This window comes from Myiozetetes cayanensis, unplaced genomic scaffold (genome assembly GCF_022539395.1).
Source record: "Myiozetetes cayanensis isolate MyiCay16 unplaced genomic scaffold, myiCay2020 scf21, whole genome shotgun sequence".
Lineage (NCBI taxonomy): Eukaryota > Metazoa > Chordata > Aves > Passeriformes > Tyrannidae > Myiozetetes > Myiozetetes cayanensis.
In genome coordinates this window covers 11255409-11543766 of record NW_026087423.1, presented here as the reverse complement: position 1 = coordinate 11543766, position 288358 = coordinate 11255409, and the positions used below count along the sequence as shown (strand labels likewise).

General features: G+C 40.6%; 1 protein-coding gene across 2 annotated transcripts; it reads right to left on the bottom strand.

The window, feature by feature from the left end:
- Nucleotides 1-155674: 155674 nt before the first annotated feature.
- ADGRD1 (adhesion G protein-coupled receptor D1) lies at nucleotides 155675-287513 on the bottom strand. Of its 2 annotated transcripts, XM_050318689.1 has the most exons (26): nucleotides 286800-287513; nucleotides 286667-286703; nucleotides 282706-282789; nucleotides 279347-279442; nucleotides 277696-277818; nucleotides 273870-274049; nucleotides 272429-272683; nucleotides 270568-270632; nucleotides 269591-269746; nucleotides 266976-267035; nucleotides 265679-265796; nucleotides 264669-264779; nucleotides 262927-263002; nucleotides 259728-259869; nucleotides 214514-214587; nucleotides 213075-213198; nucleotides 198616-198719; nucleotides 195740-195851; nucleotides 190519-190672; nucleotides 186758-186824; nucleotides 185938-186004; nucleotides 180113-180204; nucleotides 162601-162727; nucleotides 161333-161374; nucleotides 159881-159973; nucleotides 155675-159186 (listed from the first exon to the last, which is right to left on the bottom strand). In XM_050318689.1, exons 1-26 carry the CDS (start codon nucleotides 286866-286868, stop codon nucleotides 159091-159093), a joined length of 2724 nt encoding a protein of 907 aa, XP_050174646.1. In that variant the 5' UTR covers nucleotides 286869-287513; the 3' UTR covers nucleotides 155675-159090. The 2 variants fall into 2 exon arrangements, with proteins under 2 accessions (XP_050174646.1, XP_050174645.1); XM_050318688.1 differs by lacking the exon at nucleotides 279347-279442 and having other exon boundaries at nucleotides 286800-287510.
- Nucleotides 287514-288358: the final 845 nt, after the last annotated feature.

Below are 288358 nucleotides of genomic sequence, written 5' to 3'. Positions count from 1 at the left end.
AATTGATAAAATGTGAAACACTGAGAAAATTTCCCATTTGATGTCAGTGAAAAGATTCATGCTTATTCCACAAAAAACCAATCCATAGGAAGCCAAGGTTAAGCCCTTCTATTGGCTCTGGGAGTACTTTTTTTCCCCAGAATGGTGTCTAAAACAGTATGCCATGTAAATATTAGATAAATTCAGAAGTGATTTGCATTTAGAGAGAGGCTGAACAGAGCTGCAGAACAATATTTTTTGGAAGTGAGATCCAAACTGATTAAAATCACTAAAATTCCCTTCTGAACAAATATGCAGAAAAAGGGACTGTTTTATTACTTTTCCTTTTTTTCCCTGGTTTATCTTGGTCAGAAAGATGAGAGCTTACAGGTGCAGAGTCAGGGCACAAACAGTGAGGGTGAATCATCCAGCAGATGAGTTAATGCAGAGTGCACTGCCTGATTAAAAATGTGTTTTGTGTGTGTGTTTGGGGGGGTGATGGCTGTTGTTTGACAGCTTAGAAAAAAACCCACAATGCTAGTTCTGAAGGAGGGGTAGTAGAAACTTTCAGAAAGTTTTGTTCCAGATGGGATGAACCTTGAGAAGGCAAATGACTTCTCCATTTTGCACCTGAATAAAACCAGGCCTTGATATTTCTTTGATTGAAGTTGTATGCTGAGCTAGTAATGAAACTAGACATCTAATATACTGAAATATGACTATAACCACATTTTCTCTATTGATACAAATTCCCATGAAAGAGCAGGAGTACCCCACAATCTTTCTAATACCTTTTCTTAGAAAATCAATGGAAGATGGACCGTGTGATCCATTAGTGGGCAATCAGAGAGCAGAGTGGCCCAGGAACCCCCAGACCTGCAGTGTGAGGAGGAAAGGAATCAGGTGTTTACATACCCCAGACCAGCACACTGGTCTCCAGAACACCTTTTTTCTGTCCTGGGTCCTATTCTGTCTCCTACAGAGATCAGTGTGAAAGCTCCAGTTGCTGTTACCAGATCTGTGTGGAGTGTTTCCTGAAGTCTGAATCCTCTTGAATGAGGATTGCCTTTTACTGTGGTGCCATGATGTCAGTTATAAAGTCCTAAATGTCTGTCTGTCCAAACTTTGGGCCCCATCCCAACCAAAAATATAACTTTTCAGTGTGTATAACATTATTCTTTCTGAAACTTTCAATCAAAGCCTAATTTGAGTAAAATTACTTTCACATTTACTTTTTTCTTTCATCAAAGCCAATTAAGAACTATGATTGAGTATCATGAAATGATAAATGCTTCCTGGGTGAGGATTAGTAAAAGTGGCCCAGCCTGCCTCCATCTCAGAGAGCATGAAAATCCAGTTTTTCTGTCATCGGTGACTTAGAAAATCAAGAGGAAATTGAAGCCAGGATTTTGGTCTGGCAGACAGAGTCTAGACAGGTCTCATGAATCAACAGAAAGATGAGATAAATATTAGAGAAATATTATTCAGCCTAAACCAAGATCCAGTTGCAGCTGTTGGAAGTAGTGATTTTATTCAGAGTCTTGTGGAAGAGTTGTGTAGTGAAGAGCATGGAGCAGAAAATATATGATTCATTTCCCAGTGAACCCCAAGTGCCAGGTATTTTATTACCTGGCTCAGGGAGCTACTTCCAGAGGCAGTAAATTTTTCATTTAAGCTTCCTTTGTTGGCTATAATCCCTCTGATTTCTTTCTTTAATTAAATCATACAGATTTTCTGGCTGTGTTTTGTTTTTTTATCCTTTGTTCTATTTAACCACTCGCAATCTTTTAATGTTGATGGGCAGAGAACAAATAAATGTCTGACAACTACACCTTGGCTCCAAAGCCAGCTGCAGTAAATCCTGTGGCAGAAATACCAAGTTGCACACTGAAGGATGTTTATTGCATTTAACCACTCCAGAAGGCAGCTCTGGAAACTCGAATCTCCCCAGAATCCCAGGATAGACACAGGAGAGACAGTGCCCAGGGATGGTTTTATTTTTGTATTTGGAATCTTTGGGCAGTCCCTTTCTGGCAGATAAAACACTTGGAATGTGCCAGCAGTATTTCTGGAATTACAGTCTCTGGCTGTAAGTTGTGTCTCATGTTCTGTCTGGTGTTGTTATCTGTTAATAAGAGAGCCTGTGTCCATTACTCTGATTGTTTCTTTCAGCAATGCAATATTTGTTCAGTGCTGCTTCTCTTCTTACTCAAACCGAGTTTCTCTTGCCTTTAGCAGGCACAAGGAAAAAAGATGGTTTATCTCACAGCAAAAACAAATAAGCAACAAAAAAAGACTGCTAATTAGTTAACTATAATTAAAAAATTTATTCTGTTTGGTATTGAATGTGTGTGATAACTGACTTAAACAACAAGGGCTTCTCTGCTTATACATCACCAGTAAGTGATGCATATTCTCTGTGAAATGAAGTGTCTATCAGCACTTCATTTGATTTGTATTCATAGACATTTTGATGGGCATTGCAATAAGCTGGGCAAGTGCATCATGCTTAGATCTTCAGTGAAAACCCAAGCATGATTTTGATATCTAGTTCAAAAAATTGTGGGTTTATATTGCCCTTTTTTTTTTTTCCACCCTCGATCACCTGGGAACCGAGAATGTGACTGAGCAGAAGGTTTGTCTGTAGCTGTCATCTTGTCTGTTCTCAGGACTGTGTTTTCTATTTCTTGTGATTTTTATCTGTCATAGTTGCTGTTGATTTGCTGCAAGGAATGTGTTTTGGCAGCGGAGTTTGCTCTTCAGAAGACCATAAGTAACTCAATGATTTGTAAGAACTATTTGATGGCTTTGATATAGTGCTTTGTAACGAGGAGTTAGTTCAATTTTCAGTTCAATTCAAGCAATACTCTGCTCTCCACAAATCTTGCAGAAAAGTATGAGCTAAAGACTCTGTTAAATGAGAGCTCCCTTTACTGACAGTAAGGTGAAGTTCAGGAGTTCAAGCTGAATCTGTATTGCTGTATTTGATAACTATTTAGTATTTGACATCTTGTTACAGTGTGACCTACCCCGTGAAAAATTGTGGTGGTGGGGAGTGAATGACCTCTCCTTATCAAATACTAATTTTCCCATAGGTGGCAGGATTAGGGAAAGAATGAGGATTAAATAAATGAAATCTAGCTCAGTCTCACAGTGAGAGAATATTTGGGTTGTCTTTAACCCCTTCCACCATATGAGGTGTATGATCTATATTTTGTCCCTTTAGTTGTTCCAGATGTTGGTGTGTGTGAGGTGCTCAGGTACAATGATAATATTTGCTTGAGCACATTTAAATAATATGATAAAACAAATTTCACTTTAGCTCTACATTTAAAAGAAGGCAACTTCGTGTTGTCCAAATCACTCCAAGTTGAAGAGTTGTGGTGAGATGCTGTTGCTCATCCATCTTCCTCCAAGGAAAAGTGGACCCTTCCATATATTTACTGGTAAGGCTGTTGCCAGTGAAACACCTCTGATGACATAAATACAGTTCTGCTGTAATTGTAATAGCTGTCTTCCTACTAAGTGGTCCCTGATATCCCAAGGTGACTGGATAATTGCTCTGGGAGAAAAACAGAGCTTTCCTGTTGTTATTACATTAAACTTCAAAGAATTATTTCCTGACTGACTCTGATTCTGTCACATCATTACTAAATTTGCAGAAGATCTAAACCATCATACCTGGCATCTTGCAATGGAGCTGTATTTGTTCACTTCACGTATGTAACATGTTATTCCTCTACTTCACATGTGCCAAGTCAAATACCTGTTAAGAAGAGTTCTCCAAAAATAGTGAAAGAATGGCGCTTTTTTTGTTGTTTTTTTAGTCAAGTTTTCAGTTTACCAGTCTCAAGCACTGACCTTGGGCAAACAGTTTAATCTTGTTTTCCAGCTGCAAAAGGAGAGTCTGTTTTCCTTCCTTCTACCTGGTAATGTCTAAGTTTTATTTCTTGTGTGGTCTTTGCCACCCGAGGAGGTCTCCAAGCCCCACTCTAGTGCAGGTGATGCCTCCTGCTTTCCAAAACCTGCCTCATTTGGCACCATTTGAAGGGTTGGTGGGCAACACTCGGTGCAAGTCAGAAATGGTCAGAGTGGGAGGCAAAGGTGGATCCAGGGGAAGGAGTTTTTAGGAGGTGTCATTAGTATGGTAACCTTTCTCCCCTATTCCCTCTCTTTACCAGGACTTGTTACAGCTTCAGGTACCACCCAGCCATGACTTTCTACAGCTGTGCTCACAAGAGTGAGCTTGAAATCAGGATAGTGGGTTGAAACAGTTAACTTCATAGTTGAGACAGATGAGCTAATTATTGTAGGAGATGGAAAAATGTCCAGATGAAATAAAAATATCTTTTTTTTTTTTTGACGTGGAGAAACAACTTTACTATCAGTTCTGTTTGAGAGAGTGAGTTGAAATAAACTTGATGTCTTGGGCCTGTACAAAATTCATAAATGAAGAGGGGGGAAAAACCCTATTTTATGTTATGCAAAGCAAATGTGACATCTTTGCTGTCACTGCTGGCTGGGAAGCTGGTGAGGAAAAGCAATGTTCCTTGACAACACTGTATTGTACAGTTAAAAGGATTATGGGAGCTCAGATAAGTTTACCTTAAGAATTCTACAAAGGAATTTATCTGGGAAAGCACAACCTGAAAGCATTACAGGTCTAAATTCCAGAAAATGCCTTCAATGCAAGGAAACCTCAGTGCTCCCTGGCTCAATTCTTGCTGCATGGATAGTGCTGAATTGCTTCTGTAGATACAGTACCACTGTGTGCCCTGACTCTGGAATAACATCAATAATAACTCCATACACAAATATCTAAATGAATGTAAGCAGTGAGAATCAATTCAGGTCTATGTATTTACCAAGATTTCTAGTAGGTCTTAAGATATTCATAGTATTTTTTAATTTCCATTTTCATTCTGTCATATTCTCCTTTTTGGGCCACTTTGACTGCAGCCCTACAATGCAAACGGTTTTGATTTCAGCTTTTCACTTGAAAAAAAGGCAATTTTTTTTCCCTGATAAAAATTTCAAAGGAGAACTTTTAAGAAGCTTTGGAGGTTTTAAGTCTATGCCTTAACTGCCTCATCTGTAACACAAAGGTGAAAATAATACTTGGTGAGATGCTTTGAGAACTTTAGGTGAAAAGGTATTTAAATTCTGATTGCTAGTAGTGTCGGGGAAATTATGCTCTCATTCAACACTTCCACAATGAATTTCTTTCATTATTGGTTTAAAGCTACTAATTAACAGCAATCTTAATTGGTCTTAAATTAATTCTCTCCCCTGGTTATGAGATGGAATAAAAGCCTAAGGATTATACATTTTAGATTTCTATCTTTGTTGGCATCTGAAACTGTAATGCAGTAAAGGATTCAGAGATGCTTATTTGTCATGTTTGATTAAAACCAAAAAAAGATAATTTGTTTCTCCTTCCAAGACAGTCTCCTGCTTTTGTTCTGTATATTAAGACAAATGCCCTCAAAACAATCAGTTTTTAGGATTAACCTCTGAGATGACACAATTCCCAGTGGTATCCCTTCACTAATGAGAATAAAAGGTGGTGCTCCAGAGACAATCCAGTGGAGAGCAGACAACCCCCATAGTAAATGCATTGCAACCAACATGCTTTGTACTGCAGTGAAAGAGGAACAAACCCACCCAGCTGCTGCTGCTCAGGTGAGAGCAGGACAGGTTTCAGGAGTGCTTTTGCCAGAAATGCAAACCCTTGTGCGTTGGTGCCCCCATTTCCTTCTGCGTCAGTCGAAAAAATTACGAGGAGGGATGAAATGGGTCGTGATTTCCACACGTTGGATTGTGTGAAGTCCTTTGAGTCACCTCTAGGGATGGAGAGGTGGAAGTGAGCAATCTAAAGGCCCTTCTGGCCTGGAGCAGAATGAATTCATCCTGGGTGGGGAGGAACAACCTGCAGAAGGATTCTCGGCCGCTCAGCAGATTGCACGCAGCTCTTTCCGAGTGGCTTTAAAAGCCCGAAAGAGCCAGGAGATGAACAGAATACAGGGGAACTTATTTGTTAAATTATGATACAACCTATAACATCATAACAATCAAAGCAAAGCTGTGCAGAAAAAAAAAGATGGAGGCAGTTTATTTATGATTCTGTTTAATGATGGAATTGCTGCCCTGTGCAGTTTCTAAAAGGAGAACATCATTATGCTGCTGAGCAAGCACTGGCTGATTTTTTTCAGGCAAGGTACTAGAAACAAAATTTATTCTAAATTAGTTAAGTAGTTTGCAGTCTCTTTAAATACAGTTTAAGGTAAAGAATATATTGAGTGTGTTTGTCACTGAAGCACTGTGGTACTTCAGATGCAGACTTGTTGAGTTTACTTCAGTAATCCCAAATTTACCTTTTTTAATGGATTATATGTTCCTCATCCAAACTCTGCTGATGTACTTCCCACTATGCTGTTCTGATTTCATGGTGAATCTGAAAGGAATTTGGAAGAATTCTAATTTGAAAAGTGTATGTTCAGAAAACACAAAGGACATTCCTGCCTCTCCAGTGTTCCAGTTATTTTTCAGTGAAGGTTTATGCAATCTGTAAAGATTTTTTACAAACTGAGGAAAAGAAGCAGTGAGTGAGATTTTGCATCTCTTGTCATGACTGGAAAATATAATTAGGCAATGTTCTGTAATTGCAGTGAAAGGTGGGAATGCAAATGAAGTTCTTTAATTAAGCAGTGTGGTATTTGATTTAAAACTTGATTTAGGAAAGCACTTACGTGTAGGCTTCGGTCCTGATGAATTTGAATGTTATCTTCTGCACTTAAATGTATGTTAAAGTATTTTTGTGTTCATATGCACTTTACTTAATTAAGGGCAAAAAGACTGAGACCATGGTCAGATTGGATTTTGAATGGTATTGCCTGTTTGTACAGTCCATTAAAAAAAGAGATATATTTTGAATGGTCAAATAGAAGGATTTAAAAACCCACTTATTTCTTCTGGCTGAAATAGACTCTGCCAGCAAAGGCAGGTATTTCAGCCTAATTATCAATTTTGGGATGGTCATGCTCTTCTGAGGGGTTTGAAACAGATTTACAACAAGATGTTACCTTAGGTGGCCAAACACCTACTGTTCTTGTCCAGTCCTTTCTGTGCCAGCACGTTTAGAGGGGAGGGAAAGTAAACAGAAAGAATGAGAGGCAAGATGGCAAAATGGTTGTTGGTGGGTAAATGTGCTCCAGGGTGGGCTCTGAGGAAATACCCACCTGTCCTGGCGTGGGATCCCCCAACCTCAGCGTGGGTGTCTGTTCCCCACGGTCCTTCCATCACAGCTTGGGCACTCTGCACCAGGGTGCTCACAGGGCCACTTCTCACACTTTCCCCCTCACTCTGGGCAGGTTTTGCCCTTTCCTGAGGTGCCCCCAGCCTGGCTGAGGGCTGGGCTGTGCCTGGTGGGCAGCCCTGGGCTCCCAGCACAGCCCCCGTGCCTGGGCTTCACAGAGGTGAGGAAACAAGATGTCACTTTGGAAACCCTTCTAGCTTGTTACCACAGTGAAATCCTGACAAGGCTGTGACAATAATGGTGTTCTCAAGATGAGAAGGGCATGACAAATCCCACGCTGGCCGCAGGGGCCGTGGGCCTGGGGCTGCCCCGCTGGCAGAGAGCACTTCCCTCCCATCAGTCACGGATCAGAGCACTGAGGCCATTTACCACGAACTGATGCTCTTTGCTAGTGAGCCCCAGGGCTGATCCAGCCAATTCTCCAACAGGGACCTACTTCCAAGGTGATTTTAGCGTTAGTAACGTGAATATGTTCTTGGATCAGGTCTGAGGCTATAAAGATAAAAATACTGCTTATGCGTGGCTTTGTTGGAGATAAATGTCTTCCAGAAAACAAAGCCTGGAGAAGGATTAATTAAGATAATAAGCAGTGTTTACATCAAAGAAAGCTGAAAATCAATTCTGTTTGCGTTCAGTTTTGCTAACAGAAATATCAATTATTTTATTAGTCAAAAGGCACAATTAATTAAAGAGGAGATTTTCTCTCTGGGGTGGCTTTATGACTATTACACTGCTCACAATTAACAGTAATGGAAAGATCAGACTGAAAACTCATGGTCTCTTGTAAATTTTTATAACCTGATTATTGCTTGCAAGTGCCCAGTGCAGTGACCCTTGTTTCAGACAACAAGGCTGCGAGTTTTGTTCGTAGGAGCGCTGTCCAAACCCGTTGTTTTCCTGTGGCACTGACCCACCCTGCTGAGATGTTCCAGCCTTCCTGCTTCCAGGTGCTTCTTGCTGCACCCCATTTGCTCCCAAGGGGAGTTGGGAAATACTGAAATACTGGCAGACAAGTTGCTCACCCTCAGTTTGACTGATCTTGAAATACAACCAGGCAGCTGTGGCGAGGAGGAGCGGGGAAGGAATGGAAGGCTAATGCCATATTGCTTTCATCCTGATGCTGTATAGCCCTTGATGTGTCCTTCCAGTTTATTGAGATTGTGGTCACTTTTGCAGTTAGGAAGGCTGGTGTTTCTGGAATATCATAATTCAGCTGTGACACTGATGTGCTGCTTGCAAAAGTCTTGCGAGATACTGTAAAGTGCTTATGATAATGTCCATCTCCTCTTCCCCAAATGAGGTGGGAGGACTTTTATGAATCTTTCAATATTTTGATCTCATTTCAATAGTGAATATATTATTTATTCCTTTAATGGGAAGTGTAATGAATTGGGATGGTTATTTTACTAGGACATCTGCCAGGGAGTGGCTCTGGCTTAATGTGAGTGAACAGTAATGGCTGTTGCTTATTGGGGACAGTGTTAGCAAATGTTCTGCTTAGTAGAGATTTCCTTAACTAGTGCCAAGAGATTTGGTGGAGATTAGTCAGACCTCAGGAGTTAAATTAGTCTGTCAGAGAAGTGAGATAGCAAACTCAGATGTCCTATTATCCTAAATAAACATTTAATGCAGCAGATCTTCTCATGCATTATTCACCATGATATTTTATTGTCTGAAATCTTGTATAGGTCTCTCTGACCATTTTTTTAATATTCTTTTTAACTCCTTGGTCACAAAAGCTTCAATTAAGTGAGTATTTAAATGGCTGGAAGGATCAGGGCCAGGGCACATTATCTACTGCCATTATTTCAAGAATTTTAATAGTGTGTTTCCAAGTATCTCCTGTGTGACTCTCAATTTTGGTGCAGCACATGGTGAGATTCAACCCAAGAAGTAAAATGGATTTTGAGGGACTAATCAAGAACATGACTTTAATTTTGTCAAAGCTCATAATTGTACTTTATGCACTGTTTTCAGTTATGGCAGTTATCATGCAGGTCAGGGCTGTCCAGTGGAGTGTACCCCAACTATTTTTCGGTCTCTGTCACCACATTTCCCTGCCACAGAAATGGGGGGGGGAATCTGGTGCTGGGCAGTGGGAGGAAGGCAGAATTACTTGTGGTTTTAGGAGACAGTTCACTTCTGGGAAATGTTTGTTGATCCAATATTAAAGTTCCTGAGAGGTTTTGGGTGTCTGATGTGCTACACAGACTGAATAAAGAATTTTTAATTAGTAGAGTTACAGCTTTATGAGCTTGTAGAGATATGAAGCTTAAGTCTCTGAAGATGTATCACATTGTCTGCAGAACTGTGGTGGCCTCTTTTGAATGGGAAAGTAACAGGACACTTGAAAAGTGTGGATCAAAAATGTACTGGAATATCCTGCTGGATGTATCTGGTCTTGACTGGTCCTGAAATTGTAAAAGATATGAAAGTTTATCAAAGGAAAGTACCATTTCATTCATCCCTAGGGATGCTGTTTCACATGACTGTGAGTGATTTCCTGTATTGTGACAATCAAAAAGTGGAAGAGTTTAATTTCTGTTTTGGCTCAGTCTTCAGTAATGTGGAGAGGCCTTGGGCTGCCAGGTCCCCTGAGCTTGCAGGATCTTGAATGCAAGACTTTCTATTTGTGGACATGGAAATTGTAAAGGACCAGTTCAATATTTACAAGTTCATGGGTCCTGATGGGACTCATCCCAGAGCACTGCAGGACCCAGTGGATGTTATGGCAGGACTCCTCTTAATCATCTACCAAAGGTCTTGGGAGTTTTTTGTGGAGGTCCTTGCTGGCTGGAAGGTGACCAGTGTTATTCCAATTTACAAGGAGAGTTGAGAGGAAAGACTCAGGAAAGTACAGACCTGTTAGTCTAACCTGAGTGCCTGGAAAAATAAGGGAGAATATTACACTGGTTACTATTGAAGGGCATTGAAAGAGCAATGCAGTCATCAGGCACCGGCATTTGCTCCTGTTGGGGTGTCAGTGCTGGGCCTGAATGTGAGAATAATCCCATCCTGGGACAGGCACAAGGGATGATAAGGGGCAGGACTAGGAGGGAAAGAGTTATTTAAAAAGGTTCTTCCCTGCAAGGTAGGATTGGATTTTAGTATCTGGTTTCTATTGTTGTTTGGGTTGAGCTTTGGGAACTGTTCCTTAGGGTTGGTTTCATCAGTGGCTTAGAAGCTTTAAAAGTCATAAGCAAATAAGACCAAATTGGAGTGCTCAGGGTGGGTCCCCTCTGTTGGGTGGTGACACCCATTTATCTTGAACCAGGTGTGATTTACAGCTGTCTGCAGCTCTGGTGTTGGCTGCAGTGAGGGTGTAAGACAAAGCCCTAAGGTTTTGTTACCTGGCAGGGTTTCCTCCATTCTGGCAGGGAACAGGTTTAGCAATTCTGGGCTGTCTTAGGATGTGAAATGAGAATTAGTTTTTTTTTTTTTTCATTTTGTCCATCTCTTACCTTCAGTGAGAGAGAAGAAGGAAAGAAGCCTCTCTTAAAATGATGGATGTAGCTCTGCATCTTATTCATGATCTGTTATTACTTTTCTTATGATCTTAAATAGGATGATACCACACAAAAAAGCCAAAGATTAGAAGAATCATTAGCTTTCATTTGTAATTACAGTGCACTAGCTAGGTCTCACACACTGTGAGAGCTATAATTTGTAATAATAGTGTACCTATTAAGGAAGGAATGAGTCATAACTGAGGGTATCTTTTCTAAGAATTACTTACCTACAAACACATAATAGAACAGTATTCCTACAGTGGCTTCCCAGCTGCTTGGCAGTGGGTATTTGCAAATCCCCTGCATAGCCTGAAGCAATAACAGCTGGTGGAACAATTCTCAGAAGTATCACCAAAAAAGTCAGAAAAATGGTGAGAAAGCTCTTAAGGAAAAGGATAATGTTGATCCAGTGGTACCATCCCCCCAGGATAACCCTGGCCAATAATGTGGGCTGTACTTTTCTGGAAATTCCACCGTTAAGATGAATTCAGGATTCAGCATCAGATCTTCAGTGTGTGAGGCCCAGATAACTTTTCTTATTCTAAGCATCACTTGCTCCCTGACATTCTGACTAAACTCCAACTTCAGCAAGTCATAACCTCAGTGCCCAACTTTTCCTCCTCAGTCTTGTCTTTTAATTATGTATTTTTAGCAGAAGAGTTATGCAATATTAATTTGCATTCGTAATTAACGTTTTATATCAATCATAAAATATTTTCTTTTAGGCTTTTTTTTAAAATCAGTTTTCCATATGTTTGCTCAGCAAGCAGCAGCCAAGTGAAATTGCTACTGCACTGTGTGCAGGAGGGTGCCCTGTGGTCTTTCAGTAAATTAAATCACTACACGATTAATGCTCCCAGTCAACAAAAATCCAGTTCATGAAGCTGTGAATGTGCAGTGTGGAGTTAAAGGTCACTTTGTCCTTGCAGCTCTCACTGCTTTTCTTTAGGTGGGGGGAAAAGAAATTCAGGGTTCTCTAAAGTTATCAATAGAGCTGTGGAGCTACACCTGGAAATAAAGAGGCTGTTCAAAAGAGACTTGAGAAGATTACAAACTCTGGAGATGTTTGCAGATCCAGAGCACTGGGTGGAACTCTAAACAAAGGCTAATGAACAACCTGTCATATTTATTTCCCCTCTCCCCCCGAAATTCAGCAGATTGTATGTCTGCTCTGGGAATCCCACATTAATCCTTCTCATTTGATCTGACAGTCTTCCCTCACACCCAAGTCATATTTAATATAGGTAGTTTCCTGAAGCTCTAAACTTAATTGACAAGCTCATTAATTTAGGAAGCAAGTTCTTCAAGAGTGTAGCTCTGAAGAGGAGAATATGCCTGGCTTTTGCCTGATGTATTTGACTGGTTAATCTGGAGTTGGACCAATTTTTTGAAACAGAATATTAATTAAACACTCCTGAAGGTGGAAATGTAAGGAACAAAAAGAGATAGGAGTGAAAAGGTTTTGCTCTGGTTTTAAATGGTGTGGTCCCTCCCTTTTGCAACTTCCCAGCTCATCAGCTCCTCTGAAAGGTTAGATCCTACACTGGAGTAGGAAATTTTTTCTTCAGAAAATGACAATAGAGTTTTTGTGCTCGTGCAGAGCACAGAAAATTATCATTCTTGCCTTCGTGTTGTTCAAAGCACTTCAAAGCTGACTTTTCAACTGAAGTGTGTTACTTCCTAAAGATTTCTCGTGGGGGTTTAGCTTTTTGAGATTTGTTAATCTTTAGGCTGTTCTAGGAGGGATAAATATCTCTGTGCTGCAACCACAGTGCAAGCAGTAATTTTTGACACCTCCAATGCACACCCTGAAGATGTTGTTCTGCTCCCTGCTTTTCTGAGGTTCTGGCAGTAGCTGACATAGTGAATCTTCACTTGACATCTTCAGGAAAACAAACCCCAAAACTGTTCTTAAAGCTTTGCAGTGCCACTACAGTCACAGTGTTTTTCTTCCTTGGAAACTCTTCTGGTAGATGGATGGAGACTCCCAGCATCTTCTAAAACAGAGCAAGCTTTCCCATTTGTCTGCTTTGCATTTTGGCATCTTGGCTTTAGCAGAGATGTATTCAGAAAACCTCAATTTTTTATTTATTTATTTTTTTAAGTAGGTGATTTGTACACCCAAATTGTAAATCAGCTCCTAAAGCCAACACATGCAGGGACAGCTTCATGTGGGATTAGTTTGGCCATGAAAATTAGGAGCACCTACACTGCTGATTTACTAAATGGAGCAAACTTAAGAGCAGTAAATGTCTGAGTAGCATTTTAGCCTGTTTTTCTGAGAGTCTTTGGAAACACAGCATTCTCCCAAGTATCAGGTTTAAACCATCAAGTGTGAACTTAACAGTGAACTAATGAAGTGTGAACTATAAAACACAGGGTTGGCTGGTTTAGTGACAAAATCTAAAGACTATAAAGGTTTGATTGCCACAGAGAATTGATGTAAGGAGACTGTAGGAAAAGAAAGGTTTATTTACTGCCTGATTCAGAATAGAGTATTTAAACCTGCTTGAATTACAGCAGTCAAATACAGAACTTTTCAGCACTGTTCCTCTAGAGAATTTGGATCTCCATTCCCTAATCAAGCTGATGAGCAAAACTAAAATGCAAATAAAGGTAATCTCCTAGAAGAGTTGATTATCTCATCACACGTGGAGCAGCTGATAGAGCAGCATCTCTGAAACAGTTCTAGGAAAGCTTCTTCGGGACAAGGGGAAGGAGTAACACATTTAATGACCCAAAAAGAAACAAACAAAATGAAAAGAGTTGTTGATTGGCCTAGTCATGAAGTTTGTTTGCAGAGCTTGGGTGGTAGAAACCTCTCTCAGAATGGTGCTAGCACCAGTTAGAACTTTAAAATGTGTTTTTAAATACAGCAAAAATTAGATGCACAACAAGAAGTCCTGGTTTAGACCATAAAACAGACACAGTACTTATGTGAAGTGCTTTTCTTTTTAGGAGGTATTTTGATCTCTTGCTGAAAAAAGCTGCAGTAACAAGAAAGACAACAGACTTTCTTGCTTTTTTTACTTCAGCTGACTTAATTAAATTTCTTTCCCTCTGCATGTGTAAATATAAGCAAAGCCTGGAGGATTTAGCTTTCATTAGTGCTTTTTGTAGGGGAAGAAATCAAAGGCAGTGCCACTTCTACTTGACTTTGGGTTTGTGAATGCAAACTCATGTAACGTGTTAGTCTGGTCCAATATCCTTTCTCGGAGTGACCAGTAGTAGGTATGAGAATAAAGCTTTTCTTTCACTTTTTCCCTTCTCAAATTGTAAAAATGGGTTTGATTGTTATGATTAAATGCACAAAAAGCTTGTTTGGTTTTTTTCCCCACAAGTGATACAAGCTGTTTTGAGAAAGGGGAAAAAGATTTATGAAAAAAGTACCTCAAATAGCACTGACTTTTTTTTTCCCTGGAAGTTCAAAGTCTTAAATTAAAAGAAACCCACTTCTTGATGCAAGTTATTATCCTGGAGTGTTTTGTTCAAACCACATAGATTCTGGCAGTTTATCAGTGAATTGTTCTGGTGTGACAAGAATTCCCAGTGATGACTGGAAAGGGTATCTTTGTATCCTGTTAAAACCAGTAACTTAGTGCTAGGAAAATGTGGTTTTTCTTGGTTTTTTTTTTTGTTGCTGTTGTTTTGGGTTTTTTTGCTTAACTGGCTATAAAAGGTGTTCTACAGATTCTGCTGTACTTGAATTTGCCCTGAGCTCAGTGTACAGGAGTAGCCACAGAAAGGACCAGGCTTGGCTTTTCCAGGCTGCAAAACATGTGTGCCAAAAGGATGCTGGGCTTGAGCAATGACTCCAATTAAATATCTGTTAAATCATTAAAACTTTTATATTAAAACCTAGCGTCATGCTGGTCGGCTCATTTATGTTATCTGTCTGAAAATAAATCTGCTTTATGATTTACTGCGTGAATCTCGGTAGCCAGCTGCTTTGAATCCACACATAGAGTGAAAAGGGCCTTGCACAAAAATTGCTGAATACTTCCCAATATCTGAGGAATTGGGGAAAGAAGTGCAGATCTGTAGAAAGTATAGAAATTCAGTGAATAAATTGTTATTAAAAAGAGAGTAAGTAATGACTGAAGGGCAAGATCAGTGAGGATTTATGGAATTTCCTGACAAATGTAAGCTACAAAGGAACTTTTCTCAAAGGGAGAACAAGCTGGAATGGAGTTGCATCATGAGGAATGAACTGAGTGAGGTCAGAGAGCAGAGGTTTATTTTGGATTGATATTCATCCTGACCTTCTTGAACCATAAATATCTGATGCTTTGCTAGATAGAGCATTTCACTTGTTATCTAAACTGCTATTTTTCATCAGCTGCTTCTACACAGTGTAGGGGAAAAATGGAGAAAGTGGTGGAGATGTTATCTGAATCATCAACTCCTTTAATTTGGAAAGGCTAAACCAACTTGGAAGGGGCTGATAGAGAATATCAGAGTATCTTTCTGCCTTTTTAATGCCACGTGTTCCCTTTGAAGTTCTTTCACTGGTTTCATTAAAAAGGTTTCATGGCAAGATGAGCTCCTCTGTGCCAGGTTACCTGCCTGCAATTAGGAGGCAGGCTGCTTAGTTTTGTTTTAAATTTTTGACATGTTCCAACAGTGGTCTCCATTTGCACTGTCAGACTTGACTGTCACTGGAACTGAGCCTCTTGCCAAAGAGCTTAAAGAGTCAGCTCCCTGTTTTGTTTTCCAGTCCTGATCTGAGCAGGGACTGCCTCTTAAAATGGCTTTTCGAGTGTTGCTTTCCACTGGGCAAAGTGTTTAAAGGAACGATTTTCAGTGTGTAGCCCTAAAAATGAGAAATTTATTTTTAAAAAAAAAAACTTCCAGTGTTGAATTGACGAGCAAAAATAAAGGGCTCACTTGGATTCAGGAAATCACTGAAATTTAAACTCTGTTTAAAATCTCATAGTGGGGAGGTAAATGTGTACATAATTGCTCTTCTGGATAAAGGATGATTGCCTCAATTCTTTTTTGCATGCATGAGGAAAATTTGCACAAATATGGTCATTCTTCAATACATTTTCTCTACATATGATTAGTTTATGTAATGTACATTGGAGATCTTATTCAGCCTGGAAATGGAGCCCATTCTTCCAAATGACTGAAGGCCAGAAATTAGGTACAATCTTAAAAAGCTCATGTTAATTCAGCAGTTGACTGAGAGAAAAGGGTGTGGGAGGGGAATAATTTTTTTTTTGGTTACATGCTGCACCTAACATATATTTAATTTGATGCATTTATGAAGTGAGGTTTTGGGAAAAGCAATATTAGACTCAAAAAAAAAGGAAAATACTAAGTCTATGTTATTCATATTGTAGCACAAACTAGATGAACTGGATGCATGAACTAAGAATAGAGTCGTGTCAGCTCATGCTTAGCAAAATGCATGAGAGCAGCAAACTATCCATGTGTCAAATAATTTAGAGACAGTAATCACAGCTCAGCTGAGTCAAACTCTGCTATCGTTAGACCAGCTCACTTGGAACTGCCAAGAATGTCATGCTATATGTTGCAGATATATCCAGGATTTTTGGTAAATATTTAGCTTTTCAGGAGGAAGGAAAAACACTTGTTAACCCTGCTTTAGAGAACAACAATAGATGCACAGAAACTGGGCTGCTCGCTGCAGATCAGTCAGAGGTGACAGGCAAACTTCTCTTGTTGGGTTTGCTCTGTGGCTACAGCCTCAAACAGCAGCTTAGACCCCACTGTAGATCTAAACTAATGCTCAAAATGCTCAAAGCTCTTGAATGCAGCTTTTGTAGGCAGCTCTCCTCGCAGCTAAACCTCAGCTCTAACTGCTTAGAGAGTTTTGGTGCTTGGCTGTCCGGGTGAAACAGTCACTGCTGTGGCGATGCGGGATGATTTGGGTGCAGGTGGAGATCAATCCTGGACAAATTAGCAACAGGATTACCAAGAGGAAAGAAAGAAAGGGCTTTGAGAAGCAGCCTCTGCTGTGTTACCATGCAGTCCTGGCATGGAAGGCACAGAACATGCAGGTCAGAATATAATTTAGACCTTGAGCAAGAGCATCGTTGTCATTTGGCTACACTCAACCAGGGTCAGAGAGTAAAGAAATCATCCACGTTTCTTTAAGCTGAAATTAATTTCTTCCAGTATGTGACTGGAAAGTTATTCCACTGTATTGCTTTGTTGGCATATAATTCATGTGCTGACATTGTTTCTGTTCTAAAAAAGTTAGTAAGCAAAAATCATTCTATAAATTATTTTTCCCTGTTAACTTTGGGATAGGTTATGGAAAAAAAAAAAGCAAACTTGGATTAATGGTCCAAGAAATTGGAATCTAAATGTTCATAAGTGTTGATAAATGAGAACTTTATTGCAAAATTTTTAGTGGGGTTCCTAGGAGTGTTCTTATTTGCTCCAAATGCTAATGATACATCAAATGTTTAGGATACATTTAGATGCAGAGATCCACTCTGGATTCAGGACAGGATCAGAAGCTGAGGTTGTCCTGCACGTGCTTAAAACTTGATGGGTGAGACAGGCAGCCTGCAAGCAGTTCATACTGAAGCAGGACTCGGGGTCTTTGGGGTGTAAAGGGGATTTTCCCCTGAGAGAACCTGGGATCAGCCAGCCCGTGGATAAGGTGTTTGAAAAGGCTGTGGTCAATAGAATAATTCAGTGACATAAACAGTTTGCAAAGTCGTTGTGCAACACTACAGGGTTATGCAGGAGGTCGTAGGAGCTCCAGCAGAAGCAAAGGCAACTCTTGTGTTAAGCTGTGTTCCTCATTTAACCAAAGATAATTATGCAAATAACTTGTATCACTGTTCTTTGGTGCTGAGGAAGAACTGCAGTGGAATAGAAAAGAGATTCTAATCGTTACATCTAATTACACTGGAATGAGAATTACTGGGAATCTTCAAGTGGTAATTATTCTTTTTATTATATTTAAGGCAATCAAAGCAAGAAATGCCGTGTTCATACAAAAAGTGGGATGTAAGGAATATCTAAGAACTTTGAACCTACAGGAGTTTTAGTGCTCTAATATTTTTGCCTTCTTCCTTTCAGCCTGAACCATGTCAGACAAGCGTTTCCACTTAATCACTGTTTGATGTTTAAAAGCCATGACTCCCTACAAGACTTCCATATCTTGCTAAAATTAGATCTGTATTTTCTCAGCTTGGTTTTACATGACTTTCTGCGAAGTTGGTTTTTGGCTGTACACGGTCCAGGTAATTGCTTACTGTGTTCCTGTAGTTGTAGGCCAGAAAATGTGCATGTGGCTCTTACAGGAGAGGTCCTGTCTGAAATTAGGACTCCACTGGGCTAAACATTCTGTGCACACAGTTATGTGCAATGATTGCCTGAAAAAATGTCTAATTATAATTAGTGCCTCTGCCAAACACTGCTCCAAAGTGCTTGAGCTACTATAAAATGCCACTGTAACCCAAGTTAAGTACCCCACACGCTGATTGAAAACTGTTGGGTTGGATTCTAAAGTAAAAACTCTGAAAGCATTAGTTATCAAACTTTTCAGAAGTACATTTTCCCTGTCATTTATTTTATAGAAAGCAAAATGTTTTTCTCCCCACGCTACCCAAGACCTTTAGATGGAAAACTTGCCAAAGCCCTTGCCCAGTTTTACCTCTTTTGTCCTCTCATGGAAACCCTGAACTCACCAAATTATATCTAAGATATCTATATCTACATATATATATATAGATATAAATTTGTCCCTGAAATTGAAGTTGAATCTAAGTCATATCTCTAATCAAAACCTATCTCTTAGACTACTGATTTTTCTTCTTTTACCTCTTGTTTCACGTCTTTAAAGCAAAACTTTCAGGAAGTTTCCTGATGAACCACCACATTCTACTCCCTCCCTGTTCCCTCTTTTCTTCACATACTTTGGGCCACCCTTTCACTGGGTTATTTCAGCACACTGTGTCAAAGAACCATAACCACACTCTTTTGTTGGATTATGCAGCAGTTCCTCTTAATTTAGTGCTAATTTGTATGCTTTGCAATGCTTTGCTTGTGAGATTTAACATTCTTAGTACTTTTCCTTTAATTTCCTGTATAATAGGATTTTAATACATAGGAAGCAAATGGTCTCTTTGGAATGTTTAAAGTCCTAATCTATCTGTGTAAATCTCCCTTTTTATCTAAGCATTTCCTACTGTTTATAGCTACTTTTAAAGCATTAACTTTTCTGTGGCTTTCACTGGAGGCTCGATTTGTACTTGGTGTCTGCATTAGGCACGTAGAGGTTTGGATCTCTGTCAGATCTCCTACAATATACCATTTAAATGTGTGCTTATTAGCAAGAATCCTGTTAGTCTGGAAGATAAGATTTGCAGTTTGTAAGATATGGAAGTCTGAAGCTCACCAGAGGTTTTGCCAGCTGAGGAATTCAGCCTTGTGAGTGTGTGTTGGCTTGGCCACCTCTTGTGGAGCTGTGAGAAGTGTTGGTTAAGAGGATTTCTTTTAGTATCAGTGGAGGGAAGGTGACTAAATGAAAAACCAAAATCAACTTCAGCCTGAATCTCAGTGTTACCAATGTAATTAGAGTTTGCTTGAAGTTAGTTTTTAGTGACTTAAGCAGAAATTTGTGCTGTTGCAGTGAACATTTTTTCCTGTCCTTTCTGCTGGGTTCCTTTTCTCTCTCACAGTTTCTTCTTGCACTCTGTATGTCATAAGAATGATGTACCATTATAATCACTGTTACTTCTGTCAGAATAGACACAATATTGTATAAACAACAAGGAATGGTAGGATAGGACTGTACATGCATTTGAACAGGGTGTATTTTAGAAGCAGAGATGCCATATTTATAAAATACTGTTGTGGCAGCCTACTAGTAATAGGAAGCTGTGAAATTCTCTGCTGCTCCATTCAGTAAGCACTGCAGGAATTTTTAGTTATTCAAAAATATATCAGTGTATAACATATCAGTGTCAGTGACACTGACCGTGGTTTCTGGCATTTCTATTATGAGTCCACTGAGAAAAATGAAAACAGATTAAACATCTCTGAGGATTATTGTAAACCATTGCTAGTGATGGAAAATTACAGTGATGGTGAAAGTGCTGCTCCATAACCATGGAAAGAGGGGAGAAAAAGAAAGGGGCATGGTAGGGATGGACTTCACACAGAACAAGTGGTGATGATTACAAGGCTTAGTGGTGGCTGGGGAGACAACAATTGCAAACCAAGACAGAGCATGATTTAGAAGATGCTTTGCCTAATAAGATTTAGCAGGACCTTCTTTGTCACTCTGAAGGAGCAGTCAGCAGGTCCTGACAGTGTCCTCAGTGCTGTCTGAGTTTGCATTCCCAGTGTCTCTTTTCTATGCTGCCACATAATTCACCGATTTGCTCATGCACAGGAGACAGCCAGCTGTGTGTTCTCACTGTCTTGTCTTACATTTCCTCATGCACCTGATATCTCCATGTTATCATTCCCTGTAGATGAGTTCTGGTAGCAAGAAAATAGGATTTTTCTTTGTGCATGCTCGTGGCTGTCACATTACTTGTCTGGTTAGGAAAAAAAGGCAAGCGTAGCATTAGTAGCTGATGTGTAACATGTCCAGAAGGCAGCATTGTTACCTGTTATTTACATTATATTGCTGGACTATGACACTGCCTGGTCTATTGGAGATGATAACAGCAAAGATGATGCAGCAGTTGCACTCCTGTGGTAGCTGATGCAGCACTGGGTGGAGAAAAGATGCCAACAGTTTAAAATTTAGAGTTAAAACACTGAAATTTTGAGGGAAGCCTTTGTCACATTGAGACATTGGAGTACAAATACGGTGACAGGTTGAGAGGAGGTGTCTGCAAAGCATTGTTTCTTCATTATTTAGCAGCCCAGGAGACACCTCAAGTGCTCTTTTAATTGTCCTTTGCATACTGAGTAACAAACACTTCATCAAACAAATTTAAAGAAACTGCAAACAAACATTCCTACACGAGGCTTAATGTCAGGAATCCACTGATGAATAAAGGCCTGAACCTCTTTTCTTAAGCACTAAAAACTACTTCTGTCAAATCTAACATTAAAGAAGACTTTGTCTGATAATATATGACCATTATACCTTTGATGTACAGGCATGACAATGATCCAAGTGAAGGATTATGGCACTGCATTAAGCAGAAGAGAAAGCTACTTTAATACCAAAGTATTAACCCACCACAGTGAACTCCAGAGCAGCACAACTTATCTAACACATTACGGACAAGTTCAGGTTATTAAGCCTAATTAAATCTATTTTAACAGGATTTAGCAGCATCTATCTAGAGGTTAGCAGTCTTGATTTAAATTTGTCTAGAGCCTGCACCAGTGCTACCTAAGTCTCTGAGAAGATTACTGTGCTCTTTGGTGGTCTTTGGATCAGACTGATCAGCAGACAGATGCTCTTGGAGACAACACTGCAAATGGAAAAAATACATATTTCTGCAGCCCTCCTGTTGTCTGACAGCTGTCCCATTAATGTTTTCCTGAACTTACAAGGCTGCCCCCCCCCAGTTAATGGCTCATAATGCAAATAGATAATTGTTTACTGTTTCCTGCTAAGCAAAGCACTCTCTGTGTTCTATTCACAGTTATTTAACTCTTTACTTTGCATTTCTGGAACGCACTTCAGAACCCAGAAAGGAAGGTTCAGCATCTTCCCTTTATTCAGTGTTAAAGCTGCTGCCTGCTGAAATGCATATTTGTAATCCCTCTGAGCTGTTTTAGAGATAATTGTTTTGGGTCTGCCCTAAATGTTAGGGATGGTTTTTACTGTGCCTTCATTTGTGATGAAAATGTTTCATTTTGATGTTTTGTTCATATTTCATTTCAAAACCATGAAAAGTTACCTCTCAGAAAGAAAATTTCTGGAGGTGCCCTGTGTTTTCAAAGGGAGTCACAATCACTTTTTCCATATTTGGATTTGAACCAGCATTTCTTTGCTGGTGTGTTTGGAAAATATTCTGGCAAAAATGGCTTGATAAAGCTGATAGTTCTCTGACTTGAGCATTTATAGAATAGAAAATGTTAATAAAGGTTGAAATATTTCCATACAGTTGGTCGGGGGTTTTTGGTTGGTTGTTTGGGGTTTTGTTTTTGCTCTCATTTTTGAACAGTGGATTTGAAGTAACTGTCTAGGATACTTTAAATGGTAAAAATATAGATCATTTTCCCTTGCTGAAGAGGAATGGCAGCATCCAGTCTGGATGTAGACATGTTAGAACTCTAATATTAAACCAGCTGATGCCCAGAGGAAGATCTGAACATGCAGTGTATCACAGGTGTAACAAGAAATAGCATTATAAATTGAAGAACTGTAGTTATTTTAAGCAATAAATTAAACCTGCCCATTAAAAGCCTTGTGAAATATAATGTTACCTTAAATCAGAACAGGTTTCTCATGCCATAATTTCAGTCAGGTTGCAGAATTTCAGCCTAACCTTAATATTCCTCATTGAGTAATTAAAGATAGATATATCATTGCACTTAACAGTTTTTCAATAAAAAGGGTAGTTAATGCAGTGCACAGGAACTGAATGACTTCTCACTTTGAATTAAGGTCATTGATAAAACCCTGGTTTGCTGTTAAATGCAAATCCACTTCCTACTTCACAAAGGGCTGGAATGGAAGATACCTGGAAGATTCCCTGTCCAGGAATCTCTGCAAAATAATGCGCTTCATTTAATTTTATCAGTTCCAATATTTCATTTACATGTTTGGAAATTTTAATCTGTGTGCTATTGGTGTTTTTGTCACAGAAAAAACAAAGATGCAGTGCTGAGCACACGATGTTGTGCTACTTCTGGTTCCAACATGTAATTGGATGAATGATTTAAATAGCATCTCCCAGGGTGAGGAAAAATAAATAGGCCAACACACACACATTTTTTTTTTTACTGTATATAAGTGGATCTGTCATTAAATCAATGAGATTTACTGTAGTGAAAAGAGAAGAATATACTATATTTTAGAACAGTGGTTGCATGGATTGTGGGCAGATATTTGAATAGGTTTGCTGGTCAGGTGTGTGACTGCACTGTGAGGAGCAAGATAATGTTTAAAATGCACTTATCTCGGGGTTAATGTTCCATTAATCAGAGCCTTCCAGCGTGACAAATTGTCATGTTTTGCTCAAGAACTTTCCTGCCTGCCTGTGGGTTCTGATTCCCAGCTCTGGAGGCACACCCTGAACCTGTACCACACCTGGAATACCTGAGGAGGTGCAGTTTGGTTTGGATTTCATCTTTGTTTAACCACCACCCAGCTGCATTCAGAAGTGTTCTCAGAAGTGTTTGCTGCAGGGGTTCCCATGGGATTGCTCAGGTTTATACCACAATATTTGCATGGTCCCTCCTCTCCCAGCTCCACCAGTAACAGGTTCATCAGGCTGTGAGCCCTCCACACACACCAGCTGGGATTTTGTTGCTGATTAAATGAACACTGGGATGGGAATTAGGAGGGATGTTCGTACCAGAACTGGGTGTGGGGCAGAGGAACCAGTGGGGTTGTTCTCTGTGGGAATTCCTCCACTGCTCCACCCAAAGAGAGCTCTTATGAATCCTGTGTACCCTCATAGTGATCCACAGCATTGTTTCCAGCCCAAGTATCCAACACCACTCCCAAATCATGACAATTCCAACGTGTGTAGCTTCGTTCTGATCATTACCCTGGGATGAATCTTAATGTGACTGCTGCAATATTCAATTGTGCCCCAACTGCAGCCTCAGAGGAAGAAAGAAGCTGTGGCATAAATATTTAAATTGTAGTACAGGTGCTATGCTGGTTTTTTTTCAGCTAAATTTCTCTTTGTAGATGTCTGAATTCTGTAACTGAAGGAGGTTTAGTAGAAGCAGCAGTGCTTTAAATTCCTCATCAGCTGCACTTGTCTGGAAGGCACCAGGGCCTGAGACACAGAACTGTCTCATAATGGAATTGGAAAAAAATCTTCCACACTGCTCCTTTGTGCATCTCTGCTGAACAACCCACCTCACTCACACAGTTTCTTTCCATGTGGCTGTGGTAAATCCAACAGCCCCTTGAAAGGCAGCAGTTTATCTTGTTTGGCTTTCGAGGCTACAAAATTTAAAATGTAATCAGAGTCACGCAGGAGCCAGACCGGATATGTCTTTTTTATTTTTCAGTATTCTTTGTTGTTGTGAAGTCTGTGACTTGGGAAACATGAGAAAGGGAAGAAAAGTAATTAATTTTTTTTTTCCTCCTTCAGTGCTGAGGAGGTGGAGGAAAAAAAGCTGCTTGGGAGCAAAAATTTCAGTTTGAAGGACACGTATAAGGCAGCACGTGTTACGAACAATCAGACCCAGATTTTATGAGTTAAAATGATCCATGCCTTTGTGTTTTAACTGGTACCAGTTTTTCCCCTCTGGCTGACATGTGATTTCCAGTGTTTCTCTCTCTGAGCCAAGGCTGGGAGTCTCTTCTGTGTGCCCTGACTGCATCAGTGTCCCAGAAAAGCATTGAAGGGCCACTGAGCAGCTGGGGGAGAATTGCTGAGAAAGATGCATGATGAGATCATTACAAAACACCCATGGCTCTTCAGGAGAATGGGAGACATCTGGAGCTCCAGTTCCCTTTGTTACACTGCTTTTAGCCAGTGGATATTTTTCACAGCCTGTCAGTGGCATTCTGAGAGTGCAGCGCAGGAGAAAATTATTGCTGGCTCTTGCTTTATCTTGATGCTTTCAAGGATACAAAAATGTCCATTCTACTTTTCTTTCAGGCCCTTTTGCTTTCTAACAGTAAATGGACTGCAATATCTTTATTTTCAAGGGATGTCTGTGCTGTTATTTTCTTGCTTGAATCCTTCCTTGAGGCTCCAGTAGACCTGACAGAGCTCTCTCCTGGACCACAGCTCTTCCAACCACTAAATACATTTAATATCCAGGCTTCCAATGCACTGAAATCCACCCAGATTGTACCTGTGCATGGCCAGCAAAATTCCCCCACTCTCAGAGCAAGTAAGAGAGACACTTAACGTTAAAAATAAAATGCAAATGCCTGAGTTATTTGAATATAATCACTTTATTAATTTAGCTGTCTAACAGATACTGATGACAGTCTAATAATAAGGTCCAAAATGTTCTTTCTCATTAACAGAGTTAATGAACTCACCCATCTTAAGAATTTCACTTTAATTAATTAGGAATAATTTATACGAGAGAGAGAAGTGCCAAAAAATATTCCTACTGAGGAGTGGAAAACTGGTAAATCTGTTAATGAGGGATGCTGAGTGCCATGACTGAGAATCAGAAAAGATCCCTACAGTTCTGATTCATATCTAAAAAGTTTCTGGGTGGCTGAAGAGTTTCTGAATTTCAGCACCATTGGCATTCTCACTCCATTGCTGTTGTTTGTATCTATGGCAGGCACAAGAAATATTCCTCCCAAGACAAAAAAAAAAACCTCTGCCAACATATAGGTGTGGTATTAGAAAGTGCTAAGGAGTTCTTTAGTAATGCAGTTTTTTAATTTCTCCTTAATTTAAAGAATCAGAAAAATCAAATACATTTCCCTTGACTTGTGAAGTGTGGGTCCTCTTTTGAACTCCAGCTCCTTCAAAAATTAAATTTCAAATTTGCAGTTCAGAAGCACTCATTTATATCTGGTCATGTTCTCTCCTTCTACAAAACAGATGTTCTTGGCCATTACACACTTTACTGTGTCCTGCTGGGTTTTTGTCATCTTTCAGGACAATGAGAAGCAGCACACATTTTGCTCTAAGGAAGCAATTTCAGTTCTGAAAGTTTCCTGATGTTTTACACCTGTAATGAACTTTTGTGACTGACTTAAAACGGGTAAACTGCGTAATTTTGGTTTATGCTTCGTTGGGTTAATTTCCTTTGGCTGTCGTGCCCACATTTCAGTGTGTATAGACTTCAGAACCTTGTTGAAAATAACTAACTCCAAATTGCTGAAAGCATGATCAATGTTTATAAAACATAAACTGTAAACCTGCAGGAAATGCTGAAAGAGGAAAGCCAGGAGTGAGTGGAGGCAGGAGGTGGTTTCTAGAATTGGAATCAGTACGAGAAGTTGATTTGGGCACCTTAACACAGTTGGGAAAGTCCCTAAGGAGCCTTTCCTGTAATTACAATGTGTTTTATATTGCATGCTGTAGGTACACTTCAGGAAATATAATTTCAGCTGAAATTGGAATGGGTGGGAGAGAGAGAAAGGACCCAAGACTTTGCTGATATCAACCAGCAACCTGATGATGTGGGTAGGAAGAGCATTCAGGTCGTGTGTTTTGCAGGCCTGCACTCTGATGGGTGCACTACACAACTTTCAGCCGTGTTTAATTTTGAGCAGTAGCTGTTCCAGAGCTGCTCTTTACTTCTGCCTGATCTTTCTGGACCTGGGAATTATGTGGTAGCCAATATTTTGGGCAGATCTGCTGTATGTACAACTCAGTGTGTGTGTTTTGTGTGTCTGGTGAGAATGTGTTGCCTTTCTCCATCAGGACTGAATGGTGACTCAACAGAAAATTTTTCTTTGTCAACACACATGGGAAGAAATCAAAAGGAAAATGTAGTGATAAATGTCCACAAGTTTGACATAAATTGTCTGTTAGAGGCAAACTCCATTTGTAATTATTTTTGCTATCTCTAAAGCATGCATACATGCTTTTATTTTCAGAGACTAAAGCTTTCTTTGATTAAATATTTACAGATCAGTATTGCTCCCAAAGGCTTTTAACCTCATGCTAAGATAACACACAAGCATGCAAGCAAAGAAAACTTAATTGCAGACACGATAGGATACAGTTACATGAGGAATTCTGTTTTCCTAAACTTGTAGGTGGTCAACAAGGGAGAGTGATGTGCTGGAAATTTGGAGACTTGCTTTTGCTTCTAATCTGCTTCCTTCACTGTTGAGCTGACAGCTTAATGGATTAAAAGCTCTTTTGAGCAAAACCTCCTTCATTTTCTGTGTTTGTGAGTTAGAGACAAGTTATATGTTCATCATCTTTTTGCTTAGGGCCTGTTGAGCTGAGCATTACAAAACAATAGGAAAGACTGTGTAAGCTTTTAGGCAGAAACTGCATGATAAAAGTGAAAGCAGGTGACTGAAAGTATACATTTACAGTCCTAACATTCAGTTCTCTGTTCTAGAAACATTCCTAGTGCATCCTTAGAAGAAAAGTCAATGAGTTTTTGTGTAGGGCTGGGTCTTTGTGCTTTGTTGTGATGCTGGAAACGCAGCTCTGCAATTTTGTTCTTTTCTGTTCTAAATGGAACTAGGGGAAAGTTGAGTTTTTTAAGCAGGCAAAAATAATTTTGAAGTCATGAAGTTGAGTTCAGTAGCACCAGCCATTCTGATGGATAGAAAAAGCTTGGAGATGAATGGCAAAGCATAATGATGAAGGCTGAGGAATCTTCCCTGCTGATGTACAAGCAGTGATTGGCAGGAGAACATAAATTGGTGGCCCCTGGGCAGATTTTAGGAAATTGAGAGTGAGCAGTGGCACGAACGACAGAACACAGCACCACCTTGTGCCCGCAGCAACCCCGACCTGGATCCCCCGAGTCGGCTCTGAGGTGGGAAGGATTTCCAAAAAAGAAATAGTGGGAAAGTCATATTAATGTGTTTCATGTAAAATCAGTGGGCTGTGCCTTCCACTAGGAGGCAGGTCTAGCCTGACTGCCCAGGGGAGTCCTGAGTGAGTAATGAACATTCCCAGTGTGAGTGAATCTCTCCCAAGTCCCTTTTCACTGCTGAAATACAGGATGTCACCAGTGCAAAGTGCATGGTGGGATTATGTCAAATCTCAGCCAACAGTTCATTCTCCAGAGGGTGTTAAATACCATGTGCACAGGAAAGCAAACCCCTCTGCAGGGTTACCCTCCTGCTGCAAGCTCAGGTCTGCAAAATTTCCTGAAATCCAAACTGCCAAGTTGAGATTTTATCAATGTTTTTTATCAGTCTTCTTTCATGAACTCGACAGAGCTTGTGTTTTCTTTCAATGAAATTTTGATGTGAAGAGAGCATCACTGTGATGTAAAATTACACTGCAGTGTTGTTTGCAGTGTGACATTTGCACTTGGAAACACAGACTGAGTCTGCTCTTTGATGCATTGGGTTGCCCTGTGGAATTTGACTGCAGAGGATGCTGGAAGTGACTGCTTTAATTTCTCAGATGGGTGGAATGAATCCAAACCAGAGTCTGGGATATTTGAATGCATGTTCTTACACTGCTATTATATTAGGATGCTTTGAATTTTCCAATTTCACATGTCAAATAGAGGAAGAAGCACCTCACATATCAAATACAGAGGAAACAAAACAAGCACAGCCCTGTGTGTAATTGTTGGGTGATAATATTCGTGTGATAATGTAATAGGACTGGCAGAATGACAACTTCTGTGCTTTTCAGTTCTAAAGGAAACAAGACAAACTTGCAGCATGTGATAAAGGACTGTCAATGTGGGTTTTTTTGGTGAAAAACAGAGGAGATCATCATCTTGGCAGAGGTTAAGGATTAGCAGCTACTGCTCTTCTATTACTGGATCTTAGCTCTCCAGAAAGGGACTAATCAAAAGTAAAGCAGTGGAGGACCTCTCAGTGCAGTGTGGTGGAGTGGATAAACTTAGAGATGAGTATAAAATGAAATCCTGGCCAGAGGCATCTCAATTTGGACAGCTGGTACTGGAACGTGTGGTCTGCTGCCCTTGGGTTGTCTGCATTTCCATTTCAGTGCTTTCAAACCTGGAAAAAACCAATATAAATGCACAATGCTGACCCCTGAGGAATGTCACTCACCACTGGTCTCCACTGGGACATCGACATCAGTTGCTTTTCCCTTATCCACCAGCACTGCAAAACGTTGTAGAAGACACCACATTTTTCAGGCACAATTTGCCCCTTGCTTGATTAATTGAAATTCATTTTTTGTTCTTGTGACCCATTTGCATTCATCAGACTTCTCCGGTCAAAGTACAAAGGGAAAAGTGCAGCACTAATCAATAGTGATCAGATAAAATAGATATGTATCAAATCGACCAAATGGAAGTCTTGTCCATCATGCCTTGAGTGCCAGAGACTTGACAGGTTCCAAGAGTCTTCTTCCTTTCCTCTGCAGCCCCTTCTGTGCTGACAGGCCTCACTCATGGGACACAACTCAGGGTCTTCAATAAACCATGAACTGTAGACAGCTCAAAAATCAACTTGACTTCTTTTCATCCCATAGCTGGTTTAAATTTCTGAGGATTTTGGCACATCCTGCAGAGTTGTATCAACCTTATATTACAAAATTCTGCTGGAAATGTCGTATTAATAGATGGATGGTATTGATGAAATCATCTTGACTTCTTGTAATTGGAAGTTGCACATCTGGAATGTGTGTCATTGGAGGTTGGCAAACAAAGGGTTTTGTTTATATCCTTTGTGCCTCCAGCCTTTGCAGACAAATAGTTACAACTACGCTGCTTGAGTCAACCATCATAGATTCTTTTTTTCTTGTGATCCTTTTTCAAGTGGAATCAAGAATTCCAAACCCATGGACAGCCTCAGTTAAACCACCTGAGCTGATCTCGGACTCCAAACTCCAACTGTTACATTTTGTAACAGTCAAAGGCTAATTAGGGTGGCCTTGTTATATTTTATGGTTCCAACCTGTTTTCTACACTGTTGGCTGACTCTGAGCCCTTGTGCTTGCATTTGATATGGATTGAGGCTTTTGCATCTATTCCTTAGGAAATACCTGGAGCATGAAAGCTGCTGTATTAAATTAGTCCAGCATTACATGCATAACTGCATAAACATTCATTTGCTTTGCTCTTTGATCCCCTCTGATCTTGGCTGTTAATGCTACTGACTTCTACAAGCCTTCCCCACTCCCCTTGAATGTTTTCTTTAATTCTAATTTGTTGTTGTCAAGAGCAGGTTCTATTTATTTCCCACGATGATGACTTGCCTATTTTTTTAATAGTTTTTTTCTGAAATCGGTTCCATTGGGCATTTTGACATCAGCGTTGGAAAAGCATTGATGTGCCAGCAGTGTTTTGCTGCTGCTATCTGTGTTTCACCTCACAAAGCACCTTGGTCTGTCACTGAAGGGCACTGCATAAATACCATATAGTATTATTTATTTACCATCACAGCGCCACGCTGACAGGCTGCCTGCCAAATACATCAGTAAGCACATTTGTCGTTCCAATTTTCTTTGCACTCTTGCTTTGTGTTTTCTGTGCTTACGGCTCCTTGGAACATTGCTGTGGTCTTTTTCTATAATTAGACCCTGGGAGTTGGTATCAGATTTACCTGTTTCAGCCTTTTTGCTGTCATTCATTTATTAATTATTTCTTTTTAATGCTTAGTGTTGTGGTGTCCTACTGGACAGGATTTTCTAAATGGTACCAACTCCTCAAGGAGATCTCTTATTTCATGTTCTATTTTCCTGCTCAGTGATAGGAGAAGCTGCCATTGCAGTGGATGAGTTACTGCCCTCTGTGCTGAGCTGCGTTGCTGCTTTACAAAATCACCTCAGGCAGCACAAGTGATGTGTCATTTTTAGGTCATTTGCATCAGGCTTTTGTAACTGCAGTGCCACGGTGCCCAAAGAATGGGCACAAATTTCCACTGGATATCGTTTGGCAAAGCTGAGGCTACTTGGTGGGAAAAGAAACCTTGAAGAGTCAGGAAATAAGTTTAATGAGATGAATGGCTTTAATACTTTTGTGAACCATTCTAAATTTACTCAGACTAGAAATGCATGCAATTATCCATAAAATAAATTGCCTTTATCTCATAATTGTCTTTGCTAATTACTTTTTTTGCAAATTAAAAGGTGAGAGGGCTGAATGCTCACATCCATGTTTTTCAGTAGTGCATGCTGATACTGTGCCTTTGTCTACCTTGATATCAACCCTTAGTTTAAAAATGTTAGATGTCCACTTTTGCCTGGAGCAAAGCCAGACTGTGCTACCTGTGAAAAAGAATTCATTATAATTGTGTCATCCACAGGCCTGTCCCTTCCTGCAGTACTTTTTCCAGATGGTAGAAAACTTTATTTCCAAATAAAAGCTGTCTGCAATTAAAAATTGTATCACAGCATTGCAATGCTTGCAGCGTCCTGGAGGCTCATTTTCTTGTTTTCTACCACAGCTGAAAAATGGACTGAAAAGCAAATATGGATTATGGAACTAGAAAAAAATGCTGATTTTATCACTAAGTGAAATATATGAAAATAGCTGTAGAGTTAACTTTGTTGTCCTGCCTTAATTTTTTTAATCTTTTAGGCTTCAGAATTTGCATAAGTTCTGATCTATGAATGGGCAGAAATTTAACAGCTAGGGATCTGAGCTGCTGAGAGTTAGTTCATCTTGTTAGTTCAGGATTTATCACAATAACATCCCTGCTGTAAGGCAGGACCATTACAATACTTCCACTATTCTTCTTGTTCTCCCTTTCTCTGACTAAACCTCTAGACAGGTCCAAAAGGAGCTAGAAAATGAAAAGAATTTAGAAATGTGACTCTATCTGCTGCCTATGAAATGCTACAATGTGCAAGCGGTATTCTAAAACATAAAAATATGGTTTACTATGTCTGTATTTTAATGATTTAATCGAGCTACACCAGGGAATCTGAGTGTCAGCAACTATTTTGTCATCATTTTGGTAGCAAAAATGTCTATTGGCAGACCTTGCCCAAGTCCTGCTCCACTGATTGGTGACACCTCAGAAGTTAATTCAATCAAAAAAAAAAAAAAAAAACAAACCTGAAATTTTTGCTGCACAAAGAAGGTGAGTTGGGGAGCTTTTCTTATGCAGTTTAAAACTGGAACAGCAGAACTATGACTACAGAAAAGAGTTCTCAGCACTAGCCCAGAGCACTGTCCTCCTGCTCTGGCAACCCACGTGGGAAACAGCACTCCCCACTTCTCACTGTTCAGAAAATCTTCCTTGCAAAATAAATCAGCATCCGGGTTAACCGAGCTCTGCCGTGATTATCCCCACTCCAAAGCCAGACCAGAGTTATTGTGGGATCATTTACTCTGTGCTCTTATCACAGGATATATCCTCTCTGACTTCTGGAAGCAAATGCAATAAGGCAGAAAGTATCAGCTTTGATCCTTTCCCCCTGGATTACAGGATAATTTGTTTGGCCTCTGCACATGTGCTGAATTCCAGGGGAGGCACACGATAAGCACTTGCACTGAGAAAACCCCTCTAAGCTACGCCCTGGAATGAAAGGAGCACTCAGGTTTTCGTTTCTATCCCCAGCCCACAGAAAATGCCCTCTGTGCTCAGTTAAGAGGTTTTTGTGCCTGGATGGCAGAGGAGTCAGAGGTGTTACCTGTGTGAGAGCCCAGGCCAGCGCTGGAGGGGAGACTGTCAGTGCAGTATGGATTGCAAAAAATGCCTTCAATAATGAGCACTGCTCTTCTGCAGAGGACAGCTGTGAAGGCCTTTCTTTTTTTGTGTGGTTTCAAGCAGATTTCTGCACAGAGAGTTTCTGTCAGATTGGCACTTATGCTTTGAGCTTCCTCCTTCCCCAACCGTGTCTGCTGAGAAGAAACAAAATTCTGTTAATCCAAGGTTGGAGATAAGGCATCTGTATACCCATATGAAACATAATCCACTACAGAATCCTGAGACTAAAACCAAACACATAACAATATTGAGAGTACTCAGTGCCCTGGAACTCCCCTTCAGCGAGGATTGTTCAAGCTGGCTGAGCTTGGAGCAAAAAATCTGCCTTCTCTTTGAGTCCCTATTCCTGTTCTTTATTCAAAGAGCTTTGAGCCAGTGAGCCCAGAGGGGACAAATTAATTAAAATTGGTGGAGGATTTAAAACATGAAGGTGATGAAAATAATAATGTTGGAACCCTAATTCTGGAGTGGTCTGAACTAATATATGTCAGTGACTTCAATTAAGCAATGCTGGTTTCCTTAATGGCAAAGGACTTGGCTCTAGACTTTATTATTTGGCCAGAGACCTGCTCAGGGACATATTGATCCAAAGAACTGCTGAGGAGTGGGTGAGAACTTTAGATTTGGTATGTCCAGGTCAGTGGTTTCACCAGGCTTGCATTATTGTTGTTGGATTTTGGTGGTTTTCTTGTCCAGGCCAAATCATTTACTTTTTCTTTTTTCTTTAATTCTCTGATGGGTTTTTTTAGTTCTCTTTTCAGTCATCCTGCCCTGCTAATTGTTGCCTGACAGGGGTTGTGGGATGCCTGCTGTGGAGAGATCTCTCCTGTGCTGGAGTTCCCCGCTCTGAACTTACTTTGGCTGCTATTTACCACCCCTGGAATATAAAGAGTGTCATCTTCTGGGGCTTCAGCTTTGTGATATCCATTTCTGATGAGTTCCTTTCTTTGCTGAACGTTTCAGAAGAACTGTTGGATGTAGAAGACTGAAGGGGGTATCCAAAGACACTTTGGTTGGACTTCTTTGCTTTCATTTATTGGCATCCTTCTTACCAGAGTGCTGCAAGAAGGCAGAGATAAACTATAATTGTGGAAGGAAGTGATCCCAGGTAACATTTTTGGTCTGCAAAAACATGTATTTCATCCAGCTCAGTGTCATTTTTGTGAGAATATCTGCAATCAGGAAATGAGAGCCCATCTCCATTGTCAGTTAGCTGTCTGCTTCAAGATGCAAGTCCAGATGTCTACCAGGAAACAGATGTACGAGCTGATAAAATCAGATAGGACAGCAACATTATTCAGTGTATAAGTAAATCCTGCTGCAAACCATCCACTCAGGGCAGAAAAAAATTGCTGCTTTTTTCACTCAAGAAAACGCTTCTGCTCGAAATAATGACATGCCATTTTGTGTTGGTTTTGAAATCTCCCTAATTTCCTTGCCTAATAAATTTCCCAATACTTGTTTGAGGAGAGTCAATGATATACTCCTGTGTAGAACCACCTCTTTTGTTTAGTCACAGAAATATTCTACACTGTCACTCCTTGTTAGCCTCACTTGCTATTTCAGTTTCTTCTATTTACAGCAACAAAAGGGATACCACTTTTAACATGGCTAATTCTGGTCTTGCTAATGTTAATAATAGAGGAAGATTTTCAACCTTTAAGTGTGATTAACATGAGGAACCGTGGTGGTAAGGACATTTATTGGCTTTATTTGTACAACAGGTCCCCTCTTTCATGCTGAGAATAAGGTGGGGATTGCAGTTAGGCTTGACTGTTGGGAACCCAAGCATCAAGTTTTCCCATGAAAACTGGAAGATCCAGTTTTCAAAAAGACTTGTGATTTATGAAGAAGAAGTCTGGTATTAATGAGGGCTGATGTCAGCTGGGGTTTTGGTGTGGTTTTTTTGGTTGTTTGTTATTCTGCTTGCTTGGGTTTTTGTTAATTTTGCTTCAGTTGTGGGGTTTGTTTGATTTTTTTTTTGTGGTTTTTTTTTTAATTATTTTTTGAGGATGGATCTGTTTATAACAGGGCTATAGTTGGGACTAGTGCTCAATTTTTGATTGGGCAGAGCAGGGTCTTGCATGCATGGGTTTGACAAAGATATTACTTGCTGCTTTGGATGTGACATGTATTTATTATCCTGTTTCTCAGCAGTTTGGCTGCATCCCAGAGCATTTTCATCTGTCGTTGTGCCTTTATCACTGTTATCTAAATGGCCCTGCTTCCTGCCTGCATTGCTTTTAGGTTATTAACATTACCAGAATTCTGCAGTAACATTATTTCTCTGAGTTCCTTAACTCCCTCCTTATCTTCTTAGCAAACAAGACTGATAACTTTATCACAGTGCATTATCAGAGCCTTACATGCCCTGATATTACAGTTCTTTTCCCTCAGTGTCAGTACTTGGTTGATTAGCAATGGATCCATCCTGGAGCATGAGTGTAGACTGTGAAAGTACCTCTTACACTGATAATGAGACCTTGTCTCTCTGTGCTTAAAAGAATTAAGCTCTGCTGTGTCAGGGCTTCTCTTTGCACTCCTGCCTGAAGAACTTGAGAAAAGCGTATTTCCTGCCTTTGACTATTAGTATTAATTTTTTCTGTGTCTGAGAAAGAAGTAATTCATGAAAAAGTTGAGTGAAAGTGGCAGGCAGCAAAAGCAGAGGACGTATTTCCTGCCCCTTCCCCTCCCCACCACCTTCCCCCAACTAATGTAATCTTCCAAAATTGAGTGTGACAAAGATTCAGTTCCCCGTCCCTGGTGTATTATCAGCTGATGTAGATGCACTCAGTGACACGGGCAAAGCTTGATATGCTGTGTCACCGCCTGATGGCATTGTAGCTGTGTCCTGCTCCTGCAGCGTTTGTTTTTGTTGTGCTTGCTGTCAGCACACCCCGGCTCCGAGGGCTTGAGCTCCCTGAATATCCCAGCAGGTGACCAGGTGCGTGATGAAAATACCAAGTTCGTTGGAAAAGTCCACCAGGAAGAAAAAAGTTTCTCTCTTGGATCGCATATGATGATGTCATGTGGCCCGTTGCTCGTTTTTCCAACAGGTTTTAAAAATTTTCAGTGAATCGTCCTTGCGGAAATTTTGTGAGTCCTGGGAATGAGAGAGAAAAGAAAAATTGCTCTATTTCAGTAATGAGGAACTGAGGCATAGCTGGACTGTGAAATCCTTTTAAGCTAATTTTAAACTTCTAAAGACTACAGGGAATATTTAAGGGGGGAATGCTCATTAATTTGTGCTTTGACTGTAACATCTCCTAGTTTATTAACCAAGTTGACTGTGAGTGGTAAATGGGAAGCGAAGCTCAAAAAAAACCTTTATTGAGGGGAAGGTGGAAGAGCCAAATTATGGCAGAGGGATAGTAATGTATCTTCCCCTGTCACACCTACAAATATGAATTAGATGTGGTTTATTGAGAGTGAGAGCCAAAGCTGCAAGTTCAGCTTGACTTTGGAAAAGCAGATTTTAAGAAATTGGACACTTGTCAACATTTTGAATTTAAGGAACAGTTACCTGTTCTAAAGCCTTTGAAGAGTGTCCAAAGGAGGCCATGAGGATGGTGAAGGGCCTTGATTTGAAGCAGTGTGAGGACACTGAGGGCACTTGGTGTGTGCAGGTGGAGGAGACTGAGGGGAGACCTCACTGCAGCTCCACGTGAACTCCTGGATAAACAGGGTGATGGAACTGGAGCTTCAAATGAGCAGCGAGAAATAGATTTTTATACAGCTTTATAATATTTTGACATCCCATGAAGGGTTTCCACATCGATCTTTCAACAGAAAAGAGAGATTTTTAAAGGAGGAATTGCTGAAACAGTCGAGATTCATGGTCTGCATTAGAAAATTTTTGTGGTTTCCTCTGCTTTTTGCAGTGCTGAAAACTTTCAGTAATGTCAATCGTTGGGTATTGACTGATGCCTTGGATTGTCAGGCCGTGCCAGTGTTTTCTGGTGATTGTTTTCGTGAAATGCTGTTCTGCCTCAGCTTTCTCTGAAGTGGGATTTGACATTTTTGCATTTTTCAAAAGGAAAGTCGGTGATGAGATCCATAGTCATGAGATGTTATGTCAGAGAGCTCTCTGCTCCTGGAGCCATCAGCATGTGTGGCTCTGTTACAGAAGGAAAACAAGCAGCTGCTGACGGCAAGGAGCAGTAGGAGAGCAACAGGGGGCTTAATTATACCCAAACTGCTCAATATTTAGGTGCACCTGGCACCCTTAGGTAGGTTGCATAGGTTTTTATTACAAAATTGTGCGTAAAAAAAGCTCGTCAGGCTTCGGCAACGCTCCAAAAAGGCATTTTCTCCCCATAAATTCTAATTTACCGTGTCTGATGAGAGATGATTTCTGAAGTGTACCCTTGGGGTATCAGGTGACACTTCAGAAACAAAGTTTGTGTGTCGGGTTTGTTAAGCAAAAAAAAGCAAAGGGTGTTGTGGAGAAGCCAAATTACCTGCAGGAGTTGCCTGCTCATGTGCCACCTGCCAGGCAGAACGTGTGAGGCTGAGCAGACAGCACCAGGCAGCGGGTTTTTTGAAGTACATACACACAGAGTCATGTATGCATTCATAGTTTATTTTCTGGCCCATTGAGGAATAAAAAAAGTTTCCCTTAAAAAAAACCAAAGCACCCAAGCTTTAAATGTAATGCTCATCGTATTTCTGCCTCAATAAAATCTGAGGAATTTTCAGGAAAATGAAAATTAATTTAGGATTTCATTAACCCCATTCAAAATTTATCTAAAAATTCCCCTGTTTGGTTAGAAAATAGGTTGGCTGGTTGTACGGGATGCAACATGGAAGTGAAACTGGAAAACATGGCTGGGATGAGTGGCAAATGTTGCAGAGTTGATTTAATTTCCTTTGTTCCAGTGCAGTCTGACCATATCTAAAAGGATTTCTGCAAGTGTCAAGTGTTCATTGAGAAGACCATCGGTGCTCACGAATTATTTTTAGCATTTTTGTGATATTCCTCCCAAGGTGAATTTCATTTTGGGCTTTCTGATATTAACATCAAGAATTTCCCCTAAGCCTGAGAGGTTTTTCTGCTTGCTTAACATATTTAGATGGCTGACAACGAGATTGTGCTGTGTTCAAGCTCTGATTTATATTTCCTGTGGCATAAGGTGTAAAATTTTAAAGAAGGTATTAAAGTTTAAGTAAACTTCTCAGTGCATCCTTATCTTCCAAACCCTTGAGGTAAAAATAATGTGGGAAAAGATTCCCCAGCTTTCTTACTTTGAGGAAGTAAAAACGTTCTAAGAAGTTTTCGTATTAGCAGAGAAACCAAAAAAAAAAAAAAAAGAAGAGAAAAATAAAATAAATGTAACTAACCACTAAGTTCTGAGGAAATATATAGATAGATAAAAACATATTTTCATGGAAATAAGAAGAAAGAAATCTTGCATTAACTAAAGCTTCTTAGTTTCTTCTGTATATTTAAAGTAAAACCATCTGGGTTTCAGCTGCTAACTGTTGATCCAGTATTCTCCAGTACCCTTAATATTTCTCTGGAGACTTTCAGCCCTCAGAGAAAAGTTGACTGTGGCAGAATTCTCACAAAATAAAATATACAAAGATCATAGTTTTGCATCCTTAAAATAATCCAGGAATTTTGAGGTGAACAATGAAGAACTTCAGGGTGTTATTAATATATTCCCTCATGTATCATTATTTGACATATGAAATTCTTATCACCTGAACAGCTTAATTTACTGTAGTAGTGGGGAAAAAATCTTGTCCTATAACACATTTTAAATTCTTAATTTATTGTTGGAACAATGTCTGAGGCTTTAGGGACTTACACAAGCTAAACTTCAGATGGTTTTGGCTTTTTTTTATAGCTTAGAAAAGCTGTTCTATTTTCCATTGCATAAAGCCAAAGTATCTTATTGGTGTTGGTTAAACAACATTTTCTAGAATAAATTCTTCTCCTTTCATTTCAAACTGAAAAGTATAAATATTAGTCTGGTGGTGCTTGCAGTCATGTCCTACCTTGCATGATTTTGACACAATACCCAATTGTACTGCATTTTCAATGGAGCTTGAAACATGTCCAATTTAGGAAATATTTACATATAATCAAGGAAACGTGACAGGGAACTCTATTTAGCAGCAATGCAGTCAGAGCTGTAATTGATATTGGAAACCTTTCCAGGAGGACACAGTTAGTTTAGCAAAACTGTTATGGCCCTGTATATTGCACACAGAGGAAACCAGCAAATTGCACTGCTTATTTATTTACCACCTTCATCAGTATAAGGAATATTATTGGGTAGATGGGGGGTTTTATCTATTTAGTAAATTTGCTTTGCCAGGACTCAGCAGACCAAAGTGCATCTTGTACCTTTCCTTTCAGGATTCACGTTTTGTGGGGTGGAGAAACTCAGAGAAAAAGTAAATCAATCAAACAAACAAAAGATCCCTCCCAAAAACCAAAAAAACCCACAAAAAGCACCTCAATAAAACCTAAACCCCACTTTTCTCAGACATCCATCAGCAGCAGCACAGACCACCCTCCCTGGGGCTGGTCCTGGTGGTGTCAGAGTTTGGAGTCCCTCGGGGTTCATGAGAGCAAAACTAAAAGCTAAGTAAGGCTCAGTTGGGATGGAATTTACTTTCAGTCTATCAACAGGACTGCAGGCCCATGGCTTTGCCCAACCTTAATTCCTGTGTTAAACTTGCACTTGGTATAATTTTCTTTTCACTGTTGGTCATTTCATTGATATCCCAATGTAGAGGAAAGCTGAGTTACGGCTGGGCGATGCTTTAGGAACCGCATTTGTGTCCTCCCTGGATCCAGCAGTGCCCTGATTCTTGGACAGCAGCCCCATTTCTGGAACACAGTAGCCTGGTGCTGGCTGTGACCACGTGTTGAGGCAGTGCTGAGGAGATAAAGGTTGCCATTTATTGGAACTAGCTGGGAAAATAATAGATACAGCTCTAGGCTCGAGATGTGCACGCAGCTTATTTCCATTTGTTTTTAGAAATCTTCTTAAGCACGCAAGTATCTGTTGTCTACCAATGGAAATAGGTTATAAATCAAAATCTTCTGGCTCTTGTGTTCAGCAAGAGCTCATAACTCCTCTTTTTATGTGTTGTTTTTTTTTTTTCCCCCCCCTTTTTTATTTTAAATATTGTCACATTTCTTGAGACGACTGCCAGGAGTTCCCTTCTTGTAACATAGTGACAGCCTAAGTAACTGTACAAGCACAGAATAATAAAATATTTCCTTTAATTTTCACTGCTATGGTTATGTGAGTTTAATATAAAGTTACTAATTTGTTGGAGGTGAAGGCAATCAGTGTTAGATTAAAAAAAGCTATGAATCTTAATATTGGCCTGAACAGAAAATGTAATATTTAATATTTACTGCACTCAGTGAGACACTGAGCAAAAACACAAATGATGATACAGGAATAAGAAGGTTTTTAACTGTGCTAGGAAATTTTGGGGTTCTGCTTGTCTAAAAATATCTCAGCAGCTGATGAATTGAGATAGAAAAGACACTTCTTCACCAGCAGTTAATGAGGTCTAACTGTGACAAGGGTTAGGGAGTTTAAATCCCTGATAATCTGAGGGATGTACCTTGGACTGATTTTGGAAGGTGCCATGTATTTTGATAGAAGTTGCACAAAATATTTGGGGGTCATATAACTTCTATTTTGCTGGATACAAACAAGTGACCTGTAGCAGTTTCAAAATGCTGGTTGCACTGCCCTTGATCTGTAATACAAATTTCCTTATTTGTTTTGGTCGACAGGAGCTGGAATTTTAATTCTTTCTTCTGATCTGCACTGGGGTTACTATTGAAACCTAAATATTTTTGTGGGAATAAAAAAACCAAAACAAAACATAGCAAGGTTTCCAGCATCTTAGAAACTCATGTGATTTATGTGCCCAACACTTCTGTGCTCAGTCAGACTGTAGATATTGGGCTTATCTCAGTAGCTCACTTGGAACATTGATGCTCTCATCCAGGATGGCAAAGCTAAAAAGGAAGTAATTTTCCTTTTTTTTTTATTGTGCAGATCTAATTTAGATGCATTACAGAGGGGTCACAGCTTTTCATTACAGATAATCACCTTTATTAAATCACAGGCAGCATTGTTTCTTCCTTCATACATATTGAGAGCCAGACTGGTAATCCAAGCAGCTTAATTTTTGCCTGAAGTAGCAAAAGAAGGGAGAAATTGCATCTTTTAAACTGTATTTCAAGGTACTGTTTAAGGTTCCTAAGAAAAATAAATGAGACAAAGCACAGTTAATAAATCATGCTAAGAATCTAAGAGATGCAACTACATCTTTAATGGCATTTCCTAATACCTAATATTAATATTTAAGAAATAATTAGCTGTTTAGGAACCTCTTGGATATATTATCTCATCCTGCACTGGAACAGGCAGTTGATATGTCCCTCTAGAAGACAATATTGCATCAGTTCTACCAGCTGCTCCTTTGTTACATCACTCAGGGAAAAGTACATTGAATTCTCCCAAGAAACCCTTTGGAGCTGTCTAGGGCAGGATTCCTTGCACCTATTCTCCTTCCTTTCCATTACACTTGCCTCACCTCCAGAATTTGTCCATTTTTTTCATGCTTTCACTGGAAATACGTTTATTTTTTTCTTGAACTAACTGGAGACATGTATTTCCATTGACTTCACGTGCTGTGAAATCATAGATCTTTTTTGAATTACCAATTTTATTTAATATGTGTATACAGGGCAAAAATCAAAGATTGAAAACTTTCTCAAAATGCTTCAGAAAAAAAACCCAAAAAACCCCCACCAAAACGTGCAGAGGAGAGAGTAGCACTGCCCAAGTCCCATGAGTTCTATTTCTCTCATAAAAAGCTCTTCCTTTAGCTTGTAATGGATTGTGAAACACGAACAACCAAACACAAAGATTACAAGTAGCAGAGAGTCAATACAAGTGGTTTATGAATCCAGGTGGATAAGAAACAAGAATTGATCTAATTCTATGAAGTCCCTTTCTGACCACATCACATGCTATAACTCAAACTGCTGTTTATTCTGTTTGAACTGAGTGTGTGTGTGTGGGAAAAAAAATCCATAAAATGAAATGCAACAGTAAATACAGAATGTTAGTGCTTGGAAGAAGCATCAAAACTGTCAGTACCCATAGAGGAGTTGCTTTGGGAAAACATGGGTTATCTTTATGTCTCTTTTATCTTTGTGTTTCCTCCTGTCAATTCTGAGCTTATGAAAGGGAGGGGAAACTTCCTAGTTTATGCCTGCAATGTGATGCAGGTTATTTTCTGTTCCTCTCCTGTCTGTGTTTCAGTAAAAGCTGCACAAAAGGAGATTTCAGTAGTAACTTACTGCAAAATTATACAGCAGTGGGGGCAACAGGTGTAGCTGCAGCAGAAAGCATTCTCTGAAATAATTTTGGTACTGGATGTCATTAAAAATTATGTTAGCAGTGGGCATAAAGGAACTGTGTATTTGTTGGAAGTGAACAAACAAATTATTGTTTATTCACTGAGCTTCTGTGGTTCCAGTGCACTTCAGAAATACAGCCTTATGTTTTGAAAGCATCAAGGACATGCAGGAATGAAGGCCTGGGCTGTCCAGGAGGGGAATGTGGCTTTGCTTCCCACATTTCAGCTGAATTGTGCCAGATTTATTGGCTTAAAATAAAAGCTAGAGCTGAAATAGATGGCTCAGCAACTGAGAGACGTAAATTAAATACCCAAGCGACTTCATATGCCCTAAATTACATGTAGGAAATCACAGAGTTTTGGGATTATTTAACCTAAACATACCTATAAATAGGTACAGTGACTGTGAGCTTGCCAGAGACCTGCAAAAATTTGAAATGTATGGGACATAATTGCTCATAGCAATCCCATTGGTGGCAAGTATACTTTTATTACTGCCATGAATGAACCACTCCTAAAGACAGTAACTCTTTGATTTGACTGCACCCTCTGATAGGTAGGGGCTGTAATTCAAATTCAGATTTAAAAAGGAAATTTAGGAGAGGTCAGATGTGGGTGAAAACTGAGGAGTATTCAGGTCCAGGAGAAACCAAATGAAGCTTACAGCTTGCTGTCAAAAGTCAGGAATACATGAAAGAATATATTTGGGTCAACTCTACATTGCTTGTGCTCATGTAGAAGGTCAGTACTTCTAGTTTTGGATCAGGTGTTGTTAAATGGTTTGATCAGAAATTCAAGTGTTCTCTGACCTGAGACATTTTGCTGTTTAATCCACGAACTCTAAGTTCTTGTAATATGGGCTATTTCTGCATGGTTTTCTACCCAGCCAAAGTCCTGTATGAATGCTTTTAGCAATTCAGCTGTCTTAATGTTAACACAACCGTGTAGGGTCACTGCAATGCTGAGCCCTGAGCACCTGAAACGTGTCTGAATGTCTCATTGTCACCTTGCCTTGTCCCGTCACACCCTCCTGAGTGAAGCAGACCTTGCAAACCCCTGGAACACGTGGAGACCTCGTGCACTTTAGGGAGGTTATTGCTTCCCTGCAGCAGCAAAATCATTTCCTTCTGTTCATCTGCAACCGAGGGTGTCTGAATTACGGTCTGGAATCAACCAGCTTCCACTTCTTCACCCTCCTGTTAGCCACCACCATTATTCTCTGTCGTTTAATTCCCAAACATATACGAGGCACTACAAATGTGAGTTTATTTTCGAGGTATTGAGAGAACCAGATGTGTGGTGGGGGCTGCATGAGGAACACGCACAGCAATGTGAAGACTTCCCACACACTTCTCCTGCTGTTCTTAACAGACAGCTGTGGGCAAGAACCACTTACTGCTGTGCTTTCTGCTAATTACGTGCATTCCTCTTCCTTTGTCTCCTAATGGATAAAAAGCAATTTACGTATTCTTCTCTATGAAATCTTTTTCTCAGTGGAGGTGTTTGCTGGTGTAATTGAGGTGTTGTTTATCCAAGGTGGTGTCACTGGCTGTTATGGGCTTGTATTGCTTTTAGCAGGATGTTTGTGTCCAGCCATAGGACACTGTTAATTTTTAGGGATATAGAATAAATGAGAATTTATCGAGGTGATGCAATTGCTGAGGAGCACAGGGAGGAGTGGAGTGAACCCTTCCCAGAGATAGGGGACTGATTGGCAGCAGATTCACCGAGGAACAGGGTCCCTTCCTGTACCAGGGATGGTTTCCTTGCTTGTATAAATTCCTCCTGCTGTATCTGCAAGGATGATGGTTAAATAAGCACTGGAAATAATGTTTCCTATCCACAATACAAATTTTCAGGGAAAGATTCTATTTTTTTTTTTTTTGATCTCTCAATGAAGCAATGGGCAAGTTTGTTGATGGCTGTGCTTTGTGCTTATTTCATCCAACCTGTCCTCAAAAACCAAAATAAAAGGAAGTACAAGGTTCAGTAGTAAAATTAACAGGGTTTTAAATGAGAGGAAAGATTTCTGAGCTTTACCTTCACCCTAAACCCAAATGCTTCTTTTTGGTTTGCATTTTGCTTTGCTTGCTAAGCCAGCAGACCCTGTTTTCCTGTTACAAAATCTGTGCAAAATAGGTGGAGATTTAGCACCCCTGGAGGCCCCTTTTTCCAGGGACTGGAACCACTAATCTGAGTCACATTTCTCCATCCAGCCTTTGCTTTTCTCCTCTAGGAAGCATCCTATGGTTGAGATGTCTGTTTCTCTGTCAGATCCGATTGAATTCAACTGAGAATTAATAAAAGTGTTTTTAATGAGTAACAGAGAGAGAACACTGTAATCTAAGTCTCATTTCCTTAGGAAGAGTGGCTCAATAATGGCTTCATCTTTTGTTACTTTAATTATTCTGATAAACTACAACAGAACATAAGTACAAGGAGATGAAAAAAAAAGGACTGGTTTCCCTGCATGCACTGGGTGACAGACAGTGATGGCAAAGTCCTTTTTTCTGGGCCTGTGTATTTTTATCCAAAGAATTTATTATTTTTCCCTACAATTTTCTCAGTTTGAGTGGCTTTTCTTCTGTTTTACTGCACAGTATGAATTAGTTCTGAGTGCATTTAAATGTACGAGAGGCCAGAGACAAGCAAGAACAACATAAAATACTACAAACACCAAACACTTAGAACAGTCAGTTAGGGTGTCCTTTCTGCACATTTTGTACCCTCTAAAATCTGATTTGAAACAAATCATCTCTCCAGCTGCACGTGGTTCTGTATATTATGCACACAAACTAATTTGTAGCTGATCAGCAGGTAACTCTGTCCCACCCTCGGGCATCCACAGTGGTTTTGTGGCCTTTGTTCTTGACCAGATGGGTTTCCAGGTGTAAATTCTGGTTTAGGTGGTGGATTTCTCCCATGCTGGCTGTTAATTTTCCACTGCTGCCTTTTCATAAATCCGAGTGCAAAGTCAGTTGCACAGTTATTGTCTTGTGGGGTTCCTGTTAAAATGGCTTTTGTAGTCTTGTCTGATACAAATAGTCATTTTTAAAACAGTAACAGTTAACAGGTACAAAACTTGGCAAAAAATAAATGCCTGTTCTTCCCAGCCTGAGGCATGTGGGGTTCTTTCTTTTTTTTTTTTTCCCCCCTGTAGCAGCTTCCACTGCAGCTTCTGTAACAGCATCTCTGAATAGCTTAGATCCTGCTGTCAGAACAGTCAGGAATATTAGTTACACCAAATGTTCCCCAAAAAAACCACATGAAACTGAACTTAATCTAGATTTTTTTCATTTTCATGCATTGAGTTCTCCAGTCGGTCAAAGTACAGTGAATGTTCTCTTATATTTATCATTGTGCTTCAAAACTCAGCAGCTTGAATTCCTTATTGAAGACCATGGTAGGAGATTTCTAATTTCTATTTCCTTAGTTTTTCCTTTTTGTGGGTGTCTCTATAGTTTTCCTGATTTTCTCCATTGATTTTCATGGAAAAGATGCTCTGGAATTCTGATAATAAACGATTGTAGCACTTGCTGGATTGCCTGGAAGCCTCAATAAGTGGTGTTTAGGCTACTGAAAACTGCCTCAGAGATATTCCAAATATAACTGCTGTCGGTGTAGCTGTACAACAGTTGACACAGGCCAGAAAATCCAGCCCAGCCTGGCTTCAATTTTCTTCCACTTTTATTTGAAATTTAACACTATTAACCAGAGGGCTTTCACTGTAATCCTCTGTGGTTGCTTAAACCCTATTTTGTTAGGCTAATTTATCACACACATGAAAGAAATCTGTACTTATGTTTACAATTCTCAGCAAAATCACGTAGAAATAGTAGCACTGTGAGAAAAGTGTGAGGGAAATTTGTCATTTACCAAAACCTGGAAAGAGCTGCAACTCCATGCAAAATCATAGTGACTAAAAATGCAGCCAGCAGGAAGCCATTAATTAATTAACACCCTTCTGCAACCCACAGGTGGTTGTAGCACGTTTTTTAATGTAGATGGCGACTGAGAGCATTACGGATTTTATCACTCTTTCTGTAAAGGAGAAAATGAACCCATTCCAAATTGCTTTATTTAAATGTCAGGTTGACCACACAGCAACTTGCTTTCTGCCCATAGTGCAGAATGAGTGTAATTTAGTTCCCTGCTGAGCTCCTGCATTTGTGCAGGGGGGTGATTGGTTTAAGGCTGGGCTGTATTTTGATGTATCTTCACGTGTTAATGAGGAAAAGGGCTACTAGGTAATCTTAACTGTACCTTACAAATCTCAAACTCTTCCTAATGTTAAATACCTATGGACCATGACAAGTGTCTTTGCAGTTTAATCTGATTGCTTGTTAATGAGAATACTGCAAATTAGGCGAGCCAGGTTAATTAGCCCAGGCTCCCCAAACCTGGGGTTGGCAAGAGACGTTCATCAAGAGGGGGGCTGGACCAGAGACCTCCAGAGGTCCTTTCCAGTGCTGATGTTTCTGTGATTATTCCCTCTGTAGGAGTGATGCTTGCCTGAACTTTTTCCTTCTGTGAGGTATTTCCCTGCACTGATGCAAATCTGCTAAAAGAAAATTTTCAGTTGAGTGCTGTATTGGCTCAGTGGATTAGGAGAATGCTCTTTTAATTAAAGAATCCATCACCACCGAGGAAAGCTTGCAGTCCTTTACCCCTACTGAAGTGTATTCAGAATCCAGTAAAATTCAGGCATAAAAGCTGGGCTGGAGTTTTATTCAAATTCTCTTCAGATTGGAAAATTTATATTTTCTCATGAAGAGTTGCAAAATAGGATGCGAGGGATTTGTTAATTATTTTTTAATTAGTATTTGTGTGTGTGTGTGCAACTCCAGCTAATTAATCCAGAAAAAGAATAACTGTCAGTCTGAAAAATTAAATTTTCCATAGATGATATACCTGACAAGTGTGAGAACTCTGGCACAACAGGCTAATAATGGTAAGGTATTAGCACCCAGCCAAAGGCAGAGTGACCTCTGCTCTGTTTTGGCTACAAACTGCATTTAAATATGAATTGCCTTCAGCATGTTTTATTTTTATCAGTTTATAATTGAACATACCGCTTACAACCCAGTGGTGTCATATCTTTAACACAGACACTACTGATGCGGAAAATATAATCAATTAAAAATATTCAGTGTATTTTAAAAATATTATTCCTTGTGTTCTTTAAGAATGAGAAAGATGGTGGACAGAGCAGTGTAACATTGTCTGCCACCTTCCTACAGCCTGTCTGTGTGATCCACAGTATATATTTTTTAGAACCTTTGGTATCTAGAGCAGATTTTTCTTTTCTTCTACACTGCTTTCTTTTTTTTTTTTTTTTATTTTTACTAGATCTCATGACTATGTGCTCAAAGTCATGCTATTTCTGTATCTAACAATGTGTTAATTTCTGAAATTCAGGACCTGCTTTTCTGACCTGTGTGTGCTTTATGAGGCAGAAGGTGATAAGTTGGCGGTAGGGTGGAAGAACAAAGATGTACCTGCGGGTTTTGAGGGATTCTTGCAAATATGCACAAATTAAAGAGGAACATGAGCTCTGCTTAGCAATTTAACAAAGGATGGCTAAATTATTCACACAGACCAGTTTCTGGCTCAGGTAGAAACTTCTGCTCATAGCAAGTTGCCTCCAGCTTTTTGAAAGAACTGTTACTAAGTCCATAGAGCTAAGCCTCTTACAACATGCTGTTCAAAGTCTGTAAATATGGACAGGAGATTAAGACTTATTTTGTAGTCTTTCTGGAAGAAATGAAAACACATTTCATCAAAAATGCAAATGTGGGAAGATGCTGGAAAGGACTTTGCATAAACTAATTCAGCCCTCGTCGGGTTTTGTCTTTGTTTCTTCTTTTGCCTGTGTTGATTTCCACACTGGATTTCTTTAGAGTTGCTGTAGGATACAAGGAAATTTGTTGAAGAAAAGGGAGTGAAACGTGGAACTGTTGTTTCCTTGACATAAAGAAAAAGCAAGACAGAGAGAAATTTTGAGATGGGCCTGTTGGTTTTCGTACAACAAAAGGAGTGAGTGTAGGATGTCTCAACCCCAAGCCTGCTTGTCATCTCACACCTAACACACACCAAACTGCCGATCATATAAATGAGAATAATTGAAAATCAAACTGCATTTCCCACACCTGACAACACATATTATTATTTCACAATAATCTGTGAATAAAAAAACCCCACTCGGTTCTTTTATAAACAGTCATTACTGTTGGCAGTCACCGTTCACTTGTCAGTGTTCACTTCACAAGTGCTCTCGTGTACCCTGAAATTTATGGAAAGATGGAACTGAAATAATTTTTATTATTGCAAAGGCAAAAGTTCATAATGCTATTCGGAATAGTTTTAGATTTACAAAACTTGTTTTAAATTGAGGTGAAATGCAATCTTGCAGGTTTCTTCCTTTTTGCTTTTGGACTGATGTGTCTCACCCAGCCACCCACACTCCTTGCCTGAATAAGAAGTGCACTAGATCTAAAATATATATTTTTTTTTCAAGCCAGGAACAAGTACAAAAGCACACAAAGCAATTTCCTGTCAAATTGCCTGGAGAAAGAAAAGGACAGCAAACAACTGGATCCAAAAAAAAAGAGATTACTGCAAAAAGATGGGCTAATAGAGGTGAATCACCGAGAAAATTGTATTGATTTTTGTGTCAGAACTAGCTGCCTCCGATGCCCAGTAAAAAACAACATAACATTAAAAAAATGAAGTATTTATAAGTTGTGTGATTGCTAAGGAGCATACCTATACATTTAAGCCAGGTCTATGTTTGTGTATGACAGTTTTCAGATTTGTCTTTTTAATGCCCAGTTTCAGTTGTGAGAGTCCTGATTTCTTTGGTGCTGTGCTCGTGGCACGGGAAAACGCATCAAAAAGAAAATTTTTGAGCAATTATTTTGCACTCCAAGTGTTTCCCAGCTGATATTACCCACAGGTCGAAACGCTGAATGGAAAGGTTGATAGCATTCCTCTTTTTCTCTCAAGAAAAATATTTACTGGATGTCACTAACAGTTTAGGGGAGAATTGATACAGAACACTCATTCAGTGCATTAATGGTGAAAATGGGGGGTTGCCTTTCAAGCAGGGTTTTTTGTAAGTTTTATTAATAAAACAGGAAGCTCAGTAAAGCTGCTCCAAGCACTGCAGAGCTTTAGGAGACCAGGGTGACACATCTACACTCATTCTGAAGGGGTGCCTCTTAATCTCTCCAGCATTATCCCTCGAGAACAGTGTCCTGATAAAGTAATCTGTATTTTTTTTTCCCTTAAAAATCTAAGAACCAGTACATTCTGATCCCTCGGTTGTCTCCACTGAAATGGTAACCTTTCTCAGAAAGCTCGTTTTCCTGAGGACAGATCAGATTTCTCTGTGGGCCAGGTTATTTTCAGGCTTGTGCTGAGTGTTATGATGCTGCTTCTGGGCCTTCAGTAGCTCTTACAGAGTTACCATTAATTTTTTATGCACAGGGTGAGGCTGTGCCATACGGGGGCACCTCATGGAATTTCTGACCTGAAGAAATAACTGCTCTTAGCAGTTAATATTCCACTGCTTTGTGCTTGGGCATTTCAAGTATTTTCCTCCATCAAGCTTTCAGGGAATAATTGTAGGAGTGAAAATTGACATTTGTTTCATTTCCATTTAGCCCTTTATACACTAAGATGTGATGATGTTACTGCGCTGGAACAAAACACACAACTTAATAGATTTACTGATGGTGAGGAATAACATGCATTTGCAGAGACCAAATTAATGAAAGTGTAATTTGAAAGACAGTAAAACTGAAGCTCCCAAATCTCAAATTGTTGGGAAATTCAGTGCCTTTCAAAAGGTTAATTCTGAATTTTTTTTTCTAAATGCACGCATCTGAGTGGGAATTAGGACTTACACAGCAGGGCCTAAAATGGCCTTTGTTTCCAGGATAAATTAGTCTCTGCTTTAGAAAGTTACATTCCTGCACCAGAACTCCATTAGGAAAATAATCATTATACAAGGAGTAATTTAATATATATTTTTCTCTGAAATTAGTAAATATTTCCCATGAATCCTGTGAACTTCTGAGAGTTGCTAGGCATGACTCTCCCTCCCTCCCAGCTCTATTCTGCCTGTAATGCCCAGTAGTTTGTTCAGGGGACAAGCAGCAGCCACCTCTGGCCCCAGCAGAGCCACTTCAAACCTTTAATGTTCAAATCTGCTTTTGGTTTTAGCAGTCGAGGCTCACATGTAGTTTGCAATTCAAATTCTGACATTTGCTTCTGGTATTGCTTTTGGTTGCTAGTGCTGTGCAGTTTATGACTTTCTCTCCTGCACCAAAGGAAAGAAGCAGAATCATCAGCAGCATCACAGAGGCAGAGGGGGGTGGTGCTCCCTGCACAGCAGTAACGATCACACAAGTGCTCCATGATTTTGGGGCTTGAGTTTTAGCTTGAACTCCAAAAAAGCAGCAGCTTAGAATTTCATGTGTTTGTGGCCCACAGTTTACAGAGGTTCCATGTCCCTGAGACTCTTTGGAAAGGGACAAGTGTCAGTGTTGACCGATAATGTCCATAGGGTCGTGCCGTGTTCTGGGCTGAACTGCTTGGGGAGTGAACAATTTCTGCTGGTTTTCAATTCTTCTGGTGGTTCAGACATTTCAGGCAACTTGAATTTGAAAGTTTTCACTCACGTAAAACTAGAGAAAAATGAGAAAGAAATTGAAAGATATCCTCTGGATTTCAATGTCTAAGTTTAGCCAGATCCATCGGTACAATAAACCCGCCAGGACCAACTTTAAAACGCTTGACAGTGTGAAAACTCCATGGGAACCCACAGCAAAATGAAAGATAAAATCAGGACTAAAAGCACCCTACAATAATTGAACTCTGTAAGATATGTTTCTTGTTAGATGTTGAACATGTGTAGTTAATAGTCTGAAACCTCATGAATATTAATCCTCAGACATCAAAGTAAGACTACAGTGTATAACAGCAAGCTAATCTCCAAACTCAATAAACACAGTATACTTTTAATTTAGATAATGAAAGGCTTAGGGTTTTAACCAGAATAAATTTTGCATAGTGGTAAAAGAATTTATAGTTTGATTTACTCTGGTGGCAGTGCTGCAGCAACCTGTTCTTTCCCTTTAACCCTAAAGCTTTTAATCATTCCACAGCATCTGTTCCTCTGTGGGTCACTGATGCTTTTAAGCTGATGTTTCAGGGTGCCACTGTCAGATTTATCACTTCTGGAAGTTTTGCTTAATTCAGTGCACACTTCACTCAAGGAGGAGTGGTCCTAAACCACATTAGAAAACAGATAAAAAACCAGCAATCCTTTTCCAACAACTTGAACAAAAAAGGGTTGGGCTTACTGCCTGTTGGAAGAAGCTGACATAATTTCAGCAGTTTCTGAATGGCAATAGTAGAGTTGTTATTAGTTAACTGTAAGCAAAAAAACCCCACTGTTATGTGGTTTATAAAGTGGTAAGAGTCATTTTAACTTGTAGTTCTGCATTATGCTGCCAGGTATCACTCAAAAACACTTAAAAATATGTGGGATAGACAATTTACACAAAATTAAACAAATAAAGCAGTTTGTAGTACTCTATATGCAAGGCTACCACAGATATGCCAAGAAAGCCTGGCTTCATTATTGCATGATTTCCCAGTCCTTTTGAAATGGCATCATGCAAAGTGTAAATGATCTCTGGCAAACACCAGTCAGACAGGATGAGAGACTCTTACACGTTTTTTCCCTAATGACTGAAATTGCAGTTGAATTGGTGAAGTCACATTTTTTGATGGTGTAGATGCTCTAATGTCCCCCAGACCTTGAAAGCAAATGTGTATTTCCTGGATAGAGGGTTATAATGTGCTACTGGAACCTTGCCTTTGGTTTCTCACAAAATTCACTCTCAAAGTTTAAAGGGTGGAAAGGGCCAGCTGGTAAAGGATTATGAGATATGTCATTGAAGGATGTGAAAACTGCAGGGTGGTGCTGAACACCTCCTGCTTGTGCTGTCCTCAGTGGGATGTAAATATGTCTGCTACCTCTCAAGATCAAATTTAATTTCATCTCTTTTTTTTTTTCCCCTCTTACACTGTGACAGGATTATAAAATGCCAGGGCATGGATTGTTATGGAGTTGGCTCTTAAGTAACAGATGTTCCATAATGATAACAAAGACTGCATATTATAAATTGCCTGACTATTAACATCTTTATAAACCTTTACAATAATGCAATGTCGCTAATTATTGCCTGTGAAACATCTTTAGCCCAGAGGCTCTCTGTGCAGGGAACAGGAGTCAGGGCAGTGTTGGGTAAATTGCAGCCGTGTAGGCTTTCAGCTTTACCACAGAACATGACAGCAGTTGTTCCCCAACATCACCCAGCTGAAATAATTGTATGTCTTTTTATAGAACAAAGAGGTAAGTTTCTAAAGCCAGCATTATCTCTTTTCATTTCTGGAGTACTTTTTCCTATTGTGAGAACTGTTTTTCTCTGAGCCTAAAACAAATTGAAGGGAGAGCCAACAGAAGACAGTTTTGGAGTTCATAACCCAGGCTGTGTCATGAAAAGTAATTTGTGGATAACAAACCATTAACCTTGAAGAGGGCTAGGTCGGCCAACTGGCAGCATTTTTATTAAAAAGCTGTGTGAGAAGAGAAGAGCAATATCTCAAACTCCTCACAAACATGTGAAATGCTACGATCGCTTCACGTCTCGGCAAGCAGAGCTTCTTAAAAAATTCACCTGATGAAATAAATTAGATTGAATTACGTGAGAACATACCAAAGTCTTGCAGTGACAAACCTCTGTTAACTGTACTGTAAAATCCTGGTGTGCATGTGTGCAAGACTGTGTGCTAGCATTTTTAACCAATTAAAAATAGAGCTAATTCACTGCTCATACAAAAACTTTTGACAATTTTCCTTTGACTTCTGCCATCTTGTTACTGTTTCCTACAGGAATTTGACTATTTATAATGATCTATTGACAATCATTTAATGTAAAACTTCCCCGAGTCCTACTCTTCCCTGTGGATCTTAAACACTTAAATGTTATATATTCCACCAAATTATTTCATTGTCCTCTCAGCATTTTGGCATTTGTCAGATCTCCACTATGGAAAGGATCTCCATAATTTTAATCCTTTGTTGGAGAGGCAAAATGTTTCACTTAATAGTTGTCTTTTCTATTTAGGTAGTTCCTAATTTGGAACTAATTTTGCTTTCTGGTTGGAGATGGTGGATAGAGGATTAGAATGTGAAGGTGCAAACACCTCACCAGCATTCAGTTGTAAGAAACAAAATCCTCCCACCAGAATGGGCTTTGAAGAAAAGAGAATAATCAAGAGATAAATGCAATGTGGGACTGACACGGAGTTTGTTGGTACTGCAGACATCCAGATCTCTGTGTGGTAAGAACAAGTGTCCCTGTTACCTGTAATAATAGAACCAGATTTAAATTCAGTGATGTAAAGTGCAAAGTTTTGCCCTGGGAACTGGAAACAGCGTTTGGCTACAGGAGTGGAGGAGAGAAGGTCCTGAATTGCATGGAAGGATGATGGGATAACCTTCACTGAGACTTGAGCATGAAAGGAGACCTTTTGTACCCACTGGGTACATGAATCCTTGCCCTGAAGGGTGCAGTGATCTGCCTGGGAAAGCCCAGAGCATTTGGGCTAGTGGTTACATTTTGTAGCACCTAAAACATTTTCTTTCACTGAAGGTTTCCAGGACACTGGCAATACCTGTTGCTTTCTCTTTTTCTTCTGAAGCACATCATTGTGTTTTGAGGCTTTTGGTCTTTTGTGTGTAAGTGGTTTTAGTGTAATGGTTTTTTCTGTGGCTGGTGATGTATGGCCAAGAACTTTCAGGATGTAATGTCTTTTCCATTAATGACTGTGATTACAGAGGTTTGACACAGTGACCCAGACATCTCTTATGGTTTAAGTCAGGAGCACTACACTGGTATTTTCATCAACATATGATTTGAACCAATGAACAATACAGCTGATGGATGCTGCCTTTTTGCACAACAAGGTTTTCAAGCAGGAAGGCACCAAACACAGCAAGTGTGAAAAAAATGGACTAATAGTTGCCATCAATCTCCATTTATCCTGGATGACAGTGCATTAAAGAGCATAAGCAGTGACACCAATCCAGTGCAGATAATAGACAGGCCTACTGTTTAGAAAATCACCTTTTGTTCTTAACTGCCTCTGTTGATTGTCCATTATTATATATTCAGTGCTCCTTCCTCCTTTTAAATAGGTGAAACTCTAAATACTCCACAGTGCATGTCCTGAGGTCACAATCATTGGTACAACCATGCTGTAGCTGCTAAATATATAGACCTGAAAAATCAAATGTTGTTTGCTGCCCCATCTATTCTAAAGACATACATCCACCAAATACCAGAACTGAGCCTGTGACAGGGGCCAGGTGTAATAAGAACCTCACATGCTGTAACAGCTCTTGCTCTTTAACAGAGAACATCAATATATGTTGATGTTCAATATATATATCATCAATATATACACCTCAATTTTTATAACCTGCTTAGGAATAAATTATTTCATTATGCTATATGATTAATAAGCGTGCAAAAATAATTACACTAGTGTCATTGGTTGAAACTGGATAAATGTGCATCACATACACACTGCAGAAAATGGACATCAAACAGATCTGAGTTACAACAGCACAAGTTAAAGTTCTCCTTCTGAACCAATGTACTAAATGTGTGCATATTTATAGACTACTTAGATAATAACCAGGGCAGTTTAAACTCTAGTGTTTTTGAGTGGTTCATGAATCATGTACACATATCTAACAGTAATCTCAATGTACTGATTTAAACATAAGACTGTTCTCATTCTCAGAGGGGGAAAGCGTGGGCTCAATAGGCAAATGATTATTACATATCAACTTCTACAACATTTCCTTTTTTCTTTGGAAAGAAAAGAGGAAAATGATCCATTGAGAGCTTTTCAAAAGCCCTGACCCTCTGGCAGCCCCACTCCAGGGGAGGGGAGCTCTCCCCCAGCTGCTGGGGCAGAGCTGCTGCCCACGCTCAGCTCAGCTGGTGTGTCCGTGGTGCTGCAGAGACTCCAAAGCTTTGGGAACCACGGAAAAAAGGACTCCTCTGATGAAGCCCACGGTGTGTGAAGGGCTGTGTGGATGAAGGGTTTAATCCTGTCCACAGCCCAGGCAATAGGAACAAAAAATATGTTGTGGTGGCAGAGGAAGAACTGAGTATGTGATATATCCTGCTGATACCATTACCCCTCTCCTATCATTATTTTCCATAAAGAGAATATGGTTTCTTGGGCTTTCAGTTGGTTGTCAGACTGAAATTATCTGTGGGTTTTTCCTACTTGTTGCCTTCTCCAAATAATACTGCAAGTAAGATTTTTTTTTTTGTTTTTAAACAGTCTTCCTTAACTATTCTTAAATTTAAAGCACTGGTGGTTTTTCAGTTTCTATCTGTCTATTTATTTTTCTTTTTTTTTATTGTTGACTATCTCATATGTGTTTGTCATTTCACAGATGCTCTGAATTGCCTCTTGTGTTGTCTAATCTGCAGGTTTTGGCTTCTGAAAATTGTGCTGTCTTTCAGAATCCCTACCTTCTTTAGACTAGCAGTCTTTATCTTTCACCTGCTGTCTCTAGGTGTTTTCCATGTATTAAAAACATCTGTTGGTTTAGAAAAAGATTTGGAAATAAATATAATGATAGCATATTTTGCTGAAATTAATTTAGGTTAAAAAAATTAAATACATAAGCCTGCATTAAGAGATTAAGGAAATAAATTTTTATCCTTTTAAATAGAAGTGACACATAGTTTTAAATAGAATTTAGTATGGCATACATTGCTTTTAAAAAATTGGGGAATGTTTCTACACACTGGGAAAACAGTATCAAAGGCAAAGCCATTTTGAAATGTGAAATAAACACATTTTAGAACTATGTCATAGCTAGAGAATACAACCACACTATTCGTAAAGGGCTTGCAGCTTGTTTATATTTATTTGTTAAAAAGCAGAGATAAAGAAACGTGCACATTTGACTGAAGAAATGGAACATGTTTTGCAGTCAGCTCTCCTGACAGTTCAGAAGGAACCTCATGCATTGATAAAAGGAAAATAAAACCACCTTGGTCAATGTATTCCAGACTTTCTCATGGCAAACAGAGGGAATGGAGGCATCTAAAAGACAATGTATTTATTTCTTTTCCCCAGCATGTAGCACATCAGGTTTCTAAGGGAGAGTTTAAAATGCTGTTCTGGGGTCAGAACCAGCTTTTCCTTCACTGTGCCTTAACCCTCACGTGGTGTCTGATAAAAAGGCAACTAATGCTCTCAGGCAGGGACAGTCCAGTGAGTTTAATTAAAAATATGGACATTGTAAAGGGGAAAAAATTGGAAAACCACCCAGAAATTGAGGATTGAGAGAGTCCAAGGAGGATGCATATTGCAAAGTGTTATTTATTTTCTTTAGGATATTGCTTTTCATTTTTATAAAAGTGGATCCCATGAGTTACTCAGGGGGTTCAGAGAGATCAAGGTCTGGCATTTTGCTTGGATAGATAATTCAGGCCCTGATACAGCAGAGGGTTCCTTGTTATTCTGAGTAAAACATCAGGAAAACAAAACCCCCTATGAAGCCTGACTTGGTCAGGGCTGCTCGTCACGAGTGCATTTAACTCCCTTCCCTGAGCACATTTATGCACTCACTCTTGCCAGAGTAAGATTGTATGAAAGCTGCACTCCCTTGGACCTTCTGTTCTTCAGCTCTCTCTCTAATCCTTCACCTTCAGAAGTGCATTATGGAGTTGATTAATACATAGCAAATAAGGTAAAAAATTAATACAGAGTAGAAAGCCCTTGAATTAATGCATTGCATTACTGTCTAGACAGACATAAAGAAAGCAACAGAATGTTTTATGATATTTTTTGAGCTTAAATGACATTCTATTTGTCAATATGTTTTTTCTTAATTGCTTCAAATTAAAAATTCAGCAGCTAGGGTGAAGTGAACTGAAAAGTAAATCCCAGGGTTTTTTGTTTCCAGCTGCAAATAGAGCTACTTTCATAAAAATGAGGTATCTGTCTCTGAAGACTATCCCAGTGACCAAAAAAATAAATAGACATCAAGGCAGCAAGCTGACATTACTGCTGGTGTCAAAACTTTCTGATTTATTCCAAAACAGAATCACCACAGTTCCATCTCTCACTACACTGAAACTTGTCAGAGCTGCTCATTGATTTTTAGACTCCCCAAGCCTAGAAGTGGGGCATGTATTGCTTTCTTTAGCTTGCTTATTTACTTTCTCTGTCCTGGCATACCCCAACCTTCAGGAAAGTTTGTAATAAAGTGACAGTCATTTAAAAAAAAAAAAAATAGCTGAGATTATAATTAAGATCAAGGGAGTGTGGCCAAGAGCTCTATGCCTCATTAAATATTACCTTGAACATTTTAATGTAGTGACTATAAACTTCTATTAAAATGTCATTTATCTCTTACTGAGAAGGTGGTGAAAAGCAGTGAAAAGAAAAAAAATCAAGATTAAAAGAAGTGAATTTTTGCTGGTTACAAATACGATAGATCAAATATTAATCAGTAGAGTGTGTGTGAGACAGTTCTCCTGGTACTGACTTTGTCTACAGGATTACAGAAGAGTGCAGCTTTTGGGATAATGAGCTTTTTATGGCTCAGAGAAGTGAAACCAGCAATAAAGAAGTCTGCCACTCCCATATGGCTGTGAGTAATGGTGGCTGTCACTTCTGCACCTGATGAGCCCTGATTTGTCACAGGAATCTCCCAGTTTGTGTTGCTGGCAGCCTCGTCCCACTAACAGACCCAAAGAGAGTCACTGTATGGACACAGCAGAAATGTTTTAGTGCTATAACTTTCAGCGCCACTTAGAAATTTTTGTCAATAACTGAAACTTCTGGTTCTTTACTATTTTACTATTTTCTTCTGTGGATGTGATCTGAAATAGTTATAATGGGAGGGACGTTCCTAATGTCCTGCTTCCCTAATGTCCTGCTTCCAGTTTCTTTCTCCTGTTTCAGGGATTTATATCTCTCATGCTAAAAGTTTCCTTGTTCATTTGGGGGTTTTATAAACTCAGTATAAGACTTAAAAATTCAGAGGAGGACTTCGTTATTTAATGCTTAAGTCAATGTGCAATATTTAACAGTCTAGTTCCTGATTGTTATCCTTCATTAAATCCCATCAGGAATTTTTACTGGTAATATAATTAACACTTTCAGCTTGAGATGCTGAAATGTAAATAGTTTGGTGGGTCTGTGCACAAGGACCTGTCCCCCACCAGCACTGGATGGAGAGGTGTGGGTGAGTGGCTCGGCTCTCAGTAACCTGTCAGAGAAGAGAACAGAAGAAAGGAGAAGAAAAGCAAAACTATCAGTGAAGTTGTTGAATGGCTTTAACCTCTAAGAAAATTCAGAGGGTCTTCTGCCTCACACTTCTAGTTCTTAAAAACACTGCATGTGCAGGCCAATAACTGCATTTTCCACCCGAAGATCAGCACAGCAGAGCCATTTCTGCATCTGAAATGCAGGTTTCCTGACCACACTGAAATGTCAGAGATTACTCCAGTCATGTTAGAGAGCTGGGATAAATGTGTTTGAGGGTTTGTTCTTTAAAAATAACCTTCACTTACTGTTTTACTCTTGGGGCTTCCTGAACCGAGGTGATCCTTGTCAATATTTGTTAACTGTAGGGCATTTCAACAACCAGGTTGTAAAGTGTGGCTCTAAATACTTTTCACTCTCAGAACAGTCCTCAAGGCTGAAATACTTTTGTGTTTAACGACAAGATGAAATCAATTTAAAACCGAGACTTAATGTCTCAATGCAAAAGAAATTTAACGTTAAATGGAAATTCTCCAGTGTAGAGATTTTTGTGTCATTTTATTTGCTTTCCAGGAGCAATTGTGCTCATCAAATACCATGCTGGAAGGCAGAAATATTTCAGAGTGATTCATTTTAATATTGATAAGGTTCTACAATAAAATTTGTAGTTGATGTATCATATGAATTGTAATCAAAGCTAAGGAGAGGTGCTGATGGTTATACCTATTGACAGACTTCTAGCTACAGTAAATACGTATTTTTCTGCTCTACAAAATAATATCTTGATATTTTCAGCACCCTTAGTTCTGTGGCATTGCCACCAGTTATCAAGTAGGATATGCTTATCTGGCAATGCCATGGTACAGATAATCCAGGGAATACAAAAGCCTATCCTGCACCTTGTGGAGCTGGAAGCTTGAGCCCTGGAGAAGATATCCACTTGGGCTCGAGCCAAGTTAATTAGTTCTGCCTCCCTGAAAGGGTAATTATTCCAAGAACCACACTGAGGCAGCCCTGGTGCTCCTGGCTCTGGAGATAACTTTCCCCAGCCATCTCCAGTGACTCTGCAAGGTGCTGCTCCACCGAGCCCAGGCAGGGGTAGGTTCATCCCCACAGCACTGAATGGCTTTGCCTCCCTTGAATTGCTGCACCATTTAATCATTTCTCTTTGTAACCTGAAATAAGAGAAGCAGCTTTGGTTGCACTGTTCATATGAAATGTTACCTTCACAGCAGCCAAGTGAAAGTCAGATATTTCCTCTCTTCCCTAATGAGTTCTTCATGTAAGCTGCATTTGTTACAAAGCCATTATGGCTGACCAAAAGACAGTCATTAAAATACTTTGGCATATTATAGGACATTATTTCTCCTTAATATGTGTAGCAGAGTGATTGGTTAGGTGGTTTATTTTACCATGTTTGCCCCATTTAGGCTGTGCAGTCACTCCTTAAATGTGCTCTCTGGAAACTGCATTAGTGAAGTGGAGTGAAGTTTGCTTCCTTTTCAGCCCTGCACCCCACATCACTAATAAACTCTTTGGCAAATGTTTCACTATTTTGGTATTAAAAACACCCAGATGTGCACAAATAACTGAGAATGCACCAAAAATAATCTCCCTAGGCAGGAAGCCCTTGGTGCTGTCACCATCCTTTACACATTGCATACCCTTCAGTCCTGTTAGCACCTTGTCATGTGAAGTGTCTGGATATGTCAGTGTTCAGTTGCTTTGCAATGACTGGTGAACAATACCTTCTTTTAAAGTTTTTTTTATTTCAGGAAACTCTTCTATCTCTTACCAAACTCTAGTTCCTCCCGAAATAGGTGTTTGGGTGCATTTTGCTCTGTCTTTCTTCTGTACTTTGTTTCTCGCCCACTCTGAGTCATTCTTCAGTTTTGTCGCCCTCATGATTCATTCTTCAGTATTCCTGAGATCAGATGAATAGCTAGTCTGATAAATACGTGCACATCAGGTTGTCAGATATGTGATATCATGCTATCAGTCAGAAGAAGGAAAACTTCAGGGATTTTTGGTTGCAGTATCTCTTAGCTGTTGAATATACCTTCTGCAGATTAACTGAATCTCCTAACTTTTACCTTAGTAGAATTAATTCCCTCCTGAATACACTCATTTATTGCATTTGCAGAAGCCCATAAAGGCACAGGCATGTGCTTTAGGATCACTTCTTCTTTCTGTCTTGAGTATAGAATAATATAATACCCTGAGTTGGAAGGGACCCATAAGGACCATCAAAGTTCAGCTCCTGGCCCTGCACAGGACATTCCCAAGAATCCCACCGTGTTCCTGAGATTGTTGCCCAAATGCTTCTTGAACTCAGGCAGGCTTGGTGCTGTCACCACTTCTCTGGGGAGCCTGTTCAGTGCCCAATCACCCTCTGGGTGAAGAGCCTTTCCCTAATATCCAACTCAAACCTCCCCTGACACGGCCTTCATGCCATTCCTTCCCTGAACCAAGTAATTAATCTACTTTTGATAATAGAAGCAGCTCTGTTAAAGCCTGAAAAACTTGGATATTTCTTGTAGAAGTGTAATGACAATTCTCTGTTTATAATTTGATCACTGGCTGAGCAGGTGTCGCTGGGTACCTGCTGGCACCACCAGAGAGCCTGAATAATTAACTCAATTACCATATTCATGAGCTTGGAAAAATACAAGACAGGAGCTTGAAAATCACCTACCTTGACTCTGCTGCCCCAAGCTAACAATAAGCTTAAGATTTAGTTACTGATTTCCCATTCCATTATACCTTTCAGAATAATTACTAATCAATACTGAAAAGTATCAGAAAATAGATTTTCTGTAACCTTGTAGATTGGCTAGATTGAAATTAATAGGAACAAAAGAATTGGTGTGTTGGAGAAGATTAGACCCATTTATCTCAAGGCTGACAGGTTAATGTCAGCTATGTTAGAGAATAACTTTAGAAAGCAAACTTTATTTAAGGATTTTAGAAGATAACTGTCTCTTTAGGAAGGGACTATCTACCTTCCCATCATAGTACATCTAAAGAAATGTGGTTATAAGACCACACAATTTTCCTGTGCTACTGAAATTGGTTGGAAATGGTAGATGCAGCACTGACAGCCTGGTTTTTTTCCCTTGTTCATGCTGCTCCTGTCTTGTCGCTTCTTTTTTGCTTTTATTTTTTGATTTCTGTGTCTTCTCTTGTAAAAGTAACATAAAGGCAGTGGATCGTGTGCTTTTAGAACTGTGCACTACAATTTACAAACAAAGCTCTGCTTCATCTTCCCTTTGTCTGGGAAGTGCAGGAGCACATGTTTTACCATTGCAGGGCAAAGGGGAAAATGAACCTCTGGATAATTAGAGCGTTATCCCAAGGCTGTTCATGCCACAAGGAACCACATTTCCATCTCCTGTTTTGCTACGTAAAGTGACAGCAGGGCATTTCTGTCAGTAGCAGCGTCTCCACAGCATCTTTTGGAGTTAAAATTGTGTTTAAAACAGATTTTCAGCCCAACACAATACCCTGTTACTTGGCTGAATGTGCAAATTGAGGTATCAAGCACATGAGGCATTTCAGTTTAGAGCAAACTGCTGACAGGCTGGGTGACTCCTGTCTCGCAGAGGAGCCGAAGTGAGTGGTGGCACTGCACAAGCAGCTGTGGGAAGCACTATTAACCTTGACCTTTTAAGCAGTGGAAGGCAGTTTAGTAGAGTATTAGTATTTTCCTGATCTCCTGATTCAGCCAGAGATGTAGTGCAGCTTTGGTGGTGCCTAAATTGACTTTTAAAAGTCTGCAGTGCAACACAGAGGTAAAAAATATCCAACTTGGCAGCCCTGGCAGACCACGTGAATAACATTGACTGACTGGTTGTGTATGCAGCTCCTGTGTACTTCTCCTTTTGGTTAGTTTTAGTCCTGAAATTTGTGCAAAGAATCATCAAAAACCTTAAGCTGCTGAAGTTGCCTCTTCTAAATCATTTTTCTAAAAATAGGATGATTTTCAAAGAGCGCTTCAGACTTTGCAAGAGGCAAAAATAATGTTTTAAGAACACTGCAGAGAAATGGATGTGAGGAACAGATCAGGATCATTAAAAGACCAAACACACCAGTGTTTGATGTAACATGAAGATTATCCTGTTATAAGATGACAGATTTTTTTTTTTTAATATGTAGTCCTCAAAAGCCAAAATTATAATAGGGTAAAAAAAGTCATTAAAAAGTTACCCTCAGTTATTTTCCCAACCAGAATAAAACTGTGATAGTCCTGAGAAATATTAGTCACTCAATATGGCTTTTTGTTAGGTAAGGCATGTAGAAAATACTTTGTTTTGATTCAAAAAATACTTCACATCTTCTAGAATGGAAAAAACTCTCAGAAAACGCTGCCTTATTAAGAAAATTGAAAGTACTGGCATCACTGGGGACTATTCACATAATAATTAGGAGGGGGAAAAAAAGCAGTTTGAAAAAAGTGATGTGGTAGCTTATGTAAGGTGAGTTGAGAAGTACTGTACTGATTCTTTACCCTGCATTCAACATCAAAAAATATACAGGTTTTGCCATTCCTGTTTCTGTTTCTTACAAGAGATGAAACAACTCATCAGCAGACAGGCTTAGGATGGATTTCAAAGTCTGCACACAAAACTGGTTCAGTAATTTACGCTCAGCCCTTGTAGGATTGGAGTGACAGGAAGAAAAGACTGGATAATGCCCTGAGGAAAACCCACTATCAATCACTTCATGTGTTCTTTGGAAAAACGTGCCAATCCCTGAAAGATTGTGACAAAGTCGGCGGTATTTTGGCAAAATATTTGTGAGTAGTTCCTCAGATAACTGTCACTGCATTGTGCAGGTTTATGGCTGTATGACATGTCTCTTGTGCTAACCATCCTTGTGTAGGATAGAAATCATCTGGCAGAGAACAGATGATAATAACTCTCTTAAAGCAGGTGCATGATGAGCTGGTCAGGTATCTGCAGTGACTCCCTGAATATAAATATGTGTAAGAGTGGATGTCATTATTTAGCTTTTTTTTTAGAAAGACCTTTGGGGAAAAAAAAATCAATTCAAGATTTTTTATTTTTTTAAAAGCAATTGATTTAAAAGCAGAGTTACTAAATATTACCATGGTCTCTTTATATTTTAAGGTGAAATTTAAGTACAGCCCTCTTTTCATTCTAATCACTGAGCATTACCAAGTAGCTTCATTTTGATTATGTTCTCTTCTTGCATGAGGCATAATTAGTGGATGTCTTAAAAAAGCAAAGGAAGTGGCTTGAGTGGCACAGGGAGGGTGTTGTGGTTTGAGCCCAGCTGGCAGCTCAGCCCCACACAGCTCACCCCTGCCTGGTGGCAGAGAGGATGGGAAGGGTAAGAGTGAGAAAACTTGTGAATTCAGATAGAGGCAATTTAACAGGTAAAGAAAGAGCCACACGTGTCAAGCCCACAGTTTTTACTCTTGAGTTCTTATCATCTTTCCACTAGGTAAAACAAAGAAAAATAAAAGTTCTACAGTTATGAGAGAAGTTGGTTTCCAATTTGAGGACTTCTGAAAACTTGAGATCCAGAAAATTAAAAATCTAAGAAACTATTAAAGATATTCTGTATTAATTAGCAACAATTGTCATTTCTTGCATTGAAACAAAATGAGATGATCACTGCCTTTGCCTAGTAATGAGAAATAAAACCTAAAAGAAGTGTGAAATCAATTACTTCTGATGGTTGTGTTAAGCATTATGCAATCAGAGGCTGCTTTGCATTCACAGCACATCCACAATCTCCTGTCTGAATGAGCTCAATTATCTGAGCTGTTTCTCTCAACCTTTGTTTCTTTGGAAACTAAAACCTCTGATTGCAATAATACTGCAATTTACTGCAAAATTCTTTTTCATCCTATGGTATAAATCGGCAGAATCAATATGTAATAATATTTGGAAGGTCATACGTTTCAATTATACCCAGACTTATGCATAGGTTACAAATTGCTTTAATCAGGGATGTGTGAGGCAAATGCACAGGCTCTGAAAAACTGTTTCCAGAGATTGTTTTATTCTTGTCACTTCTTTATTTCTTAATAAATGTGTCCAGGAACATCGGAGCTGTTTTGCCTGAGGCAGCCAGATAAACAAAGTGGACTCGTTCTCTACTGCAAATATTGATTCATTCCCCCAGTGTGAAGATAGAAACTGGGAGGGAAAAAAATCAAATGGTGGCATCATGAAGGCATTTAGTGAGTCAGAATTTTGTTGAATGAGAACTGCATTGTTTTGATCCAAAAATAAGTTCGAATTTTCTGTTTGACATCAAGTGGTTGATTTCTGAAAAGTTTGGGGTGTCTGCAATACTAAATTCCTTCATATTTCAGTTTCACAATTAGGTCAAACCTCTTAAATATGTTTAATTTGTTTTAGTCTGTGTTAATCAAAGCCACTTCTTTCCCCCATCCTGGTCTTAGAAAGATACAGCAAGTTCTTTTCAACACTCTTTCTGCATCAACCAATTTTATGCAGCATGCATTCTGCCTACAGGATGTTGCAATAACAGTGTCTAAGATTAATTTGGGCATTTTGGGGTACACGTGAATCATGAAAAATGGAGTGCCTGAGGTTTGATATGTATTCCCCAATATGAACAATAATATTTCTGAAGTTGGCTGCTATAAATCAAGTTGTCATTCTTTGCTGGCTGTCAATGCTGCACTTATATCTCACAAACCACAAGTTTATTTCACAGGTTTATATTAATGTATTTTGTGAGAGGCTTAGCAAAACACAATAGCAACTTTTCTGGACAAGGAGGACGGGGAATTTTGAGGAAAGGACTGGGTTTTAAGCCTTATTCCTGCTCACCGAACTCTTAAATTTCAAAATCTCTTTCATTCTTGCTTATACTTGTCCCATGAATGACACACACAGTGCCAACAGCATGACCACGATTCTTCCAGCATTCTGATTGTCCTACAACCATAATTTCTTCCTCTTGGCTAACAAATCTTTGCATTCCTTCACGGATATGAAATTCAGCTACCCTGGCAGGACGTTTTTTTGAGCACCAATTAAAAAAAAAAAAAATTAGAGGGGGTAATTGGATAGAAATGGCATTTACAAGGACATGAACAAGGGGGAAAAGTGCCTGGCTAAACTCTGAGCTCACACCCTACCCACTTCAATTCCCCAGTGGCTCACTGGGAAATTGGCAGGGATTTGATTGAGAGAGATGATCTGTTATGGAATTCTGCAATGGCTTTTTTTCCCCCACCTCTCTCATCTCCCAGGTACCCCCAAACGAGGCAGGAAGCAGCACAGCTGGGAGGACTGTTTTGTAAAATCATCAGCACCAACATGGTGATGAATTTCACACAGGTTTGCCTTCCTGTTTTCTTGACTGGTCAGTAGGCAGGGGGTGGAAAAACTTGGATGTTACTGATAGTGACAGCAGAGTAGGACGTGTTCCTCTCTCTCAGGAATGACTGCTGCTTTCAAAGGCTTTCTATCTGCTAATGCATATGGAAGAATGATCATATCTTGCTTCTCCAAAGCAACAGCTGCTGCCTGCCACTGAAAATGGGCTTCTCAGACAGACAGATCCCTGTACGTGGTGATGCACTCGGATGCAGAACATGTTTTGTAGATGAGCAGGCAAAGAGGTTTTGATCTGAAAGTCTGAAAAGGAAAATATGCATTGCCAATAAGTACTACTTTGATTAGTACTCTTTGTGAAATACATACATAAAGCAACATAGAGAAATAGCTCCAAATGTTCCAATTTTTATTTCTTCTCCATTTTTCTCTATCTTGCTCTTATGTTTCTGATTCAGTGGTCTCAGAGAAAAAACTACTGGGCAAGAACGTGGCTTGAAATATCTTTTCTGAAATGGGGCACAGCAATATGAAAAATTCATTTATTTTTCATCAAGTGTCCAGAGTAAATGACTCTATGTACATATTTTACAAACTGATTCCTGTATCTGAGTGAATCCTTTGCTTGACATCCTTTTGGTTCACTTTTTTTTTTCCCCCATGGTTTTGAACAACTGTCACACATCCTTACAGTGTTTATGTTTTGTGTTTCCATGTGCAAGCAATATAAAAAACCCCAAAACCAAAAAACCCCAAAAATTAATTCTGTGCCTTGGTTTCCAAAAAGAATTTCCATGCTCACATTTTATTCGTGGGAATCCCCTTTACCAACCAGAGTGGGCTGTTCTGAAACTCAGAATGTAAACCAAGATGTATGTTCAGGGGGTGTTGAATACTGATTTCACACCAGAGAAGTCCATCTGCCAACTGGGCTTGATCTTAACTGCTGAGAGCTCACTGGAACAATTTCTCCTGATTGCACATCAAGTCCAGCTGACTGATGGCTTGAGGGGCACAGAGAAGGCAAACCCCACTGACAGCTCTTGGTAATCAATCTGCACAGTGAGAATATTTTTGGCTGTTTCAAGTGGATTCCTTCAAGCAGATCAAACCCTGCTCACAGATATTCCAGGATCTAAGAAGGAGGCAAAGCTCAATAAATCATTTGCTTATTTACTCAGTGGAAATTCAGGCACAAGGGGATGCTCCCCTCATTCTTTTTTCCTTTTCAACGCTAAACTGCTTGCCAAGTTAGGAACCTTTAGAAAATTATTATTGCTCTTGCTGAATTTTAATTTTACTTGTGACAGAGTTCTTGGTGTTGACCTTTAATTTAAAAGTAGCTTTATATTCACTTTAAACTTCCATGAAGTTTTCTGTTCAAGAGTTTGATTTAGCTACTGAGGAACTTGGTTTCTTTTGTTTTTCATAAAGGTAATTTTTCTTGGATTTTGCCTACAAAGTCCTGAGGTTGGAATATTTGCATTCAAAAGAGCTACTTAATATGCTGAAATTTAATCCATACAGTAGTAAATTATACACCAAAATTAACAGTAGCCATGAAAGTCCTTGCATTTGAGCTGTTTAAATTCAGAGCAAACCAGACCTAATAATCTTCCAGGCTTTGAGCAACCTCATGTAATATAAGAGACTTTCAGTGTTTGGAGAACATATTTAAACGTGAAATTTGTTAATAGTTTTGGTTAGGAAACGGTTTCCAATTAATACTAGACCCAGTACGTTCTTCTCAAGGTTAAAACACTTCACCAAGTAGAAGTTATTTCCTCTCTGGGTGAAATTTGAGCAGATTCAGAGTCACTGCCAGTTCTAACAGACAAGAGGCTTTTATGCATCATCCATATTCCATCAAGCATGAACAATTCCATTGAAATCAAAAGGATGGTGTCTTTGGATACACTGGGGCTTTTGTGATGTCTGGGATCTAAAAATACACTTTCCCCCTGCACAGCCAAGGTGCTCTGAGCGGCTCAGAAAAGCCAGATTTTGTCAATTGCCACCATTTTGTTGGTGGGAAAATTAAGGCCCAGAGAGGTTGAGACATCTGATGCTGATGTGTGAGAGTGACAATCCAGAGATGAAATCATTGTTCCCCTGAATGGGAACATCTACTGGCTTTCAGGCAGAGTCACTCCAGATGGGGACCTTGAAGCTCATTTTTGACATTTCTGTAGCCTCTATGTACAGTGAGGGAAGAAGAATTCATTTCATTTTCTGAATTACAAAAGCAGCATAGCTCTCCTCCCTCCACAAGAAAGGACAGAGTTTCTTTTTTGCTATTAGGTAGCAAAACCAATGCTTCCAAAAAAAACCCAAAAACAAACCACAAGCTAAGGATTTGTGGCTTTAAGGGATACAAGAACCATAATAACACTGCATCTTAACTCCCTTAGAGGCTCATTAAGAATAGTGAAATAATCCAGCTTTTTAAAAAGTCATAGAATGCATAGTATACCTAGGGAAGACCGATGTCCAAACTGTTGGAATATCAGATTGATGGTATTGAAACAAATGATGCATTTTCCTCTAAGCTAATGAGTATAAGAGTGTGGTGTGATGGTCACGGAACGAAGGTGGGAATTAGAAGATCCTGGACCTAAAGACTTTTGAGTTTCTGGTATTGTTTAATGTTGGAGTGGAAAAGACCCTTAAGAAATACGAACCATATTTTGTCGTGATTTCCCCCGGTATTTAGATACAAAATTTCATGTGAGAGTCCGAAATGTGTTCCATAGAGGCAAAAAATACCCTTTTCTAAGCCTGAACTCTTTTATGCTTCAGCAGTTTGTTTGGCTATAACCATCATTTACACTGATGTATATTAGATAGCAACACTATCCATTACTGGAAGGGGTGGCTGTTTCAGTCCCTCTTACCATTTTCAGCTGAAAGGAAATGTGTGTGTAAAACAGTAATGAAAAATTTCTGGTCTTTCTTTCCTGTGCTTCAAGCTAGAAGCCTAAGGCACACTGAAGGATGATAAAGAACCTCTTTTTCTTGCCCAAAGGCATATCATCAATATTGTCAGGGCTCCTCATTGCTGATGTCTCTTTCTCCAGTCAGTGATTTTTCCCTTTCTTAGACCCTTTTGAGGCAAATGGGATGGCAGCATCCACAGGTTGCATTTGTAAAGTGTTCTGCTCTCCTGAGTGATGGGTGTGGGCATCCTGCTGGTATAAATGTAAGCACTTAGACCTAGACCACTAATGTGTTTAGGTGATTGATTGCAGTTAATAATTCAATGAGAATTTGAGGCCCAAATGCCAACGTGGCAAATGGTTTTACCCTCTTTGCTTTGTGTACAGAACAGGCAGTTGGTATTCAGATCTACCTCTGCCTGAACTTGAGGGATGCAGGAAATGTTTTCCAAAACATTACTCCAACCTCTGCCAAACTTAGCCAGGAGTAAAACGCTGTAGGATGTTTTTACCTCTCCTCCAAAGCTGCCAAAAACCTGTTGCAAACAGGAATGAATTGAGTTTTACTGTAGTGTTGGGATGGTATTATTAAACCTGATGTATTCTTACTGATGAAAAACCTCAGGCAGAGAATGTATTAATTTTTCCAGCTCCACTATTTTGAGAAGCAGATCCATAAATATTACATAAATCTGTGGCCGCTGTTCCTCTCCTCAAGCCATTTCTTTTTTTTTTTTTTCCAAATGTGTGATTTCTTTAAAGGTTAATAGGACAACATCACAAAAGAAACCTCACAGCCCTAGGAAATATAATTGAAAGGATTTCTAAATCGTTGTGACCTTGTGACTGCTGTTTCTGCTGATAGCAGTCACTCTATTTTTCTGAAGATCATGAGTGGAAACATCATTCCCCTGTTGTAAAAGAAACCTCAGTTATTTGTAACTAATATGTGGAGGGGTAAGGCACAAGATATTGTTTTTGAATGCTTGCTGGCACTCCTCAGAGAAATGCTGGGTGGTGATATCTGTGCTGGTCAGCAGTGGCTGTGGAAGGGGGCACTTGGTGCTGCCTGGGGGGCTGCAGATACCTCAGTGAATACCTCCTGACAGGACTGTGAGTGTGCAAAATACATATTGAGACTCACCAGATAAGTTGTCCTCCAAGTCCCTTCTGTTTTCATAGTTGAACTTCACCTCTGCCCAAACACAATTCACTGCTGAGCACTCAGGAAAAAGGTGCTGATGTCCCTCTGCACTCAGAATGATGCTTTCCTGCTCTCTACACCATTTTTACCTAAAACCCAATTTTGAATTTAATTCCTCTCAGTCAGAGCCTTACCACAGTAATTTTCTGATTTTTTCTGTTGGATGAGGCAAAAATTCCATCATAACACAGACGAAAATTTTCACTGAGTTTTCAGCATTCTGACTCAACATCATGTCCCACATAAACACAGGTCAGAACCCGATACAGAATAAGACAACTGGTCACTTCTGAAAATTTAGTTTATGGAATTGATTTCCTAATAGAAATGGAAAAGGTTGTTTTGCTGTTCAGATTAATTACTCTCTTGGTAATTAGTGTATGTGGATGCTGTTGGAGGGGCAGTGGAATGACAAATGTTCACGGCTACAAAGTTAATGCCTGGGCTGATCAAACAGGAGAGCATAAAAGCCATTTTTTTTTAACAATGGATAAGAATCAATACTGCTGACTGTCTGAAAATTGCTCCTGCAAAATCCAAGTGATTAATTGCTAGTTAACATGTGCCAGATCTTGGCACAGTGCTTACCTCAGGTAAGCACACAGGAGTGCCTTCTGTGTCCACTGTTGGTGTAAGAGTGAAGAACATTTTTCCTATATGACTGTGTAGAAATGTGGCTCTTTTTTATTTATCACTTTTTAGAAAAAAGTTAATTTGTTAAGCTATGGTAAGTAACTTGCTGTGCCTTTATTTTGTGATGCGAATTGGAATAATTTTCCTTTCCAGTAAATTCAGATTTACAGTCCATCGTCAATTTAAAGAGTAGGGGTTGAGCACAAGCTTTCATGGACAAGATGTTGCATATCATGTTTTATTTAGCTCAGTATTAATACCTAGGAAGTTAAAAAAAAATAAAAAGACAAGCTAGTACATAATAATATTTAAAGTCTTATTTTCGTGTGGCAAAAGTTTGGGAAAAACTCACCTTTTTTTTTTTTTTTTCTGTCTAATGACACTCTATCTTCACCAGAAACTCTGTCTAAGAATTGCAGTAATTGTGTCTTAACATGAATTATGGGTATGTTTATAGTTAATACTGATTGGAGTATGTTCAGAAAAACAATGGACAAAACATTTTCTGACTTCTCGGCATTAATTAACTCATTCTCACCCGTACATTTAGGAAATGAGAGATCACCTACAATTTTTCTCAGGGAAATTAAGAATCATGCATAATAATGAGCAATTTTCCCTTCACAAGCGTTTGACAGAGGAGGTACAACATCACAGGCAAAGGAAGCTTCTACAACAACAATAATTCCTTCAGTTCATTTTCAGAACTGATACATTTTTCATGTTCCATGCAAGAACATTTATTTACTGCTGGGATTATGTATTTGCATCTGGTTATTTATGCAGTTATTTATTTGAATACAGACCTGAGAATTCAAACAAGTGCTCGCTGTCCATCACAGAATCATTTTGGAAGGATTTACCAGTATCAAAAATAATTATAGATTTAATTCTCTTTTTTCCCCAAACTAGTGCTTTTGAATGAGTCACAATCCAGAGAATCAGCTCAATACCTAATCAGAGTGAGTCGACAGAGAGTAATTGCTGGGAGCTTTCTGGAAATCAGGCCTTTTAAAATTGGGTGTTCGGGTTGTTAGAAGCTTTTAAAACCTTGTCCTTCTTTTTCCTTCAGTGGCTTTGATAGAAGTTAAATACAGGAGAGCCATTATGGCATCCACCTCTCAGGCAAGCAGTGATGATTTGTGGGGAAATTACTACAAGCAAGTTAGGTAAATAGGGACTTGAAGGAGAAAGGACACTCTTGATGTATGGGAAGTGATAAGCCTCAGTACTGGTAAAGGATGGCAACACATTCCTGTAGGGAAATAAGGACTGATTAGGATGCAAATACATGTAAGAGAATATCTTAAGTGTGGTTTAAACCCCCAGAACAGTTTCCAGGAGATGGTCAGGTGTTGCAACAAGGCTGTACAAACAAGGTGCCAGTCCAGAAAGAATCAAACTGATCTGTCAGAAGTAGCAGCATGTTAAAGTCTTTCATATACAACACTAAATCATAAACCAGAACAGAACCAATGCAGAAAAAATTGGTACAGGCTTCATCAAAGCATCAGTGACTTGGGAGGGAATAAACATGGAACATTTAATGGCATGTGATGTTCAGTGAACACTTGCTGATGCTACAAGGTGACCAAAGAACTATAGTCCATCTGTTATTGTATTTGGTTGAACTGTTGATGAATGAAACTGTTGATCAAGCAGAGAGAAAGATTAGGAGTAAATGCTGCCTTTTCCTTTGGGTACCAAGGCATTGCTGGGCTTTGTTTAACCTCTTACCTACCTGAACTGCAGTATATTTTGTTTAGAGCTTCTACTCAGCTGGCTACAGCAGTTGTAAAACAAGCATAAAATAGAATTGTGGTTTGAATGAACACTTAGTTCTTGTATCATTTCTGTGTAAAAACCCCACTCTTTGCACTTCTGAAAAGTGGGTTTGCATCAGTTTCCAATAACCCTGCTTGATTTGTAGGGCTCTCAACGATAATAGCACGAACTGGTCTTGAAGACAAGGTGTATGAAACAACTTAGGTCTCTCTAGCCTGCTTCCTTCTCACTGGTATCATTTTTGTAACTATCTCTCTCTATTTTACATTAAGTAAGCCCAATAACACTCTATCTTCTGTTCCTTTTGTGGCTACTGCTTGAAAATGAAAAGATGCTGTTCTCCTTTTTTTTTTTTTTTTCTCAATTTATGCATACCAAGAAAGAGCAGTGATGGTCAGTGGTGTTGCCATGGCTTACACTCTCCCTCAGGCAGCAAGGTAAGGCTTTAATGTCACCCTGCCTCGGACAAGGGTTTTGTGGACATGAAAGTACAAGTTGAAATAAAAGCCCACCTTCTTATCATATTCACTGCTCCCACTGGATGTGTTCACAGTATCCATTTGTTTTGGATTTCCAGGGGGGGAAATCTCTGCTTTCTAGTTTTCTTCAGAGGATGATAAATCCCAGAAAGCTGTAGTCTGAAAACAGACTCTGTTACTCTCTGTTAGTACTTTTAGGATGCTTGAAGGGAAAAAACATTTTCCTGTGTCTCGTATCTAAAAGCCACTAACTTTGTCATTAATCTTTAAGACCAAAGCTGTTTACAGTTGTACTGAAGTGATAGTTTTCCCATTTGGCTGATTTGTTCCAGAGAGCTGAGTGAAACTGCAGATTCTGTGTAGGGATCTCCAAATCTCCTGTGCTGATTTGCACTTACTCCATCTCCATGGACAGTTCCTGAGAACTTTTATATAGCGGATTAAATGGTCACAGGAGGTGCCACGCTGGGAAACGCAGCCCTAAATAGAGTCAGAAGAAAAGGAAGAATAGAGAAAGGAGTTTCAGAACATCCCTGAATTGGAAGATAGATAGAATTCCTTTACTTTGCCGTTTCCATATTAATGAGCACCTCATTGTATTTTATATGACCTACAGGAGACAGGTTTGCTCAAATCTTGTGTAGTCATTAATTGCATGATTTTGCCTCAATCCATTTTGTCTTTCCACAAAGTCTGGGTTTTTAATTAATCTGAAAATGACCAATTCTATTAAAAAGTTATTATAATGAAGTGAAATGTGGAAAACAAAGTGGCTCAACAGCAGAAAAATATTTAATCATTGAGTGAATTTGCTTTGCTAACACAGCTTGAGTAAAAGCTGTTTTCTCTTCAACAAGGGCTTCCATGGGTAGTGAGAAACCAGACACCCAAAAGCTGCCTCTGAAACAAAATTAAAAGGCTCAGTTGTAACTGAAAAAAAAATGGTGCATTGTTTTTCACCAGGATATTGGTTTTCACCAAGAGATTTTTAGAGCAGAGATATCACAGCAGCCTCTGCTCGTTTCCACCGCCTGCCAAATGTCTCACTGAGGGATTGTGTCCTTCAGAGTGACATCAGAACGGCCCTGTTAGACCCTGGAAGTGATGTAAATGTTCTCAGAAAGCTTATGGGGAGAATTTTCTTCTTTCTGCAGACTTTGGACACTGCTTGGTACAAAAGGTTAATTGTGAGATAAGCTCCTATCTCCCTGTTTTGGCTTTGCAGCTCTTGTAAAAACAGACTATGTGAAATAATTGTGATGATCTTCTGACCTCAATTTTAAAGATTTCATTAAACTTTAGACAATGCAATTCCTCCTAAACTTCTTAACATGCATTTGTCAAACAGGTATTTACTGCTTGTACAGCAATGCATCTGATGGAAGGAGGCTGGTACTGAGTGTTGCTTCTCTGGCACTCCAAAGGCATAATCCATCCAACTAACAGCTTTCTTGAAAATAGCGTTGGTAAAATAACCCACTGAATAATTAATATTCAGATATAAAAAGTGTGCATGATCAAAGACTATAATGACAGAAATCACTTGATTCTATTCCTGCTCAGCAAAACAGGCAACATTTTTTTAATGGAAATGTCTGATAGAGGTACAGAAGAACCAGACTTAACAAATGTGTTTGTGACTTTATTTATTTGCTGTGACAAAGAAAACGCAATGTCCTTAAAAATAATGTATTTTCTTTCCTGTTTAATTTAACATTAGAATTACCTGGCTCAAGAAAAATACACTTGGACTATCGGTTTAACAATTGCATTGATCAGACAGTGCTGCCAGACAATAGATTTGTCTTGTTCTGCTGCCTCTCAGTACTTTTATCATTTTTTGCCCTTTCCAGCAGCAAACAATATTAACTTAAAGTTTAAAATTACTTAAAATACTCAAGTCTCAAGAAATTTGAAACACCGAGAATCATCAGTAGCTTTGGCAGCAATTAGATCTCCAGTGATGTCTAAAAATAGACACTTTTGGAGGACAGGAGGCAAACTCAGCACGGCTTTGCTGCAGTTTCTCTCATGTAAGACCTAGTTTGGGGCTGCTGATTGTCACTATTTTTGAACAAGGCCCAGCCAGCAGAAAAATATAAAAACACTTCTTAGATAATCAGTGGGGAAAAAAAAAAAAAGCCATGGTACACACTCTTCACCTGAACATTCAGAGTTTGGTAGAGCATTTCTTCGTGCTCAAGGAATATTTGAGACAAAAGGCACTCAGCAGAGTTCTCCCTGACAGCAAACATAGGTACAGCTGGCACTGTAACCATGGCAAAAAGCTCTTGGTGTGTCTATAATATATGTGCTGTCTCATTTTCAGCCCATAAAACATCACAATTTCTTCAGCCTAAAAGGCTTAAGTCACATGTGACATGCTGTGAAACTCCTCTCTCGCTACACCTAAAATAATAGATATGGAGCATAATGTATTTAGCTTTATCTTTTCTACATGTGGGCCCTTGTTCCTCAGAATATTTGTATTAAATTTGTTTTTCTCTTCTCTTTATATGTGATACTCCATTATTCAAGTCTTCTGCGTGTTTGTTTACAAAGAAAGCCAAACAATAACTGATCTTGAAATTCAGATACAATCTAAGCAACCCGCCTCCATTGCATTAAGATGCACAGAAAATAACCCATTACAGCATTCTGAGCTCATAATGTGCACCCAAAATAAATACAGTCCATCACTAAGTACCTTTTTCATCTCATAATGGGCCATCAGAGAGCTGTCTTCATATGCCAAATAACAGCTGAAAGCAAACAAGTAAAACAGGCTAAGAGTAAACACGTCACACTTGGATTTAGACAGCAGCTGAGCTTTGGCTCTCTTCATGCTTACTTTGTATTCACTGGTTTCTAGGGAGCAATTCTGTAATTCTTACCAACCTAGGGGAGGAGAAAATCAGACTGAAATATAGGTTCAGACAGCATTATGGTGGAATACAAGATATAAACAGATAGGACACGCTGTAAATGCTGTTAGATGGAAACTGAGGCAGAGAAGATGTGTGATGCTGAAGTGCTTGTTGAAGTTCTCTAAAGAGGAGAGTTTTTAATTGAAAAATGCTTATTCAATGGACTTGAGGCATTCTCTTAGCTCTGACAGGTCAAGCCTGCTGGAAGAAATCCTTCCCCTCATTCCCTTGGACCCCGTGCATGGTTATTGCTCTGCATTGTTTGGCTGACAAGCATCACCTCCAGCCCCAAGTTGACTGCAGACTTTCCTTGCCATTCCAGAAACATGAACAAACTCTGTTTACATTCTTCCATTTTTGTTCTAATTCCCATCTCTGGAAAATATCTTCCTGCTGCAATTCCATCCTGATACTGAACAAAAAGCAATTTCATCAGTTCCCCCTCCCCTTCTCGCTGCAGTTTTGAAAATGAGGGATTTCTGCAGGATGGGAATTTTGGCTTGGTGCCTGTCCTTTCACAGCATTACCATGAATTTTGACAGAGCAGAGCAGTCAGTGGGCAACCACAGGAGATGTGGGTTGAACATTGGATTGGCAGAGTAATTCTAGGGGGTAGAAGCACACTGAGGTCTTGCTTGAGCTGGGAATTGGAATCACAAATCAGAGTGATGGTGCATTGGCAGAGCAGGGCACTGGGACCATGGTCTGGCTGTTCATCCTTCTTCACAAGTAAAACCTCAGTAAGCTTTCTCTGAGTGACCCAGTCTAGTAGATAGACTGTAATCAGAGCCCAAGAGATATATTATTGACTGCATTTTCTGTTTAATTTGTAAAACTTGATGGTGAATTGTATCTTACAACCTTGGAAACCTTGTGGATTGCAATGGGGAAACAGCCCATAATGCAGTTATACAGAAAGAAGTAGTTTTTGATCAGATGATTTAAGCTATTGGCAGTTTGCTTTAAATTACCAACACTGGACTATTTATTCTTTTTGTGTAAATAATGCAATATTTGGGATTTAAACTTGTTTGGTACTCTCTAAGCATTATAGATTGTTCCCTGACTAAGGTGGAGAAGAAATTGCCAAAAAATATGTTCTCAGATAAATACAGTCTTTCTTTCTGTCAATGAAATACACTTATCAGTATAATTTCTCATCTTTAGCCTTTTCTTGCTGCATTTGCAACAGGCTGGAAATCAATTAAGCCTTGAATTGCTTGGATGTTTATTTAGAGGAAAGAAACACTTACATTTATGTAAATCAAACCATAAAAAGATCAAGAAGCTTGACAACTGCGAAGTGTGGAGAGGATCTCTAAAAATATCAAATAAGCAGCACGTTAGAGTGCAGCTCTGCAGACACTCAACCTTTTCAGGCTATCAAACAAGTCAGCTCAGCAGCCAGGGAGTTAATGATAAATGAAGCTGCCTCTCTGGGGAAGTAGAATAAATGCTCACGTGGTGTGGGCTTTGGTTCAGATCTTTTTTTTTTTTTTTTTTTTCTATTTTTTCTCTGTGTAAAGAGCAAAAGAGTTTGTCAGGGATTTGTCTGGAGTTCTGGAGGCTGATTGAAGAGTGGGTTGTGGGCACCTGGACTGCAAGAGGCTGCAATCATCCTGACACATCCAGGACACTTTTAGCCTTCTCACAGGTGCTCTGGGATGTTTGCCATTGCCACGTGGCAAAAAATCCTGCAGGGAGAATTCTGTGTGCTAGGGTTGAATGAAATAGTTCTGGGGAGAATTCTGGGTTCCAGGGTTGGATCTGTGGATTGCAGCATTTGTCTCAATTGCATGTCAGGATGGTGAAAGCGTGAGGGATGGGATCCCTCAAATCCCAGTGCTGACAGATTCAGTCTCTTTTCATTTGCTCCTTTTGAGGCTAAAGTATTCTGTGTGAATACATTATCCTGCCCTGATTTTCCCCTGACCCAAAGAAATACATCGAGCTAAATCAGAATATTGGGAGTCTCTTCAAACGTGGAATATTCTGTGATTCTGTGAAATTATTTCCACTTTTCTGTTTCACAAGGAGATCAGAATTTTGAATATTCCATTCATTCCCTAATTTCCTAAAATAGCCATAAAGACTTAGACCTCAAAACACTGATGGAAACAAGTTCTGATGAATCCCTACCAAAATGTTCCCCTTGAGAGAATGATGCTGGTGGTGATTTCTGCCCTTTTCTCACCTTTTGCCCCATCCTCATTGGTGTTGACTGTGCCAGGTCTGCTTTGGAAAAATCCCACACAGAGGGCACTCAGGAATAACAGGGATTTGGCAGCCTAACTGGACCTGGGGTTTGGAATGGGGAGAAGAATGACCCCTGCAACACTGGCAATCACTGTAAAACTTAAAGGAATGAACTTTAACAGCAAATATTTTATCTTCTTGACAAGTAAACACTTCAGAGTTGCTTTCAAAGGGTAATAAAAATGGAGTGGCTTAAAGAAAAGGGGAAAAGAAAAAGGACATATTTTGTATTTCAGAGGTTTGCTGGCAGGTGCTAAATTGGTGTAAATCAACTGTGCTCCGTTCAAGTCAGCAGAGTTCTGGTGATTTATATCAGGCAGGAACTTTACATTTTACTGTAGTCCACCCATGGAGAGAATGCACTATATGGAACTGCTTAATTTCTAATAAAGTAGAGTTAATTTTGACCAAAATGTGAAACAGAATCAGAAATTAAAGAGAGATGAAAATGCAAGTTACATTATGTACCCATTAGGGGAGAAAGCTCATACTGTGCACGTTGGCTCTGCTGGTTGGGCTGCACCTGCAGGGCTTTCTATCCAGCTATTGCAGAGGAAACTCAGGTTAATTAAAAACTTTTTTTCCCCTCTGTTAAAGGAAAAACATGTTAATTTCGGGTTTCATTAGAATCTGATGACAAAAATCAATGGCTGAAATCAATGGAAGGCTGCTTTCCTACCAGAGCTCTATCACAGGCTAAAGACTCTGTCAGCTGGAGGGAGTGGATTCACATGGATGGAATTGTGCTCTCATGGAATTGGTTAGCAGGTGGAATTGATAGTGAAACAATGTATTGTTTGATAGTGAAACAATATAGAATCTTGAACGAGGGTGTGAGAGATGACAACTTCTGCCACTTTAAATGGCCAAAATGCTGAATTAGTTGTTACTCCAAACTCCTTGGGGACTTTAATGAAGGGGGAATCAAGCCAAGTTATTCAGCCTTTACAAAGGGCTCAGACTTGCCCAGGATCAGTGCTTGGCACATGTACCAGTGTTCTCTCTTCATTCCAGGTTTCCTCTCTTTTACTCCACTGCTTGCCTACAGGACCAGAGTTTTTCTTGTAGACCAATCTTTCTTATTTTACTCTCTCAGGCTGCAGTCTCCCAAGGTAATTAGGATGTATCCTAATTAAGATTTGTTAATTTGAAGAGAAGAGGCCATTATATACCTTGGATGGGAAACGCTGTGCAAGGGTCAATTATTATTATCGTGATTATTATTAAGCATTTCAGACTGTCTATCTGCTCTATTGACAACCTATTTGCAATCATCATCTTTATATGAATATTCATAAGGACTGTAGAAATATAAAATACGATACTTGGCAATATTTATGCAATTAAATAGACATTTAAATTCTTCTGGTAGTAGTGGAAATTAAAATCTTCATACTGATTAGAAGAAGCTTAGACTCTATTAATCTTCACCATCTCTACCCCTATCCCTGTAGCTATCTGTCCTCTTTAAATGTTTCAAAGGTGTTCATCTGTGCCCTTGAATTATAGAATAATTGGAACTCTTTTATCATAGTGAAAAATGACACAACTTCTTTGAAAATGAAGATGTATTAATAGATCTTATTTACATAAATATCCACATTGATGTCTTAATCTCTTAAATGTAGAAGTGCCATGGGTTTTTCTGGAATCATAAGATGCAACAGCTTTTCAGTGTGGAGAAAAGCATCCCATCTGAACAAGCTGAAAAGAGTCAGGAGAGATTAGGCCTCTTCTTGTTTTATGGATAGAAATTTCATTTGAATAAGATCTGTAATTATTCCTCAGTTTCTGAAAGTGCCAAAAGTCAGGTTTCTCTGGAATTGTCTTCTAGGTCATTGGAGCATCCCTCCTTTCCAAGCTTTGCTCAGGGCTTCAGTGAGTGGGGGCTGCTCCTGGTCTTTTGTTACACCATGAAAAAAGTCATCAGAATCCAACTTCAGTGCCATGATATTCTGAGGTTGTCATGAAGAAAAATAAAATCAAGCTCCTTCCTCTGCTTCTGAATCTTTCTCACTTTGCATCTCCTTCAGACAACTGGCAGATTTGCAGTAGAATTTTTGCCCCAGTGAAATACTGCATTTGTTGAATTTTTATTTGTGTTTTACAGCTATTGTCAGGAAAGAGAAAGAAGGGCAGTGGTAAAAGCTGGCTTAAAATGTTGCTGTCTATTGTGTTTGACCAGACAATACTGCTGCCTTCATCTGGAGTATCCTTCAGAGTGCCTGTTCACCCTTTGCAGAGCCCTGAGAGTCCATTTATTTCACACATCAATTACACACTTGACATTATAACACTGGGCCTCTGATTTTAATGGGTTTTTAGGCACTGCATTATGATTAGAGAGAAATGCTTCATTCAGGAAAGGAGACACCAATCACTTACATAAAGAACAGAAACATAAATTGCAGAATGTTAAAATTAATGGAGCTGCAACTCAAGAAAAATGTAAAATACCTGCAGAATTTCTTTCTCCGGTGTAAGCGCAGAAAGTTCACTGCTGCTCTGGTGTTTGAATCTTTTGGGGAGCTGCACTATTAAGAATAGGGTTTTCCTCATGGTTATCACTGTAACGTTAATTGAAGGACAGTTCAGTGGAATTAGGATGGTTCTGAAATCACTGTAAATGTTTTTCTGAGTTAAAGAAGTTCCCAAGTGGTAATCTGATGTTTTCAGCTTTCCCCTTTGCAAGATCTGTTGTTTAGTTTGAAAACCAACTACATGTGGCTTCTGCCTGAAATCATCCCTTTAGGACTTGCCTCTTAGAGAGTTGTACTGGTTTTTTTCTCTTTCAATGAAATATTTCAATAGCAAAGATACTTTTTTTTTTCTATAACAAGAAATTTTTGAGTGCTATTTTAATTGCCTCAGTCACAGAATCCAATGACAAGTCACTGTACAACAAATTTGCTGGTATTTGATTACTGCTGCATTTCAAAAACTGCTGTATTAATGGAACTTGATAGCTGGACTTTCACCCTCTGCTGAGTTTATTAATTACTGTTTGAACTTCACAGAGAGTTCCTAAATTCGCAGAAACTGGAGAAGAGAACATTTGACAAAAGACAATTATTTTAATTGGCTGCTAACTGAGAATAAAGAAAAGGAAAATGTATGCAAAAAAGCTTCAGAGAAGTACAAGAAGTCAGACATTATTCTACTTATTCTTACTTCTTCAGGTGGTGCTTTAGCTACTTTAGGAAGCTCTTGAGATTTTTCAGCCCCTCTGAGCTTCTATATCAGGATATACTTAACTTGTGTCAAACAAAATAGAGTTTACCCAGAAAAATTAGATGAAGAGCAATCTATGTAGTCTGCAGGCCAAGTCTAGCCAAGTATTTTCTCTTTGCCATTAATAATAAAAACAGGGCGTATGTAAATTTAATTTTCAGCAAATGGAATTTTACACATGCAAGGGAGGAAAAATTCATCCCTTTGGGAAGCCTGTCCCTAAACTCTAAGGCATGAGCCTGTAAGTCTGATATATATGTATTAGTTTCAGTTACTCTGGGCAGAAGGGAACGAGTTTACATAGAATAATTCCATTTAACCCATGTGCATGTGCCATCCCTTATTCAGGTTGTTTTGCATATTCCTCTCCAAGTGTCCATAGGAGATGAGAACCCATTATCATTTCAATCCAGGGAAATTATGACTAGAGTTTTAAGAGTGTCTTATGGCAGACTGGAATTCACAATGATGTGTATGGTTCAGTCTCCATCATAGCACCAGTGTGGCTCTTGGCCTGTGTCAGGGTTTCATACTTTGAATTTATTGTGCTACTCAGGGGGTTAGAACAGGGGATGTACATAGAATGTCCACATATTGTCAGAATCTCCAACCAAGGGATCAGAAGGGTGTATGTGATGTCACTGGTAAAGCTTCCAAATGGAAAAAAAAAAAAAAAATCTCTCAGAAGATGAGAAACTGTTTCTGATGGGAATTTTTTTTTTTTTTTTTCCCTGCTGGAATTACTTGTGACTTATGAATGAAAATGAGAAGTTTTATGGTGTTGCTGTTTAATGTACTTAAATTCTGATATGACAGACTATACTATCACTACAGGAAGTAGATTAAATCCTCATCAAAGTGTTATGCAGAGCCCTCTGGGCTGGGCTATGTAGGACATAGTGCATAAATTGTGTCGCTTGGCCCAAGGCACCATAAATCATCTACACTTCTAGGTACAATCTCCTCTGTATTTTCCCCAGCTCCAGTGTGCAAATACAGAAGATGAGCAGAAAGTTACTGGTTTATGCAGCTTTGGCCTCAAGACTCAAACCAGCATGAGATTAGAGGTTATAAGGAATTTTATAAGTAAATTTTGGGCTCATTCCGATGGCCATCCGGTTTCTGAGTGCTTAAGGTATATCCAAATCAGATTTTTCAATACTTAGAAATGTGTTGAAAAACGAAAGTTGCAGCCCTCTAAAATTCCTTTGCAGGTATGGGATCATCAGGGGAGGTGTTGGGTACTGGATTTCAGCTCGGGTGTGGCCACAGGTGCTGAGTTAGAGGCAGAACTGGGCACACACTGCACCCTCCAACCATCTGCTCATCATCTCCCACAGCCCCTGGACGGGGATAAGTGCACAGCAACTGCTGCTCGTTGCATCTCTGCAATGGGATATTTGCACACACCTCGAAATGATGTTTATGTTCTCTTCCAAGTTGCAGTAGAAGTTCATAGATTAAACCCTATCTAGGACCATATATACAAATATTGGGGCTGTCTTGGTGGCAATAAATTCATAGGGTCACATATTGATCTTTTGATGTAGTTATATGGTGTCTTATTGAGTAAATGCCACGGTGAGAAGTTAAACTTCTAAACTACTATCTTTATTAATAAGGGTGTCTGGGTGTCAGCTGGCAAATGGGACTGTGTTGTTAAATCATTTTTCCCCCATTTTTTTCATCCAGAGAAGGAGTGCTGAGTTGCAATGTAAACACTAATTAAAGAAGAGGAAGACCTTTTAGGGCAAACCTATTTCTTCAATAAATAATAAAATCTGTTCTAAGGGTTTGGAGGAAAACCATGGGAGAAAGAGGAAATGCTTAAGGCTGGATTAACAAAGAATGAGTCACCTTCCACTCAGGGTTCTTACAATTAAGCAGCCAAGGCAGCCTCAAAGCAAAGAGAGTCAATATTATTGCCATCCCTATTTCAGAAAGGGGGCTTGAAGCACAGTGATTGTCCAAAGGTCATTCTTGATACCTGTGGAGAATTTGAGAATTGCATCAAATCTTCTCAAATTTAGTCCACTATCTAAGTGACAAGTAGTTTTTTCTTGTATTAACCTAGTTCCAATTCACTTTTTTACAGATTATCCAATTTCGATATAATTTTAATTATAGCCTCACACTTAGGGGGTTTTAAGCTTCGATGAAGAATAAATTGCCTTCTTTAAGGGTTTCTTTGGAAAGACAGATTATGGGTAGAAAGATAAAAAAGTGGGTGTGAGATTTAAGTGAGTCAGAAATGATATTTCTGCTTCAAATGTTTATATAGATGATTTACCTACCCACTAGATTATATATATATATATATATATATGTATGTGTGTATGTATAATCCTGCCCAGCCCTCAGTCAGCTGCATCCTGTGCTGCCACACTTATCTCTGGAAGAGCTGCCTTGCATTCAGACCAAGTCTCCTTGGTTTTCTTTTTTGATATTCCTTTTTCTTTTAAAGATTGTGCATATAATCCTACCCTGCCCCTTTCAGACACAGAGACTTTGGTTCTCCTCCACAGCAGAAGGAGCTCGTGCTCTGTGTACCATGTGTAGAGGGGAGCCTGATTTGTTTTGAGTGTTGGTGGGTGTGATAAAACTATTGAACTTATTTTCTAGACCCCATGAAATCAGTCCCTGTAGGGACTCAGCTGGTCTTCCTGCTCATGAGTAATGATATCCATGATAAACATATTAAGAACTACCCAGAGGATCAAACCCAACATTTTATTCCCAAGCAGCACTGAATCTTGCTCATCCAACTACCAAAACATGGATAATTAAAAAATTAATTTCCCCTGCCAATATTCAGAATTAAACAGCCGCAGAGATGGGAAAGAAGGCCAGAAAAGAAAGGACAGGAGATGTTCATAATAGCTGGACACTGATAACAGTGGCCAAAGCAACCGATCAAAGAAATGTGGCTGTGCTTCTGCTGCTTAAAATGCACTGGGCTTATTTTTCTGTGGTAGAATTTCTGCTGAACATTGTCTGACAAACGTGCCTTTGGCTTGTTTAATTGCATTTTAGCATTTGTCATGCAGCTTGGGAATTGCAGCTACAGGCTAAGACCTTTTTTTGCCTGGCAACATACCAGCTCAGAGCAAAGGGATACTTCACAAGGAGGTTAAAATGGCACAAGGATAAAATGGGCAGCATGTAGATTCACACAGACATGCATCTGTAAACTGTCACCTTGCTCTGGATAGCAGGTGTGTCCCAGCCCTTTGCTGAAGCCAGAACATTGCATTTTACGAGTTAAACGTGACATCTTAAATTTGGAGCTGTTAATATCTGGGTAGGAGCAGATCAGGGACCAGGTAACAGAGGTTAGAAACTCTATTCTAGCTTTTTTTTTTGCAGGAAGGGTTATTTCCCTCTCCACAGCAAGGTTTCCTCCACACTGGTTCAGCTGTACCTGGTGAGTGCAAGAATCCTCACTCCAGCCTTTTTTATCCCTCTCCTCCCCTACAGGGATATGAAGTTCAGCTGAAGTCCAGGAGGAGTAAAAGAGCTGTAGTTTTATGACAGTTCCATGCTGTGGTAGTTTAGATCAGGAAAACCGAAGCTTTGCAGGCATGGCATTTATTCAGGTTTTCTTTTTTTGCTTATTCCCAGGGTTAAATACAGTAAAACATGTAAGCTGAGTAATTAAACTAATGAATAGTGTCACTGCTGTTTCAGTAATTTAAGATAAGATGTAGAGGGGGGATGACTGTGGAATGATTCATTTCTGATGCACACCCACAAATTAGCATTCCTTGTGCTTGCTTTTGTGTGTGCCATTTTGCACTTCAGCGGAGAATTATAAACTGCAGTTGGTTCACAACTGAAAATACAAAGGCTCAGTGGCCTCCCCACTGCATGGAAGAACTGTGCTAAGGAATTTGCTTCCACTTTATGTCTTTAGGTCTGGGGCAGGGGTAGGAACCACCTCCCTAATCTCTGGTGCTTCTGTGCAAGCGCTCATTTAACATTTACAGAGCTGTTCAGTGCAACGTATTGGGACCGAATTAGTTTTGAGGGACCGGATTGATCTCGTAAATACTTGGGTGTTTAATGTGTGCAGTTCACATCCTACTGCAGATTAACTGTCACCAGTTCCCACATCAGCTCAGATGTATGTCCAGCAGTCTCTGCTGTGAGTGCAGCATGGATATACTGCCCTTTCCAACAGGAAAAACAGGGTTGCAGTAAAGTAAGAAACACTGTCAGGTGTGTTGGAACACTAGCAAAGAGTAACTAGATGGATCCCAGCATAATATCATATAATATTTAGGAATCTCAGCTCCTAAGAGTCTTACCTTGTTCCAAACACCGAAGCCTACGGGCTGACCTGGTCAGGTCATATGTGGGTAAGGGGGTGGCACTGGAATAAATGCACTGGAATAAAAGCTGTACAGCTGCACTCCAGACCTTTTGGCTATAGGGCTGAAAACTGGCCCCCATTTTGCCACAGGCTGCATGCCTATTTTCAGACCAAAGGCTGAGAAATATTAGAATGGCACGCAGCAGTATTCATAACTGCATAAGGATGTGTTGAACATATGAGCTTCTCTTGTCTTTGGCTTTTGTGATTTTGATTTTGCTCTCTGATTGCCTTTGGAGTATCTGCAGGGTTTTCTTGCATTTGCAGGGAATTTGCATTTTAAATTGCTTGTTATGTGCTCTCTTTCCACTGCTCTAATTTCTCAATGTCACTTTGATTATTAGCAATTTTTTGGATACAAGTCGAGGTACTTTGCTCATTTCTGGCCACATAGCTTTCATTTCACCCAAAAATCTATTAACTTTCCAATATGCTTTAGTATCCCTTTCTGTAGGCAGATGTTTAATTTTCAGTTGTTCCTTTCACTTGCAGACTAGCTTATTTTATCTAATTATTTCTCCTTTAAAATCTTTATACTTCAAGGCAAATGGGAAGACACATTCTATCTGAATTTTTCACATGATGAAGTTTACTTTAATTGACACAGCTCTTCACTGAAAAACACGATTCTTTTCCAGCTCTTGCTCTTCTCCAAGGTGAGCTGGAGGGGATGGAGACCATCCCCTGCCACCAGCAGAAGCTGGGACTCCTGCAGGGAGCTCCTGCACAGCACCAGCCTCCAGCCCAACTCTTTCATCTTCTTTGGCTTCTCTAATTCGAGTTTCTGTGCAATGTTTATTCGTGGCCCCCATTGCTCACAGGCACTTTGATCCTTGCAAAACCTCTCGAGGAAAAAAAAAAAGCACAATACATAGAACACCATCACAGTCACTGTCTCTGTTTCTTAATGACATTGAAGAGCTTTTCTAAAATTAAACAGAGTGTCTTGCACAATTCAGTTGGTTCTAGGCAAGGCTTCAGAAGATAAGAGTTTATGTCAGGCACTTGGCTTGTAGCCACATGTTTAGTTAATGTTGCCTTCTTGCCATTCTCTGTCTGCTTGCTTAGAATTTCATTTACATGAAACATGGCCCATGACTTTATGACCAATAACTGCAGGAATTTGGGTGCTGTCTCCTTTTCCTCAAGTAAGCACTAATACAAATTCAAAGGTGTGGGCATTATGGAGGTTGGTATCTCCTCAGCTGGGTGTGAGTCTTTGTGACTGCTGATTGTGTTCTGATCAAATGCTTGTGGTTGCACCTTCAGGAATCAGAGTCCTATTTTGGGGGAAATTTAAAGCATAGACCGAATCAAGTGGATTTTTTGTTCAGAGTTTCCAGATGGTGCTGTTAATGGTGGTCTGGAGATGTTCACTGTCACACTCAGTGGGTTACAGAAACTTAGAGAAGAAAATGCTCTTTCTGATGGAAAAAGAGAGGCAAGGAAGACATAAAGACATGTCAAGTCTTTGTCCTGAAAAATTCAGATTTATGCCAGTTATGAGCACAGCTTTTACACTGACTATTTCTCTTCTACTGAGAAGAGAAATACTGAGAAATTTAATGAATCTCCCCAGTTTGGTTAAAGGAGCACTGAATATTTTATAGCCACAAACAGCAGCTGATTCTATACACAGGCTTGTGGTTGGACCATCTTTAATATATATTTGCTATTTCTTTGTTGGATTTCAGCAAAAGTCAGTTTGTAGGAATGGCTTTTATTATCTCCAGCACTTTACAGCTCTATAATTTTTCCTCACATGCTCATTCAACAGAATACCTGTTTGCATTACAAATGGGAAAGAGAAGAGGCTTATATAAGGGTTCTTGTGCCCTGAATTTCACTTTGAGTGAGTACTAGAGCTGCGAGGATGGTTAGGTGCAGAATTTAGATTTGTATGTATATTTAGGTTTTGATTCTTACTCGTGGCTGTTGAATTTCTTTGTGTCCTCTCAAGAAGTCAGTGCTCAGGGGCAGAGCGGCTTTCAGGGATTGTCTACAGAGCTCAAAGGAAATTCACTTTGGTTATGTGGGTGAAAAAAAGAGCTGTGAGCTCTTGCTAAAAGAAGATGGGTTAAGGAGCACTGGTTGTTTACACAATGTACACTTGTACAGTGCAGTGGGAGATGTTGCAAGTGTGTTTGGTTAACAATTCCTGCTTGATTTTCCACTGCCTTTGGGGATACCTGAGTTGTTTCCAGGATCACTGGTCACTGCCAAGTGAGAGGACAGCTAATTCAGTATATCACATATGTATATAACTGCCTAGGACACACAGGTATTCTAAAGCTTGGGTTTGTTTCATTAATGATGTCTCTGCCTCCCTAATTTGAGCTTCTAACTCAAATCTCGGATGATACTGAAGAATTGTTTCCTCTATCAAAAATAAAGGACCTGCTAATATCCTTTTCAGTGCTGCTGGGGCTGTCCCAGATGCAGCTCTCTAGCAACCCTTCTTGTCAAGTCTTAGGCTGAAGCTCTTGGCTAGAACCTCTTTTCATCTGGGTTTCCTTTGCTCTGTCACCAGACCATGCATTAAAAGCTGGCTCATTCCCTTTGCCTTCAGGAACGCTGGCAAGGGTGGGTATCACCACTGTGAGGTCTGATTTTCATTATTAATTCATCTTAATGTGTGGCTTTGCCCTTTTCCTTTTCTTTTTTTTTTTAGTTTCCAGGGAGTCTGACAGGATAAGAGCATATGGTCAGCTTGTACAAGCAGCCAGAGATTTCACCAGGAAACACACAGAGAAAAGGAAATAATAAACACAAAGGAGTCTCCTCCTCTATTAATATGCACGACAGGAGCTGTTTCCTGAGGCACATCTTTATTTTAATAGGGTAATTTAGAGTATTTTTGAAAATATATGCAATTAGCATTGATTTTTTTTTTTCACCATGACACTACTTAAGGTACCTAAATGAGAGCCTGAGATGCAGTTTTCTTGCAGCTGACACAATAGTCCAACATAGAAACTTCACTTTCTCAGGTGGAAAATGCTTTGCTTGACACCTCTTTTCAAGCTCACAGGAACATCTCCTTTCTGTCACTTTACCACAGTGGTGATGAATGTATTTTCTGAAAGAGTGAAATTCCTCCAAATCCTTTTTATTTCTGCTACTTCTGTTAGGTACCAATGCCCTGTTGTGCTGTGCATTACACAGGTGCACATTTTCAAATTGCTCAGGGTCGGCTTTCAGATGATCAATTAGCCAAATTCTGAGAGGTTTGCAATCAGTTGTACCTGGAGTTTGGATCTCAGGAAGCTGTTTTTTCCTCTGGCTGCTTTCCAGAACACAATGGCAGACCACAAGAGCACATACCCTGGCCTGTCTGATTTGTGTTTCTGCTTTTATTTCAATGATGTTCCCTCCTGCAGCCACTTCTGGGGTGGGTGCTGGGCTGTGCCTTCAACCCCAATTTCAGATGTAATGCAACCATCTCCGCTTTCCAGATGGTTCTGCAGAAGTGACCCCCAAACAGCTCTCAGATTGAACAGTGTAGCCCCCACACCGGCAAGATGTGCAAAGAGCATCCTGGAGTGCCACTCCTGTTTCCCAAACGAGAAACTGAGGCACAGAGCTTTGCTCAAGACCAAAGTAAGTTTATTGCTGAACCAGGAACACCAGGAATGTTGTCCAAATTTCCTCAGTTTCTATGATTCATTTAATTCCTACCATTTTCGTATTTTGGACTCATAAAATGCTATGAATAAATTATACACCGAATTCATCTTTCCTGTTGTTTTGCTGTTGGGCCCATGTCTGTGGCATTAAGCAGCAGACAGCACTGCAGGCTCTTCAATGCCCTGTCAGGTGAGCTGACAGCGATTGCAGGCGTTTCCAGAGCTGACTCTTGATTTAAAATCCTCCCTTACTCTTCCCTCTGCAGCTTCAGAACACTGCTTTTCCTGCTTTTCCCCATTTTCCATTCCTATGAAACCTCACAGAAGGCAGAGAGGTGACGTTACAACTAATGCTGCTGTGAGGATTATCTGGCAGCTGAGAGACTGATGATGGCCCCATCCCTCCTTTCCTGGGTGGAACAAACTTCCAACACTGCAGGAGAAAAACTCTCGCAGGTTCTTTGTCAGCTCCGTGTTTTCAGCTCTCAGAGGCTCAGGAGAACTGCTGGGGATGATGTGCTCAGGGTTTTTAGGAGCTGTGCTCTTCCTAACACTTCCCTCTCTCCCTTATTTATGTGAGGTAGAGACACACATTATTTCAACCCCAGGAGAAAAAGGTCAGCTATTTTTGGCATTTCAAAACCAGATGAAAAAGAGAATAGATAGCTTAAATGCTATATTAAGGCTCTCACATTCTCAGGAGTTTATGAATGTCATTGTTTTCATTGCTTTTGTGCCTGAAACTTTCAGATGAAAGACAGAAGGTTTTCTTAAAATTAAGACATAATCGTTGTCTGCTAGAATCTGTTCAGTAGAGCCCAGCTCATTGGCTCCAAATGCAGTCCAGGCTCACCCAAACTATCTGTCACACAGCCTTTGGGACCCTCATCTGAGGCAATGTAGTTGGCTGCAGAGGGATCACCAGGCATTGTCTGGGATAGGGACAAGCCTGGAAAAAGTGGGGAGCTCCTCAGTCCCATCACTTGGTGAATAAAGCAAAGAAAAGCCCAGACATGCCCCAGGACAGCAGGTGGATAATGAAGAGCGTGCCTCGACTAAGCTGAAAACCAAGGATTTTCCCTTGTTCTCTGCAGAAATTGCAGTTTTAAAAAAGCAGAACAAAACGAATGAGACAAAGCCTGGGTTTTCAGTTGGTATCAATCTATAAAAACGTGAACAGAATGTTCATGTCCTTTTAAACACAGACAAGTTCTGCCTCTGGTGAGGAGCCACTCTGACCTCACTCTGCAGCCTGCTCTGGTGAGATAAAAAAGAGTTTGCATTTTATTTCTCTTTGAACTGAATCAGAAAGGCTCCCTTTTGTGGATAGGAGTTCCTGAGACACCTGGGCTCCTGAGCCCTTGCTCAAGCACTGGAGCTCTCCCCTCTAGAAGTAGACCTGAAGATCTGGCAGTGTCCCTTAGCACTGAAAGTATGCTTAGTGAGATAAACTGTTTAAAAACATTGCAGCAGGTAATTTTTTTTTTTTTATTTTGCAGGATATTGGAGCTTATTCAGTTTAGGAAATATCTGGAAAATGTCAGAGTTGATTTGCAGTAAAATAGGAAAGCTTGGCCATGATGTTAGCAAGGAAAATAACCAAATCAGTATCCTTTCTGAATTAAACATCGTGCTTGCTTTCATTGATGCTGATTTTTACAGTGCTTTGTGGCACATGAAAACTGTGAAATTCAGGCTCAAGTGGCTGTTTTGTGGAGAGTTTAAATCCATGACTTTCAGTTCCCTGGGAGCTGCCTATCCTGATTCATGTCCATACCACAATGGACAAGCGTGGGGACTGCTGGGAACACTCACGACTGTAAAGCAGAAAACACATCTAAAGACACAAAAACCTTCAGAAAGGAATTTGGACAGCCAAAGCCCATTTATTTTTAGTGGGATATAAATCCATGAATTTTTAGATGTCTCTGATAATCTCATCCTTGTTCATCTGGGAAATCTGCCAGGAAGCGTGGCCAATTTCTTCTGCTGGAGTTACTGTCACTGGTCTGGTTTGAAGGGAGAAGGAAGGGGATGGATTTTGCCAAACACCTTCCAAATGGGACTGACCCAGAGCAGACACCCCCTGAAAAGTCACATTTTCAGGAACTTGTTTTAAGGGAATTGGGCTGTAGAACACAGAGTTCTTCTGAAGACTGAACTTGCAAATCATGTGATACTTCATACAGTGACATTCACTGCTGCTCTGGCTTTCCCAGTGACTCTACAAGTTGCTTTTTCAAGCAGAAATTTATTGCATATATGCAATGTAGCTCTCTTATTTTGCCCCTCCATCACTCCCCCAGCTCCTCCCCAAAACAGATGTTGCTATACAGTGATATGTCATTTGATCCTGAACTTTTCTTAATGAGGGTGGTGGCATTTTTAATATTTCTTAGAGGCAAGTGCAGCATCTGCCACTATAATTGTTTCACTAAGTCAATAAAATACATTGTTGCACCAAAAAAAATATACAGTTATGATTTCATAATTGTTGCTACCCTGTTTCCACTGCAGAGCTGGATGGTTGTTCCAGTCAGTCTGGATATTCCACTTTCCCAAATCCCAGGATCCTTCAAAACTCAGTGCTATGTACTTTTTGTTACTCATGATGAATGAAAATCTCACAAATTTGAACAATTCTGCCAGATTAATTTGTCAGGAGACATTTTTACTTTATTTCTTTGTCCTGGACTGGCCCTTCTGCAGACCCCTTGTCCTTAGCCCAGATGGACTTTTTATGAGGCACATTTGGGTTTCCCTCCTGGAATAGCTCACTTATGATGAGATCTGTCGTTCTGCTTTCTCTGTTGAGATTTTTTTATTTTTTTCTTTTCCTCTTTCAACAGATCCACAGAAAAGGATTCAGATAAATTCCCCAGGTACTCACTATTGTCCTTGGGCTTTGGTTTCTTTGGGTTTCTACTGAAGAAGTGAAACAAAAATAAAATATCTTACACTTGCTTTCTACTGTAGACAAAGATCAAGTAAGATGTGAAACAGTCCATATTTTCTTTGACCTTGGTCCCACCCTTTCTTCCCCCTTCACATCTTATGTAAATGCTGTATCAGTGCCAACACTGAATTTCTTTAATTATTCACAACACCAGAATATGGAGTTTATTTTTGCTATCACAGCAGAACTTCTCAGTAATTTTCCTTATGCTTTTGAAAAATTGAAGTTGCTCATATCAATCACTCTGTGCTCTTACTCAATTAGCTGCTGTGAAAATATTTTTAGTCATCTGTTTTCAAGAACAAAATAACATCTCTGCCTCTGCAGACTCAGATATTCAGTGTTTGTGATTCTGCCATGACCTGCTGAATTGGTCACGGTTCACTAGGTCATGTTTTGAGGAGCTGCAGATGTTTGGACAAGGGAGTTTTAATTTGATCCATTACAGTAATTTAGGTCAGCTATGAAACCATGATCTGGATCCATATCCAAATTCTGAAAATGTTGCGTTTCCACCCATGCTGCAGTTATTAAATTATACATGTTTTGTATGTTTAGAATTGCTGTTTTCTGCACAGTCACAGCTGTCCCTACAAAGCATTGATGTCACTACACCTTTCCTGTTATAGAATACCCACAGCCACAAGCATAATTCTCAGGGCCATCCAAAAAACCAATCACAGAGCAGTATTTAATAGCATTTAGACTTAATTCTAAATACTAATTAACACAAAAGCATCTCTGAAATGAATGTCTGTTGCTAAGCCAACTCTCAGCAGTTGTGCAGTTTAAGCTCTGACTCCAGAAAGCTTAGAATTAGCCTGTGGGAAAGGCAGGAGCTGGAACTAAAATTGGTTCAGGTTTTAGAAGGGGCCTTTGCAGACTGAGAGACAAGACTTTGATATATTTGAGAAAAAATAATTACAGTGAATGATGATTTCCAGTTTTGTTTCAGCACACTGGTGAGGCAGCCAATCTGTACAGCCCTCTATGTATTTCCAGGTTCAATCAGATAATAAAATGTCTGCAGTCAGGAGGGGCTGTTGGTTATTACATTGTCTCTGGGGAAAGGAGTGTCTGGTAGAAGATTCTGATTTCATTTGGCTGCTGTTGACTCACCCAGCTGATGTTATTTGAATTTACACTGGCACTGAAAAAATGAAATGTTTGTTCATAAAAAAAGGAGAAAGACTATGTGGAAAATTTTACTTTATGACAGTGAGACAAACACCTGTAAATTGAAATTGCGGCAGGAAATGCAGACCTCTTAAAAAAAAAAAGAAAAAGGAAAAGACACTGAATTGGATCTTGAATCTTCTAGGTTTAATATTCTAAACAAAAGCCCTGAGAATTTATTCCTGTGTTATTTTGCATATCTCAAACCAGCATTTCTGTGTCCCACAAATAAGAGACTTTTCTTGGTATGGAATAGTTTTTTTCCGTTTCTCAGTGACTCAGATTCCTTGTTTACCTCTACATCTCTCTTGCTGTCTCAGGACATGAGGCTTCATTCCTGAGAGTGCAGATATGTTTTCTTGCAAATATCACAGTGGAATTTAGAAAATGATATTTACCCATGTCTGCTGAACAAAAGCACTCAGAAATGTCTATCTCGATGTTCAGTGAAGTCAGTGGTAAAAAAATCCCACAAAGCACCTTCTATGAGATACATAATTTGTTTTAGTGATGACTTTATGGATGTCAGAAAATTTGGATAAACTCAGACATATAATCTATCCAACAGGCAGCTAATCCATGATAAGTGCAAGGCCTCAGAAGAGGAAACTGAAATGTTAACAAAGGAGTGATGTTATTTTTCCTTTTCAATTTCTTCAAATATTTGTATTTACTTTTGACAATTGAATTAATCAAAGCAAATTGCCTCTTTTAAATTTGCTTGTTAGCCTACTATTCACTGATGATATTAAAAAGAAGCCAAGTACATGAGCTGCAGCATTCAGTTCTCGGAATGGAGAGTGTTAGTGTGTTTGGTTGGTTTTGATCAAAGTTGGGCTGTGGTGAAGACCAGGCTGCTGTTTCTCATGTGTTCCTTGTACTCTGAGGAATGAAAGTGCTATGGCAACTTTATAAAGGGACTTTAGAGTTCTTACCTATATCTACACACAGAAGAATGCATCAGTGTGTTCTTTTATGCCTGGACTGAACAGCAGAAATTTGACCATCCCTATCCCAGCTCTGTCTTTTGAACTCCCCTGCCTGCCTTTTCCTGTGGGTTTTCATACTGTGAGACTTAATTGTTCCTGATTATTCAGAGAACTGTTCAGATAATTCAGGTAGCCTAAAAAAAAAACAAAAACAAAACAAAAAACCAAACCAGCAATTTGGATTGTTTTCATCCCTCTCTTGAGAGGTCTTAAAGGACTGTTCAAAATAATGGGTCAAATCTCAGAAGACCTTTAATGAGGCATATACTGACCCAGTTCAGAGAAAAAAAAAACCCAGCAATAACAGAACTTGAAGAAGCCACCCAAAAGAGTGGCTGTGCACCAGTCCTTATAAATATTAAATAATCCTTCACCCAGGTCAAATATTAAATTGCAATGTCATCAGGAATGTCCAGCAGCATCTCAATTTTAAAAGTATAAAGAAGGCCACACATCTGGAGTGCTTTGGGAAATTGGAGGTATAAAACATTGAAAAAAAAAAATTATTGCCTGAAGATTAATTTCTTCATTAAAGAAAAACACCATCAGTATTTTATGTCTCAATTGTTTAATTGGTTAAGAAGTAGTATTGATTAATTGGGGAGTGTGTGGTGTGTGTGATGTGTATAGGCAGGCAGAGAGGGAGAGGTGTTTTCACAATGATCCTGGCAGATATGAAAAATTAACCTTTTAAAAGGCACACAGGGCATAATTTTCATTTAAATAATTGTTTCTGAGGCTGGCACTCTGGAGAAGTAACTGTTTCATCCAGCTCTCCACCATCTGATTGTGTGAGCATAAATCAGCCTTCCCGTCATCACCTGTTTCCCAGATAACAAGTGTTTAGAAAAAGATCTATCTTTTCCTGGAAATACTTTCATTTAAATGATTCATAGGATCATGTTTATTATAAGGAAATGTTTACAAGAATTTGTACAATTCATTTTGATTCATGGGCTTTCATTTGGATTCAGAGTGAAAATAAATATTGGAATGAGTCGTGGAGGAGATGTTCCATTTTCTGGCTAGCCTTGGGGTGGCCATCAATTATTCACAGTAACTCTTTAGAACTTTTGGTAGATTTTTCTTACAACACTGCAAATTGGCTGGAGACATCTGTAGTAAATAGAAGTGGAAAGCAGGCAGGTTGCATGTTACATGATTTGCCCAGGAACGACACAAGAATGAGCTGCAAACAGAGCAGCCACAGACTGAGGTGACACATGACATGCCCTCAGCTCAGAGATGACAGTAAACAAGATGTTTCTTGCTCAGAGAATAATTCTTGATCACTCCAAGGGGGTAGCTGGGTTGTAATGTCAAAAATGATGTTGTATTCACAGTCATCAGTAGGCTGGCAGGGGAGGGGGTGTGGGGTGTTTGGACAGTGCTCTCAGGCGAGTGGTTTGATTCTTGGGCTGGTTCTGTGCAGGGCCAGCAGATGGAATTTGATGATCCTCGGGGATTCCTTCCAGCTCAGGGTATTCTGTGACTCTCTGATTCTCTGTGCTGGCACATACATGACACACAGAGATCAGAACCAGGTCCCTGCAGGGCAGGACAGCCAGAAATGCTTTCCCAGCACGTGCAGCATCAACCAGCATAACAAAGTGGTCCAAGGCCTTTAACTGATCTGCTCCTGAATATTTATGGAGCAAGAGGGCTTATCAGGTCAGATATTTTTAGGGAAGAGATGGGTTTCCTTATGCAAAATTGTGTGACAGTGATGACATTTGTAAGGGAAGAGCATCATTACCACTGCTGGAGTGCTTTAAGGTGTGGAAGATGCTTCAAGCAGCTCTGATTGTGATGTGCTTGCAGCCCCCAACCAAATTCCCAAATTATTTTGTTCTGCAGAGTACCCTGTTATTACACAGCAAACTCTCTTCTCACTTATTCAAATGGATCCTTGGGCTGTTTCTTTTCAAAATGAGGTCAAACATGCAGAAAGACACAAGTCAAATAGAGAAAAAGAAACAAATTTTTTTTAATATATAATCTAAATATGACTTGTTCATAGTTCTGATAAGATCACAGTTCTTGAAATTAAATTGCCACAATGAGCACCCCAAGGGAGATTCAAAGGCATTTAGGCACTTTACTCCTATTGAGTTAGCCACCTGAATATCCTAAAAAACTGACCCTCTCTTCAAAAAAGAGCTTTATTAACCTCTAAATGCAACATGTAAATTGCCTCTATAGCCTCTTCCTTTTTTACTGTCTGCTTTTGCATAATGTAACAGCAGGGCTTTGAGGCTCATGCTGTGCTCTGTTTCTGCTGGGCAGCCCATAAATGCACAGAGCAGTGATAAAGCTTTTTCTTTCCTTCTGTGAGACAAGACCATTTAAACATCAGCTGTCTTCCTTGGGAGGGCAAAAGTGCTTACAGTTTTGAACAGCTACCTATTCAGATTTTTCTTTCCATCCCCTAAATGCAACTGGGATGCATCAAGGAAAAGATTTGAGAGAAAGAGAGTTAAGAGCCATTTTTTGGTCACAAAATCGTGTTAAAAATGTAATGATGTTTAAAAAAATTTTAAAAAAGGTTTATTTATTTTAATTTTACCATCAACATTTTGAAATAAACTCTATGCAAGTAAGTGACCCTTTGGTTTTAAGGAGCCTTTCTGGCCTCTCAAAATTAATCAATTCCTGCCAATAGAGACTAAAACACAGAAATAAAAAGGATTTTCATGTTCTGTATCAGGCTTTCCAAAGTCCACTGAAGTCAGTGGGGAGCAGCTGCCCCACTTCAGTGTTTCACATCTGAGGGGAGAGCTCCTAAATGGGACCAACTTAACCCCTCCCCTGCCCCTCCCTTCTTGCTTTATTGAGGCCAGTTGAGCTGATCCTCGAGCAGTTTTGTCTCCACTGTGAAGCAGGCTGGAGAGTGATGCATGAATTACTTCTGAGAGGTAATTAGTCTGGTTTTAAGTGTTCTCTGCCCATTTGCAAGCATCCTTTTGGTGTATTCTGTCCCCCTCTCATCTCCACCCAGCCCGTGCTCATCTGGCAGCTCTTATCTCCAGCGTGGTTCTGAGACACAGTTGTGCCAAGGTGAATTAAATGAGTGTATTTTCCTAGAATGGTGATTTCAGCTCGAGTGACTTTGTCAGCTGGTACCAAAAAAAAAATGTAATTACTTGCTTGGGTATCATTTCCATCAGCTATCCCATATTTTAGGGAAATGGGAAATAAATGTTCAAGGTTAGTCTCACGTGGTTCCCACTGTGTTTCCCTACAGCACAACCAGGTGAACAGCAGGTGTTTTATGCAGAGCAGCCTCTGCCAGAATAAAGCCATAATTGAAATGGACGTTGATGTCACTGAACAATTTATCTTCCTTAAAAGGGTTTTGCTTTACAAAAGAAGCTAATTTAGTCTGGGAAATTAAATTGACGGCCGTGTGGGAACGTTTGTCTAATTCACTTAGAGTTGTATCATTAGCCATGATTGTTTGATCAATATTTACAAAACAGTGGAATTTACTCAGTTGACAGATGTCAGAGTTCCGCTCCTCATTACTGAAAGTAGATTCTTTGTGGGTAACCTGCAACAGCATCTACCTCCTTAGAGACTCAAAATGCTAATATGGTATTAATAATGGATTTTTAAATACGTGATACAGTCCTCTACAGCCTTTTAGGAGGCAGCTAAAACCAGGGAAAACTCTTCCCAAATCCATAATATTAATATGTACCAGAAGTTTTTTTTACAGCATTGGATAAAACCTGGAGGATGCCAAACCTGACAGATCTGACAGCTAAAAATATAATTACTTGTATTCTCTGGTTATATGTGGATACTGGCAAAGAGGGTTCTTCAGGGAAGGAGATTCTCTGCAATTACATATATACTGCTAGGAATGTCTATCCTCCCTTGTTAATTGTTCCATATTATCCATCTTCTATCAGGGTCCCTCGACCTGTGGAACTGAACCCCTGAGAAATGTGTTTTAGACCAGTATGAAAAATGTCCTACATTTTCATATGGAAATAGTACAGACAATGCTTTTCTCTGCATCTTCAGAACTTTCATTCATTTTATTAAAGCTTGCCTTCATTCCTATAACTTCTTCATCGTGTGTTCAGCTTATGTTCTGTGAATCATGACTCTAAATCACTTAAAATGGCTTATCCCATCTCAGTTCAGCATTGTCCTATTTTGGGGAGACTTTTTTTTTATCGAGTGGCAAAACTATATCTCTTCCTCACTTCCCAAATGAAATTAACTTAATCCTCCCTTTTCAGCACAGTTTTTGGAAGTTCTTTGTAAGATTTGCCACTGTCAACACTCTGGAATCTGGGTGCTGCAAAGAGGTGTGCATACTGCACATTGACAGTGAATCAAAATCACATGTTTTGTGAAATTGTAGAAAGGAATTTGAAATACTTGCGACTAAAAATGTCAGCATTCATGATGGAATCTGAGCTGCAAGAATCAGTGCCTAGATCTGGACTTGGATGTGGGAATTCAGAGGAAGGAGCTTTGTTCAGTTCCTTTAAAGACAGGAAAGCTGTCTCTGTCTCTCTTGGTAAAAACCAGTGTTGTTCCACTGAAGCCATTAAAACACAGGTGATTTTTGGGCAGGGTATTTCTGTTTACCAAACAGTGTAATAGAAGAGAGAGCCCTGTTTAAATAACATGGGTCTATATTTCTGTGAATCCTGACTATTTTCATTGCTTTCTTATTTTTTAACTTTCATGCCCGTGGCTCAGAGATCACTGAATTATCCTGGGGATAAAACTCGAGAAGTTAATGGAAAAAAATTCGTGATTTACCCTGGCTACCCTGTATTTTCATTCTTTATTGATCCTTAGAAATTTTGGTGCCTCCTTTCTCTTCTCCCTCCCTGCCCCTTTCTCTTTAATAATGAATTTTCTTCTAGTAAGCTTTTCTGTGTCTTGACCTGGTTTGAAAAAAAAAAAAGTGCAGTTCCTTCTTAATGACAAGCAACACAGGAGTAACTTCCTCCGTTTTCTTTTTTCCCCTCGCTTGACTTGCCTTCTGCACTTAAAATAATATATTTTCCACTTACATAATTTTATGTTCTTCTTAAACCAACATGCATAAATACATAAAACACAAGTAGCTTGGCTAGCCCTCACTGACATTTAAAACCAGAAGCGTGACTACATTAGGTAAAATATGTCTTTCCTTTCACTGTATTTTTCATTTTATTGCTTTTCTCATACTGTAAATATATTTTTTTTAAGTCTATACTAATCAGCTAACCAAATATTACGATGCTTTGAGATGCCCAGCTGTCAAAAGGAGTCGGAAATTCAGGCAAGGTCTGGTTTGGGGGGACAGATCATGCCTTTATTATCAGTTTGACTGACACCTGATCCTTTCCTCAGCAGTTACCATGTATTTATCATGCAAAAGGTAAATGCCAGGTCTAGAGAAGCACTCAGCTCTGTGCAGGGTATTTGTAGGTACCTGGCCTCTCATACAACTCCTGGTCTCTAATTAGGGTGTGAAGGTGAAATGGAGCTGCATTTCTGCCTGTTACTGACACTCAGCTGCTTCGGGAGTGGAAGGCAAAACTCCTCTCTGTGACCTGTTTGAGTCTAAGGCCAAAATATATCATGCCATGAGGGTGATTCTCTGATTCTCTTTCAGTTCCAGCTGAAATCTAACATTTCATGTGTCTTGGCTTGGTAGTTAGGTAAGAATGCAAAGGGTTTGTGCAGTCCTATATTCCAACTCAATTTCTTTAGGTTGGTGTAGCATGAAGAATCAGCTCCAGGATTTCCAGGCATTGCACTGCCATATGCTTGAACTTGTGTCTTTAATTAAAACCATCAAATTGGTGCTTTTGAGAAGTGTTATTTCTTTGATTTCCTTCTCTTTTGGTCCTGTCTTGGGAGGGGGAAAATAAAGTCAGACACGGTGATAGATTGGACAGCTGACCTATTGCTCTCCAAGAAAATGATACCATGATGGACCTCCTCTAATAAGAATTCAGAAGGTATTAATGTCACTTTCCATCTAACAAATGTTTGACCTTTATTATGGTCTTACAGAAATGATAGCTGCTCATACTCACTCTTCAATTTTAAATGCATGCTGAAAAATATGTAAGTGTGGAAAGCCCACTGATTCAAGGCAAGTTCAAGAAATTGCTTCTGACTTCAGGCATTTTAATTAATTTATGAATAACAGCATTAGCTGGCTCATGTTGAAGGTGCCAGTCTAAGGATCTAAAAAAAAAAAAAAATCCATAAAGCTACATATAAGGCTTTCCCTTCTTTAGGAGGCTCTGTTTTATGATTCTGCAGATTTTCATAGGTGTACTTTCATTCCAGACTCTGGGCAGGAAGCCAGAAGTTTAATCCCATTTTATAAGTGATTGGGGCCAAATTCTATTCCCAGAAAATTAAATGAGAGTTCTGTGATGGAGTTCAAAAGAATTGGGAATTGACCTCTATCTAATATCTTTCAGAATAATTTATTAAAACTATTTCACTTTTTCCACTATTGCCAATGCAAATTTGTGCACTGGGTTTCAGACTCGGGCAAAGTGGAAAAGCAGCTAAATAATGATTGAAATTCCAGTAATGTTTTCTTTATGCTTTATTTATACTGCTCCTAAAAACAATTCAATGCACAGTTTCGTGACACTATAGAAAAATGTTGCAGGAAGGACCACATGTGCTGAGTAAAAGAAACAGCTTGAAAAATATAATGCCCCAATCTCAGCAAGTCAACATGTAAGATTAGGTTGAAACAAACCCCAAAGGACCAGGAGGGAGTTTAAACTCACTTCTCTGTGGAACAGAAAACTACATCCTGCAGTACAGGATGTTGTAGGAGGAATCGTTTAAAGGATGGGGAGAGTTTAATATTAAATAGCAATTTTTATAATACATTGCATAGCTGATTAATCCTCCACTGTGCAATTCCACCTTGCTTCCCTGTTTAAACTCTCCTTGAGCAAGTTCTTAAGCTCATTAGAACTCGCTGCTTTACTGAGCTTCTCTGATAAATTATTTGGTGCATTTACCTCTCTGTCTGGAACCCTCTCCATGGTAATGTATAGCTGGTCTATCCCAGCAGCTTTGCCTCTGACACTCCCTTGAAAACCCCACTGGTGCTTGTGGTTCATACTTAGCAGGTAGCAGGTGTTTAACAAGTGCCAGCAGAATGTAAGTGTGTGGATTAAATTAATGCCCAATCAATATTGTTACAATGAAGGGTTCCTTCAATGAACAGGCAACGCTCGTTCTTTTTTGGATTGGGATTCTCGGAGTTGTTTTGGAGGGATTAACATATTAAATTTAACCAGTGCTTTTAAGATAATGGGGCACCTGCCTTCCCTGTGTACACATCATAAATCCTGCCTGAGTTTTGTCCCTCTGCAAGGAAGAGGGATGGGGTTTTTTCCAAGCTTTCCTTCGTTGTTTTGGAGAATTGCCAAGCTTAAGTCAATTAAATGGTGTTAGCTGCTTTAGCTGTCTCGGCTTGTCAGTTAAAGAGAAGTATGAGACCACATGGTTTAGGAAGAAAGCAGAATTTCAGTCACAGCATTTTCTAAGTAATCCTTTTGGAAAGCCTGTGTCGGGGAATAAAGGTTTCAAGCTTCTTTGGGAAAAAGGATAGACTGTGTGACTTGATGGCATTTCCAGGCTTATTTTCTACCATATGCTATTATTGTATTTTATAATATTATATTTCAATTTCTACATATAATACATTAATGTAAATGCATTCACTTCCACAGTCAAAATCTGGGGAAAAAGTTGACAGTGGAGAGGGAACTGATTTCTGAGGCAGATGAAAATGTTGTGGGATGGCACTCTCCATCTCTGTTCTTTGACTACAGAGGAGGATTAGTTAGATGAGAAAAATCCATTTCTAGTGGCCTTGCATCCTTCAAGTACACCAATAGCCTTCCCTAGTCTTGACAGTAATACTTAAGATGGGAATGTGCCCAATTGTGGGTCTCATGGAAGAAATTCTGGTATCTAATTAAATTATTGAAGTTTTTAGAGAGGGAGTTATGACTCCTCTTAATAGCCACAGAGAAACTAAACAATATAGATTAGCAGGGTTTTTAAATTGCAATTTACAGGGAAGTCAAGGAGAAAAACATTAATTATTGAAAACTGACACTTTTCATCCCAAGCTTTTTTTCCTGGGCTTGACAATATTATTGTACTAATAGAATATAGTGATGTTATTATTTCGTCTTCTGTCACTTAGGGCACCAGCTGTGTGTAAAACAGAGATGTTCTACTTCAGGATTATTCCAGGATTCATCCTATTGATTACATTCCTTGAATCAGAATGTGCTGATTTATGGCAGTGCCACATATCATTTAATGGAGTTCACACCATCCTTATTTACTATCCTGTGTTAATTTACAGCTTAGCTGTCCCCTCCTGCTGTGTTTCTTGCAGCCTTCATTCTGAAAGGTTGATTGGGAGTATCTTAGTTTCTCAGCTGTGGGAACATCCATATATTCTGAGAGTTTACATTCAAAGGGGCATCTGTGTTCAAGGATGGGATTTCTGGTGAAAACCAGAGAGATCTGTGCAAAATTGGAGGGTGATGTGGAGAGCCTCTGCTTGAGGAAGCCAGTCTGAATCCCAGACAGCATAACCTCAAACCCTGAGCTCTCATTTCTCAGGCTGGCTCTTCCTTCTCTCTCTCCTTTCATCTGCACAGCCACAAAACCCTTTGAAATTCCTTGGTTTTGCTGTAATGTGCAAAGGAGAGCTTTTTAAAACCTTCGTTTTTCCGAAAATGGAACCACAGGCCAATTAACTTCGTTTTTGCCGAGTAATGAGGCTCTTACTGAAGGCTGAGGGAGAGTCCTGCTCAGGGATGAGACATCATAATTGGGCTCCTGGTAAGGAACTGGATGCTCAGCATCCAGCATTTGCTCACATCCCCACTGAAGTTGGTAGTACCACTGATAGGGCTCTCTTTAATCACACTTAATTGCTTTGCTGAATCACATTGTTAGGCACACAGAATAATTGAAGGTAATAAATTTGACCTATTCCAACCTCGGGGAAAGGTTTTGGGAACTACACTGGAAAATGCATTGAGAAATCAAAGGGAGGCGGGGGGGGAAATGGATTTTGAGGAAGTTTTTTGTCTGTTTTGACTCATCTGCCTGTAGCCATGGAAAGATTCTGTTGACACTCTCAAGTGATTCTATGTGAGTTACAACTGCCACAAAGCAGGATATGTTTCATTTTTGTCACCATTCTGAGGGAGTTTATTAAAGCTAGGCTAAAGAGAATCCTGATAGAGATGGGTTTTGTGAGGGAAACTCATTTATCAAGTTGAAATGAGCAGTAAAATAGCAGAGACGTAATTTTTTTCAAAACCATGTTTCAACAATATCTTATTTTCTTCATTCAGAATGAAATGCTTAGATTGCTGCAAAATAAAGTGTGTTTCAAATTGAACGTACATTTGAATTTTTCAAAGCAAAATTCTAGTAACTCAGTAATAGGTATTGAGAGGAATTCTAGTGGGTTTGAATTAAATATCTTTGTAGTACCCATGTTCTCTAGAAAAAGAATTTTATTGTTATTCTCCCTTTTTTTTTTTTTTTGGAAGGGAGAGCAGTTTCCAATCACGATGCTACTTGAATCTGTAGTGTTTTGCTGTCTCATGACAGTTGGTAGCCATGTATCCATTGATTCTTTGTATATTCTGTTTATAGATGTTGATTTCTGCATCTACTGTGCTGTAACAAAAATCTCTTAAGCTTCTCAGTACAGCTCAATACATATTAAATCAGCATAAACAGTCTTCAAAATTACACCAGAAGTGAGAACTTATTTGTCCTTCATTCTTTAAATTACCCTGCCCGGGCTGCTGAATGCCCTCTGCCTTGATAAAGTTATTCAAGATGAAAAATCTTTGCATTTCCTTAGGGACATTCAGCATGAAGCAGTTAATGGGACACACCGTGTCACTGATTACAAATTGTGGGTGACACTTCACAGAGGAACTACTTTGTCCTCACATTTTCAAGAGCACATCCACAGAGTGTGTGTGTTCACCTATTTGTCTATATATTGATATATATATAGAGAGAGAGAAAACTTTTTAAAAGTGTTCACATCAGTAAAAAGTAAATCAGTTAGAACTGAGTTTTGGTGCATAGAGGGTGAAACCCAGACTGTGTAAAGTGCAGATGAGTTCTTCCAGAGTACTGGCAGCTTTCATCTTCCCACATGAATATGAATTCAGAAGTACCATCTTCCTTAGCCATGCTGCAGTCTTGAGGAAGCTGATTGACATCTGTCAATCCTGCTTGCTACCTGAACAGCAGGGAGGCTGCTTTTCTTCCAGCAGAACAGGACAGCTGAGTGCTCTTATCTAACAGGGCCCCACACAACACAGAGTCTCAGGAGGGAGGAGATACCAAACGTTGCTTGTGCGTTCGGTTCTTCAAGAGAGAAGGTCACCCTGTCCTAATCAGAGATGGAAACTCAGTTTGCCTGTTATCTGAGAGTTGCTTCCCATTCACCACAAGTCTGCAAGATCACAGGTGGTGCAATGGGTGTGTTCTACCTCGGCAGCCAAGCCACGATGCACCAACAGGGTACCACGTCCAAACTGACATCCAACCACTGCATATGCAGAGCCCATGCACGAGTCACATCCCATTTTATTTCCTGAATGTCACCTGGGAGTCCTGATCCATGCTGTTTCATTGACACTCCTCTCAGGGTTTCCACTCAGGGAAGCTGCTGTGCAAACATCAAGTAAAAGCAGTCGCAGCCATTGTCAGATGGAGGCCCGAGAGTCCTTCTGGGAATCTGGGTCTCCAAATTCTGCGGGCATTCAGATCCTGCAGATGTCGATACAGTGATCCCAACTAAACAATAAATGGATGATGACAAGGGGAGAAAAGGCAGGGGTAATTGTATATTTGCTGTGGATGGAGATTTGAAACAGATCACTTGGAATGTGAACGCAAAGCAACAGGAAGAGTCTCCGCTAAATCTGCCAGCCACATAAAACGCTCTCTGACTTTTGTGTGTGCGCCAGTCATGCTTTTAGTCTCAAAATGAGACTGCTTTGTTTAGTCATTCATTGCTTTGCTTAGTGCCCCAGTGCTCAGCAGGAAAAAAAAAATCTGAATATTTGTATGTTGAGTGAGAAGAAATGACCCTTTCAAGTTGCAGGGCTTCAACAAAACTGTGAAGATCATAAATAATAATGTGAATTGTTTTCTCTCTCATTCATCTGAAAGACTTGCATGATTTCATCACTATTCTGATATAGGAAACTTCTCTGTGAAGTTTAGCTTGGTAGCCAGAGCCGTCTGTAGAAGAAAACTGGGTATATTAAAACATGCCAGAGTAGGGTACAGTCAGATGGGTAAATGATATATCTGAACCATAGTGAGCTGCAAGAGCTTGTTCATTTAACCAGTAAAATTGCATTCACACTAGAAAGATTTCACAGCTTTAATTATGTTTTTGGATTAATTAAAGCAGTAAAACTTTCTAATGTGGCTGAGCCCTTGTTCGTCTCATTTCTTTGCTTCCAGCGCACAGTCTATCAGATTCGCAGTGGAATTTAGACACCCTTATTTTGTCATTTTGCACACAGCTTAGTGGGCTCCTGATGGCTTCACGTGGTCTCCTGTTAACTTTTGCCTTGCCATTTTCACTCCATGACTGCACACTCGTTATAACTCAGCTCACACCACGGCAATTCTTGCGAGCACATTTTTTTCTCAGGCTCTCTGGCTTTCAGGCATGGAGGGGTTTTATTAGCAAATTTGGTACAGCACAATCAGCATCACACGTGGAATGGTCTTATTTATCTTCTGGTTATGGCCCCTGGCTCTCTGGGATGCAAACAGGTGCTCACATACCTCTTCTCCTGTAACAGGATTTGCATTCTGTCCACACCAGCAATTTTCCTGGGGCGATGAATATGAGAGATGGTCCTGACATGCAGGGCCAGCGGCCTCAGAGTGTTTATAAAGGCTTTGCTTTTTTCACTTTGGTTTTTATTTTCCCCCTTCTTTTGGCCCAAATATAGAGGTTATGAAAAAGACAACAAGGATCAGGTGGGTAGATAAGAGATGAGAGTGCAAGATAGAAATGCATATTATTCATATGAGGAGATACATGAAGGGCCAGTTGTGTTGTGGATTTGCTCATCTTCAGTGGGTTGCTGTTTTTCACACTTGCCATCACACTTAAAGGCCCTGTCCAGTTAGGAGCATGAAAAATAATGTTTTTGCTGCACCCTGTTGTATCAGTTGAGTAGCATAAAATCATTTTTCAGGTCATGTTTTAGTACTGAAACAGTTTCTGTGCCTCTCCAGTTTCCATAAAAGTTAGATATTGGAGTAGGAATGGCAACCCCAAGAGTTCTAAGTTTATGATTAAGGTCTAAAAATCATAAAACTTTTAAATGAATAATTTTGAAGATCATGAAAACTTCTAACTTCCCTTCTTTAAAAATTAAAGCTAATATTTTCACAAAATACTCTGGAAACTTAATAAATTACAACAGGCTTTGTCCGAAGTCACAAAACCTTGCAAAAATATTGAAGTATTAAAAACAATCTCAAAAAACTTTTAACAGTATAATCTGTACTTCGAAACAACACCAAAATAAAAGCATTTCTACAGCTTAATAGTACCAAATGAGCTAGTTTGAAATGCGAAATTGTTACAGAGTCAAACAGAACTCTGCCCTCTGGTATCCTGTGGACAACTTGGTAATGAATTATAAAGCTTCTGCATGTGCTGGTTTATGGTACAGTTCCTAAGGCTACACTGGGTCACTGAAGTGTTTAATGTATGCATATGTTTGTCTGATTCAATAACAATCTGCTGAGAAGTATATAAGAAGTTGTGGCCCTGGAAGGTTATGGACCTTCACAGGATTAACAAATTGTTGTTTTCAGCTGGGGATTGTGTGATTGTCACTCAGTGAAAATGCAAGGGAAAATGTTTAAACCATGTATTGATTATTTAAAAAAACAAACAAACAACACCATTGGCAATTTAAAAACAAAAACCAAACACTCCCTGGTAAATGTATTTGGATTTAAAAAGACAGGGCGTTAGTTATTTATCCATCTATGCCTCACCAGACCCAGGAGAATCATAACAGATTAGCAGGATACAGCAATTCAGGCCTTCTGCCTCCTCAGGGAGCATCAGAGCTTTCTCCCTGGGAGAGATGCAATCACAGAAAGCACTCAGAGGTAAAGATAATCCTGTGAGCATGGGGGTGAACCCAAACCAGAGTCAGGTTTTCTTTATAAATGGTTTCTCTCAGTTAGAAACATCTGTGGCTGGTGCTGCTGGTAGGAGCTAAAGGTACTACAACATTGCAGCTTCAACCAACAAAAAGGAAGAGTGGCTCCAGCCAAGTCACCTCTACAAAATCTGCAGTGGCTGGGTTTTTATTTTTTAATAGCAGAGTCCCAATATTGATGACACACAGGATTAAAAAGATGGGAAATATCTCTGATTGCAAGAGGGTGGACAGTCTTGTATAAACACTGAATGGATTTTAGATGTAATGAGCACTGTTTTAAGGCTTGAGTTCATAAATGCAATGTGACAAAGGGTCAGTCTGGCACATATGGCTCATTTACTGTTAAGCTGTGGAAAGAACCTAGTAATAGCTGGGTTTTATAATAACTGAAACCCAATGGATGAGTGGGTACAGAGAATTAACTTCATAATCTGAATGTTGCTTTTGAATGTTATTGAAAACAATTATCATTATTTGACTCACTAGACTATATTTACATGTTTTGAGTTCTCCCTTTGGGATAGTTCCCTGGTTTGCTATCACACACCACTGACTGGTAGATGTTAGGCTGCAGTTAATAGCTCTGCTTTACATGGCAATATTATTCCAAGTACCTGAATGTAGCAGCAGCAAAACACATCATGAGCTGTAGCTGTGGCCAGATCGATACATTCACACAAAATGAGGGGAAAATTAATGTTGTGCTGTGAATAGCTCTAACCAGAAAAATGCCTCTTGTAATAGGGAGCAGACTTAATAATCTGCAGCAAAAACACACAAGTAAAGAGCATCATGACCCTGTAAGGAACATAAGGGAGCTTTGCTGTGTTATCAAAATCCCCTGCATCCATCTAAGATAAAACAGGATTTAGTCCATGATATGCTCCTCTTAAGGCAATAAAATAGCAGCTATAAACAGATAAACATCTAGGGGGGAACCAGGCAAACAACAGTGTCTGGGTTGGAGTCAGACTTTTCTCACCATCTCTCTGCCTCCTGGAAGGAAATTCAGCCTGGTGGGGAGAAGCAAGCAGGAAAGTGAGTTTTGCCTCTGATGTCTGAGTGGAGGGAGCTGCCAAGGCTCTGAGTGTCTGTGGAAAGGAGTTCACGTGACCAATGCCTTTAAGCACAAGTAGTATTTGTGATTAAAGTGCTTGTGTCTCAGGTGGAGGGAATGTAGAAGCTACAGGACCAAGGGACTGGTGGGAACAGGGGAGGTTGTTTGTGCAGCAGACTGAGAAGTGCCCTGAGTGGAAAGCCCAGGATGATGGAAGGGAGGCCATTCAGCTCTCATGCAAAGTGAACTCATCTTCACTTGCAGGAGGAGGCTCTGGGAATGTGAGACTGCAAAACAAACAGCTGTGTGGGAAGCCTTGCTGGGATTTGCTGCTTCCCTTAACGGATTCAATCCAAGAAATAGAAGTACCTGAAGTACTTGAGCCTGACAGTAACACTTAAATATCAAACCCAGCATGAACTGAAAGATGAAAAGCTGTGCAGTAGTGCTTGCTGTGAGAGAACAAACTGCTACCAGTGCATTCATTTGTACCTTGCCTTTCTTTTGCTGACATGTTTGACCATAATGTCTTTTGACACAAACCTATTGTTTGATACAGTTTTCATACAGTTTCCTACAGCTTTTTTTTGTGACTGTGAGCAGAATTTCTCTCACTGCAAACAGAAAGAAGGCAGTGTGGAGCTCAGGTGTGGTAACAGGCTGCTGTTTCTGACAGCATCTTTTTGTAACTGCTTTAGCAAGGGCAGATCTTGGCAGCTGCAGTCAGAAATATCATTTGTTTCTTCAACACTGTTATCACTATAAACCAAGAAAACAGTTCTTTTTCCTACCACAACTATTAGGGCACTCCAAGGTAGGACTCTGATACTTTAATTTAGATATCCACAGTACAGACATCTCTAGCTGAGCTGGGCATACAGAGTGCTTTTATAGCCCATGGAGAGAAATTGGGAATGATTTGTCTTATTCTACAGTAAATGTTCAAAGTGCCATATAAGTCATGCTTTAAGAAATGCTTATGTGTCTCTAAGGACTACTAAGGTGTTGTAGATAACTGGTTGAAGCCTTCTGAATTTACCCATTTACAGGCAGGTGAGGTGAGCCCCTCACCCTGCTCCTCGGGGTACTGCTGGCCCTGCAGACACCATCAGAACCCGCTGTGCCACCTGCTGCCCTCTCAGCACTGCCCTTTCCCACGAGGTTCTCTCCTGCATTGTCTCTTGGAGCTTCCCTGGAGGTGCTGCCCCTCACACACCACGTCCTGCAGCTTTTGGTGTGTCTGAGAGAGCCTGTCTTGATTGCTGTCCCTTTGGGGCCCTTGTTTACCTGCTTTAACCCAGTGATCTGTACCCCACAGCCACAGATTATGGGATTTGATTGTGCTCAGTATCCTTTCATCTGCCAGGTTTTTAATACATCCAGATGACTGCATGGTATTTACCTCGAGTCCAAACCTAGCAGAAAAAGGCACCTTCCTTCTCATGGCCCAGCCTCAGGCTGCTCTGCTTTCATCTCAGTCCCAAGGTGTTTCTCAAGTTTATTTATAGAGGAGACAAGTGCTGAGCTTGGTTTTCTGTTTCCTTGCACCACACAGTCATTTACCCTAATGAGAACAGGGCTCCAACTGCTCCACAGCCAAAATGAGGACTTGAGACAGATATTATGGGCCAGATTAAGTTCTAATTGCATCTCATTCTGGATGAATCTCTTTTCACTCATGCTAGCTCCGTTTCAGCGTGGCTTTAGGGTTTCCTCTGTCCTGCTTTTGTGTTGTGGATTTGTTCCTTGATTGCGATGTGATTTCAATAATATCCGTAATTGCTCAAGTTTCAGTAGCTAACTATGTTAATTGAGGAGCTGGACAGATGGCTCAAGCATCTGATATTAAGCTTATTGTGCTGAAACGATGTAGCCACCAGGATCTGAAGTGTTACCATGGGAATGCTCTTCCAAAGGCTACTGAGTGCTAGCAGCATTACATGGTGACACTCTGCCAGGGCTGTAGTGACATTAGCTTTTAAGAGAGAAAAAGAGGCAATAAAGGGTCAGCTTAAAAAAATCCTTGGAGAAATGGTGTGATGTGCTGGTCTCCTCCAATTAGCTGCTGTGCAGTTAACCAAAGATTCTTTGCACATGCACTCGGCTGGGAGCATCAAATAACGCGATAAACCTTTGTTTCTGGAATAAAATAGAACCATCATTTCATAAATTTCATTGTAGGATTTCAGATTGAAATAAAAAACCTTGTGGTCTTTTGAATCCTGTGCTCATCTCACTGGAAAGACTTTTCAGTGACCTTCAGAAAGGGAGGATGGTTTGGCAGTTGAGAATTGGGAGGTCATTTCAGTAAGATCCACAATTGTTCAGGTTTCTGAAGGTAACTGTGAACTGAGAAGTTGGACAGAGGACTCTCACATGAAGCTTACAGTGCTGAAATTATGTAGGCATTGTCCTCGGAGCAGCATAAAACTCCTTCAACTGGAAAACTCACCAATGGCTTCAGTAGAAGAAATTCAGTGGTTTTTTTCCTCTATCTTTGTGAGACTCACATGAAATGAAGATTAGGGCATGTGTTTGCTTTGTTATGTAGAGTGATTCCCCAGGGTGAATATATTTACCATTTATCATCTGTTCATATGCATAATGCAGATGTGTAGCTGAGTTTTCTAGCGCATAAAAAGTTTCTCCTTTTTGTTTTTCTTTTTAACCTTTCAGCTGAAAAGATGTATAAATATAAATCCCATCTGCAGATACAGCATCCTGAGCGCTGCATATTCCCAAGCCCCTCCAGCAGCTGGGCTTTTTTTAATTCCAGGTCATGTAAAATTATTTTCTTCTCTTGAATTCCTGTGATGTATCACAGGAGTTGCTGGGTATGATGCCCTGTGTGAAATTGCAGCCAGCCCATCAGAAGTGGACATGACACAACAGCATTTCCAAACATTAGTGGAGGGGTTTTCTGCCAGAAATTTCAAAGCTGCTACCTCTCTGAAAAAATTACCCTCTGTTGAAAGGCTGGATTACATGGAATAAGGTGCACTCTTGATGCTTTCATTTCTGACAGTGTTTTTTAAAAACAATAAACAGGGTTGTCCGTGAAGGTCACTCACAAATAGACCTCTGTCTGTTTAACAGCCACACGTTGTCAGTAAAAACACAAGTTACAGGAAGGAAACAAGGAAAAAAAAAAACAGTTTGACTGTTCCATTTTCTCCTAAAATGTGGTTTTATTGCAGTGCTTTATCTTGTATTTGGTACTTTTCCATCACTGGGCCCTTTTTTAGAATCTGTACAGTTGTTTTGGAATATAGAGCATATCTGAGACCTCTAGAAAACCTCTCTCTGGAGTGTAATCTTCACAGTAATTGTCTGGTCAGAGGAAAAGCCATGGAGAGGAAAAGGTCTGTCTGTCTGCCTGCCTGGGGCCTTACCACACATCTCTCACCGAGCCAGTGCAATCCGTGTTTTTGTGATTCCAAAGGAACCTGGGACTGTGTGTCTGTAGGCAAGATGGCCAGCTGTGCTTGCCATTTTTATCCTTTCTAAGTAGCAGTGCCTTTGCAGGACCTGTAGCTGGGAGGAAAGTTAAAAACTGTCAGATGAATCACACTTAGGTAGAAAAGGAATGTACGGCAGCACCGCTCGAGACGGTGGCTGGAACACACGAGCTTCATTTTCACAGTGAAAAAAGCCCTTTGGTGGCTCAAAGCATCTGTGAGTCAGTTCTGCAGACAAAAAGGCCCTGCTGAAATAAGATGGGAGTGATTTCTGACTGGTGAAATACAAACCGAGGGCATGATGTGTTGTTTTCACAGTGATTTTGTGCTGCTTGCCAAGTACTGCCCCTCGTTCTGAGCCATGAAAATTAGCAGCAAAAATACTCCTGCTGAAATGAACCCAAAGCTGCTCACTGGCTGTAGGCCATTCAGAGCACCATGTTCTTTTATTCTTCTTCTTTGAGAGCATTGTGTGTTGCTGATGTGAATTCCTTCAGTGCCATACACACGGACAAGAGGGCCAGAAGTGCCCAAGCTTCAGACCTTCTGCCTTGTCTGAAGAGCAGTTTCAGTCAAAAAGTAATTATACACAAATGGCAAGCATTTACTACACAGAACAGCTACTTGGTAAACGTTGAAATCCATCTCCTTGTTTTGCCTAACAGGCAGAATGTGAGCTTTTTTTCCCCTCTGCTGTTATCAAAAAAGAACTAATATAAGGAACGTGCATTCTATGCTGCCCATCTTCGTCAGAACTGTCAATGATGTTTCCAATATATAGAACACTCTTAGGTAAAAAATAGACAGCTGTTTTTTGGATATTCCAGGACACTCTTGACCCAACAGGTCAGCACAGATCAGCCCTGCCAGCAAAGACAGAAGTGGACAAGAGGAAAAATGGGAGCTGCTTCACTGAATCCCAGGGCTTGGGAAACTGTTCCTGGCTTTGTGTCACATTTTGCTCAGGGCTGTAGGTAAAGGTGAACTGCTGTCCCTAATTTCACACAATAAAATCACACAGTGGTCTTTACTGAAGCACAGAAAGACTGTTCAACTGCCTCTGCAAGTTGCCCAGTGAAAATGCTGTGCCAGAGTGCAGAAAGCCAAGTTTTTTGGTTTTCTCAATATTACAGCGTTGGAACTGATAATGCAGCTGGATCATTAACTTCAACAATGTCAGCATGTTCTCACCATTGCATTTACATTAATTAGTCTACATATTATTTAACAGCACACTTCTCTTAGATGAATTCACTAATGTACTTTTTGGCTCCCACTGTATAGAATGCCTCCGCTTCAAAAGCAAGCTAAAAAATGCTAGAAAAGGTAGGAAGATCTGTGGAAAAACACGCCAGTATGTTCACATTTGAAGAGAATCACACAAAGACACTGAATGATAACCTTCCTGAAGGAATCTCTTGCTGCTTGCTGTGCAAAAGTCTTTGTTTCTACCTCATGTGCAGGCAGGAAAGAAAACAAAAAGCAGAATATCAAATCCGGAGGAGGAGCGAGTGTTCATGGACCTGAAAAGTGAGATGAATTAATGGTTCCAGGCAGATTGTTTTAGCATAAATTAGGAGGCTGTTCACAGTCCAGGAAAGGAACAAGAAAATGTGCTGAGTGTAGATCCTTACAGCTGCTCCCCGGGTAGCAAGGACTCAGCTTGAACTGCATCCTGCTGGCATAAAAATGCAGTATCTGTGGGGGTTTTATTCTAAACCTTTTTTCATAAATGTCAGAGTTGAGAGGAGCCTCTCAACTTTGTCAGGAGTTAAAAATGTGAAATAGGATTCTTTAGTTTTTGCCTCATCTCTGTGCTGTCTTCTTCTGCTGAACTCAGCCTGGCATGTTAATCAATCAGCTGGCATTTAATCAATCAGAAAACCAAAAAATCCAGGGAATTTCCAAGGAGAATGTTGGCTTTGAGTTGTGGGGTTCCCTTTTCTTCCTCCCTTCCCCCCAGCTTTTTTTGGAAGGGAACATAGAACTCCTATATTGTACATTTTGTGGTATAAATTGAATTGTAAAAAGGCAAAACAGATTATAAATGTAGGCAAGTCCAAGGCAAAGAAATCTGAGAGCCTCCATATCAGACTTGTTAAATGACTTCTTGATGAAGTAATTGTTTGTTGGTGGAGGAATGTTTCTGTTTGTCAGATCTCTGGGTAGGTAAGGGGCATTAGCATGGGGAGAACCAACCTGTTCTCTGAGGTACAGTTTGACCAAACACAGAATGAAATAGAAAGGTTACATCTTTATGCATCATCAGAGCTCTCTTTTAAATATAAATCTAAAAGCTTACTCTTTTAATACCCCTTTAAAATAACTTGCAGCTGCCTATAATGGATGAGACAGTGAAAGCTACACTTAAATAGAAGAGCCCAGATTTAATGTGTGTTACTGACAACGAGGTCAGCCAGATTTGACTGAATTCCATTGAGAGCTGAACATGAAACCCCCTGATGTCATTTGTATGATGTCACTCAACAGGTTGGAACTGTGCTTTAGATAAAAGAACTGCCAGGACATCTTCTCTAGGTGTGTTTAGAAACCAAGAGTTGCAAATAAATTATGCTTTTGAATACAAGAGGCAAGTACAAATTAATCCTATTCTTTGCCAAGGGCCAAAAGTTCATTCACGAATAAATATCCATCAAATATGGTCAGGTTAGGTAATAAAAGAGTGAAGGAAGCAAGAACTTAAGGCTTCCCCTACCCATGAAATCAAATGGTTATTCAATAAGAACCAAATTAAAGCTGTTGTATTGATTCAGCTGGTCTTGTAGAATGTAGTCTTTCGATACTGATATTTTCAAACTGTAGTTATAGCGGCAAATGCAGGTTGAGGACTCGGAGGGTTGCAAGGGGGCCAATACAATGAAAATGTTCACTGCACACCCTTGGTGTCAGCCATGAACCGCTGATGAACGTGAATCTGTCAGTTCAGCAACTGCTTCAGACACTGCACATGTGCCCTAAGTCTTGATAATGCTTTGGGAAAAAGAAATATTTCTGTCTTGTAGCACTGATGAGAAACTTTATTGTATTTGAGTTCATTTCAGGCCTGAGAGATGCAAATTAATCTGTTCTTGGTCTTGGGTTGAAATACACTTCCCTAAGACAAAAAGTGTAGAATCTTGTCTACTACTCACTGTACCAGGAGCAAAATTAATTGTCTCATTAACCTTGATCAGTTTGTTGTGACTGTGAAGGTCTCGTGCTCTGAAGATTACCAGCACCTTTAGCTTACAGTCAAAAATAAGCACTTACCACCCACTGCTGCAGGGCAAACTTCCCTTTACTAGCACTGAAAATGCATTTAGAGGAAGCTTTTGTAGTGTATTTGAAGAACAGAATGCCTGCAACCTTCTAGACACACAAGTGCTTTTGAAGAGGTAACTCCCCTCTTTCCCAATATCTGCATGCCACAAACTGGAATCTGCTTTAGTTAACCTGGTGCTCTTATTGCCAAAGTGTGATGCTTCTTCTTAGCATCATCTCACCAGAGTATATGCAGAAAACTGCTTTCTTTAATTATTATTATGTTACAGCCATATTTGAGAAATATTTTGAATCATTTATGCCACTCTCAGCATGACAATATTCTCACTTTATAAATATTCTCTGAGTTCAGCTTTTATCTCCCATTAGTAAAACGTTCTGTAATGTACACCTTTTTCTTGGTTGACATGTCTGCAATTTTGCTCTCCTTGGCAAGGAAAATGCAAATATTGACATCAAAATATTCTGTAGCATGCGAAATGAGGACAGATGAGATTTTCATGCAACCTTGGCTTATGATATTTTTTGTAAGTCATAGTTACAGAGATGATACAGAGACACATTTGCATGTTAGTTAATGGTCTGAATTCTACTTATGTAGACATATCTTTGCCAGCTTTACCCTGCCTAGTCTGGGGACTGATAAAAAACTAAGCAAGCCACCCTCTCCAAAATTCACTCCCCTTTCTCAGACTTGCAGCCTGCCACGAGATCTTGTGCTCGGTGCTGTGTGGATCACAATAATTTCTTTGGTTAGCTCTGGCTCACCTACACAAGCAACAGCTGCAGGAAACTGGGAGCAGGAAACATTGAGCTGCAGAGCATCCCTTGGGTGAAGCTACTCCAGGACAGAAAGCTTCTCAGGCTGAACCAATACTTGAGAGCTATAATAAACACAATTTTTTCATTCTTTTTTTTTTTCCTTTCCCCTTCTCTTCCTTAGGCTGTGTCTTTCATGCTTCAGATCCTGAGCTGCACAGCACACAACGTGGTGTGTGGGAGGCAGGGACTCCATGATTGAGCTGCCGTTTCAAGTTAAGTTATATATTACCCATAAATGGTTATTTTCTGGGGCTTATCATCTTCATTAAGAATCACTTTGAGCTGAACATTCCTGTTAATCAGCTTGGAGCTGCTTGTGCCTCTAAAAAAAAAAAAAAAAAATCCATTTTACTCTTTCTGAGTTTTTAAGCTGTGACTGAGCCCTTACAAAAGGAAACTCCTTTCAGATCTTTAAAAGAAACCACAAACAACGTCTTTGACTTTGACAGAATTCCTCTCTTTTTTTTTTTTGAAGTATTCTGGACCATATCGTGAGTGGTACTGTGGGAATCAAGAACTTGGTAAAATTACCCAAATCCAGAGTTAGCTGAGATTGCCATAAAACCATTCATTATGTAACAACGGTCAGAAAATGGCAATTATGCTATTTAATTCTGAGGTTTAATTATGTAATTGCAATGAGCGTGTTGACTGAATTCTGAGAATGTGTAATGGTTTTGAGGAAAATATCATAATATTTTAGCCCATGTTCTTCAGAAGTACTTTTAAATGACACCAGAAATCACATGCTTCCCTTCCCCTTCCCTGTATGCTTTATTTTTCATCAATGGGGGAGGTTTTTCAAGTGAAAACATAGTGCAAACATTGGATCCAGTTTTCACACGTGGATCTTCCTGCCAGAGCTGATTTCCACCTTTTTGGTTTTTGCTGGAAAATAAGATAGGTGATCTGAAATTACTCTGAGTGCTACACTGTGAGCAGTTTGCATTCATCAGAGAACGTGTAACTGAAGACCAGCACAGAATTCCATTCCTTCAAAATCAATGCATAGGTCTTGGCTGCATCAGGGACAAATTTCGTGCTTCATGTAACTAATGCATCTTCTAAATCAGATGATATTAATAAGCTGAATATCTTTGGGACAGGAGCTGTCACTCGCTGTATTATTGAACAATGCCTGTCGGGCTGGGGTTGTAACTTGATTGAAATTGAGATCTGAATGTAAAAGTTTAATCAGAAAAGCCTGGTTCTTTTTCTTCCCTCACAATTTATACAGTTGCTCCATACATTTTTCTCTAGCGTTTTAGCCTTTTTCATCTGGCAAATATTGATGGCTTTTCCAGAGCTTTAATGGAAGTAAAATTGTCATGAAAAAAACCAATAATTGCATGTATTTCTGTAACTGTTACGAGCCAGAATACTTTGTTCCAGCTTTTTAAAAATCTTCTATGCTGGGTCAATCATAGCTTCTCTGAACTGTAGTAACATGCAAAAGCACTTGACTACTGCTTGTCCTATTAAGAAGATTTAGCTGGAACTGTTGATTATATAAGCAAACATTGCACATAGGCATCACTAGGAAAACTTACAGGGCCAATTTTAACAGTTCTTAGCTATGCTAAAAATTATAATATCTAGCTCCAAAGTATCCTTGATGCAGTAATTCTTATTCAGGCAGAACTCTAAGCAACGAGCAGGAGACTTTTTTTGCCTTTTTTTTTGGTCCTGATATTTCATGATCAAGTCCAAAATTTTGTAATGGCATTATCATACGAGTCCAGCATAAGCAATACCAGCTCTGTATACAAATGTACCCAATTAATTTGGATCCAGCACCAATTTTTCTTTGTTATGAGAAGGCATAAACCAGATGAAGGGGAGGTAAAAGTAAGAGGAAAGGCTGAGGTAGCCAAGCTCATACTGAGTGTCCCAGCCCGTCTATCTGTCTCTGATTTAATTACACACACATACAGGTATCTATCACTCTGGTAAGAGTCAACTAAAGCAGTTTTTAAAGCAGCTGAAAGCGGAGAAAGGCGGCAGTGCCCAACCCTTGGCAGCTTTGGGCTCTCCTGACCTTGTGCCAAGCCAAGCTGGGAGTTCTCAAGCACGACCTGCCGAGCCTCTGCTTCACTTCAGGCATTCTCAGTTCCCCTCAGAGCGACAACTTCTCTGAGCAAAGCAGGGATTGAGAGCAGGGCATTCCCAGGGAATGACTGATCGTGCTGTCACACACCTTGCAGCACTGGGGGAACGCTCATGGCTTGTTAGCCCGTTTGGGGCTGTGCTGCTCCTCACATCGGGGCTGCCCAGGCTCTTGTGCATCCTGATGGATTTCGGAGGCTTTTGTTTCGCCCCTTTGGCAGCACATGTGGAGAAGCATCACATTATTCGTTCCCTGTGTGTGATGCCTCTCGTGGTTTGAGTATTTGTGATTAGAACAGCTCCCAGGCACACCACGCTGTGAGGGGCAGTTTGTACGTGGGGTTTTCAGCAGTTTGTTGTGTTGTAGCCACGTCCCATCTTCATGGAAGAAGAGAGTAGTTTTATGAGTGAGAATCCTCCAAGTCCATAAAATATTAACTTTATTATGGAAGATGGTGCTGTTATCTTAGACCTGTATGTGAATATGTAAGTCTTTACCAGATATACATATTCACAAAACTGAAATTTTCCCAGAAGATGTGCAATGGAAGAAGCTGCTCAGAAAGACAGGCCAGCTGGTTACTGTAATCCTGACCATAAAGACCTGCCTGGTTTCACTGCAAGCTTGCCCTCACAGGATCACTGCTCACCCTAAGTTTATACAACTGTAGGGTAATCAGTGACACCTGCCAATGCCAGGGAAACCCCTCAGGGAATCAGTGTAATAAATCAGTGATTATAACAGAGGTGAGGAACCTCTTACGAAGTAAACCATGACATCTTGCTTTTCTAGTTCTGATGACTAATGAGGAATCTATCTCTCCATATTCCATGTTTTCTCTTATCTCTTGTCTGTATATGGTTTTCTTTTCTGCTGATGGATTTGTGTACTTTTGGCCATGTTGGAATGACGAGACAGTGACATCTGGTGACCAGTTCTGTGCATGCATTTCATATTTTGCTACCCCACCATTAAAGTTACCCCAAGTTCTGGTAATAACTGTCAGAAAACCATTAATAAAGGGATCAGTTACTTTCAACAAGAAAGACCTCAGCAGGTGCCTTGAAGTGTGTATGAACATCACACTTTTAGCTTAATCTGCTGGAGAACTAAATATTAAGTGGCTGCTTATCCACATAGCCAGTTGTCTGCCCATTGCCACCAAGCTGTCCCCAGCCAGGTCCTACATCATCCCCAAGGATAGGAACTTGTGTCACTTATATCTGCTGGCTGCTTGGCCTGAGCTGTTGACTGGCCAGACACATAGAGGGCTGGGTGTTATTTTTTAGCTGGGTAGGAAGCAATCATTGAAACAGATTGCTGATACCTCCTCACAAAAACAAAGCAACACCCCCCCAACTCCTCAACCTAATCTGCTGTCACAGCTTTGGTGTTTCTTTCCTAAGTGGGCTGCCAGCAGGGCTCCTGCTAATAGTCTGATGGCTCAGCATGCTGCACTTTCTGGACCTATTAATTTCATAAACAGAAACATCAGTGCTTCTCCTCCCTTCAGGCTGGGAAGGGGATGTTTACACTGTCTCTATCAGCACAGTGCTGTGGCTGCTAAAGCTTTTTCTCTGCTCCATCACACCACTGCTTCAGCTCTCAAATGTTCCTGGGGTTGTTCTGATGATATTGGAGAACAGATTGAATTTACCCAGAGATTCATGAATAAGAAAGAAATCAAGAGCAATAAAGTACAGAGCTGCCTCTTTAATCAAATGGGTTTCCTGCATTGTCCTGTAAGGAGCTGAGGATAAATGGCAGTGTTTTGGGTCATTATCCTCCTTGGCACTGCTGCCAGCGCTGCAAGTTAGGACAAACAAGGCTGTTGTTCTGGGAAGCAATTTGACCAAATGCTTTATTATCTCTCCCACACCATTTTCTTGGCTCCTCTGCATGGCTGGATGTCTCAATGAGACCTGTGGCATCCACTGCCTGGAGAAGCTGTGAAGCTCCATCCCCTCCCACTCCTGTTTGAGTTTTTTCTCCCAGGTGGTGGAAGTGGCTCCATGGCCTCAGTCAGGCTGAGCTTGGCTCGGTGTGTGCATATTTGGGGTTAAACCCTACAGGTCCTGCCCTGAAGGGGATCTGGTAGCACAGGTCACAACGTTTCCCTTCGTGTGATGCCTGCCTTCCTCTGTCATTCCATCATATTGTCTGGAAATAAATTTAAATCATCATAAATTACTTATCAGTGCCATTAGTGTCTCCACTGAGGTGGATAAAGTGCTACAAAATTTACAAGACTAATTTCTTTACATATTGGTTCTTTCTGCATTCCCAGCTCCTGCAGGGTTTTGTAGATATGAAAATTATGGTTGATGGGTTTTGGAAGTAAGTTTTAATTATTAATACTGTAATAAAACTCTTATAATAAATTTTTGGAGTTGTTAAAGGTATTTTCAGTTGTTGTCATTTTCCTAACTGTCCTGCTGGGTAGAAATAAAATGGTGATTGCAGTCCCCTGACCAGGTGGGAGTAACCTGACAAACAGTAACATTCCAAAGCTTTTTTTCAGTCTTTCTTTTTTTTTTTTGCCATCATCTGAGCAAAGATGGATTTTGCCATAATACAATTATAAAACGTTCATAAACAATAAAAATTAATTATAAACAATAAAAATAAAAATGTTTTCCTTATTGTAAGTGCTGTGTTTGAAATTACATTCAAAACAACTGAAAGTAATTTATCCCAGAGCTGCATGGTGTCACTTGAGAAAAGAAAATCAAAATTGCTTTTGAATTTGCTGTGACTTCAGTAGTACCTGTAATGGCAGCTCAAGCTGCTGCTCAGAAAAACAGAGTCCCTGAGCATCTTGAGGTATGATGTGTGTATATGTAATTTCCTCAACTTTAAAGCTTCGCTGCCTCATTCAGGTGTCTCTGGTTCCCCTGACCTTGTGGGTATTTTAATGTTATACTTTCCAGAAATGACTATTGCAGCTGCAATTGAACATTTTAATTCGAGTGCTATTTTGCAGTGGGTAATGCTGGAAAGCCAAATTAGACAAATTACAATGTATGTTCATAGAAATTAATTATTCCTAATGATTTCCTGCCCAAATATATATTCCTTTCTATGAATGAAATGGAAAGATGGTTCTTTACTCTGGCAAAATGTCCATATGTTTGTGCAGATCTTAATTTGCAATCTCATTATAGTTCTGAATTATACTAAAATGTATTTCTATTATACTTTTGGGGATTATTTTTTTTTTCTTCTTGACTCTTTTGCTCTCCCTGCTGCCTATGGGTGGTTTGAAATTGCAGCTGGTTTACTGTTCTGTTCAAGTTTGCTTTGACAGAAAATGATCTGCTTTTTAATTGTGGCCATGAGAAATCTGTTGTGTGTCTTCAAGAGAATAAATAGTTTCTATCCTTAATTCTCCACTTTGCATAACATTTGTATCCACAACTGCAGGTAGATGTTACATTTCCTCTCATGAAGTGCTGCAGATTCTGGGCAGCTAGGGAGCTCAAAATTTCTTCTGCATCAGGACACAATGAAATATTATGAGTATGGATCTGTTAAAATATAGATCCTGTTATTTATGTGGTGATATTTCTCTGGCTGTATAAGGCATTCACTCCACACTCTGATAATCACTGAAATCACCAGCCTGCATCGCTTCTTCAGGGTCCATTTGTTGAAATAAATACATTTTTTTGTGGTTTTGTTGTTTGGTTGGTTTGGTTTATGTTGGGTTTTGTTTTTTCAATCTAATGGATATTCTTTATACTGCATATACGACATTAAAAAGCCCAATCTTTGTTGGATGGTCTTTTATTAGATCTTTGTGAGACCAAATCACTAAGTATGGAATATCCCAGAAAATAAAGCCCTGAAAAGGCAGAGGAGTAACAGCAACAAACTTTTTGTCTTTCAGGAGCACAGAGACCTTGAGAGCAGAGCGTGAGCTTCCCCATCAGGAGGGAACACAACCACTTGGATGGCTCAGCCTCACACACAGCCCTGGGGACACATAAAGGGGAGGACTCAGCAAAACCAAAGGGTTCACTAATGTGAAATCCCAGCAAGAGGAAATACATGTCCTTGAAAGAAAGAGGTGGGGGATGTGCTGCAGTGGTAACTGGTGCAGAGAAACAACAGGATCCACTCTGATTTCACACTGGGAAAGATGCTGATCTCACGCACTTTGAGGAGTGCTGGTAAGTCCTGAAAAATTTGCTGAGATTGCAGAATGATGCCTCTGCAAGGTGTTTGATTGTCACAGACAACATCATCCCTAATGGCAGAGCAACCTTGCTTAACCCAGTTTAACCCTTCCATCATCTGACAACCTCATTGCACTCTTGTCATCTGACACAGAGAGCTGGAGGTGTGTTACCAAGGGGTATAACACAGTTACAACTGATTTGTTTTTCAGAAGTTAGCAGAAATTTGATAGCATAAAAAAATGAAGCTTTTAAGTGTTTCCCAGTCTACTCTATTTTTATTTCTCTCACTTCTCACCTGTGCCAGGGGATATGGTAAGTACTGCAATCAGTAGGCAGTGTAAGGAAGGAAATGACCAAGTGAAGGTGGTAAGGAAGGACAGGTGGTGAAACACCAGTCATTTTGGGAAGTATTATTAGCAAAGGAAAAAAAAAAAAAAAAAAGACAACTTTTGTTTATGCTTTAGTTCAGCAAAACATTTGCAAGGTAACTGAAATGTGGCAGTTTAGGTTTGCATTCAAATCTTCATGCTCGGAGCTTTGCCGTTTTCAAATAAAATCTCACCTCTTGAGATTGTCTTGAATGGTACTTTAAACCTGGTCTAACGGGGACAGAGACCACCACAAGTGTCATTTCCACTGGAATTCCACAGCAGCCTGTCCAGTCTCTCAGGAGGAGGCAAAATTAATCACTCAGGTCCAGACAGTGACTTGTGACTTCCCCATTAGGAGGAGAAAACTGCTCTTCCTACACCAGACTGGGAAACAAATGTTGCCTGAGGCACGTTGCTCTTTTTCCTGATGCATAACAGTATCTAAATAAGAAGAATAAAGAATAAATGGAGGAAGCAGAGAGGAAATGTTGGCCTGTGTGTCACTGCAAGTCGCCAACACTTGACTTTCCAGGGCAAAACCTTCGTGCTGGCCATGGCACCACTTCAGTGAACATAACCCTGGGTTTGCACGAGGACTCTACTTGTCATAGGGTCATTTGTCTGCTCATAGCAAGGCCCCAAACTGCTGTAGAAGAGGGAGACACAAAATATTTGATGTTCTTTGAAATCACCTCCCTCACCTCTTGCCTCACAGAGGTGGGATGGGTCTTGGAGACAGAACATGTTGACAATGTCAGCCCAAGGCATAAATTTTCTGAGAGTTTTCTCAGGACTGTGATTCCTGCCCTAAGCATCCTATCTTGAGCCACAAGCTACCTCTTTTTTTACAAACCTATAATATACATAAGTTTATATAACTTCAGGTTTCCATTTTTTGAATCACAGAAGCCAGACTGAACTCTAAATGCTTTTAAACAAGTTGGTGACTCTTTCCTTTCTCCTCAACTGTGTCCACCCAGGCTTATTGCTAATTAATGTGCTTTTTTTTTATTTTTTTAGAGCATTTGGTGTTTGCCTCAAAGGGCTGAAAACAAGCACTGCAAACGGAAAGAGCAGGTAATTTTTGGGGCTGGTACTGATTTGAAAGGCTGTCAGAGGAGGTAGAGCCTGACTGTGCAGAACCTGCTGCCTGGGTATTACAAATGCTGCAGCATTTCCTGCTCTGTCCCTCGCTCCTCCCTGGGGAGAGGCTGTTTTCCTTTCTGTTGTTCAAAAATTCATGTTGTTGCTAGCCAAATGGCTGATCTGGAAATGTTAAATGGGAACTAATTTAAAACCAGTAGAATGCAATAAGTTTGGGCCTAAAAAAAAGTTGTAAAAAGAAGTGGCATCAGCTAAATTTGGAAAGCAGAGAAAAACTAATTAATAAAAATGTACTTGAAGGAACATACAAAATGAGGCATGAAAACTTATATAACCAGTTCTGTTTTGGCAAGAAATATAGCACAAAATATGGAAAGAGTGATGGAAGTGGATAATGATGGTTTGAATGTTTTAAACAGGTTAAGGTTTGGAATATTTTCCACTTGAAGTGAATGCAGACTTCATGTGTTGTTATTCAAATGCTTGGAAGTCTTTTTTTCTTTAACCAGGAAAGGCAGTAATAGATGTAGGTCAACCTGCTGGATAGTTGGTTGAATGACAAAAATTAATACACAGGGACAGGAAAATATCTTTTATTTTTCTTTTATTTTTTTTCCTCTCTCTCTGCAGTGCTACACAGGTGCTGTTTGGAGATGTTGACAGTTAGGTTTTTACCTTCCAATTTTAATTCCACCCAGAATACACCACTCTTCTAGTGCCATTACCAGTGGACCATGTTCTAGTCCAAGAAGATACACAGATTTATGAAAATTTTAAGAGTTCATTTGTCATGCTCAAACTAGCACCTACCAGCAATTTTGATGGTGTGTTGGAATCTACCTAGATATGAAAGGCTCCTCCCACTTAGAAGTGTTGAAACTAAGTTGAGGTATTTGCTATTGCAAACAATTTCAAAACTATTCTAATCCAGCATAAACCCACTTGACTTTACTACAGAAAACTGTCTTCCTTAACAACTGTAATTCATTGGTGGCATATGTGGCCAAAACCTTCCCCCCTAAAGTCAGTCCAGAAAGACAATACTTGGGCATCTATTTGTTTGTTTTCCTAGAGGGATGTTTATGAGCAGGGGGTGTGCAGTGCAGCCTGGTAGTGTGGATGGCACGTTTCCATGTCCTGGGTCTGTCAAAACTATCATAACTATGTAAAATACTGACCAGGACAGACCTGATGGGTTAGGGTTGGGGTTATTTTGGCATCCAGGTGCTCTATCAAACTCTGTGTGGCCAGCAGGTCGATTCTGCCCCTCTGCTCTGCCCTTGTGAGACCTCACCTGGAGTTCTGCATCTGCATCCCCACCACAAAACAGATGTGGAGCTGTTAGAGCAAGTCCAGAGGAGGTCATGAACATGATCCAAGGGCTGGAGCAACCTCTGCTGTGAAGACAGGCTAGGGGAGTTGGGTTGTTCAGCCTGGAAAGGAGAAGGCCCCAGGGAGACCTTCCAGTACTTACAAGGGGCTTCTAAAAAAGAAAGAGAGAGATTTTACACAGGCAGATGGTGATAGGACAAGGGGGAAGAGTTTTAAGCTAAAAGAAGGGAGATTTAGATTAGATGTTGGGACGAAATTCTTTACTGTGAGGGAGGTGAGGCACTGGCATGGGTTGTCCAGTGGGTGCCCTGTCCCTGGAAGTGTTTCAAGGCCAGGTTGGATGGAGCTCTGAGCAGCCTGAACTAGTGGGAGTTGTCCCTCCCTACAGCAGATGGCCTTTGGGGTCCTTCCAACCCAAGCCCTTCCATTATTGAATTGGTAGGGGAAAAGGAAAGGTTCACACTAATACCTACAGCTGAGGAAAAGATCCCATAAGATACGAGATTTCAGGTGAAATTAAGTGATTTTTTTTTCCCCCCTAACTATCTGTGGCATTCCACATAATTGCTGTTCTGCTGTTGCTATGGTAATGACAGCATTTCTCTGCCTCTATATTGTCCTCTATTTTGTCACCTAGATCTACTTACTACATGGACCCACTTCTGCTCAACAGATGAATTGCCTATCTAGATGATCTTTCTTTTTTTTTTTTTTTCCCCATCTTGCCTTACAGCCTCATATAAGAGTCTTACTTTAAGTCTACAAAGGGCTTAAAAATAGATTTATGCTTAAAGGCTTAGCTGGACTGGTACCAGGGCATTATTTCTCACCACTGCTACAAAAGTGATGGCAGCTCTCTTACTTGTCCCAGAGTATTTAAAGAACCTCTTAAATTAAGGCCAACGTTTTCTCTTGGACTTCTTCAGCAGATTGGCATGAGAAAGACTGAAATTAAGTCTGTGCTATTTTAGCAACTATAAACTTTCCTCATCTTGTGTGATCTCACATTTCGAGCTTGGCTGAAAGAGGAAGGAGTGGGGACTGACTGCTGAGCATTATTCATTGTTTACAGTGCACACCAGGATGCAGTGTGTGATTAGGACACAGGAATTTTTCTTAGTTTGGGAGGCTGTTCCACAGTCCAAATGACAGAGTTCACTGGCAGTGGGCAGACAATTATCACAATAACATAACATCACATAGCAGAAGTGCTGTCATTTCTCAGGGATAATGGACACTTCGCTTTCATCTTTTGGAAAATCAGAACCATTGACATTGTGGGGAATAAAAAAGAGGATAATGAAGTGCAAACTTTTAAGGTGTGAAGTTTTTATTACAAAAATGGTTTGTAACTGATTAAACCAGATAAACTCTTCTCAGAATGGATTTGTCCATAACAGTGCAGTAGCATGAGAGGAGTTATCTAGGGGTGTGATTTGTAGCAAAAAAAAAAAAAAAAAAAAAGGGACATATTCTACTTGAGGGAGAAAATGAATCCAGTATTTCCTGGACAACAGAACCCATTCTGGTTGAATTTATCTCCGTCTAAATTGTGGTCTTTGGAACTCGTTTGTTTTGGCTCTCATTCACTCTTTAGTACAGCGTGAATGACATCTTAGTTAAATTATCTCTGTGGTGCCTGCTCTGAATATGTTCTCCAGGATCCTGCTATCACTTAGCAGACCATCTGCTATTTTTTTCCATAGACAAAGATAACTTTGAATTAAACTCTGAACTTCTCAGGATCAAAGTATCCATGCTCCAACACTGACCTCTGTTTCTGCATGATGTGTAGGAAAAAAACCACAGTGGACAGATGGTGAGATGCTTTTCTTTCCAATATTATCTTGTCTCAGCCTCTTTCCCCAACTTCTGCAGCAGGCTTTTTATTTTCTTGGAGGAAACCAAGTGCATGAACACATGAGAAAATGCAAATAGGATAGACTGAGCTAACAAAACAAATAATGCTATTTTCTTCCCAATTTCCAGAAAAACATTAATCTTGTTCATCGGAAAAATACAGTTTTCCTATTTCCAGCTGTTCAGTGACAAGCTCCAACTTGTCCAGAGTCCAGCTTGTATCAGACTGGCAGCTGCAGACAGCATCTGTAATTTTTCTCCTGCCAGTTTTGGTGTTTGTTTGTGGTTTTTTTTTTTTCCCAACTGCTTTCCCATGGGACTCACTCCCATTTTGAAGCTTGAGCTGTGTCCAGCACCAAACTCCTGCAGAAGTCACTGGCCATGGCAATGGCACCTGGGCCTCAATACATAAAAAATTGGGTTTTAAAGCTAGTTCACCATTGTCACTCATCCACAGGTTCATCTGAAGGCAGAAACAAGCACGCCACATATTTGATAGTTTTATAAATCAAAAAAAGAACCACAATAAGCTCAATTAGCTGTTAAAGCTGCAGATAGAGCTGCAGAGAAATGCTAAGGCAATTTTGGCTCTTTTTTACTTCTGCATTATACATTGTGATGGCCTTTATGTATATACTGCCTCCTCAGGTTCCCTCAGCATGTGAAGGATTGAGCCTCAAATCAAAGCAGATTCAGACTTTACACTGACAAAGAGCAGAAACCCGGTTGAAGAACTGAGTTATTAAGGAAATCACTGAGGGGATTCAGGAGTTGAGAAGGTGATCTTTGGGAAGATGAAAAGATGAAAGTTTTAATGATTTACCTGGAATGTCACTCCCTGAATTGACTGTATTTTAATCATTTTTTTAATTCATTTTACGAGGGTGATTATCAAGTCAAATGGTTCTTTTAAGCTCCGATTCAGAGTTCGTTATGCAAATCTGGCTATTCTTGCATTTACCTTGTAGTGACATTTTAAACACAGATCTCAAACTATATTTGAAAGGGAGATAGACTTTTATCCACATTTACAGACCAAAAATGAGCAATGAGAACTGACACAAAAAAATTCTTGTCTCACCTCTGCAGTCCTTAGCAGAATGTTTTAACTCAGACTGCTCTGCTCCATAGTGCAGCACTGACAGGAAAATATCAATTATCTTAAACAACCAACAGAATGTCTTCAGATCCTGCTGAGACCCTCTTTCTTTGAAGAGTCAGAGACCACTGACATGGTCTTTCACATAACAAAGGTGTGAATTTATTAGAATTTCTTCTTTCCATTGTAAAGCAAAGTAATTAACAGTACTCAACACTGGTTAAAAAGAAAATACACAAATTTCAATAATGTATTACAGATAAAAAGAAATTCATTTTTCCCTAAATTTACCATATTTTAAATCCTTAGTAAGATCTGCTAAGGTAGCATTATCCTCCCTGAATAATGCTGTGTAATTCAGCTTGTTTGTGCTCAGTGCTGTGGTATATTTATTTTCTCAGCAAAAGATGAGCTAACATTGACTAATCTATTTTCAAATTCCAGACATGAAACTCAATTTATAAAGAATTTAATGCTTAAGAACTCATAAAGTCAATGTCAAAGTTTGAGCCAGAGCCACAGGCTCTTATTATGTATAAGAATTAAATAAAATGATTTGGTAAATGCGGAGAGGACAAGAAATAGAAGTGTCATTTAAAACAAGAACAACACTCAGGAGCCCCTTAACTGAAGAGGTGTGTTTTTGTCAGATGCTCTTTTTGTTTTGACTTCATGTGATTAACGGAATGAAATGTAGATCCCAACTCCACAGAGACTTCTGCTTGTGCTGGATCACCTGGGATTACTGATGGATTAAACACAGGCCTGTCTGAGCGGGGCAGGGACTGAGTGACTGCACTGAAGTTCCCTGGGAGACCAACAGAACTATTTGTCTTCTGGTGAAAGGACAAATCTGCAAAGAAATTAATTTGGAGAATTCACTTGAGGCTGTGAGTTACCTTCTGGAGGAGACCCTAACACACTCCAGACTAGATGACATTTTCAATAATATGATTTTTCTCAACAGAAGGAGAAGGATTCTGATTCATAATTTGATAGAACAACAGGATCAGCTGATCAAAATCCCTGGATTTCAAGTAATGTGCATTCATTATACTGACTCCAGAAGTGACATACTCCAAAATTACCATTTTTTTTCCCTTTGACTTATTCCTTCAGCCTTCACCTTTGAGAGCTGTTTCCTTTGCTCTATTTTCAGAGTAAGGCACTACAGATGTAATTTTGATATAATAATGAAACCTTATATACAATCTTAGTAATACTATATTTAAATGCAAATAAATCTCGAATTTTGGGTGTTTCTAGTAAAATATTAATGAGTGCACAATGTAAGTCAAGATTGGAACAGGATGCTGCGTTAATCTTTCTGTGTCAGGGGAAAGCACTTTGCCTGTGGAAGAATCCCCCGTGAATGATCTTGATGCTCTCAGCTGATACAAACAAAGTGATGCAAACCAGGTGCTTCCCAGGAACTGAGCTGTACTGCACCCAGACAGAAAAACCAGTGTTTAACAATCACCATTAATTCAGGCATAGTGTTTCTGTGTCCTGGGGATCAGCTCTTAATGTTTAGTCTTAATGGCTCAGAGAATGTAACAGAGATTTCTAGAGACTAAGCTCCTACACATTTTCATTTGTCTCGTGGAAATAAAGGCTTATCAGCTGCAGTAGCTCTAACACTATTTTCTCCTCCTTGTTTCCAGAGGGAATTTCATCACTGCAGAACCTGTAGCAAAACTTGTTTCTGGTGAGGTGTTCTTGGTCTCTCCAAGTGTCTGCAGGTTTGTTGCTCGATGATATTACTTATTATATTGTGATGGCAAAGGTGTGGTTTTTTTCAAAGACAGCTCTCCTGGGAACTGTTTATCCCTATCACCATCCCAAAGCACTTACAGTGCCTGTGTAAAGAGCAAAAAAATTAACTGAGAAAAGCAAGACTTGTTCCCCTTGCTGTGCCACAGTGCAGGGGGCTACAGAAGAGTTTAATTCCTTGCATAGATCTGTGTGTGGGAGAGTGGGAAGTGACCTCAGATCCCCTGTGGTGCTGAGATATAGGCCTATCCTTCTTGTTCAATTTAATTTAGAATAAGTATTCATTTTTACCAGTGCTTCTGTATAAATCATTTAGTAATAATCCATCCTCTTGGAAGCAAACCTATAACAATCAGCTAGATATGAGTAATTGGTGCTAAAAGATAGGTAAAAGTGTCTCTTTCCCCATAAAAAATGTCTCCCTTTCTGAATCAGCTCAGCATTTTCTCTCTCCTCAAGAGGCAAGGGTGTTTGGGCTGCAAAAGGATAGAAAAAGAGTTTTGTTTTCATTAAAAATTCATTTTGCAAAGATCAATAGGAGAAGCCCCGGACCTCCATTACGAGGAGCATGTGAAGAAATGGGTTCCTGCAGCAATTCACTAAACATCTGTAGCAAATTGTCAGGTGGCCTGGGGCCATTAGAGTGCCAGGCAGCTTTGGATTCATTACTATCACCACCTTGAATACTTCTAATAATTAGCCAGGTGCCTCTGGTGAAGAGCAGATAGTCTTTATAAGTCTGAAGTCAGGCCTCAGTTACAGAAAAAGAAGTGAGTTGCTCTTCACATAAGGTACAATGGGTAGCTCAGACATCTGTTTCCTCTAGGTGATTAACGAACCTCAGAGAGCTTTGTACTTTCTTTTCTGGTCTTTTTGAACAAAAAAAAAATTGATTTTAGTTATCATTGGTTTAATTTAGTAACCCAGTGAATCAAACGTGTTGCTGGAAGACATGGAAACATTTAATAATTACTTCTCTTTAATGAAGGCAGTGGTTGTTACTGGTTTTTTCCTTGTGTGTTTTTTTTCCTCACTCCCTCCCAAGATCTCTTGCTATCCAGGAAGCAATACCTTTATTTCCTCTCCTGTATCATTTTACGAAGGAACATTTTTGCAAACCGTTAAAAATACTTGGCGGGGAAATTAAATGCCATGAGAAAGTGGAGATCAGGAGGAACATTTTAAAACTATTTACCAGTAAAGCCAAGGATCCTTAGAGAAAATCATAATACTGCACATGCTGGGAAAAGAGGTCTCTGTAGGTGTGTGCTGGACCTTCCTTCTTTCATACAGCTTTGTCTCGTTCCATATGGCAAAACCAGTGATGGAGCACGGAGGCTTTACATGAATTTATTCATGCAGAAATCAAGGAGAGTTTTTCTAGGAGCTTCAGTGGGGGCTGAAATATCACCTTTGCTTTGGCTGCTCCACAGTTTAATGTGATTTATTTGTCGCTTTCTTTTAAGTTCATCCTCTGATTAGCTGAGTCTTGTGTGGGGTCTTGCTTAAAAGAGGGAGCAAAGTGTGGATTAGAGAAAGCCAGGCCCAAAAGGGTGTTTATTCATGCTCTCTTTCATCAGGTTTATTCTTTCATGTGGCACTCCTACAAAAGGTTAAAATGTACAAATACCTGACAAGGAGAATAATCAGAAGGATGAATAGGTACGAGATGGATTACTGTGCTTAAAGGAAAAAGAAGTATAAAAAGAAATATTTTAATATTTCTTTCTGAAGAGAAATATTAAAATCCTATGCCATGGAAGTGGAGCTGAAAAGACTAGACACATTAACAATATCTGTGCTGCTCATTACTCCAGCCATGCAAGCTGAGACAGAATTTGGCAACTAAAGAGCAGAAGATTTTTGCTGGAATTGAGTAGCTGGTATAAAATGCAGACCCAAGGCCCATACATTCATTTTCAAGCAGATGCATAAAGCCATTGAGTTTGAGCATCCTGCACAATTTCCTCTATTAATGCCCCGTGCTCTGAGATCCAGGCTCATTATCTGTGTCCTGACATTGGCTTCTTGTCCTTGTGTACTCGGCCAGTATCAAAACTTGACATAAAGAAATGCTCAGTTTAAGTGGATTTCTGCAAGAAAATCATCCATGTGCATAACAGCATTGCTAATTGTCTGTCATCTTGGCAGATAGAATAATTCACTGGTGATGCATTTGATAGTAAGGGGCCTGAATCTTGGCTTCTCCTTATTAGCTACTGACAGTGACCCAGTCACAGAAACCTTCACTGGACCCACTTTTAAATATATTTTACAATAGAAGCAGGAAAAAAAAAAAAAGCTGTGAAATTGGTAGTGATTTGTGTGTTTTGTTTTGTGTTTGTGTTTAACTGTGTAATTAGCACCTGGCTGCACTGATTGATTACATGATCCCTGCACCTACACTTGCCTGCTGCACCAAAAATAACAGAGGAGCAACCAGGCTTTGGTGTCACAGACACTTCAGGCCTAAAACAGAATCAGAAGGGCTCTAGTAAGTATTGGCACTGCCCTATCTAACCACCCCCAGTGAGTTCTCTTGACATTTACTTCCCTCTGAAGAAAAATCATATCACTTTTTTTTTTTTTCCTCTAAATATAGTAGCTGAGAAACACACCTATTGGGCTTTGCTGTAGGTATCACTGGCTTTTAACAAGTACTGGCTTTTAACAAGTACATCAAAAAGTCTTTTTGAAAAAAGTTTTACCCTCTCCTTTTTCAGATAATGAGAGTTACCTATAATTTTTGTTTCTTTTCCCAGTTGCTTAGCTGGTTGATATATCAGTTGATACATATACATAGATCACGGGGCAATCCCAAGAGCTGGAATTTCAGAATTTTATATGTATGTCACACAAACCTCCACAGAGCTTCAAATGTAACTTGACACATTTGCTCTCATGGAATTTCTCGTCCTGCTGTCAACAAGCTGTGTATTATTATTTGGAAATCTGCTTCTGATAACCATTAATTATGCCTAGTTAGTGTCAAAATAGTTCATTCCTTTTCTTTATTTTTTTATAGGCTTAATGGCATGCTATCATCTGGCAACTTAATCTCTGTTTTAATGAACAGTACCAGCACATTAAAATGGTGTGAAAATTATTGCATTAACTTTACAGAAAAAAAAAAAATTAGTACAAGAAGCACATTAAATTCCTCAAGGATACCTCAAGTGCATGGATTTTGATCTTGATTAGAAGCCCTTCTGCAGAAATTGTTATTTTAGGATGTTAGCTACCCTTTTTCCCAATTTGCAGTAAATTAGCACTGTATGCCATAGATAGAGATATATTCTGTACAGATACAATAGAATCTTAATGCATATGAGGACATCTTAGAGGATATAGTTAATTAGTTACAACACAAATAATCACGGTTTTTAAGGATTTTGGCTGGAGGTCTAGGATGACATATGTATGTTTAAACAGATTAATGTGGAATATCAGCAGTATATGGACAAATGGACAGATTCTCTTTTTTTGTTGCATTGATGTCACCATCACCACTTTTCCCCCTGAGACTTCCTCCATCTGTTGCAAAAGCTCATGTGCTGTTCTAGGTGTTGAAATGATCTATTATTACTGAAAACCTCTCAGGGCCCTTTACCACCGTAAGTTTTACAAAATGAACTCGATTTATCTGCATTTTAGGGACTATTTCAGGCTGCTCCTGCCACACAGAGCAGCTGTATATCTGGCACACAGCTCAAAACCAGCATGAAACGTCCAGATCTGTGGGTGAAATTCAAACAGGGTCATGTAAGCTTGCAGGGTGCAGTGGGTTTGGCTTTCTTCTGCTCCTGGCTCATCACTGGCCTTAGCCAGAAGTTGCTGGGTCAGGTTTGCAGGGCATTAAACATCTGAAGGCTCAGACAGACACTCACTGGCGTTTGCCAAGTGCCAAAGTGTGTTAGCAGATGTCTAAACTCCTCATTGACATCCTGTCTACCTGACTTGCTCAGGAGCTTCTGCAAACCCAGATGGACAGGTCTGTTCACCCCTGCCAGTTTGGCCCTAAGCCTGTGAAGTGATCTGCCTGATGACAGCAAAAATGTCCATCCGAAAACTGTCTTGCAAAAATTGGAGACTGACAAAAAAAAAGCCAGAAATCTTTCACTCCCACTGTCTCTCATTTGTGAATTGGTTGTTCTTGAGTCCCCCTCAGAAAAATGACCTTCCTGACCCATCAAATATTAGAAGCCCATGGCGTGTTGATCTTTCTCTGTTGTCTCTTCCCATGATTTCCAACCTCTCTCCCCATTTTACCAGTTTCGTGGGTCAGATTGTTAAGTGTCAGGTTCCCAGCTTCAGTTCTCTTCTCTTCTCTGAATTTAGATGTCCTGCAGTCTCAGGGAAGGCAGCTCTGTTCTCTCACTTATTATTTTTATTGTCTTGATTAATTTTCCTACGATTGGGCATCTCATTTTCTTCAGTGTAAGAATTGTCCTCAACCTACAGCTGTGAGACAGAAGCCTGTGACATGGGAGGCCTGGGTCTGGATTTGGTTTTGGGATTAACTGATATACCCTAATTCCCTGGTGGAATAAACCAGGATCTTCTGGCTCCACCTCCTGCAATTTGCAGGACTTGTGGGTCCCACTCCTCAATCAGCCATCAGCATTGCTCTCCCTCCCCTGGCACTGTCCTGGGGGCTGCAGAATGGACACATTAACATTCTCCAACAGTCTCTTCTCTTTTACCTTTACATTTTTTTCAACCCCCTATTTAAGCTGTGGTTTCTTTAACCTGCATTTCTCATATGTCCTTTCTAGTTTTTGAAGATGACTTTATCTCTTGTCTCTGGAGGGATCTGACCTGCAATGTAATTCAATATCTTGCTTCAAAGCACCCAGAATGCCATGACCCTGCATCCCACACCTTAATCTTAATTTCTGAAACTGTGTGAAATGAAGCCTGCACAGAGATATATTTTTCATGGAGACTTGAATTCTATTTTGTGTTTTCACCTTTCTGACAGTCCATGTTTTCACACACTGAGTTATTCTTGTTTATTTTCAGACCTTCTTTATCTGGGGAAAAAGGGGGGGGGGGGGAAAGAAGTTTGTTTTGAATCCTCTGTCTACCATTTAGCATGAATTTTTATACCAGTGACACCAGCAGATTGCCAGATGTACTTTTAACTTCTCTGCTGTAGAGATAAGATTGATATTAATCCCATCTTTTTCAGTAGTTGCCTGAAGTATTTACCTGCCTGGAATCATCGTATTTATTTACTTTGGGATTCTAAATTCTTTTTTTTTTTTTAATATCTCCCCGATATGCTTTTCATTTCAAGTTGCTAAGATGACTCATTACTAGTCTCAGGTAGAGAATGCATTTTCTGTGCCGGCCACTGAATAACAACTTTAGATGGAGTCTTTTCCATGGACGATTTTTATGATTATTATTTTTAATCTTAGCTATGTCTCCTTTCATGATGTGCTGCTGGGTCCTAGCAATAGATCTGACTGCAGTTTGCACTGAAACTCTTTTTTTTCTGACCATTTAAAGGAGCATTAAAGTGGAAGTAAATTATTTGTTATTTTTTTTCTGATCCTCTTAAACTGCCAGCAGAGTGAGAAGAGGATTTTGTATAAAAGACAATTATATTCTAAATGTTTCTAAAGAAGCAATAGAGAGTTTAGTCCCAAATGGATAAAGGTGAGAAATTTGGCTGTATATTTTTAAAATTAAGTTTTGTGTGCTAGAAGACTTCATTTAGAAAGCAAATATTTGAGTAGTTTTTCTATTCTCATCAAGAATAACGTAGGAGAGGCCAGTTCCTGTCCATTAGAGAAGGATGATCCTTACCCCAGGCATTTTTCTGATTTTGTCAGATAAATCATAATAGGTATTATAATTTTCTGTATTTTCCTCAGAGGATGGTCTTATGGTACTGCAGTTACAAGGATGTACCTTCAGACTCCCAGAGTGTGGTGGGAATATAAATAGAAATAACACAAAACTCAGAGCAGGTTTTGCATCAGGGCAATCCCTTCTCTAACTATTCCCACACCTCAGGGCTTGTCTGCATTTATATCCACCAATCTACCTTAATTGTGTTTGTACTGGGCTTTTCCCCTCCTTTTTCCTGTGCTGAAGATGTTGTGTATGATGGCCTTGTGACAGTCATACACCACTAACTGCAACTACAAACTGCAACTATTTACTCTGTATGAAATTTTCATGATAATGCAAACAAGGTGTGTCAACAGGAGCCTGAAGTGTCAAGGTAGCCAGGCTTGCAGTGGATTAAACTGGACTTTGAGAGTTTAATATGTGGACAAAAGGCTGCAAAGAGTGGGAGATAGTTATTAAACTAATTAAACAATAGTAAAAAAAATAAATTACGTGCTCATAAAGTTGAATCAAAAATCTGAAAATATGAGGAATGGAGTTTAAGGGAACTTAAGGAAAGTTTCCATCCATTTATTTTTACTGGAACATACAAAAAGTGCTTTCCTGGCTATTTCTAATGTAACTACCATTTAGCAATAAAACTGAGAGCCCACCAGATTAATGTGGGCTGCAAATAATGCTGAAACCAAAAGGAAGCATTCTTCAAAATAAGGGAAAATTACATGTAAGTCTTAGAATGTCCTTTCCTGGAGGCCAGAGCTAGAAGATAGCTGAAATTATCTTTTCCTTTAAAAAGCATACCAATTACTCCTACAGTAAGTAGCTCTGGTTTCCCCTGCCTGAGAAGACATTTCTGAGATGATAGATAAGAGCACAATTCCACGTCCAGATGTGCATCAGCAAAGAAACAATTCCTTGCACCTGCAGGCCCTGCCTGCCATCTGCATGGCTCAGTGTGCCAGGTTTGGACACCTGCCTTGGAGATGTCCACGGGCAAAAAACTCCCATTCAAAAACACCTTCAGGTTTCCTCTGGGTGCTCCCCCCTTCGGTTTTTAGGAGCAATACTTCTCACCCAGGCACTCAGAAATTATTTACCACCTGCTACGTTCAGAGACTGGGACTTCCAGTGTTACCATCCTAGAGATTAAAATACCTTTTTTTTTTTTTTTTTTTTCTCCTAGTGAAGTCAGGAGGGTTGCAATCAGTTTGAATGGGAACAACTGGGGAAAAGAATAGTCAGAGTAGTTACAGAGGTGGTGCAGAGAATGAATCTCCACAATCTAACTTAAAAACCAGTAGACAAAGCTGCTGTTAAAATGCAGATGACACACAGCCTTTACTGCTCCTTCTGAATCTACTCAAACCAGCTGCTAGACTTTGATGTTTTCACAGTCATAACTCCCAGCTCCCTTCATCAACAAGTGCTTCAACTTCCTTTTGTCTTTAAGTTAGTACATGGCAAGAACAAAAACCAGCATGGAGATAAGTAGCAGTTTGCTTTCTGGTTTTAATTAAGTTTGGCAAAATAAGGTCAGAAGAGGAGTGTTTGAAGTTGCCTTGGGGATTTTTCAGACTTTTTCAGTCAAACTGCTGCTAAAAATATAAAGAAAAATATGAGATACAGTTGGAGCAGGATTGTCAGGACTATAATTGCTTTAGAATCAACCTCATACTCTCTAAAAGAAATGTGAAAGATTTCTGTTGACATGTTTGGAAAATGGATTGACCCAGTGTTTACTTAGTAAAATAATTTGATGTAATCGTGATCCACAGCTGGTTTCTGGCATTTGCTGAAGCCAGGAGTTGAAGAGGAAAGAAAAAAAAAAGAGCAAGCAAATGTTGGATGCTGGCAAGGAAGCGGTTAGAACGTTAAATATTTGCATCAAATAATTGTTTTTGAGTTTTAGCCTCCAAACGAGCTTAGACGTTGTGTATTGGTTACGTGTTTTATTTGTTCTTCTAAATTGTCTGAGCCCAGAAGCTTTCTGCACTGTTTGACACAAACATGTCAGGGGCCATGCATTAAGCTGCCCATCTTGCCAGGTTTTTGCAAAGAACAGGCTCAGAGATGTGGGAGTTTCTATAGAAAGTTCCTAAAGAAAAAATCCAGCGAAACCTCAGCTGAGAAATCCGGAGCATGAGCCAGGTTTGTGCATCATCCAGTTTCCATTCTTTCCCCACATCCTCTTTATCCTGTTCAGCATCTTAGCAGCAGTCAAATGATCTCAAGCACTGAAGGGTTCTGGTCTGAGCCAGCAGGGCATCAGCCTCAGTGCAAATTAACCATGTCCAAAACGACTGTGTCCAGTTCAGGTGAGCTGAAATGTGCCAAAAGCTGAGCATCACTTTAAATGCTTCATAAAATCAGAATCACCATCAGTGATTATGAAACCCTTCGGAGGCCAAGAAGCTGAAAAGCACTTTTAAAAGATAAATGGAAATAATTTATGACCATTATATTGCTGTTAAAACAATGACATATGCAACTCTTTAGTATTCAGTCCTTAGGGATTTTACTAAGATTAATGCTGTCAAGTTTATTTCCAGCAAGACATGACTTTTTTACCCTTAGAACCTTAGTACACGTGAGAGGGTGAACAGCTGCATCTTATCTACATCAGGCAAAGTGATACACGGAGAATTTAGTCCACCAAAGTGCCCTGACACAGAGCAGGTAGAGATGGATACACAAATAGCAAAGGCTCCTTCCTCATGAGCCTCCTCCTTGCTCCTGGTTTTTGAGGGTGGAAAATGGCTCAAGCAAAGAGCAGCTTTGAGGTGCACCAAGTCTCACAACACAGGGTTGCAGGACACGAGGCTGTTTGCCCACCATTCACACTGCAAGAGAGCTGTGCTGCAGGCACAGGGCCATGATCACCTTGGGCTTAATCAGTGACATCATTTTACCATTTTTTAAACACGTCGATTTGCCGAACTACGGTTTGATGACCCCCCTCTATTTTAAGGGAATGCCGTGGGCACAGACTCGTGTCACAGAGTTAGGTGCCACTTCTGGTTAGTCTGGCTTGTTGCCAAGTGACAGAGTGGGAGGGAGTTTAAAACCCCTGCCTTTGAACCTCAGCAAGGAAGTTTTTTCTCCTCTCTTTCAGATCCGCACTGCTATAATTGCGAAAAGCGACTCATTTTTACCATCACCTACAGGCAGAAGCTGTAAGCTGCCATTTCTTTTCCTGTACAGCTGTCTGGCTCAGTAAATACATCTTCAGGGACTCATTTGCATCAGTTACCAAGAGATGATTTGCAGCAGCGAATGGTGGTTTGTGCTTTATAATGGGCTTTCTCAGCCCTCACTTTCTAACATGATTATGAGCTCTTCTGCTGTTAAGGGAGGAGCACAGACCCAGTGCTGTGCAGGAGACCTGAAGGTTAAGACTGAGTAGGCAGGAGGGGCATCATCTGGCATTCCCCATAGTATCTTGTAGCAGACTGATGCCAGACTTTCAGCCAAGGTCCAGCAAGGTTTCCGTTTTTGAGGCCTGACAACTGTTTTTTTGGAGTTTCATTAGAGTTTTGTTTCTTGCTCTAGGAGCTTAGCAGAGAGAGTAAAGTCAACCTTAGTAATATTTGTAGTCATTCAAAAAGGTGGAACAAGACAGCCAAAGGGGTCTGCATTTTGATTAATTCAAAGAGTTTAACATGTGGATGCATTATTTGAAAAACCACATCAAGGAGAACCCAGGAGATGAGGCATTTTGGTTTTAGTGGAATAGGAAAGAAGAGATGCTGAGCCTTTCATTGGTTAGGAGAACTTTTTCCCTCAGTAAAATGTTCTGCTAGACACCTGCAGGTAGGTAGAAGTGGGTCTGGTGCTTCTCAGCCAGTCTTAACTCTCCTCTCAAAATTTAAGGGTTCAGAGGAACATTTTGGAACACTCTAGAAAATCTGGAGACAGCACACCCCACTGCTTTCAAAAACACATTGTGCTTGTTTCTCTAGATAAATCTGCACAGCTGTGATTTCAGGTTTCTTGGGTTTTCAGTAATACACGCTCAGGCACTTCATCATAAGCCCATATCACAAAGTGTTTTTCCTGGCTGGTCTACAGAAAAACCCATGATGGCAAGAATGAAGAGTAACAAGCTCATCATCTTCCAGTGGGGACTCTCTTACTGGGCACTGTGGGTATTTCTGTGTTCAGACAGAAACTGCTGTGCAGTAACTGCTTTGCCTGTTGTGCACTGAGTTCACAAGTGAGAAAAGATATTTTCACCAAATAACGTATTATTCAGGTTGATGTGCATGTTGTTGCCATGTAAGTTTTTCAGGGTTTCCTCTGGTGCAAATCAGAATGAGTCTGAACTAAGGCTTCTTGTCTTGCAAATTTTTAAATTAATGGTAATAATATTGGAGTGATAACGTTTTATTATATAGCAGTGAACATAAATTATTTATCTCATTGGATAACACGTTTGAGGTATCTTGTATTGTAACTTGGAATGAGAAAAGAGGAGGGAAAATATTCTGAATTGTAAATATCATTTAAAAATATGATTTGAAGTGGCCTTAACCAGCACATATACCTGTGTTCCAAGTTAAAGGACAGGTTTTAAAAACGTCTGCAGAATATTCCTGATTTTTTTTGTTCAATTTTCAGTGCTGTTTTCTCTAAAATTGTCCAAAACCGTGTTGAAAACCAAAAGCCATTCAGTTCTTTGGGATCAGCTGCCTATAGGTGTTTTAGCACATCATCCCAGCAGTCCTTCAGCTTTATCAGGTACTGTTCACTCTGTTCTTATCTCATTACACACCTTTGTTTCCTAGATAACGATTATATCCATCAAAGCCCATTTTAATTAACGGGTTCATCCCTTTTATCCTTAACATTTCAACCTTCTTTTTTCCTCAGACCATTTAGCAGATATATCTGTCAAAAGCACTTCTTGCCTACAACAAATATCATTTTGAAGTCACACTCCGAATGCGAAAAGGACAATCCATTTGCCCCCAGTTAGGACTGTTCTGTGGGTGATCAAAAATGGAGGTGGTGGTGTGAAATAATAGCACTGGGATAGATGATTGATGTCACTAATTGGAGCCTGTGCTTTCAGGCTGAGTAGACACACCAAAGACTAAACTGGACATGAAAGCTGAATTCACATCTCACCCTTACAAATGAGCTCTCTCAGCTGGGCTTGGGGCACGTTGTTTAATCAGTGAGGGGCAGCCTGTGCTGAGATTCCTGATGTTGGTCCTATTTGTCATTAGAGGGAGGGCATCACTCTCCATGGCTCTCCCTTCAACCTCTGCATTAAATTTCTTGTGAATAAAACAAAAGCACTGATTAGTGATGTCTGACAGGGCTGCAGGTGCCTTTCTAGACTGGAGACCAAGTATAAAAATGAAGCTTGGTAAAATCAAAAGCTTCCATCTGTCTTGGAAGGTGAGGGGAGGATTACGGGTAATTGAAGGGGGGGAAAACAAAATTGCCAGATCTGAAACATAATCACATTGTCTTTCCCTCCCTCAGAAAATCGATTTTGGTTGCTCTCTTCCCCCAGGTGATTTGTCTTGGATGAAGTTCATATTTTAGAGATAACAAACTTCCTCTTACCTTGTCAGGCAACTTGTAAAAATATAGTTTTGCTTCTTAAATTACTATACAATGCTGAGTGTTGAGCATCCTGCCTTTCCTCACTGTATCAGCTTGCAGAGAATTGGGTTTGTTGCCAAATATCCACCCACAGTTCTAGTGATCCTTCCTTCATGCATCATCCAGCTTTGCATCTTCTCTCTCCCATGCATTTCTTTGGATCCTTTGCCTCTCCTCCATCCACTTCCTTTTCTCCTCTGTTTAAAAACTCTTTGCTGATATGCCTGGAAATGTGATGACTTCCTGATTATTTAAGCTAAAATGTGCATTTGGTTGCATAGGTACCCCCACATGAAAATAGGTTGGTTATGTTTTTAAGCTAAGAAATACATAGGTTTAACTTACAATAGAACCAAGAGGAGATACAAAAGGAATGGGTTTGATGCTTTGCATTTGGGAATAATACAGCTGGGAATAGCATTCCTTCCCCCTTGCCAGTACATAGAAAAGTGTGTTTCTTGATATTGAGCAAATAAAATACATTTTATTACACTGTTGTTGCAGATTGAGAGACAGAGGGGAACCCTTATAACAGTGAGAACTATATCTGGAAGAAAAATAACTTTAGGACTGCAAACAAAAGAATATGGCTTAGATAACATGATAATGTTCTCTGTGGAAAGCTCTGAACAGATCAGACTGGAACTTACTGAATGACTCAGGAAGCTGATTGTAGACAGCCCTTGGCTATTTGTCTGAAAGCACCCTTTGAATTGTGCATGGATTTATTTGCTAATCGTAGTAGTTCATGCAATTTACCTAATCCAGCACATCTACCATCAGATTTGATGTCGTGCTTGGATCTTTCTACCTTATGTGACTTGAATAAAAATTTTCATGAAACCTCTGGATTTCTCTTCAAGAATGCCTGTTCACCTGTGGGCAGGTCCACAAGCAGGAGAGAAGAGTTCACTGAAGCAGCAACAGCAGCAGCACAGCATTCTATGCAATCTACTCTGAGCAGAGGCTGCAGCAGACTCTGTTCCTCAGTTAAATCCAATTCAAAACTTCACCAAGTTTAAGTGGGCATTAACTTGACCATAAGTGTTGTTCTGGCCTTCTGCAAAGGTCTGAAATCTTGCCAGAATTGGTACCTGGAATGGACTTGGTATAATAATTTAAATTAGGACATGATAACATTTTTACTCGCAGGTGGCGCAGAGGAACAAAAGGGGCTGATCTTGCAGCAAAGAAATAAAAATAAAATGTCAGTTAAATTGGTTAACTGCATAGCCAGAGCCAATGTGAGATGCTTCAGTGCATCTTAAGACCTTGAGGTAGAAGGTAAAAGCAAAGCCAGTGATCACAGCAGCTCTTTGCTCTCAGCAGCAGGTAGGATATGGCATCGTTTGCAATCTCTCCTTCTGTTTTCTGCTGTGCATATTCCCCAGTATTTATAATTATTTTGATGAGATCTGCAGCCAGAAATGCTCATTAAAATAGCAGGTAATCATATAATTTTTTTCTGTTTCCTCTCTCTGTGCTGTCTGAGTTGAGCCATGACCCTGAATTTGGCTGCAGTCCTGAGGGTGAATAGGTATGGAATGTGGACTGGGTGCTAAACATGTCCACAAAGTAACTTCCCTTCCTTCCTGGGAGCTGAAAGGCAAGAGGTTTGTTCAGGCTCAGAGAGCAACACGTCCCTCCAGGCCACCCAGCCCTGGGGTTACAGCTCCCACTCCGAACTGCAGGTTGAGATCCACGTTGTCTGCTCGCTCTGGAAGATTTCCTGTTCCTTTGAGCTAGTGAAACCACCAAGTGAATGCACATGTAAGCATCAAAATCAGCATTTAAGTAGGACATTTCTCAATCTTTGGTGGTGTTTGTGAGCTTTCCTGTGTGATTCCATGATATTTCTCATGTTATTCTTGATGTAGGACCATTTGGGAGCTTCATCTTATGTGAAAATGGACCTTGCTACCTTGAACAAGAGCAAGCTATTTTTTTATCCTGTTTTTAACCCCTTTTGAGTTTCCAGTCTGTAATGAATTGCAAATTCAAGTCAGTTTTGACTGAGGTGTACTCCACCACCTGAGGCTTGTATGCTGCCTCAATGACAACAGTTTTACACGTAACATTTAGCTTTTCTTTAGTTTCTCTGATCTGATCTCTCATCAGTTCCTGGGGGAATCGGTTTTATCGTGTTTCCAACCCTTCACTTTCACACATCTAAAGCATCATTTTCTTCAGTTCTGCAAACCCAGCATCTGGTTATGCTCACAGTGAGCAAAATGAAATAATAGAGGCAAGGGCATACCAATAAGAGCACTAAAGAAATCACAGTTGGTTGCCATTTGCAGGAACATGCAGTACTGCTGCAAGACAATGCTGTGATTACCTTGCATTTGGAAGTACTGCAAACTCTTTCTACAACTTTCATGGATGTTTGCCTCAGAAGGGAATGACTCCAGTTTAATTTAAATGTAAATGAAAAGTACATAGTGTTTAAATGTTTAACAGACACACGGAGGGTTTTGCACAGAGCAGAATTGTTCTGTGTTGTGTAGTGGGTATTATTCATTTATTACCACATCTAAAATCTCTAATCAGATCCAGATGATGTTCTCCCCCTCCCCATCCATGTAGATGGCCTTTAGGAAGGCTTCCCTAGAACTGTGCCAGTTTGGCTTCTGCAAGATACTGCTGGTTTCCTAAATTCCTGGCTGGAAAACAGCTTTCCTGATTGCAGAGCGTAACTAATGCCTTCTAATACTTTCTTTGCAATGAGCAGCAAAATCCAAGCAAATGCAAGAGTTAGTTCCTGCAGCAATTCTGGATCTTGGCAGGCTCTCCTCAGGAGCTCCTGGGCTCTTTTCACTGCAGCAAACTGCATGTTTGAAAAGAAGGACAACAGGGAGTCTTTTTAACTTGAAGCTTGCAGGGGTTTTAGAGGGATTGTTCCACAGTCTCAGGGCTCAGAATAAGAAGGTTTGTCCATATCTTTAAAGCCTCTATTATGTTATACTTTGTACAGCCACTTATTCTTAGGAGCTCACTATACTTGTAAAGTCTTTCTTAGTGGTGATTTAGATATTATTCTGGATGTTCCATTGGTGTCGTTATGGATTTTGATTTATTTTATATTTATGCAGTCTCCAGGGTCTTCTTTTGTAATTAGAAAATGGGGATTTTTAAAATAAAATAGGATCAGGTCAATACTGGTGTTACACAGACCTGTAGTACAGTGATGCTCCTCTCCCTGCCCAGGCCCTGAGGACATCTAATAACAGTACACCTGCTTAGAACTCCTCCAGAAGTGGCAGTTCTGATATGATTTTTCTTTCCATTAAATAGCTACAGTATTGGGATTACAAAAAAAAAAGGTCATCTTGGCTGTCAGAATTATTGCATATTCCAGTTACAGGTTCTTGCTACAGTCTATGTAATTCATTTGCCAAAAAAAATTCGATTTTTTATCACCTCCAGCTGTTGCCAGTCCAGAGTTTTCCTTATGTCTTATATTTGTTCAAATTAATAAGTGTAGAGTTTGCTTTAAATGCTGTAACATTAAAAATAGATACATTGAACCCTGCTGAAATTCACATTATTTTTAATTCTCTGACTTGCACAGAGCTCTCTGGCCTGGGAACCTGTGAATAGCATGGACAATTCATTCTTCACACTGTCCAAGAGCTACGGATTTAATCCTGTACATGGTGAGTTTGTCAAATTAACAGATTCTTCAGTTTTGTTCTGGCTGCTGCTGGTGGGAGGCAAATGGAGATGGAAAACCCACCCGTGTCAGTAGGAGCTGGCTCCAAACCTGGACATGCAAAGAGGAGCTGAGTTCATATGAGCAGGGTCTGCTTGGTAGCTGACACTTTCACTCAAAATATTGGGCTGAACACAGAATGCAATAAACCACAGTGCACTCTGTGACAACAGAAGTTCCCCGGGCAAGTGTACCCTCATACACCACATTTTAGCAAATGTGATTATTGAATTTACTCTGCAGAGCAACTACATGATAAATAATTTCAATCCTTTAGTTACTCGCTTTAAAGAAGCTACATAAATAATTACTGATTTACTGACAGCAATTTAGTTGGTCTAAGAACCTCAGATTAATAACACCCTCTTGGGCTTGTTCTCTGGAATAATAGCTTAGGTGCCATTTCTAAACATTATCTATCTTTATCTTGGACTCTGATAACTGTCAGCCCATCCTGACCCAAGGAGCTATGAACATGCAACTAAAATGGAGATTTCTTTCATCTCAGTAAATCTCTTTCCTTTAGTGCCTGTTTTTGCAATAGTCAGGATTCTGGTGAGGCAATCTTAATTTATTAGTTTAATCTGGGAAATTAGTTGCTGTAGGCTTTGGTTATACAGATCAATGGACAATAAAAAACATTTTGACTTGAGTGAGATTTCTTTTCCTTTTGCAAGGATGCAAGCAGAATACTGAAAACATTTTGACTGTGATTGTCTTAGAGACTAAAATTCAAATACAAGGTCATTCAAAAGAAATATTGCACTGAAATCTCTGATAAAGGGAAGTTTGCTGCTATTCACCTACAGCTGCCTGCAACTGCATAGGGACATAATACATTAAAAGTTTAAGCAAGTAACAACTGTTATGTTAGAACAACCCCTCCAACATTATTATAAATTGTGTTTTAAAGAAAGAAAAAAGGAAACATTTTTCAAAGCTTCAAGCTGATTTAGGAATTTAAGTTTCATCATCAGGGACATGGGGCCAAAACCACATAACTGTATCTTCAAAAGCATTTTTTGAAAGTAATTGGACTATAGTTGCTATTTGAACGTTTTGCTGGGTCTCCATTTGCATCTGAGGAGTTAAGAATGTTTTAATGTCTGTGCCTATGTGATTTAGGCTTTAAGAACTGTTCAGTGCCTTTTACTACTTGGGCTTCCAGCTGCCTAGTCACTTATGAAAGCAGGATTTAGCTGTTCAAATCTTTTAGACCTTGTGGTGCTTAGTGCAATGGCATGAGAAAAATTGAGCCTGGCTGCTTAAAGACACAGCTTAACTACTCAGCAGCATATTATAAAATGCCTACATAGGTTAGGCTTGAATTCAGTTTAAGCCCAAAATCACAAAAGTGCCCGTGGTGTTTATTGAATTGGGTCCAATTAGTGTATGGAAAGAGATCAAACCCGTTTTATCTTTGTGCAAACCTAAAATGATTCTCTGCTTGGGTGTAGTGCTGAAATGGGAAGTACCTACAGGAAAAAAAAAACAATCAGGCCACAAAGTTAATGCTCTGCCTGTGGTGTGTGACAGCTCCTGTGCCCCCTGAGCCTGCCCAGTGCCACCAGCACCAGAGTTCTGCTTTTATTCTAAAGGGTTTTGTAGGATTTAGAGGGCTTTTTTAGCCCTAGGTTGCACCTCAGTGTACTTGAGTGTAGCATAGCCTTTAGTTCTTTTCCCCCTTCTTTTGTTCAGTATAGAGATGAAAAGCAAGGACCCGTTGAATGAGTTGAAGAATCTCCACTACTACTCTGACACTGGACTGCTGTGTAACTTGTGTGTTTTGGTTGTTTTAAGTCAAGGCATTTTCCCTGAAACATTATTTTCTTCAGGATGAAACACAGAAGAGGTTGTACTTCAGAGCTATATAACTGGCTACAAAACATTGGGTTTTTTCACCTGTGCTTCTAGGTCTTCTGCTAATGTCCCTAATGTATTCATTAGAGAGACAATGGATCAGTGTGGCACAGAATCAGAATGAGATTCACACCAGGAGATGTGAAAACACAATACTGAGACAGAGAACAGAATTCTTTTTATGTTTGGAATTGAAATAATCTGAAGATACATTATCTGGTTTTGATTTCCCCAAGTATTTTTCTCCCTCCTCTTGCATTTCTGTAGAAAGACCAGGCTGCCCTACTGGGTTGTGCTGGTTAAGGTTGTTCTCTTTGACTGTCGATCGTCCTAAGGCTCATTTCTTTGGAAAAGTCACAAATGTCCAAGTATTTCTATAAGCATCCTGACAAAAGCCACGAGCAGCTTTTGTAGGCATCCTGACATCTGAAAGCAGGACCACTCTGGACTTCCAGTTTGCAGCAAGGTTGAAGATAAAAAAAGTCTTATATTTGAGCCCAAATAGCTCAGATTTCTAAATCTATAAGTTTAAAGGTAGGTATACATATTGATAAATGTATCTGTGGGCATACAGAGATCTATAAAGAGCAGCAGACTTGCATCTGACTTACAATTTGACTTATAGCTGGGATGCAGGAGTTCAGCTGAAACAGACAACTAAAGTTATATTAACTCAATAAAAAATGTAAGTTCTAACTGAAAAATCCAGCATCTTTTAGCAGAAGTCAAGTGATTTTCTCATTTGTCTGGACAACTCCTATCAAGTTCATTACTCTTTCTTGATTAAATCTTTTCTAATGATTTCTGCCTGAATGAGAAGCAGAGAAATGGTGGTCACAAATCACTCCTTAGACAGAATCTGACAGAAATGTATATAACTCATTTATGTTCAGCTGGATATAAGTCTTTAACTCTCCATCTAACGAAAAGGGTTCCAGGAGCAACAAATATCCCAAGGGTGTAAATTCTAAGAAGGGAAACTTCTATCATGTTAAAGCTGGCAGTAATTAGAAAATTGGAAAAAATGCTGCAAGTTTATCAGGAATAAATGTCGTAGTGAAAAAGGGGAACCAGTGTAATAATGCTAAACATTTCAGTTATTACAGTCCATTTATCTCATAGAATTTATTTAGCTGGGGGAGAACAAAAGGCAACTTTTGCCTCTCTGGTGTATTTCTATAATTGGAGTGTATAAACAGTTTGGCCTGTGATTTGGATCATTTGGAAATGAGTGACAGGCACCTTCTGGCTTGAGTAGAGTGACTTACTTAGGGAGAGTATCCCAGTCAAGACCAATTGCTACAGAGGCTTTTCGATGCAATCAAAGCTTCCAGTGAAAGTTACAGGCAAATTTTCAGTTTCTCCAAAGGATACTGTCACATCCTAGCCTCAAACACGGTGCTCATACCTGTACCCAACCCTGCCCTCTGCTTGGCTTTGCAGTCACAGGTGCTGCCAGACCTGGGGGTGAGAATCTCACTGCAGTGGGAACCAGAACGTTTCTTGGAATGGAATGGACAGGTGTTGTAGATTCAAACATAAATTAGAAAGTAGAGGTGGGTGTTACTGCAGCTGGGGTGGTGGAGTTGAGTGGTATCTTTTCAGCTCTCAGAGGTCGCTCTTTTTTTCCCCAGGCAGCAGTCACTGGGGGAGAGAGAAGAGCTCAGCCTCCTTAGCTCCCTGAGCAAACCTGTGCTTACAGAAGATTGAACATGTGCTAGGTGCTTACCAGCAGCTTCCCTCAGTTTGGCCTTCCAGGTAGAAGGGAGAGAAAAATATTCCTTCTCCCCTCAGCCACCTTTCATTTGCTATTTTTTTCCCTTTTATCTACTTTTCCTCATAAGGTTGATTGCAAATGTCGCCTTTTCTGACAGAGAACTGGGCTGCTCTGAGCAAGATAACAAACATGTGCTCTTTCTACCCCTTCCCTTACATAAAATAATATTTCTTATTCTATTTGCTTTGCTGCCAGCTCTTATCTGTAATTTGGATCATAAACCAGGACTGTCTTTTTCCAGGAACGCTGAATAATATAATGACTGGCAAATTGTGAGGATATTTTTCTTTTTTAGTTGTTTTTTTTCTTGTTGTCCTGAATTTATTGATGTTTCAAAAGAGATTTGGGAACTATTCATACCCTATAGAAAAAGCAGAAACAAAAGCCTTTTATCCTCTTTATTTCTGGATGCTATGTCAGCTTGTTTTCAGGTGTTATCTTTCCCTTCTTTACTGAAAATTAGAGATGGCTTTTTTCAGTGATGTTAATGTGAGTCAAGGTCTGATCTAAAACTTACTGCTGTTAGTACCAAAAATTTCAGTCCTCTTGCACTGGTGCTGAGTACAACTGGGAATCTCATTGTATGGTGGCCCCTAAACACTGCTGGCATCAAGAGAATTATTTGTATATATGACAACAACAATGAATAGCAAGTAAGCACAGTAAATACTGCACAAGAAACTGCTCAAGAGAATAGCTTTCACAGATTAGGGCACAGTTTACTGTTCTGTCACTAAATCTCCTGATATGACTCCAACTGCTAAGGAGAAGTGAATGAGTTTTTGACTGAGATGCATTGGGGTTTACTGCATTTGTCATCCAGTAGATCCATCAGGGCATTCCTGTCATTTATTGTGGTGCTTGGCTCCTAGAACAGAGGAACTTAATTCCTCATTGACTGAGGCCTATGGAGGACTGACAGGAGACCAGGGAAGTTGGAGTCTCTGGTATCAGATGGAGGCAACTGAATCCCACCAGTGGTAGGAGGGACTGGCCTGGGGCAAGTTGCTAATTAACAGCTGCTTTTCTGAGAGAGCCCTGCCATAACCCTCAGTAAGGGCCTCTTTATTTCTCTTGAATGCCAATGGAATTATTAATAAGAAAATCAATTTTAAGTGCTGCTGCCAGTTTGGGTTTCCATGGAGACTGCTGACCTCCTGTTGGAACAAGGCAAGCTTGGGTAGCAACACCTGCCTGGGCATAGGCTGTGACTTGGACAAAAATGCAGCAAATTACAGGCTGTGAGTATCTTGAGGCAGGGTTTATGCAGGTGTGGTGAATCTCAGGATCAATGGTTTCCTTCTTCAGATAAATCCTTTTTCACTGCACCCTTGCAGGCTATGAGGTAGCAGAGAAATTGAGCTGGAGATAATGACAAGAATATTCAAGCAGAGCCTGCCTTGAGTCAAGGGCTTAAAACAGGGCCTGGGCAAGGCCACATTCCCACGGGATCTGCTGGATTTTGAGTGGTAAATGGTGAAAAATTCTTCGTTATGGGAATCTGTTCATTGTCTGGTGCCAATTCACCCTTTGCATGGTGCTGGGATGGCACAGAACTGGACCCAGGGACTGGGCTGGCTGTGCTCCTGCCCAAGCAGGGCTTCAGAAACTCGTGGGGCGAACAATAATTTTTGCACTATCTCTTCCTGGTAGAGAAGCAGTTCTGGTAAATTCAAACCAGCTGTTTCTACATTTGTGGCCTTGATCTATCTGTGTGGGGACAATGCCTTGCACAGAAACCGGTGTGTTAAGAGCCCCAACATCCCTCACTCGCCAAGGTCAAACTATAAAAGTAAATAAGGCAGGGAGAGGTGGTGTTCGGCCAGTCCAAACATCACGCCAGCCCAGAAGGAAGCAGGAGGCCCAGAACATGAGCCAAAAAAGCAGAGGGGAGGTAAGGACCCGAATCAGAGCCCTCAGCGGGGCTCCAGTCAGGTTTTAGCTGCTGCAGAGTCAGCCAGAGATGGACCCTCAGGTGGCACCAGCTCCGTAACTTAATTGATGCCAATTCACAGCACTTCAGGATCTCCGTCACAGAGTGTCTGGCCTCGTGGAGAGGATGTTTTCAGAAAGCTCTTGGCCAGAGATGGATTTCCGTAAATGAGTGTTTACAAATAAACCACTTACCACCTGGGCTTTACAGATAGCCACAGATTTCTGTTTATCACACAACCTCATCCTCCCCAGCCAGGCAGAGCAACGCCAGGTGCCAGCGTTAAAGGGAAAATGGAAAATGCAGGCACTGCAGAAAGGAGACATTTACAGTATCTGATGAAAGTGCTGGCAGGACCAAGGCTGAAGAGTTAAGTGAGCTAAAGAGGTATTTATGGGAAGGGAAGTAAGCAGATTGAAAGAACGAAGAAGGAAACAAGAGCCATGAACTTCTATGATTACCACAAGCAGAGACCAGCTGCCTCCCACATCCCAGACAAATACAGTCTGACTTGCAATTAATTTCATTCTATAAAACCCACCATCTGTAGGGAAGAAAAAGCAGAAGGTAGAAGTGGAGGTAACGTGACCTCTTCCCTATGCCAGTCCCAAAAGTTAATACTGAAAAAGCAGCAGTACCTGTAGACCACGTAGGAGGCAATTGTCTGTATTTCGTGACATCTGCTCTAGTTTCACTTGAATAGATAATGCCAGATAAGTAAAACAGAAGAGACTGGGAAATGACTACATTAGTGACAAAAAATTGTTCTTAAAGGCTTGTGGGAGGCACCTAGTGGTAGTGATGCACTTTAAGAGGAAAGTTAATTGTCAAATAGATGAGATAACCAGAACTTGTGAGTTTTAAATGTGTTTGTTTTTAAGTGCCTAAATGAACTAAAATGAACTAAAAATCCTACTCAGACTGAAAATGCCAAAAGCATTAAGAAATGTTTGCAGCTAAGGGTGAGATTATAAATTCAGATTTCAAATTGCTAAAAAAAAAGATGCTGTCCATGTATGCAGTTAAAACAAGGGGCCATAGCTCTGGTCCATCCCTCGTGCTCTGCAGAGAAAACAGTTACAGCTGCCGTGGTCCTGGTGCTTGTGTCTGGTTCAGTCAGAAGCAGAGAGGTCCTGGTTATACAGGTGATGTGTTGTTATGCTTTAGTATCACTGTTATCATGTATGGCAGGAATATCTTGAAGGAGTGTGAGGATTTTGGCCATGACAGTAAGTGACCACTTCTACTGTGGTTTTTGGGAATTTCTTATTTAGCAGGAGAGTAAATATTGCTCCTCTTGGCACTCCCCATCACCCCTGTCCCTCCCAGGCAGGTATCTCTGTCCCTCTGAACATGGGGGTTAATGTGCACTCTGACCCATCAGCAGAGCCTGTGTGTGCTGCTCCTTTTTGCACAGATGTTTCTTGACTGAAATCAGATGTTTTTGGCCAGAATCCTGCCATGCTGGCAACTGGAGGGAGCTGGAAGATGTCTGTATGCAGTGTGTGCTTTCTACATCACTTCCATGGACAAAGTGAGTTGCTGTCTATGACCCTTGGCCCAAGCAAAGCATAAGGCTTTGGGCTGCTTGTATGGCAGTTTCTGGGGCTGATTTTTGTTTGTTTGTTTGTTTGTTTTGTTGGTTTTTTTGGTCTTGTTTTTGGGGGGTGGGGGAGTCCCCTCCTTAAATTGCATTTATAAGTTCTTACTTTCTCGTTGGGAAAGTGCAACGTTTCATCACAAATTGTAGTGCACAGAAAGAAAGTGGAGCTTAGCTGTTTTGAGCTTCCTGATGTGCCTTTCTTGTGGTGCCATTACTGAGGCTGTTATCTGAAAAAATAGCTCTATTAAATGAAAAGCTTTGATATGGAGGAAGAAGATTATCTGATATTTCTTTTCTTGTTAAATTATTGTGCTGATGCACAGCCAGAAGGGACTGCATTTTTCTCCCAGAAAGAACAGTTAGATGCTCATAGCACCAAACATTTCCTTAATGGGAAGATGTTATTAAAAGTTGCTCTACAGAGTGTTTGTCATTATGAGTTGTGGTTAATGTAAGAGTTACAGGGGAGAGACAGGCTGGTATTTCAGGGAGTTTGCAGACACACCTGAGCTCTGCAGAAGGATTTGGGTGGTTGAAGGAAGAGAACAGCAGAGTGGGAGGTGGGAGGGTGAGGAATGATGCCAGGGCTGGGGAGCCCACTCGAGGTGGGGAGCACCTGAGTGCCAAGCTGCTGTGTCTGCAGGAAACAGGACTGAAGGGGGTTTCTTTGCCTCAGGCTTTCTCACAGTTGCTTTTGGTGGTCCCTCTTGATGTGCCAGCTCCCCAGTGAGGGTTGGTGGTGCCTCCTCCTTTCATGGGTCTACTCTGTTAACAGACTGGACAATAAGTTTGATTTCAGAAGTTTGATTTCAGTTGTCACAGATTCAAAGAGGAATTATTCATAGGAGTGACTGTTTTGAAGTCATGGCACAAAACATTTCCTGTCCACTGAAATCCTCCTAAGTGGCTCCCCTGATCCAAATAATCTCAGCTCTTGAGATGGTAGAGCTCAGCAGGAGTTATTTTATTTTGCCCATGCATGTGTCCTGTACTGTGTGTCTGAGGCAGACTGTTCAGCAAGTGTAAAATAATAACTGATTTTGACAGAAATGCCTTCTACACTGGAGGATCTTCAGGCAACCAAAAAGCGGCTTTCACACATTTTTTTCCAGCTGCATTGTAGAATAGAGTGTGAAAATCCAGATTTGTGACATTCTGGGTGATTTCTGCTCCCCTACTGAACCAAAAAAAAAAAAAAAGAAAAGCCCACGCTGCTGCACTGGGGTGGTTTTTGGCTGTGACAAATGCACTGACATGACTTTTTCTGTGATTGTTCATTTTCCTTAATGGGTTTGAGGGGAGAGGAAGTTTCTTGGCAGTATTATGGAGAGAAGCAGCAACTTCACTGTGTAGAGAGGAGATATAAGTCATGTAATACATCTGCAGCTGAGCTGTAGAACAAAATGCTGTGCTGTCCCCTGCAAGATGTAAGTGATGCAAATTCCACCTCCCAGGAGGCAGTCTCTGGTTTTAGCTGGGAGAAGGTCACTCCTGCAGGCATTATAAGCTGTGAAAGGAAAAAGGGCAATAAAGGAAATATAATTTGTGCCATAAGTGAATAAAAACGTAGATGAATAAAAACACAGCTGTGGACGAGAAGTGCATGTTCAATAAGGAAAAGGTGGAGCATTTACTGCAGACTTTGCTGCAAAGACCCACTGAAGTTGTTGGGTGTATCTGTTGTTCAGTTTGTGTGTGTGTAGCAGCACCATATTCAAAAGAAGAATATTCCCAGGTCTGGCTGTCAGTATTTCCAGAGCACCAATCAGCTCCTTCAGGATGTGAGATCTTCAGGCATGGCTCTCTCACACCAGCAGGGTTCAGTCAATTATTAGCTGCTGTTGTTATCAAGATTTTACTGATACTGTTTTCTCCTCCACACAGTGTGCATGTTCTGCATAGTGATACTCTCTGTGTGCTGTTTGTCCTACACTGAAGTTTTGACATCTTTAATTAAGTTTTCTTTCTCAGGCTCTGATAGTTCCTAACACCTGATGAGCAGTCAAGGCTCCAGCAGGTTGCTTAAAGAGTTCTCAACATTAAAGTAATCTCTTTTGGCAGGTGATAATCAGCCCCTAGTTTTGATATCCCCTTAGTTTGAAAGCATGAGAAATTATTTATAACCTCACCAACTAATGGAGAGTCTGGTTTTCAGAACTAATTCTGGGATACCTTTTGCATGCTTTGTGCTTTGTGCTGCTCTTAGCAGGCAGTATTTAGCAGCCTTTCAGGAATACAGAAACACAGGACTGAAAAATATTCTTCCAGGATATTAAGAGCATGAACTAAAACTTTAGGCTTCTGCAGTGGCAGGGTTGCTAATCGTGCTGCAACTATTTATTTTTTTTTCTTGAACTTTTTAATGCTTTATTCTCTGCTTGTAAGTAGATGTAAGCAAATGTTTAGCTTGGAGAATGCTTAAAGGAACACATGCAATGCCCAGTCAAGCCTGCTTTTGTACAAGAACCACAGAAAATAACAGAGGGAGAGAAAATTTCAGTTGCCTCTGGTATAGGTAAATTAGACAGCCTAAAACTGCTCTGTTGGGAACCACCTTGAGCAAATTAGCCATTGGTCAAGGAAGGTGTTTGGTAAAGGTGCACTGAACAGCGCTTAGAAGTCCCTTATGACTCCATTTTTCTGTCATGTGTCAGCACCTGGTGAAGATGCTGATGTCAGTGGTGCTGTAATCACCCTTGACAAGGTGAAATATGGCCTCCAAATTCCAAGAACATATGGGATTATTGAAAAGGAAAATTGTGTGAACAAGGGCAATTATAGCAATAACTATCCGTGACATATTACATGGAGCCATCCAAGCATAACATAGATATAATGAAAGTATTTTTAAAGGCAAACATGATGTAAACCAGTGCCAAAATTATCTAATTTATTATTCTGTCATGGATGATAAATGTTAATAACCTCTGTGTTTCACAGCATAGCAAGAAAGCTTTCTTTTTATGTGTGCCTTGCTATATGATTGGAAGGGATACAAAGGGAAGGTTTATTTGTAACAGGTATGGAAAGAGGATGAAAAACCTTCCTCCTCTAAATTCCAGTCTTTAGTTTTTCGGGATACAATTGCTCTAGCTATTTTTCATCACACACCCCACCACATCCACACACCTATGCAACACAGAGCAGGCAGCTGGCAGCCCATTAATCATCACAGAACCAGCTTCAGCCTTGCAAACATGAGCTGCAGGATTGTATCCCTGCAGAGGAGCTGCTTGTTCATTGAGATGTAACACCTCTGGATTTACACTGTCATTTTCAGGTAAAAGTTTAGTAGAGGTAAAGTTTTAATACAAGATGCATCAGATAAAGAAATCCCCACTTTTATAATTTATTTCATTGTCACCCTTTGCTCTGCTAGAGAGTGAAACCAGTTCTAGAGCCAAAGCTTCAGTCCCTGGGCCACTCAGGAGAGGCCTGAGCCTGTGCTGGGTTTCTGCACTGGCTGCAGGAAATTCCAGAAGCTCTTTCTGCTGGTAAAGCTCTGCACATTTACTCTGTGGGTATAAACTTTTAACATCAAAAATATTGCCTGCACCTTGCCAAGGCACCCCTGACCCAGACAGCAGGACTTCCATGTCAGTCAAACCCTGCTTGTCTAATAAAATGTTGTTTATAAACCATGCCAGAAGAATAATCTTAACAAATGCAAAGTTCTTTTAGGAAATTAAGATTTCTTATTTATTTGAGGGGAAAGAACAACAAAACTAAATTATTTTACTACTTACTGGCAAAGTCAGTCTTGCTACATTACCTATTTTTAAAACTCACGTCCCGTTCAATTAAGATTTGATACTGTTGACAAAATGATGCTGTCCTGAAAAAAATATTGCAAGAGCTGCTATATACAAGCCCATAAATAAACTGCAAGATTTTCAAGCTTCAAAAGACCGAGGACAGGAAGAGATTGTTTAGAGATTCATTTGAACACTTCTTATTCAGTACATTTGCTGCATTCAGTACCAACAAAAACACATTGAATCAAACAAAAGGAATGGACTTAGATGGCAATGGAAGGTGTTTGTACTTTGTGGGGTTTTTTTTTTACTAGTTTATCAAAACCAGAAGAAACCCCATCCCCAGTGCAGTGTTATGGATACAGTGCTCCTGCTCCAAAAACCTCGTGTGACACAAACAAGATAAACTCCTTCTTCACAAGCCATGTTCAACACATTAAAGCACAGGATGCAGATTATCCACCGAGGATCTCAGGAGATACAGGATAGCAAATGCTCCCTCAACACACAATAAATCTCTGTCACATTCAAAAGGATAAGGCCAAATGCATTTTCATGTATTCATCTTGGTTTTCGGAGAACAATTTTAAATTTTTTTTTTTTTCAAATGGACCTTGGGCAGTGACAGAGGTGACCAGTGAACGTCAGCACAGGAGGAAATGCAGGCAATGAAAATTGTCTAGAGGGGAACACTCTGAAAATTAAGATTTTAAAACCAAGCTTTGGTATGTTGTCTGGTTCACTCACAGAACTGTTTGTGCTATAATACAAGGATTAGAAGAGAAATGATCAAGGAGGGTTTCAATCTATATCTGTGGTCACAGTGTAAAAAAAGAAAAAACAAAACCAAAAACAAACCAAAAAAATAGACCCACAACAAAAAAACTCATAAGCTCCAGTATAAAAAATATGCTTAAATATGTTGTCTGCACACAATACAAACTCTGAACTCTGCTGTCACAGTACTGTTCTGTCACAATCTCCTCCATACATTCCAAGGGCTCCGTCTACTACGTCTTTTGGGGCAAAAAAAAATATTTTCAGGCCAAGAAAAGCCCATATATTTGCACAGCTGTAAGGCAGAGCAATGCAGGAAAGGTAGGAAAAAGCCATACACAAAAGCCAAAATAAAGACACAGCCATTTTACATATTTAGCTTTTACTGACCCTGCATTTAGAGTTAGTTGTCAACAATTGGAGTTATTTAGCGTTAGGAAACACAAGATTAAAGCCTATATATTTCATGCATGTATATGTGTGATATGCAGTATGCCACGTTCTGCTCTGTTCCAGCTGCAGAAATCCAGCACTGATCTGGTGCAAATAAGATAATTTCTTTAGAATGTTTTAATTTGTAGTCCCAGACTAACTTGGGTGGGGTCTGGGCTTTCAGTTTGGGGACCACACCAACAAGTCTTAGCCAGGAAGGGGAATGGGGAGAAAAGTTTTGTCCAAACTAAAACAGATCATTTTTGTTAATGTGGGAAGGAAACATGAACAAAAATTAATTTGGGATCAAACAGAAATGAAATGCATTAAGTTTTTCTAAACTTTCAAAATCCACGTCTTTTGGATTAAACACTTTCCTACATTCAGTCCCAAATGATGGATGTTTCCTGTTCCCTAAAGATCAATTTACTTTTATTTTCTTTTTGAGAAGTTTGCTATCCAATACAAAATTTCCACTCTGCACATTAGAATTCCTGTTCTCTTAGAAATCAACAGCAGATATCTTGCTGGATTCACTGGGAGCAGAAACGGTCTGAGCTGCTGAAGATACAAACATTTAATTAAGGTAAAAACAAACAAACAAAAAAAATCAGCACAAAACTTCTTAGCAAAACATGAGGCTGAAGATTTGCATATTTCCTGCTTGTTTTAGTACTTTGAGAGCTCAGTGTATTAGGAAAGCTAATTACCTTGGTGATTCCTGCAAACCAGTGTACCCAGGCTGTGATGGGGAGTGCTACTGCACACAAGGAGGAGCTGGGGATAAGGAGACGAGGGGAGGGGATCTCGTCTTTGGAAATTGCTCTGGAGACCCTGGCTGCCAAGTCCTAGAGCAAGGCACATCCTTAGGGGCTCTGACCACCCCCAGGACTTAAACTCTGCTTTTCTCCAGCCGGGAAGGTGCACGATTGGCACAGGGAGGTTGAACTCCCTCGTGCTCCAAACACCACTCTGAGAACCTATAAAACACTGCTCAAAACAAACAGTGCAGTGTGGCTTTTTTTCTCCTTAGAGGTACTTCATAGCAGTACTAAAACAGCAGCTATTAAATGCTGAGCAGAGTTTAAAACCACAGAAGAGGCTGCAGAGACCTATTTAAAAGCTGTCTGTAGGTAACAATACATAGACTTATTTGTAGGCTGGCTGTCTTCACAGTGTATCATTGTGTTTCATCTTTGTGGCAGGAATTCAGTGTCTTGAAATGAACCAGTAAAAGGAGAAAGATAAGTCACAGTGCCAGGTTTTGATTTCCAAAAGCTACAGTGAGTGTAAGAAATGCACTTGATGGACAGTTGTTGATTGCATCCCAAGGCTCCAGGTAAAGCAGTGGAATAATTTGTACTGAGATATGTCAGCAGACACAAATCAGCAACACAGAGGCTCTGGGCTGCTGGGGGACAACCTTAGCCATTTCTGCCTCTGATAGATAAGGTGTCAACAGGAAGATCTAAAATACTAATAGACCACATACAGGAGTTTTACGTGTTATGTGTGCGCTTTATGTGCATAGAGACGTGTGGATTAGCTTTGCTAATCCCTGCCCACACTGGGAGTGGAGTAGCTGGAACCTGCTTCTCCCTCAAGTCCTGGCTTCCTTGCAGATTTAAATTAATCACCATATTATTTGGAATACACTTCACTTCAATAACTGGATTCTGTAAGGTAATAAATGTTATTTAAAGAGAGAGCACAGCGAGTCCAGAATAGCCCCATTACAACACCACAACGGGAAGCATTTCATTTCAGAGCATAAAAATCCATCTTTCCAGAGGTGTGTTGCCTTTCCTCAGTCCTGGGAGCTGGAATGATTCCGAGAGCAATAAGCCCTTTTTTTGCATACCTCGTGTTTTCATCATCGCTGACAAAACCATCCAGTGTATATTTGTGCTAGTTATTTTTATAGATATTGCCAAGAGCCAAGTGGTAGAATGTGTTACAGTTCTGAAGGCAAGCAGATGAGGGCTATTTACTCGACAAAACAGTATGGCAATTCCCAATTTATTAGGCAGTGACTATAAAAAAAAAAAAAAAGGCAGTTTTCTACTGTCACAAACAGTGAGAAAAAGCTGGTGGACACGGTGTCAGAGGTCCTGAATGTATGGCTTGGTTTTCTCCGAGGAGCTGGTGTTACTGTCACACTGCTGACAAATCAATGCGGTTGGCTGAGTTGGTGCTTTTATCCCAGGTGTTCAGCTTTGTGGGGCTTGTGCCTGGCCTGTTCCCAGTCATCTGGAAAACAAAATAGTATAGAAAATAGATTTATTTATTTTGCCAGACCACTCTTGCCCGGATGAAATAAAAGCTTTGATGGCATCTCTTTACATTACAGTGTTTTCACAGGGCCTTGGGAGCATATGCCATAAAGGATTTTTAAGCAGTTATTGCCACGATCTAAGGTGATTGGCAATGATAACTTAATAAAACCTATCACTTCAGGTGTCTGGTTCTTCATAAGAACAAATGTCTTTTGCCTCAAGATAATTTAAGGAGAAGGATAAAAGCACATTTACTTGTTGCCTTAAGAGTTCATCCCTCAGGTTTAAATGCAAGGGTGCCCTATCAAAAAGCCATCATCATCATCAGAGCAATACAGCCAAAATGCTACTGCAATGCAAAAGTCCATTACAATTGGTGGGAATGATCTTACTGAACTCCAGAGTTCATAAATTATACTCCAGGGTTCATAAACCTCTGTTTACTTTTATTTGATAGTTTACCAGAAAGCAGAATTTTGTCCTTTGCTTTCAAAACAGGTATTGTAGCTGCAGCTTAATGCTTGCTGATTCCACCTGTCTACACCATGCATTAGGATAGGACAAAAAAAAATACACATTTGCCTTCTCATGTCCTCTTCTTTCCAACGGAATTTAATGTGGGAACACTTTCGAATAAAATAGGGGGGGAAGAAAGGAGGAATACTCACAATGTCTGAATTGAAGGGTTTCACGTTGATGTTGCGAGTGGAACTACTGGTGAGGGACCAGACCTTGGTTTTGTGCTTAAAGGCAGCTCTGACCTGTGGGGAGGAGAAGTGAAACCAGGTAGAAGGTCCCCTTTGGAAAAGTTAAGTTCATTTTCACAGGCTCAGCCTGCAATCATTTCCCCATGATCCTTCCTCCACGTTAACGTCACTGTGCTAATAAACAACAAACAGTCCAACTCCTACACTTTTCTTTATATTTATGGCCTTATTTTAAAATTTAACTTTACTTTTCCAACATGACTGTTACCATTCATCTCACTGAAAAAAAAAAAAAGAAAAATAATAAAAGCCAAAAAAACCCAAACTGTAGTGCACATAAATGTACATTCCCAGCACTGGCAATCCTGGTTTGAATGATCTCATGACGTGCCTGTTCTCCTGTGCTTCTTTATAATATGTTTGCATTTCTGCTTGGGTGCACTGGGAATAAAGCCCTTTTTTTACCCACCCACTTCTACACCCAGTCTACAGATTTCTCTGGACAATATCTGAGTTTTACATCTACGGTAAGAAAGAAATTCTCGAGAAGAGTTCTTGCTGCTTAGCTGAAGAGGTATTTTAGACATTCACAGACTATGATGGAGCCAGTAAGGCCTCCTCTCCCAAAAATGACAGCTCACATCAGCTGTGTGTAAACTGGTTTTTGAGGATACAAATTCTGAAAAGTTTCTGAACTGAATTCCTCATGAGCATCCTGGGAAAATGACAGCAATTCAAATATTTGTATTTGATATAAAATATCTGAAGCTTCAAGTTTTTCTAAGCCTGGGGGAGAACGGAATGAAGAAATATTTTTCCTCCCTACCTTTAAGCTGCCTGTTTTCATAAGAAATATTTGTTATCAGTAGCACATGACGCTGAGCAGCATTTTCTGCTCCCTGCCACAGGGGGAGAGGATTCTGCAAGCCCCATTTACATCAGCCTTGCCCTGGCTTTATCCCAGTTGCTCTAACACAGCCTCAATGCAAAAAGATGCCTCAGCCCACTAGGAAAACCTGAACTTCCTGCCAAGAAAAATACCTGGAATATCTTCTACTGTGTTTGCTTTCCCATTAAGGGCTGCATGAGCAACGTCCAAAAGTATGTTTTGCCGAGAATAATTATTTTCCTCTCTGGAACTGCAGACATAACAGCGCCCAAACAGGGACTTGGGCTTGAAGTGTCTCCTCTCATCCTCTTCCTTTGTTTCAAACCTTTCTTAAACGCTCATTAAAACAAATGTCAAGGATGGGCCAAAATGCTGGGAGTTGCAAAGCCACTAACAGTCATGTATTAATTAAGAGGCAATCAGTGACAGAGCGGGCAACAATAACGAGGAGTCTGTTCTTGTTCTACACTTACTTTCTTTCAAGTTGTTAACACCAGATTTGTTAACACCATTTGGTTACATACCTCCGAGTTCAGAAGGCAGTGAAACAGGAACATGAAAAATCCCTGGAAACAGATAAAAGGGAGAAGGGTGAGGTCTGGCTGTGAAGCATCAAATCCAGTCGTGTGTGTCTTGCAGTATCATACAGAGCAGCTGTTGGGTAGCTGGAGGTCTATAAATATCACAGAGTGCACCAAACTGTGCCCTGAGTGAAACTGGAGAGACCTGCAGGGTTAGGTAACCATGAGGCTTGTCTGGAACTCCTCCTGTAAGAAAGCAGCTCCTAAACTTTCAGTACTAAAGGAAAAAAATCCGGCTGAAAATAGGCAGGAATTCTGTTTTCATGACAGCAAGAGAACTTTCTGTTTGTGCTTGCGAAGATCGAGGCAGAGGGAAATGCTCTTTGGGAAACACCAGACGGGTGTTTTCCACATTGGAAAAGCACTAGGAAAAAATTCACAGCAGAATTTTACTATCTGTGGGCTTTTTGTCCGGTGCAAAGTGAAAAAGTCTCATCCTCTTTTCCTCCCCAAATAATTTTATATTCTTTTGGGGAGTATTCAGCCAAACTTACTTCTTTTTGTTATTTTGCATGAAAATCGGAATTTCTCTTATCAGCTTATGGGCTGAACCCTGTTTCACTTTTTTTGTATCCACAGCTTGTTCCCGAGACAAAAAAAGGATTTACAGGAGTTTATTTTTTATTCCTCTTTGTAATTATTATTTGGGAAAAAACTGTAGCTCACCTACAGGTTTAGGCCTCTACTGAAGTGTCTGCTTAAAGCTATGCAGATGTTTACATTCCTTCCTGGACAGAGCTATTTTTCTGGACTGATGTACCAGGAAGATGAGGGTCTAGTTGCCAGCATGCAGGAGCCATGTGCAGCACATGGAATAGCTCCACTTCTGATCTTTCCCACAAACTTGTGTTCACTTTCACTCAGCCACAGTAATGAGGCCTTAAATTGACACTGAAAAATTGGCCTGGTATCTCCACTGAAGAATCCTGCCTGTGGTACGTGGCACAGGAAGAATGAATTTCATTTCTCAAGCTCACTGTCTCATTTATTTAATTATTGCTACTGGAAACACTAAGGAGTGGGACACAAGTTCTGTTCAGACACAAGCTGTTGCCAGCACTGTATGGTCAACACAGGCTTAAAAGACAGAGCAAGGAACACAGAAAAAAAAAATGCAGTAAACACAAGCATTTGAAAATGTTGCTAATGATCCATTTAATTGGATCTGGGCACCAGTTCTGTAGCCAAAAACTTTCCTGCCAGGTACTTACTTGTAGTGAATTGAACACAGCGAATATATACTGAAATACTAATGCGTGGGCATTGACAGCCAAAATCCCAAAGATCCATGAGCTTCCCAAGATTGGTAAGAGAACAGCGACGGCTTTAGCTGTTAGTCTGAAAGAGAGAATGAGAACAGCAAATGTGGTGAGACAGTTAAACAGATTTCAGCCTCCAAAAACAGGGCAATGTGTGTAGCTCTGCCATGAAATTCTTTGAATGGGCAAGACTTTTAATTATTTTTCATCTGTGGAAGTGGGGATAACAGAGTCTTGGTATCTCATGGGGTGAATGTAGATGGAGGGTCAATAACTGAGGGTGCAGAAGAGATGGAGACATGGTCATTGCAGTCATATCTTCAGTTTACAGTGAAGTATCATTTTGTCAGCGAGGAGTCAATTGTAAGAGTCAAAAACAGAGGGCAGAAACTGGAAAAACTAAACCCACTGTGTAGTACCTCCAAAATATGTATGCTCAGTATACAGTTGAGTCAAGACAACACAGCATTTCCCTTACAGAAAGTGGCTTGGGGTTTTTAATCACCCCAAACAGGAATAAACACATAACTCTGCCAAATGCAAATCCTCTAACACCTCAGCATTATTCTGCTACCACCCTGCCTTGTTCAGAGTTGATTCAGAGAAAAGCACATCAAATATTTAAATAGCTTGTGTTTCTTGGAGATCCCTACTGATATATGTTCACTCTGCTTAGTCTGGAGGACTTGGCAGAATGTCAATGAAAGGTAGTATGACAGCTGAAAAGTTAATAGCACTGAGAATACAAGAGGGATTTTTGGTTTTGCCTTAATGAGTTGTGTACAGGGTGTTTATTAAGTACAGGGTGTTTATTATGTACAGGGTGTCTGTTAGAGTGGAAGATTAATTGAATTGTAGAGTATCAGAGAATTAAACAATCACAGAAAGTCCTCTGCAGCAGCTGAATTCTGTGGACCAGATTTTATGTAAAGAGTAAACAAAGGGAACCACAGAGAAAACAAAGGCGTTGGGTTTAGAGTTGTGAGAGCACAGTGAGGTCTCCCGAGTGTGTTCATTGCTGCCTCCACTAAACACCAAAGAACCACTTTCCATGAGGAACTCACTTCCTTCACCTGCAAGAGGAATTAGGGGCAACCAAACTTCCCAGAGAGATCAGGACCCTGGAGCAGAGGTGTGGGCAACACCTGCATCCATTTTCTGCCCTGGCACAAACACTGCCAATATCTCTCTGCCACCAAACACCACTCAGCCACTTCTGAGCTGCTGCCACCTGTGTGCAGAAAGAACTGTAAAATCCTGCAGAGTCCTTGTGCCTTCAGGAAAATGCAGCTGTGCAGGACTTGGGGTAGACTGGGGGGAGGATACATTCAGATTCCATGATGGTTTGGATGTCCTCCCTATCCTAATCCAGCAGGGATTAGGATGCCCACTTACACTTGTAAAACTGTCTTCATTGCAAACCACCCTTTTTCCTTTTTCTCTCTTTCATTCTCACACTCTCCGTTTTTATAAATTTTTCAGTTTGGAATATAATTTTTCCCCAGCTGGTTTGTTGCCAAAAGTGTTTTCAAATATTTCTTTTCGAGTCAGAGCATAAAAGGCTTCACCTGTAATTTGTAGTTGGGGGCAGAATAGAGTCAGGCCCTCAATTTCAGTATTTTCAAAACCATTCTTACAGAGTGGATTTTCAGAGGCCTTTAACATCACAAATGTCTCCTACACTTTCAAAAATCATGTATTAATAAAGGCTGCTCACTGTTAAGCCCAGAGTTCAGCACATGTGCAGCAGAAATTCATAGCTAAAAATGAAAATGGAATACAGACATGGGATTTTCCAGGCAAAAGTATTAATGTTTCATGCACACTCATTTAGAGGAGCAGCCATGTGAGGGTGAAATTCATTTAAGACTGTCTAAGGGTCAGCTCTGCATATGATTCACTTAAATCTCATTAGGTTTTTTTCCTAATTATTGCATAACTTTCTATGCTTACATGCTCTGAATTTCATGCTACGTATGACTTTATTCATTCAAGGCATTTATGAGCTTTACTCACCAGTCAAACAACTCAGCTTTACTGTTTCTGGTGCTCTTTTATTTTCTTCCCCTTACCCCTCCCCTTCCCACTTTGAACTTTAAAAAAGAAAAATACTAACTGTAAAATGCTGTGTCAGAACACCATTAAGGCAGCAAGGTTAAAAAATCTTAGACATACTAAAGTTAATGTTCCACTAGGTACATTAATTCTGACACTCTGCACATACTTTATTTTTTTTTCTTATTCCCATTTATCTTTGCTACATGAATATTTTAGGAGATTAGTTCTAGTACACTGAGACATAGAGCACAATCAAATAGATGTTGTTTTTGGAGAAGGAATGCTTCTCCATGCATGACTTAAGCTGTGCAACCTAAAAAGAAAAGTCACCAGCATCACTTGAGCTTTAGATTGTCTATAAAATGGGTGACATGAAGAAGCAATAATCTGGGGCAGGGGCAGGTCTTACTTTGCAGATACTGAGGTTCAGCCCCACTGGGACTTCTCAAAACTTTGCTAAAGTCTTTCTTTGTCCTTGTGCCCAAATGTGTGAGAAAACAGAATGGCCATTGCTTTATAAAGGACCCCCTAAATTTCTCCTGTGTGCTCCTTCTCATGCTCTGACCTTCAAAATTAGAAGGAACCCAACAGGCTGTTTCTCACATACAGCTCCTTGTAAATCCATACATAATCCCATTCACCTGAGCACTCCCAGTGGAATCTCACTTTCAGAAGGCCAGGGTGGATGGAGCCTTTTAAATACCCTTAGATACACTATCCCATCATTTCTAAGCTGTCCACTCACCCTTTTAATTTCCAGTTGAAAAAAACCCTGTTTTTCTTTCCTTTTCCTCTTCTTACAGTTTAATTCCAATTCCTGAGAAGCAAACCCTGCTCATCAGAGATCTCTCCCTCCACATTTCTTCAACTGCCTTTTTTTTTCAGTTGCTTTTGTTTTAGCATCCCCTTCAGTGCAGGATTTTGATGTTCTCTGTATATCTTGCTCAGCCACAGACAGGGCTGTTAGCCAGCACTTTACTCCAGCTGAAATCCTGGGGTGTGCACTAATCAATCAGCAGAGGAAGGGAAGTTTTCCGAGCTGGGTAATTATCACGGCTGTGCTGAAGCCCCCGGTGTGCAAGAAGCGCAGGTTTGAACACCTCTGAGACGCATTTTCATTACCAACATCCCATAAAACCATTGCACTGTTACTGAAGTTACCAGGGACATTTTTCCAAGAGCGCAGTTGGGCCTTGCAGTTTTATTGTATTTGCAATTGGTGTGGAACAGCTCTGCTCAATTGTGATTGCTCCCTTCCCCTTAGTTAATCTCTGCCCTTTTCTGCTGTTGCCCTGAGCACGCTGTCGATATCTCACACCCAGGCACAACGACTCCACTGACAGCTTACAAGAAAGACATTTCACTGCTCACAGAAAGAAAACTTTATTACTTCTGTGAAGGGGACCCCTAATTCACAAATCAATTTTATTGGTTCTATATGGAGCACTAATCCTTTTAAGACTTCTGACATCCACTTTTCACTCGTGATGCCTGTTGAAGTAAGAACTAAATTCAGGCCCATAAGCCAAGATTATATAATCATTGGAGGAAATGCTGTCTAAAAAAACCTCAGAAATCCTTCATCACAATTCACTGAAATTGATAACTTGACAAATAAGTCTTTTAACTGAAGTTTCTCTCTTGTTTCCTGAACTCCTCACTAGTCACTTCCAGCAATATCCTTTGTGCTTCATAGAAAACAAATAAAAAATCCCCAGATCTGTAAATAACATTTCAGACTAATGCCTGGAAAAATTGAATTTAGCTTCAGTTTCCCATTTGTTGCAAGCAGCACTCACCCACTTCTGAGCTGGCAGTTGGAGAGCTGCTGGGAAGCCACATGCAGGAATTCTGGCTGTGAATGGAAATGTTTTTCATGCAAGTCCAGCACACACGTTGTCTGCTCCACCTGGCCACGCTCGAGCTGATGTCAGAGGAACAGCAGGTCCCTGACCAGGAGAGCACCCTGTGCTGCTGCTCACTTTGCTCCCTGGAGCTCCTTTTGCTACTCCAAGGAACAAAACCAGCACCAAGAGGTTTAGGTGGTGAGTTGTCACCGATGCCAAACAGGGAGATGGAAGGATATTGGTAACAACTCGTATTTTTTAGGGAAATAAATGGCAATAAAAACATAGGGCTGATCCACAGCCACTGGCACCATTAGGAATCTGGAGGAATGAGCTGCCTTGCACTCCTTAAAGAGAAAAATGGAGTCTTGGCAGAGTAATGCACTGAGGGTGGTGTGAGCTGCTCAGCAGAGCAGCCAAAGCACAGGCTCACAGTCAAATCCCTCAGGCCCATTTTGAACTTAGCAACCAATTGACTCCCCACGCTGCACAAAGTGACATCAGAAGAGGTGTGGGGGTGTTTCACTCAAAGAAATTAATCTCTGAACTCTGGTAGACACCTTGATCTAGTGGGTAGAGCTCTCATCTTAGAAAGGACAGGCATGGATTTTACTTCTGCTCCTGACACCAAGCAGTAGCTCAAGAACTCCTGCAAATATACCTGTACCTCCTTCTCCTCCTACACTCTGTCTTGGCTGTATGGACAACAAGGCTGATGGCACAAGGGATGTCTTTTAATTAGTACAGGAATGTCTTTTTATTAGTACATACACATTTCCTTGCCTAGTCTTGGGTGATTTCTAAGCTCAGCCGTAAATTTAAAAAAAAATCATAATGAAAAAAAAGAAGACAAAGCTACTTGTAATTGCAGAGGCCATTTCCCATTTTCCCAAATGTTGTTTGCACTTTCAAAATAGTGTTGTGGAACTGAATAAGAACTATAAATTTACAGTCACTTCAGATCGTTGCTTTCTCATGAGTGCCATTTATAACCTGGGAAGATCTTGATAATCAAAAGTATTGTAGCTACAAAAAAGCAATTTCGGCTGTAACAGCAACTAAATCAGACTGATTTTTATCACAAGAGTGGGAAGGGGGGTGGCATTTTCTGTACACTCTCAACCACGGACTCTCACAACAAGGCAGATGTTGCCAAAGCAGTGTCATCTCTCACAGGCCTTCCTAAAAACCTTAAAACTGTTCCTTTGGTAGGTGCAGCATTTGCCCAGAATATCAGAGGTCTGGGCTCAAATCACTCTTCTGTCTAAGGGAGTGAAGTTTCCTTTTTCCAGAAAAGTATTTTGACTCCCTGCTTGGTGCTCATTCTTGCCTATTGAACCTGTTCCACTTACATTGAATAATTAAATATTCTCTGGCTCAGAGAGAGAAGGTGAACTCCACAGATTAGTCACAAGGCAATCCCTGAGAGAGGAGAGTCCTACCTAATCCTTGCTTTATTAATATTTCTGAATTTATATTAAATATTCAGTAGAGCAGGGACTGAAATTCAAGTCTCACTTGAAATCCCCATCAACCCTGAAAAAATTAAGGCCATGATCAGAAATGGAGCTACTTTAAGAATTTTAATACTGAGAAGGCAATTCCAGGGACTGGCAGCGCTGACTTTTGACTTAAGCACCTAACCAGGGATTTAGGAATCTGTGCCTTGCTAAGGCCTCCCAAAGATCAAGCCCCATGTCTCCTCCATTGCTTCTGGATTCTAAAACTGCAAAAGAAAAAAAAAGTATACTTCCCAAAAAAGAGCAGTAAGTACTGAACCAAAACATGTTCTTCTCCTTGTCTTTAATGTAAGCTATTAAAAAAATATAAAGAATTAAAATATAATGTCCTTGCAAGCTGAATTTTCAGTGTTTATGATTTCCCTAGAGGAACTGAATTTGCTGTGGGATTTTCCCTTTTTTTCTACAGTTCCTTTCTCCAACATTATTTTGTCACTAATTCTCTCACTGCACTGCTGCTGAGACAGCATTCTCCGCTTCTCGATCCCCAAGCCCAGGGTAAGAGCTAATTTTCCACTGCCATTGAGTCGTCAAAGAAAATAAGAGCTTGTTATCACCGTGGAAGAACGTGCCATGTGCAGCCAAGGAGTGTCAATAATTGGGCTTGGGTGAGGAGACCTGCACTGAGCAGCTTTGTAACACAGCATACCCAGCTCTACACAAACTCATTCCCAAAAGGCACCCAAAAGCTTCTCTGTTCTTAGTGAAGTCACCACTTTTAAAAGGTGACTGGGACCACCTGCTAATGAATAGTCTTGCTGCATATCTGTGCTTCAATCATCAAAACAATGCGTGTCTCTGTGCTTCCTTTCATGCTCTGCTTCTCCTGAAGCATCACTTGAACCCTCAGGAAGAGCCCCAGTGGAACAGAACATGTTTTCCCTTTCCCATAGCAACTGCTAAAGGAGCATGCAGCACAAATATCTGCACTCAGACAGTCACTTCAGGTGTGCTGGGAACAATCCCAGCTGAGCAGCGACACAACCGTTTTGGGTACAACCATTTAAAATAAATTCACAGTCAGTGGTGCTCTGGACCCTCTGCATGTGTGAAAACAGGTCTGATCCTTCAGAGTTCCCCCTTCTTCTGACAGGCCCAGATCTGCACTGGGCTCAGCCCAGGAGAAGGAACTTTTTGTGACAGTTTATTCCCAGAAAACTCATTAGCTCTTCCTTTCAAGGACAAGGCAGTGGGAGTGTCTGAAAGGGGCAGATCCTGCCTGTGGGTGCCAGGTGGAGCAGGCTGGATGCCACCTACCTTTTGCCTCCAGCACTTCCACCCAATTACTTCTTCCACTACAGTCTCCATTGTTTCATTCATTTTCCAAGCTCCCAAGGCAGGATTTCTTCCACATCTCATGACAGCTTTCTGTCCCTAGGTATGCCGTCAGTGTGAGCCAGGAATCTGCATCAGCCCAGCTCTCACTGTTTCTAATTGGCTAAATCTCTGCAAGTCATCTTGAAAGAATATAATGAAAATTAGTCTTATTGCTCTATTTACAGCCATCTCAATCTCTTTTATAGTTATTGTATCATGTGGTGAAAATCTCTGTTTTCCCGGCAGTAAACTAAGATGACAGAGCCAGTGCTAATAAAGAGGGATTGTCAAATGACAGAAGTTATGAAAAGGACCTCATAGTGTTCACTTTTCCTTACATAACAGGAGGTTTGAAGGAAGCATTCACATGACTGGAATACTGATATGAAAGGGCACAGATTGTTCACAAAGGACACACAGGGGAAAAGAAAGGGTGTGTTAAAAGCATAGACCTGCTCAAAGAGCCAGAAGGTAGAGGCAGACAGACCTTGCAAAAATCTCTGTGCAAAAATAAAGTATGGCAAAAATAAAGAACAGTGTGGCAATTTTGGCTCTCCAGACCACAAGGCTAATGTGGATGGGGCCTTTCTTCCCTGAACATCTCAAGAGTTGTCCAAAGCACAGGATTAGGTGTTAATACAGAGCCAACTGATGATAACTATAATAAAACACAGTTTACATTATGATTAATTTTTTTTCCTTACTCTGGGATGTCAAATTAGAAACATCACATGCTAAAAACATGAAGTGGCCCCTACTTTGTGCTCTGTGCTGATGATGTTTGTGCTGGAGCATCATGTTGGGGTTTGGGTTTTCAAAAGTGTGGTCCTTCGGAAAGACTGGAGGCTTTTAGCTCAAAGTCAGTGGGGCCCGTGGTTTAATTAAGATGACAAAGTAACAATCACATCAAATCATGCACAGAATTTCTGTGGAGTAACGTTCTCCCCTCCCCGAGGAGCTAACTCTGAAAATGATCTCTTGAACTGAACAGTCTCAGTGACCCTTAATTATGCAACGATATCAACAGAACCATCACTCTCCCGTTTCCACGGCAACGGCCCCAGCGAGCAGCAAAGCTGTCAAGGTCAGGCACATGAACTGAGAAAGAAAAGCAATTTTCTGTGTAATGGTTCACACGAGCTCTAACTGCAGCAGTGGCAAAGAAACAGCCACGTCCTTGCTTCATCATCTGTCTCAAATGTACATATGGGGGGAAAAGAAAGGATTGCTGGAGCACAGCTACAGTCACTGCCTCCCTGTCTGGGCTCTGCCAGCGGCTGCTGCTCTGGAGGACAACTCAAACTGCCAAAAGCATCCAGCTTGATGCAATGATGCAACGTGAGGAACCTGATTCCTCATTGAACTGGCATTAAAGAAGCCAGGCAACTCATGGCTTTATAGTGTTTATGAAAATTAATGCCATAGTTGGTGCTGTTTCACTTACCAGTGCTTCTATCTGAGCCTCTCTGGGCTTTTTGGAACCATCTCAAGCCCTTTGCTTTACTAAGATGTTGCTGCACTGGGTATGGTTGGGTTCCATAACCACAATGAAAATGAAAAATATTTATTTATTTTCAGGGTTGCTGATTCTCTCATTCTGCACTGTGGGCTCAGACAATAACTCCTGAAATGTTTCTTTATGCAGCTCCACACATATTTATATCTGTCTCATTGCTGCTTACTTTTTTGAACAAGTGATCTGAGTCATTACTACATCCCCTCACATGAGGACACCCAAAGCTGCTTTGCTCTGCTACTGTATTCCTATATTCCCCAGTTTCTAATATAATAGTTAAATGCCATTATTAAAAGGCAGCTAACTTGGGAGGGCAACTGGAGAAGCTACAGGAGATACTGGGGGTAATTATTGTAATCACCTGTATTTTTCATTTATTTCATTTTATTTTGAGAGACCATTATTGGGAAAAATATGTAGATCACATTTAGCTCAGAGCTGTGTCAGCCTGGGCAGTGATTTACAAGTTGCCCAGGGCTCTGCACAAAGGTGCATGCTTAAATCAGCATTTACTTTCTGCAGCACCATAACTATAATATTTGTTCTTATTATTCTGCATAAAGCTGACACAGAGTTCCAGGATTATAAATTGGACCAAGGATGTAAATGAGCAGTTCTAGCAAGCCCTTGAAGTTATTGCTGTTCAGAGGGAGTTGTGCCATTTCGTGATGAAGGACCAGCATTTAATTGTTACTCTGGTACCAGGCAGAAAGCTGTGACTCAGAGCACCATCCTCCTCCTCCTCCTGGCATTTTCAAGGCTTCAAATCAGATAGTAAAAAATTGGAAACTAAATACAACTAGGACATTTAAAAAAACCCCAAATTAATGTGAACTTCAAAGCTAGAGATTTTCAAAACCTGAAACTTTCTGTTGTTATAATTCTAAGGTAAAGAAGACAAGCTATTCCTTAGACAAGGCTGGCAGCAGGGAGGAAGGCAGTGGGGTGACACCACACCTGCACTGTTCTCAGATGCCTCAATATCATATAGTTAAAAACACCCTTGACCCAGCTCCTCTCTAGCTGGCACCTTGTATGCAGCAAAAGACACATCAGGAATGATCCAACCTTAGGCATGGGGCCAGCAGAGAGTTTTTTCCTCATTACATGCTGCATAAGTCCTGATTTGTCTTAAGAAGACCCCATCTGAACACAGTGTACCCTCACATTCCTGCAGAGAACAGATTACACCTGCAGAGACTGCTCCTGGAATCTATCAGGGACTGATAGGTTGGAATCAAGACATTGATTCAACCACAGATCAATAATTACAACAGAGGTTTCTAGACATTCCCATCTAGACAGGATGATAAATATCTGAAGGGTGGCTTGGTATGGCCCCTTCTCTCACACTCTTCGCTCCCATCACTGATTCCATTGCTATCACAGCAAAGTTTCATCACAGGGATTTAATAACCAAGTTTTAATAAAACTTATTCTATCCTTACATTCAGATGTGAAAATAAACATGCCTAAGCATCTCTAATAAAAATTATTATACCTTTATACTCAGCAAATCCAGCACCTCTTAACTATCAAGTTTTCCAAATATATTTTGTACCTGTGTGTTTTGTCTGACTACCCTTGCTAACACAGAAAGAAATAGGCACATGAGCATCAACTGCTTGTTCCTTTGGAGCCAAAATCAACAGGCCCTGCAGCAGCAAATCCAGCTTGAGGAGTAATGACAGACTGAAAACTATTCCTACAGAAGGCAAGTTTGGCTCAGAAGGAGACAACCAAGGTAAAAATAAACTGTGGAAAGGCTCACAGTGTCATCTTGTCCAGCTCAGCCGTGAGACAGGGTCGGTTGTTGCTCCTGGCACCAGAATTAGCCTTGACAGAGAGCTGTACAACCACTTCTGAGAGCTCTGCAAAGGCAGCAGCTCTCCAGATGATCAGCTCCATTACTTTGCAACTCCCCTCCCACTACAGGAAGCTCAAAGATACTTGATTTTTTCCCATCAGTTTAAGCCTGTTACTATTTGTCCTTGTTTCTCTGGTTTTGCAGAGCAGCCTCCTCTCTACAGCTACGCTTTACATACTTTTAATCTTTTAATACTCCTCCCAAAATGTGCCTGAAATGCGCCTGAACAATCACAACATGGCCTGGAGCCTTCCTCCAGTGCTGAGACTCTCAGCATCTGCAGTGAAGAAACCACTACCATTACTGTCATTATGATCTCTAAAAGATTAGCACTTCCTCATTAATGCCCTCATTGGCAACATTCAAACCCATGTTATTTCCAGTCTAAAACTCTGAGTCTAATAAGGAGATACCCGAATTGCATTTGTATTTGTCATATTCAATGAGCCAAAAATTTAATTAGGTTGAAAACATTATCATTGGCAGCAGCACTTCAGCTCGCTAATTGTCACTGCTTAATACTTCCATTTTAATTATTTCCTTTATTGTCAGTCAACTGCCCCCCTTCCAGCAGTTTCTGTGAGGTACATCCCTCGTGCTGTTTGAAGCCCTGTTCAATGAACACGATTCCTCACACACAGTGAGAAATTGTCAAGAAAAGGAATTGCTGGAAGCAGGTTTGGCTTGTCACACTGCTCTGTCTGATGGATGGCTCTCCTTCAGCAAATGGAAAAACTTCTTTTCTTTCTCAGCAGAGCACACAAAAAAGCAGGTGCTTTGTGTCTCTCGGGGTTGCCCTGCAAGAATCTGCCACCCAGAAAGGCACAGAAAGGGTTTTCCAGTGCTACGGATTTTGATTCCCCCTAGACTTTTCAGAAGAGTTTTGCAGATTGGAACTTGCTCCTCACCCCTTGTGGAATGATGGGGAAAACAACAACAACAACAAAAAAGAGGAAAAATTCTCTAATGGCCTCTCAAAGGGGTGGAATTTAGTTGTGGAGGGAGATTACAGTATCTCCTTTGGCAGGAGAGCTCTCAAGAGCTTCAAGCAAGAGCCGTGATTGACAAGTACGTTTGGTGAAAATGAACAGCTGGGAATAATCCTTAGAACGAGGAGTCGCTGGACACCAAATGACGTGAAACAGGAGTGGGATCTCAGGAGCAAAACACAACAAATACACGATAGCTTGCAGAAAAATGGCTGATGTTGAATCACCAAAGCTATCAGCGCTAACTGCCAGCGCCAGTATCCGAGGCAGAAGGTGCCTGGTGTGTTTATAAACAAAGGAAAACACCGATGCAGAGTCATGGCACGGAACGGATCAGTGATTAAATGGATGAGCAATTCGCCTCAGCACGCTGGGTGTGCTGCAGGGATGTAATAGATGGCTTTGCAAAGTGCTTTGGAACGGCCAATTACACGCTTAAACCGTACAGATTGTCTGCAGCACCACGAGCTGGTGGAGGACAACTCTCTCAGATTTGCACCTGGAAAAGGGAAATGCTTTCTATACAGCTGATTTTTATCTTCTTTTTTTTTTTTTTTTCTTCCCCAAATAACCAAAGTAAGGAATGGATTTGCATTAAACCTACATGTTCCATTTCCAGTTTCATGCAAAGGGGGTTATGATAAAAAATGGAGGATGAATGAACACAGCAGTTTACATGACTTGAGTGCTGAGCTTTCCTTGAAGAAGTCCTGTTTTGCTCCCGTGCGTTGCAGCTACTGCCATTTGTTCCAATTTTCAGTCATTAATTTAACTAAAAAGAAGAAGTATTTTTCCAGTGGAGAACTGTTTTACTATTTTACTGAGTGGAGCTATGAGGGACGAAGAAAACAAGTAAAATGAAAGAAAGAAGGGAGTAAAAGGCTAAGAAATATTTCTAATTTTGCCGTAATTGCTTTCTCCGTGGATGATTATGATAGCTATCACTTCTGGTTCACCAAGTGCTGAAGCGTACACTTGACAAAAGAGACAGAGATTTTTCCAACTCATTGGACCATTTCAGAGCAAGCAGTGAGAAAGTATTCAATAAGAGTTGGACTTGGCAGTTTATTCAAGAGAAGTTAATGAAACTGTCTCTGCTGGACAACACCACGCAGAAGTGAACTGGCTGGGAAATCACAGGCTGAGTAGAACTAAAACTGCTTCCTGCAACAGAGACATGCTTTGTATTTCTTCCTCTATTATGATTAGTATTAGTGCAAAACTAAGATATTTGGGGATTTTGTTATATTTTAACCCTTGTAATCCAGGAGCCAGGCAACTCAGCTAGTCAAATAATTACCTGTGATAGGCATAATCAAGGAAGGGCTCTCCCCAAGGGGAATCAAATGTGCACATTTTTAACACACTGTCACAGCAGGGGTTTTTCTCTCACTGTAACAGAGAACCTTTGCAAGCAAACACAGCAATGAGACTTTGAAAGGGTAGAGCAGCGAGAAACAAAACTATTTAGGTCCTAATAAGAGATAATGAATGCACTGTTAGAGTTAAGTCTGTGGATGCAGCAGAAATAAGTAAGAAAAAGGGTTCAAATGGCCCATAACTCAGAAATGTAATCATGTGCCTCTTTGAGAACATGAGCAATTCCATTAAACTAAGCTGCTTTAATTGCATTAAGCCTAGAGAGGCTACTCATATGCTTAAACTCAAACACATGATTAGTTATTTCCCTAAAAAAAGAACAGATAATTCAAACAAATGCTGTATGTATGCATTTAAATGTTTCAAGGTATCAGATTCAGTATTCTATGAACTAAAACATTCAAATTAGCTTTTTGGCAGAAAATCTGTTCCCTGGACGCAAAACATTCTCCTAAGGACACATTTGAACTACTACTTGAAATTATTTTGCTGAGAATCAATAGCTAATCTTGTAATAAGAGGTTCAAGAACAATCAATCACAACTAAGTGAAAAGTTCATGTTCTACATACGTGTTTGATATGCTTCAAAAACAACAAAAAGCACGTTCTTAAGTAAATTCAAGTAATAAATAGGAGCTGATAATTCTTTGCTCAGCTCTTACCAGTAAACTGCTCTTGCAGAATTAAAGATTCAGACACTAAAAAGTGATTATTTTTATACACATACAAAAATTACTACAACACACAAATACTTACTGTTCAGACTGTCACAGGAGTCTATTATGCATTAATTAATGTCTCTGATCATATACTGATTAATTATATTCATCTTGCCATAAGTTATTGCACTTTATGCATCATAAAAACTTGCTCTTTTATGCTGCTCCTTCAATTTACCCTATACTTTGTTTTGGGGGCACTATTATTGCTTACATTAAACAAACAAATGACCACACGAGTAGGTCTGAAACTAAAACAAAATGTTCAGCAAGATGCTCTTGATGTCTCCACTCTGACAAGCAACATCTGAACTTGAAGAGGTCAACCAGCCAATAAAGAACTGCATTTCATTCTGTGAGAAATGTGAATGGGGAGGAAGAATAATAAAGTGGTCTCATGACAAAAAAAAAAAAAAAAGAAAAAGAAAAAAAGGAAAAAAAAAAAAAGAAAAAGGAATTTTGTCCACAACTTCCTTTTCTGTTTTGGCTTTTAAACGTGAAGTTTGACAGATGCTGCCTTCAGATTGGAGCACTGGCTCACCCCGATGCATATTCTGTAGTCATGTTTGAGTCAGTATTTGAGAGGACCTGTTGCCATATGGAAAATCAGGAACAATTACTCTAAATAATTACATCAGTTTATTGCTGTCTGTTGCCAAGAGAAACAAGCCTTGTTGGTGATAACCAACTTGCGTTGCCAAGTAACTTAATCTATCAGGAAACTAAATATGCTCCAGGCCCAGCACTTCTCCAGCAATAAATACCCTTTCTAACTGATATCATGATGACTCAAAGTGCATCTTTGACGATTTCCTGAGGTAATCTCTGCTCGGTTATGGGCTGATGGCCTTGGAGGTGTGAGTTATCACACCAGGCTTGAGACCTGCAGAGATGGTATCTGAGCACAAATCAGTCAGCCTGGGCTTCCCTCAGCCACTGGGGAGAAATCAGAACTTTAAAGGCAAGTGAGATGAACACTGAACAGACAAGTTGAACCACCATTTCTCCACAGATCAGGAGTCCCAGTGGAGGTGGTGTCAGCTTTGCTGAGCTCTGGAGTTTAGGGGAGACGAAGCCACGTGAAGTCCTCTCCCACCCAGGCTGCCAGCAGCAATGGAAGCCAGTCTTTGTCAGCGTGATTAAACCTTTCCTTTGGCAGCAGAGCCTGGCAAGAGGTGAGCCTGATGAGGAGCCAGTTCCATAAAACCTCTAGGCTGGGACTTTCAGACTACAACTGCCCAGGTTTGAGAGCAGCAACACCTGCAAGTGTGAGACCTCTCGGTCAGGTGCTTACGGGCAGATGTGTTTGCCCGAGTCACCAGGGAAATGGAAGGTGGCACTGGCACCTTCCTGATGCTCCTGCCACAGTCACTTTGGGCATTCCTCAGCCAGTTTGCCAGGTGTTCCAGTTCACTGTCAGTTGTAAATGTCTAACCCTGCTGTTTAACTGCTGTCATTCAAACCAGTCAGACAACAACTCACCGTTTCTCACCGCGCTTTCCAACTGAATTTCTTTTCAGCCTGAAAAGACAGCACGGAAATTCCTCCTTTTTTCTCTCTCAGCTGGATTGAGCAGGTTTCCCCTCCACAGCTCCTAGCGCTGCAGTTCTCATTTTCTGTCTCTGAGACCACAAACACAGCCCTGAAGGAACCACTTCTGCCTCGTGTCCCACTCGAGCGCTGCCAACAACCGCGACGTGGTGACAAAGTGCTTTGCTGCCTCACCAAAGTCACGCCGTGCCATCTGAATTGAGCTCAGTGTTTGTGAGAGGGGGCTGATAAACTCCTCCTAACACACTGCAGCTTTGCCCTCAGCTAATCTCAATGAACTGCAGCGCTCACACGGGTGCCTGGCAGGCCCTTTGTTTGAGGCTGACGTTACACGAAGCGTTTTGCAGTCTGCAGTGATTCCTCCCTGAGCCAATTGAACTTGTTGATTCAAAAACTACCTTGCAGTCCTTGCTGGCAGCGACCTGACAGGAACTACAGAGCTTATTGTGTTTGATTTCTCCATGTTCTGTCACCGATTCCTTTGGCTGTGCTCATCCACCCTCACCCGTTAACAACCTGTAATCAGCACCCAGGATCCTTTAGTGCTTGGAGCCACGGGGGGGTTTTTTCACTACAAAAAGCCCTTCCCTTTGCAGTTGTCAGAGTAGAACCTTCTTTTGTTTTGTTCTCTTCTTTTTTTTGGAAAATGATAACACAGGTAGAATGATTTCACACTAGACATATAAACCCCTTCACCTGTATAAGGAATACTGATGACAAGAGGATGAAACTCGGTGCTACAAAGGCTTTACAATTATCTTTTTTTTCCCAACAGTGCAGTTACTTTCTCCATGACATCCCCTGTACACAAAACTCTAATTCATCATGCCTCACTGCTGTGCTGAATCAGGGTATAAATACTCTCCAGAATCTGATTTGAACCGATATTAATGCCCTCCTTATTTAAAACTTCTTTTAAAGACCCATTTCTGTAATGATATCTACAGAAGAAGAGCTATTCTGTACATTCTGTTTACCCTCTATTATATCTTAGTGACTTAATTTAGTTCTGCGAGGAAAGATGTTCTATCAGAGCATATTTCCCCATAATAATTTAATAATTTAACGTTTCCAGATGCATCATCCCATTGATTATCATTTTTCTCCACCACTGTCACCTTTGTCAGGTCAAATCCTAAAAGTGTAATGTAAAAATTACTTGACACAAAGAGAATCTCTTAGGCAGAGTGTCTGGAGAAGTCACATTTTCAGTACAGAGCTACACCATTCCAAATCTACAGCTGACAGTATTTGAACTAAGGACATTCACTCCTCACTGAATGGATTACATCTGATTCCTAGACCAATCATTCATGCATGGATTTACTTATGTGCACACACATAGTTTCCTTTGATAAAAATTAATATATATTAGTCTGCAGGGTACAGTGTGTATTGAATCAATGCCTCGTAATACAAATAAAATATCTAAGTAAATAGAGCAATCTGTGTAGCTTCTCTTCTACTTACAGAGTTCTTTCTTTGTCTTCATACCTCTAATAATGCACAGAAATTGGCATTGACAATATACAGTTATTTGCTTCCTAGGGTTCTATATTTCCTTTGTACTTCTGAAGGTCACAGGGACTCAGCCAAACCTGAAACAGTCATTTTGATTCCCAATTTTTTCATTTCACTACCAGGTAATTGTCTTATAGATTTTCGTGTAGATTATTTACTGTTTTTCTTTTCCTGTTGGATAAGTATACAATAACTAAACTAACTTCAATTAGGTAACTGTCACCAATATTTAAAACTTAATGACACTTTCAAAATTACATAAGTAATCCAAGCATAAAAATTATTCTTTATGGTACCATTTCAGAACAGTGGCACCAAATCCCTATCGTGCAATAGCCTGTGTCTCAGAAACATTAAACACAAACCATCATCACATTTTTCTTCTATGTAAGTTCTATATTCCTTTAGTTATATACAGTGTCCTTTCTATATTTGGACTAAAGCATCCTTAGGAGATACAAAATGGAATATTCAGCATCTTAATTTAACCTTGCTATATTAAATTATCTTCTTAGCTACTCATATGTAATCTTATATATTTTAGAAATATCAGAATTTGTCCTTGTGTATTCAGCAGTAGCTTTGTGCCTGCCTTACATTTCCCCTCCAGACTATTCTGAAAGATGATTCACTCTCAGAGGCCACCATCCCCAGAGGCTCATGGCACTGTGATGTAAAGACCTGCTTGGATTTAAGCACACATTTAAATCCAGCATAAGTCTGTGTGCTTTGCAGTATCAAGAGTGTCTTAAAGATAAGCATATGCCTAAATATTATGCTGAGCTGGGGCTAGAAATAAGGTCTATCCTCTGAAGGAGCAGAATAGTTCCAATATCCCAGTACAGATTAAGGATGCTGTGTGAGATTTAGCTTTGAATAGAGCAGGAAGAGGAAAGTATCCCTTAATAAAAGGGAAAAACATGAATCAGCGAATGCTGGAGACTGTAATAAGCAAGAAAACACTTTAGCTCCTGCTGAGCCACAGGTTTCATCCTGTGCAGCATTTAGCTTTAATAAAATATAGTTTAACTGGCTGCATTCAAGAGAATGAGAAGCTACCTTTAACATGATTTGTTTTTTTATTGAAGAGGAGTGATGTCCATGTTCTGGGAGAAGTCCATGATTTAACATTGCTTGGATGAGATTGTTACAATACAATTTGAATGAGAAAAACTTACTTGAAGGCATTAGCATCTCCATGGACCTTGTAGTTGTCTGCACTGATTCTGGAGATGACTCTGGTGACAGCGATGAGGATGCCAATATTGACCTGCAGAAGAGGAAGGAATGAGACTTGGTAAGGAAAGCAAGTTCTGACTGTGTCAAAGATGAAGGCTGCCCTAGGAGGGGATTGTACAAATACAACAGAAAACAGAAACTTTGTATTTATTTGGCAAAAGAGATTTTTGGTGTTGGACTATTATAGTTTGCCCCTGGTCAATGATTTCTTTCCCCCCACAGTGGGTAATTCTTGCTTGTGTTCTCTTTCCCTCAGGAGCAGTCCTTGGGAAAAGTCTGGACTGATACATTGCTGCACAGCCAAAGAAATACTCAGGATCCCTCCTGTACAAATCAATCCCTTAACAGCCTTCTGCCAGCTGCCAAAACAGACAAGAACTTCACCAGCCAGGCACGTGCCTTCTTCATCCTCTTTGGTGTTGTGCTTGCCTGTGCACAGACTCCAGGGTGCACAACTCCCTTTTCTTACCAAAGTCTGCTTGCAATTTAAGCACAAGACTATTTTAAAACAGCAATGAGAAAAATACGTAAAGCCTGAACCCTGCTCTTCAAAGGCCCTGCTCTTTTTGATGTCGGGTCCAGTAGAAACATCAATCAAATGAAAAGAATTCCCAGCAGAAAAGTAGGAAATCTTGAATAGACTAACACTGAAAATGCCCAACAAAAGAAAGTTTGTGCTGGAGTCACAGGTGAAGGAAGAAGGAAATCACTCAAAGGAAACGTGGTAAAGATTGTCTTGCTGTGCAAAGACCTTGGGTTTAAAGGAAAAAGAAGAGTCAAGAATGTGAAGGTGAAAGACATATTTCCCCCTTCCTGCTCAAATTTATACCTCAGCTACAAAGCACCAAGTTAAGGATAAAACTATCCTGAACTACAGAACAAAAAGAAAGAGAAGACTTCAAAAAAAAAAAACAGCAAAAGACAAACTGGACAAATTAGGTGGTTTTCTAACACAGAAGTTGTTCAGTGTTTATAGCTGAATTTGAATTTTTTAATATAAAAGAAATTAAATATAAAATCAATTTCCTAGGCAATCTGGATGGTGTAAAGTGGATTTCAAAGGCCTTGGTGCAGTCAGTGTGACTATACCCTTTCCAGGGTGCACTGGTAATATGTCTAAAAGATGAGAAGGGAATATTGTGATCTCACTGCTGATGTAGAAAAAGGTCCTCAAGTTCTGAAGTTCTGTATTTAAATTTCCTGAACCACTTAAAAATTTTTGCTTAGGTATTTTGAGAAATCAAAGTAATCTCATCCAGCTTAAATAAACAGATTAGCTACAAATGCCTGCCTCTGTTAATGCTTCAGTAAGTAAAGCATGGAGTTATTTCCACTGCCCTTACAATGGGAAACCAAAATACAGCCTCTGAGTTGTTCTTCCAGTGATTTTTTTGGCATCTGACATAAATGCTTTGCCAATGATTTGAATAGGAGAATGTTAAGTTGATGAAACACTCATTATTCTTTAACCTATATCAGAATGTTCAAACTAGGAGAATAAATATTTAGATAAGGCCACTGTATACAGTTCCTACCTCTTCCTTTCCTGAAAGGCCAGATAGCCTGACAATGGCAGTTGTTTTGCCTTAAAATTAGACAGGAACTTTAGAATGGTTTGGCTTCCAGGTACTGGCCACACTCTACTTTAAAAAAATATAACTAATAGCATTAGTGCTTGTTCACTAATTCACAAGACTCCTTTCAAGGCGTCTTGTCCAAGCCCAGGCACTCACAGCTCTCTGCAGAGTCAGCAGGAGCTGCCAGTTCCCATCACTGGAGGTTTGATCCAAAGCCCACTGGAGCCCACGGAAAGGGCCCGATGACATCAGGGAGCTCTGGCTCGCTCCAGTGGCAGCTTCATCTGACCAAAAACTGTCAGATCGGGCAGGGAGTTAAATGAGCAAAAAGAACCTCTTTCAAAACCTCTTCTCGTCCAAGTTTTGCCAGACCAGATGCAGTGAGACAAATTCTTTGCCTCTCTCCGGTTGCTTTGGAGGGGTTTCACCAAGATTTCCTCCAAGTCACATGAGAGTTTTGTTTCTTGTTAAATACAGGGCAGAAATCCCATGTGTAAAACCCTCTGATGTGGTGTGTCCCATCCTAGCCAAGAAAAGGCTTGGCAGTACAAGGGAACTAAAAAAAAAATCAACCTCAACATATTGCCTTAATTAAATCCATTGACCAGCTTTCCTCTAAAACCACAAACTATTTTAGGCTCCACTTCAGTTTTGGGCAATGGTACAGGGAGTTTAAGTGACTCTTCCAATTGAGGTTTAACTTACTCTCTGATGGTGTGAGTGAACTTGATCTTTACCATGACATCACTGGTCACACACATCAACACTGCAGCCCATTGCTGGGGCACAGCAGAAACCATTACTGGGCAATAAGCACTTCCAAACACAGCCAGTCGATTGAATTAGATGGATGTTAAAATTTGGGAGAGTGGTTTTGGAAAGCCTGATGCTACTTTTAGCTATCCCAGAGCAGCTGCAGATGGAATAGACTAAACTGAGTTATTTTTGCAAATTAATTTGGGTTAATGCATGTAGTGTCACAACAGTTAGACCTGAATATCAGAGCAAAGCTTTGAGGTTGGAAAGGAAATACAGAAGAAAACAAATAAAGGAGCCCGACTTCCACACTTTCCTAATATTAATCCTTAATATTGAATCTGTGCCCTTGTTCAAAAAAATCTTGCATGCTTTACTGTCGGTTAAGTAAGAAGAACTTTAACTTAATGAAGGAATTTAATCTTAAAAGAGTAAAAGTGCTCATAGCTGAGTGCTAATAAGAAAAAAATGAGAAGCTTAGCAAATGAGGTCTAATCCACCACAGCATTTAAGTAGGTACTTGATTTCAACCAAACTGAGCAATCCTGCTGTCTCAGGGCCTTTAGACACTATGGGTTCAACTCTGCCACCTTTTCCCATGATGAGTGATGCCTAATAAGGAACACAAATTGTCACTTTTCAATCAGTGGGAGTTAGACTCACAGTCTAACTGTCCATCATAAGGAAATTATCCTAATTCTGCACTGGTAGGAATAAACACCACAAGGAACTTACTAAACCTTTTATGATCAACAGGTATAGGGGAGATAATACTATTTTATAAATTGAGTATTCATGGGCAAGTACCAGCTGAAGACAGTGATGGTAACCTCAGCCCAGGACCCAAATTCCACAGGGCCCCATCTGAAGACTCTGGTCATAAAGCTGATGGCCCCACAGCACAGAACTGTCAGCAATATGCTGATGAAAATCATTTAGCCCCATAAAAATGCTGTTTATCCGAAAGGCTTGTTAAAAAAAAACCACCAGGAAAATCACTACTCACAGGGAAAACAATAGAAAGGCCTTGCCACTACAGCCCAGCATCTCCCCCTGCAATGGATTGTTCAGTCTGCAGTTCACCCACTGCTCCATGAACACAGATGCTTTCCACAGAATTTCCTTAATTCTGCCATATCTATGGAAACACACCAAGGCAGCAGATGGCTGATAACAAGCAAAAGCCTTCTGCCAGAAGTTCTAATGTCTTGTATCAAAAATTCAGGTGCTTTCTCAAGTGTTTTCTTTTTTTTCCCCACATGTCCCAGGCCGACTTTGGCTGAGCTTAGTTTGGCTTGCAAACTAATTGCAAGAATTTTTTTGTGAAGCTGCCTTAAGAGGATGATATAGAGGCCCCTGTGTTGTGGTTTGGAGGGTGGGGGAGAGTGATCTTTGAGATGTAGGTGGAAGCCAAAAGACCTCCACATAGAAGGAACTATTTCCTTCGTCTCATCCCTTGACTCAATCCCAAGGGAAGAGCAGGTTGGGAATGGGAATCCATACAGGGTTGGGAGGTTCTGTGAATTACTGCCCAGAAAAGTATGTGTGAGTGCTTTTTCCCAGTCACACTCCACACACATCACTCTGTTTTAAGGCTCCATGATGTCTGTATTGCCTGTGAGGATGTGGCAGGACAGAAGTGAACTGTGCCTGCCTTGTCTCGAGGGAGTGGGAGTTAAAAAGAGCAGTCCCCCTGTTTTCCTCACAGCATAATCCTTTTTCTTGGCAGAGAGGAACTGTGGATGGAACCAGTCAAAACCTGCTTTTTGAGGAGTATTTTCAGAGTTAAACACCAGTTCATGCAACTGGTGGCTCATTTGTTATTTAAAGAGCACAGGCACACACACACACACACAAAATAGTGTTTAGCCTTGTTATTTCCCTATAGGCACTAACACATTTTTCAGCTGGAATATTCAATGCCCAGAGAGGGTAATTTGTCAGCCAGCTTGCTGCTATTTTGGGCAGAGCTGGGTTCAGACTATTTAACAAATTGCTCTACGTGAATCAACCTTGTGAGCTCACTCTTTCTGAAAATATTTGTATCCCTACAAGAATATAATTAGGGCTGCACAAATGTTATATATCATAAGTTAGAGCCAGACAGCTAAACTCTTACTTTCACTGGCAAGCACCTATGCATGCAAATTGTTGAAGGCTGTGCTTGCTCAGGTGAGTAAGCATTTCACTACCTGGTGTGTTTTGTTTAACACCATCTTTGGACAGCAGCTTGGAAAGGTTTGATGTTATTTGCTGCATCTCATTTCCTCCCTCGATGCTGAACAATGACTAAAAGCAAGTGCTAATGCGAGCAGGAGACATATGAATATTGCACTACTTTAATTGCTCCCCAATCATCAGTATCTATATATCTTCAAATACAAACTCACATTCAGAAGGTTCAAGTTACAAGTCAACAAGGAATTAAGTTTGTTGGGACAAAATCCAGAGCTGTTTAGCCAGTTCTAACCTAGTGATCAACATTTGTTATTTACATGTATATGCTTTCACCGAGGTAAAAGAAATTCTGTCCTTACTGTTTAGGGACTTTCAAGTGCTGCCATTAATAATTTGATTAAAATGCTAACATGAGACAATTTCTGTCACATCAGTATGGCAACCATTTGCACTGGATTTTTTAATATACCTTTATCTAACCTAGTTTTTCAGGGGCTGTATCGTGGGTGGAAGGTGCTGGGCTGGGCTGCCTGGAAGAGATGCTGACTTCACTGTCTCCCAGGCAAATGTTAGGATGTCCACTCACCCACAGCATAAAATCCCCTGTGATGGTAAAGGTCAGCCAAGGAGCCATCTTCTGCTTGCCAAATAGTTACAGGGATATGCAATGGTAAACATTAGTTTTATTTATTTATTTATTTGTCCTTCCTTCCTTTGGCTTGTGAGCAGGATTTGTGAGGGGGGGTTTTCTGCGAGATGAAATCTGGGGATGTTCATCTTCACTGGGGACACTCACAAAAGCTTCAAACACCAGTGGGATGGAATTAGGCTTTCAGCTCTTACTGGTGTATATGAAACACAAACCACAGAGCCTGTTCTTTTGGGGGTTCTTTCTGTCCTTTGGGGTTCTTTCTGAGAACTGTTAAAACTCCCAAGTTTCCTTGGCTCTACACAATTATTAATGACACCAACGGGGCTGCCTCAGTATTTTAGGTCCCATCTTTCTCTTGCAACAGTGAAATTAACAGTGTGAGAATTAATATGCATAAATTAATACCCAACCATGTGCAATGAAAAAAAAAACCAAACAAACAAACACAAAAATGGAGGAGGAACCAAGCAATTCTGGAACATTCATGACTGCTGTTTCAGTGGGCTGGCACAAGGATTGACCCCAGGCCTTCAGCCAGTGCTGCTGTGTGGCTGACAGGGACATGCAACAAGAAAACAGCAGCTGCTGTGGTTTTACCTACCAGAATGACAAACATCGCCGGCGCCACAAAAGCCCAGATTGCTCCATTCTCCAGTGAAAGCCAGCAGCTGCAGGGAGAAACGAGAACCATTTCAGATGAAACACACAGCCATTTAATTAGCAATGTTCTTAATTTAAAATAGCAGTCAGAAGAGAGCGCAAAAAGACGGGTGAATTTTAAAAGCACGAGACACGATAGAGCTCCTTCTCCCCCTCTCCTCGCACTCAGGGAATCCAAGGCAGGATCTCATTTGGATTTGTGTCTTGCAGGGAGTCAGTGGCAGCTCTGCCCCAGCCAAGGCACCACACACAAAAAATAATGTTTGCTCCAAAGCTTCCGCTTACATTTTGGTAGGATTAAATCCTATCTTGTTCTTTCAGTTAAATTCACCCTTCTTTTCCTAAATTAGAGAGGACCTTAATTTTCCAAATGTTGGACATTACCCATTCTAGATCTTGAGATGTGTAACTGCAGTTTTCTTCAAAGGATTGAATATCTTTCATCAAAGATTACCCTGAGCAGGGGGTGAGCAGGGAGCTCACTGAGGAGGCCTCGTGCCTCTGCAGTGAAAGATAAAACAGGCAAAACGTCTCAGGAGCTTTTTGTGCATCATCTCAGCAGTGAAGAGCAAATCTGAGGTTTCCATGCCTAAGAAAATCCCAGAATATGTCTAAGAAACAGCCATGCTTTTGCAAGTTATCTCCCCTGCTCCTCAGGAGGATCCTGCAGCTCCACAGCCCTGTTAACACATCTACGAGTTTCCTCCACGTCACATTTTCCATCCTTATTGCACCTGGAGTGGGGGTATTTTCGTACTCACTTGCCACTTTCTCCATAGCTGTGTAGGGATGATGATGCAGAAATGACACAAATCACCAGTGGGCAGCCTGCAGAAAGGCAAAGGCAGTGGCAGTATTAGGAACAAAAGCACATCTTCCAGTAAACCTGGCAAGTTCTGTTAAATTCTGTATTAGCAGGACAGCTCAGAGTCATTTTCAAATTAAGTCTACTTGACATCCTCCTGCAGCTCTGTAATCCAACTTGCTTTAGTCAATTGATGTCAGAAAAAGAGAATGACTTTTCAATAAAACACTAGTTTAACAGTTAGATTGCATTAGTCCAAATTTCCTTGAAAAATCATAGTCCTCTTTCAGCCTGGTTTTTGTTTGTGCAATTTCTGCCTCTTGCTGTTCAGGCAGCGCTACCACTTGAAGCAAAAATCGGACTTATTTTAACCACTTTCCCCCAGGTAAGTGTGGTTTTGTTCAAGAACTCCAAACAGCTTAGAAGAGGAAGCAGAGTTTCCCTCAGGGATGCACAAGCAGCAGGTGAGAGAGGACAGGAACAGCGACATTCAGTTATCCAGAGCATCACACCCAGCAGCGAGAGGCAGAAGCCAGTTCAGATCCCCCTCAGATGGCCAAACAAGACTTATTTTAACATAAATATGTAATAGCTCTACAAGATTTCCGTGTCTCCAGCAGGCTCTGTTTCCAGGTGGGGTTTGGCACTTGCGGAGTGCTGTGCCCTGGGAGGTGGGGGAATGTTTTCCAGGCTGATGTGGGAATTCCACCGAGGCAGAGAGCTGTGGTGCTGCTGCCAGGGAGCTGTGTGGCTCCAGCCCCAGCACTGCCACGTCCTGTTGTGCCACTTCAGAGCAGAATTCCAGGCCAGGAAGTGGGAAGGAAGCGAGGGGTTTTATTGCCAACGGTTCTGAACATGGCAAAACCTCATCCCTTTAAATGTTAAATGATTGTCTGCTAATTCCTGTATGATTTAATAAAATGGGAAGGGTTGAGCTTTTATCATCTTACAGAATTTAATAACCAGGTCCCAGACAGAGTATTAGACATGATAGCTTAAAGTTTCAATTTTCTGTTTAATTCTTCAGGTTTTCTGCATGAGGGTTTTACAAAATTCTCTGACAAGTAATTTCTACTTAACTTTACTGCTATCATCCTCACAAATTCTATAAAGTTTTCCTATAGTGGCAGAACTATAATTTTTGGAAGAAGTATTTTCAGTCTTTAATGATTGCAGCTAGAAGCACATTTATAGATATTTATATTTTTATATGTATATGTATTTATACAATGGAATACTCAACAGTTAAGAAGCATCATCTACAGGCACTGTTTAGGTCTTAGACTTTGAAATCCATCCTGTAGGATGGAGTTTAATGTCCCCTGAGCTTCATTCTGCTTTCTCATGCTTGTCTGGATCAGGCATAATATCTTTAACGTAACACTTGTGTAAGACCCAATCAAAGGCAAGATTTTAGTTTCCTGTCTCCCTTGTCTATTTAAGAAAGGAAATTCCTACACACAGTTGAACAAAATCAAGAATAATTATATTCACCAGAGCAATTAAGCACAGATAATCAGCATGCCATGGATGTGTGAGCTGCCTGGATTAAAGGTCCCACAGGTTTGTGTTCACGCTCCCAAACACATCTTTGGTTGCAGAGTAAATACTGAATATAGATCTTGTCTTCTGATGCAAGTCATCTTCCCACAGAAGGGACTTTGTCACTGAAGCAAAAATACCTGTACCTAACTAATTCTTCTTTATATTTCTAGTCTATCTTTTTTTTTTTTTCACCCAGTCAAATGCTGGATATTCAAAGGATTTATCACGACTCTTTATCAATTTTAAATGGCAGTGAAGAAGAAAATTAAATAGAGTTCCTTTGGAAGCTTATGCAGATGAAACATAGAGCAGTCACCAGCATTAGAAGAGCTGTTAAGTCAGTGAGAATAAAATGATCTGCAGCCTGTAGTGCACTGTTTGCCTTTTCACTGCATTAACAAAACACTAAATGGATAATGGCAATGGAGGAAGAAGCAAGGTTTTGTTACAGTAAAATAAGGGTATTTTTCCTTTAAGAAACAACTATTCAATAAACTCCATAAAGATCGAAAAAAATATATATATTTTTATCCTAAGGGGATCATAAGATTTTATCTGGATTGAAGAATCCCTATGGATTATACATTATACACAAAAATAAGTGTGTTTGCTCAATCTTTTTTCAGCAGTAATTACATAGGAGCTGTGAAGTTTAGCCTACACCCATAACACATCTATTCTAACCCAAACCATCCCACGATTTTATGTTTCTGAGGCACTACTGACAAATAAAATGGAAAATTCCTGTAAACCTGGATGCTGTATTTTGAAAGCTTCCGTGTCTTCTATATAAGGAAAAGAAAAAAACCTAAAATCAAACTGGCAGGTTATAGAAACTCTATGGCAGACAATTTAAAGCAATTTTAGGACATTAATTTTAAAAGGCTAAATATGTCATCTACTGAGAAAGACGAAGCATTAGACACAAATGAAAGTGTATTTCCTTCCAGTGATGAAAAGATCTACTTTGCTTGATGGGAAAAAGTATATTCTCCCATTTATACTGTAGAAATTCATTTTCTATGATTTTCTTCTGCTGTGTTATGTCATATCTAGGCAGAAGTCTGGGACTGCATCAAATAACAGCAAATAAAGAGATTTATGTCTTTTGACAGCTCAGAACAAAGTCTTCATTCCGTGACAGTCTCTAAAGGAAAGGAAATTGGGTGAAATAGGAAAACATGCTAAGGCCAAAGTGCCACAGCAAAATCTCCAGGATCACAAACTCTATCATCAAGAGTCCCAGAAATTCTAGGAGGGAAAAGCTTTGCTACAATAATCTCTGTGTGTTGTGCTGAATCATCGGGGCAAAAAAAGAAGGCTGTTTTTTCCCCAATCGATTTCAAGGTAATTTTAATGGTAGGATACTATCACCTTCCTCAGATTGCCTTTTTTTTCTTAAATTCCTGACAACTGCAGCCTTTGAGTTAATTTTCAGCACCCTTGGGACTAAAGGTAATCCATGGGACCTTCAATCAGCTTTGCACATTTGGTGTCCTGTCCCTCCCATTACCACTGAACTCATTTTACAGCAATAGCACCTCTCAGATCCCTTAATAGATGTTCCCAGCTTTGTGGAGAATTCCTTGTCCCTCTCTCCTCACGTGGCCTCAATTTTCTATTTGTCATTAACATTTGCAAACATTTAAAATCAGCCTGGCGTTTCTGCTTAGGCAAGAATGGTGGGCCTGGGTTTTTAAATTCAGGAGGAGGGTTGTCTTTATTCCAGGATCCATGAGTTTGCAAAAGTCAAACATATTCACACTTCAGCTGAAAGCACAGAACCAATAAATGAACTGTCTGTTTTGACTAACATGAGATAAGACATCCTTGTCTTAAATTCTTTCAATCATCTTAGGTCAGTATAACAATTAGGTAAGCTAAAGTATAAAAATATAGTGCAGTGAGACCTCCCTCCCAGAGTCCTGTTCTTAATTTGGTAATTAAGGGTCTGATTTGGCCTTGAGAGGTCGTGGAATTCGCTGCAGTGGAATTAGGTTTAAGGACTATACATTTTAAAGTCTGATTACAGTCAGAAAAATTATGGATTTTCTTATCCAACAGACCTACTCTCAGAAGGTAAACTATGATCATAAGATGACAATTTCAAATATGAATATAATCTTGTCCTAGAGTGAGGAGACTTAAAGTAAGCAGCTGCTAAACGCTTACCCCATCCAACTCCATAATAGTATAAGTGCTTGCTTTCTTCTGACCCAAATACTTTGATCACCATACTGTAGAGATGAAATCCTTCCACCAGCATCCATGCAAAAGCACTCAGGAAGAAAAAATGAAGGAGAATGGCCAAGATCTTGCAAGGCACCTAAATTAAGAATAAAAATTAACGCTTTACTTCTTTGTGACACACTCACATTGGTTCTCCACTTTTTTATTTATTTTTCTATATACATTTATAGGCTAAATCACTGAAGTAAAAGTCTTAAAAACAAAGCACTAGACAATTTAATTTTTCTACAGCATTTTCTGGTAGTTTCAAGTCCCCTTACCTTTAGAAAAAAACAGAAAAAAAATAATCAAACAACATTGCCAAAGATGATGTGGAAATCCAAATGAGTTATTTGTTTGTAACAGGAGGAGCAATACTCCCACTAAATATTTAAGAATTCAAAACTGAAGTGTCTACATCCAGCTCCTGAGCCTGGAGTAAGTGCAGGAGTCAAAGAAGTGGAGTACAAACACTGTTCTGTACCCTGCCCCCTGTTCTGGGATGGGTAAACACCCAGCATAGTTCATGCCTCTCTTTATATGAAGAGCTGGTAGAAAGTCAGTGAAATAGTTAAACTTGAGTGAAACACGGAAATTTTAAAATAAGGTCCCATATTGAACCTGCTCTTTATTTATTCCTTGCCACATTTTATGAATTCCCTTTGTTGCTTTGGCTTGATTGATCTACGTTGGTGTTTTATTCCTTTTGTTGATGTTTTGGGATTTTATACAATAATGAAAATTAAAACATTGGGACTCAACAGCACAATGAAAATTGATGCTTTCCTGTACATTCTCACTTGCACTCAGTTGGTTCTGTGCTAGTGCAAAGACACTCTAATGCAAATCCAATGTGAGTAGATGTATTCAAAAGCAGTAAATTCGGGTTTAATTCATGTAAGTGAGGTCTGTATGTGGTTTAGTACTTCTCAAAGTTCAGTGACATATTATTAAACCAGATTAGCTTATTGACAAAAACTGTAAAAGCCTTTCCAGTTAGTTTTATCGTAAGGCTATAAAATCCATTTTAATGCCTTTTGATTTCCACCAGAAGATTAATCCACAAAAATATAAATGCAGCATAAACCTGACTTACAGGCTCGTTCTGTCAAATGGATACTTTCCAAGTTTCGAGTAGCCAAACAATATGAATCACAAAACAGTAGAAAAATAAAACACAGTGAAGGAGCAGGAGGATGCTCTGTACGTAATTCTCTATAACACTCAGTTGCAGATTTGTACTTAAAATCCGTTGCAAAGTTGCTACTCTTTCTGATTTTGTGCCTTAATGATGGCTTAGAAGTAACTCTTAAATGACAAAATTGCCTTCTTGAAAAAGCACTGAAAAGCTGAACCTTTCTGTACCATACCCAAGCAGGTGTCCCCTGCTGTATCATAGGATGCACCCTGCTTTTAGCAGAATCCTTGTAAAAAGGCACATCTCGTTATTGTGCTCTTACAGCTGACTACTTGTGAGTCTGTGGAAATAGAAAAATCAGCCCAGCCAGCAGCAAGGCCCATCACATTATACTTGTTGCGAAAGCGAAGCAAACTCTCAGAAAGGCCTCTCAGAAGATATCAGCCGTGACTCAGAGGATGGACTTAGAACAGACAGGTCATTTTATACAGATATCATAAAGAAAAGCAGCTCATTCCAGCTCTCCATTTGGAATTGTTTTCAGCAGTGCCATGCAGGAGTACTGAGGGAGAAACAGCTCAATACACTGATCCAGAACTGCAAATAGCAGGCACATTAAATTTCCTGATTGTGCTGGAAAACCACAAAGCTCCTTAACACCTTATATTTCAATTTGCATTTCCCTACATTTAAATAGCACTTCAGGTTTTCCCACAAACACGCTCAGACCTTTGGAAGGCTTTGGGAGCCTAAAGAAATGTTGATAGTTAACTACTTTGTTAAATGAATAGTGATCTCTAGCCTGTGGTATAGTAAGTAACTAAGAGTGCAAAACTCTCTGAAGAAACAAATTCATCTATTGCTGACAGTCTGAGGGAAGTCATCAGACTGCCACATGGATAGCAAAGATATCTTAGAGACTTGGCAGCATAGGAAAAAAATGTTGTGTGCAAAAAATATTTGCTTTTTCTGGGAGAAAGACATCCTGGTTTCGGGAATAATTGCCTTTCTGGAATATGCCATGATCATTTAAGACTCCTGTTTTAGCACTACTGATGTTAAGTATCAATGACCAGCTTTTTATAAAGAAATCAATCGAGTGTATTACAAAGATCAAAGTCCTGTGTGTGAAAATAGAGGTTCGTGGTTAGAAAGCAGTCTTACTCAACAAAAGGAAAATTGCTGCAGTATAAACTGTAAATTATTAAACTACACATCTGAAATTACATGGGGAATGCTGTATGCCATATCTGGAATCAAAAACTAAATATCCCTAGAGATGGAGACAGGAAAAGGATGGAGAGGCTCAAAGCAGTCACGCAAAGAAAGTGATGCCAGCTCAGGGCCTGTTTTTCCAAGGCCATTCCCTGTTTTTCTGCGTTTCCTCAAGCCAGGGGGTACCACAAAGGGGTACCACAAAGGGGTACCACAAAGGGGTACCACTGGTCCTCTCAAACAAGGGCACTTCCAAACTGCCTGGCACAAATACCCCATCTCTGGCAGACGCAGAAGATTAGAAATTCACACCTTCCAGTGTAAATACTGCCTCCCTCTTTCTGTAAACGACCATTTAGCAGTTCAATTAAAGCTGCAATTAAAGGTATTAAAACTGCTGTCAAAGCTGGTGAGAACAGAGCATGGAGTAAGGACAGCAGACTAATAAAAGGATGAATCACAACCCCCCTGATCCCGGGGGGGCTAAAACGATTAAAATAAAAGCGCAGCAGACAGTGTTTACATCACATTCTCCAACTGTAGGATCTTCACAGTGTTATGCCACACAATTACTGCTGTTACAGAGGAGGTAGGGCTGAAATATCCATGGATTCTGTGAAGCATTTCACTTCTCAAAGCCTGTGGTGCAAAGCAGGGCTTGCTTTCGGCGTGCTGCTGTTCCAATTTGACTAAAGTAGGTTTTGAATGGGTTTAAGAGAAAATATGCACTTATTAAACTGCAACTTCGGTGGGTGTGAGCGCTTCACAAGTGACTAAATGAGCAAGACATCTGTGTGTGAACAGGGCACACTGTAAATGCAGGTGGACACTGGGACAGGTCTGTGGAGAACACGAGCTCTACCTGCATCCAGCAAAACCAGGAAACACAACCAGTGTATTTTAAAAGACTGTGGGTGATGCTGGCCCCTTGATAAGGAGTAAAGAGGCTTTCACACACTATCTGAAACGACTCAGCTGGATTGTCTGAAATGGATGAAAAATGAAAAACTGTGAGAATAAGACACACTGTTACACTGAGTGAACCTATTATTGCCCTCCAGCTCATGTCCTTTCAGCAAGGTTTTAGATCTCTACTTAGAGAGGATTATTTTCATGCCTGGTTTCCACTGCCTTCAGTTTCAAGTTATATCTTTTGCTGCTCTTCACTGTCTCCATTTCATTTTCCTTCTAAACCATTCCCTGCCATTTTCTCCCTTGCACATTGCCCCACTCATTCAGGACCCACCTGAATGTTAAGCAGTAAAAGAGTAAAAACTTGGTTTTACAAAGTGCTTTTGGATCCTCAGGTAATGATAGCCTATGCAAAACCAGACATTATTGTTATTTATAAACCTAACAGAATTTCAAGGGATCCCATTTGAGCTGAATATAAATTTAGGTATCTGTTGTATTGGCAAGATGAAGAATGTGCAAACCTCATCTTTACTTGCACTGAGAATAAACAGAAAAAAAAAAAAAAAAAGATTAATAGAAGCCACTCACTGCTTCTGAAAAGTAATATGGAGCAACAGCTGGGCACCAAACTAGCCAAGTTCTGATCATTACAAAAACAGAGCACACTGGAAGTTTATTGTAAAATCAGATTTTGTTTCTGCTTTTCAGGTGGGACTTTCCATCAACAGACCTTATGTTACTTTAAATTGCATTTTTTAAACACAACAGTGGAAAGAAATTGGTTTTACTGGTATGTAATACTGTTAACTTGGCCTATTTGTCTCAATCTAACCCAGCTGTTTTAGATGCCAGTTTTAATGGTTTAGATCCTGGGACCCCGCTTGAGGAATTCCCACCTGCAGTAGCAGATCCATAAAATCGATCTGTAATTTCAAGTTCCAATCTATGTGATCAGGCAGAAGAAAGCCCATGTTTGCACAGAGCTTAAGTACCTTGTAAGCAATATGAAGGTGTTGTTACTTAAGTGGCTGCCTTAGATGGCCAGAGGAATATATACATGTTTTACAATATCTTGGATTAAACTTGGATCAAACTCTTACACAGTGATGCTTCGTGCTTTCTGTCACCTCTGGCTAATTAAACAATAGTTGCTTTACTTTTGACATTGATTATTACACAAATTCTACTTCAAAATCATCAAAATCTACAGAGTAGAGACTATCATCAAAAAGTCTGCTATTCAGAAAAACAGTGTGTTCTACCCCACAAAGAAAACTCTATGAGCAAAAAAACAAAAACCTTCTGTTTTGCCCTCCAAGGCAGTAGAAGAAATTGCCAAAGCTCAATCAGAAAGCTCATTACCTTCCATCGAGAATCAGAAGACTTTTTAATGTGGGGGAAAGAGAAAAAAAAAAAGGGAGGGGCAAAAATGTACCAGAGCAGAGAGCAGACAATTAAAAGAAACCAACACTCCCACCAGAAATAAAAAACACAAAACCCAACCAAACCAACCCAAAACCTTAACCCTAACACAAATACCGTACCTAAGCACACAAGTCATACAATATTCTCCAACAGAGAATTCCTAAAGTTTTAGGGGGAGGAGAGAAAGCATCAGCCATGTCAGGCATAATCAGCCATGACATTTGGAAACACACTGAAGTGCACTCCATTTCTACAGTGATTTTTCCATTTGATGGGGGCTTTTGGTGTTGCTTTTGGTTTGGCAAACATCCAGATGCCATGGCAACACCCCCTGGGTGCACAAAATGCTTTATCCAGTGTTGGAGGAGGGCAATTTTTTGGCCAATAGGAGACCTCACATGGAAGACACTTTCTCGCAGGTGGCACCTGGCATTCATTCCAAACAAAATTATTCTTCTTCTTAGGACTTACAGTTCCAGGGCTGAACTGGAAGCTGGTGAGGAGCAGGATCTGGGCCACCAGGACTGCAAAGGACAGATTGGCGTGGATGTGATAGCGCTGGTTGCGGATGGTGCTGACGGAGCTGGGAGAAGGCAGAAACACATGTGGATAAAACAACATTTCCAGAAGCATTCCAAGAATATGTTTACGATTTATCAGCAAGCTTGTAGGTTGACTTTTGTTTATTGGTTTTGGTGGGGGTTATCATGATGCCTTTTTTGCTCTCCTTCCACCAGGATGGAGCGGTACCTGAGTGGTTGCTTGGATATTGTGCTGTGCTGCTGTCCTGAAGGCAGCAGAAAGATTGATTTGCACATGAAAGGGCTCTGCTCCTGACTGGTGACAGAATATCTTGAATGGTGCTGTGTTATTGAGGAGGTCAGACCTGCACCTCACAGAGAGCACTCTGAATCCTGCACCATTCAGCCCATACTGTGCCACAAAATTCCTGGATTTATTTTGCTGCTATTTGCCTGTATGAGAAATAAAGGAATGTGGGAAGACTTATACTATTATAAGCTTCTGAGCACAGGAACTATAGCTCCACATGCAGATGGGCAGTGCCTATCTTGACAGAGACCTGACAGTGATTACAACATCATTTGAACATATCTCTTTTGGTTTTGCAAAAAAACAGCTGGAACTCTGACAAGAACATGCTTTCCTGGAAGTCTTCAGACCTCGTGTCTGTGTTCTCATCTAGAAATGGGAAACAGAAAACAAAAACACTGATCTGAACATCTCAGGCCTGCCCCACAATTTCATTCTCTGCTTTAAAAACCAATATTGGTGATAACAGATTCCCTGTTTCAATCCATGCTGCCTGCCAGCCCCTACCAGCAGTTTTAATCATCTCAGGACACCCCAGGCCGCTGGTGATGGGAACTGTTTTGTGTTTCCTCCACTCAATTCCGTGCATTCCCATCCTTTGGTTGTGTCACACTGGATGGGGGTGACTCTTGCAGTCACTGTGTGTGTCCCTGCAGCAGAGTGGCATGGACTGGATGATGCAGACCGTGGTTGTGCCAGCCCTGCTCTCCCAGCACTGCCGTAGCCAGCGCTCCATTGGAAGAGAATGAGGAGGGAAATGACAAGAAGCATCTGCGTCCTAAAAGTAATTCAAAGAGGCAGGATGTGCTACCTGGTGCCAATGGCTTTCTAATAAAGAGCTTCTTGTGGTCAGAGGCTGGAGCAGCATTCCCCAGGAGGCGAGCAGGACTGCCTGCCCTCCCGGGAACCGCCCGGCACGGCCGGCGCACGGAGCAGCGAAGAACGTGCCAGATTCTTCTCCGCTTACGTTACGGTCATCTAACACCACATTGCAAAACTTCACCTCAGCTGCTTAACGAGACCCCGCTCTCCAGTGAAAACCTAACCAAATTGTTTGTGATTGGCAGTTTGAAGGACCCTGTGTGTAGGTGGCGTGCTTTAACCCTGTGACAGTCAGCCGGCCCCAAGTTCCCTTCCAAAAGTCTTTGCCTCCAGTTTCTTCGGGAGTTTTCAGCCCTGCTGCAGCAACACCACCTCCTTTTGCTCCTTTTTTTCCTTTCCACACACTAAAACATCCAATTTTGCCTTCAGACAAAAAATGGAGTGGATCATTCCCCTCAGCCTAAATGTGCCCACAGCGCCGTGCCAGATAGGCAGACGTTGGACTTATTTAGAGCGGATTTTGCCACACGTTACACTCTCAATCCAAGTATGACCAACACAGATCTCGAGACTTGGAAACAATACGGGGTTTGGAACAAACAAACACTGCAATCAGTTTACTGTTTTTACAGCAAGTCCTTTTTCCCTAGAAACTGTTCTCTTAACAGGATGTCCAAAATGCATTCATAGGCACAGGAATCAAATACTGAACTCCTGAGTAGGAAGAATGTGGTTTAGTGTGTGAAAGGAGAGAAAGAATCCCATTCCTTGCTGCTCAACCTCAGACAAGTTGCTTCACCTTTGTCAGGTTTGCTGGTGTTTATTTAGAAACAAACCTCTATGAAATCCTCTTTCTTGGAAATGTTTGTATCAAGGCCAGCTGGGCCTCAAACTCAGTTATCACCTCTGGAAAATAAACAGGCATAAAGACCCCTGAGTGCCCTGTGGCAGAAACCTTCCAGTACAAAGAGCCCTCAAAGGGGCTCCCCTGTTACGGGCAGGAGGTTGCAGAGGTGCAGAGGTTTTAAACACGAGATGTGGAGTGAATTTCTCACTACTTACAGTGTCCCTCATCCTACTAAAGCAACACATTAGGTAACCAGCCTAATGGAGAACAGCAACTTGAAAATAAATGTGGGGTGTATGAGGTAATTGTGTACATGTTGCATGAAACAAAAGGCAGGCAGCTAATGCTGACTGAGACTTCCTTTCTGGGCATTCCTGTATAAACACAGACCAAAGCAGCTGAAGAGCAGACAGAAGTACTGACTGTACACTCCAAGCAACCCAAAGATGTGTGTGAGGGGAGCAGAGGGAGTGATCCTGCAGTCCTTGCTCATATTGTACTTGCTTTGAGCTCCCAACCAAGCCATCCTACTGCCTCCTTGCAAGACTCCTGAACTGTAGCAAAACATGGAGAGTTTAAAAAAAAAAAAAAAAGTCTAAAAATCTCTCAGAGGATGGAAATAGCTTGCTATATAAAGACCACCCCATTTCAGGAAATGAAAGTAATTTAGAAATAACCAACCAACTGTTACAAATACATGTGCAGAATCCAATTAAGGGAGGTTGTAGAATTAATAGCCTTTGTTTCATCCTGAGCACCTGAAGGGATCCTACTCAGTGGCCTGAAAAGCACTGCTTCCCTTTCTGCATGATAGCTGCTCAGCAGGTATTAAGTTAAAATTACTCACGACAATATAGCAAATGTGACCAGCGTGATCGTCAGGCAGAAGATGGACAGAGCACAGCCAATGTAAGTGATGGAGGAGAGGGCCACCTGGTGTTCTCTTGCTAGCTGCACACAAAGGAAAAAAAAAAACAACGAAATAACGATAATTAATTGATTTATCACACCTCAGAACCACGGGCCGGCGTTTCCCCCTCCAGCCGCTCCTGTGGAAGCTGGTGTTCACTGACATTCCCTGTTGTAACTAGAGGGGGAAATGAGGAGCCAACTCCAAACCCAGTCACTCAGCCAGGGCATCCACGTGCCCATGGCATTTAGCTCCCCCTGTCATGTCCTGAACCAGGCTTTCCTCCAGCTGTAGTTGCTCTGCTGCTGCGGTGTCGCCCAGCCTGAGATCAGAGCAGTTTATTGGGCTCACAGACAGTGTCAGTGGTGGGATCTGTCACAGCTCCCTAATGCTCTCACACTGCAATAATTTACATCACTGTGCAAATACCAGAAGTGCTTCGCAGCGGTGAGAGCTGACAAACCCAGATAAGCCATAAATCACAGGCCATTTATAGCCCGCTCGTTTTGTTTAATTGTATCGTGTTTTCAGCGGCTGGTGAAGAGCTGGACTGACATCTACAGAATGGAAAACCCCAGAAAAGACCCAGCACGAGCAGTAGGAGTGCAAAACTCTCTGTTGTTATCTACAGGCACCTTTTGTAGATGTAATTCAATTTTCATGAACACTTAAACTGTAACTCCACAGTGCTCTCCACTAGGATCTGTGTTAAACCTGGATAGAGTCAATGCTGGAGGGACAGTGTGGTTTGGCCATTCATCTTAAATTAATCAGAGAGTGTGTTTTAATTTTCCATGCAAGTTCTCGTAAAAGAATGACAAAAAAAGCCCCACCCAACAAAGGGAGCCAGGAAGCATTAATATATAATAAGTAGAACAGAGCTAGGCAGGAAAAGGTTTTCTCATCTCAGAAGAATTTTCAAACATTTTTTCCTGACTTGAATTTGGATAGAGTTGACATTTTCATAAACTGAACATAAACTGGGGGGGGGGAATACGTAGTCAATCAAAAAGTTTTAATTTTGATGCTTGAAATACTACACTTTAATTTCAATCTCTGCTCACCATAAATAAAATTCCCAGCTGAAAACTCATACAAAATATTTACTTGTTAGAAAAAAATACTGAAAGGAACAATATATTTTCCAACTCTTTCACAGTAACTTTTACCTAATTAAAACTAATCCTTTCTCACATGTTTGGGATTTTCTATTGTTTTCCACACGCACAATAAAATTTCCCTCCCAAACAAAGTATTTCATCAGAGATTATCAAACCCAAGCAGCCCCACCAATAAACTTCCCATTAAAATTCCTTTTAAAGGAGAGAAGTAACGTGCCATGTGGTTATGAAGAGCAGAAACACAAAAAGATGTGCTGTATATGTACATTTTTCCTGTAGTTGTCTGCCAACAGAACCAACTCATGTACAGTGAGTTTTACAGCAGAATAACTTGTGGCTCACTCAGCAATCTGAGAACTATTAAGGGATGCAGCAGCAGCACTGAAAGACAACTGTTGCTATGGTGTTACAGCTCCTAGGAAATATGATGCAGCTCTTGAGTGGTTTTTTTCTCTTCCAGCAAAAGGCACATTTCTTTTCCCTGACTTGGACAGCATCAATTAAGAAAACAAAAGAGTTCTGTGTGCTGGACCAGCTTAAAAGCTCCATATAATTCCTACAGAAGAGATCTTATCATCCCTCATTCCTCAGAGAAGCCATGTAGAGCCATTCTTCACAGAATATTCCTGAAATAGGAATAATCTCTGTGGTAAATTGAGCAGTTTAGAAGTGATTTCCTCGTCAGGGATATTCATGCCCAAAATGGATGGACCTTATTTCCTGATATCTCTGATACACATCCTTTTCTCTGGCTACAGGTGGTTTGCAATTCTACAGAAGGAGAAGGGGAGCAGAGGAAGCTTTGACAGCTTCAAATCACTCTGAGATCAGTACTTCTCAGCAGTTCAAAGCTTTCCTTCACTCCTTTCACTCCCAAACTCCTGCAGCCAGAAAATGTTCCCTGGAGAGGCCGGAGCTGCTCAGTTCTCATCCAGGTTTGCAGTGATCTGTCACAGCGTTTGCATTGGCAGAGGATCTGCAAAGGGAAGGGCATGTCTTAACCATCACATACAAATACAGAAGATATAGAGGAGCAAACTAGTGGAAACTGGCAAAAATCATGGAATCCCAGAATGGTCTGGTTGGAAAAGACCTTAAAGATCTCCCAGTTCTACTCCTTACCTGGGCAGGGACACCTTCCACCAGCCCAGGTTGCTCCAAGCCCCGTCCAACCTGGCCTTGGACACTTCCAGGGATGGGGCAGCCACAGCTGCTCTGGGCAACCTGTGCCAGGGCCTCACCACCCTCACAGGGAAGAATTTCTTCCTAATATCTAATCCAAATCTATTCTCAGTTTGAGGCCATTCCCTCTTGTCCTGTCACTCCAGGCCCATGTAAATAGTCTTTCTCCATCTTTCTTATAACCCCTTCAAGTACTGGAAGGCCTCAATTAGGTCAGCCTGGAGCTTTCTCTAGGCTGAACAATCCCAGTTCTCTTAGCCTTTCCTCATAGGAGAGGTGTTTAATCCCTCTAAAAATCCAAGTCTTTGTTTTTTTCCATAGTAATCCAAGAGAAGATGGTGATCACACAAACACCTTTTTCTCACTAATTTCTATCAAAACTAACATGCCTCTAAGACAGTCTTTCTCTGGGTTTTAGCTCAATCTTTCTCCAGAAACTCCTGCAGGGCAGGACATGATGAGAATCAAGTTCTCTCAAATGTAGCCTGTATTACTTAGAAACAAAAAAAAAAAAGGGGGAAAAGAAAATCTCTTAACAATAAAATGTAGAAGATTCTCTGAAACCTAAAATAACCTACACATGGCCGTGCATCTGCAACTGGAAATTGCTCTTGCTCTGGTAAACACAACCAGGATCTGATGATGCTTTAAGGACGATGCTCTTCAATCAATACCCACATGAGTCTGGTGGGAGCTACTTCAAAAGCAGCAGTGCAGTTCACCTTCTCACCTTGCCCAGTGTGAGGGACAGAAAAGCTTGCAGCCTTTTTCCTGTTTCATCATTAAGGAAGCAGTGGAGCCTGTGATAGCTGTTCTCAAACTGAGTTGTCGGGTTAGAGGGGTTTAAGAGAGGGTCCCTGTTCACAGGAGCTGGTGAAAACAGCTCCTTCCCATGGATAATGTGAATCACAGGGGGAAGGATCCAGCAGGGAAAAGAAGGGCTGGGGTTATTCCCAGGGTGTGCAGCCTTGTCTCAGGGCTATGGGGCAGGAGAGAAGGGAACTTGTATTTAGGATTTCAGATCTCTGCTGACTCCCCCCAGCCCAGCTGTCACAGCACACGTGTGGGGTGCTCCCACTGTAAGGGATAACAAGCAGCAGTTTGAGTACCTGGATCCTCAAAGCGTGGTGAATCATCGACTAAGAAACAATTTCCCATAAATTCCAATGCTCTGATACGGGCTGATTTCATCTTACCTCAGCTTGTCTTTCTGAAAGTTTTCAGACTTCCTGCGTGATGTGGAATATAAAACAGCAATTTGGGATGATCTTGCAGTCGGCACAAAAGCGCTAATCAGGCCTTAACGTTATTATTAAAGAAAACAGCACGAAAAAGTACCAAATAAAACATTGAGCAATCTGCAAAGCAGTCCCATGAGCCTGATTCTCACACTTGTCCCAGTCTACATTAAATTATTCTTTTCTTCTAACAGGTTTTGCTTCTTTGGGTTTATACGGTCATTCTCTCCCTCTGCCTCAAGCTGAAAAGCCAGGAAACGAGCTCATGCAGCCCTGAGTGCTAGCAATCACAAACACTAAAAGGCAGATGTTTCCCAGTTCCAGCTTTGACAAAGTCAAATCAAAAATTCCTGCCTCACATAACACTCCCACCCTTTTAGTTTGTGCTGCAACACCCTCTACCTTGCAAGTGTTGCTAACAGGGTGGGCAAAGAGCTGGTGGTTTCAGTAGATCCACCCATCTGTGGTATTACACTCCATTGTCTCAGCCTTGTTCTCCCTCGTAAAAGAAGTTAGTACATTGCTCAACACTTTTATTTTGGAAACTCACAGGCAACTGGATGGCCTGAGAAATGATCCTGGAAAGACACCAGCTCAGACTCCAAATATATAGTTTTCATTTACGATGCTGCTCATGGTGACATCCAACGCCTCTGTTTAAACAGAGCTGCACGGGAAGATGGAAATAGATTCTTATGATGGGGTGGTGCTTTTCATCCCTGGAGTAGCTGGAAAAGGTCAGTTCAGGCTGAAAGATTGTTCAATAGGCTCTTATATCTAGGACAGAAACCCCAGTTGTTTATGTAAAGTTACTGAGTGACTGTATGCACTGCCAAGCACACCAACCCACTGCAAAGGTAGATGGGCTACAGGAACACACCACAGCAACTCAGAGCATCTGCCTGGGCCACACAGGGCCCTCTGCTCAGTGTGCCCTTCCTTTGTGTGACATTTGCACCCCTGCCCCTTTTGTTCATTGTTCACCTCCAAGGCCACAACTTCTCTGCTTTGCAAAGGGTGTACTTTTGGCTCTCTCCGAAGAAAGGGACATTTTGGGGAAGCACTAACCTAAAATTGTCTTCTTCACATAATGCAAAACATCCCTCTATGTCTGCCTTTAAAAGCAAAAAACTCAGACAAAGGGCTGAGTTCAAATACTTCAACCAAGGTTTGTCACAGCTGATCCTGAAAGGGTTTGTCCCTGTTCCAAATTACAGCGTGGCCATTTAGACTCCACAAGCAGTAATTTCACTGTCTAAACTACTTTAGAAATCTCCTTTCTGAAAAGCAATTCATCTTCTTCTAGATAAAGACAAGTTCTTGAACCAAAAAAAAGCTTCACAGCCTTAAAGAAAAAAAAAAAAAAAGAAAAAGGAGTCCTGCAAGCTAAGGATTATATCATACCTCCCATTTGTATTTTAGTGTTACTTGCTGGTAGAACCCAGAATATGATATCTTTGCATTTGCTTATATAGTGCTTACATTTTGTAAAAATCAAAGTTCTTTGTTCACTGGTAGAAACGTAAGACACGACATTTGCATTTTGCCCTAAGCCCAAACATAGGAGTGAGGTATATTCTAATGCCCCTCTTGGTCAGTTTTCCATTTCACAGGATCATTCCCACCACGAAATTACAAGGAGGGCTGGTTTTCACCCTGTTTATCCAACTGACAAATCTGCCACGACCCGACCAGCCTCTGGCCTGGGCTAAAATCCACTCTCAGACCCTTCTTGTGCAAAGGCTAAACAACCTCTTTTGAGACATTTCCTGGGGGAGGAAAGGGTGAAAAATTAAGGCTCAGCCAGTGCTATTGAAGCTGCACCTTTAAAGTGCAATCTGAATCCAATTAAGAAAAGGATGAATAATTAACTTTGGCAGCCTGAGTGTCTCAGAGACATTAAAACGCTGGCCTTGGCTGATGAAGCTAATGGTTTTAATTGCCTCCAGAAAGGCTGCTGAAATTCAGTTTCAGTCCAGGGAGGCCTTTATTTATACATTAAATAATAATAAAAATACAAATATCTGTTTTCCTTCAGCTTGCCAAGCACTTTGTTAGGTACATAACATTATGGCTCCTTCAAATTAACATCTGTGTTGAGTTCAGGAGGCTCAGTCTCCTCCCTGAGACCACAAGAATGACTTTGGTGGGGCCATGCTTAATGTCCCTGCACGGTCACTACTCACAGAAGGGAAAGTCTGCATCTACCTTGATGCAGAAACTTCTTTTCTCAAGTCACAGTGTATCAGATACTTGCGAGTTCGATGGAAAAAAGGGCTCTGAGAGTCACCCTGTGCGGTGCAATCATCTTTATCAGTCATTTCCAGCAGAATTGCTTTTGAATTCCCATCCTCTATTAACTCCAAAACTCCTAGGGATCTGCAGCAAAGTGCTACAGAGGGGGCTTTTCAGGATTACAGGCACGTTTTCCTCCAGCCAGCCCAGCCCGGTGCTGCTTATTTAAAACTTTTCACTGTTGCACAAAAAATACAGAATTTTTCAAACACCTCTGCCAAGATATTAATTAGTATTTTTAAAAGCCAGCATCATTTTTCCAAGCAGTTCTGAGCAAGATGTCATCAAACAGTAGGTAATCTGCTCGTTACAAATCTCACACAGCAAGTTCTTAGTTCAAATGAAGCTTGAAGGAAGCATGGCAGGGAGGAAGGTCTCAAGTGGTGAAGCTGTATCAGATTATAATAAAGTTTGGGGATCAGAAAAGCAGATATTTTCGAGTTCTTCGTATCTGTTAGTGCAACACAAAGCAGTGTGGGTTTTCTGCCTGCATTACAGGCCTAATGCTTGCAGTGTTCCTCAAGAAACGTTAAAAAAGCTGTAGTTACAGCTTTTTTGTCCCCTGTGACACTGAAGGAGCTGCTTTGGCCTGTACACCTGAGACTTGTACATCTGTTCTCTGCCTTCTGTTCCAGCAAGAGCAGGCTCATCCTGTTCTCCAATTAACAGCCAAGACAGAGTCCATCAGAGAGAGCTACGAGAAGGATCAAACCCAGCAGGGCTCCCACAGGCAGAGAAACGATGGGCTCCTGCCAGACTGAGCCTGAGACTGTTCAGAGCACTTGAGGGTAATTAAATACCCAGCTCCCAGTAAAATTCAACAAAAATAGGTATGTCTCCCTCCATTTCCCTTTGTCTCAGAAGGGCCTGTTTGGATTCAGGGCTGTGGATAACTGAGTTTTGAGCTGCAGCCCAGCAGCTCCAGGTACCCAGCCCTGAACCTCCCCTACACCACACTTTGGGGAGAAAGGGCATGAAAAGGGCAACACAGGAGACAGGCTGAACTCAAGGGTGCAGAATGACTAAACCTAAAAATATTCAGCAGAGAACAGTGATGGATAAAGGTGCAGTATCATCACTTTTTTATACTGCATGGGGAAATCCTTTAGTCAGCAAGAAGGACTGGCTGCCAAGTGGTTCAGTGCTTTCATTTCCACCATGGAAAGGAAGTCTATGTTAGTTTGCTAAGTATTCTGGTTAAAATAGAGTATTCTATCATACTTCTCAAACAAAGGAGTTCTTTTGACCATTATAGCACTCTTAAATATTTGTGCTTTTCCAAAATAAAAAGTCGTTTTTTATTCTTCTCTGCTGAGTGAAATTCAGTAACTGCCAAACAATTCTCTAAGGAATTTGAGGGGTTTAGTATCCTGCAGCACTAGTCCAACTTTTTACATGTAATTCCATGGGACTGAGGACAAGAAGGGAGTCTCCTATTTCCTCCCATCAAAATCAACGGAGCTGTACTGGCATAGGAGTGGAACAGCAAAAGAATGAACTCTGAGTTAAAAATCAAGACTAGTGCTCAATTTTCAGCGAAGATGAGCATGGATAGAGTAAGGACAAAAGAAATATGATGCACAATCACACTGGGAACACATCAGAGAGAAGTGCTCCTCCATGGGGACAACTTCCACTGCAATGAAACGGAGGGGGAAGTGGAGGGAGTGAGAAAGAGCAATGGAACTTTACAAAGCAATACTAGAATAAACACTCAGGCTGATTTGTCTTTGTTCATTTGATGTGCAAGGGCGTCTGAGCTGTCTGTAGAGATCTCTTCAGCTAAACAAACTGTCAGTGGTAATAAACAAGGACCAAAAAAATCAAACTGCCTACCCAATTTTTAAATATGCGACACAAAAGAAAAATCACTGGGCTGAGGCATTATTCTTTTTATGTTTCCAGCAACGAAAAGCATGCTGAGAAAAGTAATTACATTAAAATTACAAAAGAGCAGAAATCAGGGAGTGCCACATTATTTCCATTGCATTGTCCTATTAGGGTATGTAGCTGGCTGAAAATTTTAAGAAAAAGGGTTATCACTTCAGACTGCTATTTTATTGCACCCAGAGGGCAATGTTTGATTAATAACTGCAATATTAGATTTAGGAAACAATGCTCCAAACTTATAAATTGCACACCCTATCCCCCATATTTTTAAAGCATTCACAATATTAGGACATTTTCAAAGCAGCCTTTATAAACAGGAATTGATGCACTTTGTTCTCAGGCAGCCATACGTTATCAAAACTTGCTGCCAAACTCAGCTCTAGGATAGGAGCAGTAGAGTGAAAAATAAAATAAAATAAAATAAAATAAAATAAAAGCATACATATTGCCCCAAAGAAGAAATTTGGGATGCCTTTCTTTTTGTAAATAGAACCTCACAGCTAAATCCCCAAGCCTTTTCAAAATCCTGGGCTCCCTAAAGATGGGTTGCCTCTATAGCTCCAGCTGCAAGATCAGATGTTTCAAAATATTTTTTCCCTTTATAAATACTGCTCTGCTTTCAAACCTGTTGGAGAGTGGCTTGTACTATATTGATTGACCCTCTCTTCTGAATTATGAGCAGGAGCTACAAATGGGATAAAACCCAAAGTCATTTTTAGCTTTTGAAATGCAGAAAATGTGTTCAAAACCCCAAACAATTTCTGTCACAGATTGCATGACCCTATTGCTTCACTAGAAATGTCCATCCACACGTGAACTTTATAGCAGAAATTTTTATACTCTCACGGTTGGAAAAGACGGAAAGGGGAAAAAACCAGGAGAAAAGAACATTTTAAGAGAATGGTCTGGGAGTCATAAATATTTCAGTTGTGTCTTGCATTGGTCCCTTGGGGGAAGTGGACCCAAGCTCTATTTTCTGTGGGAGACAATGATTTCCCTTTAAAAGGATTTTTGAACTCTGGGTCCCCAGGTGTCCACCATCCTTTTGCTGAAATGACATTTATGTGGCAGATGGTACAAATAGCCTGGCATGCCTCGTAGTTGTTGGATCACTATAAAAATAAAAACTGCCAGATGGCTGGCATGTTACTTGGCAGGAGCACAGGGCCCCACTGAGTGATGAGGGGAAGTAAAGCTGCCCAAAATGAAATAATAGCATCCGAATTTTCTTTGAAGTGCTTTTGAAGTGCGGCTTACTCCGAGTTGGGTTCAATTCCTGCTGTCTAGGAAGCACCTTGAGCTGTCCCTCTGTCTGCCTGCCAGAGCAGTGTTGCTCATTCCTCTCTCAGGAATGGGACCTCTCCACCAGCCATTTCCTCTCCAGTCAGAGGTTCCAGAGGTTCCAGGGTGCAGGAGGAGCTGTTGCAGGTTGAGATCTCCCCAGGCTCTGTGCCACTCAAGGGAATCTCTCATCTCCCACCCTCTGCTGCCCCTATCCAGGTTCAGGCACAGCAGAAGAGTCATGTACAACAGTGCCACCAGAAAAGCACCACAGGGAGCACATCACCTGGGTCCCTTCTACCTGGGCTCCCTCCAGAAGAAGCAAACATAAATCAGTGTAGACACAAGTCCAACTAAATGGATTCTTTATTTTTCCTGCCACAGCTGTGTTAGTGCACCAGTGCCTCCCTAAGTGCAGCACTGCAGGGTGCTGGCAGCACAGGTCTGCTCTGGCTGCACCAGATGAAGGAAAAGCTGGAACACTGGTCTGTGGATCAAGGAAAGAGAAGGACAGACCTGAATCCCCAGGGACTTTGCCCTCCCTCAGGTTCCCCCATCAGAAAGGGAAGCTCGATCAGAGCAAGGAGTTTCCCAGAGGAGGGTGGACAGATCAGTCGATAGCACACCTACTCTGAACATCCCACTGACACTCATTATTGGGCAGGTGCAGTTGAATAATTCTCAGTTTTACTGACTTGATCACATTTGTGAAAAGAGTTCTCAACCAAGTTTCCAAATACTGCTCGTGTGCTGACCTTAATTACATCCATGCAACTCCACAAAAGTAATCAAGGGCTGAACATGTCCCTCCAGGAACATTCTGCTCATCTTGGGTCACATTTTACCTTCAATTAACTTATTTATTTGGTTAAACCGGTTCACGACCATTAATCTCCAAAATTCAAAATAAATGCTATAATTTCTCAAGTGAAAACCAACAAGATAAACGAATCTCAGCGAGCAAGAATTCGGGCCAGGCGTGATGCAGACACAACAGCAGAGTGATAAAACACAAATAATTTCAGCATTCCGTGTGGGCCAATTCATCAGCAGGCCGACAGGTCAGTGCCAGGCAGACATCTGAGCACCACATGGTTGTAAGTTTTTCCAAGATGGTTTTTTCACTCCTGAAATAAACTTGTTACAACTGCTAATCCCCCTGCATCCCTGAAAGCAGCTCAACTGCACACATGTACCCCGAGCTCATCAGCAGCATTGTTCATACCCTTCTTTCACAGTCATTATGACTCCAGAGCTTTCAAGCTCTTGCTGAAACTTATATAAAACCTGGAGTGGTGCTCAACCACATTTGTAATCTGAGCTCAGTTTTAACAAATTCACGGCATTCAAAGTCCTTCTTCTTCACATCCTGGTGTACAGCCCACAGATATGAAAGTTCATTTTGTCACATTTGAGTTTAAATTTCAGAATTTAAATTTTTTTTCTTTGTGCCTGCTCTCTTTCAATTTCTTTCTCTGAATATTGCAATAAAAACACTTTTTCATCTCAGCAGATTTCAGCCTCTGGGGATTACTTCCAGCTGGCACACAGTAGAACAGTGACTGAATTAATCTCACCTGTTTTGAGTAAAGATCAAGAAGAAAAATCAAGAACTCACAGCTTGTCCCTAAGAACTTTCTTGCATTTCTATGCTCCCTGGAAATTAGACCCACCTGACAGCCTGTGTCATAAATGTCTAACAATTCAGCATCCCTCAGCTCACAGCATTTCAAGTGTTCAAGAGGAAGCACCATCAGATGCAAGATACCCTACAGTTTTCTTCTATGAATGTCTCACTGAAACAAAATGAAATCCATGTGAGACAATCTAATTCCTCCCCGAGCCAGGTGCACAAATTACTATCATAGTTCTGTACCTTACAATCAAATTGCAATGATAAAGAATATTGAGGATACATCAAGCGATTTATGTGCACAAGAGATGCACAAATATGAAGAGTGATCTGGTGGATGTTGGTGAAGGTGGGAAAAGGAGCAGGGAGGGTTAGCAGGTCAGGATCCTGCTGTAGTTCTGTGAGTGGAAAGAGGCAGGTCTGAGTACGGGAAGGAACAAAGAGAAGGAGTTATGCAAGGAGATTCTTGTCGGTATTTAACGTAACTCGGAAGAAAAAGTCGCCACCCTTGACAAGCAGCTCTGGTACAAGCTCAGCTCTCTGGTCCTTAGAAATGCTCACCACACCCATTCATGTGGCAGAGCAGGCACTTCTGAGGAAGGTCACTTATTGTCGGTGTTTGTTGCTTGGAGACACCCTGGCTTTGTCCTGCACTCCGTGAGGATGCCGTGCTCTCCAGATGGGAACAGCAAACTCCAAATAACTGCAGTGCCTCATTAATGGAATGCATACGCATTTTCTTTCTTTTCTTTTCTTTTTTTTTTTTCTTTTTTTATCTGAGCAGAAAGGAAATCAATGTGAGAAGGAGCGGAGAGAGAACACTTATCACACTGAGCTGGTCCCCGGAGTTCATGGATTTCCACATCAACAGTGCCCTCCCTAGGGATGTTCTCCCAGCTCTGAAGCTGCTGTGTATGTACTGGTCTGGATTACAACCCTTTACAACTGTCAATATTGCCCTTTTTAATTTTGGTAATTGTTTTCTGTGCAGCTGCCTGCCTTTCTGCAAGGAGTGGTAGAACTATTCATACCTGGTTTTACTGTTCCACTGACTGCTGCATTAAAGGCCATTCTGGTGCCCTTGGAGAGGATGTCTGACTCTTGCTGCTCCCCTGAGAGCTGCATTTATCAGTATGATGGAGAGAAAGGGAAATTATACTTTCCATAGGAGAATGGAAGCGTAAAACACTCAAAGAATTCCCATGAAAAATGAATTCACTTTTTTTTTTGTACCAAAATATAGCATTTGATGAAAAACACTGCAGTTTTCAGGCAATTCATTTCCAACAACTTATTTACATTTTTTATGAAAAACTGACCCTTTTCCGTAAGAAAAAAAATAAACATGCCATCAAAAATAGTGTTCATATGGAAAATTTCATTCATTTCTATTTATATGGGCACAGATATATAATAGCCATATAAACAGAAGTGTTCAAATGTGGGCAACTGCATATACTCCTACTCTCTCTTTTACTTGTCTCATATTATCTGTGCACTTCATTTATGACGAGAACAATAAAACACACAAAAGTTCAAGATCAAATATAACATCATTGCAACAATTTCTTAGAGCATTGACAACCTAATATTCCAACGGGTGATTCAAATGGGCCCTTTGAACCTCGGCTCATGAATTTCAGAACGCGGTGAATAACATGAATAGGTGCTTAAAATCCACAGCATTTCAACATTTACTTAAGAGGGTTCCAAGGACACCTGAGAGGAGTTTCCAGTTGTGTGGGTGATTCAGTAGGCTCTAACGCTTAGACATTTGAGGCAAATACTTAGGGAATGTTTCAGGAATTTGTAACTGAGCACAGTGTTTTTGTACAGCTCAAAAGCCAGGAAGCCTGTCTTTGTCTGACTCTCAGCTTCCTGCCGAATCCAATGAAGATAACAATGGTTTTCACTAATTAAAATACTAATACCTGAAGATAATCCTAAATGGTCAATTTAAAGGGTATGTCCTGGACAAAGATTTGAGATGAGATTTTCCTTGTATCATAAAGGAGGAAAAAACAACACAAGATTATTCTGCACAAATTCTGGTGGATGTAAATGCATTAGACCAAAAATTAGATAAAATTACTTAAAACCCAGATGACCCAACCCCCTTCAAATGGTCAGACTAATACAAGGGCTGTGGGTATTAATTAAGCTCTGTGGATAGCAGACCACCTTAATCTAAACTGTGACCCTGACTGACAACAACACACCACCTGAGCAGAGTTACCAGGGGAGCAGTTGTACTGACAGTGTTACTGAGTCAGCAGCTTCTAACCTGGGATGAGCCAGCCCTTGGAAAGACTTTGGTGCTGCTCAGTGGTGTAGCCCTGGTCAGAGTTCCCTTGCACTGCAGGTTGACCCCTGCATCTGCAGGAACCTGCACCGCCCTCACCAGCCTAGGCTGCCCATCCTGCAGCAGGTGATTTTTTGGCAAAGCTCCTGCCTAAAAGGAGAGCAAACCCATCAGTTAAGCAGAGCCTGAGACATGGCCATACAGCCAATGGACTGTCAGTGCCGACAGCACTGACAAAACCCCTCCAGCTGCACCACAGAGGACACCACTCCTGTTACAGCACACAGGAATAGCTGTGGCTGTAGGAGTCCTACTGAGTCCTACTGAAGCTCTTCAGCCTGTTAATTTATATTATTGGGATAGTGTCTGTAGAAAACTGAGAATGTGCCAGAGAGTATAAATTTGACAGACAATTTGTATACGTTTCTTTAAATGTGCGGTTGGTAAATTATTTATATTACACGTTCATTATTTATTAACTGAGGGTTGCTCAGAGCAGAGCTTCATCACTATCTCCACTGAATCCTCCCTGACAGAAGCAGACCTAAATAAAGTGGTAAAAACATTTCTCATGCTCGTGGCAGTGCTGGCTGGCTGGCTGCTAAGATCCAGGATGGGGCTGACCTTGCCTGCTGCTGAGTTTTGGAGAGGGAGTCCTTCAGCAGGAGCAGCACCTCCGCTGCCAGGAGCAGACACTCTGCTCCATCTCTGCACCACGAAGAGAAGACCAAGTCTAGTGTGAAAAGCAACGTGTTTGCCATAAAAATTTCATCTGAAGCAAAAGTCCTGGGTGAACTAGAAAGGAGTCATGTTCCAGATGAAGAGATGCTTCCTTGCCAACTCTTCAGACAAAGGAACTGAGCATAGAGAAAACTACATCAGGGGTTCACTCTCAACTCTAAAGCACTATTTTGCCTGTCATGCTCCTTCTACACAAGCCCCTGCTTGGCAACAAGAGGAAGAAGCAGCAACAGGGAGACACTTGGAAAGCTGGCAGAGAGGAGAGCAGGGGCCAGCTGGCAGCAGAGCTCACTTCACATGGAGTGCGAGCTCAGATGTTCATATTCCACAAGTCTGGTTACCAAAACCCTAAACAGTCACATCTCAGCTGTCTCTGTCTTGAAAATGAATCATAAAAGCCCGGGTCACCTGTATAATGTTCTAGTGCTTTTCCTGACTAGAACTTTTAAAAATCATGCCCAAACAGTGAGAATAAGGCAAAGAGGATTCTGACCTACCACAAGCATGTTTCATTTCAGTTCCCAAAAGTTTTAAAACATAAATATAACAAACAAATATTGAAACATCACACCAGATAGCAAGATGTGGGATAAATCTGAGTTGGATACAAATGAGCCCTGTTCCAGTCACTTAATTGATGAGACATGAGAAGGAAATGAATATATTTATGCTTCATTTTTAACAGATAGATTTATTCCTTTGCTTAATCTCACCTTCAGAGGCACCACTTGCATCAGAATGGCAAAGTTAGTGAGGTGGTTGCAGAGACACACCGAGTAGTTGAGGTCCCCACTCTCACGCACACAGCCTTCGTTGGACCAAACACCGGTTCCATTGCTGCAAAGAACACAAAAAATGGAACACAACCTCTTAGCAAAATGCTTCTTATGCAGGTTAATTTGACATGCACTGTACTATACAGGGGAATAAAAAGTTTGGAAAGCCATCTCAGGCTGCAGCATCCACAAACACCGCTAGTACCTTCTCAGTTCCATCATGGAAATAGTTAAGGAAAATATTGACCTGGACAAGGGGCAGATGAGTCCCCTGCACGAATGTTTCTGGAGATTTCTTCCCAGTTTTATAGTCAGTGTATGATAACTACATTTTTTTTCCTTTACACTGTGCATCTCATTTATGGCATTTCACCTTGACCCAAATTTCTGTATTCTGAGAACTGTAGTATCAAACAAGTCACTAATCCTGCAAAACCCCCCAAAATTAGCGTGTCTTATCTCACAGTCCCAAAGTGGGGTGGAGACATAGAAGCCACGGGCACAGGTCTCTGGGTGCTCTGTGGGCTCAGGCACCATCAGTCACCCACCCAAACCACCTGATCTTCACTATTTATTACTTTTGATATTGTTCTGAGTCCTGCAGCTGGACTGAGTGATCTGCATTGCCCTCGGTGCTTATTTTAAAGATTGGTATTACCTCACACTTCTGTCCTTTGAGACCTCCTTCAGTTCTCAAAGAGAGTCTGTTGTAGGTCACAAACTAATTTCTTATTCTTTAACTACCATGCACTAGGGAATAAGACTATCTTGACACAAATGAAACTCATTTGGAAGGACAGATTTCATATTTAAGTCTCTACCCTGAGGCAAAGCCTCAAGGGCCCAGGCCCCCGTGGAAAGCAGCACAGGAACAATGCTGCAGCCATATTAATTTGCTGCAGTAAAATCTGTTTCTAATTTATTGTAATTTGTGAGTAACCATAACAACAGGTAACTGCCAACAGCTGGGACAGTTCAACACGCTCGAAAGGAAACTTCAATAAAACAATTACAGTGACCTTCCCAAGTGCAAGCTGATAGGAGGGATCACAGCAGTGTGGGCTGTTGCTACATAAATTAGGCTTATACCGTTAAAGCTCAAAAACTGTTAATCCCCATCAAATTCAAAATTTAGTATTTGTATTAATTCTCAATTAATTCAGTGAGAGCAGCATGTTTCAAAATCAAAACCAGATTAAATGTATCCAGAGGTAAAAAAAAAAAAAAAAAAAAAAAAAATTTCTTCTTTTCCATAGCTCCCATTTTCCAACTGAATGAATGAAGGGAAACAAGAAGGGTACAGGTAATACACAGCATCACTAACCAAGTGTAACTTAATTAAAGCAAGTTAGAGAATCTGAAATTATGTAACATACCTATAGTCCAGAAATGCACAGTAAAGATGAACTCTGTTACTCTTGTTTAGTGCTTGGCTGTATTGTCTGGGCGTCTGCAAGAAAAAAAAAAATACAAACCCTGAAGGAATGTTTAAAAAGGACTAAATTCTGCTATTCAATTCCTTTAAATTCTCAGTGCTATAATAATTTCAAGAGACTCATTGTAGATTAACACACCACAGCTGGCAGCAAAATTGTTCAGCCCTCGTAGCTTTAACACAAGCTCCAAACACTCAAAGTCTGGTATTCAGTCTTAATTTTACACACTGGGATTAAACTCACACCACTTTGAGTGAGAAATCTCTGTCCCATTTAAGTAAATAGCACACCAGGATTATTTATTGTGTATAAACACAAATACATGTGTTAATTTTTGGAGGACTGCAGCATTATTCTTTGGCATATATTTGGCTTCTTTGGGGTTTGTTCATAGTTTGTTCTCACTGGGTAATAAAAATGTCACGTTTTAGGATTAATAACATTGAAATATGTGCATTACAATGACCAACTCAAAGACATTTTCTTTCCACAATAGCAATTATTTTAAAACGTACAATCAAACTGAAAGAGGAATGTCATAATTCAAGATTTTATTTTAACACACCTCAGCATTATAATGACATAATTTCTATCTTCTGTAAACAGATTTAGCAACTAACTCAATCTCTTATATTCAAGAAGCTTTGAGACCCCATTCTCCACTCTGTTACACCAGCTTGATGACAAAATAATTCAAATTATGTTGGAGTGAAGTAATAGTTTGTTACAGACAAAATATGCAAACTAGAGGATTTCCAGGATTTGCTCAACCCTTTCTAATACATAAATCCCCAAAGTCCACATTGTGTGGACCCTACATTACGGCAATCTTTTAATTACAAGAATCTTCAACATAAACAAATCACTGGTGAATCAACAGCTCAGGGATTATTGCAACACAATTCTGCTGTCAAGCTGAAAGATAACCAAGTATGGCTTTCCTGTTTTAGAGAAAGAAGGGTAAAAAAAACCCCACCACCTCATCACGCTGAAACAACCAAGAACAAGAAGTTCCTCGTGCAATTTTCCTTCTCCTCTCCCCCAGGTCCAACAAGGAGTGTCAGGCACGAGGCAGCACAGCTGCCTCCTCACTAGTGATGATAAAGCATTTCTGCACAGCACCCACACATTCACACTGGATTTCCACACACCTCAAGGAGCTATGCTGTAGATAAGGACATTTACTTCTTCTTAACCCACACCTCTGGATAGAATAAATGGAATTTTCTTATCTGCTTGAGCACATCCCTGGACAAAACTTCTAGTTCCTGGCCTCACCCTGTTTTCCCCAAGCCTTGGTCACAGAAACAGCTGAGGTTGCAGGTCAGGTGCTCTGTGGAGGGGAAGGACTGTCACCTGCTGAGGGTCTCTACCTTCCCCTTGGATTCTGCTGGCATCCTGTAGCCCTTTTTCACCAGGGGAGCAAAGCAAACACTAAAACCTCACACTGGGAAGGGATAATGGGATGGATTCACAACCCTCACCACCATGAAATATCTCACTGATATAACCCCCAATCTGCTTGTGCCACTTTCCTTCCAGCTGTGGATGGTGAGGGAGATGTAGCAAAGGCAAGTGTATGATGTTAATTAATGGTAAAAACAGGGGAGTCCTTCCTCATCTGTGAAAGGGTGGTCAGGCACTGGAACAGACTGCCCAGGAAGGTGGTGGAGTCACCAGGAGGTGTTTAAGAGGCATCTGGATCTGGCACTGAGTGATGTGATTTAGGGGTTATAGTGGTTACAGTGGTGGTGCTGGGCTGGTGGTTGGACTGGATGATCTTAAGGGTCTCTTCCAACCTTGATGATTCGATGATTCTATGAAAGGCCTTCCCCAACACTCTCTGCCCAGTGAAGCCCTTGTACCAGGCACCAGGATCAAAGTGTTACGTTCCCTGCTACATCCATCAATCTCAACCTTCTGGCTGCTTTCAGAAAGGGCCCTGCCACAGCCTCACCTGTAACAATAGCAGGTCCTGCACCCCTTCCAAATCACAAATCACCTACAAAATACAGTGCCTTTCAGAAACTGCTTCCTTCTCTCATCCCACCTCTCGCTGCTCAGAGCAATCTTGAAGAGCAGCAGTTGAGAAGCTGCAGAAGGCTAATGATCCATAACCCATGGCTGGAAAACTGCCTTCTGCAACTTCAGTTAATTTGGAGTTTTGTTGGCAGAGCTCGTTCTGTTTCACCAGCAGCAAGAGCACTGTTTGCCCGTTGTGCTGTGTAAGGTTCTGTCCATCATGGCAACGCTTTTTCTGAAGTAAGCTATTGGAAGGATCTACAGTCAGTTTGTATTACAAATTATTTCACTTCTAGGACAAACAAACAGTGGCTAATAAAAAAAAAGGAAAAAAAAAAGAAAAAGATAAAAGAGGGAAAGGTCTGCTGTAATCACAGCTAAGATGGAACAATAACTGTCATTTCTGATTTGTAAGACATCTCTAGATAAATCTGGATTCTTAATGCACTAAATGGAAAGGGCACCACAGGGTCAGGTTGGAAGAAGATGTAGTATTGCAGTTGTATATCTTTTTACACAAATAAATCCCAGATGTATGTTTTACTCTCAATTATGTATCTCTGGCAAGGGACAAATAATTGTTTTTCTCCATTTTGACTCTAACCACAGATGTCACTCATTATCCAGTGAATTGCACCAAGTGAGGCCATGCAGCCTCTGACCTGTCCAGAGCTGTGTGTGTACCCAGATGGAAAAAATAGGTAAATAATAAATAAATAGATAAATAGGTTAAAAATGGACAAGAATGGTCTATACTAATCTGCCTTTTTATTTCTCTTAAAGAATATGTCCCATGTTTTATCACCCATGACACAGTCTTCATAAGGCTTCCCAGTGACATTTATGATAACTGCATAAAATGTTCATCTTCTCAAACTTCACTGAAATTGTGCAACAAAACTATCATTAGAATAGAAAGTCCCCAACATATAAGAAACTGGCTACAGGAATAAACTCCCTCTGATCTTCAGCAGCTCTACTTCAAAGTACTCTCTACTCTATGAAAAACAAACTCACTGTACCTAAATACTGCACTTCTTAAGTTAAACTCTGTGTGACAGCTTATGTGTGACTTGGATCCTGTAGAGCTGAGAATATTGATTTAATGACATTGATAACAGAAAGCTTAAAATACAAGTAGGCTTTTACACTAAAAGATGAAGTCACTTGAGTGTTTATAAAAGCCTGTGAAAGGACAGTTCATGAAGCATTCAGGAGCGTGGAGAGGGAAAGTACCAGCACACTGAATAATCCAGGATCTGTGCGTGAGCTCCCCCTCATCTACACTCCTCATACCAGTCCTTGTGCCTGGAGAGGGCCATGTACAGCTTCTCAAAAAAATGAACTACATTAAAAGAGAAAAGCAACCTCTTGGCACCAAGAAACAGGGCAAAGTCTGTGTCTGTCTGACGGAGCAGGTACCTTGAGGAGTCGATGATCTCGGAGGTCTTTTCCAAGCTTAATGATTCCATGACTGTCTCTATTTACATCACGGCTGTTCAGCACCCCTTACAGTAACCACTTACTCTCAGTGAATCAGTCAGACTCACAAGCAAACCCCAGAAATCCAGTGTATGCCTGGAGACCTTACAAAGGATGTGCAGGGATGTGTGGTGGGGACGAGGTACTTGCTGGGAACCAGGCACAAACCATGGTGAGGGGGTCAGGAGGCCAAAAAAAGGGGGATGTGAGCTGAAAGGACTGCTGGAAACCTTCAGGAAAACCTAGTTGCAGGAAATGTCATGAGCACGATTGCAGAAGGAAAACAGGCAGCCAGCTGCTGCTGGGAAGGCTTGCCAAGGAAGAGAAGCCAAGCAGAGGGTGGGGTGAACCTTTATGAGATTAGCTTGTTTCTCCTCTCCTCCGCTGAATTTAAAAAGCAAATGTTGGGCTATATAATGGTGGCCACCAAGAGAGGAGGATGTGCAGCTTCATTCTCCAGTGAGGAGAAGGGCAAACCTTTGGGTCAGATCTGTCACTGATCTAAACTCAGCAGCTCCAAGCCCAGTGTGTTGGGTGTTGGACTTCCCATCGTCCAAAGCACTTCAGAATTTGCCCTACTAAGTTCAATTTGGAGTTCACTTGTCTCTGTTTACAAAAACCCAGAATTTTCTCTAATGTAGAGATTCTGAAGCCTTGTTTTCTCAGCCTCCAAAAATACCATGGATTATTTTGAAAGTGGCAAGAAAAGGCACAAAAAAAGACAAACAAGCCTCTTGTCCATATGCTTGTGCCTTTTGTGAAGTTCACAGCCCCACTGAAATATGTGTGTATGATTCTAAAGCACTTTTGACTCTAGTTTATGGATTAAATTAGAGCTTAAAATGATGATTCTAATTTAAGGATTTCCTGTCCTCACAGTGACATCCTGACTGCTGGCGTGACCTATTCAGGGACACAGGCTTTATTGACTTTCCTTTCCATTTACTTCTGCTAATTACCTAGAAGATTAAAACTTTAGGTTACATTCATCTACTTAGTTACCTGGAAAAAGACAGACAGAAAGAATAATCACCTATTTCCATAGTGGCTATATTGGTTGTTTTCTTCCAAGCTGTGAGAAAACTGCATTGCAACAGACCTTGGGCTTAGATCAGCCAACTATTTTAATTTAGAGCCCATTTGACTGATTCACCCTGAGATGTAACCAGCATATGTAATGAAAAAAAATTTACAAATTGTACAAAGAGGAATTTAGCTTATGAATAGGGAATTATAGTGTGTTATGGGTGAAAGCCAGACCTTTAGTTGTTCCATTGTTGTGAAAAGAGCTGTGCCAACACACACTTACTGAAGCAATGAACAAAACACTGCAGGCTCCCAGGGCCAACAGGACAGTTTGCTGAATGTATTTCTTAATGGGACAATCATGCAATTAAAAAAAAAATTGCCTGATATCACAAAGGGTGGAAGACTGTGACATACAACAATGTAAAGTTAAAAAGCAGTGAAATCTCAGAGGTTATAAAGGCATCTGGAACTAGAGATGAAACCATATGGATTGGGTTTGACTGTTCCTTCGCCTGAGGCTAAAAATAGTTGACATATCAATTTCCTGCAAAAATAGTGTTAATCAAATGCTACACCCATAGCCTTCCCCAGTTCTCAGAGTTCTCCATTTAACAGCTGCTGTATTGGGCAAGCAGTGTGAGAACAAAAAAAGTCATGAAAAGACCCATGAGCAACAGACTGAAAAATATCTTGGCTGCTCTACTAGATATCATTATTATAAAGAGAGACAAAAGGAGGAGGAAAATGGATGAGGAAATGGTCCTGATACTTTCTTTTTTAATTATTGCACGTAGAAAAAAAAGAAATTTATTACTTCTGAAAGTGTACAGCATCAGAAGGTCTTGCTATATTTTGACTAGCAACTCCACATCCATTTAAATAAAAAGGCCATTCTCCTAGCAGCATTCCACCTTTTTAACATCAGTGCACAAGGGGCTTTGTGCAACAGCTGCCAAGTCAACATCTGACCACTTGCAGGTCTCAGTGTGGGCTGTCAAGCACTGTGCATCTGCCACACACTTGTGATCTACAGAAGCTGGAACCATTACTTGGTGCTCATCTTTCTTCACCTTTTCTCTCTGACCCCATTCAAGGTACTGCTTACAGTACAGGTGAGCTTCATGGCACCTAGAGAAGCTGAGTGTGCTCTAGGTGCAATGGCATGACAGTGTTAGAAGAGTAATAGCTCTTCTCTCTGGTTTTGGGTGCTAAACAGCATAAAAGCCTTTTTTTTTTTTTCCCTAATTGCTTAAGGAAATTTTGGCAGTGGAAACTCTGCAGCCCTTGAGTTACAGTTATAAACTCAATAATTAAAACACACATGCACGACTGCCAAGTGGCTCATCTTTGATTTTACAGCTACAAAGCTCCCCCTCCAACACAGAATTTACACTCATGAAGATCCCTCAGGCACTTAAGACAGTGTCAGTGGGTCAGAGCTGAGGCCTGGACTCCAGAGTTTCTCAGCCCAAAGTACCTTAACCACATATCCTCCATGGACTCTGCTTTCACACATCCCTCAGTTTCCAAGATCTCAAATATGAAACAAGACATTTCTTCCCTCTTTCCTTCTCTTTGGCCCGTGCATGCAGGCACGAGGGGTGTTTTGTGTGCCTTGGTAAACACTGGGCAGTGACAGGGAGTTGCAAGCCAAACCCTTTCAGGTTGAAAGCCAGAACTGCTTAAGATGCAGCACTGCAGGGCAAACCCATGCCAAGCTCCCACTGACTGCAATCTGGATTAATAACACTCACAATATTGTTGTAAATCATGGCAATAAAGGGGAGCATGGAGAGGTTGAAGAATGGCCACAGAAAGAAGCAGGTTGGTTTTCATTAGAGATGCATGGAGCTGACTTCAGTGGAAGGCATGCACAAATAAAAGCAAAAGGAAAAGGACCTTTGAAACTCAGCTTGGGCAGCAACCAAGTTACTTCAGTAAATATTTGATGCTTAAAAAATTTAAATGCCAGTCAGTGAGAAGTGGGGCTCAGCACAGCAGCCTTTCTTACGTCAGCACCAACAGACAGAGGATTGAACTGATGGTCTGTATGAAAAGCTGCCTTAATGCCCAAGTGAAAACATTTCTCATTGCCCCTTAAAGCACACTTCTGTTCCAAAGAATGCCAAAGTGACAGTATCAATATTGTCTCTCTAGGAATAGTCTCATTTAAGTAATCAGCAATAGAGCAGTCAGAGGGTTTTGATATGTCCTTACAGTTTAACAGTTATATCCATATGTAAGAAAAAAATTATATGTACACAGCCATCCAAACCTACATGTGACTTAGCCACAGAGGAGTGGATGGAGGGCAGAGTTAAGGCAATGACACTGATGCATCTGAGACATATTTCAGTTCAAATGAGAGAGCAAGTGAGAGCCAGTTTCTTTCCTGTGTGTTATTGGGAGAGTTTTCTGCTCAGAACCAGAATCATCAAACTCCTTGGGACACTCCACATTGCCTGCAACCAACCCAGGGCACAACCTCCAAGTAGACATCACCTCTCCAAAATTAATGAACACAGCCTGACTCCAAAGACATCTGATTTAAATCAAGTGATTAAAAATGCAAGTTATTTCACTCAAGGTGCTCATATTGAGGCAGTTACTTACTGCCCCTAACCAAGATCCCAGTTTTGTCTCTTATGCTCTGATCTGTTTTAACACATCTGAGTTGGAAGTTATTTAAAAATGGACACGTTTTCTAATCCAACAGAACCAAAACTCAGTGCTGGTGAGGCCACCCCTTGAGTGTTTTGTTCAGTTCTGGGCCCCTCAGTTCAGGAAAGACATTGAGATGCTGGAGCAGGTCCACAGAAGAACAATGAGGCTGGTGAAGGGACTTGAGCACAAGTCCTATGAGGAGAGGCTGAGAGAGCTGGGGTTGTTTAGTCTGGAGAAGAGGAGGCTCAGGGGTGACCTCATCACTCTCTACAGTTACCTGAGAGGAGGGTGTAGGCAGGTGGGGATCGGTCTCCTCTCCCAGGCAATCAGTAGTAGGACAAGAGGGCACGGGCTTAAACTCTGCCAGGGGAGGTTTAGGTTGGATATTAAAAAGAAGTTCTTTCCAGAGAGAGTGATCAGGCATTGGAATGGCCTGCCCAGAGAGGTGGTGGATTCACCGTCCCTGGAGGTTTTTAGGATGAGGCTGGATGTGGCACTGAGTGCCACGATCTAGTAATCACAGTTGGGTTGGATCAAGGGTTGAACTTGATGATCTCGGAGGTCTCTTCCAACCCAGTAAATTCTATGATTCTATAGGCAAATAAATCTTTTTTCCCCCCAATCACCTGTAGTATTTTGACATAGGCAGAAACATTTCCCTTTGCCACACAACTCTCCAGGCCCCAACACAGAGCTCTTTAACAGAAAACACTGTGTAGGTAATGACAAGAACTGTGACAGGGACCAGAAGGCAGGCATGAAGCATAATCCCTTCAAGGGATGCACAGAGTAGAATCAGTTTTAGGAATACTTTTCCTATGAGGTAATATTTCCAAAGCAGTGCTTGGACTTTTCCTCCTGATGGTTCTTTTTTTTTTTTTTTTTTAAGAAGAGAAACATTTACATCAGACAAGAGCCAACTGCACTTGTAATTCACAACCTCCATGTTACTGGGGCAGAGAGAATTTAAATCAGAAACAGGATATTGGGACAGCAGGAGTTGGGCCCTGTGCCCCTGTGACACCTCAGAGGGCAGCAGGATGGGCAGGAGGGGCCTGACATTTGCTCCAATTTCCACAGTACAGATACCCCTATCCCAAATAATGGCTGGGGTTTTGGATAACTAAATTTCACAAAGCTCAGGTGGAACTGAAACCCCCTAAAACAGAGGTTCAGTACCTACAAAGAACAAGCTTCAGCAACAGCAAGAAGTTGTGCTGAATTCAAAAGCAACACGAAGCTGAAAAGCCCAGCAGCAGGGGCAAGTCTCACTGGCCCCTTTTGGTGTCGGTTTTACATCCTTCTTTGCCAAACAAGAAATGAAATCTGAGTTAGCAAACATCTCTGATTCCTGCAAGAGTGAAAGTCATCGTTATAAGAAGCATCAATCAATATTCACTCATATTTATTACGGGAAAGTCTTTAGAGACTGTTTAGGTGATTTTTCACACAGAGCAGTTATCCCAAGACAGATTTCCAAGAGAAGAATCAATATGTGTTGCCTTTTCTAAGTAGACAAAAAAAAAAAACCCACAATCATGAAGATGTCCTAATTTTCCTGTGCAAAGACCAAACAAAATCTGCACCCTTCATTTTGAAGAGCTCAAGGACTTTGACAGCCTGGAGTAGTGAAACATTAAATTTCATTTACTCTGCATGATAATAACAGGAATGATGGACTATCCATGGAATAATTGGGAATAACACGTTTCTCTTGTTCACAAAGACTGCAATCCCCTGCAGGTACTCTATAAGATATTCAGTTGGTTCATCCTCATCCATTTGTAGAGGCATCTTTGCTAACAATTCTTTCCAAACAAGGGACCATGTTTTAAAGGGAGTTTTGAAGACTTGATTTAATGAAAGCTTTAGGAGGAGCTTTAATAGTTCACGTCAGAAACAGAGTACCAGGCTTAATGGTAAAAATATTTACCACTCAGTACGTTTGCTGCTAATATTTTTTTCTAGGACTGGATTTATATGTTAGCATTTTCCACTCTCATTAAAACCCGGCTATGCGAATGTTGCCTCTGAAAGGCAGTGCCTCGCATTCTTCGTGAATTATATGTGGCAGCCTTTGTTTTATATTGACCCTTTCAGCTCTTACATCCCTTGACTGGCTGCTAATCGTCATTTATCCTTTCCCTGACTCCTCTAATCCCGGGGAGAGGGTGGGACAGGCAGTCAATGGAAGCGATGGAGTATAAATAATGACAGGGTACAATAAACATTCCGGTTGTGATGCCCCAGCTCATGACAAAGGCTCTCAGAAAGACACACTTTTACGATAAGACTGCTGTAACCAGACTGGAAAATATGACAAAAAAATCTTCTGCCTGCTTAAGGCCAAGATATTCAGGCCCACTAGGTGAGATAAGGGAATGTTTATTCTGCGTAATCAGAAAATCACTGGGATTCAGGACACTTGGTTTTATTCCCTTGTTCATTTTTGCCAACTTTTCACAGGTTCATTCCTGTCTCTGCGTTTCATTTCACGTTCATTATCCCACCTATTTACTCTGTACTGTCTCAGACTAAAACATGACTCCTGTATCTTATGTTTAGCACAGTGGGAACCCTGCTAAAGGCTACAGAGACCAGTGTAGACCAGAAAGCTGTGGCATTTCCCGGTGACAGCAGTGGATCACCTGGAAGGCAAGCTCTTGCAAGACTCTATTGCTTAGACCTTAACACCCCATTAAGATATTATGCTCTGCTGTCCAGATCTTTCAAGGATTTAAGCTCATGGGTTTCCATTGCTGCTTTTTTTCCCCTTTTTTTCTTTTCACTGTGGGGAAAAAAAAAAAACCCTCTCTTGAGAACATTCACATTTTTTTCCCTCTGATTCGAATCTTTTCTCCCATTCCTGTATATTTGCCAAATATGAGTTGTCTTTTAGTCTGTTGTATGAATAGGGATGAAACTCACACAACTATTTAGTGTCATTTTTCATTCATAGCAAATGTCAGGGTGCCAGAACTATTTGATTTGTGCATCAGCCACGTCCAACAAATTGAGAACCAGTCTGGAATTAGGCCTGGTCCATTAACTCCAGCTACAAAATTGAGCAATACGAGACTAAGCCATTGAGTTGGTTTTTCAGATGAGAAAATGGAAGTCAGTGGAGCTGTGTGTGTGTCTCCAGACACAGCACAGATAGAGATGTTGTTGCTGATACAGCAGAGACAGAAAAAGAGTCAGCTGGAATTTCAGGTAGGGCCCTGGCTCTGGGAGGACGATGCTGCTGCACCAGCACTGTGCTGAGGGCTCTGTTCTCCTCCAGTTCCCCATGGAGCAGCCTGGGTGAGCAGAGGGGCTGGAGAGCTGCATGTGCCAATCTGCCAGCCCAGCCAGGAGCCCCTGGAATGGCAGAAACCACACAGGGCTGTGTTTTCGACAGTGCAATAAATGCAGCGCTCTTGAGAAGCTGGAGCTTGGAATTTTCATCATGTGGGTTTTCTTTTTTTCCAGGATAACCAGGATGGAGGCTTTAAAGTAGGGGCACATTCAACCTTTCAGTCTTTTGCCACCTTGCAGATAACACCAGCTTGTCCTCAGCTGGAAGTTTACAGGGATGTTCAACCCAAGGAGTTGTGTGCAGCAAACCAAACATGGGAATGGGAGCAGAAAACATGGGAATGGGAGCAAACCGCTGGATAAGGGATTGCTGCCGGCCAGTTCATCCAGGCCTGTCATGGAGTGCCACACAGAGGCACCTCCTGCCATAAATTCGAATGCCTCCACAGTTACTCAGCTCCCAGCCTGGGCTATGTGTCTGGAGCTCAGTTTTTCCATGAGATTCCTGAAATCAGCAGCGGGTCCCTCTGGAAGCTGACCTAATGGTGTGAGGAATGCAGCTGCGGTCACTGGAGCCTTGCAAAACCCCCAGCCTGGCTTGTCCATTGCTCAGCACAACAATTCAAAGTGGGCAAAGAAGGAGAAAGGATGTTCTCCCTCTCTCCTCCTTGCCCTTCAGTGAAATGTCACTGCATCTGAACCTGGAGTTTTAAGCATCTTGGCACAGAAGATTTTAAGCCCCTGTGACACAGGCACCCTGTAAATCAATTGGTGTCTTGTCTTGGGTTTTTTTTTCAAGAAAAATATATTACATAAGCAGGAGAAATGCTTTTAGATCTAATAAAACTATAACCGTATGTAAACAGAAATGGCTGAGTGCACAATTTCATTTACCAGGATGGTTCTGTAGAACATCAGAAAAGTTACAAACCAACAGTGAAAAGCCTTCAGCAGCCTGCTGTGTGCCAGTAGCTTTACAAGGCTCAGAGGCACCCATTCCATTCCCACTGAACCCAGGAGGGAAACTCCCAGTGACTTCAGCGGGTACAAGGCACGATATTCCTGTTCTGCCGTGATTAAGAGTTATTCAAAAGAAGGACAGTCCATTTTTAGGAACACAGTGTCTCAGAACATTACAACAACTATTTCAGTGTCATCTGACTGCTAGTTCAGGGTGTTTTATGCCATGGAGTAAGGAGATTTCTTTCTTTTGCTAAACATGTTATTTTTGGAAACATTCTTGCTAGTGTTCACAGGAATATTTCCAATGGGGCAACACTTCCAATTAAGACCCCCTTTTTATAGTTTATAAATACTCCAATCAAGTGTCTGACAGCCTAAAAATTACATGTATTTTTTCTAATAAAGAGATGATGGTTAACCTGTCACAGAGTGATTCACAGTCCAAATAAGTCAAGGGATTCTTTCCAACAATTACTTACAACTTACAACATTTAGTATCCTCATAACCAAAAATGGCACATGCTGTGCATCTCTACCCCATGCTCATATCATCTACTGCTTATTTAGAAAGATGTAAAAGGTGGCTCATTAAAAAGAAAAGACCAGTCTCTTCTTACAGAGATGAGAGGCTCTTTCACAAACTCTTGTGGTGACTCAAAATCGAGTATTTCTGAAATGGGAGAGTGGAAGAGAGAGGCAAAACAACCTTCCCCAGAGATGTATTTGGATTCTCTGCAGCACAGAAAGTTATCAGGGGCATCAGAGCAATCACTGGGATTCTTGGACTGCCCTGCACACCAAAGGCTTTGCTGCAGTTAATGGGAGCACCACAAGCACCCTCATAAACCAGGACCACAGGGCTGCAATTTACCTCGTGGGGATTATGATCACTGTGGGGGACAGCCCAGGCTGTACCCACCAATAAATCAGAAGTTTAAAGCACCAGAGTGAAACAGCCTTGAGCATCAATACAAAGAAAAGGAATATAATTTAAAGGCAATCTTCTAGTTTGTGGCCAGCCTTTCATTATGGTCTCCTCGGGCTACACACAATCAAAAGGCAGAAGAGCCTGAGGAAGGGGACAGAAAAGTGGGAAGAGAGAAGAGGGATGAGAGAGCACACCCCTTTCTTCCTCTTGGACTCAGCCACACGTGCAGTGAGTCTGTAACCCATCCCAGAGAGAAAATTTCAAGTCTCAATGGAAGAAAGAACAACTTTCCAAAGTAGCAAAATCCCATCTGAAATATGATTTACTATCAGAATTATCCCTGATGCCTCTTCACACCGTGTTGCACTGCAGTCAGGTGCTACCCAGTCCATGCTGGCTGCATTTCAAGTAAGATGTACTCAGTGCACACAGTGGAGGGCAAAGAGTAGCTCAGGGAACCTTCTAAGCACCTGCAGCAGTGGGACTTCAGCAGCACAGTTAGGCCTCTTATTTCTCTTTTACACACCAGTGATTCATTTCTCCTTATTTCCCACCAGCAAAATATTGATCCAATCCGACTTTTTTCTCTGGAGTTTTGTTCCTACTTCTCTTCTCATTGTTTGCCTTGGCAAACTCTCCGAGTTCTCTCCACATTCAACCTCGGCAGAGCAGGAAGAGCAACAAAATCAAAAAGGACCACATCCAGTGTGTGAGGTGAGTCAGGATGTTTCAGGGATTTCTAACCTTCAGTGTGTGCTACCTGTAAAAGCAGCTTTTAACAATTTGGTCGCTAGGGCAGCTAGGGGGACTGAGACTGAGCTGTAACACAAACCAAGTGTCAGTATGTCCAACTCAATCTGCCTACAAAGTGAGCTTCATGACAAAATTCCTGGCTTGATCCCAAGCCCATTTAAGACAGTTACAGTCTTTCTTTGGATTTAAAGGAGTTTTGGACCATTGTCTCCATCACAGGGCCAGCAAAATTCCTCATTAACACCCTCAGAGACTTCATACTCCCTCAGAATTCATTACTAGAAAGGGTTGCCAGCTCAAGAGCCTTTCAGCACCAGAATCCTTCACAGCACAAAGGTGTGGCCCCTTACAAAGGTATATTTCGCTTTTTATGTGGGTTTTTTTCTATTTTTCTTTTTGTTTTGATCGACTCAGACAGGTTGCCCTAGTGCTTATAAATGTGAACTTTTGTATTCAGAGGAGCAACCTGGGTAAGGGAATGCTCAGGACAGAAAAGCCATTGCTGTTTGCAATGGCCCTTCTCTCTCCTTAATCTATTCCACAGGTTCCAGCTGTATCCTCTTCCCAAAAGTACAATCTACTTCTCTGTACAGAGGAATTTACAGCCCTGCTGGAGGAGATTTCAACCATCTGCTCTGAGCTGAGTGATTGCACATCATAGAAGAGAAACCAAGGGACTTCCAAGTTAAGACATGAGCATCCTTCCCCCTCCAGCCTCCCCGAGAAAGGCCAGGGCTGCTCAGGCATCAGAATCGTGCAGGTCCTTCAGTCTGCACCACTGCAAGAGCTTCTCATTCGCTGTCAGTAGAGACATTCAGGGGAGGCAACAGGACTGTCACAAGAACTTGCATGAGAAGACAAAAAGCTAAAGTGCACGTGAAGAGTGAAATGCAAACCCTGAGGAGCTGTTTGTCACCCTTCTGAGGGCTGTGAGATGCAATCTGTACTGCAGACAAATGTCTTGTGCTTCGAGAATCAAGGCTATTAAAATACCTTTTCTCCCTAAATCCACATGCCACTTGCACTGGTTTTAGCTCCTCTTTCTTCCCCCTTGTGAAGGACTGAAATTATAACAATAATCACCTTGTTTTTAAATTTAATAGACAAAACAGTGAAACTAATCCCAGCCTTGGGCAGTCCAGGCAGCAGCAGTTTACTCCCATCCTTAACTAATCCTATATAGATGAGATTGCAGCAAGATTGCACCTTTTTATCAACCACAGGCTGAGGAACTGGAATGTGGGGCTCCTCTCTGGTCTTTTCACTGGGTGGGAACATGGTAATACACCTGACAAACCCTCAGATAAATTAAAGATATAAATTAAGGCACAGCCCACGGAGCAGAACTGCTGCAGATGGCCACGGACACTGTGCAAATTGCAGATGTGGTGCGTGGATATTACGGGTTACAGCCCTTGCCAGACTTGGAGTCGTTGGCTCCAGCTGACAAAAAAATGACCTCTCAAATGCCTACTTTTGCCTGTTTCTTCCTAGTAATTAACTCAAGCAGCCTTTGGTGTGTGTCACACCCAGGGACAGGGACCTGGTCCTTCATCTCCCCCCCACAGCCCAACAAACGCAGCAATCACGAGGCTCTGACAGGGCAGGCTCCAGCTCCCAGTACCAATTACCAACACAGCTCCTCTCACAACAGCTATATAAAGCACTTTGCTGGCATGCTGAGGGTTGAGGCAAGGTTTAAAATATCCCCAGAAAGCCAACGTGTGCAAGATACCCCACGATTAAAGGAAAATTTCTATTAATTTCGATTTTTACATCAACGCCTTTCTTTTTTCTTTAAAAAAAAAAAGCACTTATTTTATCCTTTTGGCTTTTAAACATACTTTTCTTCGAGGGGCAGTTGATGAAAACAAAGGAAGATTATTATTTCCCAGCACTTTCCCATTTTTTTCTGTAATGTGGAAAAACAAAATGTCATGAAATTCTAAAAATTTAAATATTGAAAGGTCTTAATTTGCCATGCCATTCCCCTCAAGAAATCCCTGAGTGATAGAAAATTGTCCCTGATTTTGACCACAAACACATTTTGAAAACATTTTGATGTTTCTCATCTGGATCACATTCCCGTGTTTTTCAGCCTACATGCAATACAGAAAATTATTAAATTATTAAATTATTAAATTCAACCATACTAAACTGCCCAGAAGACATCCTTCATATCCACATTTCTTAGGACATACACGGCATCTTTCTTTTTGCACGTTTTCCCTAACTGTAAATAATATAAAAACTATAAATAAATTCCCTCCTGCTCTATCCAAGCTTTTCCTCTTTCCCAGTGCAGGGAGTTCATTCACTGATTTTGGTGGTGAAAGCATCAGATCCACAGAATTCATGTAAACTATAAGATCAGTCCCATTGGGGTGATGACTTCCAGAGATTTGCATTAAAATAAAAGAGAAACAATGCTTTGGGGGTTTCTTTGTTGTTTGTTGTATTCTGGGAGGGGTTTGGATTTGGTTTTTTTATTTCGTTTTAGAACAGAAAAAAGCCTGAAGCCAACAATGTCGTTTATTTGTCTGAGTCTTTGTGATGCAAAGGTTTCTAAAAAGCTTGTTTTCATTTTGTGAGGAAAGGAGAGAGGAGGGAAACAACTTTGCTTTGAGATGGTTTCTACTATTTCAACTTTTGACTTTGAGAATAACTTCAAGGCCCAACTGAGACACCTAAAATACAGGGTTTCTAAAGAAAACGCTGACAGCCTATAAACTATAAAAGTTATGGAGAACCCTGTAATAGTAATAATAATATCTTTCATTTATATACAGTGCTTTTTCTCCCCAAACATGGCTTAAGCTATAAGTCAAACAATCTCATCTGTGGCAGTAAAAAGGACTAAAATAACAAGTATTGTAAAATTCTGGTTTGGAGAAAGGTTCCACCCCAGTTCAGCTGCTTCTCGGGACTTTCTTTCCAATAAAATTGAGTTCAACTAAACAAACTAATTTGGGCAGCTCACCTGCTCGCTAAACACAAGCAACAAGTCACCACTGTAAAAATATACAGGCTCTGTGTCTGGGTAAATAATAGTGGAGAAAGAGAAAAAGAAGATAAATTTCTCCAGCACACACTAGTGGGAGTGCAATGGCTTCTCCAGCTTCAATTAAATCTTCCTGTTAAGACAGTGACTTCAACAGAGAATAAATTTTCTCCTGAAGTTACTCCAAGAGACCAAAGTAACCATAAATAATAATAATAATAATAATAATAATAATAAAGCAAAACACACGTGAATCCTACATGAATGACAGAAACTAAGCACACAGGCACTTGAGGAAAAAAGAGGCTGCTTCTTTGATGTCAGCTATTTCCCCTCACATTGCGTGGTGAACACTAAAAACATGAAATCATTATGAAAACAATTCTAGACAGAACTCAGTGATTTATTTTGCGTAACGGTTTCTTCTCCAAAGATCCGACCAGCAAGCCGAACAAAAAAATGTCTGATTCAAATTTATGGTGAGAAATGGACACAAACCAAATAGTAAAATATTTGTGGCATATGGGAACCAGCAACTATGTGAGCTGCCCACATTGTTTGCAGCTTCCCCTGCTTTTATTGCAAATATAATATCTGTACATAAAGAGCCAGCTCCTGGTCTTTGTGAGTCAGTGGGAACTTGACCATCAAGTTTAGTGTGACCAGAATGTGGCTTGCTCAGATCTTATTTGGAAGATGGGGCTGGAAAAACCAGGAGGTTTTTAAATATTTTGAAATACTAGAATTATAGTATTTATTGTATTGGAAAAGGAAGACCCACCAGAAGCAATGTCATGAATTATCTGTCAATTAATTTTGACCAGTGATCCAGTGACATTCTAAAATCTGTGTGTCAAGTACCAGCATGCCAAGCACTGAACACACACACAGTTTTCAGCTCTGAAGAGGCAAATATCTAAATAGAACAGAATGGTTAAGAACAAAAAAAAAAAAAAAAAAAAAGCTGACAGGTCATTGTGTCCATTTGACAGATGTGAAAACTGAGGCACTGAATTACTAGGGACTATTTCCTTCTCAAGATAACTCATCGTACTTCTTTTGGTTTCATCTGAGTGACACAACTACATTTAGATAGCTTGCTCCAGGTTACAGAAGTAGATTATGCCAGATTCAGAAATGGGGTTTAGATATCAAATGCTTTACCAGTGTAAAACTGTCTTTTAGCTTTCCTTTGGTGGTTGTAAACTCTCTTTACACAACTGCAGTTCCCAAAGGCAATGATGGGGGGAAGCACAGCAGCCCTGACTGAGGGACTGTATGTAAGGCAGTAAAAGCACGGGGTAAATATGTGAAAATAAGTTTCTTATGCAAATAGATCCATCTTAATAATCACCCCTACAGAAAGCAATTTATGCTTTAGTCCAGCAGCAAAAGAAAAAACTGTGGGTGAAAGGAAGAGAAAATTGTGGGTGAAAGGAAGAAGAAGCTTGCTGAAGAAGCTTGACAGGTCATCCATATTTTTGTTTCAGAGAGTTAGGACAAACCAAAGAGCCTGGGAGAAGTTCTCTCCTTAGCTGGAAAAATATGAAGCATCTGATTTGCCCCCACAGCACCAGAACTGCCGGGTGCTGGGTTTTGTATCAACCCTGAGAGCTGCTCAGGATGAAGATAGATTTTCTGATGGCTCAGCTTGGCCCTGTTTAAAATTGGAGCTGGCAAGTCATAGGAAAGGGAAAAAAAAAAAATGAAGAGTGGTGCATTGGCAGGAAGATGAACTCTACCAAAACCAGATAATTTCCAGTCTTTTTTTCTTATTTTAACTTTAGAAAGCTCAGAAGACTTTAGAAAGCTCCAAAAGTGCATGGTTTACTTAGAGCATATCTGAAACTTGGCACACAAACTGCATCTTTTCCAAGCTCATGGGAATGACAGTTGCAGGAGATTCACCGTAGAGCCTGGTTAGCCACAAACCAGAAACACCACATAAAAAGCTATTTTCATCCAGCTCAAATCAAGAAGTGCACAGTCTTACACTGTATTTTAAAGTTAACTATCTTTTTTTTTAATCTCATAAAAAAATGTAGGTACTGTTTGCTACAGAGTTTAAGTAAAGGTTTACATAGTTTTCATTTTTATTCATTTTGTACAAATTTCCTATGCTCTTACAGTCAGTTCTCCAGGACTGAAGAAGTTGCCTTATTCCACAAAACCTTCAGGGTTTTCTGGAAGAGGTGGCTTCAAATTTTACCTTTATAATTTAAGTTGCTGGTCAAATCTGTTTGCTTTAGGTCAGCCTCAAATGTTACCAAACAGGGACAGAATTGCATCAGTGCTCACTGTGCATCCTACACAAAGTGCAAGGCAACAGAAAATAAGGACCATGTTCTCATCTCAGTGTGAGAAAGCCAAACCCTTCTGAATTCAGTATATTTTACAGCAGTTTCCACTCACTGAGAACCTTGACCCCAGGGCAATCCACCTTGCAAAATACTGCAGACCCTTCCAGCTCGTGGATTTTCCCCAGGTGCTTCTCTATCAGCTACCTGTCATCAGAGCAGGAATACGGGGATTTGGATGAGGGAATTTATCACTACCAGAAAATTAAGAAGGCAGCATGATGGGGACACTTTGAGCAATTTACTTGTGGCTGGGTCTCTGGATACAGTAATTCCACATATTTTGACACAGTCAAAGACAAGGCAAATCTCATTGTAAATAAGGCCACAGAGACTGTGATTAACTTGCACATATCCACTTCTAACACCCACCACTATAAGCTTAAAGCTACATGCCAAATCCTGTTGTTTTTGTCAGAAGCTATTTCAGATTAGCAAAATGACATCCCATGATTAATTATTTTTTTAAAACGTGGAATGTGAACATCTATTATTTTCTGGGGGGGAAAAAAAAGGAGCTCTTTTGTTTTAAATCAATCTAGATCACTCAGTCTGCTCGAAAGGGCAAATTACAGCTTGATTGTAGGCCAATTATTCTGGTGGAGATCACTTGAGTGACTATAATGTATTCTTTCACAGGCAGCATTTTTGTCATTTGAACAGTGATGTTATTAAATTAAGGGATGAGTAACATCTCAGGTACTTAAGCTCAAAACCACGTTGCAGTGAGTGTTGTTCTACAGAAATGCTGTTGTGCTTTCCTGGAATGGGCCTTTCAGCCCTCGTGAGCTCCGAGTCCCAGGCCTCAGAAATAGTTTGGCTGATGTTCTTGGAGCTCCATCTGAGGAAAAGCACAGAACCTGATGCACATTCCTGATGTCAGGATGCCAGAGTGAGCCCTCAGCCACACAGAAAGGTGACATCCTTTGGAAAGGGCGACCACGGGCTCTGCAGGTTGAAGCAATCCAGTAGAGCCCCAAGTCACTCCTCAACTTGTTCACCTCATGGGTGGTGTTTCACTCGTGCTAAATGGCTCTAAGAAAAGGCTTAGTCACAAAGTTTTTGAGTTGGCCCCCACTGCTTGATGCCTCAGTCACTCTGCTGTTAAAACCTGGACTGCAATGAAAATGATGTGAGTGCAGAGTTTATACCCAGAACGAGAAATTCTCTCTCTCTAGAAATGTTACATCTAAGGAAAAGTAATGAACAACTCATTACCAAGAGCTGCTTATGAAGACTGTGAGTGATGCTCTGGGTTATTATAATCTGATTAATATATTAACCTATTTTATCCAGCTCTGTGACAGTTCAGTACAGATTATCTCGAATACTTCAGCTGGTTGTACTAAACCCACCGAGATGTCCTTCCACTTGCACTGACTAGCATTAACTTTAAAAGAAAAATGTTTACTGTGTTAAAAATAACCCTTTCAGCTTTTAGGGGAAAAAGAAATCCCTTTATTTATATTTATCTTCTCATTCTTCATGTTTTGAGTCATGTCTCAAGATCAGCTAAAGAAGGCCTTATTGTGGTGCCAGTGATATAAATCCTTGGAATTTATGCCAATACTTTTATTTTTCATATTTATTGGAACTGACATTTTTCTGGACTCTGTTCACACTATGACTTGTGATCTTAATTGGGTTTCATTTGTTTTGCTGTTTAAAATAAATTAAGACCAGGCTGTGGGGGATTTATTGTCCCTCATGCTCCTTATTTGCTAATATTGTGTAATTTGAATTCAGCATTCTAATGCCATCTTATTAGGAAGGACCTCACCCAGTGTCCTGACTTTGCTGGGATAGAGTTAATTTTCTTCCTAGTAGCTGGTGCAGAGCTGTGTTTTGGCTTTAGGATAAGAATGATGCTGATAACACACTGGTGTTTTAGTCGTTGCTAAGAGGTGTTTGCACTAAGCCAAGAACTTGGCAGCTTCTTCCATCACCCCCCCAGCTGGGGGGCACAAGGAGCTGGGAGGGGGCACAGCCAGGACAGTTGTCCCCAGCTGATCAAAGGGATGTTCCAGCCCACGTGGCATCAGGGGGAGAGCTGGACAGGGGACCTGGCTGGGCATCAGCTGTGGGTGCTGAGCAACTGCATTTTGCTTCACTTGTTTTTCACATTTTACTTCTTCTAGCATCGTTATTGTTTTCCCTTCCCTTTCTTTCCTATTAAACTGCCTTTATCTCAACCCACACAATTTAATTTTTTCCCCCATTTCTCTCCCCCATCCCACACTGCTGTTTAGCTGCCTGTTGTGTTAAACCACGACACCCAACTACTTAAAAGATTCTCCTCATTTCAGGACTACTATTTCATTTAATCCCCATAACTGACTAATCAGGGATCCAATCTAGTTATACTCATGCTAAGGATGAGGACCTGAAGCTGAAGACTAAATCAGCAGCTGTGCCTGAGATGAGATGGTTGCACAAGCTCCATTTCCCAAATGCAGTCTTAGTGTCATATGTGTTTCTAAATTAAGCAGCAACGAGGCAGCCACTGGGCAAGGTAAGGCTTAGAGGGTCTTGGAAGGCCTTAAAGAAAAAACCAGTAACAATATAGGAAAGATCACAGAGTCATAGCATCATTAAGGTTGGAAAAGGCATCTAAGATCATCAGTCAGGTTTAAATCACAAAATATCCCAATTCAGGGAAAAAAGTTCTATTTCCTCCGATATTGCTGACAGCAGAAGTCCTCGCCCTCCCTGATGGTCCTCTGCAGGCACAAAGTGCCCAACAGAGGCCAAAGGAGGTGGCTGTGGAAGTGGATCCTGCAGATGCCTTCCAGAGAGCACCTGCACAGGACCCCTCACCCGAGTGTACCCCACTCCATCACTTTGCAAACAAGATTCATCTGCCTCTGCTGCACTCCAAATACCTCTAAAGCCAAATCCAAAGGCTTGCACCACAGGGAATCATATAATGTGAAATAAAAAGAGAATAAGGTGATACAAAATCTCACTGCTGTTCCAGTTAATTCCTGCCCTAATTCCTCATATTGACAAATTGCACAGTTCTGCCTGGGTGAGGCCCAGAAGACTTGTCCTACATAAGCTTTTATGCAAAACTCAGTGCTGTCCAATTGAGTTCTTGCACCAGGGAGGGAACTGTCTCCAAGGAGGGAGCCACTGCACCAGAAATGAAGGCACACTCAGAGCTTGGGTATTCGAGATAGAGAGAAAAGAAAGACTCGCCTAATCTGAAATGCTGAAAGCAGAAAAGCCTTTTATTTATCCCTGAATCCCAAGGCTCTTCACTGATTCTTGGAGCGCTGTTTGGGTTCTTCTTTGAGGTCAGAACATTTCAGAATCACGTGGTGAAGAGTTTTCAAAACACCCTAACAAGGGGCCACTGCCAGGTTCTCATCGAACTTGCTCAGTGGAGTCAGGAGTCAGAATAACAGCAAAACACAACATTCAATTCTCCTGTGGTAAAGTGCAGAGGCAAGAAGCTCTTGCAGGGTATGCAACACTTTCCCCCAGATAAAACCCTGCCTAACAACAAAAAAATTGCAAAAGGCCCTCAAAGCCTGAATATTGTAAGCTCGTGGTAAATGCTTTTGTTGTGTTAAGGTCTGACATTGTTCTCCAATTGTCCAGATGTTTGGGATTTTAGAAGACAGGAGCCACTGAAAGAGCTGATGACCCTTGGAGAATTCAGGGGTTATAAGATAATAAGGCAGAAAACTTGCTTGACAACCACAGGTACATTATAATTATACAACTGCCCGTGCACAATTTGTTCTGAAGTCTTGGAAAAAGGGGAAAGGTATGAAAGAGAATGATAATTTAAAAAGTTAGTTCAGTTTTATCTCTTTTATGTGGATAAATAAGGCTGATGATCACCCAGACAATAATACCTCAATTAAATGAACAACAATTAACAACAAAAATTGTTTGGGGACAGCAGTGACAACTGGTATCTGTTAACAATCCCCAGGTCAGACACTCACTCCTCCTAGACAGGAATTAACTTCTCAAAGAGGAAACTGAACCAAAGCTCTTGATGATTGCCTGGAAAATAGCAGTTGACATGACTAATTTCTGATGAAAGAAACACTGATGACAAAAAAAGAAATGCTGTTTAAAACTAACACTGTGCTCTGCCATCGAAGCAAAGCTGGCTGTTAATTGAGGTATTCATAAGAGGAAATGCAAAGCAATTCTGCTGGAGGAATAGCAGGGCACCTCAGGGGCAGGTGCTGCAGACAGGAAAGGTTGGTACCAGGGCCCCAGAACATTCTCAGTAACTGGTTTTTGGTGTTCTTTCAAATCACGTTTCAAAGCAGTTTATGAATCTGTCTCCAGTAAGCTACTATAACTTTTAGACAAGAATTCTTATCAGCTCTGCATTTCTAAAATGGCCTTCTGAGGGGATGCTCACACACCTTTACCTGATCTAGTGGGTCACCTTCTACAAGAACCTGCTGTTCTAAACACCTTACAGACTGACTAATTTCTTCCCATCTTTCCATCTGCCTGGTTTACCCCATCTGCCAGCTCTTTTATAAAGTCCTACATTATTTTACTCCTCAAATAACCAACTCATCTTCACCCTTTTCCTTATGTGTTGGGTAAACATCACATTTTTAAACTTCCATGTTAGTGCCCTAAAACACCTCAGCCCTGCTTCTCAGTTGGGGGGTGGACATTAAATATCCTGTTTGCCTCTGAATGAAGCCATCCATGTTTCAGCCAGTTTGAGAGGGCACAGGAAGGTGAATACATTTGAAGCTGCTGACACCTGCAAACTCCAGACAGAAATATGGGCACTGATGAGTGAAAATATATTCCCCTGCTGACCTCCACGGATATTTCTCTTTATTTTGTAGCTTATAGAGATGGCATTGAAGAGGTTGATTCATCTTCCAGTGTATCGACCTAGTGCTTACTTCACAGCAGGGATTGATTTCAATACCCCCTCTTTCTGCTAAATTATCTCGGTCCCTTAATTATTCCCAAAGATTTCTCCCACACAGAATATCCCTCCGTGTAACTCCTGCTATGTCCAGCAAGGACAAGAAATGCTCAGTTCATTTAGTTTGCATTCCAAGTGTGGAATCTCCTTGTTAACACGAAATCGGGTGTCAAATGTGCCTGTCAGGTAGGAGAGGATTGGTATTGTTCTGAGCACACATTCTGGTCAGATAAACAACTCAAAGTGTAGGTTTGGTGTATATCCTATGCAGAGTTATGAACAGGCTTCCAGTATCCATCTTCTCACTATTTACCTCTACAGACACCGTTTCTATGCTCTGCCTTCCAATTCGAGAGTCAAGCTATGTTATACATTTGCCATTGTTGATACAGACGAGAGCCTGGTATGCAGGACAGAAACTGGACTTTGATTTTTGCATGGAGAGCAGCAAGAAAGTGGACAGAAACCCACTAATTTTGACTTTTCAAACGTGTGTACCAAACTCCGTGGACACGTTGTCTCAGGGTTGACAAGAAGGACTGGAGGCGAATAAAAATGTCATGAAAACACTTTGCTAAACTGCTGCAGCACAGCTTTCAGTTAAATCCATTGTAATTCACAGAAAATGGAAAAAAGAAACACAGCCAAAACATCAGAGACCCACAAAGAATACTCAAAAGTAATTAAAAAAAAAAAAAAAAGGCCTGCTAAACTTCATCTTTATAAAGTGGGATATCACAATGCAAAACACACTCTGAAAACTTGGCCCCTTAGAGAAGTTTGTCAGCATTTCTGTCTGTAAAGGCAGCAAAAGCACTGTTTGGTTGCTGCTGATGGGTTAAGAAAACCAGAAGCTCCTGAAGGCCAGAAGAAGGTGGCTCAGGCACTGAGTTGAGTGAAGCAAAGAGCTGAGGAGTCTGGTTATAGTGATCAAAATAGGTTGGAAGGTGTAGTGAGACATTCTGGATTGCCAAAAAAAGCAGTTTTCTCCTTTGATTCAATGGCTCTCTACATGTGTGTAACAAAGCCTTGAATCTTGTTTCATCTTTGAAACAGAAAATGCTGAAAAAATTCAGATAGAATATGTCACATTAAAAGAAATGTATTCCAGGTTTAAACACCAAAATAAAACGTTTCCATTTTAAAAATGGTACACAGGTTTTTAAACACTTTGCCAGAGCTATCCAATCCTTTCAGCACAACTGACACCCAATTCAGCCCATCCAAAGTTACAGGTCTGAGTGAATAAAAGAGCAGTTCAGGAATTTTCCCTGGTTATATATCACAGCTCCTTCTCCATCTCTCTCTGGCCATCTCAGGAACCTCAGGCTCTTTTCCCTAAGGACTGACACTTGTGAGCCCTGTGCTGCTTCACCAGCCTGGCCCTTCTGCTCCTTTCCATACTAAATTAAAGGCAGCTCCAAATTAAGGTGTGTTGGGATGACACCTTCACTGCCACTGACGAGGTTCTGCCAACACACTGACACCAGAAGAATTTCCTGGTGGATAACAGTGTCAGTTATACCAGAAAAAAACGTGTGTCAGTCAAGAAATCCCAGGTCCCTGAGTGGCCCAGCCTGGTTTTGCACTGGCCCAGGCAGAGCAGCTGTTTGGGGCACAGAGCAAATGACAGCAGAGCGGGGCTGGCCCAAACATTTCTGGGAAGCAAGAACATCTTTTCCTGTGTTCTGGAATTTATTGGAAATGGTCTGTGATTCAGCTAAGTTCGCACTTTAGTCAGAGCTGGACTTTGACCAGGACCACTAACGTTTTTGGATAATCGTCGAGGAAACATTAAATCACAATCCAATTTCTTAGAAAACAACCAGCCCGTGTGAATGAAATGTGTGCCATTAATTCTGCTGAGTTGCCATGCTATGAACTGTGGACTGGGAGGCAAGAGGCAACCCAGCTCTCCCCCCCTAATAATCTTGCATGCCAAATCTACATTAACAGGGACAGAAGTGGTCACCTGGACCATACCATTCCCCAGAGACCCCTCTCAGACATTTCCCAGCTTACTTATTCCAAAGGGAGGGATGAGAGGAGAAACTTCACATTGCCTGGAGCAGAGGCACGATCTGAATTTTCTACCTTGCAACAAAAAAAGAGAATTTTCTACATTTGTCAGCACAGACTACATTGCAAGAAGAGTCAGACTAATACAGAACATTTCTAAACATCTCACTTTACAATGCCATTGTTCACCTCTGCAAAATGGAGATGGAGAAATCCAGGTACCATGTTTTACATCCCTTCTTTGCAAATGTACATTGCTCCTGCAGGCAGTAGTGAATTGGATATTGTGGATTTTTTTGTCCCTGTTTGTCACCACATCCACATGTGACAACATGAAAAATAGCTAAGTTATTACTACAGAGAGGTGAAAGTCATGAAAGACAAAGTGTATCATCAATATCCTTCAAAACTGTGATGCAAAGTTCTTTATGGAAACTCTCTTGATAGCACATATGTATTTCAGACATAGCAAACTATTTTAACATGAGCAAATAACCCGTTTGTTTAAAAGAATATTCCTAAGAAACACCCTGAAATTATTTATGATTTGTAAGACAGAAACCACCATCCCACCCCCAAAATATTTTAGTGCCTGGAAAGATGCAAAGAAGCAAATACCCTTTGTACATGGCAGTGCAATTGCTCTTCTGAGTGATTTCTTGTCTTTTTGTTTGAACTCTATTTTCTGTATGTGCTCTAAACAGCAGGTGCAGATGTAATTTGGTTGTGTCAAACTAGGAATATTTTGTGAGAAACCTGAAGGAGCTAAATTGTACCCTGCTTGGGAGAGCTGAATGCACCGACCCGCTAGAAAAAAGACACAGGCTGACTGCAAAACAAGAGCGCCCAGTTGGCCTCCCTCCCCCAGTCCTGATGAAATCAAGTTATCCAGGGGCCAGCAGAGCTCCACAGATGTGCTCTGCCTTATAAACAGACGAGTGGGGTGCCTTGGGAGCAGGCACTTTAATGGGGGAAGCAGATTGCATTCTGCTCTGCCACCAGGGAAGGGATGGCCGAGTGAGCAGCTGACATCTCTATTTGCATGTATTTCCAGTTCTCTCCTTGCACCGGGCCCCTGACACCCTCAGCACACCACTGGTTTCTCCAGCTCCTGGAGCTTGGTCCCACAGCCTTCGTGATGGAATATTTCAGGGGGTGCAGACAGGCCCAAGTGCATCTTCTTTCCCAAGTGGAAACAGGGGCTGGGATTTGGGGAATGTCTGCCACAGGCAGATTTAAGGGGCTTGGCCAGAAATAAGAGGGAAAATGATGGATGTCCTGCTGTCTGCAGGTGAACCAGAGTGGTGTGGATATATCAGTATATTACACAAAACTGCCAGTTCTTTGGCACCTGGATTAAAAGAAACCCCAAGCAATAAAAAGAGAGCTTGGAGCAGGGCCAGTGAGAATTTCACAAAGAGATGCCTTTCTGTGACATCCCAGAGTTGTACTTCTTAGGGCTTTCCTTCTCATGGAAACTGGAGAAGTGTCTCTCTCACTGGAAGGGCTGGAAAAGGCAAAACTGGGCCAGAAAAGTTGCCCTGATTGTTTTTTCTTTCTGACCTGAAGGATGAACAGTACAGATGATAAACAAAGAAGCAACAGATGTTTTAGTGCCCATTTTGAAAGGCAAGAGATTCATATACCCTAAGAGACTAAATAAGAACTGCAGTTCCTGTGACTAATGCCTCCACACCATAATCCAGGCTTATTTTCCCAGCTTTGTATTTAAGCACTCACCTCCCCTGTCCTTTTAAAACCAATAAAATAAAATTTCAAGATTTCGTTGCCATCTCACACTCAATCCAGAGCCTCCTGAGACCAAACATCCTGGAAACATCGTGCACTGTCTGAGCCACTGGAAGTCTTAAAATTCTTTGTACCTTGAGATGATCTCTCGTTACAGTTCAAACGGGTGGAAAAAACAAAGAACAATAGTGGAATGGGTAATGATTTAAAATTCAGCAATTATCAAGGGGCCTTTTTCCCCCCCCAGAAGTTTTAGTCCAATCTGACTGCATTTCCAATACCCCATCGAAGAATCTGACTCTCCAACCACAGCGGGTGGTCCGAGAAACTTGTAAAAAAAAAGGCAGGATTTTGTCACAGTGAAAAGTGCTTTGTTTTACAGATTCACCCCAAGCAACCTCTGTCTCTTTGCAGAACTAATTGGAAAGGTTTAATTCTCATGCAACCCCTGCACTGCCAGTGTTCATGTATAATCTCATGTCAACAGGAGGCAAAAAGAAAGGTTTCACCAACCTGCCTCAGGTCACAAGAAATTTGGGAAAATACATATTCACATGAAATTATAATATGTCCCTCTGAGCCACAACCATTAATGGATGGCAAACAACATCTGAGCTGATCTTTTCTCTCAGTTGGGTAGGTACTCCTGTTTTTACAGCAAATACTGTGTTTTTAGTAAGATTCTTAAGCTTCTTCAAATTTAAACATCCTGTATTCTGTGAAATGTTAATAATTACTTAAAAGGAAGCTTTCTCTTTTTTCCTGCAAAACTTGAAGGAGGACTTGAAGACACTTTGACTTGCCAGAAGCATCCCAGAGCTGAAAACAATTTAAAGATGAGGGTTCCTGTAAAGCTGTATGTCTACAAGAAGTTAAGTCTCACTCAACCTAACGTTTTCAATGAGAACACAAGTTAAAACCCAAACAAAAGTACTTTAATTTCAAAGCACTACTTCTAAGCTGGAATCTCTTTTCTTTTTTATCCTAAGACAGACTTCACAAGTGTCTTGTTTCTGCACCAGTAACAGCTGTCAGGTTTGGTGGGAAGAGGCTCTGCATCTTTCAGGACACATCTGCAGAACAAAGACCTTCAGCCAGTGCTTTGGCCACACACAGCCAGAGAAGAACATTCCTCTACCTTGCACCAGAATTCAGAGGATTATGGTCTGTTGGGTTTCTGATGCAGTTTTACTGTTAACATGGAACCTGGTTCACACCGAAAGGGTCTTCATGTGGTTGTTCTAAAGTTGGGCCGAAAATGCCCCTCACCCAACATCGGAATTTTCAGCCCAGTTTCCAACTTTTCCATCCACAGATATTAAATACAGTGCTCCAAGTGTCAGGAAATTTGATGTGTTAAATTCTATTCCTACACTATTCCTTTTGGGGCAATCATTGCTTCTAAAATAGCGTCTTGTTTCTGCTCACACTGTATTTAGGCAAGGCACTTATTTCTGAAAATCTGGTTTTAATTTACATTTGACTGCCACTGCACAATGGCCATTCATGATGAACATATTCAAGGAACCTAACAGCCTTATGATGTGCTGCTTCCTGAGATCAGTTCCATTCTACAGCATCTGTAGAAAAATACATTGTATTTTTTAATTTGCTTTAGCTCTCTAAAAGAAATTTAATGCCAGTGGTACTGGAACATGAGGACTTCCTAATAAATCAAATTTTTGTCTGCTTTGTCAAGCTTTTCGGTTGCTAAGAGATTCTGACATAATGCCTGGTTTGGAATCTTATATCTGTGAATGAAAATAAAGACAGTCTAGAGCCATACTGCTCTATTTATTTCTGCCCTAAACTTGAACTAAGTAAGCTTGCTAACTGGTGGCTGATAGTTGCTGTTTTGTAGATACTTTGTCTGAAAATAATTCATCAATCTACCAGCTCAGATTCTGTCCCTGTAAAGAATTATGTAAATGTGTCTTTAAACAGATGGTGCTACAATGATGCTATTTCTATTTCAAATTAAACATCGTGTATACCTTACTTATTCATGATTTTCAGAAGATAAAGGTTACTCAACATTTAATTAAAACCAAAGCACAATATTTTATGAGATTTTTTCACAAGGACACGCTGTTGTTTCAAATATCATGAACAGAGAGGAGGCATTGCATTACTAAGGAGATCTGTGTAATCTGCAGTTACATTAACTGTGAGGAACTGACACCTGCAGTAACAAAATGGGAACATCACCTGCATTATTGGACTACTGATCTACTCAAATGTCACTGCCAAGGTGCTTCCTTAATTCCATACTCTTTAATGTATTATATAGATAGGTAGCAATTCTCCTTCATGGATCTAGTTTCCATGAGTTTCAAAAACTGTATCCCATAACAGCTTAAATCAAACCCTCTGAAGTCAATCACAGCCCACCTGACATCTTTGATCAATCCTAGCAGAAGGATGGAAGTTATGGTTTGGATCTTGGAATCAAGATCATTACTCTTCAAGCTACTAGTTATGTAGGAGAAATTAAATACAGGTATCTGCAGGCTTTCAGTCCAAAATTACTTCTTATTTTGCAATGCTTAATTGGAGGAATAAGCACATCTGCTGGTTGCAATAATAACATAACTGTTTATTCTTCGATGTTGAAAAGACAGGAAATCACTTAGCAGGTTGTTAGAAAAAAAGCTGAACAACACCTTAGAAATACCATAAAAATGAGAGCACAAATTTCTAAGGAGTCACTGACTGTGGCATCTTGAAAGTGGGAAGATTCCTGTGTCTCTATTACCTCCCTGCAAGGAACCTGAAGTTCTCACAAAGAGCTTTTTTAATGTGTTACACCAGCAAACAGAGAGGATTTCAAAAGGAACCTTCTGTTCAGAAAGCAAACAGAAAGCAAACCAGGTCCTAAAGTGTAAGTGCTGGTGTATCTTCCTGAAGATGACTATTACTCACTGACCCACCCAGAACTGGCACAGCTAAGCAGATGTGAAATTTGAGCTGTGTTTGGTTTATTCAGCACGCATTTCCAGCGATAGCATTTTTAGGAGGGGGGAAAAAAAAAAAGTCATCTCCACTGCCTGGTGCTTTCCATGGAGTGCATTCCTTCAGCAGCCTGGCCTGGCACCCCCAGGCACAGCCGTGCTGGAAGGCACTGCCTCATCGCTCACATTTTCGTGAAGTCTGTGGAGTTTTTGTAGCTGGCACGAGCAGCACAGAATGAACCCTGGAAAATACTTACACAGATTACACCAAAGGAATGTAGGGCAAGGATCAGACTATGAAGCAAAGTGACTTTAAATGAAATAACACAGCAGGTTGTGACGGCTCTTTGATGTGGTCATTTAGGATCTGATTTTCAAGATACGACAGAGGAGCAGAAGTAAGAAAGGGGAAGGGACTCCTGGCCTGACTGAAGGCTTCTAATGATATCCCAGGTGGGGTCTACATCCCTCCTCCTTCCATTTCTCCAAACTGCTTCTCCTTGACTTGGAGCCTAGAAAATCTGGTCACCTTAATATATAGCTGGCAACCTCTCAATGTAGAAGTCCACACCGACATCTGAAAGCGATCATTTTACTGCCCACACTGGAGGAATGTTTCCCCACAGGAATAAGGAATTTTATGAGTGTTATAAAAAGTTACTGGCACTACAACGTATTATCACTGTGGTATAAATTACTGATCTGCATGTCAGCTTGGGGCCAGCAGGGACAGCTGCCAGAACCATCTCCCTGCTCCCAAAGAGGGCAACTGCCTCCCTTTCCCAGCCTTCATCCTCAGCATCACCCCACGGGTTCTTCCCTCAGGAGGGACAGATTCAAAACCAGGAGGCAGAGAAGAAAGCTGTTGCATCACATGCTGATCATAACACAGCTGTTTTGTGCACATTTGTCTTGCTACCAGTAAGATTTGCAAGGTAACGCTGGTTTTCATCAGTAGAGAACAAAGCTGCTGTTTTGCCGTACTCTCAAGCTTGGAGCAGATTAAATGGAGTGTACTTGAACATGCTCATATATTTAGTTCTCAAAACATAAGGTACTTAGATTCTCATCAGACCATATGTTTCTGCTGCACTTTTTTCTTTTTTTCACCACCACTCTGAAACTTACCTTTATTTTTAGCCTGCATTTTCTTGAAGTTGTCAGACATTGTGTCACAGGAGACATTGTGCACAAAAAGCAAAATATTGCTATCTGTGCTGTCCCTCCTACTCTTAAAGCAAACCAAGAGCCACCCCCCAAGCCAGACAATACACAAGGGGAGGTGGCACTTGGCACAGGGCTGATCCTTCCCCCTCTGCAGGGACCTGAGGGCTGTGGGCAGGCATGGTTAAGCTGGCTCAAATGCCATCTGTACCAGCCTGGTTCCTGCCTGGTCCTTCACACTGGGGAAAAAGCAGCACCCAAGCCCTGATCCTTCCATCAGGAGTTATGTAACTGAAGAAATGGTGGATGCTGTAACTTAGCACAGACCACAGCTGGGTGACACATCTTTATCTGCTGCTCAGAAACCCAGTGCTCTGAGACCATGTCCTATAAAGAACAGTGTCAGACGAATGAGAGAGGCTGCAGCTCAGACTGAAACAATTTATCTGTATGCAGGGCTTGTCATCATTTCCCATTAGTTTGGAAGCTCCAGCCCTGTCAGTGATCCATCAGTGGTTGCAAGACACATTTTTATTTTCAGGGCTCTATAGCTCTGGGCTGAAATGTCACATTTGCGGTGTCATCAAAACATGAAATCTGGTTCAGTCATGCAAGAAGGAATATGAGGAAAAATAAAGGACTTTCACAGTCTCAGGATCTTTCCCTTTTAATTTTTTTTCCTCATCTTTCTAAGTGCATTCCTTCTGCTTAAAAAACTGCACGTTCCAGAAAATCCAAAACGGGGCGAGTTTTTCCCAGCGAGTCATTCAAACATCAACCATTACAAACACAAATCTCCATATCTCATCCCTGCAGCCTTTACACCGGGCACAGACAGCACCTCTAATTCCTTAATATATCCCTGTTGCTCCCCTCTAATTATTGTTCACAGCAGGGAACTTCCCTCGGAGTGCTGATCTGTACAACTGTGCAGCCAGGTAAGACAGTAGGGTGGGTTTTACCTGAGTAAATCTACATATTTCCCTTATCAGTCGAGACAAATAGGAGGAGTTCAGCCAAAACATTTTAAACAAATACTTTGGCACGAGATGGATCATCTCCTGGAAGGTTTAACACCTCTCCTTGACCACACACACAGCCTGGGCTGTTGAGCAAACACGGGGGTGTTCAAACACCAAAGTGTTACTCAAACAGACCCTGCCCCAAACCTTCAGATGCAAACAGGGCGCAAGCTTCACTCAGAGAGAGGGTACCTGGAGACCCAGATACTTCCAGATCTGCATTTTCTGAATTGCTATAGGAACCCACTGGAACAGCAGAGAGTGAAATTCCCTGTCCCAGTCACTGGACTGTTCCTGACTCCTGACCCTTGGAAGGTCCAACAAGAATTTTGTCTGCTCTTTGTCGAGTGCAAAGGGCAGCAAGTTCACCTCCAGCATTTTGGCTTGATATTCTGCAGTTCAGAAGCCAAGCAAGTGTTTGCTAGCACTGATGAACGCTGCGAAAGCTGGCACAAAAAGCTGTGGCACGAAGGTAAAATTCCTCAATGATCCAAAAGAAAACAGATGGGAAATAAATAGAAGCTTAGATATCAAGTAGTGAAATTCTGTTCTACCAGACCTGCACTCCAGCAAAGATAGGAGTGAAATGTGTGCAGCAAGAAAGTGTAAGTGAACAGCAGCTTTTTGAGAAGGAACACCAGAAAAGAGTCATTGTATTGATTAATGGCCTTTATACAGCTGATCACTGTTTTTAATCCAGTAAATCCCTGAGTGTTTTGACATGTTATTAGCGAAGACAGAGTCAGGCAAATATGTATAAAACAACAAAAAAAATGGTAGATACCTAGGAAAAAATGTGACAGCTTGCTTTTTGGAGTCTGCCTTCCAGGAACAGTCTTCTGTAACCACTTAAAATTTGCTGCTCTGCTCAATATTCTTGCCAGTACATTTGTTTTCTGCTGGCTAGTTGATAGTTGCAGGAAGCAAACTTAAAATCTTTTTTTTTTTTCTTAAGTGGAAGAATATTTATGGCTTTTTTTTTTTTTAATAATATTTACTGAGTTCTAACTTTCCTCGAGAGAAAGCCAAAGAATGAGCTAAAATATGTAAATCTAGTTCTGGGATATACAAAATATTCAAGTTGAGGGAAGTAAAAAAGCTAATCAACAGTCTGCAGACTATGAAAAATGAAAATACATAATAAAGAAATACACTATATACTGAAGTTGGGCTTTTCTTCCCTTGGGTACAGAGTTTACCACAACAAAGCACTAAGTCTCTGCAATTCTTTTTATAATTTTTTTACTGGAAATTCTTCTATCATTCCTCAGGTTTTATGTTCACAGGATAGACTTGGGTTTGATGTTTGTGTGGTTAACAGCGAAATACATGATTTAAAGTGAAATCACGTACTTAGATAAGTGCAAGGATACTTGTTTCTTAAAATAAACAATCAGGCTTAATAACACATTTTAAAGGGGCTTGTTGCCTCCACGCTGCCTTCAGGGGATTGTGGGGGACTTAAATACTGAATGATCTGCACACAACATCCCATTTCATCCCTCCCAGCTGGCCATTCCCGTGCTGCTCTTTCATTCTTGTACATTTGAACGCTCAAAAGAAACCCACAAAAGAAAATAAGGCAGAAAGTTCCCTGTTAGACAGATGACATATCACCAGCAGGGTTTAAGGGCAGGAATTCCACTGGCAGACATGGGCTGGGCACGGTCGGCTGCAGGGACTCCGAACTGGAATCCTGCACATTCCACATGGATTGGTGCAGTGAGGAGCATCCAGCCTGTCCAGGGACACACTTTCACTGCTCCTGCCAGCTGGGCTGTCATGGCAGTCACAACTGGGCCTGACTGAGCCTCACTTAGCAAAAGCTTTGTCCCAAAAAGGTTAAAAGTTGCCCTGAGCTTCCCCCCGCCCAGTGAAGTGGCAGAGCTGACAGAGCTCAGTCACTTTGCCAGAGCCCTCAGTCCCACAGAGGGTGCTGAATTCTGCTTATTCACCTCCCACTGGCACCTGCTCCCGAGAGCAAAGTACTGCAACAGGAATGGTGTTTGTGCAATATTTTCTTCTGCTGCATGAAATAATTCCCTGGGTGATTCCCTCCCCTCGCCCACGCCTCCTTTACCCCACTAACACTTCGTCCGACTCTTGGCGGGTTTTCAATGTAAATATTTCTGCTCCTCGAAGGAATTTACATAAAGCCCAGCTGCTTTGCCAAGGAGAAACACGTGGAGCTGTCACAGCTCCTTGGTGACAGTTTGGGAGGGCTCAACATTGCAGTCACAGGACCAAGAAAGGGAACATTTCGGTCTCCTCTCTAAGTGTGCCCTGCCACTCATCAAACAATTTGACTTTAACAGTTGAAGTTTCAAAGCTTGGATACGCCAGTCTGAAATAAATGGTCTGAAACAACAAATGCTAGGTCTTGTGGAGCTTTTTGTGCCAACCTATCATGCACATCACAGGAATCTCCCCAGTGCCTGGGGACAACGTGCCCTGATGCTTTACATGACCCCTTCCCTTCCTCCTGTTTATCCAGAGTGAAAGTTCTGATGCAGCTTCACAGCAAAATCTCCAAACTTTTGGTAATATCACCCATTATGACACTGAACAAAGACATTTAGCCATAGGATACAGGATTAATTCATTTCACAGCTCTCTGGTTGGCATGAATGCAAAATAATGAAGCTGATGACTTACACTGGACTAAAAGCTCGAGACCAAACATTTTTCACCAGCATCCAGGGATTAATTCCACCCTAAATCATTACATGATCTGTCAAAGCACATTTCATCAGCCTAGCCCTGTAAATTCTTCCTGCAGAGCACCATATGTAAAGTAAATGCCAGTGGTTTAATTTCAGGATGGGTTGTTGTATCTTCCCTCTACCAAAGCATTCGGGCTCAGTTAAAGCCCCACATTATCTGGGACAGCATTCCCAGCTCCTGCCTGTTTTACAGCAATACAGTGTTTAACATTAGTCATACATATAAATAGCAGACTATAAGATGACTAAATTAGGATAGACACAGACATGACAAGCAAAAAAAAAAAAAATTTACCAGTTGACCAGATTAAACTCGCTCTAACTAAACCTGAGAATATTTCACCTCTTATTTTAAGTATGTATCTATCCCTGATTTCTCTGAAATCAACCAGTAGAATTTTAACTAAAAAAAGTACCCTGTGCCCCCGAGACATTAGTTTTTACACTTATCTTTATAAGGATTTCCAAACTGATCTTGTATCTCTCCTTGCTTAGCACCACCTAACACCCAACTTCAGCAGAGCACTTGGCACCGTGCCTGACTCAGACCACACGAGCCACCCCTGCAGAACCTGCTACACTCTCTGCTGCCCCTCCTGAGCTGTGATGCTCTGGTTGTCAAAGTGATGGTGTTATCACAGGGGCCCTGCCTTCACCCAGAGTGCACTTTCCCCTTCTCAGAGCACATGGTAGTCATTAAATGATGGCCTGAACAGATCAAGATCACTGAAATTTATAGTGAGCCGCTGCAGAGGAGGAAGGTATGCAGAGCTGGCTTCAGGGTGAGTCACTGAAATGCAGTTCCTCTTGGCTGGCCCTGTCCTGATAGGAATCTTGCTGCTGAGCCAGCTTGTGTTGCCTCTTAAATTGGGAAGGACTGTACTTTCTCTTTTTCTTTTTTTTTTTAAAAAAAAAAAAAGGGAAAATCCCTCCTTAGCAGCTGCACATTTCCTGCTAGAACAACAACTCCAAGTTTCTATTACTAGCTGTTAATGTCATTATCTACCAGAGGGAGTGGAGTTCACCTGCCTGGGGGAACAGCAGGGAGGGGAACAAGCGAACCCACAAATTCACCATCCACCACCTTCTCCAAAGGAGGACTGCTCTGCCCTTCCTGAGCTAAAATTAACGCTACTCGTGAGCCAAAGTTTTTATTTATATTGTGTGAAGGAAGAGCAAGCAGTGTTTTAGATGGGTGATGTTCCTGTCACACAGCCCATACTTAGCCCGAGCGCTGCCCTGTGATTTGTTCACTCAGAGCTGCCAACCCCCGGCTGCCTTTGGGTTTGCCTTGGAGAAGTTCCACGGGGGAAAGGCAAAGGAGATCACCCTCACCACTGCTGAGCAGGTGTCCTGTTTTCCCATTGTTGGTTAAATGCAACAGCTCAGGAGCACAATAAAAAGGGTCCAATTAAATCCAAAAATCTGGGCAATTATTTTTGTGCTAACGCTGCTAATCACCAGCAGCAGAGCAATAATCTTTGCCTCTATTAGACTGTATAACTGTTATTTCTCCCTCAAACTGCTCCACTTTACTATTATGGTTGTGACGATTCTACTGTTAATGCAGAACATATTCTAGTTTTCCCACTCAGTTGTCCAAGGCAATATTCACATTTCCCTGCAGAAATTAGGAATATTTAAAAGAAGGGAGGAAGGGGAGGAAATAAATTCATATTAAGTGGACTTGTAGAGTTTTAAATCCTCAAATCCTAACTATAAATTTATTCCTTTTGGAAACTGCCCACTATTTCTTTATCACCAGAACAGCAAAGTTGAAGACAACTTTTCAAACTAAACCTTCTGAGTTCCACAAAACTATACTGAACTCCCTCACATTCATCATTCCTGTCTAATGTGTGTGACCTGCCAATGGACAGCTTTCAAAAGATCCTGGTCCAATCCCTCTCAACTGCAAGCCAACATGGAGGAGTTCCATGCTCAAAAACTCAAATAATCTGTGATATAGAAGTATATACAAATGAATAAATTTCCTGTTACTATCCATATCCATCTATTTCTTGTACTCTCTTGGACACATGCACCCCAAAGCCAACCAAACAAAAAAAGTGTTTCAAGGGATTAGAAGAAATGCCTGTGGCCTTCCCACATGTTCTGACCCAGAGTATAAGCAATGGACCCTATTTTTCTCCAAACATGTTCCATCTTCACAGCCTTTCATTACCTGCTCATTTCCAGCATATTTTTTTGCATATGTTTCCAAGGCAGCAGAGCATAAATCAGGAAGGCAAAAATAGATTTAGTACATTTACAATTTTCTGAGTGAAGCATCATTCATTTTCTTTGCCTTTAAATATTGGCCATTCATGTCACATAAATCACTCCTGCAAGCTTAAGAGGTTTCACAGAGGCATGGGCAGACATGCCAGAAGTCATGGGGAACTGCAATAAAAGCATGTGATAATGTCTTGGATTGGTGGATGAGAAGTGCAAGCCCACTATCTAAAAAGTAAAAGAGCAGGAGCAAAGAGCTCAGACTCTGCAGAATTAATAAAAGTAGCCCAGCTCCCCCAACACTCAGCACCAGCCTTTTGAAGCTTGTGCAAAAAACAAGAGGTAATTTTATAGCTATTAAGTGGAAGCTTGCATGTAAAATTACCCACATATCAAAAGAATAAAACTCAGCAACTAAACTCAAAATTGAAAGCAAACTTTACTTGCATGTGTCCAAAAAACATTCAGTCACCTCGTGCAGCCCTCACTCTTGTTGCCATATCCACCTCAAAGGCAAAGGACTCATTTACAAAGGAACATGAGGACTTGTTTCATGGTAAATGAGTGATAACACAGGGACAGTTTTGTGCCTCCAAAGGTTTAAGCCTGTTCTGGTGTGGAAATTAAACCTATGAATTACAGCTTATTGCAGAGCAGCCCTGATCCTTACAGCAGCCCATCTTCACTATCCTTAACGAAAATCTATATTTTTTTCACTGCTGCACCTTTCTAGGTCTTTTTAGAATGGATTCCTACGAGAAGATAAGTCCTGGGATGTTTCTGTTAATAACATTAACAAAGCTATTCCTGCGCTGTTAAGAGATGTTGTATTTCATCATAATGACTACTGGTGTTTTAAGGTTGCCCAGGAGCAAGAAAATTAGCTGCAACTACGTTCATTTCTCATGTGAACTCAATGGATTCCCTGTATTCTTTATAGCGAGGACTTAACTTGCATAACAAAGTACCCAACCTTTGCACTGATTTTTAAATTACAGGCTTTATTATTATTTTTTTTCTTTTTCCTTAATTGTGGTACACCCTGCAAGTGTCACAGTTTTAGTTAAGTTCTTTCTGTCAAAGCCCCTCCAGTGAAAAATTATACCTGCAGATGTGGGCAAAGAGTCATCGTTTCTCCTCAATCAATATATAAATTAGTCAACACTTAACTTGCCATAAAAATAAATTGGTTCCACATTGATTTGTCTCTCTCGTGCTAGCATTAATATTTGTGTACAAATGGGAATTGGCTCTTCCCTTATTTTATTTTCTTATCAGCAGTGATGTTAAACAAATCTCAAGATATTGCATGCCCAGGAAAAAAACAGAGAAAGGATGACATTTGGGTACATTTTAGGGGCAAAAGTCCCACTGCCTCATTAAAAGCTCAAGGAAAATGTTCCTTAGCCTTGTGCCCAACTCCCTGAGCTGCAAGAGGACTATTTATCTACAGGAGCACTTCCCTATAAATGGAGCAGGGTTTAGAGAAGAGAAGGTCTATCTTTTCCTGGCACTTCACCACCTCCCAAGGAGAACCCCAGGAGGGCCCTGCCCAGACATTCAGGCTGCACTGACTACAATGAATGCTGATGCTCTCCTAGGACTCCTGGTTCTGGAGGTTTGAGGAAGCCACAGATGATGAGATGAGAGGGGATCAAGAGGAAAAGCCGCTAAAGCTCCACTGATGGAGCGCTCCGGAAAGGAGCACCGAGGAAGCAGGTCACAGTGGGGTTCTGATGGGAAGCACTCATGGCAGAAAGGAAAAAGAGCAGCAGCAACTCCTCAAAAATGAGGAGAGAAGCAGCTGTTTGAATGATTCAGTGCAATAATATGGCAGGAAAGATTAACACTTCGTGGTCAGGCAGACAATTCCCCAAGCGCTGTTTTATTAAAGTGAAGCACACGGAGCAAAGGGCTGAGATGGAACAGTGCTAAATCACTCCTAACGTGGCAGTACCTTAGTAAAACATGCATTTTCCCCCAATCAAACAAATCTTTAAAGTGGCACTTCCCCAGCTATCTCTGGGGGGAAACCAGCTGCATTAAGAATTCCCAATTTGCATCTAATCTTCATGTGAGGCCTCTCACACGGGGCGTATCAGCCAGCAGCCTGTAACTCTCCAAAACTGCAGCTGCACATGTTCCCCTGCTGCAAAGAGGAAAGAGAAAATAAACCCCTGGAGGAAACTACTTGGTTTGAAACTGGTGTACAAAAAGTTTTCTCGTGGATGTAAAGCAATTGTCTCTACAGTGCCAGTCAACAGCGAGGGATCACCAGAGCAGGGAGCTCTGCTGCACCATGCAGGGTGTGTGTGACTGCTCCCCTTCTGTCCCATCACCCTAGGCAGTTCTTTGCCCTTCTGTATGCCTGGATTTATACCAAGCTGCTCTTTCTATAAGCTGAAAGACAGTCAGCTGCCTTGTCAGGAAACACAAGAATTTATAGCTACTTTGGCTCCAGATTATCAAAAAGTGACTTCAGCGTGGTCAAAAGTCAAGGTCCATCCTACATAACCATATGAATTTTACAAAATATTGGTGTAGTTTGTAGTTTGACACCATTCCTTCCTCTGTCACCTCTCCTGACTTTTTCCAAAGCACATTGTGTTGCATTTCAGCCTTGACATTCATCTCTTCTGAATTTCTACCCTGTGCTGTAATTTCTTGGATCACACAAGTGAAACGTTAATTCTTCTCTAGTTGCTCCTGCTATGAAAAACATCTTGCTAGAAATAGAAATTTTTTTTTTCAGATAATAATTTTACAAAATGTACTGTTGCCTCATTACAAAACATCTGGGTAGGTCAAGACTAAGCTGTCTCCATCCACAAACTACCATCAGTCTTCACATGCTCCCACACACACTGAAGGTGTTAGTTGATATCTGTTATCTTTTTTTTTTTTTTTTTGCTGGAGACAGTGGTTCATCCAAGCTGCTGAAAAGTAGAGCATCATCGCTTTTTAAATCAGTTAAAAACTTGTCTGTGTGTCACTGAAATGTTCCTGAATAACAACTGACTGAGTAACTTTAGTGTATCGACCTCTGTCTCTTGGAGGACTTAATTCAGACAAGGTTTTGCTGATAAAGAGAAATGTATATATTCAGTGTTCACACTGAATGTCCTGCAATTACAGCCAATACTGTCAATGAACATGATTTTCTTGAATTACAACCTTTGATAGTTTTTCATATAAGCTCTGGAAAGAAAACAATATGTGTACAGAGAGCAAGCCCTCCCCACTCTCTGCACAGGGCTGACTGGCAAGGCTGCTTTATGACAAATATTGGATCAAAAGTATGAAATATTTAATGAGATTTAGAATTCTACTGTTAATAAAACAGCTTAACATGGTGACAACAGATCTGAGCCTGTGCAGTGTCACAAAGTACTGCTGGATCTCTCTCATCTTCATCCTGCTCCCCTGAGCAGTGGAAAGGAAGGGTCAGTCAAGAAAAGGTTCTATTAATGTAATTCTTCAATATGTAAAAAGTCTCAAGTAGAAAGGCCCTTGATGATGCCCAAATATCACAGGAAAAGCTATCTTGTATCTACAGAGAAAGGGTGAGAATTGCTTTTCACCCCCAGCTATGCCATTGTGCTATAAAAGCAGACACTGTGGATGGGAAGAGTGCAGAAGTTTTCCTCAGACTGGCAGAAAGAATAAAACACTTAATCACTTTATATTCTTATGCAAAGAAGTTAATTCTAAATCCTCGATGATGAAGACTTCTTGCAAAACAATCTTTCTAAAGCTGGTAATAGTTTCATAAGATAAAAGAAAGAGCAACAGAAAAAGGGGTTTTGGGGACTTTGCAACAAAATAAACTGTTGTCAGAATTGTCGTGATTAAAACACCATAAGTAATAAAACATACATATCTATCCTATCCACAGGAAGTCTTTTCTTCATAAGAAGGATTTAAACAAGTGATATTTTAATCTTGTGGGGAAAAAAAAAATGATGACTTATTCATCCTGAATCATGAGAAATTCCATTTTAAGCCAGAAAACCATTTCCCACTAATGGAAGCTCTACCAGCAATTTTTCTGCCTGCTCTGCTGGTAGACAGAAAGTCAACCAGCAATACTGGTCCCATGAGAATCCAGCTGTGAGCCTGGAACATCAAACCTAATGGCTGTAATTACTGATGTCCTTTTCTGATGGAGGTGAGCCTGCAGTCTGGTCCCCCTGGTCCTTGCACACATAAATTAACAGCCTGTGTATTAACTGTGAGGTGACTCCTCAGCTCCTGTGCTCCAGTTTAGCCTCCAGCCTGTCCCCCCAGTGCCCTCTGCCCCGTGGTGCTCTCTAGAAAAGGAAGCATTAAGATGTCATTTATATATAATAGATTATATTATGTATTTAGAGAGAGAGATATTCCCTGTGTTCTTGCCTAGTTGATTAGATATGAGCCTCAGTTTGCACTGCCTCATGTCTCAAAATGAGAAGCTTAACCATCTCAAAAGCTATGTAAGAAATGCAGCCAATTTCAGAGAAACCCAGAGAATCCTGGTCTAAGAGGAGGTTTAACAAACCACGAGTTAAGCTGTGGAATGACAAATGCTCTGTGAAGTTTTGTTTCAAGAGGTGATGCTCAGTTCACAGACATTTTCTTTGTAACTATTTCCTAAAATAGACATGGTTTATTTTACTCCCCTATTTTTTCCGTCTTGCTGAATGATTGGCATTTTTCCTATACACATTGGAAGAAAAAGAATTAAAAAGTCAGACTCAAACTTAAATATTAATAAAGAAAAACTGCTTGTTTGGACCTGACATTTTTTATTTTTTTCTTATTGCACTTTCCTCTGTTAAACTGAGAACATTATGTGGAACAAACAAACATTCAAATGTTTCTCCCCTTACTGCAGTATTTTAATGGATAAAACAGGTTTGTAAGCCAGATTTTATGCTCCCAGTTTAATCATACCATTCAATCATAAACTCAGATAAATAGCTTGACTGCTACTCTTTAAAGCACATACTTAACTGATCTTGCAGCCAGAATTTCTTTTACATTTTAAATTCTACTTTTATTTCATGAGGGGTCATGCTCAGCCAAATGAAACCACTTCAGAGTGAAACAATATGTAGTGGGAAAGAAAGGATCTGTGCTGGTATCCTATGAAAGCTTCCAGAGACATGCAGTCATTTCCCAATCTCCTTAAGTCAATTCCCTGGAACTGACTTCTGTAAATTTGCTTAAGTAATTTACTTAACTAAATTCTTAAGTAAATTGTCTGAATTTATATTGTTCAAAATTATTCCGTGGAATTCACTGGAGACACAGAGGAGTAAAAGAGAACAGATTTAGATTTAACCCACTGCTGCCACACTCCCACACAACTGGAATGATCTACTCATCCATTCCTTCCTATTAAATTTACCCATTAATTAAAAAAAATTATATTCTCAAAGCCACAGGTGTCAGAGGCGAGCAGTTTTCCTATCAAATTCAATGTATGTCCCATTTCAGCAGATCTGCACACATTCTGCTCAACTCCTTGCTACACCTCTCCCCCACAGACAAATATTCCAAGTATTTCTACCTACACCATAACTTTGTTTCTAAAGATTACTCAGAGAATTTAGAATCCATACATAAGATACCCAGAGGGTTGGTTCTGTTCCTCACTGGTTAATGCCCTTTCTTTTTTAGCAAATTCACATGAACAGCAAAAAAAAGCAGAGCAGGTAACCAGATGTATTCCCATTGCCCAGATCTCATAGCTTTATTCATTCTCTTTACAAACTTGTATGCCAGGCTCTCCTTTTAAACAGCTATTCCAGTGATAAATTACATTCCTTCACTAGGAAATCAATATCAATTAAATACAGCAAACCACGACTTAAATAAAATATTTTATGATGTCAAAGCAGATTTTTCTGATTGAACACGCCTGGTGATTTCAGAATGTTTTGGTGCTTGAAGGCTTTTAGCATTTGGATTTTTCACATCCCATCTGGAATTTTAAAAGGAAGCTTAGAAATCAAGCTGGGAGATCAACAAAGTGCTTCACCATCAGGTAACACTGAAATTAGGGTCTGGAACAAGCACATAAAATACCTCCCACTCTTACATATAGTTTTGCTTTGGAAAACACTGGGGAAATGGTTATACAGATACAGTCAGACTGTGACTTTTCTAACCCCACTGGTGGAGAAAGAGTCTCTCTTGCATCTCTTGAGCTTCAGCCAAACTTGCAGGTTTGGACAGCTGATAAGATGCAAAGCCCAGCAGCAGATTGTTGCTGGAGGCAGTGAATAAGCAGGTGAAGAGTTCCCTGTCTTTCAGAGGGGTGAACCTGCTGTGCCTTCCCCATCTCCTTTCAGGGCTTTGTGCCTAAGAACAAAACCTAACCCAGTCATTGTCCCAGCACAGCTTACTGGACTGAATTCAAGATCGTGCTCTCTGCACATTTAGAAATACTTCCTCCCTCGAAGTTCTCAGAAGTTTAAATATAAATGTATTTCCATGACTGGCTTCAAACAGCACTGAGCTTGCAACTTTTTCAGTTGCAATAGGATGTTTCTCCAACTTCTGAGAGGATTTAAAAAAAAATAATAATAACCAAAAAATGTAAAAACCCCCAAACCAAAGTCAAACCCCTACACACACAAAAAAGAAAACACCACAAACCAAACCCAAGTCACACCTGAACAGGCAACATTTCTACCTGTATACCATGATCCAAGCCAGAGAAAAGAAAAAAACCACAGGTTTGTTTAACAGCCTCCTAGCAAATCATCATAACTACAGCATGAGGAGGTGCCTGGACAAATAAAGCAAAGTGCAGCTTGTAAATTTTGTCTACACAAAATACAGTCTTCACAAGTGCCCTCCTCTAAAAGGCCACCAGGGACCTTCAGGAGTCCTTAGTTTGAAAAACTGTCAGCAGAACAACACACCTCACTCCTACCCCTTGGGGATTTTTCATTTCCTTCCTGTAGCTTGCTCCATCTTCATCAGAAGCCCAACAGGAAGAAGGTAAACTGGCTTGAAAACAGCCATTGGAAGAAAAATATGATACAGAAGAACATCTAAGAGATGTTTTCTAGGAAATATTTAAGAGTTGAAATCTTCCCTTGGCATTTCCATTCAACGCTGTAAGTGGGTCAGAGATGCTGCACTGCCAGCACCTCGGAGTTGAACTCCACTCTTCTCCATTCCACTGACAAGAAAAAGAGACATCTCTTTCTCCAAGAGCAAACAAACCCAGCTATTATTCCAGTTTCTTGCTGGAATACGCTAATTTGGGGAAATGGAAACATCTTACTGAAAGTGATCAGTTTTATTCAACCTTTTCTCCAAGTTTGCTCAGATTCTCATATTTTTGGCCCTAATTTCTCAGATTCAGAAAGTTCTGCTCTCTGGAAAGGGCAGTTCAGACTCAAACAGGGATTTGAACCCAGCAGATGCTCTGCCCATCATACTTCCACCTGCCCTTGGAGGAGTTCCTTCTCTGGGTTGATTCATTCAGAACCCCTCAGTTATCTCAGTGTGGACGAAGACCAAAAGCAAAAAACCACAAATGAATTCTTGGGTTTGGCCACTCCAACGAGAAAGCAGCAATTTACCCCGCTCTGTTGCAGGCAGCACAAACACACCCTTAGAGCAGCACACACAGAAAGGCCTAAAGCTGTACTTGTCACTTCACCCTCCTCTTCAACGTGTGCACTAATCAGCCTTTTGCAGTGATGGAAACAGGAGTCAGAGTGGTTGGGGAAGCATTATATTGTAGCCACAAACACCATCTCAGTTGCTACGAAAAATGCCCATGAAAACGATGAAACACAAAGAAGTCATCACAGGCACTGAAGTTTCAAACAGCCCTGACTGTGACCTAAACTGGGAGTTGCCATTTCACTTACCAATTTGTGGGTGAGCTGGATGGTGATGAGAGGAGATCCTGACAGATTGTGGGACAGCTTGGGTAGAGGCTCCACTTTGATAGAGATGAGATAACTGGTTGCTGAGATCATATAACCTTTGTAGGCAGCAGCTTCAGCAATCCTTGGGAAGAAGCAAATATATTAAAGAAGAAGAACAGCTTTTTTTTTTAGTTCATCCACAACACCCCCCAACAAAGGAACACAGGACCTCCTTTTTCCATTCAAGCCAGTTAATTTCTATAGGGGAGCAAGATCCTACAGGTCCTACAGGACTGGAAGAACAGCTGAACTTGACTCTAAATATCTGATTTATCCAGGTAATACATTTATTCTAGTCTGAAGTAATTTTGCAATACATAAGAACCCTTTTATTTCTGCTTTCAGCTAAAACTTATGACTTTGGGATTTTTGCACATTTAGGTGTAACTGAGATCCATTTGGCTGCAGGGTGACATTTTTTACACTACCAGTAACAAACTGTACAGGAGTAAAATGTTCTCTGTCATCTGCCTTTAGAGCATGTGAAAGAATGGTATTGACTATAAGAAATACGAGCCAAAGCAAATTAACCACCCCTATGGGCTTGCAAACTTTGCCCACCACTGGAAAGAGCTGGCTTGCAAAGCACATTAAAAGCCACTTTATTTACATTTACCACCTGTTTGCAATGCTTTCTTTTTTTTAAATTTCTTTATTTTATTTTATTGTCTTTATTTTTCTTCTTTTTCTTTCAGGAAACAAGAGAAAAAGTCATGCCAGACATTCAAATAACTGCAGTGAGCTCCTTGGCAGGGTCAAACAGAGCAGAACTCATTTAGCACAGCCCCAAGCACCAGTCCTCAGGTCTGACCTCAAAAAACCCATCAGGATCAGAGATTACTTCTGCTCCCAGTAACCAGCATGTCAATGGAATTCGTTCATCTGAGGGCAGAATTTGCTCCTCTGGTATGAAAAGTTTAAGTTTAGAGAAGGACTAATAATGCTCAAACCATTATCTGACTCTTTGGGATTTCTCCTACACAGATTAAGGGGAAGGATGTTTTTTCCACACCCTTCATCTGCTGTTTTAACTCCAGAGAGCTTGGTGAAGTTTGAAACGTGGAAAAAATCGTCATCACAAGCAGAAAATAGTGTTTCTGTGCTTGCACAGGCCTTTCTTCACCATGGCCCTGGATGTCAGATGGCAGATTTACACAAACTGTACGTGAGCAGAACTGGGTTCAAAATATTGTTATGTTTCAATTTACTTTTTTTTTAAAGAATCAAAAGTTACTCCCTTTAGAAACTGCTGTTTATGTAGTTTGAAAATAGAAGTCATCTGTGTGTATAGCACAAAATCTCCGAGAGTTTTGGGTTTGGTTTTCCACCACAAAAGAAAAAAAAAATTGCTCCTAAGAAGAAAATGGACAGGCTTCAAATTACAGGTGTTCAAGTAGCCCAGTGCTAGAAAGAACATTAAAAAAAGCCTTTAAAACAAACTACTCTGTGAAAAAGTTGTTATTCTACTGAAAAGTAAGCAAAAAAGTTATAATAGCAGAGCACAAAAAAAGAAAAGCAAGCAGAAGTGCATACTTATTTTTAAAACATTTTTTCAATACCTGGGGTTTGTTTCCACAGAGGAAAAATCACTAAGCTAGCATTCCCTGTATTATTACCTTTTTAGATGCTGTTTTAGACAGATCTGCACCTACAATTTTATAGACACGATTTTGTAGTCCATTACACACTGCAAGCAGCTCAAGTACTTTGAATTAACTATAGAAACCTAGAAAACATTTTTCCTCCCATGTCTTTGTGCTTCACTTGAACATTGTGACAGGGCCAGATCACTCCTTCTGAAAAAGAGTGCTAAAAACACACACAGCTCAGGGGAACAGGAGTGTTGTCCTATTCCACCAATTTCAGAGAATGTGCACAAATATGACACAACTCTTTTATTTTGCTAGGTCAGAGCCCCAGGATCTATGACAATGCACTAGGACACAGTGCTTTGCTATTCAGGCATCTTTACTCACACTGTGCTTGCTAAACCTTGACCTAAGCCAGGATCATATTCATTCCCTTTCTCCCTTTGAAATATTATTATTTTCTTATTAGCTTATTATCTTAATAAATTGCATCGATCCTCCTGTCTGAAAAACAAAAGCTATCATAAATTATTGCCTCTGTTTCTTCAGGTCAGTATGAAATATTGCACATTAATGACGTGGCTCCCTGGCAGCCACCTGCTAAGTGTCCTTTGGTTTGAGAGAGCAGGGCAACCAACAGCACAGCTTGCTGTTGATTTAGAAATGTTATGTAGCAATAGTTGTAGGATTATCTCAGGGTGATCAGCGTGGATTGTGATCCAACCTGGATCAATCAAGCCGGGATTCTTTACCCTGAAGTTCCCAAGACCTCCCATGTAACTCTGTCAGGAAAGGAAAGCAATCCCTGACATTCAGGAGAGCTGAGATGCTGCATCTTTCCTGCTGTCAGAAACAACGCAGCAAAAAGTCACAGATTGGAAAAGACTGCAAGTGTAAACTGCTCTGGGTACCCCGGGGAAAAGCAAAGGAAAACACAAAGTCATGCACTTGCCTAAAAGGAAAGTGTAATGATTTACATGAATTGGCCTTGCAAAATCCCCTGGGGAACTGTATTGCAGGGAGGTATACAGCTCTGCATTTACTTTATCTTATCTGCTAATGATTTCCCTGATGTAGCACATAAAACAAAGGGTCTTTAAAGCATTTCCTGGTCTCCTGTTATAAAATCACCTTACGGGGTTTCTAGGATTAGGATTCAGATTTTTGTCTGAAGAGGGATTTTATGCTTTCTTATTTGTTTCACTTAAGTGCAAGCTTTATCTTTATATGTGTCAGGAGAAAAGATGCAATTTTCTTTTATGAGACAGATTAAAATGATGATTTGCTGGTCCCAGATCAGATGAATGGAAGGAGAAGACAAAGAAAGACAAACATGTCGCTAACGGGAATCTATTTTATTGCAACGAAAAATAAAACATCTAATGTAAACTTTAATCTCTCTCTGGTTAATGACTACATGTCCTCAGTACTGCAGAATCAGGATTATGGCTTGTAATTTACTTACAGCTGGTAATGGCATGACTGTTAGAAAGGTGTATCACCAAGGTAATAAACAACCTGCTACAGCACGAGAGGTCTGAGCTACTCACTTGGTATCCATAGGGTCGATGTTATGAAAGAAATAATGCATGTTATGGTAAAGCAGGCCGACAATGGTGATCCAAGCTGTGAAAAAAAACAACAGGAGTTATTCCTCAGGGCAACAGTTCTAAGCAAGAGGCACTTCTCTCCTAGGCCTGAAACTCGGTGTTAATGAAAAGCCTCGATTTACGTCCGCTTTCATGTCTTTGCTTTGGCGGAGTTCTGATTGTTCTTTTGAGTAAGTGAAAAGGTCTGAACACATCGTGCAGCTCGAGAGACGGATATCAAAAGTAAAATAGGAGGAAGCCTGTCAGCTGTCACTTATTAATCCCACACACAGCACCAGGACAGGTCTCAGGACACACCAGAGTCTCAGTAACCCCAAGGCCACTTCACCACCACCTACACGAACTCGTGAAACTCAAACACAGGCAACCAGTTCCGATGTTGGTTTTCTGTTTGCTGCCCACATTCCTGTATTTTTTTGGGCTCTCCAGCATCTGAGTGAAGAGACAGATGTGTGTTTTCTAAGAGTGAGCCACACAGATGTCTTTTACTACCCCTTTTGCTGGGTTCCAAGTATTTATAGTGTCAACTGTTTAAGGTGAAATAACAGATTTTTTTAGGTTAGCTCATCTGGGCAGTGCAGAAGTGTGGCCTGAAGGCTGATATTGCTGGAAAAAGAATAAAACATTTAATGCATTGCATAATTTCAGGATACGGAGCATGACAACGTTCTGAAGGAGATAAAAAACCTGGATGGTGAGAAATTTTTATGAGTGGGAAAGGAAAAAAGTCCTCTCACATGCTGTTTTTGGCATTTTACAAAGTTGGTTTACAATTAAGAGTTATTCAAACCTCAGAGCACTTGCAGTCTCCAGCCAGAGCCCCTGCCAGTGCAAAGAAACAAAGCTGTCATCACAAATCAGGCAGACAGTTCAGTAATTATCAGAGAATTTCTCACTGCAGGTTATTTTCAGCTAACTTTGCACTTTGTGAAAAGGGACTGACCATCCTTCACCAGAGGTGACTGCAGAGAGGTCTGGGGGTGAGCAAATTCTGTGTGTTGGAATTTAGGGCACATGGGTCAGATTTTCAAAGATTTGAGGATGGGGGTGGATGCTTTTGTAAACAATTCCCTCAATCCCTGAATAAAACATAGACAATTAACTTCCAATATTGGTTTTTTAGAGTCTTGAATAAAGCTGCAGGTTTTTTGCCATACCTTGCTTTTGAGATTATTAAAATTTCAGCTTAGGCAGGGATTTCTGAGTGCTGCCTTTTTGCCATGACTGCAGCCTATATCTTCATTTTTGTTTCTGTAGCTGCTATTGCTTAAACCTGTCATTTTATCATTTAATTTTATACAAAAGAGTAATTTTGCATGAAGGGGTAAGCAATACCTAATCTGACAACCTGGAATTTCTTGCAAATAACCAGTTCAGATGATTAAAACAAATTTACGAGATTGTGGCTTCTCTAATATAAAAATGTGTCAAAATTAAATGGCTTCAATCTCTGTGGCCCAGCTCTATTATTCAAAATTAATTCAAGTAATATGAAAACTCCACCATATGAATCATTCATTGGTATGACAGGACAACTGCTGCCTCCTCAGAGCCAGTACAATCAACAGGCATCAAATCACTTACTTGGAAAAATAAAGTGAACCAAAACCTGTTTTCAAGCAAAACCATTTTTGGATACCCTGTGTATACGACTCCACTCCTCCCCTTAATCTTTTCCTTACCTTTTTCATGGAAAGCTTCACTGGGAATGGAAATATAACTCTGCCCTCGAGATGGAAATCGATAGTGGGACAAATTCAGAGTCTGAGGATGCATTTTGAGCAGAGTGTAATCTGTGTGATAACCCAAACAAAAATATCAGAAAATCAATAGCCTCTACAACCTACTTGACTGTTTAACTAGACTTCCCTAATAGCTATTGCAAGTCTTGAGTTTAAAACCCCATATGTTTGCAGAAAATACAGTAAATTCCCCAAGTATAAAATTGCCTTTTATATCTGACTCCTTTATGACAGAAAAGGTGGTACGTGCACTGTTAATATACCATGGATCACTTCACCCAGGCTCAAATACTGAGCTTACCAGGGCAAACAAAACAGATTAATAGCTCTCTTCCACTGACATTTGAAGGCATTATTTCAGTCCTCCATTTGAGAATCCCAGTGCCCAAGAGAGCACATGCAGTGATTAATGGTGCTGGGGACTGCTCAGGTTATTTACCCCTCAAGGCACAGCAGAATGCCAGAAGAAATAAATTACCTTTGATACCTGTAGCATCCAAAGATGCAGATGAAATGAGGGTGCTAGGATGCTAAACAGCAGTAAAATAAAATAAAATTCCGCAAAAAGGTCAAAACCATTCCTATTATTTTCAGTCTCTTGCCAAAATTAAGGTTTTGTAGCATCCAGACACCTGCGACTTCGAAGTGCTGCACGAGAGCTCTAGGCCCTTTAACTCTATTAGCATAGAATTACCAGATTCTCCACATCTAATTCATATTCTGAGTTCCTCCCCAGATAACCTCGAGGGAGTTCAAGCCCAGTCAGAGCTGATTACCTCTGGACTAACTGCACAGTCATCTTTCTACAACTGAAGCTCCGGTTTGCATTCGAAAGAGGAAAATGCCATGATTCAATTCCCCCCCCGGTGTTGGCAGAGGAGGGGCTGCGAGCACAGAAGCATTTAGGACACCCAGGCAGCCCAGATGGAACCTCCCCTGCTAAATCCCACCTGCCACAGGCGACATGCCCTCGACGGTCAAGGGAAGGGAGTCCTCGTCCAGGTTGCACGTCACGTGGGACATCACCGTGTCGATGGTCTGGATCAAACTGCCCAACACGAGGGCTGTCTGAGGGGGGAAGGAAGAGAAGGATCTGCAGCAAAGGAGCTGCCCTTCACAGCACAAAACAGCATGGTGCCAGGTTAAATCCCCGCCTGGCTCACCGTTCGGCTGCCCCTGAGCCAAGCGTGGCCTTTCCCACGTCTGGTGGGTAAAATGTTGCACAAACTGATGCCATGCAGAGCCTAACTACATAAAATCCTATGTTAATGGAATGTCTGCAAATGACTGTTGCTCCCACCGGCATTTGACAGTCAGTTATACTCAGGATTCAGCAGAATGAGGCCAAGAACTGTGAATAATTTTTTTGACAATACTTAAAGATCATTATCAGATCTGTATTGGAACACAAGCTGAGAAACTGCAGTTTCATCTTGTTAAAGTGCTCCTCAGCATAAAGCTACTTTAACCCTCCAGGTTGAAAACTGATCCATAAAATCTCAGAGTTAATGCATGTTTCAGTTTTATCTGAAATCCATTTACACCAGAGATGATCAAGGATTTCAGGCTAAGAACCTAAATCAATTAGACATCTTTTTGTCTTAAAAGCATTTCAGACTTCATTGAGACCTTGATTTGCTTTAGCCTCTCCTTCTGTCAGTTTAAAAGCTCTCTGCTCTGAAATCTGTGCTTTCTTAAAATCTCAGGAAGTTCCTGGATTCACCCTGCAGGTATTCCTTGGCACAGTAATAGGTAGACTGGAAAAGAAAGAAGATTGATACAGGTCACTTCTCCCCATATCAGGCCTAATCTCTCTCAAAGCTTCAGATCACAAGACAGGTAAGCACCACCACGTATTTCACGTGCATTGAAAAACATCAATCTACCAAAAAATAGGAACTTTTAAATATCAAAGGTCAGTGCTAAAAAAGGAGTGGTTAAACACTTGCTTTAGTGACAATGTCTGTTCTTTTGTAAATACAGTTTTGTTTTGTTCATCCTGAAATACATGGAAACAGCAGCAGATAAAGTTCCTTTATTTTAACCCTCAAAAACATAAGAGAAAATTATATATTTTTTCCCTGTGGATCTTCACTGTAAATATGGAAGTGACAGATGAGAAAATAAGTAAATCATAGTGCTGAAAAAGCTCTAACAAGCATAATAATAGATACAACCAGCTCCATTATCATCCATGTGAATTTATGCAACCAAAGTAATCTACAAATCCAAACCCATTTGTCTTACCTGTGGTCCATCAATCAGGTTGGGCAATAACATAAAGTCTTCAACAGCTTTTAAAAATGCCTGAAAGACAAATAAAACTCCGTTATTTGATTATTTATTAATCAGTTACATCCCCTGGCAAGGATCCAAGGCAGATCTCTGCTAGGATTTGTCTTAGGTTTATGCCAACATGACAGGACCACTTCCATTCAAGTCACAGATTCACCTCTACCTGCCAGCACTCTCACCACGTTCTGCATGGTGACATTTTAAAGCAATAGTTTATTTATTAAAAGCAACAGCACTGTGCAACTCCCAGAGTGCAATGATCATTCTACAGCTGAGCTAACACTCAGTGAACTTATTCTGAACTGAACACCAATTTTCCCATTTTATCTAAACTCATATGACATCAATAGAATCATAGAATGATTTGGGTTGGAAGGGACATTAAAAATCATCTGGTTCCAGCCCTGCTTGCATGGGACAGTTTTCACCAAACCAGGTTGCTCCAAGACCCATCCAACCTGGCCCTGGACACTTCTAGGGATGGGGCATGCACAGCTCCTCTGGGCAACCTGTGCCAGGGCCTCCCCACCCTCACAGGGAAGAATTTCTTCCCAATATCCCGTTTAAACCTTCTCTCCTTCAGTTTGAGGCCATTCCCCCTTGTCCTGTCACTACAGTTCTTGATGAAGGGTCCCTCTCCATCTTTCTTTCAGGCCTCTTTTAGTCCTAAATCACCACATTTTTCCACAGCACTGGTTAAATTTCCCCTCACTTTGTACAGTTTTTTAGCTGCTTAACTTTTGCACTTAAAGGTTGGGTTTTGGGGTCAAGAGCTGTCACGGTGGGCACCGTTCAAGTGCTCAGCACAATCTACTCACAGTCCTAAGGAGTCTTGCTAACACACACAAATAGAAGGAGAAGAGGGAGAAGATGGCACTGAAGATTAAGAGAAACCCCCACAACTCCTGCTTAAGCTTCTCTATTAAAATGTCTTTATAGAATAACTGAATATAAAAGAAGTTCCACTGTGAAATGTGGAAGGCATGACGTAGCAAAACACAAGCCAGGTTTGTCAGAAGCCACTCATTATAAGTGCGTGTCAGCAATCAGAAAGTTTATTGCATATCACTTAAATCAAATTTCCTTGTGCTGCGAGGCATGCAACAATCAGGGCAGAGATAACTCCACAGAAAATCACATGCATGCTCAGTGCCTGTCTCTCAGGGAATTAGCTGCAGACAATACAGAGCCCCAACCATCAATCAGACAAATGACAGAGTCGGGATGTATGATCAGGGCTCTCTTGTGTTTATTTCCCAAAATAGCTCTGCTAAAGAAAATCATGTCCCACATTTCTGTCTGCAAATCACTTTCATGGCAGACAAAGCAGCATCAGACAGCATGAATGAGCAGCCCAACAGCAGCTGGAATGATGTGGGGAACAGGTATGTTGTCTGGCGGGGCAATGTTCCACTCGCAATTTAGAGCCCACACAAATTTTTCAGCAGAACAAAGGAAACGATGTATTAGAGCTTTTTAGGAGGGGTTTTGCTAAGTATTAAACTGTGACCCGTGAAATCCCAGCTTTACAGTTTGCAGACTCCAAGCTTTTAACACGACCTATCAACTGCTGTCCCTGTCGTTTGCAGAAGCGTTTATTTATTTTGTTTGTCTGAGTAAAGCATCCTTGTCACCCTGCTATTACCCCCAGGCTTAAAGGAACAATCACCAGCGGGGCCAGAGCTGATTACTGTAATAATAGCTTTCTAGCCTGCTGAAATCAGGGAATTAGATGCCCATCATTTTACACCAGGCTAACTTTATGTTAGCAGAACATGACCCCACAGTCTCAGCTCAGACTGCAGAAAATGCCACCTTCTTTTTTCTCTCTGTGGATTAGCTTAAGTTGCTGAGGTTGGGAAAGCCCTTTAAGATCACTGAGCCCAACCAGTAACTCAGCACTGCCAAGCCCAACACTAAACCACGTCCCCAAGTGCCACATCTACACATCCTTTATGCCTACCATCTACCTCCAGGGATGGTGACTCCCACTTCCCTGGGCAGCCTGTTTTAGGGCTTGACAGCCCTGTCAGTGAAGAAATTTTCCCTAATATCCAATCTGAACCTCATCTGGTCAACTTGACGCTGTTTCCTCTTTGTCCTATTGCTTGTTATTTGGAGAAGAGATAATTGCCACGTGGCTCCATCCTCCTGTCAGGGAGTTGTAGAGAGCAATAAGGTCTTCCCTGAGCCTCCTTTTCTCCAGGATGAGCCCCCCCAGCCCCCTCAGCTGCTCCTCATCAGACCTGTGCTCCAGACCCTTCCCCAGCTCTGCTGTCCTCTGGACACGCTCCAGCACCAAAATATCTCACAGTGAGAGCTCCAAAGACACCAAAGAATATCTCCAAGAACCAATGAGATCTTTAAACCCTTCTCTCTGGTTGAAGCTCACCCCCCAAGGCAGTTCCTGCTTTTCTCATATGTATTTTGTGCAATAAGCAAAACCTTTCAAAACCGCTTTCACTATTCCAGGTTCTGGAGAAACTTCAGTGCCACCTGGCTGCACACACAGGTGTGAGAGACACTTACAGGTGTGAGAGACCCTTACAGGTGTGAGAGACCCTTACCTCTGTGAGGCTCAGAGCAGTGTTTTCTGACAAGGATTCGTTGGGCAGGCTGAAGGACACGTTCTCCAGGTACCCCAGCGAGGTGTCGGGGGAGCGGAAATTCCCTCTCTCCTGGGTGAGGTTGGTGATGATGGGTCGATAGGCGTTTGTGGAGAGCTACAGCAGGGGCACAACTCAGCACAGGTTATTCCATAGGGACATCAGGATTTAGGGGTTTAGCCCGAAACGGAGCTCAAGGCACAGCAGACTGCTGTGGTCACACACAGGAGGCTACAGAAGCCAAGGGAAAAGGAAAGCACGTGGATGGATGAGATGGATAGATGGATAGAGAGATAGATAAATAGATGGATGGATGGTAGAACAACCAGAATATTCAAAGATTAATTTCTTCATTAGCAGTTTCTGTCTGCCAGGGTTTCCTGAAAGCATCTGTGAACAAGAACTAATAGAACTCTGATACTGCAGAAAGCAAGAACGTGACAATACACTGCAACAGCTAATTGCACATAGGCTGATTACAGCTAATTGTGTCTATTCTCCATATGAAAAAAATGGATTTTATTTTCATCTTTTTCATTGCACTTTCACTAAACAGATGAAAACCAGTTTTGTTATTCTGGTGGTTTGTGGGTTTTTTTCTAATTTTAAAAGAAACAGAAGGAAAAATTATCAAAATGATTTTTCATGTCCTACATCTTTAAAATTAAATGTAATAATTCAGAAGTTGCTACTTTTTCCCCCTTTTTATATAGAAAATATTTTATTTAACAATGAATTTCTTCTTCTGTCTTTCTTTAGGAGTTCTGTAGTACTTCTATCCTTCCACAGTGGCTAAAAATTCTCCCTATGCATATCCAAAAGTATTTATAATTGGGGTTATAAATAAGTGCCACTGATGCAAATTATGAAGTGAGATGTCTGTATGTAATATATGCACATTCTGACATTACAGGAAAGAGTTAGGAGGACTGTCCTACCACAGGTTTTGCAGTGGTTGTCATCAGAGACCATGGAATTGTTGAAGAAAGCAAAACTTGCACACCTGGTGAAATACAAACACAAATGAAAACGCTAACAAATCTGACATTTAAATATCAGATACATATTTTTATATATATATATTCCCACTGCAAGCTGAATCAGTTCTACCTGGAAGGAACAGATCTGCTTGTTTAAGACATTTAATTTTCCAATTCTCTCATCAATTTTATTTCCTAATCTTTGTACGGACGAGCACTGCATCAGTCTAAATCTTAAATCCTCAAACCTTTGTGGGCAAACAGGAATTTCAAGCGTTATGATTCAATTAAAAAAGGGCAACTGTACATTTAAAACACTGGCATCCTCTTTGTTCAACAGCTCCTTCCCCAACAGACTCAGAGGCCCCAAATCTCCCTGCAGGGTTTCAGAAGGGAGCTACAAACATCAGCGTCCAGCAAACAGATGTTTTGAGCCCCTGTAAGATTTTTTCCAAACTAAAGCATAGAGGAGAGGGATAGAAACTTCAACCCTGACCAGGATCTGCTGTTGTGGAAAGGCCCTTCCACGATACCCTGATTATTTCCCGGAGTGAAGATTGGAGAATGGGGGAGCTGAGGGTGGTTGCTGTGAGTTCACAAGAATTCAAGGGGTTAAAGAAAGAAAGAGCTCCCTTGGTATTTACATAAGCCATAGCTGTGTGACAGTGAAGCAGGGCACACATATGGATGAATCAGGGCAATCTGAAAATCTGCTGCTCCTGAGTCGAGCAACATAACATTCTTCTTGAGTTACATTAATCAAAGGGTCTGATTTATGGAAGCTTTGAGGTGGATGGTGTTATAGTAACCCTCGATTGTTGTGAAAGGCACAGCAGCCAAACACAAAAGCATTTTTTCCAACATGACCAGAGCATTATAAATTTTTTTTTCAAGTTTTTAAAGCTATTTCCTGTATCAAATGACTACCAAATGAATACTCTCACAATCAGAAGCTCTGAAGACTTTCAGAGGAGTCACTTTTTAAAATAAAAAGGTTTTAATATAAAATACTATAAAGGTTTTAATATTTTTAAAATTTCACTTGAGTGAAATTCCTACTATTTGTGTGGCAAATCAAATAGATTGCTTCATTATATACCAGGTGGAAGGTTTTCTTTTTCAGTGACTTCAATTCCACATCAACTACTTTACTTTTTTTTTAAATACATTCAGTATATATTTGATTGGTATAATCAAACCTCCAAGTCACAAACAAGCACATTCTCATTTCCAGGCACACATCAGAAGTTCTGTGTTATGAAAACGGTTCCCATGGGTTTAAAAGCACATGAGTTATGGGTGTAACTGCTTTAGCTCTCAGAAACTTAGTAAGAATAAATGAAGGCAGGGAAAGTTCCAGCAAAGCCAAATGTTCCATCCAGGTGCCCCATACCTTTATTCCCAAGATGGATGCTTTCTAATTGCTGCTCACACTTATTAGCAACAGCCTTTCTCGTAGTGAAAGGTTTATTATAAGAATCCACAGAACCACTGACAGGATTTACTGGCCAGGCTTTGTCTTTGTTCTAACCCTGATTCTTTGCCTTTCCTACTACATTTCAACTGGTCTCTTTTCTTTTAGTTCCCAAGCAGTTAATAAGTCTTTATCACTTCAGGTAAAGGAGCCAGAACCCGAGATGAAGAGGCTGCACATGCCAAGGCAGCTGAGTGCCTCAGTGACATTCACACCTGGCATTTTGCGCCTCTAAAAGTCACCCTGAACAGCTGAGAGATGTAAAACTAACGCAAGTCCCGCACAGGAAGCGTTTGCAGGTCAGCATCTTCCGAGGTGATGAACTGTAAGCGTGCAGATACTCACCAATAGCAGCTGTGAAGTACTGCTCCACCTCATGGGGGGTCAGAGCCCTCTCCCAGATGATGAACTCATCGAATGCCCCGTTCACGTAGCGCTTGCTCTGGTCCCCCTCTGTCCCCGTCAGGAGGTTGGCACTGGGGTCTCCATAATCGTAGAAAACTTTCCCATCTGGGTCCGTTGTGTTCAGAGTCCCATTGACATAGACCTTCAGTCCTTCTCTTGATTTCCAAGTAAAGAGAATGTGAGTCCAGTAAGGGCCTGCAGAACATCAGAAGCCACGGCAAAAGCCATGAATCAACTCCATTTAGGGCCTTTCCTGCTCAGTGTGGTTTTGCTGACTCCTGCAATGCTTTGGAGCTGCACAGGAACTGCTAAGAGTGACTTATGGGATGCTGATGTCCTATGTATTAATCTTTACACCCGTGGGGAAGCCCATGCTTTGGCAGAATGCCTGTTAGCTTTTGTCTGAACCTGGGCTCGCTGCAGCTCCATAAATCCCAGTTGTTGAGTGTTGCTGGCCAAGATTTGAGGTCTCTTCAATACTGTCTCAAAACTCAGCTCAGCAAGAACAGCACAAAGGCTGCAAGAACTGGAGAACAAGCAAACAGACTAATTAAAAGTTGTCACTGTTTCTTTGTTGTGTTTGAGAGGTGGAAAACACAATATCAATTTCCACTTGGATTGGATAAACCATAAAGGTGTGAATTATGCTTACCATTTAGCAGCTTTTCTCTTAAAATAAGATTTCCAAACTGATTCATTAAACTTTACAAAACTTTGCTACTATGAGGTTAGAAAGTCCTGTTTTAACAATGCCCAAGTAGTCAAATTAGGGCAAAAAAATATTATTGGATGTCATTAGCATGACCAGAAGACCAGAATTTGTTGCAGTCCCTAGATATTATAACACACAGTTTAGATAGAAGCAGCAAGATATGTGATATACCAGAATGTTTATTAATACTATGGCATGGCATAGAAAACTTGACACTCAACAGATAACAAAATTATGACAGCACTAAACACACACTTAGATAGTTACCAAATAAAGTCTTAATTTAGGAGGCAGCAGAGACAGCCCACCAGTTTTGGAATATACTGAGAACTGTCAGGGATTAACCAGCATTCTTTGCTCATGTTTCCATCTAAACATGCATTAATCTATTGATGTCAATAGCAACTCCCCTTCAGAAACAACTGGGAGCTGAGTCCAAGGCCTGTTACTGAGTGGTAAATGTTTTACAGTAAAATACCACTTTTGCAGTTTGTACTTTATCTCTCTCTCCCCTCACCAAGAGAATTCTTAAGCACAGGGATCCTGTAGCTATTTTTATACATCTGCTTCTCCTTCCTGATGTTGTGCTCTTACCACTGCCTCTGTCTGCAAGGATGGAGTAAAAAGTGACAAAGAAATTACTTTTTTTTTTTTAAATTATAAATTTACCTGGTGGACTAAAGCTTGCTTTCCACTTCATCATTGCATTCCCACGGGTGTAAAATTCCACTGAGCCTTCACCTTCGTTTGAACAGATTTTGAAGCCACTGGAAATTACTCGTCCACCAGAGGCAGGGAGAAACTTGGCCTGTTGGTCTTGAGTCTTCCAGAAAAAGGAAAATGTTACTCCTGATAAAAGCAAGTGAGAGGAGACTTTAATGAAAAAAAAAAAAAAAAAAGAGTGCAATTAAAAATTTCCAATATATAGAACACAGACAGTGGGAATGCTTCTGAGGACAGATCATCTGCTAGCATAAACAAGGACAGGGTTTTTAGAATCAACAACGCTCTAACAGTTTAAGCCAAATAAACATCTCTCCCTGTTTTGCATCACGTGCACACACAGGACACAGCAGCAATCATTGCCCTGAGCAGCTTCTGTCAGCTAAAGCCAAGGTTTTTTGCTCACATATCCCCATACCTTCCACCACATCCAACACCTACTTTTTTTTTGGTGTTCACCCAATACCATCACAGCCAGAATTAGTGCACTGACCATTTCCAAGCTACTGATGCACTACCAGGCTGCCCTTACTTATTGAGTAGCATTCATTGCTAATCACACTTTAATTCTTTAAGCATGCTATTACACATGTTTCCACACTTCAGTGCTCCAATAACTCCTGAAAGCAAAGAACCAGTGTAAAAGAATGGAACAGCTACACGTGCAGAGCCACAGGAAAAATTCTGAGGTCCCAACCTACACAAAAATAAAACAATTCTGCTCAAATGCAAGTGCAATCCTGCACGTGTGATTAGCTTTGTCCACAAACAATGCTGTTCAATTTATCTACTGTGCTGTAAAATGGAGGAGCTCTTCAGATTACACATCAGGAAAATATGATTTCCATGAGAGAGTGGTTTCTTTATCAAAGGTCACCTCAAAGGCTTAACTGAAACACAAGCAGCAAATCAGACCTCCCTCACACTTCAGAAGTTCTACTGGCTCTGCTGAAGAGGCTCTGCAGGCAAATACAGTTACAAAGACAATGGCTTGAATAAACAGTTCCTAAAAATGTTCACCTCAGAATTCACAGTCCAAAGTGCTAAGAGTAAAAATTTGAGTTCAGTGCAGGTTGAGGAAAAGTTTGTAAGTACGGAAGTGGAAGAGGTTTTGCCTCCAAGGATCACGGTGAATGAAGGTGGCAACCACCCTTAAGGTCACCTTATCTAAACTGCCTGCTCAAAGCAGGACCAATTTCTGAGGTAGATCTTGTGCTGAGAGCTCAGCTGGGATTTTAACATCACCCTGGATGCCTCTCTGTGTAAACCACCCCAATGCTTGGCCACCCACATCGAGGAGAAGCTTTTTTTCCTTAGATCTAACCTAAGATGTGCCCGGGTTGCCCGTCACATCTTCACTGAGCATCTCCAAGATTGTTTGGCTCCATCTGCTTCTGGAACCACCCATCAGGTAGGTGGAGGCAGCCCTAGGAATTCACATTTCTTCATGGTGTAGGGAAATGCCTCAGCCTCCCCTGCCATGTCCTACCAGCACTCATCTACCAGACTCACTCTGGCTTGTCAGCATCTCCTTTGTATCAGGGGACAGAAATGGGACACAGCCCTTCAGATGAGTGCTGAACAGAGGGGAATAATGGAATAATCACTTCACTTAACCTGCTGACTCTGCTTTTTTTTTACATATAGCCAAACTATCTGTCTGGGTGATTTTATAGTTAGCAGTTCTGAGGCCCTCCAAGCAATATGAACTTTGCCAATTTGCTACCAGATAGCCCAGGACAAGTTAATGAAGCTCTCAAACTACTATGTACATTTCTTGTTAAATCCACAGATTTTTATGTGTTTCATAATTTTATGATCAAAGATAGAAGAGTCTCAGACACTTCACTCTAGTTATCAGAAATGGTATATTTGGTACATAATATTTTTATATTTCACATGATCTTTTTATCACATAAACTTAGCAGAAAACCTAAAAATTATTGCAGAATAAATAGCTGAACAAAGTAGTATCTTTCTGTCTAACTGTTCTTTTTGTTCATTCTTTTTTTTTTTAAATTTCAACTTCACATATGTTGGCTAAATCCAGCTTCTCCCAATGTGCTCGGACTACTGGTCAAGAGAACATTCTCTTGCCTCTTTCACAAATGTTTCTTTTGACCGAAAATGCCACTCCAGTGAGCCCAAAACTGCTCACAGAAAACCATTGTTTGAGAACGACTTGAGAAAGAGCAAAGGGGGAAGGTGGGGGCAGGGAGGAAGAATGTTTTGACTTTTCAAAAGCGAGAAGAATTTGTTTTCTCCAGTAAAAATAACAGTGCTGAGATGTTAGGAAATTTAGCCCAGGAAAAAGAGGAGTGGGATTTTGGTTTCATAGGTCAGAGAATTTTGTCTGGGAAGATCCCAAGAGCGTCTCGTTCCCCTGGTTGGGTGTGCTTAACACCAGTTTCACCCCAACACAGCCGAGGCAGTCAAGGGATGTTTGAGCAACAGCAGGCTGGAATAAAATTACCTTTAATCATAAAATTACACCTTATCCTTACCACAGGTGTATTTGATTAGAAAAGACACTCCCTTTAGACAAGAGAGTGTTGGCTTTTCCCCTTTTTCTTTTATTAATGCCTGCTACAGTGATTTAGTATTTATGGTTTGTATGAGTTCTTCACATTTTGTCTACTGGACATTTCAGTGTTTTATGCTTTTAAAGTCCTTATTTGTGAGATATTTAGAGTGCTCCGGTAGTATAAAAGTACTTTATTCTCATTATTAGCTTATACTGTAGATGTTGAAACAATATGACTTCCTGATGATGTTTATTTCCCAGTGGTATGAAAAAAGGTATGAGAAGATACAGCATATATCAGAAAATCTTCCTACAGTTGGATATTGAATTACTTTTTCCAATACTCTCAGGTCACAGCCATGTACCATCTGCTCTCTGAGTGTCTCCTACTTTCATAAAAACTTCCTACACAGCTCTTGTTTTAGCAGCTCAAAAGCAATCCTATTTCAAGCAATGTTACCTGTTTGAAGAACGGCCTAAATCAATAAAAGTAAAAAAAAAAATTCAATATTAACAATGCTGCTTAAGTTTAGGGACTGCTGGAGTTTATAGAAAGCCACCATTTTCTACTGAGCTTCCATTTGCACAGACTTTTAAATCCCCGGTGAATGCTCGGTGTCAGCGACAAGGAGAATGTTTGGTTTGACACTCAGAGACAGCTTTAGCCATTTTCTGTAACCAACCCATTGTCAAACCTTGTGCCCTTCCCATTCTGCCTGTCATTTTGTGACCTAACCCAAGGAAAAGGGGAGAGGAACAGAGTGAAAAAATTTAAGTGTCAGTGAGGACAAATGGATTCCATAACACCAGAGACCTACAAATGTTGTTGTCTCTAGAGATAAACCTGAAAAACCCAAACCCATTCCCGCTAAGAGGCCACTCTGAATCTGTCTCCTAAATCTGAAGCCTGTGTTACAACTTCTCTGCTTGTCAAACTGCTGTTCTTGTAGGAATTAATCCATTTTGTTGCCACTGGTAAGATTTTGGGCACTGTAAGTTTATTTCTGGCACTCTTTGAATTAATTAGACTGTAAAACGTTTCTCTGAGTAGTTGGTGATCAGTTCTAATTTAAATTGCAGTTAGAAAAGACTAAATTTTCAGCAATCAACACTCAATTGTTTTAGAAGTAAAAAAACTATCAAGCTGGATTTTTAGTTTTCATTCCAATGAGGAAAGAAACAATGATTATTGAATTACACAATTTGACAGCAAAAGAAACGTACACAATAATTAACAAATTTGCTCACCTTCAGGTCCACAAACTTCAGGATTACTAATGCAAGAATTTTGGTAGCTTCCAAAGAAGAGAAAGGTGACTCCTTTCTTTTCAGTGACGTAAATGCCTTTGTTCACCATTCCTTCTACAATATCTAAAGGAAAAGCAAAATGTATTTTAGCATTCACATAAAACTCCCTGGAAATGTGATTTTAACAAGGCCCTTACACCTCAGATGTTTATCTTGTTCCAACTATACCTCTGCTTTTGTTGATTTTTGTGTGTTTGTTTTTCTTTAAGGTATTTTTGTTTGTTTGAGCTTGTTGGTGGTTTGTTTCTCTTTTATTTAAAATTTGTAAATATTATATCTGTCACTCAGCTCTGTGATTAAGACTGTTTGACAGAACCCATGAATAATCAATCAAAACTGTAACAGAATAGGCTTTTTTTTTTAATATTTTGAAAGGAAAAGGTTGTGATCAAAACCCACTTTTCATTAAAAAGATAATTCGATGAAATTAACTTGACAAGCTACACTAAAAAGACAGAAATACATCTCCAAGAAATCATCAAGTCCTGCCTCTAATTGACAGATAAAATTTAGCTTCTTTTCAAACTGTGTGTACTATAGAGCAAAGCAAGCATTTCTAAGTTCTTCCTGAGGCACTTCAATTAGAAGCTAATCCAGCCAGAATAAATCCCATAAGGTAATGCATTCCTGTTTCCACAGCATCTCCTTTGCCACTGATGTCACTCTTTATAATGTCCATATTGAACATATTTTATTATGTGAGAACTATGCAAATGGTCTATAAAGCAGATAAGAAAGGACTGAAACGAATTAGGGTCATCTGAAGTTCATTATTAATAGAGTTCACATTTGCCAGCGCACTTTTACTGTTAGAGAGTAAAAAAAATAGTGGGTTTAATATTCCAATATAAAAATCGTCCTTTCTGAGCAGCCCAAATGACAGTTTCACCATTTCCATCCTTCTCCTTAGGTCAGATTTTCCAACAATTTGATGTGAGTTAATACCTAAGCATAAAGTGGACAAGAGGTCATATTTCAACTGCACCTACACAGTATAAATGCTAAGGACTTAAATTAAGTGACTTTAGTGCTGTAAATGTAACTAGTTTGCAGTCTGTCAGGTTTCTGCCTGGTAAGTTGGGATTTTCTATCCTTGCTTTTATCTCCCAGTGTGTTGATGTTAAAAATAAAATAAATAAATGGACATATATATGCAGATTTTTGCTTCACTGTTTTTCTTCTTTTTGTTTAAACATCATGTGAATCAAAGTTTTCATGGCTGACAAGATCTTACTTCCAGGCTTTGCAAATTTGTTTGCATCTGTCTTTCCTAACGTGTCCTTTAAAAAATACTCCGAAACAATTAAAAATGGAGGTTTAGCCTTGAAAAACAAGAAAAAAAATCAACCTATTTATTCTTATATGTTTCCCTGAAACGTCATCTCTGTTTTTATTAAGACTAACAGAAGTTTTTTAGGTTTTGGAGGCACATCCCCCTCTCCTAATCATTCAGAGTAACCCAGGGTGTGACAAAGTGAGCACAAACCACTTGAAGCAAAACTCAGCTTTAGCTTTGAATCCAACGTTACAAGAACCATCCAAGCTTGACAAATGCAGAACAAAAACAACAACAAAAAAAGTAAATCCTCACCTACAGTTGCAGAGAAGTTAGAGTAGGCAGAGTCATTGGTATATACAAAGGTAGAGTTATGGGAGGGGAGCACAGTGAAGTTGTGGATTCTTAGAGCTGGGTGGAACAACAAAAGAAAATAAGCAAATAAGCAAAACAATGAATCAACACAATCAGTAATGAATTGACCAGTTCATATCTCTCAACTCAGCACAAAGCTCAGGTGCTGAACAGTGGCCCTTGAAATGACCCCACAGCTTCTCCCCAGGGAGCTGCAGGAACGTGAATGTCTCGTTCTTCACCTGCACAAGTGAAGCAAATCCAGCATCACCAAAACAGGGTTTTCTTCACAGTTACTGAGAAGAAAATAATATAAAAAATACAACTGCAGATGAGGGGTTCTGAAATGTACTCCTGCTGTTAAGGAACTATGCATGCATAACAAAAATCACTGCACTGGTGCAAAAGTTGTGGGCAATTCTATCCCATGTCCAGTTGTGGGCTCCCCAGTGTGAGGGAGACATGGACACACTGGAGCAAGTCCAGTGGAAGGCTGGGAATGCTGGGAACTGCTCAGCCCGGAGATCTGAGGGCTCAGGGATCTCATCAATGTGTAAAAATGCTCTATGGGAGACGTAAAAATAGTGCCAGACTCTCCTTATTTGTACCCAGTGAACAGACAAGAGGCAATGGGCACAAAATAAAATACAAGAAATTCCATCTAAACACAAGAAAAGCCCCAACTTTTTAATATCTGGCAATAAAATTTCATTCTCTAATTTTTTTTTTCTGATGTTGATAATTTAACAGTATCTTGCACGCTGTAATTTTTTTACCCTGGGCAGGCAAATAAAGCTTGATGGAAAACCCATGAAGGTAAATGGAGACATATTGATTTCAGATTGAGACCATCTGAGCTCAGAGAACAAAAAGACAAATGCTCTTAAAAGAAAAATGCACACAAACCCCTCCAGATAAAAATGCATGGAAAAATGAGGGGTCAGATGAAAAACCTGAATATGGCCACTTTTTTTTTTATTTTATTTGCTCTATTTTGAGTTGATTGTTTCCCTTCAACTGCTTCCAACTGCTGAGATAACCAAAAATTAATTTGCTGACACGCTCCCACAACACAAATGCATTGAGAGATATAAATCTGGCTTCGTGCACAATGACTTCAACAAATAAAATGGATTAACATGACGGACAGATTATGATGCTTCAAGGATTCAAGAGGAGAAACATGGAATGAAAATAACTGCATGACATGATGGGTGGAAAAACAAGAGAGACTCCAGCAATAAACAGAAGAGTTGTGTCATCAGAATGGTATCAAAAACAAGCAGATTGTCACCTGCAGTAGATTACAACAATAAAGAAAAGTTTTCTTGTGTATCAAAGTCAAATATCAGACAGATACATAAAAGCTCTGCTGGAGGCAGTTGAGATGATATCTCTGTCTTAGCAGACAGAATATGAGCAGCTGAGAACAATTTGAGCCATCCACTACAAAATTAAGGAAAGAACTCAGCATTGTCGGAATTGCTCTGCAGAGATAAAGACTTGGCTCCTGGCACCCTCTGCAAATAATAGTGTGACAAAGTCCTCCAAATCTCTTCAGCAAAGTCATGCAGCTGGCTCATTTATAAAGTTCTTTAACACCATGTCATAATAGGAGTCAAAAGAGATCGCTCTTGTGAGCCAGTCCCATTCCTGCAAGGGAAGGTTTGTAGGATCAGGAATTTCATTCTGTTCTGCTTTATCTCTGCCAAGATACTACTAAAAAGATTTATGAGTTTTGCTGAAATAATGTAATTTAACAAAATTTGAAAAACACTCTGACGTTAATTCTCATTTTTCCAAGAGCTGTATTTTATATTTATCATTTTCAAGCACTTTCAAAACATCTTTGTTGTAACAGGATTGCCAAAATAGGGCTAGATATGCAGCACTTTACCTTTTTTGAAGACTACGTGAAGTCCAGTGTCAGAAAATGACTTTAACACACTGTTAGAGAACTCACATGGTAACTTTTTATAATCCAAATTATTATTCTATTGAAGTCAATAGGAATATGCTGCCATCAGCTCCTAATAGAAGCAGAATATTGCCCAGATATATTTCTGGTCAGCCAATTCCATTCCTTTGAGAAATTTTGTGGAAAGATAGGTCAAAGTTTAAGCTAAAAATACTTGAACACCTCTGCAATAAAAGGTTTTAGATATTTATGGATCTTTTTCAGACTTAGGACCAGAGATTGCAGAGATTGATATTGCCATTTTTGTGTAATAAATAGCAATAACTTTTCACTTCTGGTAACATTTTTCACGGTAAGGTTGTAAAGGTCTCTTAAGTCCTGATTTAATCTTCTGCAGTGGTTCTTTCTGGATGAAGATATTACAGTCACAGCAGCCCCTCCTTGCACTGGGACAAAACTGCTCAGCTCAGCTGCCAGGATGGGCAGCCCTGGAAGGAAGAATCCTCATCCAGAGGAGAAAAAACAGTTCATGTGAAAATTACTGAGGGACCTTTGATTCTCCGAAAGAGGCAGAGCAGAGCTGAGCATTTCATCTGAAAGGAAAGGCCCTGCAAGGTCGTGGCTCTGCTGGTGGTGCTGCTGGAGCTCCATTAATTCCATCACCTGCACATCCCTGGAAAGCCCCACACACCCTTTCGGGTCCTGATGTGAAACGTCAGATCCAGAGAATTGCTGAATCCAGCCAGACTGCCCTTTAACATCATTCCCTCTGGGATCCTGCAGTCCTCACAACTGACTCATTCACAGTGAGTTTTGCCTTAAAACCTCTCTTGATTTTGCCTAATTGGAAAAACCGATGAATTAATACGAACTAACGCTGCAATAGCATTTTTAAGGCCATACCCAAAAGCAGATAAAAATGAGTAAGAAGTATCCAGATAAGAGCTTACACTTCTCTTTCTATAGATGCTACCAGCAATTTTTAAAAGTGCATGAGGCACCTGGGTATTTAACTCCTTCCAAAACCAGAAAGGAGACACCTGCACTGCTGGCACAGCCAAAGATCTCAGTCACTGAGCGGATTAGTGCATGCTCTGCAGGTACCAAACCCACTAATAACAATGTGATTTCAATGGCTCTTTGGATCATAAACCTTTTCTCTTTATAACCTTAACAATGCACAGGCAGCCCATAAAACCTCTGAGAATACTCCATAAAAATCAGTTCACAAATACGGTATCATTTGGACATCAGAGCACTGCAAAAAAACTAACTGAGGAAAAAATAATCTCAACTGCTGGGGCACAAAAGCTAAACCCTTTCTTTTCTCCTGCTCCTCTTTTACTTACAGACTGCCACAAATACTTATGTTATTGCCATTGTCAGTGAATCCTTTGACTACCTCCATTGGTATCCCGAAACTCATGAATTCCATCCACATCTTCCAGTGGCCAGTAATGGGAAGCTGAGGCGAGAACTTTGAACCCTTGCAAGAAACACAGTTGAGAAGATTATTAAAGAAAGGACTGTAACAAAAAAACAACAATAGGGGCGGTCAATTGGTTAAGTAAATGAAAATATTTTCTGTAAACCCAGTGTGGTGCATAAATGAGATCATAAATCAAAACAACTGCAGTAGATAAAAGCCACCTGATTAACCACTGCAGAAAACCTGCTTTTAAAACTCGACTGATTTTTGGTTTAGTTGCACTTAAAATGTGCAACAGTCTCTGACTAAATCTCTGCTTGTATCCAGCAGCCTTCATTGAAGTAACAGCTGAGGAGTCAGCCAAGAGGAATTTCTGGATTTTACTGAGATTTCAAGCCCATGGTGGGTGGTACCAAGCACTGTTCGCTCTCTATAGCAAACTAGTCCTGCTTCTGCCTCCTCCAGAGGTAACTCAGCTCTCTCCAGCTCCAGGGAGTAGGAGAAGATGCTACAGAGTTCCCAGGGGTCTTATCCTCTCATCAAAAATCCAGTGGAAAACCAGTGCAACACCTTGAGTTTATATTAATCCAAGCGCTTTTTCACCCGTGGTTGTCCCTGGGGAGACACCAGGAAGGAGCAGTACTGTGGATGAGAGCACAGGTGTCTGCACAACCATGACAGCAGAGTCCAGCCTTCCTGATGTCTCCAGACAGCTCTCAGCTCAGCAGCAGTACAGCAGAACTTCCTTTAACAGAAGGAATCTGATTTTCCTCGGGAGAAGAGCTTCCAGAATATTAAGCACCCTATGGAAGAGCACTCGCTCCTCCCCCCAAGGTACCATTAGCTATTCCTTCAGAACCTTCTCCACTGCACCAGAGCAGCTCTTGGTGGCTGATGAGAACATTTTGTTCTCTTAAATGTCCTCCTTAGCAACAGGTGGACAAGCTGACAAAGGAGAAACTTCTGCTGGATTCCACTGGCACTTTTATCTGCACAGTCTGGCTGATCAGAGGTTGAACAGATTTTAGGAGGTGTAATGACTGAAACTTAGTCAGAAGCAGGCTGACCAAAACAACCAAATTTTCTGTTAAGATAACAGCTCTATTTTAAGAGTAGAGCCCTAATAATGAGGGAAAACATGAGTTGTAACTTCTTGTTACCTTGTTAGCTGCAAGAAACCCTTTATTCTCAAAACAATCAATTCAACCAGCTGTGCTGAAATAAATTCATAATCTCCTACATCTGAGGAAGTTTTAGAAGGTTGAGACAAATATATAGAAATGTTCCTGTGAATGCAAATGAGAGTGATGTGTTTTGTTCACAGTGATGCCCCATCAACCCAGTTTGAGTTGATGTTTTCTTTGGGGTGGAGGGGGGGATCACAATGGATGACAGGGCAGAGAGAGCAAACATTTATATTACACCATATCTGTAATTCTCTGACCTACAGTCATTTCTCAATCCCAAGCAATCTTTCAAGACCCTGAGGTGAGAAGCTGATAGAGATAAGTTTGTTAAAACCCACTTCAGCTGTCATGCAGCACAGGAAAAGCTTCCCACACCTGATGTGCAAATTAAAACAAGTCACAGGCAGTGTCCTTTGACATTTGCAGACTATCCCACACCTTTCTTCACTCCTGAGACCAAAACAGCCGGCCTCTTTGAGAATTATTCTATCATTTTAATGTCCTGGACACAAACAGGATTTCTTTATCACGGATATGAAGGTGCAAAAATTTTATTTGCATCCTTAAACTGCCAAATGCACACCGTGGAGAGCAGTTTGATGGCCTCCACCCTCATGGTTTAGTGTCTGAGGTGTGACACAGGTGGCATCCTGGGATTTGGTTTTGTCATTATGTGTGCAAAGTTGATAGAATTGCTAAACATCACAGCAAGCAATTGCAGATCTGAGGAAATACAAGTAAAAGTTCTGCATCTTGTGAGGGTACACGAACTACTCAGAACTTGCTTCCAAACTCAACTATACCCAAGATATCTTACAAATGATTCATAATTGACCAGGATCTGTTATTAACCCATCTAACTAAATGTTTGCAGTTGTCACAGAGGTTTTTCCACAGAGAGGGAGCACGAGCATAAGTAGATAAGTTGGGGATATCTTCAGGGAAGTTGATAAAGTTCTGTGGTTATGCATTTCCTTTGACTGTTTGGAAGACAAAGGCAAAACTGCTAATGAAAGGACAAAGATGCTGCCAGGATAAGAGAATAATGACACAGAATAAGCACATACAAAATCCAATCTGAAATTCCAAGCAACCCCAACTCAACTAAGCCAAGCGTGACCGAGCAGACTGAGAAAAACGGGATGTAGGAACAAGACTTTTAGCATTTCTACCTTCAAAGAGCCTATTCTGGCTGCTGCAACAGAAATGAAAGTTATAAATTTCTATGGCAGTAAGAGCATCCACACAGGCTACCTGAGCTAATATTCCTCCATGTGACTTCCATCAAACTCCCAGCTCCATCTGCAGAGCACAGAACACACCTGCTGGTTCACAGTGTGCTTTTACATGCAACCATCTCTTGCTCCCATTAACATCTCCCTTTTGTATTAGGGGACAAAAAAGGATTCAAGAGAGGTGGTAGAAAAAAAAATTAGTTAGAAAAAGAGAGAAAAAGAGAAGAGAAAGCTCCTGGGAGAAAATTAGCTGATGCCAAAAAATGTGTCACAGCATGGCACGAGCATTTTAGTAGCAGCAGCATCACAACAAAGGCATTGCCATGGCTGGCATCAAACTTGTAAGAAGCAGCAATATTCTAGAGAGATTGCATTTAAAAGCTGGGAAAATGGACCCCAAAAAAAAAAAAAAAGAAAAAGGAGGGAAGGAAATACATCTACAGCTACCCTCTTCCAGCCAAAAGACCTCTGCATGCAAACACCTGTTTGCTTTGAATGCAATATCCTTCCCACAGGTGACTACACTGATTAGAACAAGATCACAGGGCTTTTTTTGCAGCCTGGTTCAAATCCAGAGAGCATCTCTTGCAGCTGTGCTTCACACACACACAGCACTCCAGAATCAGGGCTGGGTAACTCGCCCCACTTATTGCAGGAGGTTTTTTCCCCCCCCTTGTTATTCCACCAAGCCAGAAGCCAGTGATCCTCATCTATAGGGAATGGGATTGCATTTCTTGGTTTTGGGCAAAGGTGGAACAAAAGAAACTAATCAGGCTGAAGCTACTGCACTGGCAGCCAGCATGGCACTTCCACGTCCTTTGCAAGTGTTTGACTGGAAAATAATTACATATGGTTAAAACTAAAAAGCACAAAGCAACACATGAATTGGTAAAGCAGTAAAATTGTGCTTGTACACCACCATGAGGCTTGAGGTTAAACTATTTCTATAAACAGAAGAATTCTGCAGTTACAGGCACAGACCCCAAATAAGCTTTGAATAAGTTTTCTCTACATTGAAAACAGATGAGAGATCCCATAATACGTCCCGTAGCTGATTTAAAGTGAAGCTTGGAGGCTGGGAGGAGGGTAGATGACTTGAAACCATGCCAAAGCACTGCAAAGTATACAAGCTGACATATCTGACAGTAAATCATTGAACTGAAAATGCTGAACGTTGAAGGAAAAAAAAAAAAAAGGAAAATAGCCTGTGTCGAGGTCTGATTCAGAAAAACACACTCAAAAAAAGGTAATAAGCGCATATAGGGTTTTCCCACAGAGCAAATAAAAGCCATTTTCCTGCAAAAATATTTCTATGCAGAATATTCAGTAGGTGGGTTACCAAATTTAAAATGACTGGGACAGTCTGATACTTTAGGCTATTACATTTTTAATACAGAGCTGACATTCAAATGCAGGATCACAGAGGGACGAAGAGAATAAAAAAATACAAAGCAGAAAAGCAAATGAATATTTGAGCGCGCTGCCGTAAAATGTAAATAGAACATTCCTTACCTGGGTGTTTGGGTAGCTGGGAATAGTTTCCATACACCTGCACACAAAATATTACATGATGAGACATAGAGAGGCAAAACTTGCTAAGAGGAATCCAAGTATATCTCAATACTGACCATGCTCAGAACATTACCTGGTATTTCTGCTGAAATAAAATCAGCAAAGAATAATGACAACAGAGCAGGGATAATAAACTTTCCATGGTCTACTTCAGGTTAAAAGTACAACTGAAATCAAACTCCTGTAAGATTTCAATCATAAGTTTTCCTTTGCTACTTTTGGTATTGAAAAGGTCATTTTCTGTGCAGGTTCAGAAAGTCCATTCCTTCAGTGATGGTAAAATATCCTTCCAGACCCTTTGAGTAGTATTTTCCTGCTTCACACTTTGATATCTTCATTTAACTCCAAATAAATTCCCGTGATCGGAGGAGAATTAAAAGAATTAAAAGAAATCCGAAAGTTGTGCTGTGCCGTGGAAAGGAGTCAAATATTTCTGTTTCTGCTCCAAAAAACAAAAAGATCCTGCTTTCAACTTTCTTCCTAGGGTTGTCCTTTCCTTGCAATCACTTTCAGGTTGTCAGAGAGCCGGAGCCGGTCGCAGTTTTGCTCGCAAGAAAATGCACTTCCTTATAGCACATCGGGCGGAAAACCCTGCCTGTCCCCTCAGAAACTGAGCCGAAAGGAGCTGCAAACTCCTCGCTCGCCCAGCTCACGTTTGCACCTCCATCCCAGATCTTTTTGGGTGGAGAGCGAGCCTGAGTGATGTCATTATTTCTCCGCAAACTTTGTCCCATTCTGGTACTCTATTTATATCGCGCCGGTGCTGCCTCTTCTCTGGGTCCTAACACCAGCCAGCCAGGAGCAAGTGGAAACAAGTCCATGTGCTTCAGCAAACAGATAAAAGGGAGATTAGTGCTCGTAGCAATCTGCACACTTACAGAGGGACCGGAGCCAGAGCGAGCGTTCACCGTTCGAACGCTCGGGAAAAACGGAAATTTCTGGGGGAAAGCTGAGCTCTGTTTACTAAAATAACAGATTGGAGTTCAGCCTGAAGAAGCACAGCCTCTAAAAACCCCACTGATTTAAATCACACGGCGCTCTGAGGGATTGACTGTAGCACATCTGTATCCAGCAGGGGAAACTGAGGCACTCGCCCTTTCACTGGTTTGCTCAGTAAAAACCAAACCCTGGCAAAACACTTCTTAAAGTAGTTGCTACTTCGCCTTTTTTAAATAAGAATAATTACATGTAAGTATTTTTATGAATCTCCCAATTGCACTCTGAACTCTACCACAAATTGTAATCAGCATTTTACATGTAAAAGAAAAATGGTAGCTAGATCTACTTGATATTTTTCATTTATTTTGCTGTGCTATGATAAAATCTTGTTTTCAGCCCTCTCCAAGATCTTTATTTTCAGTGAAATAAACTAGAGTAATATTTCAAACAAAACTTGTTAAGCTTTCTATCCCTGTTCATCTCCCCTGCATTTCCATATCAACCCCTTCTTTATCCTCACACAACGCATCTAAAGGTGATGTAGGCAAGATCAGAGACTAAAAATCACAATCATAACATGCTAATGTGTCAGCAAAATCTGAATTATTTTATTTACTGTTTGTTTTGCCAGAAGTTGTCAACAGGTTGAATATTATTTTCAGCACCAGGTGTTTACTGATCTATAGGACAGTG

Bases quoted from the DNA above. Each gene is read 5' to 3' on its own strand.
- ADGRD1 (XM_050318689.1), bottom strand. From the start codon at position 286,868: ATGGAAAGTTTATTATCCCTGCTCTGTTGTCATTATTCTTTGCTGATT. The intron at 213,199-214,513 runs GTATGTTACATA...TGTTCTTTGCAG, and splicing joins TGTGCATTTCTGGACTATAG to CAATGGAACCGGTGTTTGGT. The intron at 162,728-180,112 runs GTAAGTTTTTCT...TCTCTCTTTCAG, and splicing joins GGAGATGCTAATGCCTTCAA to ACTAACAGCTAAAGCCGTCG.